Below are 288358 nucleotides of genomic sequence, written 5' to 3' on the forward strand. Positions count from 1 at the left end.
TTCATGTACGCCCCGTTTGCTGAGACAATATTTTCTCAGATGTCAGGTGTAGACTATACATTAGAGAGGCAGAATATATTTTATTATTCAAGGGAACTTTTAGTTTGGAGACTAAAATCTATGGTATACTATTTACCGGTAGTTGAATAGTCTGGGGTTCCTATAGACTAGAGGATGGTACATGGTAGAGAAAACATATTGTTGCTGCATGTCGGGCATAAACCTTGTCCATCTCCAAATTCCAACTTTTAATGTTTTTCTTTTTTTGGAAACGAATGCCCCAAAAAATCAGGAGACCACAAGGGGAGGTAAATGCAAATAGAAAGGTAGTCATTCACTGCCTCGGTTTTATCTTTTTCTCCCTTCCTTGTACAGCGTTTTGTATTTGTTGATGACACGTATTATTGTGTAGTGTACATTTTTTTATGCTTTGATGATCAAATCGGGGTCATGCCTATGTTCCCTCAACCCTATGTTCCCTCACTGAGGTTGAGGTTAGGGTTTGGGTTAGGGTTAGGGCTGAGGGAACTTGAGCATGGACCCATTGAATCCATAGGAACACAATGGAATTATGTCGCCAGGAAGTCTTTTTTTCAACCCTTTTAGCCTCAATGTCTAACTGTATCACAGGCTGTTTAACATTTCTGACTATCAACCGACGGCAATGATATATAGATATTCTATTGCACTACTAGGATACTAATGGATATGGGACGAGCATGTAGAGATGTGGGGATGAGCGTCAGGGAAGCAGTGCAGATGGACAGATAGAGCTGTTGGGAGACGCCAGAAGCGCAGCACAGCAAAGGCTGCTGCTGGACAGAGGGGAATAGGATGACAGCAACGGATGTAAGAGAAGAGAGAACGTGTGCTGGTGGCTGGTCTGCTGGATGTGTTTGTGCATGTGAGGAAGAGAGTGGTTTTGATTGGCTGATCCACTGGTGTGTTCCAACTGGATGTCACGACCATCTGCAGATATTTCGACACAGTGGAGTGGAGAGCATGCATGCATGCATGCATGCACGCACGCACAACACACACAGAGGCAGCTACTTTGTGCATCCAAGTGAATAAAACACAGTAGTACATGAGTCAGAATGGGCAGTCAGTGATTCATTCCTACCACTAAAAATGGAATGAGAATACAAACAAAAAACACTAGTGACAAAAGCATGTATATACAGTAACTTAATGGCATTGATCAAAAGGAACTCGATAGACAATTAATCACAGAATATTCATGTTATAGTCAGATAATTCAGGCACATAATCTCAAAGACTTCACCCATTTTCATCCTATCTTCATATAATTGGGCTTCACTAATGCTCATCATAAAATTGTCTCAATTTCTTGATTTTTTATTAAGGTGAGAACAATGGCTTGCATTATCGCATGCCAAGTTTCCAGAAATAGAAAGCCTGCCGTTTCGATTGGCTTGGATTCCCAATCGATGTCACTGGCAGGCAGGTTTCTGAACTGTCCACAGCCCTCCTCTGAGACACAGTGAGTAGACAAAAAACAGTGCCATCTTATCATTATAAGATGGCAATTATATGAAAGGTTGAAAATGGGCGAAGTCGTCCTTTAAAAACAGAACCTTGAAACATACTTTCAGAATAGAGAAAATAATTCACAGCTCAGTTTGCAATTATCTACCAATGTTTAATGGTTTTCTAATCAGTTTAATTAGTCAACAGTATACAATTCAATCCACAGACACACTAGTGCCTTCACAAAACATAAAATGGACTGTACAGCAGCTGTATGTACTGTAGTGTGGCAATGTCTTTATACTTTTATAGTGCAGTGAGGCAAATGAAAAAAAATAATAAACAAAAAAACGCATGTCAAGTTCTGAGAATGTGTCTATATACAGTGTGTGTGTGTGTGTGTGTGTGTGTGTGTAACAGAGAATATGTGTGCATGTGTGGTTGTGTGTGTGTGTGTGTGTGTGTGTGTAAGGAAGCACACTGTCTGTGTGTGTGTGTGTGTGTGTGTGTGTGTGTGTGTGTGTATTTGTGTGTTGACACTGACCGCATAAGTAAATGCAACTACTAAGTGTTGGGTTCTCTCTCTCTGTTTGTGTGTGTGTGTGTGTGTGTGTGTGTGTGTGTGTGTGTGTGTGTGTGTGTGTGTGTGTGTGTATGTGTGTGTGTGTGTGTGTGTGTGTGTATGTGTGTGTGTGTGTGCGCGCGCGCACACATGTTTGTGCGTGTGTGTATGTGTGTGTGTGTTAAATGTATAGTTTATATATAGACAGTCCAGTCATATCAAACATCTATGATGGCCGGTCACATTGACTGGCTTCCCTCTTCATCTTGGTTCACAGCATCGGGAAATATCTCCATCAGTCCGTCCTTCTGCTCCCCTCCTCATGCTTGGCCCCTGGTGGGACATTCACACAGTTGAGGAATAAAACCCACAAAGCTAAGCAACATTCACTGCACAAGAAGTGACACTGAGGACCAAGTTAACTCTAAAGCAGGGGTTCTCAAACCTTTTTAGGCCGTGACCCCCAAAATAAACATATTTGAACTGGGGACCCCCACCCTGACAAGCACTTGGAATTGTAGGTATTACATTTTATGTGACTCGGTTCCACAGATAAATATTGTGAAAATAGCAGATCTACATGCTCACACAACACCTCGCACTGCAAGGCGTTAGATCATGTAGATCTGCTATTTTCACAATGTTTGCCTCTTGCTTACTTACTATTTGACAGTTTGGCCAGTTTGGTATTAAAACGGTCTTGAAAGTCCTTAAATTGTCACTTTATAAATGTGCAGATACCCTGTATAGACTTATACTGTGTGTTTGTTTGTTTTCCATTGAGCGAGAAGGAAAAAAATGACATTAAGCTAATCACCTGGGGACCCCACAAAATAATTTGGGGACCCCAAGTTTGAGAACCACCGCTGGCACCGCAGTATTGCTGGCACAGGAAAGACTATTGTATAACTTATTGCATGTATTGCTATACGTTTTAATGATTTAAAATAAAAAAGCTGACATCTCAAAAACTACATTCTGTGCAGAAAATTCTTGTGATTGTCTTACCATCACTGTTTCATGCTCTGTCTGATCCCGTACCCCATATAATATTCCATATTTGAATATTCCTTCCAATATTAAAAATAATAGAATGTTCGACTATAAAAAATTAAGCTTAGAATAAAAAATCTGCTGCAGTTCTCGCAAGACTCTGGGCACGTGACGTTAAAAGGCATCTGGGTCTTGCAAGGCAGAAGTCTCCCCTCAAAGAGAAGCACTATTGCAAAGCTTTGACCGCGCCGCGTCTAAATGCGAGCCGATCTACACGTCCACAATGCGTCGCTGATGCAGCGCGTTGTGGGCTTTTAGATTAGCGGTGGTTTGTGACACCGCCCTACAGCGAAGAATAAACCAGCTGCTGCTTCGCTGCAAGTTGCCTGTAACTTCACACTGACCGGCTGACCCGCAGACAGACACACAGTGCCTCTGCCTCGGAGTCGGTAGGCTTAGACTTGCAGTTGCTCTGTATTAGAAAGCACACACGTTTAATCACACAATGTTAACTTTAATTGATTCAAAATGATAACGAGTCAAGCTGAAACGGGCAATTTATTCGGTAGTGCAGGCAGACTGTTTACAACGACACTCGACCACCGGAAACACGATGTAAAAACTATGCATGGATTCTTGTCTCTCACGGTAAAACTCCCTCAATGTCACATTTATCTTGTAGCTTACTGTTCATTAATTTGATTTAAACAAAAAACGAATCCATTGGTTTGATTATAATTGCCCGTTTCATGCCGTGGTAGATTGTCCCAACTTCCATCACAGCACAATGAGTGCACCGTTCTCCAGATAAGTCTGGACTTACAGCTTAGAGCTTAATTAAAATTAGGCTATAGAATAAAACAAGTATGAATAATTAATTTGATCTAGCAAGAGATTGCATTTCTCAGCACTTGCAACCGGTGTATAGGCTATAGAGAAAGAAATAGACTTCTGCTGCGTTTGACTTAAGTTTTACTGCATACAATATTTTATATAAAAAATTAATATACATTCAAAATTCAATAGGTTCGAATGGATCGAAGATTTTTTTCATAACAGGCAATCTTGTCCTTTCACAGCATTTCGTCCTACCCATCCAGGCTCCAAACCGGAGCGATTGGTTATATTGTTAGTCCACTTATTTTCTCTCGCTTTCAGTACATGTCTGCCTGTCTGATAGCATTCCATCCACACTCTAATATTAACAGGGCGCAGCCATTGTTATTGTAAAAACGCAGATCTTTGAACTCACGTTTGAAATCTCGTCTCGCGAGAAGTCTGAATCCTATTGGAGTCAATGGGGCGTGATGTGCGCACTGAGCAGTTAACACAATGGGGAAAGGTAGCCAACTCACCTGAAAGACGTCTCGGGACGTCTTACCTGGTTACCATGGTTACCAGGTAAGCAGAACCTGCGGTAGCAAAAACACTACATATCCCATCATGCAACTCGGCCGCCAGCGTCATTGAGCGTCTATCCTACATTGACTCCTATTCTATGCTGTAATATAAAAACGGCTGTATCTCTGAATAAGGTGCAAATAACGCCGAGAGACGCTCTTTTTCACTGCTACACTGGGCCGTGACGGTCGGCCGCGTTTGGATGTTACTTCATTTCACCACCGAAAGTAAACAAACAAAACTTCATTTAAAAAAAGTAAGATTACACAACATGCACACGGCTTCCGGGGCTCTTTTGGGCTCCTCAGAATAAAGCGTAAGTGAAGTGGTGGCTTTCTTTTTTAAACATAAAGTTTGACGACGTTTCGGCCATCAGCTGGCCTTCATCAGGTGTGCACTGAGCAAACACATCTGCACAGCTTCACTTGTAAACAAATAATGGCAATAATGGCGGCGCCCAGTGCGAAACGAGACAATGGATTTACCAGAGTCATTGATTTTCGAGCAAGAGAAATGAGCAGGCGTCAGGGAGGACGAAACACCGTGAAAGGACAAGATTGCCTGTTATGAAACATCTGTAAAAACATTTTGGTGAGAGAAGAACGCAGACTAAAGGTAAAATAACCTTCTAGGCCGTAACTCTCCTTTAATGGGTAATCTGGGTTATGTACAGTTATGATTCTGAACAAACAAAAACCACATACATGTGCTTATGTCGTCGTCCTACCTCTCACCAGTCGTAGCGGGGGCGAGTAGGGGGTGGGGGGTGGTGCCGGGGAGACTCGTGTCGATGGGCTGACGGGGAGACGGAGCTGGGAGGGGCGGTGAGGGCCAGCTGCTGCCCCCCTGCCCGTCGGTCGCGGCCATAGTCCAGACCTCGGGCGTTCGGGGGAGGGTACCGTCCCACCGAACTCCTCCACTCCTCGTCAAAAGCAGCGGCTTCAGCTGCAAGGAATGGAGATGACAGGTCAGAGGTCAGACAGCTAGCCAATGGCTAATAAATTCAATCCAGCAGCGAAACAAACTCCAAGACAACGTCTTGATGTCTTATTTCCAGGCGTATATTGAAATACAAAAAATTGCTTCATGTAAAAGAAATGTTACTTTTTAATTCACTTCTGATTCAAACTGTGATATGCACAAGCAAAGAACGTGCCTGGGCGTGCCTGTGGTGTTCAACAGGAGTGTGTGCCTAATTTATTAGGGTGGCAGTGACCCAGGAAGTAGATTGGCCACTTGGAAATTGGAAGGTTCTCCCTGTGCTATGACCAAGAGTCGTTGAGCAAGATACTGAAACCCTTATTCTGCTCCCGATGAGCAGGTTTGTGCCTTGCATGGTTTCCTCCACCATCGGTGTGTAAATGTCTGTTTGAATGGGTGAATGTAATGCACATTGTAAAGCGCTTCGAATACAGGTACAATATGGAAGCACCCTTTATAATTTATTCGTGCATGACACGAATCAGCCCAGAAGTATTTTCAAAAGCGTATTATTATTTTCTTCTACTATGGTTATATTTTGGAAAGACTAACACCGCAAGCCAAATAGAGGGGCTTTGGATTACACAGTGAGCATTGTTTCGGAGATAATGAACAGATCTTTGATATAGTTTTGCTAATGTTAATCTTGGCTTCAGTTTACTTCAATTCAATAAATTATTTTATTTTCCATTCACGCTTACACAAAAGAGAATTCTCCTTGTATTCAAGACATCACAAGGTGAGTAAAAAAGAAAGAAAGAACATTCTAGCTGACTGAAATTGACAAAAGATCTCTCTACCTGTTTAGTCATCACATCAACATTACCAATAGTCATTCCCAGTATATAGTGACATTACTAATATTGGAGGTAAAGAAATACGGTATTATAAATTACATTTAGACAATATCACTCAGTCCTAATCTAGTATAACCTGAATTCTATCATTCTATTTTAAACTTCCACATCTGACTCTATTTAAATTGTATTTTTCCTCTAATATTGTTTTGTTTTTAACTCTTATCACAGAGAAGCAAATCATATCATATTTCCATAGTTCCATTAGTGATAACAGGCAGAATAAGAAAGGACATTACTTATTAGTCAACGCTGTAACTCTGAAAATTAACACAGTAGGAGGAGGCATATGAAAAGCTAATTATACCAACAAGACGAGGAAAGCCTAGTTCAGCTGAAACCTGGATACAGCCTTTGGGGTCTTCAGAAACCGAAACCTAAATCCCTCTTATTTGTGATCTAAACTCTGTTGCCGTAGTAGAACTGGTAAACTAGATGTTGTCAAATTAATTTAATTTTTAATGAATTTGTCAGCTATGAACTATGAAGAGTGAAGACAAACTGTTGGTGCAATTACCAAGACCGCAGAGTGTTTATTCATAAATCTCTGAGGTGAGACAACACAACTGGAAAGACCGCTAATTAATTAACGATATAAGAAGCAAGAGGGCAGACAAAGTGTACTAATAAAGCATTTTACTGACAAAAATCCCCGAAACCAATCAAAATGTAGCATCGAATTACCATATTCCATGGCCCGTTTCTTGATGAACTATGACTCAGTTTGAATTTAGGAAGTCGGCCAGTAAAACATGAAATACCTGCAAATGGCTAGCCATGAGATAATGGAAATGTATCTGTGTTGATATCTGGCAGAACATGTAAATGGAGTACCTGTATATAGTACTTGCACACAGCAAGAGAGAGTGGTTGTCACACAAATGTGTGTTACAACAATTCAGTCATTTAGGTTAGCAGGGACACTGACTATTCTAGGTCTGCTAGCTTCTGGGTCTGGCAATATATGTATGGATATGGACACAAACATTTTTTCCTAACAGAAATATAATACTGGATTGTGTTTCCTAAATATAGAGCTCATGAGAACAATATAACTTTCAGCCAGGGTTTCATATAGGGATGTGTGCAGCTGCCCCTAATAATCGTTTGCTAAATAGTAGTTTAGTAAAGTTCGGCGTTATTCAGCTAAAATACATTGTTTTGACCCACAGCAGTCGCAGCTCAATGTCAACTTCCTGAAGTGCTTTGGTATACTTATTTCCCCTAGTTACATTAATGCAGAATCACAGTTCTCAGCATTGTAATACGGTAGCTGCTTCACTGGTAAATTACTACAACCTATCTTCCTCAACGTAAATATAATATAATTATGAAGTACAGCCGCAAAATGCACTACGTTTCTATTCTATGTTCCTCTCCGTTACTCACTCTCCTCCAGGTTGATGTAGTCCTGACGTTCCTCCCTGTCACCGGTGCGGCGGTTCCGTGCACGCTCCATGACGTGACCGCGCTCGCCGATGTGGTGGCCAATGGCTAGGCGCTCCACGCCACTCTCGCTGTCACGCATCGACTGGCGCGTCTCGCGGATCTGAGAAAATAGTAAGGAAACAAATGTTTCATAAAATACATTTTTGCTCTAATAATGCATTCCTAACCATCTACCACCACCATTTATTTGAACTATTGGCATCTGCCAGCTAGGGGATATGGTCTTCTCACCCCACCAGGCGCTGTTCTCATTTCACTGGTCTGCTGGTAGACTTTGGGAGCTCCAGCGTCTAGGGAGGAATAGGAGATCACTGTGGACGAGGAGTACGTCTGACAGTTCGGTGAGGAGCCGGACATGGCGCCGGACATGCCGCCGGACATGCCGCCGGACATTCTTTCCTGGAAGACAAGGACTGACAGTAAGTCACACTGTGACACAATGCTGTGCGGTGGTAGTAAGTTAGTAACCTTGGGAATGTGGCCCTGGGAAGGAGCCTATCGCCTGTTTCCTTAGCGCCAGGCATTGACATGATGCTAGTACATGATAATAGTAGTACAGTAAGTATGTCACAGGGACATTTGGGAGGAATTGGGTACCATTTTTATAGTCTGTGTATGATACTGCCGGGGATTGAACCCTGACCTCCCAATCTCTGGGTGAACACTGAACCACAAGGCCATTGAGCTGGTGGAAAGCACTGGTTTAATTCATTGAGATAAAGATTTTCCACTCATTTTAAGTTGGTCTAACTGTATGAGAAAGAAATTGATCAATCAATCCATGGAAGTGTAAGTAGAACTGAGGGAAGACAAGTGACACAGTGCATTAGGGGCGGCATAGCTCAGGGGCATAGCTCAGGGGTAGAGAAACCGTTATTAGAGCACAAAGGGTTCCCAGTTCGAATCCGGGCTCCCCCTGAGTGAATGTCGAAGGGTCCTTGGGCAAGACTCTGAACCCCTAGTTGCTCCCGCTGAGCAGGTTGGTGCCTTGCATGGTTTCCTCTGCCACCGGTGTATGAATATGTGCGTGAATGGGTGAATGTAATATGCACAATCTATGTAAAGCGCTTTGGATAAAAGCGCTATATAAATGCACCATTTACCATTTATTACCTCCTGTCCCACAAAAGGTACTATTGGTCGACAAACGTATGTCGCTTAAAATTTAGAACACCAATGGCATTGTTTTGGTTCAGTGTCACTCTTTGTGGGCTAGTTGGGCTGTCGACAGCCTATGGTGTCCAAGGTAATCATAAAGATTAATTTAGCTTTTATAGGGCAGAGAACTACTCACCATGTTTTCCATCATTCCTCCCATCATGCCAAACATATCCATAAATCCTCCTCCACCCTGTGAAAATGAGAAAGATCACTTTGAAGTTCTCTCCAAGTGCAACAGCAGCTACACATCCAGCTACTGGTCATTCAACCATACAACGTACTACTGTAAACAGGATGCAATATTTGCCTGTCAGTTCCAGTTGCTCTAATCTGTCATCTTAAATGAGTGATATTTTGTTATAGAGCAACATCTACTCACCATTCCCATCATTCCAAAAGGAGACAACGCACCAGCCTAAGAAGCAAAGCACAACAAATGTAGGTACAAAAAACAAAACAAAATATATGATATGAGACATACACGACCTGTGAAATTAACACACACACACACAAAAACCACAGATACCTGTATTGGCGGTCGGGGCGGTTGGATCTGCGGTGCAAGTTGGTATGGTTCAAAGCCAAATGACCCAAACAGGCTCCTCATCTGCTGCCTGTGGGTGGCAAATGGATCCCTGAAAGAAATAACATGCACATCCAGTCATAGTATACCATGAACAAAAGAAAACAACAACACTGTGCAGGCAAACAATAAATTGGAGGGGGTGGGAGGGGGGGATCTGACATTACAAGCTTAGTAAAGAGGGGGATAGCTTGCCATAGTGATTTGCACATACATTAGTCTGGGTGATACCAGGCTGGATTATAATTATGATCTGACTGTGAACATCACTGTGAAAAGCCCATGTATTATTATTGGATTGATATCAAGCTATCTCAAATCCAATCCAACCCCTCCTAGCCGTCAGCTCTGACATTTCTAAATAATGTCGTGGGCTGGTTAAAAGGAGGACATTTAAAGCCCGATCGGCGGTGAGCATCAGCCGACTATTTCCCTGTCTAACGGAATGGTAATGTTTTTGTTGATGCCAGCTAACTGCCAATCCAATATGGTGGACTATGACAGGCCTAAACGCTTTGCTATACCTGCCTCAGGACACAATTACACAACCTATCTCGCTAGCGATATTTATGTAGTTGGATTTCTCCCACTCGTAGAAGGAAAGAGAGAAAACACAGTAACACACAACGTGTTATGGATGTTGGTACTCACATCATGAAGGGACTGTCATCAACGTCATTCAAGTATCGATACATTTTAGGTAAAATCAGCTAGCTGATGCTAGCCAGCTAGCTAGATAAATAATCGGGTCTTCAAGCCTTGGTGTGGGATTGTGTGGAACCGAAATGCACGTCAGGCTGCGAGGACACCCACTGGATCCGTCGGGCTGAAGAATGCCGATAAAAGTGTGTCAAAGCGACGTGTGGTTCGGTGGTCAACTGGATGGTTTAGTTATTTACCAATTACCTGCATCAGACATGAAAACGGAAGTCAATGTGACAAAAGAAACAGAGAGCCATTGCTTTGTCAATGGAGCAGCAGAATGAGCTGTTTACACTTCCGCTCTCCGGTTTTCACAATTAAAGTTTTAGTTGCGTGAGAAATGTCATAAATAATAATGATTGCTGCTATAATAATTATAATTTATTATTATTATTATTGTTGTTATTGTTATTGAGTTTCAAGGGACATGTGATCAGTGTAATGTAAGCAGATATTTTGAAGAATAAAGCACAACTTATATTCTGGACAATGCAGGAGGACTTTTCTTTTCTTTTCTTTTTTTCCTATATATAATTTTATAAATGTCGCCATGACTTTTTTAAAAGACAGTTCAGCACACAAAACACAAAATCAAGAGAAAAGATAGAGATATAATAATAATAACATATAGATATAATATGTATATATTTTTCACAGAATCAAAGGTTTTATAGTCATAATTCACCAGGATCCTTGATGGCTTGATTCTATCTAGGCTTAAAATAATTGATATAAATATTTTTCTATGTCTATGGGAAAATGAATGGCCGATTTTTTATTGGCAACAGTCAACCACGCCCACTGCCAGTCTAGCCAATCAAAACGCGGCAGTCCTTCGGAGCTATGGGGTCTAGAATGTAGCTTCTGTGTTGCAATTGCGCACGCGCAGAGTGTAGTCCGATTCTCAAACCCGGATGTAACCAACGCCTAACCTGTCTAGAGAAAAACGGTGAGTTTTATTAGTTTAAACAAAAAAACTGTTTCATTGAATCGTTTTGTGCCCTTTTGAGACACATTTGTAAGGACAGACAGACTATTAACATTATATATCTTTTCAACAAAGTGAACGTTTAGTCATCTGTTAGACCGAGGGCTGTGAAAATACCAGGAGAGGTTAGTTAGGCTAACAAGCTAACTGGAAACTTGGCTAACGCAGTTCAGTCAATGAAAGTTGTCATAACTGTACATTTTGTTATTATTGTTTTTATTTATTTAACGTATGATATGAGTCGTAACACATGGAACCGATTATTTTAAAGAAGAAACAAAACGACGCAAACCCTGGGCCAAGGTTGGAAGTATGATGACCTGTTTACTGAGAGCGAGAAGGAGAAGTTTGGTTTTGGGTTCAGTTCAGTCTTGTTTCATTATGATCGTAGTTGATTGATTTCAAACGAGACCAGATGGATTGTGATTGATCATGAATTGAAATGAAATACCGTTTCACTTTAATCTGACGGATAGGATAGGTTATGGATAGGAAGCATTACTTTGGCTGGGGCCTGCGTGCTGCTTCTGCATTTCGGACATGTAACCACTAACCATGGTGTCTCTCTAATGATGAAATACTGTCCCTAATAATGACGGCCTTTTGGATAATGTATTATATATATTAGGGCTTTTACGTTCATGAAATGACGATCAATTGTCATATAAGTACTAGCCTGTCTTTCAATGTTATATGAGATCGATACATACAGTGGTTCTTGTGTAGTAAATAAGCCGAAAAGCTTACTTGGAACTCCTTTTAGTTGACCTTGTACCAGTGATTTGTACTGTCATGAAACTGTACTTTTTGTAATTCTAAAAATAAATCAATCAATCAATCAATTGTGTTTGGCGTTGAACATATTTAGGCCTTGTAAACCAGAAACGATAATGATTTATGCTAGGGCAAAAATAGGCCATTTGTAATCATTTTCTACTTTAACATTTTTATATAAGAAATAGTGGAAATAGCAGCTCTTCAAACTAAAAGATTACGTGTTGTGTGCATGTAGATCTATTTCTGATATTTTCGATTTTTCTATGAACATTTTTCAACAGATTCTGACGATAATATGCCAAGTAATTGTGATTAATTGTGCCATATATTATCAGCTTTCTTTTATTATTAAGCTTCACATCCATTAGCAAGTTCACTGATCAGAAAGAAACCCCTTGACAGACACATATTTTTTAATATACTACTAGCAGATGACTTCTTCCCCTTCTGTGCTAATACTTGAATATTAAATAGCCCCTGAATCTGTTTTATTATTTTGTTGGTATCCTGGTATTTATATGTAATTTGTTCTAAACTAGCAACAAAAAGTTCGGAAACGTAACTGTTGTTGATTGGTCACCTTTACAAGAAGGTACAGCTTGTAACCATCGGGCATGGGTAGGGTAGCACCCCAATTGCTAAAATGGCCTGCAATACTGTTCTGTTGGTATTCACTCTCGTTTTGGGCTGCCCTGACACTGTGTGTAATATTCATAACGTGTAAAAAAAAAATATATTTTCCTTATTACTGTGGGAGAGTGCAATCATTCAATGCACCAAGCAACAAAGGTGAGTACCAACAGAACAGTATTGCAGGCCATTTTGGCAATTTCTGGGGTGCTTCCCACACGTTTGTCTGTGTTGCTCATTCCACGAATGTCCATTACTTAGCTGTACCTCGTTGTAAAGGTGACTAATGAACATAAAATGTAAAACACAATACCAATTGGTATTATTAAAAGGGAGATATAATGGACTTAAGTTAAGTTTCCTAACTTTTTGTGGGTAGTTTATAAGGCATGTAACATTGTTAAGTTGAATACCAGAAGACTTGCTGGAAAAAATCTAAGCGAGAAGGTTTTCCGGTGAGTAGAACAGTAGTAAACATTTTTGTAATTGGTAAAGGATATAGGATATCTTTTCCAAAAATGTAAAAGAATAAAGAACTTTTTATTTGAATATGTATGGTATATAATTATCAGGCCTAAATTTACCCTTCTTTTAGACATCTTGTTTATGCTCATATTCATAATGACTGGGTGGCTGTCCACACTGGTTTATTAGAAATTGTAGAAACGGTAGGGTATGTGAAACTTTTCTTTCTTCTTAAAGTTAAAAGTATATATTCTGATAATAATAGTGTTTATTCAGTAACTCCTACTCCAGCTCTTTAATAAACAGAAAATACATTTTCAGGTAGGTTGCCAATTTCAACCAATCAGGAGATTGTCTGCTAATTTCTTTGTGTCAACACTTCCAATTTCACTTGTTTATTCTGTATCCTACTATTTTTCTATATTACTTCTGTCTCCTAATTGTATAAAAATTGTATCCTGACCTGAACTATTTACTAAAGAGCTGGAGAGAGTAGTTACTGAAGTTCCACTCTACTCTTCAGCAATAATGGCAATCAGAATATTGATTTATTTAACAATTATTATAACAAAACATTGTTTTTACTTAACCTACCGTTTAAGTTAAATCACTTAACCTACCTTTTAAATTAAATACATTTCGAGACTCTAGGGATAATACATGTTTTTAAATGTATGTGTGTGATTTATAATGAAACTAAAAGCTTAGATCTTGGATTTCAAATGGAGAAAAGCAGTTGTCTATTGTAAGGCGTAATTAGTGTAAGGAGCCTTTAGGGAAGGCTAAAAGATGTCCTTGATTAGATAAGGTTCTGAGTGACTGTAGTGTGGAACTATCACTTCCCCTCTGTCTGCGTGAGTGTCTGTCGGGCTTCCTGTCACAATCCTGATGTTTATGTTCTCTGCGCTCCACCACAGATGCAGACTATAAAATGTGTAGTGGTAGGAGATGGTGCAGTAGGAAAGACCTGCCTACTGATTTCCTACACAACCAACAAGTTCCCCTCAGAGTATGTACCTACGGTAAGAGAATAGCACTCGTACTACTGAAGTGGGGGCTCATGCCGACTGCCGTCATTTGACGGTTTCTGTTGCTGATTTACTACAGATTATGATAAATGCTCATCACAAGTTATTTGAACCGAAACATGTTGAAATTGCTTATGTTTACAGAGCAATAAAAAAAAAAGAAAAAAAAAAAGAACATTTCACATTTCAACAAGGCATTGCAGTACTACATATTATAAGACATTAAGAAGACACAGATCATTAAGAGTGCAAAAATAAATGCATTATAAAATTATAATAAAAAAGAAGAGAATAAGATTACAGTGCAGAATAGATGCTTCTAAAAGACAGATATGTCTTTAGCTTTAATTTAAAGCTAATTAATTTAGTGGACAGAAAATAGATCCCTCCCTGACAACCTGAGAGGTCTTGATCGTTCTTGAGATAAGATATTTTGGCCCTTAACCATTCAATGTTTTATAAACCAGCAGTATTTTGAAATCAATTATTATAGGTAGTATAAAACTGTTAGAAGTTGAGCGATATCCCCTTCCTTTTTATAGTAAAGACACGAGGCAGAAGTGATTGCAAATCTTATTTTGTTTAATTGTTATGTCAATTGACTTGATTATAATAGTTTAATCCCTTTGAAGGTGTATTTTAATTTATGCTTAAAGCTATACTATGGAAGTTGCTCTTTTCGGCCGTTTTTCGCCCGGGGTTGCCGCGGACCACCGGAGCGGGGCCGCGGACCACCGCGTCCGCCTGCGCCTCGTCGAGACGTATCCGTAGAGGGGTCTTGCGTCCCTCTGCGAGCAGGCGTTGGGGAGTAACAGGCTAGACTCCTACACCAGAGTAAACTCTGCTGTTGGGGCAAGCTACTTTCTGAAAGACGGCAAGACGCGCTGTGATTGGCCGGTAGTGTATGATCCGCGCTGTGATTGGCCGGTAGTGTATGATCTGGAGACAACGTATACGGAAGGATGCAGATGACGTAATTTTGCCGCGAAATCAGGTCCCCGGCCAGGATCATAGAAAACATATTTACAGAAGGCTTTAGGGGCTGAAATTCACGGAACTAAAACTTTAGCGATTTAATCGATTTAATATTTAGGACAATTTTAAGATTAGTTTTATTGGAAAAGTTACATAGTATAGCTTTAAGAGTAAATGTGATCAGAGTATCCCTCACATTTTCTCAGTATTTTGTGGTTTAAGTGTTTATGTGTCTTATTTTGTGTCCACAGGTTTTTGATAACTATGCTGTGACGGTTATGATTGGGGGTGAGCCCTATACTCTTGGACTTTTTGACACCGCAGGTAATATTTTCTTTCTCCCCATTCTTTGTTTGTTTGTTCATTTGTCTGTTTTAATCTGTTAATCCATGTATCAGATATAAATATTTAGCTTTCTGATTCTCCACTCAGGTCAGGAGGATTATGATAGGCTGCGTCCTCTCAGCTACCCACAGACCGATGTGTTTCTAGTCTGTTTCTCTGTCGTCTCACCTTCATCTTTTGAGAACGTCAGAGAAAAGGTCAGTGTCTCAACTTAACTGCTGTTCAGCTTATTCTACTCTTTGGAAGCATTGTCATGCTATTGTAGGAATTTCTCTGGAATTTATTGTTGGTTTGCACAACAAGATGAGTGTAAGTACAATATACAATAAAATCTTTCACGAGAAATAGTCAAGTAGAAATGAGTCGTGCAATTGTTCTATTGCATTACATTACACATTACAAGTTAAAAAATAAACAAAACAAAAAATAACAACAATGTAGCAATGAAAATGATTGACAATACCAACATTTGAAAAGAGACGAGAAGGAGAGACAAGAAGGAGAGTGAAGTGAGCTGGATTAAAATCCATGATGATGTGATTATTTTTGTGCCTGTTTGAATCACCGGTATTCATTTTAACCACTAAAGCCCTATTCTACACATAATTGTACGATGATGTTGCATGAAAATAGCACGTCACGTACAATCATATATATATAATCACATACACCAGGGGTCTTCAACAGGGGGTCCTGGACCGAGAGACAGCCGCTGGCCGCCGCGTCCACGTCCATGGACGCGACCGTGGACGCGTCCATGGACGCGGCCGCGAAAAAAACGTCCGTGGACGCGAGGCCGCGTCCACGGACGCAAACGGCCGGCCGTCCCGGCCGTGGACGCGACCGTGGACGCGGCCGTGGACGCAGACGGCCGGGGACGCGGCCGTGGACGCGGCCGTGGACGAGGCCGCGGCCGTGGACGCAAACGGCCGGCCGTGGACGCAAACGGCCGGCCGTGGACGGGTCCATGGACGAGGTCGCGAAAAAAAGGCAGCGAAAAAGAAAAAAAAAGGTGTCTATTGTATGTATTTTTTGATGGAGAATTCAAATATGACCTTCTTTTTTGCATAGGACAACTCTAACCTGCATCAATTGGTATTTTATAATTGCCAATTGTACCCTATCCATCTAAAAAACAAATTGGATGTCTATTGTATGTATTTTTTGATGGAGAATTCAAATATTACCTTCTTTTTGGGATAGGACAACTCTAACCTGCATCAATTGGTATTTTATAATTGCCAATTGTACCCTATCCATCTCAAAAACAAATTGGATGTCTATTGTATGTATTTTTTGATGGGGAATTCAAATGTTACCTTCTTTTTTAGATATGACAACTCTGACCTGCATCAATTGGTGCATCAACCTACTTACTATCTATCTATCTATCTATCTATCTATCTATCTATCTATCTATCTATCTATCTATCTATCTATCCATCTATCCATCTATCTATCCATCTATTTATTTATACTTCACCTTTAGTCCAGAAGAGAGTTCAGCCTCAGGAACTTGCACACATGGAACTGTGTCATGACTGTGTCATGGAGCTAAAACAGAGCCATGTTAAATACTCACAATGACTCTGATGGACCAATCAGGGTGGTGGTGGGGGGAGGGATCAACAATAGACAGAAACTGGATAATGCTTTGTTAACTGTCCCACCTAAGTCCCTGCTAGTCTGAACAAACATCACCTTCCCTCTCATAACACTACTACTACTACATTTATATAAAGCTGCTCTTGCATTTGAATTCAAGTCTGACACAAGTTAAGGTTAACTTAGGTAGTATTTCATTTTGCTGGCTTTTAGGGTCTGTGTGAGTGTGTAGGCTCACAAATTATTATAATTGTCATTAAGTGACTCTGAGATCTATCCATCCATCCATCCATCCATCCATCCATCCATCCATCCATTTATTTATACTTACTGTTTACATTTTCTATAAATATTTATTTCTATATAAAACTCAGTTGTGTGGAGTTATTGTGTGCCTTTTCTTGTTGCTAAAGAGTCCATTTGTTCACTAGACATTAAGTCAAGGTTACTATTTTGAGTTGAAGCTAAGTGTTTTATTGCTTTGTGGTTTAACATGATTTAAAAGGCAAATTCATTGTTATGGTTACTTTAGAAGACTGCTTTTGCATTCATGAGTTAAGAGAGCCAAGCTAATTCAAAGAGTTAGGTTAAAGGAACACAAAACATGACCTAACTCACAGCTGCCATTGGACAGACAGTTACAACATACTCTTATCTTTCACAGAACAGACAATTATCATTTATTTGATCTATTTGAGACTATGTAGCTGCTCTAGGGGAAATAGAGCATTATATCAGCCTATTCAATTGATAATGACCAATGGGTGCCAGTTTCTAAGTAGTTAAAGCATATTAACATAACAATATATGTGGCCTAGACATGGACATTGCCCAATCAACTCGTAATCTACAGAAATGTCCACCACATCACACAGTATAAAACCTAGTAGGCTTAGTGGATTACCTATGTTAAATCATGTCAGGTTAGTTTGGTTCAAGATTCAAGTATAATAATTTATGAGACAAAAATGTAAACAGCACAAATGTACAATCACATCTAGGCTAGAATGATAACATAAAGTCCTGACTACTCCTTGTTATTGTGGTCCTAAATACTACAATGATTAGTTTGGATGCATTGCTTCTATCATGTCCAATTAAAAATAAATACATTACATACATACAGAAATCTGCCTTCTCCTGTATTGTATTAGTGACATTCATTATAAATAGTAAAATAACAGGACAGAGCAAAAAAGGCCTCTGTTGTGTCTTTATCTGATCACATGCAATCAGACACTCACACTGCACAGCAATACTTTATTACAGGCTCAAGGCCCACAGGGTAAGAAGACCATACATTACAAAGATAACCTAAACCACCTAAACCCTTAGCACTACAGAAAAAGAATCAATGAATACATGAAGCTAGTTAGCATTTGTTTTTGTTTTTTAGGTTTTTTCAGAACTTTGATTATATTGTGTTTTTTCTAGATAGATATCCATTTGCATTTGTTATATTGTTGATGATGTACTGACATATTATCTTGTTTATTATTGTGATGTTATCTGCTTATTGTAAGTCGCTTTGGATTAAAAGCGTCTGCTAAATGCCTAAACTGTAACTGTAAACTGTAAAGATAATAATTAAAAAAACAACAACAGAGTACATTCACCAAGCCCCAACAGAGCTAAAAAGGCACTCATGCCAGTGGCCTCTAACGGTAGACATGTACCTGACAGAGTTTTCCCCACATTGGTTACAGATATAAGGTTTCTCTCCGGTGTGAATTTGTTGGTGTATTTTGATATGTTCCAGTCTAGGAAAGCTCTTTCCACACTGGTCACAGCAATAAGGTTTCTTTCCAGTGTGATTTTTCTGGTGTGCTTTGAGATGATGAATATCACTGAACCTTTTCTCACACTGGACACAGCAGTATATGGCTTCTCACCAGTGTGGATTTTCAGGTGTCTTTTCAGAGCCGTCTTCAGAGTGAACCTTTTCCCACATTGGTGACAGCAGTAAGGTCTCTCTCAAGTGTGAATCTTCTTGTGTTGTACGAGGCTAGATTTTACAGTGAAACGTTTGCCACAGTGTTCACAGCAGTAAGGCTTTTCTTCGGTGTGAAATCTCTGGTGTACTTTCAGAGCAGCCGTTAAACTGAACTTTTCCCCACATTGGACACAGCTGTACGGTTTCTCTCCTGTGTGAATTCGTTCATGTATTTTGAGATAAGACAATCGAGTAAAGCTTTTCCCACACTGGTCACAGCAATAGGGCTTCTCTCTAGTGTGAATTCTCTGGTGTTCTTTTAAAATCCCCTTTTGAACAAATCTTTTCCCACACTGGTCACAACAATAAGGTTTCTCTCCAGTATGTGAACGCTTATGATCTTTTAATTGTCCAGACGAGCAAAATACTTCCCACATTGTTCACAGCTGAATGGCTTCACTCCGGTATGAATTCTCTGGTCTACTTTGAGATAATAAATTGAGCTGAAGGCTTTTTCCACATTGGTCACAACAGTACTGTCTTGGTTTAACTGAGGACAGCACAGGACAGGGAGAGAAAACACACACCTGATAAGAGCCAGATTCACACATTGATCAGCATTTAAGTAACATCATCATTATTATTGTTGAGTCTGAAAAGAACAATACAATGTGATAGATCTTTACACATCTGACCCATAACATTATTAGCAATTCACATGGTTACTATAATAGGTGAGTCTTCTAGCTTTAAAAAAAATATATGTCATTAATTCTTTCTCTTACTAAGTGGAACATCCCACTTCTTAATTGTATATTATTTGGAAAGGGTTGAGTAGCAAAATGTTTGCCATAAATTCAATGCTGAGTTGCATTTGTTTTCCTACATTTCCCCTTCAATGTATTATTACAATGTATTTACTATTTCTTACTTAGGTCTACTTAACTTTGTATTTTTACATTATTATATTGATCAACATTAACACATAGTGTGTGTTAGGTTAGGTTAGTTGCAGAGGCCTTTTTTGCAGAGGCCTTTTTTGCTCTGTCCTGTTATTTTACTATTTATAATGAATGTCACTAATACAATACAGGAGAAGGCAGATTTCTGTATATGTAATGTATTTATTTTTAATTGGACATGATAGAAGCAATGCATCCAAACTAATCATTGTAGTATTTAGGACCACAATAACAAGGAGTAGTCAGGACTTTATGTTATCATTCTAGCCTAGATGTGATTGTACATTTGTGCACATTTTTGGCTCATAAATTATTATACTTGAACCTTGAACCAAACTAACCTGACATGATTTAACATAGGTAATCCACTAAGCCTACTAGGTTTTATACTGTGTGATGTGGTGGACATTTCTGTAGATTACGAGTTGATTGGGCAATATCCATGTCTAGGCCACATATATTGTTATGTTAATATGCTTTAACTACTTAGAAACTGGCACCCATTGGTCATTATCAATTGAATAGGCTGATATAATGCCCTATTTCCCCTAGAGCAGCTACATAGTCTCAAATAGATAAAATAAATGATAATTGTCTGTTCTGTGAAAGATAAGAGTATGTTGTAACTGTCTGTCCAATGGCAGCTGTGAGTTAGGTCATGTTTTGTGTTCCTTTAACCTAACTCTTTGAATTAGCTTGGCTCTCTTAACTCATGAATGCAAAAGCAGTCTTCTAAAGTAACCATAACAATGAATTTGCCTTTTAAATCATGTTAAACCACAAAGCAATAAAACACTTAGCTTCAACTCAAAATAGTAACCTTGACTTAATGTCTAGTGAACAAATGGACTCTTTAGCAACAAGAAAGGGCACACAATAACTCCACACAACTGAGTTTTATATAGAAATAAATATTTATAGAAAATGTAAACAGTAAGTATAAATACATAGATGGATGGATGGATGGATGGATGGATAGATAGATCTCAGAGTCACTTAATGACAATTATAATAATTTGTGAGCCTACACACTCACACAGACCCTAAAAGCCAGCGAAATGAAATACTACCTAAGTTAACCTTAACTTGTGTCAGACTTGAATTCAAATGCAAGAGCAGCTTTATATAAATGTAGTAGTAGTAGTGTTATGAGAGGGAAGGTGATGTTTGTTCAGACTAGCAGGGACTTAGGTGGGACAGTTAACAAAGCATTATCCAGTTTCTGTCTATTGTTGATCCCTCCCCCCACCACCACCCTGATTGGTCCATCAGAGTCATTGTGAGTATTTAACATAGCTCTGTTTTAGCTCCATGACACAGTCATGACACAGTTCCATGTGTGCAAGTTCCTGAGGCTGAACTCTCTTCTGGACTAAAGGTGAAGTATAGATAGATAGATAGATAGATAGATAGATAGATAGATAGATAGATAGATAGACAGATAGATAGATAGATAGTAAGTAGGTTGATGCACCAATTGATTTAGGTTAGAGTTGTCATATCTAAAAAAGAAGGTAACATTTGAATTCCCCATCAAAAAATACATACAATAGACATCCAATTTGTTTTTGAGATGGATAGGGTACAATTGGCAATTATAAAATACCAATTGATGCAGGTTAGAGTTGTCCTATCCCAAAAAGAAATTAATATTTGAATTCTCCATCAAAAAATACATACAATAGACATCCAATTTGTTTTTTAGATGGATGGGGTACAATTGGCAATTATAAAATACCAATTGATGCAGGTTAGAGTTGTCCTATGCAAAAAAGAAGGTCATATTTGAAATCTCCATCAAAAAATACATACAATAGCCACTTTTTTTTTCTTTTTCGCTGCCTTTTTTTCGCGGCCTCGTCCATGGACCCGTCCACGGCCGGCCGTTTGCGTCCACGGCCGGCCGTTTGCGTCCACGGCCGCGGCCTCGTCCACGGCCGCGTCCACGGCCGCGTCCCCGGCCGTCTGCGTCCACGGCCGCGTCCACGGCCGGGACGGCCGGCCGTTTGCGTCCGTGGACGCGGCCTCGCGTCCACGGACGTTTTTTTCGCGGCCGCGTCCATGGACGCGTCCACGGCCGCGTCCATGGACGTGGACGCGGCGGCCACCGGCTCTTGCTGCCTGGACCCCTTGGGGGTCCTCAGAGTTACTACAGGGGTTCCTTCAAATCTTTGTGTGATTGTTTTTTGTATCATTTCTTTATATTAACCACTTGAACCCTAGTATCCATATTGGGAGAACGTTAGCCAAAAATAGCAGATCTACAAGCTCACAACGCCCCGCGCTGTGAGGCGTTGTGAGCTTGTAGATCGGCTATTTTCGGCAAAGCGCTTTGGTGTAGAGGGGAAAAAGAGCAGACTAAGTACGGAGTGAAAGGTCAAGTTTTATACTATAAGTATAAATACACTGATGATCGTGCTGTCAAACTATATGGAATCTATGAAAAAGTTGTGGGGGTCCCTGCTTCATCTCTCTCTCAACTAAGGGGTCCTTGGCCTGAAAACGTTGAAAACCCCTGCCCTATAATCACATGCCCAAAATGGGACAATAGGTTGAAGTGTTGAAGAGTGGTTAACCGTGTCTTTTTTTCACCTTTTCCAGTGGGTTCCTGAGATCTCTCACCACTGCCCACGCACCCCCTTCCTGTTGGTGGGCACACAGGTGGATCTGAGAGATGACAGCAACACGGTGGAAAAGCTGGCCAAGAACAAACAGCGCCCCCTGTCTCCCGAGAGTGGAGACAAACTGGCTCGTGACCTCAAGGCTGTCAAATATGTGGAGTGCTCTGCCCTCACGCAGGTATGGGACCAAGCTCTTTTCATTTGGCCTTTATTTAGTCATGGGAAGTTGAGCACGTGTAGACAGACACAACTGGGACATTGGCCACAGTCTTCTACTGCTGACCACTGAGCAGCACCAGTTGACAGGTGCACTTAGTAGAGGGAGGGTCAGGGTGTTGTCCCCTTTTGCCCACCCAGACTTCCCCACCTGGCACAGTGACCTTCACAACCCTGCTCCTTTGACCTGTACAATGGTGTGGCCTGAGGCATCATGGCAATGTTAAACTAGACTGCACTCTGTCGAGGTGCCAACTTGCGCCTTCTTCACTCGTGGCCATGTATGGCCTACTTGTGCGCCTTGTTATCTATATCAGTTCGCACTTGTTGATGGTGTCAAAAATGTATGGAGCAGGCTGCATTCAACATGATCCAACTTTACATGGGATTATCGAAACTGGAGAATTCTTTTCCTGATTCTATGACATCAATGTGCACCTTTGTGCACCATCGATGGTCGGATTTGATCCAACATTTTTATTATATCATTTTTCAAAAGTAATTAAAAACCTGGCAGATAGAGATAAATAAATGAATAAAGCTGCTAGTAAATGAGCCAATAGCCCCTTGGCCGGGGGGCGGACTGTACGCACAACGTAATAAAAACGCTCCCGCGATAGTGTTTTTCACGGGACGAGCACGCTATGAACGGTGAACGTAAAGGAATCGTTTGAGCAGATCATTACCGTGAACATGAACGAAATGATTCGTTCACTGAAATGAATGGGATTGCCCATCACTAACTTGCGCGCTCTGCTGGCACAAGTAATTACAGGTTGCATAGGGTTTCAAATCAGACGTTGACATGCTGTGTTCTGTACCCCCCCCCCCCCCTCTCTCTCTCTCTCACACCTTCCCCTATCTCAGAGAGGACTGAAGAATGTGTTTGATGAGGCTATCCTGGCAGCCCTGGAACCCCCAGAGACCAAAAAGAAGCCACGCTGTGTTCTGCTATAGATTATGAGAGGACAGCAAAGAAGAGTAAGAAATGGGTGGGATGAATTCAATAATGAGAGAGACGGATCCGATGGCCATCATAAGAAAGGACAAAAATATGGGGCAAGTTAGACAAAATGGCACCAAGACTCACTCAAATACCTTGTATCCTGACTGTGCCTTAGGGTGAGAGGAAGTAGAACGTGGTTTCCCCTCATGCAGTACATCTGCAGGATGAGAAACATAACATTCACTCCTTTCTTTCCCTTTCTCTTAAAGCTTTTAGAAATGGCAGTGTTTTGCAGTGTTTTCCCTACCGAAACTTGGGTGGGGCGGGCCCCCCTGCCTGTCACCTTGCTCCTCCTCCCCTTTGGAAAAGATATGGTTGCATTTGCCTTCCTTTGAATTTTACCTGACTTTTGTGGCCAATCTAGGCTTCCCTACAAATTGGGGAAGAACTGATTACTTCCACTCAACATTAAGTTTCTACTCTAGTGGACAACGGTTATTAGACCCTTAAAAGCAACTTAATGTTGAGTGGTATTGGATTTCTTTCTTCTGTTTTGCCACTTTGGAGTTGGATGAAGAGAGTACGCACGTTTATTTTCACTCCATGTTAGCCAGGTAGCGGTTACTCTTTTCCAACTCCCAGTGAATTATGGGAAAACCAAGTGCATTGTCACCAGTTTGCCTTTCGCAGGTAACTTGTTGAACTGAATTTATAATATTTTATTCCTTTTTTTTGTGTATGTTGTATTAATTCTATGACTTCTTATTTTTGGGAAATGTTTAGCAGTTATTCATTTTGAAACTTGAGTTTTTATTTTATCTTCTGTTCTTTTTTTTATTGCTAGTCTACCAATTTTGAGTGACTGATAACAAATTAAGCTGTAATATTTTGGATAGATCTGGATAGAAATGATGAGATGATAACCTTTTGCTAGAAGATTTCTGGGTGTTTGTAATCACAGGATGTTTGTAATAAAATGGTTTAACTGACATAAAACAGGTATCCTTTTTGTAATTAAATGCACAGCATGTCATACCATAAATAAAAGGAAAAAACACATTTATTTGACCAGATAACTTTGCAGCAATGCGCTCCATTTAGACAGATTGCTGTCAGCAAAATATTTAAACAATGTAAATAAATGGCAACATCTTGGGCATGTCCTGTGAATTAGGGAGTCCTAAAATACATCTCTGGCTGTTTTGGATAAACAAACTATGATTGAATTTTGTTTTCTGAAACAGTCCTAAAAATAGTAGATGTGTCCTACATTACAAACACATGAGTGAGCGACAAAACGCGAGACAGACACTGAAGTCAAAGTTATTTCTGTTTAAGGGTCGATTTATACTCCACTTTTAGAGCCTAATTTATTTCGGTTTGGCTCTGTCTAAACTAATATATGGTGTCATTCACAGCCGAATTAATGGCGTTACCGCCTCCTCGATCCTCTGAATGACGCTATATCATCGTTTAGACCGAGCCGAACCGAAATAAATTAGGCTCTTAAAGTGGAGTATGAATCGACCCTAAAGATGTCTCTAATGGAGTCAGAAGTGGAGGAAAGACTCAAAATGCCAGATATACAAATAAATAAGCCAGCACAAAGCCAAAAAGACATAAATACAGCAAATGTACAAAGAATTGCTAGCCTATGACGCTGAACACAAACCACAGACGGGCATTAAACAAAAGTAAGCTCGGCTGTAATATTTTCCTGTTAGTTCTGGTTAATTTCAGCTTTATAAGCTTTGTCAGTTCAGGTGAGATTAACAGTATATGTGTTCATGCACTTGTCTGCCTGCTTGCTTGTGCACATTTTAACTTATGTCAATGTAAGGGAAGGCGTATGTACATTACTTACTGCTTATACCCTCCTATTTTACTCTTGCCCTAACTTTACTTGTCAGGTTAACAATTAAATTCTATTTAAAAGCCCTCAGCTAAATGTTGCAGCTTAAAAATGCTCAAAATAGCTTTGGGACTGCCTTTGATCTCAACATTGTTATTCCGGTGATGTTGGTCTTGCGTATGGTTACACATTAACTAAACTGCCATAAAGAAGGAACAAAATAAAATAAAGTTATTCTGGTTTTTGCAAAATCATTGGCCAAAAATCCAGTTGTGGGGGTGCCTGGTGGCTCAGCCAGTTCATGCACTGACCATGTAGCCTACAGTATTATACTCCTTGTGGGTCGCAACGACCGGAGTCTGAATCCAACTACCGTCATGTCTCCCCTCTCCCTAGGTTTCCTGTCTCTACACTCTCCTATCTAAACAAAGCATACAAATGTAAAAGAACAAACAAACAAAATCAAGTTGTACTTAAGAGGAAAATAGTCTTTTATCAGATTCAAACTTGAACAAGATTAAGTATTAGCTCTTTCTTTTACCTTTATGCAAAATAAGCTGTCTTCACTTAATATTACAATGTTTGTTTTTATTTCATTTTTAAAATCAATATCGTGCAGCCGTAGTCTGGTGTTCAGGAGTGTCTGTCTGGTGGTCTTTTTGCTGCTGGGTACAGAGTTTGTTCTCGGACTTTTGGGCATCATTATCCCCCTCCCCCCTTACACTCGACAGGTGTGGATAGTGACTGTGTTCTTGCACTGCTGGCATCGAACCGAGCAGCACCAGGAGAACTTGCAGGAGCAGCGCTGCACCACCTCAGCCCGGCCTGCTTTGTAGCCCGGCCCGCAACACACCAGCTCACAGCCGTCTGGTGCCAGCCGAGAGGTACCTGGGATGGAAGAGATACACAGAGATAAATATATGAAAATAAATGTATGATGATACATTCATAATACAGTATCTCTAAAGAATAGAAGATTATAGTTTGTAAAAGTTAAATGTTTCCATTCCATCTTGATTTTGATTATTAGGAGTCACGTTTTTGCAAATAAACCAATTCAGTGGCCTTGTGGTTCGTGTCCCCGGCCGGGTCTGGGACCCAATGCTTCCCTGCTTGGCACTCAGCATCAAGGGTTGGATTGGTTTAAGTCCCTGCATCATGTCCAGGGGGTATACTTGTACTAAAAACCCCAGGACAAAAATCCACTTGTCCTAGAAAATTTGCCCTCCTGGCCCCCAAACTGGAATAAACTCCCTGTCGCACTTAGAACTACAGACTCACTCCCTAGCTTCCACCGTGGACTGAAGACTCTTCAGACTCTTCAGACTCCACCTAAACCCATAGCACTACTGTAACACTCCCCTTCCCTCAATGACCCCACATAGATAGCATTTACTTTTTTCTTTTTCTTTTTTAGGTTTTTAGAATTTTTTAGAAGATATATTGTTGCTTGTTACCTGCTTATTGTAAATCGCTTTGGATTAAAAGCGCCTAGCAGGTGCCTAAACTGTAAACTACATCAAGCTGCCTCACGCCAAGGATTAGCTCCTGCTCTATGGGCCTCACCTCAGGGCTCGGAAAGTCTGGCTTACTTCTTGCAAATAGCAAATATACTATTATATCTTGAATGATACTATTATTCAGGTATGACCTGTAACCTTTACCATAATCCTACAGCCATTGGCCATACTGAATTGGATATTATGTTTAAAATAAGGTGCCAATCCTGCAGAAATACCATAAGCTTGGTACATGTGCAGGACTTGTACCTGATCTAAATTAATGGACTCCTTTCACACACAGTATGTAGCCGGGGTAGAATTATCTTGAGTCTTTTTATGTATTGCCATAAGGCGATTCTGTTGTAAGTATACAAATACAGAGTGGTTCTCACCGTTACAGCGTCTGCCAGCGGTCCCAGGGATACCATTTTCAGGGTCAAGGCGACAGAAGTCTGGGGAACTAGAGAGATACACCAGGTCTCTGGCGGCGGGGGGTTTGACTTGGGGGTCACGGGGCAGGAGGGCTGGCCTGGAGCCTATTCGAGTCAGACGCACCTGGGGGGGTGGTTGGGGAAAGAGGACAGTCTTCAACAACACCACTGCTCTACAATCCCATATATATCGCAGTTGAATTTATACAGTTAATAACTGTGTAATATTGGGGATTTTATTTCATTCAGAATGCATGCTATGGTGGACACAAATCAATGTTTTTATTTAAGTGCCCAGTTCATCCTGAGTTGAGATTAATCAGGCATCAGAGCACCCTCTGGTGGACAAATGTGCAGACAGCGTGACATACCTAATTTAGATGGCATCATTGCAATAGTTTTGCACTCAGTTTGCTTCCTTTAGCTCAATGGTTCCCAAAACCTTTAGCTTGTTACCCAAAAGAGATTAGACGTTCGCCCGGGACCCAAACTAGTGAAAACAGTAGATCTACAAGCTCACAACGGGTCGTTCACGCCGCATTGTGAGCTTGTAGAGCTGCTATTTTCACCACTTCTTAAACATTTGTTTTATAATTAATGGAATTTCTTCGATTTTTCATTTATGTATTAATGAAATTACTTCGAAAGATCACTGCGTTATTTTGTATTCATGAAAGTCTTAGCTTTTTGGGCAATGTTTTTAGTTTTCATTTTTAAATAATAATAATTATGTAGGAAACCAAAAATTAAGGGACCCATAAAAATGTGTCCAGGGTCCCGAGACTCCCGAACCAGTGTTTGGGAAACAGTGCTTTTGCTCAATCAACACCATACAGTTGTTGTATCATTTAAGCAGTCATTGTGCATGTCTAGTTTACATCAGATCTTCCTGAGCTTCAGATCAATCGCCTCTGCATGGATTCTGGATAGGCCAGAAATATTTACAGGAGTGAGCCTACAGGCCTTGCCATCAGAGGAAGTGGCCATCAACAGTGTTAATGCGCCCATTCTCAAGGTAACAACACAAAACACTGACACCATCGTGCAACAAAGTATACGTAAGGCATTAAATGCCTTACGTCAAAGAGGTGAGCTATGTCTAATACCTCTGTGGCTCCATCAAAGCGTTCCTTGAGCACAGCGCCGACACGCCTGAATGGAGGCATGACCTTCCAACAGGTCCTCAGCTCACAGGAGCCAGAGACACCATGACACTTACACTCCACTTGCATGTTATGGAGGATGGCCTGGGGATGGAGAGATGGAAGGAAGCCATGTCAGGAGTAATGAGACAATTAACATTATTCAGTAATTCTCTTAATGAGTTCAAATAATTCTGAGAGTAGGCCTATGTTGCATATTTTCATATTTTTTATTTTATTCATGGCATATGCTATGCACTTTCATGTTACACTGTCTTATTGTATCTTGTCTCACAACACAACACACTTTTAACAAAAAGAGCAATGATGAAAGTCTTGTGAACGAACCTTTCGGCCAGCTTCATTGTTATGAATATTCATGAGCGGCCGCCCCGCAGACAGCCCCTTGGCCCGCTCTTGTTCGTCAACAAAAGTTTGGGAGAAAGCCACACCATAGGACAGGTTGTCACTGCATCCTGACCACTGGAAACCTGGGAGGAAATTAAACTGATGAAGGCTGATGAAAACTGTCTGCTTTGTTCTGAAAAGGCAGTTTTTACTGCCCTTTTAAGCTTAAAGGACAGCTTTGTTTTTTTACAACAAGGGTTCATATTTTAGATTTTAATTAACAGCTTAACAAGCTGTAAATATAACACATTTTCCCCAGTTTCACTACTCATATATACAGTATGTATATAGTCCTGCTCTTCGTCTATGCAGGGCAGCTGTGACTACAACATGTACAATAGAATGTGAGACAGCTTTACCTTCAGGGCTGACTCCCCGGACCTTCCTGTCACAGCCACATCTCTCTAGCTCCCCCCGGCTGCATCCTCGAGTCACAGCCACCGCCACAGCTGCTGAGGACAGAGCGTGCACGAAGGCAGCCTCTCGTGTGCCTGGTTTTGTACAGTTCAGTTTAGTGGCACAATAACAGACAACGTCTTGCTGGTGACGCCAAAAACATGTAATTATTTAATACAAAGCACATTCACATGACATTGGCATCACAAAATAAAATGCTGTGCCCATTTTAAACATCTAGTTTTATCAAACATGGTCACTGTATGGCTTTGACGCCTCAGCGGTCAGTCCAAATGGGTCTCTTTGATTTTGTAATGTTGATTCTACTGCACAATCATGGTAGTACCTTGATTCATGACTCTCCCAAAGACATTGATTCCACGTGGGGTGGTGGAGCAGTTCCAACGACGGTTGCGGAACTGGTGCTGGCACTTATAACAAGCAGAGACACAGATAACAGCAAATTGACAGGGGGCAGAGAATCCCTTTTCTGACAAACAAGCATTTCACGAAGAACACGTCAAATTTATTATTTATGCACATAATCTCCCTCATAACCATTTATGTTTTACACACATTCACATTAATTTGATTGTAAATGAGTTTCAAATGTCCCACCTAAGCCTAGCTTGAGGGATGCCATTGATAACATTGTTTTAAATGTACTTAACTACTCACTCACATATCTAGGAATTCAAATCAAAACTAAACATAAACATCTATATGAAAATATATCGAACAACAACACAATAACATTGTTGCTGAGGCTGAAGAGACTAGAATATGCATGGACAACATGCTGGATATGAAAATGATGATAATAGTGATGATGATGGTAATGATTCTTCTGATGCTGCTTATGAAAAGGATGATGGTGAGGATGATGATGATGATGACAGTATTGATGATTCCACGTTATGAACCCTGAGCTTTTCCGTTCTCGGGAGCCCTCTTCTCGTACCTCATCTATGACCATCTCGGCTGCTTTGCGTACGGACTCCATGACCTCCCCCCGTGCCCTGCACACCCCCACCTGCCCCGGCGACAGGCCCCTCAGACGTGCGCAGGGGGCAGCGCCAGACACGGGCCTTGAGCGAGGCAGCCTCGCCAGGGAGCTAGGATATAACACACATTCATCATTTCACACAGGAACTGATGTAGCTGCACCGTGTGCCTTTGTTGAACCCTGTTTAGGGGGAGTGTTATTGAGGAGTATTAAGGGAGATCGGAGGACACCGAAGGAGCGCAGGGATGCTGTGAAAAAGTGCAGGGAGGGCAAGGAAGGAGACAGAAAGAGGACAGAGCAATGAAAGGAAGAAAAGGGTGAGAAAAGGACGAGGAGGTAACGATGGGGAGAGTTTTTAGAGCACGAGGAAACGAGGGGAAAGACTGTCAGACAAAGGAGACAGGGAAGGCCCAGCGGAGAGACGAGAGAGAAAAAGAGAAAAGGTCACCGAGCAGAGACACAAAGAGAGAGAAAAAGGGGGAGCGACAGAAAAAGATTTAGAGACACGTCGCCATCTTTTAAAAGTTATAGCATGACAAACAAAACTCCCTCTTTCTCCTCCTCCCCTGCACGCCAGACTTACAGCCAGTTGGTTGCCATGGTGGGGTGGGTTGCCCATAGCAACAGCAGGAGGAGTGGTGCCGTGAGATTGACAGCGGAGACAGTTGGCATCAGACTGTCGGTCTGTCCGTCTCCGTTCGTCAGGCTGCTGGGTCCTTGGACGACAGGCTGCCCGGTCCCAAGGGTGTGTTGCGCTGTCTGTCCGTATGTCTGAACGCTCTAGAGTCGTTGGTCTATAGTTCTGGACCAGAGGTTGGGGATGATCCCCGCATATCTCCTAGGTCCTAGGAGAAAGATAGGAGGAGAAGGCAGAGATTAATGATGAAGTCATTGTTGAAAAAAAAGTTGATCACGCACACATCCCAACAGGCTTATTTCATTCATGCTATCTGTACTGTCAGCACAGTTAACACACATAAGACATAGTAAACACAAAAACACCCATAAATGGACAATATTATAAACCGTCATTTTAGTAACAGAACTGACCTGTAGTTTATCCTTAGAGGGAAATAATGTATTATTCATGACTTCAATTCATGTTCAAGAAATCCCAAACATTTCCCAAAGCCACAAATAACAAAGCCTCTTACCCGTCCTGTGTCCTGTGATATCCAATTGCTGTGGTCTTCAAAATGATGCAGTTCAGACCGTAATTTAATCCAAATTCTCAGTGAACTGTGTCAATGTTGTTTGTCAATTTCCTCTTTTGTGCCAACTGCAAAAGCATGCTTAGAAGAGGGTCTTATAAACTCACGGCAAAGGTTATCCTTTAAAGACCCGAAAATTAACCATCCACATCCACATATCCAAAAAGTATATTATCTTTTCTTCTCTCCTAAATTACTTTTGGTTAAAACGCTCAAAACTGCTCCAAAGTAGAACTAATGTTCATTACGCTGGGGAAAGCATCATGCCTCTTTGTTAGTGGCCGCTTGGTATCCTTTCCCAACAAAACGGATGTGTCCAGTTCGTAAAAGAGAGAAAGAAGCACTGAGAACAGTGAGTTGGGTGTAATGGGTTATAAAGGAGGTAGAGAGTGAGGGGGGGGGGGGGGGGGGGGGGTAGAGAGAGCGAACAGGAGTGATGTGAGGATGATGATGGAGGGAGCGGAAGGGAGGGGACGGTGGACATTGTGAAGGCTAATAGTTACACTGCACTACACTGACACTGAGAAATGGCATGCTCCTCATTAGGCGTGTTTAGCACAACACACACAACATGTGATCCGGGCCGGAGATCCAGAGATGGTGTCAGGCAGGCACAATTCTGTTGAATTGTTATGCAGTGCAACAACTCAGTTTGTCTGTGTGTGTGTTTGTTTGTGCGTGCGTGTGTGCGTGCATGCACATGCATGTAGTATGTACGTGTGTCTGTGTGTATGGATGTGTATGCTATCATGATGTGTGTGAAAGCAAGTGTGTGTATTTGCATATCTATATTAGTATCTTTATTCGTGTGTACTGCATTTATGGGTTAATGTATAATGTGCTTGTGTGAATGTGTTACAGTGCATTTCTTATTGTTCGTTAATATCTTGTGCAACTCTTTGGCCCTACAATAAATCAATTATGCTCAATATATACTATTATACACATACTGTATATATAAATATATGCATACATAACTGTGTGTGTGTGTGTGTGTGTGTGTGTGTGTGTGTGTGTGTGTGTGTGTGTGTGTGTGTGTGTGTGTGTGTGTGTGTGTGTGTGTGTGTGTGTGTGTGTGTGTGTGTGTGTGTGTGTGTGTGTGTGTGTGTGTGTATATATTACATGCTGCACCCAATTCACACATATACCGGTAGCCTAATTGTGACACCCGGCCATAATTGTGACACAGCGCATTTCCACCTATAAGTGTATGTGCATGTGAGAAAGAACCTTACCTCATGTTTAATTTTCCCAAACTTTGTTGCTCATTTTACGAGTTCCCCCTCCCCCTCTCTCTTTCCCCAGCATTTGCCCTCTCGTTCTCCCTTTCTCCCACTCCCTATATTGTCTTAGAAGAAGGGGTGACATTTAGACAAGCAGGAGAAAACACACCACTGACAAATATTGGAACGGAGGCAAATAAATCAGCAGATAGGAGAGACTGAGGGAAGAAGGAGAGAGAGAGGGAGAGAGAGAGAGAGAGAGAGAGAGAGAGAGAGAAAGAGAGTGGATGGGTGTAGAAAGGGACACGGGTGTTAAACTGGGGTTAGGGAGGAGCGTTTAAGGGGCAACAGGGGCAATGTCAGAGATGCGCTTTTGAGAAAAATATTAGTCTTTTTCTTATGAAAATGGACTTGAGAATGAAAGATGAATAGAAGATTGTTTATTTGTCCCCAAGGAGGAAATTATTTTCCATATATACATACCACAAACACATAAGACATAGGTCTACAGAATTAGAAAATACACCTGATATACTTAATTACAAGGGTCACACAACCTGAGGCACTGTCATAGATTGACACTACACAAAGAGTGAATTATTTTGTAACTTTGAGAGGATGGATGTTATGTTACTCATGTAAAGCGCATGTATGTCAGAGCAAAACCCTTGTTAAAATGGGCTCATCTGCACATTGGTAGTAGTAGTGTACAGGTATGTGCAGAAGAGCAAGGCTGTAGGTAGATTCTACGTGCAACCAGAAGGAAACTAATAATGACAATCAAGTTTTGGTTTCTTGTTATGGATGACAGGTCATCTTAGAGAGACAGGAAAGGGCAAAGATAGAGGAGAGCCATACACAAGACGGGGTCAGATTGAACTCGCATTCAGGACAGGAGATTATGGTCTATTTTCTTTGCAGCGAATACATTTACCTAAATGAAAATATTAACTGAACTGAACTGTCTGCAATTTTTGACCCTCGCTCTTGGTCTGTTTCTATTTCTGAAGCCCTTGGTGATACAACATTTCAGAGCTAGTCTCCGTAAAGCCCGTATCAGAGTCGGGTCCGCGGTGGACGGCTATCCACCGCGGTGTAGTGCCGTGTAGTCTTTTTGAGCGTTAACGTTGTAGTTTTAAGACTCAAAAAGACTACACGGCACTACACCGCGGTGGATAGCCGTCCACCGCGGACCCGACTCTGATACGGGCTTAAGACTTCCAAGAATATACTTATGAGGAAAGCATGTCATACTCCTTATATCTCCACGAGAAAGGCCATACTGAGCATGCCATCTAAAAGTGGTCTAATAGTGGTATAGATTTGAAAGTGTTTTAGTCGTCTAAACTTAGAATAGACGACTAATAGATGTCTAATAGTCGTCTAAATATAGACGGTCTACATTTAGATGACTATTAGACATCTATTAGTCTTCTAGTCTAAGTTTAGACGACTAAAAAACTTTCAGATCTATACCACTATTAGACCACTTTTAGATGGCATGCTCAGTGGGACAGTTCTTCAAACTATCTTCAAACTTTAATAAGAGTTTTGCAGAACACAATGAGTCCCCCCCAGGCCCCATAAGGTCAAGCGACATTGTTTTCACCCCTGATTGGAACGATTTCACTCCACTTTTAATAGCTCATCTGTTGAATCAGATGAGTCAGAGTGGGGTCGACCACAAACATTTACACTTGTAGCTGTCCAGATCCTGGGTGCTGGGTGCTGGATGGCAGCCTGCCTGTCTGCACCTGAACTCTCTGACACCCAGTTCACTACGAACAAATGAATAAATAAACTCACTGGGTACTCCCTTACACGCGTACACATGTGTTCGTGCGCACGCACACACACACGCACGCACGCATGCACGCACGCACGCACATGTACGCACATGCACTTGCCTCTTTACACCTCAGTTTTTCTTCATTGTCCCCCCTCTCTTTCTCTTTTTTCCACTCTTCTCCATGTTGTACTCCCCCTTTGTGTCCTCCGTCTTCTCCCGGTGACGTCTTCCGCTGTCTCCCACGGCAACGCCATGGTGATGAGCTGGCCACTGTCACGTCCGGCGCCTCCGTTATGTTCATCCCTTCGTCCCTTCACCCCTCTCTCGTAAATAACTTCACCTTTTTTTTTTACTCCCTTCTATCTGCCCCCCCTCCCCTTCTTTGGTGACCGTTTTATCATGCCAAGATGGCCCTCAAACCCGATTGACTGTAGCCAGGTTACAGAGGCTGATGGGATGCTCGTTAAAGCATTAACCACTTAAGCTCTATTTTATGCTTTGTCGTATGACGGTGTCTGATCTGCAAGCCTGTAGATCTATACTATCCTTGCCATTTGGGAAGATATTTGAAAACTCTTGCCTACAAATGTTGAAAATGTTTGCCTATTAGTCCCCAAAGATAGCAACTTCAGGTTGAAAGTGGTTACGATTGCATCTCAGTACTCCCGATTAGGGAGTCTTACTGGTGGTTATAGGGTAGGGCTGACCTGAGTTCCCCCTTTTAGTAAATAAAAGGGTGGAGGAGTCATACACCAACCTTTGCACTCTCTCTCTCTCTTCATTTAGGAGGCGCAGAAAGGTGACAGAGACACGTGGATGAAGGGTGAAGGAAGGTACCTACAGGATGGGGTTCAAGGCCACGCACAACCCAGGGCAGTGTGTGTGTGTGTGTGTGTGTGTGTGTGTGTGTGTGTGTGTGTGTGTGTGTGTGTGTGTGTGTGTGTGTGTGTGTGTGTGTGTGAGTGAGAGGGCCACAGGGTACAGTGAGCGTCATATCGGCATGCAACAGCGTGTAGATTTTAACAGACTGTGGGAGACATTCTGTCGCGAGGTGGGGTGACTGCGAGCCCATCTCACTCAGTCTACAAAACGCTCCGCGATGGGCCGCATAGCGTTGACCTCCTTCTGAAATGGTTGCCTTTGGTAACTACGAGCTCCATGGACTCTGCTCTCCCCAAGGTTATTATGGGATAGAGATCTGACCCCCCCACCCCAACCTACCCTCTTCTTCTTCCCCCTCCTCCGCCCCCCAACCCCTCCCCCCAAATCACATCCCCATGTCCCCACCCTCTTTTATCACTCCCCTCGCTTCACTCCGGTTGGGGACATGCATGCACGTATACGTTGTCCACCTGGAGTGAGAATGAAACACTCATATCTTTGGCTGAGACACATGACTGCCGTGCATATGAAGAAAAAATAAAAAGGCCTGCTCACTCGCTCTCTCTCTCGCTCGCGCGCAGCACAGGCATCTCCTGCCAACAAAGGGGCTGTGTGCACTGCTGTGCATGAATGCGTGAGGAGCAAGTGAGTGCACGCGCGTATGTGTGCGTGCGTGTGTGTGTGTGCGTGCGTGCGTGTGCATGAGTATTATGGGATGGAGGCAGTGTTGTCAGGCAGGGAAGTGTGGTGGTGGGGGGGTGGCAGCAGAGGGGGCGAGGAGCAGCGTGCACGCATGGGGAGGGGGGGTGGGGGGGGGGGGGGTGTGCGCGCGGAGGGGAAGGGACGAGCCGTGAATATTATAGAATATATGAGGGCGGTGAAGTGGTGGGGGGTGGGGGGAGATTTCAGTGCACGTGAGGTGGAAAGATTGTTGTGAATATAGGATAGAGAGTGTGAGAGAGTGCTAGAGAGAGTGTGCATGTGAGTTGTGACGACAGTGCACGTGAGTGTGTATGCATGTGTGCGTGCATACATGCATGTGTGTGAGTGTGGGCCATCCAAGCGTCAGTAACAGACAATAGCCAGACATAGGCCTTTGTTGCCATCCGATCTGCATGTACAGTGGAGAACATTATGGAGCTTCCATTTCACCACACTGTAAAATCGTCAGCGATCATTTGACTCTTTGAGTGTAAAATGGACACTCAGAGTTAAATGAACACTGAGGATTTTATCGTGAAGAAAGCAGTGGAATGGAGATGGCCTCTTCGGGCCTACATTTGGACTCTTCCTATACAGTTTAGTTTTGACGTCATTGTTTTTGTATACTAGTCCCTTTGTTTTATTTTGTATTACCTGTGCAAAGCAATTTTTCAATTCAATTCAATTCAGGCTTTATTTCAGACCCAAGAAGATCCATATCACTCATTCCTTTTCAATTTCACATACAGTATTTATACACACATATTTACCAGTATGTTGTTTTCCACGGTTCTACTTGAAAATAAAAAATAAACATGGATAAGATCCTTTATTGCATAAAAACTGTCAGATGTATCAGTGATGCACACCTAATAACAAATTGATGATTCTTTTGCTTAAATTACATATTACCATTTTGTTGGTCCTTAAATGCTGCTTATAAGCACTAACAGAGCAATCAATATCGTTGACCTGCAGAGGGAGTAGAGCACAGCGCTACTGGTCTGAGTATCAGCTGGACACATTTACTATAGCAGGCCATGCTGCCCAACACAGCCATTCCTTCCAGGTTTATCTTTGCTTCCTTGTGTCAGCTCAGCTTTCCTCCCTGTCTGTATACATGTACAGTATGTATGTATACATTAGGGCATTCACCAAATATTCGAATATTCGAATATCAAAGTCACTATTCGACGGTGTTCACCGAAGTCGAATATTCGCTTATTTTTTTTATTGTTTTCTCTTAAAAAATAAATATATAGTTTATAAAGCTTGGCTAGATAGGAAGTCATAAGATTGAGATGTCAATGCCCCTGGTGGATGAATTAGTTAAATCTCTATACCAGGGGTTCTCAAACCTTTTTAGGCCGCGACCCCCAAAATAAACATATTTGAACTGGGGACCCCTGCACCCTGACAAGCACTTGGAATTGTAGGTATTACATTTAATGTGACTCGGTTCCACAGATAAATATTGTGAAAATAGCAGATCTACATCCTAGATCGGCTATTTTCACAATGTTCGCCTCTTGCTGACAGTTTGGCCAGTTTGGCCAGTCCTGTAGAATATTCGACTATTCGAATACTTTGAGGTCGAATAATTCGAATACTAAAAATCACTATTTGTGAATGCCCTAGTATACATGTACATTACGTATGTATGTATGTATGTATGTATGTATGTATGTATCATACATACATACATACATACATACATAATGTATGTATGTATATGTACTGTATATAATTCCGTGTGTACGCATTTTCTATTACCGTGCTGCTGGGTTTCATTTTGTTTCTATACTCTTTATCTGTACTTAGGAGCACACAGGGAAGAAGCTGTTGATGTGTATAACATGAAAGAAACAATCCAATAGATTGTCATTCTTTATAATCCTTTCTGAAAGAACATGTGGTGCATTTTAAGTTGACACAGTTATCCCATCCATATAGTCATGAAACTATATGGATTAATTAAGTATTGTTACAAAAATACATAGTTGTCAGTCTAAGTCACTTGAAGCTAAGCTCTTGGAGATTAAGCTTTGTGTGTGTGTGTGTGTGTGTGTGTGTGTGTGTGTGTGTGTGTGTGTGTGTGTGTGTGTGTGTGTGTGTGTGTGTGTGTGTGTGTGTGTGTGTGTGTGTGAGGAGAGGAGAAGAAGAGGAGGAGAGCATGGTGCTGGTACCATTCCCATCATATTATCGCCCACGCCCAAGTCAGATTTAGTGTGAGAAAGCAAAGTGTGATTCTGAGAGAGGGGGGAGCAACAAGCATAACTCTCACAGAATATTATCCTCATATAAGGCATGACTGGAGGCACACTGTATTATGAATTATTTGATTTTTAGATTCGATTTTTGTTAGATTATTCAACAAGGGGATTTCCAGTGAGGCCTTTTGGAACAACATAAGATATCAAACATTATCTAGGTGCAGTATATATATGTAATATAACACTTAGAAACCTGGTGGGCTACAACATTCTTAAAATCAACTCTCAGGACTGGTAGGAGTGGGCAGGATGGACTAGGTTCAAGATTCAAGGCTGCGTTTTATTGTTATATATTGTGTATACAGTAGGTATACCTATTTTTGTTCGGCTTCCTTCAGACAATGCAATAGCATAGGTAATAATAAGATAAAGATAGATTCCAGATTCCAGACTTCTTTGTCAAATGCGATATTATGTTCAAAATCCAACAATGACACTTTGTTGAACAATAATATGCTCTTCTGACAGTAGGCCTGGCCCAAATACAAGCAATGAATACAGAGAATAGGAATCACAAGCAGCATCCAGGCATCCATGAATGACAGGTAGTCACTAGTCAGTTGTGTACACCAATTACAGGTTCAGTGGGGCCAGCTGAACCCAGAGACACAGTAGTCTATACCGCTTTAGTTTTTTCAACCTGTGGGTCAGGACCCCAAAATTGGGTTTGCGAGATGTACACACTTGACTTGTGGAAGAACACATTCAACAGAGGCTTATTGCACTATTTAACATATGGGTATCCCACATCATTTGGGTCAGTCCCGCTGTCCCACTGTGATACCACACCACCACCAGTTGAGAAGTGGTGTAAACTACAGTGTGTTGTTGACTACCTGTGTGCGCACTAGTTCCAGTAACTGTAGTAAAAGTGCAGACTGTCATGTGCGTGTGATCTTGGATGTTCCTCTGGGTGCTGCCGCGCACATGCCAGGTGGACGCTGAGTGAATATTATGGGCTGTCACCAGTGGACTAGTTTCCCTGGAGACCATGTGACTGGTATTTTTTTTTCTTTCTTTCTTGTCTTTTTAGGAGTTGTATATTATGGGATGTATGCCGGGCTGGAGTATTATGGTCTGTCGGGGAGGGTGTGCGTGTGGTGGTGGTGGTGGTGGGGGGGGGGTCACCATGACAACGAGGTTGCTAAGGGGCTGGGACTAGTGGAAAGGGGAAGGAGTGTATGTGTGCGTGCAGTGAGTCGTGCACGTCTGGTTGAAGTGTGCGCGTGGGACTGAGTGCGTGTGACTGTGTGCGTGCACTCGTGCGTGTGTGTGTGGAGGAGGGGGTGGGGGCAGCCAGGCTGAATATTATGGTCTGTCCGTTGCGAGGTAACTATGCAGAGTTCCGTGCGTGTGGGAGGGGGGGATTATTATGGGATGTCTGCCCCCTTTGTGTGTTTGTGCGAGGATGTTAGCTAAGCTCTGCCTCTGAGGCTGGGGGAGAGAGAGGGAAGGGGGACGGAGCAACGTGTTTGGGTCATTGACGGCTCGTTTTTTTTTTTTAATCTCGCAGATTATTGCTTCAATTCAGTTCAGCCTATGGAACATAATCTCTGTAAATAATAGTAGCAACAGCTGCACAGAACAGGTAACACCACAGTTGTAGCCTATTCTTGCAGAGAGGGGAGAGAGAGGGTGAGACCTCGACCCCGGGACTGCACAGTGCACACTAGTCAACACCACAGTAAGTTTCAATACTTTTGAGTTTTCCCTATTGTTATATTGTGAGTGGCCTGTCAGGATGATAGATATGGGTGTCCACTGACACACTTTCCTTCATTCAACAAATGAAACCAATAAAGCATTTTTATGTCATTATTAATTTAATGTAGATCAGTGGTTCTCAAAGAAGTGGATTCCAGGGACCCTCTGGGTTCCTTTAGGAGGGTCTAAATTGACCCTTACGTTGAAGTATGTAACTCTGACAGTGTACAAAATGGAACCAAATGGACCCTAATCATTTGGTTACATTTTGTACACTGTCAGCGTTAAGAGGATACCTTGAAATTGAAAGGTTTAATTGAGAAACACTGATGTAATCCAGTTAACCAACTTGTTTGAACAGGCAGGTGTCCAATTAGAATGAGGATTAATTTTAATATTCTCTTCTCTTACAGCCCCCCCCTCACACACACACACACCCCTCCCTCTTCCTGTGGACACCCCCGGTCTGTTCTCCACCGACCAGCACGTCATTCTCCCTCCTCCCTTGCCGAGCGAGCAAGGTTTAAGAGAGAGAGAGAGGGGATTAATTCGCTTCGCCGGGAATATAAGAATCAAAGAACTGAAGAGAAATGTCGGCCAGCGAGGATGAGGAGAGTCGTCTCGACTTCGGGCCGACAGGCGAGCGCTCACTTCTCCACGGTAAGGATGAGATTCTCTCAATGATAATACTATGAAAAAAGGTTACACATCTCTTGACTTAAGCTCGCCTAGGCTAATGCTAGCCGTCGGCCATGATAGATTAGTTAGCTAACTTGGTGTGTTTACAGTAGTTTTTTTCAGTCATTCCAGCGGGATAAGCCCGCGGTGCTTGGTTGGTTGTTTGGGAACCGTGCGAAGTGTCAAACTTCAACAACAAACGTGAACGTTGTAAAGGTTTTAAGTTTGATAAACACGCCGCTGGCTGTTGTGTCATTCACGGTGTTGTCGTCGTATGTGTGAGTGTGTGCGTGCATGCACCTCGCGCGCACACAGTGCACGCACGCACGGGGGTGCGTGTGTGCGTGCATGTGTGCGCGCGTGGTGGCGGATCAGCGCGCGAGCTACGCGCGCACGACCATTTTGCTTTGCTGAGTTGTGCGGGTGCACGCGCGGCAGATTGTATGGTGGTGGTGGTGCACCGTGTCCGCGTGGGGGAGTGTTACTGTTAGGGAATATACTGTATATAATATATATATTTTTTGACAGCAGTGTAATGTGTATCACTGACAGATGATGATGAGGCAGAGGATGCTGCTGCTGTGGCCCTGGAGCTGCCCAAGTCCAAGAAGAAGAAGAAGGCAAAGAAGAGCAACCGGGAGAGCAGGAGCAGCAAGCGACAGAGACCCGTCATCAGAGAGGTAGCTGTCAGTTTGTGACTGACTGACAACTAGTGATGGCTTTTTCCTGTTTGGTCATCATGGCTCCTCCTAGATGGGTATCAGTAGACTAAGGGTCTTCAACGGGGGGTCCGGGGCCCCTAGGGGGTCCTCAGAGTTACTACAGGGGGTCCTCCAAATCTTTGAGTGATAGAAACTTTTTTTCTCCATAAGCAAGTTCTCAGAATATGGACGTTAGGGTTCAAATGGACCATTTAGTGGACTAAGTGCAGACTAAGTGCAGAGTGAAAGGTCAAGTTTAAGTATTGACCGTTCAAGTGGTTTAAATAAATATCTGAGAACACAAATTGACATGAATCCAAAATACACTGATGATTGTGCTGTCTGAAACAATGAAACTATATGGAATCTATGGAAAGGTTGCAGGGGTCCCTGCTTCATCTCTCTCAACTAAGGGGTCCTTGGCCTGAAAACGTTGAAGACCCCTGCAGTAGACAATTTCTACTAGCTCAGAATGTGGGAGTTTGGCCATGCATGCACCCTCCCAGATCTTTAACCACACCGAAACCCATAAACATACCTATCTCTAACTAATGCCAAAACACCAACAACGTTAACAATCTCTAACGTAGCCCTGGAGACCCAAAACAGTTTTTACATGGTTTGATGCTCCTATAGACTAGAGCCAGCCTATGTTCAGATTTCCCAGGAAGTGCCGTTAGCTGTTCAAGATCCAATTCTGAGGCGATGGTCTTATATAAAGAAATACATTATGCATGTTGTTTTGAGATGTGCTTTGTCCAATTTCCATATAAAATATCTTACTTTAAATGTGACTGACATCCACAGCGAGAATATTCCTGTGTGAGTGTCCCGTTCCTGCACAATTATGCCAGCTATGACTGTAGTGCCCAAGTCCAATACTTCGAGCACAGATGCCGATAGTGTTAGAAATATGTGCTCAATAAACTGATGTCCATAACGATGTTGTAGAGTTGAATAAATTATAATTATTATCTGTTACTTCAGACACCTGTACTTCAGTATACAAATACATACATATATAAACTTAACACAGAATGGCAATAATACAGACCAGCTCTAGAGACATGGTTGGAAAACAGTTTGCCTTTGCCATCAGTTATATAGATAGGCAATCAGGCCTTGACCATGCCCTGCTGTGAGTGACATCATCAATTCACATGACAGTCAGAATGGCTCTTACAATGACGTTTACTTTCTGAGGTAAACGTTATTGCGCAACTGCACAGTTTGTCAGGAGCGCTTCCATTCAGAATTGGATTTTAGACAGCAGAATTCAGTGGAACGGCAATTCATGGAAGAATATACCTTCATTCCAGGACCCCAAATGTGTTCCAAACACCTGGGGGTATCCCTAACAATGCCTAAACACAACCATTCTAACGTTATGCCTGAACGTAGGTCAGGTCTTTCTGCTTGTGCTGGCCATCGTGGGTTATGATACTGCAAGTACAGGAGCCACTACCTCGTCATTTTCAGTGCAGCGCTACACCTGGTCTTGTGTCTCTTCCACTTGCCACTGAAGTTGGGTTATATTCCAGTTGTTTAAAGCTGTTGTGAGTTGTTGACAAATGTGGGACGTCTCTAGAAACTCTTCTCATTAGATTTTAGGTTTGATAATTCATTGACCATGTAAGCCAGCGGATGGCAGGAGTGGTGTGGCTTATAGGGTGTGCCAATTGTAGTCCTAGAGTGGCCATATTTTGGGTCAAACAGGCAAACACAAGTGTTCTGATTGGAGTAGATCATTAGTTCTATCATGCCAATCAAACAATTGAAATGCCTGTGTTTGACCCAAAATATGGCAGGTCTAGGACTACAAGATGGCTGTGTACAACGTACATGGTGAAACACAACTAGTTGTAGGTTGCATTTGCATTTAAACATGACAGCAACATGACAGTTATGTGAATCATTTAAAAAACAATCATTCACATGAAACCCCTTCAATTTGATATAATATTATTCCACTATCTTTTGCTAGATTGGTATTATTTTTTTCATCCATCGTATCATTTCTATCATATCATCTTTTATGTGTCATTGTAGCTACAGTACATATGCAGCTGCTGTATTGTTTTCACGCTGGATGATTCATTTCATTCGTGTCATATCACTTTGTTCCATCATGGTTGTATCGGGAAATGGGAGAGAGAGCTATCAGTGTACTAATGCTTGTCAATAGGCAAGAGGAAAATCATGGCCTAAAAGGGCTAAACGAGTGTGGGTGAAAGACTGGCCATAGCAGCAAAAGAGGTCAAGGACTTAAACAATGAGGGTGCTGTCAGCTAGCAAGAAAACCTGAATCATTTGTAAATAATGTATTAATAAACAGCAATGAATAAAAAGAAAGCGGCGTCTTAGTAATTAGCTAAAGTTTTGGTGACTAGACGGGCACCGGCATACACAGGAACGATGCAAGTTGGAAATGCATGCCCCATCCAGCTAGGCAATGTTTTATTTATGCACATATTTGGAGATTGTATCTATCTGTGTTCCTTTTGTGTCCATGTATGGAGTTCTCTGTATATGGCAGGGCCGGCAACCTTTCTGACATGAAGTGGCATGTTTTTGAGCTTTGCTAATCGCTCCCACATCTGACATTGTGTGTATGTATGAGCATGGACTGTCTGTATGAGCATGCAACTTCATGTATGGAGATAGGTAACTAACATCACGGACAGAACGGCCCATACAAGGAGATATGCACAAATGCATAAATAAGTACATACAGAGATTCCTTGCATTTATTAGTCTGGTTGCCCCTGCAGGGCAACCAGACTATAGTACTTGTCCGACTTTATTCCATCCATCCATCTTACACTTTTTTTTGCTGTGCTACTACTCCTCCCACAGTTTTGGTGGCACGCACTTGGGCCATATGTCAAATAGACTGGCTTCATCGATACCTTGCATTTTGCTAAGAGATAGTACGTTATACAGTATATATAGTTTAATTTATATATAAATATATTCATGAATCAATTTTCTCCATTGACTTTAACTCTCCTACTGCCAGATTATTTATTTATTTATTGGGTCTGGTGCCATCAAAAAGAGGCTTACCTTTGCGACGTTATAGTAGATAGACAGACATTTTTTTTTTTTTTTTTTTTTGATTGTGCAATAGTACACTTTGTGTTTACAGTACACGGCCGCGCGACCCCTCATCAGCTTACAGTCATCAGACGAACGAACCGAACGAGCGCCGTATTGGCATCGAGGTTCTGTAAAAAATGGGGCGAACGTTAACGTTCAAAGCGTGGGGAGAGTTAATAACAATTTTAACTTTTCCCAAATATGGAGATGACTGACATCAAAGACCACATGAGACTGACACAGTATGTCCATACATGCGCATTCCAAGATATGGGCTTTATATTGATGACATCAGCAATCTCCATATATGGGCATGAAAGAGACAAGGACTGACAAGAGATCTCCATATATGGCCATTCATTTATTAGTGAATTTAATTTCCCAATTGACTTGAATGGGGAAAATAAAAAATGTAAGATTCTAGAATAATTAAGATTCTAGTTGTATGTTGTTGAGTTAAAGTCAACCGCTTGAAGTGATATCCACACTCAATAGCCATTTAGTTTGACATCATTACCTGGTATGTCATACCAGCATTTTGAATGGCTGTTGCATGAAACTAGTTTCACAGAGTTGAGATGTTTGCAGAGGGTTAGTTTCAAGCATTTCCATTTGTATGAAAGTTCACTGTGCAACGCTAACCTAACAAACCCAGACTAGCTACCTTGTGAAATACAGACACAAATGTCAGTGCGTTCAGTACATTAAATATAATAATAACATCCTAATTTAGGAGTGGTTAGTTAATACTCAATTTTTTTTTACTGGTCAAATGAATCATGATAAAACTGCCCATACAGTATGTCCTCTACATCCTTTGGAAACTGAAACACTGGCAACGAATGGCCAACAGAATCAAAATCTGAGAAGTAAACAAAATGAATAACAATCCTGATTATTTCGCTCAACATTGGGATCAACCTAACCTGGTTTAACCTGGATGATTTAGTGCATTCAATTACTTTATTTTACTTTTGTAATCTAATATCTAGATGTTTTACAGCTTTGTAAATTAAATACATTGTTTCACTGTTTGGTAATAAGCCAGTGTTCTATAATTATTGGCAGTGCAAATAATGCCATAGTAATGATTAGTTTGTTAATAAGCAATTATTCAGCCCTAATGTGACAATGTCAACTATCAAAACATTGAACAATGTATAGGGCTGGGTACGGTATGGATTTGTAGTTATCGTGGTAATAAGTCACTGTTTCCGACGGTATGGTGGTATCTCCCCCAAAAAGTTGTTTTGAATCATTTTAATACATTAATCGCGGTATAATCGCGGTAATATGAATTCGGCACTGTCTGGCGGTATTGCGGCTATTGCTCCCAGCCCTAACAATGTACCAGGTGCAGACACAGCCAAAGTCACACCTACAGTATGTGGGTTCAGATTTGATTTGTGTGTCCGTGTCACATATCACCCCGTTTTTCCTCTCTCTCCCCTCTTCTACCTTTTCTTTGTGACGTGAAATGATCCAGCATTGCCACATTTCCCCTGTGGGATTAATAAAGGTTCTATCTTATCTTAACCGCCTTAAAAGCAACCTTTACTCTTTTGTGCTCCTGTCTTGCAGGAGTTGCCAGTTAGTTCCCCAGAGCCCCTGCTAGGAGTGGAGGGAGTAGAGAGGGATGCAGAGGAGGGAGGGGCGCGGTCGGAGAGTGAAGGAAGCGATTACGCCCCCGGGAGGAAAAAGAAGAAGCGTTCCAGCTCCGCCAAAGACAAGAAGAAGGGAGGGGGGGCAGCAGAAAAAGGAACCGTGTCAAGCTCAAAGAGCAAACGTAAAGATCCTGAGCCCGAGGAAGATGAGGATGATGACGACAGTCAGGTAAGACTGAAGAATAACCTAGCTCTGATGGAGCAGAGTAAACTCTTTCTTTTGGAAACGGAACTCTGTGTTCTGTAAGACAGTGGTTCTCAAAGTGCGCTCTGGGAACACCCAGGGGATCTTGAGGGGGTCCCAGTGGTTTCCCAACAAGGGAAACAAACAATAAAGATAAAGAAACAGTTTAATCTTTAATTTCACTATTATTTAAATGTCTAGAAGTTAGCCCAGTGGGAGAATGTTTAAGAATGGCCATTCAGGTCATACTAGGTTTCTCTCTATCCACTGGTATCCCCCTCCTACAGCATGTACCTTTGTAGAATATAATGATATATTTAATCTAATACTTTATCTACAATAAAATTCCTCTCTTATTACATCCCCTGTTACATCATCGTTTCAAATGGGGATCAGTGGCCTAATACATAATTGTGGGTCCTTGATTAATGTTTGAGAACCACTGCTTTAAGATCATGGACCACTGTGTGATTTTCATGGCTTAAGCTTTGCGTTGAGTTGAATAAACTATAACACTTTATAGTGGCTTAATTGTAGTGTATTGCCCTTTGTTTTGTAGTAGCAGTTTGAAAAAATGTTATGCAACTGTCTGTAGTTCCTGAAAAAGTCCCAAATACATGTATATCATAATTATGTTTAGATATTAAGTTGGTTAGCAAGCATAGCAAGCAAGTATACACTGTAAATATTAGTATATTTACAGTATATTGTGTTTTCAATATCCTCGTATGTACATGTTTTATTTTATGTAGTCACTTGCAGTATATATTATTTATGTTCCTTTCAATTATATTATGGATATTTCTTTTTGATGGGTCCAAATGTGGGTTAAGACGTAAAAAGACCAATGCAACATTGAATGCATTGACTGATGTAGGAATTGAGTGATAAACGTCTTAAGCCTCGATCAGAGTCTGCGGTGAAGAGCTATCCACCGCAAATTTGAGGTGGAAAGCCTTCACCGCGAGGAATGACGTAACGTTGTAGTTTCATGACTCAAAAAGACTACACCGCGGTGGATAGCCTTCCACCGCGGAGCCGACTCTGATCGAGGCTTTAAGCTTTAAAAGTGAAACTCCAGCTAATGTCCACAACATGGCTTCCCCCTCTCCTGCACCCCACCCACCCTCAGCCTAAAAGCTCCACTCAGCTGTTTGAAGCGTGGGGGATGAAGGACATCGACCACGTCTTCACCCAGGAGGACTACAGCTCTCTCACCAACTACAAGGCCTTCAGCCAGTTTGTCAGGTACGGACATGTTCCACTCACGTTGAGGTGTTGCCGCTCCTCCTAGCAGGTTATGTTTGATATTAGCGTGTTTATTTCTTCTCAAATATCATCAACTGTTAAATCATTGAGTTTCTCCCTAGACGTCGACCATATTCTTGGCACATACAAATACAAAAGCCCTCTTATCGTCTTCCCCTTGCTATGCTTGTAGACCACTCATTGCAGCTAAAAACCCCAAGATCGCTGTGTCGAAGATGATGACCTTGATGATGGCCAAGTGGAGGGAATTCAGCACCAACAACCCACTCAAGGTATTATTAAACCTGTAGAATCACCGTTGAGTAGGTATGGTTGTGAGGTCTACAGGAGGCTACTCTAATCTTAGGCTTAATTTTGTCCCAAAAGATGACATATTTTAGATTGACTCTTTTTTTCCCCCCAGTTGGTGGGTTGTGCGACGAAGATATATGTCTTATATATAAATATAATATAAATTAGCCTTTATAAAGTAATAGATGCAAGAAGTGCAAAAAGAATGTTATTTAAGAAAGGCTAAACGGTAAGGACATGGTTAACAAAATAATATAGCACAGTGTACACTCTGTATTACAATGCTAATTGATGAACAGGATGTGATTTCTTTTCCCCTTCCAAAATGGATATGCAGTATTCAATTACTGTGTTTTGCAGTGATGGTTGTATTGTCGTTACAGATCTTGTTTTGTTTCACCCATGTACAATAAAGTACTACTGTGCTAATTATCACACTGTGGAACATTGTAAAACAGTAGCTCTGCTCCACATTTTCATCCTTCACAGAAGGAATGTTGTGTCTCTCTCTGATTCTGTGGGTCTCTGACTGTCTGTCTCCTACTCTCTCTCTTTGTATTGCACCTGTCTCCCTGACTGTCTCTCACTCTTTCTGTGTCTCTGATACTCTTTGCATGTCTCTAAGTGTGTGTGTCTCAGACTCTGTATCTCTGACTCTGTGTGTTTCTGATTGTCTCTGACTCTCTGCATGTCTCTGACTCTCTGCATGTCTCTGACTCTGTGTGTCTCCCTCCCTCTGTAGGGTTGTGCCACTGCCAACGCAGCCTTGGCAGCAGCCAACGTGGCTGCGACTGTAGAAAATATGGTGGGGGCAGGGGCAGAAGGAGGGTCAGAAGCTGGAGGTGAAGCAGCCACCACCTCACCACCTACACCACCTCCTGCTGCTCCCCCAGCCCCGGCACCTCCCGCACCTCCACTCCGCAAGGCCAAAACCAAAGAGGGCAAAGGTAAATGTTTGCACGTTGGATGTCAGGAATAGATGAATTTATTACACAATACACAATATGACTATTCAGATAGTACTATTCTATATGTCCATATCACTTTCAGAAGATCTCATGACATGAGCCACTTTTGTATTAAAATGTTTTATATACATTACATTTTTCCCTTTCTGAAATTGGATTTCCCATCCTCGAAAGATGGGAAAGCAGGGTGAAGGTAGCATACATACCATGAGAACACAGTTGGCACAATGTAAAACAAACAAATGTTAGTTAGGATCCATCCTTAACACAGATACTAGTAAAGAGTCCGTAGTAGGAATGGCCGTTGCTAACCGCTCCTACATCTGTACAACTTTTGTATGTTCTGTATGTATGTACTATATGTATGTACTGTATGTATGTACTATATGTATGTACTGTATGTATGTCCCACACTTGGCTTATTGGCCAAGCTTTGTGGGATGCTTAATGAAATGGACTCATAAAAAGCACCGCTCACTTCACACTGGGTGTTCTTTTTGTAATGTGGGAATGAATGTTGGTATGAACTCCTGTCTTCTGGCTGTGTTCACTCAGGTCCCAATGCTCGCAGAAAGTCCAAGCCCACTCCTAAAGCACCACCAAAACCCAAAGCCAAGAAGGTGGCTCCGCTCAAGATTAAACTGGGAGGCTTCAACAGCAAGAGGAAGCGTTCTTCTGTGAGAATCTTAATTATTTCCTTCTTATTAATTTTGTTTCAGACAGTTCAGAATCATTAGCCATTATCACAGTCAAGATAAACGGGGAAGTGAGGTTAAGAGTTTAAACAGGAGGATGTATGAGACGCGAACAAAATACTGAACACCATCAAAGATTGTCACCATTCTCACCATCCTTTCTGACAGAGTGACGACGACGAGCCAGATGCAGACAGCGACTTTGATGACGGGAGCTTCTCCGTGTCGGACGGCTCCAACCGCAGCAACCGCTCCAAGAAGAAGCCCAAAAGTGCCAAGAAGAAGAAGAAAGGTTGTAATGAAATAAATAAACTCCTCAAATCTAATCACATATCTGCACGCACATACTAAACACATATGTTTCTTTGGACTCGCACATGATACAAGAGTCCCACACACCGGTTGTGTGTGGGTCTTGCATTTACGAACGGTCTCTTGACCACTCAAACCGGCTATATATACTTGTAGATCTATTATTTCTTTTGCCAAATGTTTGCCCTGGAATAGGGACGCTAGGGTCCATGTGGTCAGAATGACTAATCCGTGTCACATTCAAATGTTTCCTACGTTCAGTGGAGACAGAAGAGGGCGACGGCTATGAGACGGACCACCAGGACTACTGCGAGGTGTGCCAGCAGGGCGGGGAGATCATCCTGTGTGACACCTGTCCTCGGGCGTACCACATGGTGTGTCTGGACCCAGACATGGAGAAGGCCCCTGAGGGCAAATGGAGCTGCCCGCATTGTGTGAGTTCCCTAAACCCAATTATTCATGTTTTGTTGTATGTTTTATCACCTCAGAAGCTTACATAGGGCTTTAAACACACACGCAGAGTCGCAGACACACACACACACACACACACACACACACACACACACACACACACACACACACACACACACACACACACACGACACGCTAATGAAGCCTATTAGTCAAAGCAGGGAAATAGTTGGCCTGCATAAAAGGTATCTGCTTCTGGGATATTTGTCAATGAAAGAGCGTGACTTGTATAATATGACCCGCGCTTGTAGTGGGTCATTATAATAATCTGTTTTTATGTGGCGTAATTGATAATCCATGTGAGAGGTTCTCGCTATAATTGGAAGTTAATTGGAGTACCGGTAGTTAATTTGGGCATTGGACTGTAAAGTTTTGTTTTATTATTTGAATGTGTAAAAAAAAAAGCTCAGGTCACAGTGCTAAGCCAGTGGTATCTCCCAGTAAAGTCATCAGGCCATGCTGTCATTAGTAGCGGATGTGTTTATTTTTGTTCACCGTCATGATATAACTGAGCTGTATTTAACATAACATGGAGCAAGCATCCTCCTGAGGACAAGTAATAGTTCTCTAGTGATTGACACTGAATACAATTGAGTTGGGTCAAGATGGGTAGTGTTAAGAAGAAATCATTTTTAGATTAAATGCCCCGTAGTCTGAGATGGTAATTGGCGTTAACCACTTGAACCCTACAGTATATACTTAGTTGACCGGAGTACACCAGGGCTCTATACTAGGCCCACTCCTTTATTCTTTGCCGGAAATAGCTGATATACAAGCCCAGAACGCATCGCAGCGCAACGCAACTCTTGATCTTGAAGATCTCTGTAGATCTTTTCACAGAATGTTTGTTCCATGTTAGGGACTCAAGGATAAACAGTATGGGTGCTTTTCGACCGGTTCTGGTTCTTTCTCCCGCCTATGGGATGAACCAGAGGTGAGCTTTTCCACCGAGAACCGAGTTGGTTCCGAACCGGTTCGGAACGGGAACCACAAAATCCTTGGTTCCTCTGGTTCAATCTGGTGGAAATGCAAGCCGGTTTGTGGCCGGTTCGCAAGAATGAACCAAGGTTCCAAGAAAGTTGAACGGCACTGGTTCTTGAACCAAGGTTCTTTTGGTGGAAAAGGCCCCTATGTGGTCAATTGTAAATTTGACCTTTTTTGTTTGTGGGGGGGTATTCTACATGTGCCCTCTTTAGCTCTTTGTCCTTCACTGCTATACCCCCCCACCCCCCCACCCCACCCCACCCCATTCCCGACTCATGTTCCAGTCTCCCATTCCGAACCACACGGCTTGCTCTCTTTCTCTCTCCCCCCCCCCCCCCATCTTCCCCCACCCCCCATTTCCTCTCCTCTACCCTCCCCTTAGCGCCCATTCCATTTCTGCGGTACGTGCACGCCCATGCATGCATGCGCGCACACGTGCACGCGTGCCTGCTCTGTTCCCCTCCCCCCCTCCCCGGTGCTTTTGAAACCTCCTCGCACCAGCAGCTCCCTCTCCCTCCCTCCCCTTCTCTCTCTCACGCGCGCGCGTGCTCCGTTCCGCATACCTTCCCACCCACCCACCCACCCCCGGCTCCACACACACACACAACGCCCTCTCTCCTTGTTTCAATTGCTGCTGTGACTGTCGGCATGTCTGTTAAACGGGTCCAAAAAAAACGTCTGGGAAATGACCAAACTTTCAGATTATTATTTGAATTCAAAATGACAGTTTTGAGATGTAAAGTGTCTCTACATCACAATGTATTGTCTTCAGTGAGGTTTCAAGATTTCTTTAGAGGCACAAGAGTATTTCAGCTAAGCAAACCGCCACCTTTCTCTCTTTTCCCGTCTCTTGTCTTACATGGTATACCTTCCTCCTCCAGGAGAAGGAAGGCATCCAGTGGGAAGCCAGAGACGAGCTGCTGTCCGAAGGCGAGGCCGAGGATGAGGACGAGAGGGGAGGCGACGAGGCCGGCGTGGAGGAGGAGGACGATCACCACATCGAGTTCTGCCGGGTGTGCAAGGACGGAGGGGAGCTGCTGTGTTGTGACACCTGCCCCTCCTCCTACCACATCCACTGCCTCAACCCCCCCCTCCCCGAAATCCCCAACGGAGAGTGGATCTGCCCCCGCTGCACGGTGAGAGATGTGCACTGGGGCGTGCAAGACTCTAGCGTGCGGCTGTGTGCGCATGTGGGTGTCTGTGTGTGTGGTGGGTGGGTGCCAGTGTGCGTGTGTGCGTGAGCTTGAATGTGCAGTATCTTAATGTGTTTGCCTTTGAGCCTGCGTGCGAGTGTGGGGGCTGCGTATTTGCACGTCTCTGTGCGCATGAGTGAGCGCTTGTGTGTGCGCGCGCGTGACGTGTGTGAGCCTTGTATGCCTGTGCGTGTTGGAGAGTGCATGTGGCTTGCAGATTTTCATCTCACGCACGTTCGTGCAGGAGATAAAGAGAAAAAAAAGACAGAGCCTTTCCCTGTGTGTGTGGGTGGGAAAACCTGCATGATTTAATCTGTACGTATGCTATACATTGAGGTCCTTATTTCCCAATCTGCTGATAATGCCAGAGCAGTGTATATGTGTCAGTGTATAAGTCAGTGTCATGTCCTGTGTTTACCCTTCAGAAGACTGGTGCACATTCCCAGCAGCATTGGTTGATTTGCCATGAACAGCCAATGATTTTTTTAATCTGACACTTAATATTGATTTTCAAAGTGAGGTGAAAAAAACACAAAGATCAAATATATTCTCATTGTTGTGTTCAGTATTCAGAAGCTAAACTAGATAAAGATAAGATACCTTATTGATCCCCGTAGGAAATAAATGACAACGCCGGCACTGAAGAATAGGATACAACTACAGTAAGAATACAATAGAAGATCGAAATACGATATTAACAAAACGATAAAAATGAATACACAAAAGCTCTATAGAAATCTCTGGTATGTATTCTCAGTCTGATTATACACTCAACCTGGCTGTCCTTCTTGGCCATGCAGTGCCCGGGGATGAAGGCCAAAGTTCAGAAGGTTCTGACATGGCGATGGGGGGAGCCTCCGGCCCCTACGCCCGTCCCCCGGCCCGAGGACCTGCCGGCCGATGCCCCAGACCCCCCACCTCTGGTAGGACGCAGGGAGAGGGAGTTCTTTGTCAAGTGGTGCAACCTCTCCTACTGGCATTGCTCCTGGGTGCAGGAGCTACAGGTAACACACACACACATGCACACACACACACACACACACACACACACACACACACACACACACACACACACACACACACACACACACACACTGATTATTGGATCTGTAGTCGTGGTTGCAGTCTCATAGCCTGGATGGACTTGGAATTGTCACAAACATTGTGAAAATAGAAGATCTGCCAGGTCTATTAACAAACCATACAATTGGGCATTTATTTATGAAAAATATAAATATAGAGATAAAAGTGTTCCACCCAACAGCGACAATATACAGTACAGTTTATCAGGTGTTAGGATTGAGATTAATTTAACCGCTGACCATTCTCTCCTGCCCCAGCTGGAGCTGAACTGCCAGGTGATGTTCAGGAACTACCAGCGGAAGACGGACATGGACGAGCCCCCGCTGGTGGACTTTACTGGGGAGGGAGACGACGACAAGAGCACCAAGAGGAAGAACAAAGACCCACTGTACGTCCACATGGAGGCCGAGTTCTACCGCTACGGAGTCAAGATGGAGTGGCTGATGATCCACCGCATTCTGAACCACAGGTGAACCACGCACACACACACACACACACACACACACACACACACACACACACACACACACACACACACACACACACTAGTGATGGGCTAGTGATTTTTATGGACCGCGGGCCCCCGCAATTTTAATAATCTGACCCAGCCCAGCCCAACCCGCAACAACGCATCAATTTTCACAGCCCAGCTCAGCCCGCGGCCCGCCGTCATTAAATACATGTCAAATACGTCTTTGAATGTGGATTTTTAAGGCAGCTGTGCAAAAACAGAAAGGAGAAACTTTGAGCATTGATTTAGAGCACATAGCCTAACAGTGCAGTGCAAGAGAGCCATACAAAAATATCGTTCGAACATTTAAAAGCAATGAACCGTTAATTAGCTACATGACGGCATGACGAGTGACGACATGCATGCTTATTTTAATTGATAACACTCCTGTATGAGTATGACTATACAGTATACACACGAAACACAACTACTGTATCACAGAGAGATGAGGATCGAGTCACAAGCCTATTAGTCACTGGCGCACCGCGCCGAGACACAATTAACTCGGCGTAATTTGTTGAGAAAATATTATTTCCTACAATCTATGCTCTCACCGCAGCACGACAGCATCCAACCTGCAAAAGGTAATTAACCAGCTCCTTACCTATATCTGCTGCGGAGGTGCAAAGTTTATCAAACTTTCAAAGGGTGTACGTTGTTTAAGTCAAAGGAGCATTGTTTTCATATCATAATATGAACTTTAGTTTAGTCAAAAGCTTGTACAATCCAAACTGGTCCACACGTGAGTTGTTCTGGGTTCTGTTTACATCAAGCTGAAGATAGGCTGTGTCAAGTAGCCAAAAACTAACAAAGCAGAAGCACTTCCTCCCAAGCGGTGGATTTCAAAATAAGATAGTTAAACTCCCATAATATGATTAGGCAACGGTTTTATTTTCAAGTCTACTTACAGGAAGTAATGGACTTAATTAGAATTACATGACACAGACCAGTTTGGCTGACGAGCATAGAAGGACACTTGGTGCGCATTATAGACCGAACGAGACCGCCTCAACCCGCCCCGCCAATAAAGTGTACATTTCTTGGCCCAGCTCAACCCGGCCCGCGGGCTGACCGTGGGGGACCGCGGTCGCTGGCCGCACCGCGCATCACTAACACACACACACACACACACACACACACACACACACACACACACACACACACACACACACACACACACACAATGTTTAACCACTTTAAACCTGACTAGCCTACAGCCCCCTGCGGGGGCCTGGCCCCTTTGTGTGTGTGCCTGTTAGTCCCCCTTGGTGTGAAGCAGACAGTGATTTTGCTCTCTCTGGAACTGCACCCGGACTGGGAGTGTGCTGCTTGGTGACGCCCATTTGTGATGTAATTCGCATCACAGGACAAAGCCGCCTACAGGCCAAAATTTGGGAAAATATTTTAAACATTTGGGGATTATGAGAAGTAGAGACACATCTGAAGGTGATAAAGTTGATGTTGGGCAAGGTACATGCGTTATTGATTTTTGTATTATGTTTTTTAGACAATTGAGCAACTGCTGAACGTGGAGTTACAGATGGAAACACACACACACACACACACACACGGGGCGATTCTAATTAAGGTAGTCCCCCTTGGTGTGAAGCAGACAGTGATTTTGCTCTCTCTGGAACTGCCCCCGGACTGGGAGTGTGCTGCTTGGTGACGCCCATTTGTGATGTAATTCGCATCACAGGACAAAGCCGCCTACAGGCCAAAATTTGGGAAAATATTTTAAACATTTGGGGATTATGAGAAGTAGAGACACATCTGAAGGTGATAAAGTTGATGTTGGGCAAGGTACATGCGTTATTGATTTTTGTATTATGTTTTTTAGACAATTGAGCAACTGCTGAACGTGGAGTTACAGATGGAAACACACACACACACACACACACGGGGCGATTCTAATTAAGGTTGTGGGATGTCTCTATTTTGGGACATGGTCCCTATTTTGGGAAATTTTACATCTTCAAACGTGTTTTGGATCACCTTGTAGATCGTCTAGTTTCACTATATATTTGTTTAACGAAACTTTGCAATACCCAGAGGCTATGGATATTTGGGACTCCTTGGCATGGATAATTTTGAGAACCCCTAAATGTAGAACTATTGTGTGCCCCCTATTTTAGCTCTGCAAGAAATCTGAGTGATTTGTTTCCGTGCCAGACAGTACGGGTACATGTAGGTTAAACCACTTGAACCACTTGAACCCTATATACTGTATTAGTTGGCTGGAGTCCCCCATGGGTCTATACTAGGCCCCCTTCTGTTCTCATTCTACAATAAATATATTTGCTGAATGTTCACCTCAGAATAGATTACATAAGGGTTCGTGTGTTTAGAATAACCAGGGTGTTAACTACTTACTTACACTATCTCTGTAGACAGTTAGGCCTATATTTATCTTTCTATACTACAATTCGGACTGTTTGCACACTAACGCTACTTCATTCCAGGGTGAATCTCCCTCTTAGTGCGGGTCAATGAACAGAGCCACTGGACGAGAACAGTTTAATTAGTTGTGTCCAGGTTGTAATTAAAGCCATGTTGTTGTTCTCTCAGCATTGATAAGAAGAGCAACGTGCACTACCTGATCAAGTGGAGGGACCTGCCTTACGACCAGGCCTCCTGGGAGGGCGAAGACATGGATATCCCTGAGTTTGACGTTTACAAGCAGACATACTGGAATCACAGGTACATGCATTCTTCTTCTTTTTTTTAACTCCTTATTTTTTCAGAGATTTTAAAGATTTTTTAACCATACAATACAAGTAAGACAACATGTAAAGAAGACAAAGTAAATAGAAGAACATTAAATAAATAAATAAATAAAAGAGGTCATGGGACATCTGGCACAGTTGTCAGGGGATTATGTTTACAGGATTGATATATATATAACATGTAGGATATCATCAACCTTCATAAGGAGTTGGAAATCCAAATTACTTAGCCATTTCTCCCATCTCCTTTCTCCCAATTCTTTTTGGAGTCTCAGAGAATAGGTCAGGTACATGCATTCTAACAGCATGCAAGCACAACGATAAAAACCTCCGTGTGAACAAGTAATCCTGCATATCCACTATTCATATTCTTCGAATAAAAGTGAAAAGTATATTGTTGTGAACAGCAACATGCGTATCAGATGCCAAACTACAATACAAACATTCTAAAGATCCAAAACCAATAATGAATATTAAAAGCGCAATCATAACATGATATTAGTCGAACTGGATAGCGATGCAACACAATGTTCTGTATGTCATTCTGTCTGCAAATCTGTCCACCAGAGGGTGCTGAAAATGCCAAAATGAACTCAGGCTGAAACACTGTTATGTGGCTCAGCTACACATACCTCTAGGTTGCTTTTGTTATTGCATTGCCCACATTATTTTTTTCTTAACCTCTCTTTTCCTCTGTCAGAGAGCTGATGATGGGTGATGAGGGCAAACCTAGCAAGAAGCTAAAGAAGCTGGTCAAAGTCAAGAAGCTGGAGAAACCCCCGGCGAACCCAATAACTGATGTAAGACTGGTTCTGAAATATCAATGTAAACTTTCAGTAGAGACAAAATAAAGACTAGATCTGAAACATTCCTGCTGCTGCACTAAATGCTAGAGCCCAGAAAAGATCTGAAATCACAAATTGGAATTCATATGTGACTGCAAGAGTAGTGTCTGTATGTTTCCGCCCCACAAATCTATGCTGATATTTTGTCATTACTTCTGTGCAAAGAATTTAAGTTTCAGTTTTTATTACAAATGAAGGGTAATGTCCTTTCCTGGCTTCAAGGGTTAGGGTCGGTTCATGAGATTGTTATTTCTCAGAGGGAATGATAATAATTTCATTGCACTCTATATATATATACAGTATATACAGACATAACAGCATGGCTTTAAATCCAGCTAACCTCCTGTTTCGCAAATACTCCTCTCTCTCTCTCTCTCCGTTGTCCTATCTGCGCCTCTCTTGACTGTCAACATAAAACAGACATAGCTTTAAAACGACATGTTTCTCTCTCTTCTCCAGCCCACCATCAAGTTTGACCGTCAGCCCGACTACCTGGAAACCACAGGAGGGACCCTGCATCCGTACCAGCTGGAGGGTCTCAACTGGCTGAGGTTCTCCTGGGCTCAGGCCACAGACACCATCCTAGCAGACGAGATGGGTCTGGGGAAGACGGTGCAGACCGCTGTCTTTCTCTACTCACTGTATAAGGAGGTATGGAGCTGCGGGTTGTCAATGTGTGTATGCAGCGGATTCGCTGGCTTCCTGCCACTAAAGCAGTATTTCTCAGCCCTTTTCATTTCAAGGACTCCTAGTTTGATATGTGCAGTAGGCCACAAACCCCCGTTTGATAATTGATAACAATACCATTCAAGTATCCTTGGTATCCCAGTATTCATTAGTTGGTGTATCGATAAAACATAACAGTAATTCATACTAGAATAACTAGAACCCAACACATTTTCTTTTTTTAAGATTTGTTTTGGGGCTTTTATGCCTTTATTGATAGGACAGTAGACTGACATTAAATGGAGAGAGAGGTGGAGGGTGACACAAAGCAAAAGTAGTCGGGATCGACACATTTTGTATCATTTATTGTTCTTTACTTCCTATTTACCAGGATTAAGGCAAATGTTCCTGGAATCCATTATAAAACATTGCTGCGTTGTGAGCTTGTAGATAAGCTAGTGTAAAGAAAGGTTTTACTTAAACATTTTTTTGTGTTGCAAGTGTTGCAACGACATGACCAAAATAGGAAGCCATGGTGAAAGTGGTTAAAACAACAACAATTCAGACCATCCACACCTAACGCCGCGTGTCCTCTGACCCCGCTTCAGGGTCACTCCAAGGGTCCGTTCCTGGTGAGCGCTCCCCTGTCCACCATCATCAACTGGGAGAGGGAGTTTGAGCTGTGGGCCCCCGACATGTACGTGGTGACCTATGTGGGGGACAAGGACAGCAGGGCGGTCATCAGGGAGAACGAGTTCTCCTTCGAGGACAACGCCATCCGAGGAGGGAAAAAGGCCTCCAAGATGAAGGTAACCCCAAGATCACATTGAGGGTCTTTACTGTTTGTGTAGTTGATGCCTCGTTGGTGCTGAATAGAAATGTTGCTTATAGCTCTGTAATACTTAATGTCATGTAAACATGACATGACACAAACAACAGCACAAAAGAATATTTATTTGGCTGAATTTGTCGCATGCAGAAACACTCCTGGTGTGTACTTTGTAAGGACCTTTAATTCTATAATGCATTTATATTGTTGTAAATTTAATATATGCAGTCATCATTACCCAGTATAGCTACAGTACATTCATATACTAAACTGGCATTTTGAAGGAAATGGTTAGATTTATTTTGTGCAATCATATTAAAGCTGCGATCTGTAACTTTCATGTCCTACTCAGAATTTGAACCCAGGTACCCGCAAATGTTTTCTGTTGAACTATCCATTTGAGTTTCATGCTATACCTCTGTCAACCAGCAGTGGTCCTACCAGACCACAAGAGTTACATTTGTTAATAGAAGAGCAGGGAGACCAACTCCAACCATTGCAAGTTGTGTTAGTTTAACGTTTCATACAGTGAAACAAAGAGTTTTGGATAGCAGCTTAACCACTTGAAGCCTATACACGTTTGTGTATTAGGCTTCATACGTTTGTGCGAGAATAGGGACACAAGTGATTATGACCAAAATGTGACTCCCTCTTTCTTTGGACTTTACAGAAAGACTCTACGGTCAAGTTTCACGTCCTGCTGACCTCCTACGAGCTGATAACCATAGACCAAGCTGTGCTGGGCTCCATCGACTGGGCCTGTCTGGTTGTAGATGAGGCCCACAGACTCAAGAACAACCAGTCCAAGGTGTGAAACATGCACATGCATGCATGCACGCACGCACGCACCCCCGCACGCACGCACACACACACGCACGCATGCACAGCATTAACAACTTTAGCCCTGACATCCCTGTTTCAGCATGTCATTTTAGGCAGACCTTTTGAAAAATGTTTGCATCACTGTGTTGTATTAGATCATCTATTTTTGAAAACATTTTGAAAGAACATGAAAATATCTTTTAAAATGTAAAATGGCTTTTTTTAATGAAGTACAGTAAATAGGATATATTTATGCAACTGCAAAGGTGAAAGTTGCAACGGAAGTAGCGGGAGTCTAGAGAGACTGTTAGAGCTGTTGTGATGATTGTAAAGTGTCTATCTATACTTTTTTTTCTGTATTATGCTACTTATAAAGGCTCACACAAATAGTCGATCTACAAGCTCAAAACATCTCTTGTTGTCTACTTCGCGTTTTGTGTGTTTTATAGATCAACTATTTTTTTTTTTTAATGAGGGGGAAAGGGCACCAAGTGTCGACCCCTGGGGGAACCCAGCCAATGAATTGTATTATTACTAGAGGGTCGCGGCCCTTCGGGCCGCTCACATCTAGTTAAAAAAAAATAAAAATAAAAAACGTTAAAAAAAAAAAAAAAATTGGGGGGGGGGGAACTATTGTGGCGGAACTATTGTGCCGCAGCGCACGTTTCCGGTCGGACATATTTGACCGGCGGACTATTTTATACAGAGGCAAAATATGAGGGTAATAACGAATACAACTGTATACAGAGGTTTGGAAACGACATCTTGCAAAGGTGACATGGGTGTTTGAATTTTTAAGCTATATTTAGTACATATGTAGTACATCTTGGCCAAGTGGTTTGGTATTTAAGTTAGCGATACATGACCCGGAAGTAGATCACTTACTCTTTTGTAATATAAAGATTGGGTCTAAGTGGTTTGTATCTGTCTGTCTCTTGTCTCTCTCTCCATCTGTGGTCAGTTCTTCCGTATCTTGAACAACTACCCCCTGCAGCACAAACTGCTGTTGACAGGAACGCCTCTCCAGAACAACCTGGAGGAACTTTTCCACCTGCTCAACTTCCTCACTCCAGTGAGATTCAAGTCAGTATGCTCTGCCCTCCCTGCCTCTTCACATCACACATGCTTACATTACCATCACCTTTTTATAAAGGAATCGTTCAACCAAAAATGACAAATCTCTTATTGTCTATTCTCTCTCATGCCATTTGAAACCTGTTTGTGTGCAAATGAAGTCGTCTGAAATTAAATAACGGCACTATGAAAATATGAAAAAGTATGAAAATACATTTAAATTATTTTACTGTAGATACCGGCGCAGATCTGAGGGCAGGAGTCACCTTACGATGATTGGGAATGGTCGGGTGTTGATAAAACTGAAACTGGCATGAGAGTGAGAAGATAATGACAGATTTTACGTTTGGGTGAACTATTTATTTAATGCTTAGACTTAAGATGTGATATGAAATGAGCTATTTTCCTATACGGTATGCTACACAAAAGTCTCAACATTCAGTTTAACATGATTATGCAAATATTTTAAAAAAGCACACGTTTGTCCTTGACCGTTTGTACACCTACCCAAAATTGTCGACCAACGAGTGGCTGCAATGGTGTATTATTTTAAACATTTTCAGACCGATAACAAAACCTGCATCGGTCTCTTGTGTGCAAGGGCCTTTAGTCGTGTGCCCCTGCCTGCCCCTAGTTCTCATTATTTCCGCTCTCTGTCTGTAGCAACCTGGAGGGTTTCCTGGAGGAGTTTGCAGACATCGCTAAAGAGGACCAGATCAAGAAGCTCCATGACATGCTGGGACCCCACATGCTGAGGAGACTGAAGGCAGATGTGTTCAAACACATGCCGTCCAAGACTGAGCTCATCGTCCGAGTGGAGCTCAGCCCCATGCAGAAGTGAGTTCATAACGAGGGAAAGGGGTTTGGCAGGGCTGGTCGACTGATACCGTTGTTCTAAACCAGTGGTTTTAATTTGAAAGGAACCCTCATAAGTCTTAGGCTCCATTTGGGTCCATTTCTACTCTCTCAGAGTTACAGACCTGTAAGGATCTATTTAGAACCCCCACCCCAAGGAACCCTGGGGGTTCCCTGGACCCCGCTTTGAGAAACACTGTTAAAAGTGTGTTGGAAAATACCTTTCAAGAAATGTAAATGCTGCCCAGTTGCAAGATTCAATGTTGTATTCGCCATTGTATATATTGCTTTTTTCAGATCAGGATCCTCTAAATGTAATTAAGTGTCAGCGAGTCACTCTCCTCTGTACTTTACTTACTGAAACGGGTGATAAGAAAGTCGTTGATCTTATGATGGTGACCCATGCAAAAAACAGCCTTTTAGCAAGCTTGTAGATATACTATTTTCAGCTTTTTACACCATTGTATGACTAATTATAAATTTGATATAAGAGATTGACAGAATGGGATCAGGAGAGAAGGATGTCTTGTGTTTTTTTTTTCACTCACATTTGTTGACATTTTTCTCTTTTGATTGTTGTGACCCAGGAAATATTACAAGTTCATTTTGACCCGTAACTTTGAGGCCTTGAACACCCGCGGAGGAGGAAACCAGGTGTCTCTTCTTAACGTGGTGATGGACCTCAAAAAGTGTTGCAATCACCCCTACCTCTTTCCTGGAGCTGCACTGGTATGACCCCCACCCATCATCATAATAGCTAGAATATGTTATGGTCATTCTTTATTGTTAATGTGAGTAATTTGTCGATGGCCTGGTTACTATCACATCACCCTTAATCAAAGTAACTACTGCCTTCTTGCATATTATTCCTATACTGAGTTCTGTGTAAGAAATCTACACTAGTTCTGGGGAGTACATTTTGTTTCCTCTGCCTGAAATCTCATAAAATCTGAAGGGCATGTATTATAAAGTTTTATACTTATTAAAAAATATGTATTTATATACCTGATGATAATCTTTTGATAAATAAAAAATCTGGCTCTGTGTGCCAGGGACTTAATTGTGTTAAATTAAATGCTGAGACTTAAACTTGTTTACATTTGCTGAGCGTAGAATGTAAGTTTGTACTCGTGTTGAACCCCGTTCAAACTCTTGTTTCCCTTGTGCAGGAGGCACCAAAAATCCCCAACGGCATGTACGAGGGCAGTGCCCTGACCAAGGCGTCGGGGAAGCTGACGCTGCTTCAGAAGATGATGAGGAAGCTGAAGGATGGAGGACACAGGGTGCTGGTCTTCTCCCAGATGACCAAGATGTTGGACCTACTGGAGGACTTCCTGGAGAACGAGGGGTACAAGTACGAGAGGATTGACGGAGGAGTGACCGGAGCCATGAGGCAGGAGGCCATCGACCGCTTTAACGGTAAGACGAGACAGGATGGACGGAAGTAGTCAACATATTGTCCAATTCTTTTTTTCCTTTTTTTTAGCAAGTGATTATTTTATTTGTGGCGTTCCGTTTTTTACAGCCTGGCTCTGTAGGAGTCTAGTCGTCTATAAGACATTCATTCAGTTCATCAGGAGCACATTTCTTGTAGACACTGCCAGTCAGCCACAGAAGGACAGCGCAATCTCCTTCAAAATAAGAGTGGGTCCCTATGGACCTCCACTTTTTTAAATATTTCACTTAAATTTCATAATCGATCAAGGTGGCTCTTATCCGTCTACAACCTTGTACCTCACGGCCAACTGTGTACAACCACAGGTTGGGGCCATCTGAAGTCCAAGATCCACATTAAAGTCGAAGACCACCAATTTTCACACAACTCCTCTAAGTTATATTAATGACATAGTTCAATATTGAAAATGGGTGGTCTTCCCCTTTAAAGCCATGCCGTTCCCATGTGGTCCCTGAGTTCCACTTGATTAGATTTTTTTTGCAATGGGTGAAATCTCATCGATAACTTTGAAACATCATCTCCTGTTTGCCTCCTCTCTCGACTGTAATTTTAAGTAAAGCTTTCTCCCCCTGTGTCTCTCCCCTCCCCAACACACAGCCCCTGGTGCTCCTCAGTTCGCCTTTCTCCTCTCCACCAGAGCCGGTGGTCTGGGCATCAACCTGGCTACCGCTGACACTGTGGTCATCTATGACTCTGACTGGAACCCTCACAATGACATCCAGGTACACAGCCAGGCAGAATGACCGAGAAGAGCCAACACATTGCATCTAGGTGGAGGGACACATCCCAGCTTTAGATTGACACCAGACGAGATAAATGACAGATGCTTTCTCACTGAGGGTTAATAAATGAATGGGACTTAAACTGTAAAGAAATAATCATGTAACTGAGTGTAGCTTAGTGGTAGGGTATAGCAGTCATGCTAGTGTCGTTGTAACGTACACTGTTCATTTGAGAGAATCGTTTAGACTTGATATCACTGTCCAGTTATGTCCGAATGTGCACATGCCACTACCATCTGATAGACAACTCTCTCTGTTTCTCTCTCTCTCTCAGGCGTTCAGCAGGGCCCACCGTATCGGACAGAACAAGAAGGTGATGATCTATCGCTTTGTCACCAAGGCCTCTGTAGAGGAGAGGATCACCCAGGTGAGTGAAACTGACTGAAAGACTCATGGAATTAACTCAGAGCTCATTTGCGTCACGTTGTGAGAGATTTGGTGTAGAGGGGAAGAGAGAGAGGGCGAGATCATTTAGCGACCTACAACCGGGTCGCGACGTGGTCGGTAGTTTTCAGCGACCGGGTCGCAAAATCGAGCGACCGGGTCGCTAAATGGAGCGACCGGGTCGCTAAATCACCGACCGCGGCACTAAAGCGAGCGACCGGGTCGCTAAATGGAGCGACCGGGTCGCTAAATCACCGACCGCGGCACTAAAGCGAGCGACCGGGTCGCTAAATCGACCGACTGGGACGCTAATTCCATCGACCGGGACGCTAATTCCACCGACTGGGACGCTAATCCAGCGACCGGGTAGGTAAATCCACCGACCGGTGGTCGCTTCCACCGACCTACTAACCCTAACCCTAAACCTAACCTCAGTAACCTTACCTCAGTTAGGCTAACCTGCCACGCAACCTCCCGACCGTTACCTCAGTTAGGCTAACCTGCCACGCAACCTCCCGACCGGGTCGCTAAATCACCGACCGCGTCGCTAAATCACCGACCGCGTCGCTAAAGCGAGCGACCGGGTCGCTAAATCGACCGACTGGGGCGCAAAATCTTCCGACCGGGTCGCTAAATCTACCGACCTAAAACTGCAGGCAGGTCGGTAGATTTAGCGACCGGGTCGGTCGATTTAGCGGCGCGGTCGGTGATTTAGCGACCCGGTCGCTCGATTTAGCGACCCGGTCGCTGAAAACTACCGACCACGTCGCGACCCGGTTGTAGGTCGCTAAATGATCTCGCTCCTACTGGGGGAAGAAGGAGTGGACATATACAGCCCTGGGAGTCTCTGCTCAATGAAGTATATAGAGTTTAAATGGTTAATGTGTCTTGGAATTTGTCAGTATATGTGTTCCTTGATGGATCAAAATTCCGTCTTTGGGAAAACAAAGAATTAAATCAAAATTCAGACTTCATTAGATTTATTTTGGATCCTTTTTTGTTTGTTGTAAAATGGCCCAATGCTTAACTGTACTGTATAGACACACGTTACTGAAGGGTCATGTGTGGCACAAACGATCCCTCTCCTCCTGCCGCAGGTTGCTAAGAAGAAGATGATGCTGACCCACCTGGTGGTCAGACCTGGTCTGGGCTCTAAGACCGGCTCCATGTCCAAACAGGAGCTGGACGACATCCTCAAGTTCGGCACAGAGGAACTCTTCAAGGACGAGCTGGGACTACAGGGTGAGTCCACTTGTTATCAACTGCAAGGCTGTGTTCTTTTTCAGTCAGAGGGCCTCGTCAATGAAATGTTGGACAGAATCTGCCGTGTAGAAATTAAGTTTTATAGAAGTTAAAATAGAATAAAATGTATAAAATATAAAATGTGTGATGAATAAAAAACATTAACAGGATTAAATAATACAAATTTAAATTACGGAAAGGCCTCTCGATAAAAGTAACTTTTTAAGAAGGGATTTGTCTTTGTCTTCAGCCCCAGCTCAGAAGCAGTCAGCTGGTTCCTGCCTGAGGACCTCAGGCTGTGCGCTGGCTCTTAAGAGGTTAATAACTATTGTGTCTGTGTGTCTGTCAGGAGACAACAAGGAGGATGACAGCAGTGTGATCCACTATGATGACAAGGCCATCGACCGTCTTCTGGACAGAAACCAGACCGAAGCCACCGACGACACAGAGATCCAGAGCATGAACGAGTACCTCAGTTCCTTCAAAGTTGCACAATATGTGGTCAAGGACGAGGAGGAAGAGGTGTGTGTGTGTGTGCGGACTGTATATGCCATTAATATTTATTTATTTATCATTTATTTGTATATTTGTTTATGCATTTCATCCAATTTCATTGAAATGCATTTCATCTTAAAATATTTGCCTCAATGTTTGCTTAACAAAACTGGGTGTTTAATAAGTCATGGACGTTTGAATTTCGTTCATGAATCAAACCAAATATTCTCCAGGAACTATTTTTTGTTAGACTTCAAATCAATCCATGCTTTAAAGTGCATTAACATTGGCTCCCTTGGAGACCAAACAAACCGTGGTATGCTTCGTAGAATGGCCAGCAGTAAAGTATATGGTGAGGCATAGTCAATAAGCTAAACATTCCATTCCACCAGCATGGTCATTTAAGCAGACTCATCTCCATTCAAGAAGTTAAAAGTACATTTTTCTAAATGTACACCCAGGTTTTCTGAGTATGCGCTTCATTTCTAATGAGAAATTCTCCACATGTGTGACATAATCTTATCCAGGAGTAGGGATGGGACGATATGAAAATGTCATGTCATTATTATTGTGACCAAAAGAATTGCGATTTACGATATTATCGCGATAATCAAACTATACCCAACTTGCATTATCCTGGGGCGGAACATTTGCCAAAAAATAGCCAATCTACAAACTCGCAACGCAACTTTTTGGCAAAGAGATTTGGTAGAGAGTGATTTTTTTTACATCAAGTACATTATGTCCAGGTCCGTTAGAGGTTTTAAGTGGTACCAGATATGCAGCTCGGCCAATAAAAGGTGAATTGATCCCAGTGCATGACGGAGGATAATTTCACGATACATTTAGATCTCAACGATACGATTATCGTGTTTTTTTTATCACAATAAACGATTATGGTCCCATCCCTATCCAGGAGGAGGAGGTGCAGCGGGAGGTGATCAAGCAGGAGGAGAGCGTGGACCCAGACTACTGGGAGAAGCTTCTGCGGCATCACTACGAGCAGCAGCAAGAGGACCTCGCCCGCAACCTGGGCAAGGGCAAACGTACCCGCAAGCCTGTCAACTACAACGATGGCTCCCAGGAGGACCGAGGTATCAGACGGGGTAACAGAACACGCGCTCATCACCGACCTACACTTAACCTGTGCTCTTCTACACCAGTGGTTCTCAAAACCTGTTTAGTTTCAAGGACCCCCCATAACTCTGAGAGTGTACACATGTGCAGTCTCAGAGTTACAGACCGGGAAGGGCCCATTTGGAACCCCCTCCTCAAGGAACCCTGAGGGTCCTCTGGACCCATCTTTGAGAACCACTGCTCTACATCCCTGCTGATGGTCTGTGCTGGAATGGCGCTCGTGTGTGTGTGTGTGTGTGTGTGTGTGTGTGTGTGTGTGTGTGTGTGTGTGTGTGTGTGTGTGTGTGTGTGCGTGTGCGTGCGTGCGTGCGATGGGTTAATGAGTACCTGAGTACCTTCTTCTGTTATTAAATGTACAGCTGGTCAAGGCCATTTGTACTTTGGGTAAATAAAAATGCAGTGTAGTTATGCCTTTACTGATTGTTCACTTTATGAATCTTTCACACGGATGCATGTTACAATGCTCTGTACACTTGAGTTGAGTGCTTGAATTGCTTCATCATAATTTATCCTTATATCTGGTTAGGCGTGACAATGGTAAATATTGCGCTTGTAGATAAATTGTCTAAGATGGTACTTCTGGAGTGGCACAATCCCTTAATGTAAAATCTTAACTTAATAGTGCAGTGCCCGTTATTTTTGGTCAACGGCTGTCATTTGCGGATGACGATGTTGGTCGTCAGTCAGTATGAACATATGGCTTAACCTATGTTCATCTGAACGTTTCATTAATGCAGCAGTTGTCAAAATAGTTCATAATTTATTTATGGCATGTGAGAATTTGCGGTGGATAGGTCTCCACCGTAGACTCTGATACGGGCTTTAGACCACTGTCTCTTTGGGAGGTTGGTGCCAGGAACCTGTTGGTCGGGGTCTGACATCAGATGTTTGTTTGGGAGCTCTTTGGACTCCCATTCCTGATCCCAAACTGATTGGGTGGTGATGTCAGCTGGTGTTTTTTTCTTTTTTTTTTTTTTCCAAATTGGTCGTCTGGATGGGAGACGAGCATTATGTGAGATCATGCACCTTGGTTATAGTGATGAAAGCCTTAATGGTACTGGTTGAAATGTTCATGTTGGCATTGTACTGTAAAGGCCACGCCTCTGTAAAGTGAGGGAAGTCCAATATCAGCAGGGTTCTCCTTTATTGTTGGCCGTTACTTTACCTTCCCTTTATGTTCCCTGTAGTGACTCTAGAGGATGAGAGTTCTGTGACTCCTCCTAGGTTCTGTTGTGTAGCAACAGCACCCCCTTCTGTCTGGAAGTGAGGTTGATTGCTGAGGCATGGAGCTGCATTGTCATATTATGTTTTACCAATACACAAGATGGGACTCAGGTGCTTTGTTGGCCATGTATGCTTGCATGTATGTATGTATGTATGTTTACACAAAGGCAAGTAGTACTGTTATGATATAACTGTCATTCTGTTTGTCTGTCTGTCTGTCTACGTTTTGTCTAGAGACCGACCGATATTTGCATTTTTTTGTTATGACATTGGTGTCGGCAGTTATGCAGCTGATCTGTTTGGATTTTAAGTATAATAAATAACAAAAGTATAATTAACAAGCCTGAGCTGCCGGGCAGGCTGCTAAGGTAGTAGTTTAAAAAAGTTCACACGTGAAAAAGTTCATGTGTGTATTTTATATTTGTGTAATAATTTTTTTATTTATCAATAATGCATTTTTGCTTATTTTGATTAATTTGTCAAGTTAAATGGTCTCAAATATAGAAACTTGAAATGTTCTAAATGATCAGATCCTTCACAACAGCTCACAACAAGTGTTGTGAGCTGTTAGATCTCTACTTTTCAGTCTAGTTGCACCTATAATGATTTGACCAAAATAGGGATGCTACTGTAATTTGAAAGTTTAATAAAATATACATTTTCAATTTGGTTAGAAAACGTTGAACTTTTGACCAAAGATCAGTACTCGGTGGGCTAGGACTAGGAGCCTTCAAAATTGGGATCGGCATTTGACCAAAACATCTAGCATCGGTCGGGCTCTAGTTTTGTCCTGAACCAGCACATTTCTGTCACTGTCTCTTGTATTGTTTTACTCAATCATCTCTCTATCGTCACCTCTCGTTAGATTGGCAAGAGGATCAGTCAGACAACCAGTCAGATTACTCTGTGGCTTCGGAGGAGGGAGATGAGGACTTTGATGAGCGGGCTGAAGGTAAGAGACTTCAGGTGTGTGTGTGTGTGTGTGTGTGTGTGTGTGTGTGTGTGTGTGTGTGTGTGTGTGTGTGTGTGTGTGTGTGTGTGTGTGTGTGTGTGTGTGTGTGTGCGTGTGTGCGTGTGTGTGCGTGTGCGCGTGTGTGAAAAATTGCTATTCTAAACCTTTGCTGCCTTATAGTAATAACGTGTGTGTGTGTGTGCTCAGCAGTGTGCCTGCAAAACAGGTTTTGTAACAAAACTAATGTTGAACAATGTGATCTCAACAGAAGCCTGCATGAGTGTGTTTGCTGACACACAGTGTGTATGGTCTGTCTAGATGGAATTGCTACTGTAGAAGTTGCTCTTTAATGCTGATTTGAGATGACTCCTTAGGAGCTGAACAGCGCTGATGGGAAAATCTCATGATTGTGGTTCTGATCAATGCAATGGGGAATCAGGGAATGCATCTACGTGCGTGAATGCAGATTGTTCATAATGGTCACTTATGCACTGACTTTTGCATAATGCATATCCAAAACCATGTACAGCTGCACAGTTTAGTAATTTAGGCAAACATTTTAAGATTATGCAAAAAAGAGTACGCTTTAAATAGCAATGCAAAGTAGTGCAAACGGATACCCATTGTTGAGACGGGGATTACCAGATACATTTAAAGTCAACAGCATTTCTTTATTGTATGGGCTCTGATTGCTATCTACTGACATGGTTTACACTACTTCTACAGACTTATCAAATTCAGATTCAGATGACAGCTATGATATCCTCACCGACATCAACAGCAACTTGGGAAAGACCGAGTGTACCTGCACCCTCTGCACAATCAGAGTAGCAAAGAGAAAGGCAAAGAAAGAGAAGAAAAAGGCAAAGAGACAGAAGAGAAAGGCAAAGAAAGCAATGAAACAGATGAAAATTGGAGAAAAGATGTTAAAGGGTCTTCGTTGTTGAAACCCTTGTGTAGTAGTGTAGTACTAGCCTGACCACTGTTTATGTTCTGTTTTTGACTTTGTATTTGTAATATCAATTGAAAAACTGTGATTCTCAACTCTGCTCTGTTTGGGTACCCCCAGAGAACTGCTATTTTAAGTCTAGTCTCACGTAGCTAGGCGGCCGTAGATCTCGGTCTACTTAAGGTCTGGGGAAATAAATTCGATCCGGGGGCTTCAGCAGAGGAGAAAAACTGTGCTAACAAACGTACGCATACTGCTTTGAAACTGTGCCATCCCAATATGGAGGACCACCGTAAACTCTTTGCATTGGTTCTGCACAGCAGTTTGTTTTTAAACCTCAGAATTGTTTCCACCCAGTTCTAGCCCCTCCATTGAATTTAGATGTCATGAGACGGTATCGCTAGGCAAAGACCTCTGACCGCCTGGCTATGTGAGACTATATTTTTTATTCTAGCCATCTAATCAGGGTATTACTTCAGACCTGGAACACCAGGGCAGTGATATAATGTACTACCTGGTATAATCGTGAACTAGCAGTGCTGCGGTTCCCCACAGCCAGAGTTGTGAAACGGCTGCTGCAAGGGTCATAACAGAAAGCGATGAGACTAACTCAGGGACCTTTTTGTTAACATGTTCAGAACAGCTTGTATTGCCATATCCTCCTCCTAGACAGGTTACAGGTTACAAGAGGAAGGCAAAAATGTAAATGAGAGATGAGAGGAAAATGTTGAAGTTCTTGTTCAAGTGAACTTTTATTATTGTACTTTTGCAGAGGCTTTGCACTTAAATTTTCTGTACTGATAATAATTCATTGTTTGCACTAAAGTTAGCCAATTCATTTTTTGCACTGAAGTTACCTCGGTTTAAAAATGTGGCTGGTCATTTGGATATGCCTTTGTCATTTCGTAAAGCAATTTGATTTCCAGATTTTATTTACTTTTTCTATTGGCCTGTCATTTACTAATTGCAATAAATCGATTAAGTTCACAAAACCACGCTTTCGGTGTAAATTGTCCTGAAAGTGTTGTGCGTCAACAACGGAAGCATTTAGTTTGTGTGCACAGTGAGGAGACGACTTCAGCAGGAGTGTGACCTGATGAGCAGTTGTAAGTCTAGGCATGATTGTGCATGGAGGTGGCGGCGGTGGTGGTGGTGGTGATGATTGGAGTATGTTCTGAATCCCTGATGGGCTGAGCTATGTGTGTGTGTGTGTGTGTGTGTGTGTGTGTGTGTGTGTGTGTGCGTGCGTGTATGTGCATGTATGTGCATGTGTTGGCACCTGGTTCTCTAATAGTGGAGGTGTGAATCTCAGATGTGGCTAACCATGGATTTCTCTTTCTGCTAGCCAACGCCCGCAGGCCCAACCGCAAGGGGCTAAGGAACGACCGGGACAAACCTCTGCCTCCTCTGTTGGCCAGAGTTGGTGGGAACATCGAGGTGAGTCTCCCACCTTCTGCGGTTCATTTCATTATACAGACATGGCTGTAAATTGAAAGGTTGCATCCAACGTTGTATTCCTATTTTTAACTGTAGTTATTTTACTTCTTCCTGTACTATTTGATGTGGATAATTTTACTGCTCAACCCCTCATTATTAATTTATTATAATGTTTTACATGGTTTTGTACTAGTCTTTCTACTTTAAACCAAATTATCTCTAAATGTAATGGTGGGATTGCCCTAAAACTTCAAAGCGGTCTTCCATATAGTATAACAATAATAGGACATATTTGAATATTTATTTTATTTTATTATATCAATACATTTCTCCTCAGGGAGTAATAACGTTTTATCTTGTTTTATTTCCTGTCAGGTGCTGGGCTTCAACGCACGTCAGAGGAAGGCCTTCCTGAATGCTGTGATGCGTTATGGGATGCCCCCCCAGGATGCCTTCACCACCCAGTGGCTGGTCAGAGACCTGCGAGGGAAGTCTGAGAAAGAATTCAAGTACGTGTCTAGAGATGCTGCCACTCTTTTCTTATCCTTATGATTTTGTCCGTTGTCATCATGAGTAAAGAATTTGCCTCTAGATGAAGCTTCTGTATAGCAGCCCGATGACACATTTCTTTATTCTCTGATAGTTGCTGGAGCAATATGTTCCCAAGTACCTGTTGTCAGCTTTCCCAGCTAGTCGTAATTTCTTTACCTACAGTCCAATACTGGCTCACTTGTTTTGATCCAAATCGGTGACTCACTCACTCTCCTATAAAACAAAATTGGCACCATGTCAATTTTGTTAACTATTTCATAATCAATAGCATGCCTATATTCCTATTCTTGGCAACTTGATTCTGTCCTCAGTTCTGGCCAACTGGTGACGGACAGGTAAACGGTGATGGCTGATACAGAGGTGTGATATTCTTCCTTCTCCGTCTCATCTCAGGGCCTACGTGTCGCTGTTCATGCGTCACCTCTGTGAGCCGGGGGCGGACGGGGCGGAGACGTTCGCAGACGGAGTCCCCAGGGAAGGGTTGTCAAGGCAACATGTGCTCACCCGCATTGGCGTGATGTCACTCATCCGGAAGAAGGTACTTTGGCAGAGACAGAATATGCCATGTTTCAGTATGCAAATGTGTTATTGGATATTTTTTGGTAAATGGAGCAGCGGGAACCACGCAAGGCACCAACCTGCTCATCGGTAGCAGTTAGGGGATACGCGTCTCCCCCAAGGACACGAGAGTGAGACAAAACATTTATTATTGAAAAACTGAAATGAAGCTATAGTATATTATGTGCGTTACAGGTGCAGGAGTTTGAGCATGTTAATGGACAGTGGTCCATGCCCTGGATGGCTGAACTGGAGGAGAACAAGAGAGCAGCTGCTCTGGCTGCAGGTGAAGACCCCAAAACCCCCTCTTCTGGAACCCCAGCAGATACACAGCCCAACACACCTGCCCCAGGTACACACATTTGAATACTTTTATTTGGATCTACAACAACAATTAACATGCCAGATCCAAACATTTATGAAGAGGGTTTCAAATGATGGCAAAACTAGACGCAGTATGCAGTATGTTTAACATACAGAATAATAATGTGGAATGCAATGATTATACTCTATCTAAGAAAATGTCCACTCAAGGATAGACAAAGCATCGCCTCTTCCAGATTGAGAGACTGCCAATCGCTGCAGAGACTGAGCAGTATTTGGCCAGTCTTTTTGCAGCAATCTTCTGCAGTCCTCCGAGTTGCAGTCCACGGAGCACAAGTCTGTGGACATGCCCCAGACTTCCAAACACCAGCACAATGAATTGGCAATCATAACCAAGTGACTTGATGCGCTCTACCAAGGGCTGATATTTCATGAGTTTGGATATAAAGCAAGTGTCCATATACAGATCGAAAGAACAGCCTATTTCAAAGATGACAACTGATTTACTTGTTTCGTGAATGAAAATAATATCTGGAGCATTTGGAATATTACAAAACATATTGTCATCGGTAGAATTGTGTTCAAACCAGTCCAAATTAACAGTGCTGTGCAAATACATGTTAGATGTTATGTCCTGTACCTCTCTGATGTCACTAGAGATTAGATCCACCAGCCGATCATGTCTGGCAATGTACAGTCCTCTGTAAAAGCTACAGCCGTTGAGGATATGAGCCACTGTCTCTTTATTACTTGGGGTTGGATGTGGATGGAGGATACAGTGTGGTTCATGTTGGGATGGGTACCAACATGAACCACACACACACACACACACACACACACACACACACACACAGAGAGATAGTATATACGCACTCATAATGCCAAGAAATGCATAATTTCATCTCTCTTCATCACACATATTTCTTTATTATTTAATACATTTTCTGTGTGTTTGTGCGTTTACAGAAGATCTGTCTAAATCTGAGGACAAAGACATGGACGTGAAGGAGGAGGGAGAGGAGAGTAAAGGATCTGCCAAGTCAGATGATCCAGAGGTAAACAAACATCTCTTGTTTATTCCTGGTATACTCTTAGGATTCATCTATGCTATGTTGTACAACTGTCTTGTTTTTATACTCTAACTGAAAAAGAGCGATGCTTTGACGGTTGTATTATGTTTTATCATCATGAGTGATAAAGCCACCCCGTCCACGTCCCCTATGCTGTCTCTTTTCGTTTTTCTGCTACTTTCCTCCCGGCTCCACTGCCGACGTCAACGCCGGACGCCAATTTCGCCCGGGTCGCTCCTGGTGGAGCCCTAGCCTTACATTAGAGACTTGTTTAAATGTCTTAATCATTCCCACTATAGCTGACTTCCTCATTCCTAGTCTCCCATTATAAACGCTGTTGCCTCTCATTCAGATCATCGAAATCCCAGACGAGACAGAGAAATCCCCGGTTCCAGAGAAGAAAGAAGTGGAGGGAGCAGAGTCCTCACCAAAGAGCAAAGAGGAGAAAGACAAGGAGGTGGGAGATGCTGACGCTGACATGAAGGAGGAATCTGAAGATGGTACCAAGGACAAAGATGACAAGGAGAGGTCGTCATCGGAGGCCTCTGAGAAGGACACTCCCACCGAGGTCAAAGGGGAAGGGTCGGAGGTCAAGGCAGACTCAGATGAGGCAAAGCCTAAAGGTGAGATAAATTAAGATGAGACTTTATTAATCCTGGAGGGACAATTGGTTCTAACATTAACAATGAATAGAATAGTACAATTCCTAGTATAGTTAACAGACTAACGGCAACAATGAGTAGACTATAGTAAAGACCTAGTATAGTAACGGACAATTTAAATAAAATAAATAAATAAAACCTGATGATCAGCAAAAAGGCTGGAACTATCAGTTGATTAATCTTGATTCGGTTGATTCATCTTGATTAATTAAGTTAACCCAGGAGTGAATTGCTTTACATTTTATAACATGGAACAAAGACAAGACATTCACACTTTGGTAAAGTTGTAAATAAGCATATTAGTAATGTTTACATGTTAAAAGGTTCTCTTGTCAGTATAGTCTTGGAAGTGTGTATGTATACATTCCTGTACAGTTATTGCACGTGGCAAGTGCAATGATTCTGATGAACTGTTTATCTCATCATCTCAGCGGAAGAGAGCAAAGACGACAAGATGGACACCAGTTCCCCTGCAGAAGAGAAGAAAGGTGAGACACTGGTGAACATGGTTGGCTCTCCAGAAACACACTGGATGGACACGTGTTGGATGGATGTTGAAACGCAGATGCCCATTGAAACACGAAAGGAAAAAGTGGAAAGAGAGAGTCCTCTACATTTGATGAGATAACTTTGTAACCATTTGTAGTCCATTGCCTTGCTCTCTAATGAATCAGAACTATCACATCTGTCACTTGCCAAAAAAGGAACTTTTAATGATACGATTACTGGAAAATGACTTATATGTCTACGATGATGGGCTGTTGCTCCAGTTTTGATTTCACTGCATATAGTCAGGGATAATTCAGTGCGACAACGGACCCCACTTTTCTCTGAATCTCGAGCTAGGTTTGTACAGGGTGCTCGTATAAAATACCATGTGAGATAAAGTTTCCCTATTTGGTATTGGGTCCTTACTACATTCTCTTCATAGGAAGGACATTTTCACTACATCATGGCTCTACAACGCTCTTCTAAACATCACATCCCGTGTACCTGGTGAATGAAACCCACTTTGCTTTCTCTCTCTCCTTTACGGGTCTTCTCAGAGCAAAAAGAGGAGAAAGAGGGGGTGAAAAGTGAGGAGTCGGGCAAGCTGCAGAACGGAGAGAACACTAAAGAAGGAGCTACGGCAGCTTCGCTGTTAAACATCAGTGAGGAGAAGAAGAAAGCCGCCTCCAAGCAGAGGTTTATGTTTAACATCGCTGATGGAGGATTCACAGGTAACACCAACACCACACACTGTTCTGTAAAGATGGAATACCATACAGTGTTCTTTCTTTCTTCTTTTCTTTCTCTCCATATTGAAATTGCAATATAAACATGGACTTCTGAGTGGAGCACTAATACCTAGGTTTACATTTTTCTTTTTACTTGATCACAAATGTACTTTTCCTCCGCTCTGACATATAACTTAGTTTGTAGCATAGGTTTCTCTTCTGTTTCTCCAAATAATACTGGGATTAAATGTAGAAACTGTTTTGTTTTGGTTGTTAGCTCTATTCCTGCGTTATCACATATTCTGTGACACTCTGTGACCTTTATGACCTCTTTCCCAGAGCTCCATTCTCTGTGGCAGAACGAAGAGCGGGCAGCCACAGTAACTAAGAAGACTTTTGAAATCTGGCACCGTAGACATGACTACTGGCTTCTAGCTGGCATCATACAGTATCCTTTTAAAAACAGTGTACACAGCTACAGTATATGACCCTTTTGGCTTCTTTGTAGGGGAATTCACTTGTTTGTTGAACACGTACTGTAAAAATCGGTTCAGATAACTATTAGGCACCAGTATTCTGCAGTCAGTAATCAGGCACACGTAGAGTCAAATAACTAATATATCAGATTGCAAAGGGTTAGATGTAAACATGCAAACAACATGCATGCATAGATCATCACTCTCTCTTCGTCATCCTCGGACAAGGGAAGTGTATAATATAATACTGTAATAGACTGCTTTCTAGTTTACAAACATTACTGGGTGCATGTGCATTCAGGCAGCACAACCACTTTGACTGAAATGCTCACAGCGGAGACTAATTAGCTGTGTGTGATTAGAGTCCGCTAGAGCAGCGAGCTGCAGTGCATGATCACATGACCTTAAGTACATCAAGAAGGATTGCCTTCCATATATCGTTGCTGTCGGGCAGAAACCTTATCTACATATATTAACCTTTTGTCTGAATTAATGCCCTACTTAATCATACTACAGCATCACAAAAAGCATCAAGCTCCAAACGTGGCGCGAGACGAAGTGTTTTGAGCTAGTATGGTCGATACTAAGCAGGCATTGACACTAAGGCTTGCCCACCTGCCCCCGGCAGGTAAATAAAACGTCAGGGCAGGTGAAGTTGGCTTTCAGGTTGCCCGACAGGGCAAGTGCTCATTTGAGAGGGGACACAACCGTCTATAAACACAACACGAGATATCTGTCTAAACACCTGAACGTGGCCAGTGCTCTGTGTCTTCTGGTCTGTGGAATGTAAAATAAGACTCTTATTTTACATTATTTACCTATAATGTGCTGTTTTTACTGTTACATTTAAAAATATAAAATAACAAGTGTGAAACCATAGACATATTCAATCATAGCTAAAGTATTTGGTATTCGGATTTGGAGGTATTGAGGTATGACATTTTATCGCACAGCCCCAGAAAGTGAAGAAATAAGTGTTAAATTGAGCGGTAATTAAAATCGTACCTATTATTTTATAATGGACCGGACGATTTACTTTTCGGGCAAGTGGGAATTACCTTCGGGCAAGTAGAACATAACCTGTACTTGCCCGATGGGCAAGTGCCTCTGAGACCTTAGTGTCAATCTCTGCTGCTATAGTATAGTATTTGTGATCTGCTTCTTTTGATGTTATTGAATTAGAATCATGAACAGTAACTGTTTTGGACATATGAGGTTTCCACCAGACAGACGATATGCTGTGAAGACTGCTGCTTTCTGCCCCCTAGCTGTGCAGAAATCCGTCTATATGTTCTTTTCAGACATTTTAGGGCTTTTCAGTGCAGTGAGACAGGAAATGGGTCGAGAGATAAGAGATTGACTGGATATGAATCACTCTTAAGAAAGACGCGCAGATGATGTTATGACCCTTGACCACATTGTCCCTCAGACACGGTTATGCTCGCTGGCAGGATGTGCAGAATGACGTGAAGTATGCCATCCTCAACGAGCCCTTCAAAGGAGAGATGAGTCGAGGGAACTTCCTGGAAATAAAGAATAAGTTCCTGGCTCGCAGGTTCAAGGTGCGTGGACCTGCTGATGTCACAGCACACGCACACACATGCACGTACGCACACACAGACAGACACAGGGATACGACACTACACACTTTTAGCAACGCACTTGATCCAAATGTCCAAAGTCCCTAAAATACATAAGTAGATAAATAAATTAAATAAAATAGCTACTGTAGATAAATTAATGAATTAATAAATGAATCAATCTATGGTCTAGGATTATAATTTTTGTTCTACAATATTGCTTTAAGAAATTATTTTCTTTAAAAATACATTCAGAAGAGGATTTTGTTTTGCTAGGATAGCTCTTGTTACAGTATTATTTCTCTCTCAGTGTCAACATATTCATACTAATCCTCACATTTCTCCCTGCGTTATTAACATTTCCTACCATCACCCCTCCTATCTTCTTGTCTGCTGTGTTAGTTATTGGAGCAGGCCTTGGTGATAGAGGAGCAGCTGCGCAGGGCGGCCTATCTCAACATGTCCGAGGACCCCGCTCACCCCTCCATGGCTCTCAACACGCGCTTCAGTGAGGTGGAGTGTCTGGCCGAGTCCCACCAACACCTCAGCAAAGAGTCCATGTCTGGGAACAAGCCTGCCAATGCAGTGCTGCATAAAGGTTAGTAGATAAGAGTGACATTGTGACCACCAGGCACAAGAATCAAGGGTTCGTTGTGGAACTGTGCATTTTACAGGATGATCGGAGAATCTGTGATTCCGATTTAGAATCTTCAAGTGCTTATCTGTCATTTACCTCAAAACTCAAATTGGTTTGTAAATATGAGAATAATGCATACGTATCAAGTCAGGTTTAGTCCTCTGTTAATCAACATCGTTGTTAAATCAAATCAGCTGATCGTGTAAAGTCCATTTTTCATACGATCGTGCTGTAATGGTACAAGAACACTCCCTTCGACATTTTTGGTTTATTAAATTCAATTTCAATTAAATTGACCACAACATCGAGTTCAAACAATACTTGTTTTAATGTGAAAGTGCCGCGCTACGTATCTATATTGAGGAAGTTAGGCGTTAAAATGACAATTATGGAATACGTGTTTTTAACAACGTCTAAAGGCTCATTTATGCTCGACATTGAAAACGGATATGATACAGACGGAGCCTTCTAGCTGTATTCTGCATTCATTTCATCCATATTTGTGCACGTTTTCTGAAAGCTTATGAATATGGAAGAAATGGAGCAGTACAACCGTTAAGCTTTAGGGGCAGTATAGCTCCCATGATCCTTAAACTAGAGCTATTGTGGTGTCTAGACGTCCCTACAAATTCTGTAGACACAACAAAACCTTTAAAAGAAATTATATTGAGCCTTAAAAGTGTATTTGTGCATAGGAGATGTAGCGCGTGCCAGAGCGGTGAAAGTAGACAAGTGACGGATTATGGACATATGTTTGGGTGAGTGAAATTTGACGTATGATTTTCTTTATAGACCTCTCTGACTTTTGTAGGGACAAATCTAAAAGGGGCAACAATGTATTCCTCCCTCAGCCAGACACTCATGCACAGGGTAGCTTGCTCCCCTGCAAACAAAGCGAGTTCAACTGAAACTACTGATTATTTTCTTAGCAATTATTCTATTGATTTCTTTTTTATGAAATCATTGAGAAGTGCATTTTTGGGGTATTTTCTTTTTATTTATTTTGTATATGTGAATGAATCAACATGAGAAGAAAAATCAAATTTATCTTTTGTATTTATAGACCAAATCAATTAGACTTATTAACCAATTAAGCTCTATTTTATACTTTGGTCATACAACAGTGTTTCCATCCAAGCTATGCCTGATGAAGACTTCATCAGCCCTGGCTTGGAGAAGGCCACTTTTACTGTATGTCATATCTTGACATGGATATGTCAAGATATGTGTGGATGTGACATAATAATAAAGCCAGTTATATACATACAGTGTATACTGTATATACACACACTAGATATACATTTTATTTTTTAAAGAAGAGTGCATGAGTCTTTTCTTCGGTAATGGATAATTTTCCAAGAGATCAATGCTGAACTTGTGGCTTTCATAGCCCAAAGCAGCAGTCCTTTGGCATCTCTCATCTGAAAGTAGGAGCATATGTTGAGGAGTAATGGAGTCCTGCACACTGCTATAACTTGTTAACAGTGTTAATTTTGTCAACTGAAATTTTGTTTGACTAAAACTAAAACATTTCAGATGACTAAAATCTTTCTCCCCATATTGACCATGACTAAATCTACACCAAAATTGGCTGACACTCTTCAACATATGTTCTACTTTCTTTCTAATACACCCATTTTCTTTTTCCAGGTACGCAAACGTTTCGTATTGAACTAAAGCAGAAACAAAACCTTCAACAAATGCTATTAAAAAGCTGAACTATCGCGGCCCTCCTGTTTCCTCAGTGCTCAAACAACTGGAAGAGCTGCTCAGCGACATGAAGGCCGACGTCACGCGCCTCCCGGCCACCATCGCCAGGATCCCCCCCGTCGCCGTGCGTCTGCAGATGTCCGAGAGGAACATCCTGAGCCGGTTGGCCAGCCGGGGGCCCGAGGTCACTGGCCAGAACCAGTCACAGGCCTCGCAGCAGCAGATGCAGGTGCAGCGTTGACCAATCCCGCTTGGGCGTATCACGGCTAACCACCCTTCCTATTGGCTATAGAAGCCCTCACTTCACTGCCACGTAGCAGGCCCCTCCCCTCATCCTCACACACCTCCCCCACCCTGCTACAGAACAGTGAGATCAGACTACCTCCCTACTTACACACCGCGCACACATACACACACACACACACACAGCACACACACGCACACATACCTCCACTCATCTACGGACTCAGCAGAGAAACAACCTATGTTGTGGGGCTTTTATTTTGAAGAGACTGGAAACCATAGAGCTAGAATAGAATAGGAGTGAACGATGGGACTTCACTTCTATGTACTCTACATCTATGGCCTACTAGATAAGATGAACAGATCTATCTTCCTCCTCTCACGTTTAACGTTCTCTTAACCTGAGCACTGTCTTTGTGACGGGACCGCAGGCAGCTCCACTGGCCTGTTGCGTCCTCTACAGCAGGGTCAAATGTGTCTATGTAACTATATTGTATCATAGAGTCGCTAGACAAGACGGATAGCAGCATCCACATGTTTGGAGCGTATCAGCGCTTTTTCCTGTTTGTTTCTTTTCTTTTGTTTGAATGACGAAACATGGATTCAAGGCACTCTTATCGTTTCACATCATAGGAAATCATTGTGTTGAATCTTAAACCTTTTATTTTTTTCGTCCATCATTCGTCTCTGTTGTCCTCACCTGCGTCCTTGTGTGTATGCGTGCACATGCGTGTGGTTAGTTGTGGTTATGTGTGTGTGTGCGTGCGTGCGTGCGTGTGTGTGTGTTTGCTTGTGTGAGTGCGCTTGTGTACAGTATTTGTGAACCAGGGCACACTGACGTGCATCTCTACTGCAGAATTCTCCCGAAGCGGAGCTGTGACTTTATATTTGCCAGAGAGAGAGAGAGAGAGAGAGAGAGAGAGAGACACTGTCAATCACAACAGTTATGGATGAGTGACTAGTCAACTCCTCTCTGCTTCCCTCAACCCCAGCCCACCACTACCTGTCTGTTCAGGTGACCTAACCTAATGATTGGATATCCCGCCCACCCCCTCCCCCCTCCAACCAGCACCTTGACATTCCTAAATTGGTTTTCTGGACGAACGTGGCGTGAACGCGCCGTTCCTCGGGGAGACCTCCTCCCCTCTTACCTCCTCCCCTCTTCCTTTTTACTTTCATGCAAGTAAAGGACAGAACATGAACTCCACAAGTTTTAGGTACCCGGGACGGCACTGAGAATGATGGCAATCTTAAGTTAATTTAATTTCTTACAGTCTAATGTCTCGTTGTTTTACATTATTTTTGGATATTATTATTATTATTATAAAGGTTGCAACCTTGTTGTTTTTATCGTTCCTGTTTGTTTCTAAAGGACTACAATTAAAAAAAAGGGTAACAGTTTGTCAAGCTGTGGTGTCTGTCCGCTTATTTGCGAGAGAGGAAATTATAAGTCAGAGCTAGAGATGAGATTTAAGATGTGCAGGGGAGTCATTCATTTTGGTAGGAATGTCAATTGGTTAAAAATGGACCGTCGAAGTAGAAAGGTCTCATATTCGGTCCCTGCTGCAGCTATAGAATGTGTTCTTTCAAAGTGCTGTTGAGCAAGGCATTGAATCCTTCCTGTTAACTTTCAGATATTAATGAACTAAAACTATGGTTGCCTAAATGCAAGCATAAAAAATTCTAATGAATTTGGTCCAGGATGTTCTTACATGGACTGATAACAGTTGGTTATTCAAACATGATGCATTACAGCCAATACCTAGAACATTGGGTGTGAAGAGTCACTTTGCATATGAGTCTCAAAGGTAAGATAGAATTTACATTAAAAACAAATGGACATGAAAGGAGGGACTGGATAGTGGGTAGTGAAGCGTATAGGGAGAAGATGAGCAAGGAAAGGAGGCAACAAGAACTGGTTTAGACTGACCTGAAGATAGCCATAAAGGCTGAAGAGTTTTGGAGAAGGCATGTGAGAGGAAGAGCTCGCAAAAGCAAGGGTAGACTGTACAGGAACAGGCTTATTTTCTCCCAGCGACAGACGGGTAATTAAGAAAATTGTTGTAAATTACAGGGCGGGGGAATAGGCTGGGCTGGATAATAAGGCCTGATATCTTATCGTGACATAGAAAAGGAGAAAAAGACGGGTAATGGACAAGGAAGACTTAAGGGCATCACCGAAATAAATGTTTGGAACAAGTGATATATTTGTCATAAAAAGTTAGCTGGATTGACCATGTGGTGTATGCACGCAGTTTACCTCCTGTGAGTCTTATAGCCTACGGTCCTGGCTAGTAAATAGAGATAAATATAGATCTCATCGCAGAAGGCACCAAAGAAGAAGTGAGTGGATTCAAGCTGTATTTCATCCCAGCAGGAGAGAGCCAACCCTACTACTGAGAGCAAATGTCTTGTCGGTAAGTTTTGTGTGTACCATTTTGCCCCTTTTGGACTGTCCTTGGTTGTTTTTAAATAATGAAAGTGATCTGTCCGCTGACCTTATACTACTTTACTGGCACAGTCTAGTAGTACTAGTAGGTAGATAGATCGACTACTAGAGGCCCAGTCAGTGCTTACGCAAGTGTCTCAACACTGAAAGGGGACGTTGTGAGCTTGTATATCTGCTATTTATTCCACAACAAAAAATGTCTATAATTACGAGCCCAAAATAGGTATGTACAGCATGTATGTACCTTTGTAGCTTGTACAGTAGCCTATGTGTGTGTACCATGTCATCCATATCCATTCCATTATTCTACTGTGAAATAAAGCAAAAGGTAATTAAAACAACATCTTCAGCAAGGAATGGACAATTTTGCATGCTGGGTCTGGTCTGGTGTCAAAGTGTCTTAACTTCTTGCACAGTTTACAGTTTAGGCATTTATCAGACGCTCTTAATCCAGAGTCAATAAGCTGGGTAATACATCAATACAATAAGCAAGGTAAATACATCAACATCAATAGCACAGCTATTGATGTTCATAAGAGTCAACTGGGTAGACAGCTCCAGGTGGGGGGGGTGTGTGTGTGTGTGTGTGGAAGGTGTAGAGAGCGAGTGAGAGTGTGTGTGTGTGAGAGAGAGAGGAAGAGAGAGAGATGTGCGCAACGTGAGTATGTTGTTTAGCGCAACACTGCAATAGCTTGTGTTGCATGGAGCTCAACACCTGCAGTGCTCTCTTTGTGTGTGTGTGTGTGTGTGTGTGTGTGTGTGTGTGTGTGTGTGTGTGTGTGTGTGTGTGTGTGTGTGTGTGTGTGTGTGTGTGTGTGTGTGTGTGTGTGTGTGTGTGTGTGTGTGTGTGTGTGTGTGTGTGTGTGTGTGTGTGTGTGTGTGTGTGTGTGTGTGTGTGTGTGTTCACCTTTCTCTATGCAGTTCAACTGGGTTATTTACTGAATTGTATCTGTTTGTATTACAACTAGTAAAAGTAAATGTGTTTGGCCTGTACAAACATGTATTATGTTTATGCTTTTAGAACTCTTGTGATGGGAATAGGATTTGCAAGTCAAATAGACTAGGCAACATGACATGAGTTTACAGTGTAACTAAAAGTTCAATTCAATTCCAAGGAGCTTTATTGGCATGAGAAAACATTAAGAAATGTATACAATTGAAGGGAATACACCAATGTGTAAACAAAGCTATGTCACATTGTAACTGGGAGAAATTGGCTAACAAAATCATGAATGTTCATTTGCTAATTGCTATTAGAAATAGTTCATAGTTTAAAAAAAGACTGGCAGCTCTTTATGTTGCATTGTGGCATATGTAGTGTCACGGAAAGCCTCTGCAAGCTTCCTCGAGTGAACACTGGACCTGTATCCTCTTCTAGTAGTAGCAGGTAAAAATATACAGTAACCGGAACAGTGAGTGAGAACACTGGGCAGTGGGCACCATTTTTTTTTAAGGATATTGTATTTTATATCTTCATTTATTTTACAATTGAGGGGCCATATACAAGTAGGCTGTGACCTGTAGCCAGTCATTTTGGAGATATCATAAACAAGAACAAGAAGGATCAATTTAGACCTGATAATGATGTGCTGTGCTTGTTAAATCATGAATATATTACTGTTTCCAACTATTTTCCAAAGCATACATTTATTAAACCACAAAGTTTAGGTACCCAATTCAAAGGAAACATACGTTTACATTGCCAAAGCAAGTGTCGAAATAAAATAAAAACAGTTGAAAATGGGGAACATATATACAGTTGGAGGGGTTACAGCATTGTGTAAACAGAGCTATGTCGCATTGTGTAATCATTATAGGTATAAAGCTTTTGGAACAAATAGCAGCATGATTTTAATAGTACAAAAAAAAAACAGATTTAAAATGCCTTTAAAGGTAGCAGCTCTGTTTCATACATGTGCAGTAGGTCTAGATGTCTATCAATGGTTTGTAGTCCTTAGGGTGGTTGTGCTCCAGTCTCTAGCCTTCTTTTATTCCAACAGTTCCCAAATCTTGCTGCTGTGTTCGCACATTGTTTTATTTCTCCCAGTAGGTATGGGAGTTTTTTGTCATTGACCATGTTTTCAAACTCACTTTGGGTGTATGTAATCTGTGGGAAGTATGTCTCTCTGATGTCTTGGTAGAGTGGGCAGGAGGTTAGAAAGTGTAGCTCTGTTTCTACCACATTTTGTGTGCAATGGGTGCATCTTTCCTTGGGAGCAGCCAGACCCACTCTGTCTGGACCCATTCACCAAAATATACAACAGACACCAATGTGGTGCCAATGCTATTGTTAGTCCCAACCCTACAATAAATAAATAAATACCTATCAATTGTATATTTTTCCATGCATTGCTGTAACAATGTTGCCTGAATATCCATGTATGTTGGAATCGAGAATATAAGCAATCACACAGTTGCACAGAGTAGAGTAGGGGGTTGGACAGCAATAAGGAAGTATACTGTGTCTCTGACCTTTGTGTGTGTGCATGCGTGCGCGCGCGCGCGCGCGTGCGCGTGGCTCTGCACCTGGAAGTGCAGCGCAAACAGACAGTAGTAGAGTAGAGGGGAGGAGTGATGGACAGGTGGTTGAAATAGAATAGAAACAACAACAGGGGCAAAGTCAAGTGAAAGAAAAGTGGGCTACTACTACTTATACTAGTGTTGCGGGTTTGAGAATCTGAAGTAGCGTGTTTTGTCAGAGCAGAGCTTATTTTCATTACAGGCTGGTAGTTCCTTTTTCTCTCGCCGACAGACAGTTAAACAGGACATAACACTTGTGCGCTCACAACAATAACCGACGCACAAATAACAGAGCGCGCAGCAGCTCACACTGGAGATGGAGTATCAGAGGCAGAACTAACTCTACCTCCAATATAAAGTAGGCATACGTTATTATTGCACACTTTTTTTAGCGTTTGTTTTTGTGATTGTTTGTGTGTGTGGGGGCGTGGAATTCCGCCCCTTCTCTCTTCTCGTATCAGCTATTTTGGTTCCTGCTATCTTGTCTTCGCTTTCACTCACTTGTGAAAGGGTTGATAGTTAAAAAGGAAGGAAGAAGGGGTGAAACAGAGAGAGAGAACAGAAGAGGAGGAGAGGGAACCTACCTACCATACACATATAGCCTACAGACAGCAGCGTTTCAGACTGGGTGTCACTTTACAGGAGGGCTGCTGAGAACAGTAAGTGTTACCTGCTGGCAAAGGGAGGCTGGATATTATGACTGGAGGAGGAAGAGAGTGGACTGACAGCCTAGACCAGTGCTTCTCAAACTTTGAAATTTGAAGCTCTTTGACAGTGTGTAACGGGTCCATTTGGTTCCATTTGTACACTGTCAAAGTTACAGACTTGTAATGGTCAATTTAGACCCCCATAAAGGAACCTAGAGAGTCCCTGAAATCCACTTTGAGAACCACTGGACTAGACTACACAGTACAATCTTTCAATAACTCTTGAGGGCACAACAATGGGACCAAATGGACCCTCTTGAGTTTGTGCACTCAGAGTTATATCATTGACAGGGTCAGAGAGTTGTCTTTAGGAATCAGGGAGGCAACATGCTAGTGAAAGTATTGTAGTGTCTCTTCAGTCAGAGAGATGTAGGCCTACTGTTGTTTGACTAATTGAACTAGTTCCTGTCAGAAGAGAATATAGCCCATATTATGATGCTTGAATTGAATCTTGATTGATTGAAGACTTTATTAGAAGTTTGCAAAGGAAAAGTTAGGCTACATGACAGTACAGTTCACTGTGTATGTGTGCATGCATACTCTGTTGTAAAGAGCACATCATAACCCTCTGCCCTTCTCTTTGGAACCAGAAGACTTAAAAGGACAACATGGTTCGGTAAGTAGTAATAATAATATAATTATAAACTCTTACATGGTCTTTACTGTATAGCACCATTCTTACTTGTAGTAGCTTTGATCTCAAAGTGGTTTGCAGCCATTATAGCCCATTGAGAATGAACAATATATGACTCAATTAGTGACAAAGTCGAAGTCGGTTCAGTTGGCCAACCCCGGCTGTAATCTGCTGTGTTTTTTGCGTAAGGCATTGGATGTTAACTTCTCTGTTTCCATTCCTTCTCTTTCTCTACCTCCCTCCCTTCCTCTCTGTGTCTGTCTCTTTTACTGCAGCAGTTAAGCCCTCTGTTCTGCTTTTATACTTTATATTCATTTGTCACTCACTCATACTCTGCAGACTGCTGACAATAGAGTTTACAGAATATCAATGGAGAATAAACATTCATCTCCTTTCATGTTCTGTTCACTGACACACTTATATCTTGTATTATATCTTGTTGTTATACCCTACCAGTCAAAAGTTTGCTGTGTCCAAACCTTTGATCGGTAGGGTATATTGCTGTTAGCACTGTCTGTGGGCAAGACAAGTCACTCACTTTATGCGTGAGTGACAAATAAGCTCTTTTGAATCTTCAAATCACCATATTGTTCTAATATGTTGTAATGTTCAGTGTCTATTTGATTTACTAGAATATTTTAGGTAGAAGAATTGAAGAATTTATGATATCTCTGTCTGGCAGAAACCAAACATGTCCAAAATATAAACTTATCAGGAAATGAAAACAAAAAACACAATGCTACTGCCTCATCAAAGTTGGTACAGTGACTTTATACATTGTCAGATACTTGAATGTGTCCTACAGTATGTCCTTATAATATCGTCACTCTACCCAAATACAGCTCAAGTGAAATAAATACACATTAATTATTGATCTCACATGTTGAAAGTACAACACAGTAGTAGTAGCATAACGTACTTATATGAATATTTAGTACATCATCAAGTGATATTATAGGGTAGCTGTATACTGTATGTCAGTGGTTTTCAACCTTTTTCACACCAAGTTCCATTATTTATTCGGCATTTGAGCCTTGGACCACCATTTGATGAGATTTAGCCTCTCAGACCCAAAACGTGGAATATTTTGTTATCGTTGGATAATATTTGTGCACAATTCCATGCTGTATTGGTGTGGTGCCATTAGGAGAGATGACAGGCAAACGTACCTTAATGGTACCAGTACCTGGCTGGTAACCAGTGGTTAAGATGAGATTGTTCCATCAAGGAAGCACCTTGGAATGATTTGCAAGCAAATCTTACCAGATGTAAAAGGCAGATGAACGATACGTTGTCAATGACCGGCTGTTTTTTCTAAAACCCTGTATTATTCTAATGCTGTGTATTTTGTATTAATCTTTTGTGTATGTAATGTGTGCTTCTGTTATTATTGCTGTTGTTTATTTCCTGGCTAGGTCTCACTTATAAAATAGGTTTTCAATATCATTGTTTAGATAAAAGTCATAATGCTATTGTCAATTATTATGTCATTATAATTTGAATATTGCTAAAGAATCACATAAAATAACAATAAATAATAGCACATTACATGAATATGCTGGAGTTGCATGACTTTTGCACGTGTGTGCATGCGTAGTTGCGCGGGTGCGTGTATCTAACATCACCTGTATTTGTACAAGCCAAGCTAGATTCTAGCTGGTGGCATTTAAAACAGCATGGGGTGGGTCAGAAGAGAGCACATGCTATGGTGAGGTCAAAGTATGAGAGTACAGAAGTACTGTACTGTCGCTGGGAGGTCACGGGTTCAGTACCCAGGCCAGAACATCCAATAATATCCAATAATATTTCGTTTAGAGCGAAAACAGAAAAGTCACTAGTATAGGGAGGGACTCTTAAGTGGTTCCAATGTAACTGTAAATGTCGCCTTCACATAGCGTTGCACTGCAAAATCCTGAGTGTTCATTTAACTGATTTAAGTGATTTTACTCTGCTCTCCGTGCAAAAATGCTCTGTTGTTCTCCATTGAAAACCATTGCAAAAAGATGGCCACATAAGCAGACACAAAGCTAATGTGACCGTAACTTCACAAATCACCGATCTACCGCAGTGTTATGTATGCAATTATAAACTGAGAATATACTTATGAGTAGCATGCAAAATATAAATTAACTAAAAACATTTATTGACTGATTGACTAAATGAGCTTTTGGTTGAAGAATACACTCAAGATTGATGTTCTGGTATTACATTGTTCCACATGGCTCTGTAAAATATATTTATCATATCAGAGACATTTTGCAACATATACTTTCAGATAAAATTGGACACGCTGCATGTACAGAAATATCACTCACTGCATGTACTGTATTTGTGTAGTTTATTGGGGATATTATTACTATTATTATTATTATTATTACTAATGTATTTTGTTTTATTATTATTGTTGTTGTAAGTCAGACCAAGCACTATAACTTAGTGACAGATATAATATTCCTAATATAGTACCAAAACCATACCTCACTTCAAACATTGAACTGTATTGAAAAGTTAAAATCCAGAGATAAATCAAGCACTATGACAGAACCAGAAACACTACAGGCAAAAGTAAATATTCTTTTACATTTGCTGCGTATGCACATAAATTGTGTGTTGAATGTTTTCCATGCACTTCACCGATGGATGTGAGAAAATAATGGGTGTAGGACGTGGGTGTTGGTCTGTAGAAGTTAACTGTTATTTGAGGATCTGCTTGCAAAGTCAGTGTGTCTGCTGTTTAAGCAATCATAGGTATGTACAGTGCACTAGCAGTCATTAGTCTACGTTCAGACTGCCATCCCAAATCTGATTTTTGGCCTATCCAGATTGGAAGTCTGAACAGTAAAAAACACAGATCAGTTTTGAACTAGTTGACTTTGAAATACAATGTTATTTCTAAAGATATGTCTCGGTCTGGAGTCTCATGACACCAATGCTTGATTTACTATTGCTCGCTGAAAAAAGCAGATCTACAAACTCACAATGCACCATGTTGTGATACATACTGTATAACATAAGCGTGTGTGTGTGTGTGTGTGTGTGTGTGTGTGTGTGTGTGTGTGTGTGTGTGTGTGTGTGTGTGTGTGTGTGTGTGTGTGTGTGTGTGTGTGTGTGTGTGTGTGTGTGTGTGTGTGTGGGAGGTGGTACACTATATACAATATGTGCGCTCACAATTTTGTGGTACACTATACAAGTGCTATCATAGTTGTTTTTTGTGTGTGTGTGTGCGCGTGCGTGTGTGTGTGCGTGCGTGCGTGCGTGCGTGCGTGCGTGTGTGTGTGTTATTTCTAATGGTGTGGACTGTGGACATGAATAAATTGTTAAAATCTGTGTACATGTGTGTGGTTCCAGGTGGTTCCACAGAGACATCTCCGGTCTGGACGCTGAGTCAATACTGAAGTCTCGAGGCGTCCATGGCAGTTTCCTGGCCAGGCCCAGCAAGAAGATGGTGGGAGACTTCTCTCTGTCTGTCAGGTATCAAACTTCACAACATCACACTCTGTTTCCATGTAAACTATATTGGCCTTAACTTTCTTTCAAAGTTGTTTAGTTTAGTTTGCCATTTACCGATATCATATCAACAATCTGTCTAGGTGAGATACTGTCAAAAGGGGATGATCAATCATCTCTCATCTCAAGGTGTGAATTCAGAATGTAGTAACAGATATACAAAATGTCCCCACTTCAGAACAAAGTCAGAATCCAGCCACTATTATAGACTTCAAAATAGACTTTTATAATATTGAGATTACGCGATACAGTGGAGAGATATAAAAGACAACATATGTACGTTATCTTTTCTCCTCCATTTGTCTTTCTTGCTTTTTGATATACGTTATTATATCCGTGCTTGGTTTCTATTACACTTTTGCAATTAGCATGGCACTTAGCATGTGGATTCACAGTAAGACAAATGTCATTGCTAGTTTGGTTAAAATGAAATATGAATAAATGGAACAGGCATTGAGATGGTAAACAGTTTAGTTTGATATACACTGAAATAGGAACTGTCACAAGAGCACCACGTAGCACCAGTTAGTTCACTTATTATGGCAATTTAAATGCGTATGGTTTAATATGAAATCAAAAAGAGAATATATTGCAGAGAATCTGAAATAACTTGTTTGCACTATTTTCTTAACTTTGAAAAACTGACATACTTCCCCTTCTGTTATTATATGCATACGTTTGTTCTCATTTCTAAAGAGCACCTGTACTGTATATTGTGCTTATCTATCCACATGAGGAATTCTTCCACTGTGATGACTAATGTATTAACCAATTGAAAAGGTATAATTAAAAAAACATGTTTTTTTTTTATTGTACAGTAGATACTAAATGAGAATATCCGTAATACACTATGTTCTTACAGGGGTCTAACATATATAGTACAGTAAGTGCAATCTATTGCACTGTACTATTTCTCTTAATATTGTGACATTAACCCTTCAAAGTGCATTATATAATACATAGACATATCTTCATTACTTACTGTACTGTACTAACAAAGGTTAGTATCAAAAGTGCTACCAAACAGGTCCATTTGTACTCTCTTACAGATTGATTCTTGTTCCAAATTACTTGTTTATTGATCAATTTAAAAGCGCAAACAGTTATTTGTCAATTCCTCTTATCTCAGATAACATCTTGTCTATTACTGATAGGAAAACAGGCTAGTGATCCGACCTTACATCTCCATTAAAGCAGGTTTAGTCACTTTGTTTTGCTCGCCGTAATACTGACAATACATTTATTTCACTAACAAACAAGTCAAAAAGTATTTTATGTTGCAGCTAAAGCTCACATTAGCAGTCAAACATGGCACACATCACAGAGTCATGATATTATCTTTGCATCCTGTTTACAAAGGCATGGCTGCTTCAATGTTGATTAAGGACACTGTAAAAAATATACAGTATAGATTGTAGTAGGTGTCAATTCATTTCATAGATGAGATTATTTTGAAAATTGGACATAATCCAGTATTGTAGTCCAAATAAAAGAAAGCAGTATAGAATATAAACAGACAGTGTATAAATATATACATGAGTTGAATTTAATTGAATTAGCCTTTATTGTCTCCGAGGAGAAATGTGTCTTGGGCAATCAGAAGTATCAGCGTTATACGAAATACAAAAGTACAATACTACAAACATACAAAAATACAAAAATACAAAAAAATACATTCATATACCTAAAATTCATAAGCACTTATCATGACACCCCAGTGTGCAAATACATCAATAGCCAGTCCAGTATCTAGGTTGATACAACTGTTTATAGCATGGCATACCCATTTACTATTCTGATTCAGTTTGCCATATGTTTGATTGAACTGGAAACACATAATTCTTTTGTAAAATTGGGCACCTTCTGCAAAATGTGAAAGGCAGTCATGACGTAATGGAAGATCAAAAATCTGGTTTATGGGTGTGACCAGTATGGGGAGTTGCATCATGATTCAATTTGCGTTCAACCCACGTGTGGCTGCACAAACATGCCTCTACCTTCTTCAGGGCACCCTAGTATTATTACCCTATTATATTTTTTATTTTTCAAAGACATTTAACGTCTGTAAACATTATTGAACATTTCTCTTACATTCATTTTTATTCTTTTTATTTTATTATAATGACTTTATTATAGGGACGCCATATGGTTACTTAATGCCACTCACGTCCCTCCCTCCAGGATAGGTGAGATGGTGACCCACATCCGCATCCAGAACACGGGAGACTACTACGACCTTTATGGAGGAGAGAAGTTTGCCACGCTGTCGGAGCTGGTGGACTACTACACTGCAGAGAACGGCATCCTCCAGGACAAAGATGGCACCTTAATCGAACTCAAATTCCCCCTTAACTGCTCCGACCCCACCGCAGAGAGGTCAGTTCCTCTCTCTCTCCTTCTTGCCTTTATGGTTGAGGTGAAGTCAAACTGAATAGCTTGTTTCATACCCACAGAAAACTCAGTCTGTGACCAGGGAAAACACTGAAAATATTGCGTTCTGTCCTCACAAAACATACACACACGCACGCACGCACACACACACACCACACACACACACACACACACACACACACACACACACACACACACACACACACACACACACACACACACACACACACACACACACACACACACTGCAGAGACAATACGTCTCTTATGCAATGGGTTCTCCCCATCCTCAAAGGGTTCGTGCCGCCTACACGCTCAGGGCTTGCGCGCTAGACGTAGTTCCGTGGTGTACGTGAGCATGCACACACGACACAAGAATGTGGTGTTTTCTGATATTAATTTCAGTTGATACTTGTAAATTATTATTCTCTGAACCCTGAGCAAAGGTTATGAAGGGTGATCTGGTTAGTTAGTGTGGTTGCCCCCGCAGCGGGATTCCTCCCACAGTTCTGGTGGCTCGCACTTGGCCCATATGTCAAATAGATCAGCTTCATCGGAACACGCATGCGTGCTATTATGCTAAGAGATACGTTATATATATAGTTTAATTTATATACATTTATTTGTGAATTAATTTTCTCCATTGACTTTAATTAAAAATAAACTTTTCCCAGATATGGATTTGATGTCTGGACTCTGACATCATAGACCACATGAAACTGACAGAGTATGTCCATATATAGACCACGTGATAATGACACAGTATATGTCCATATATGGGCATTCCAAGATATGGGCTTAATATTGATGACATCCGGGATCTCCATAAATGGGCATGAAAGGGGCATGGACCGACACAGAGATCTCCATATATGGCCATTAAAACATTAGTGAATTAATTTTCTCCATAGCCTTGAAAGGGGACCACGGCAACCACACACACATCTTTCTAGTTCACTATGAACATGGGCCCGGCCCTAGGGTACTGCCATCTGCATGGGTTCAAATCCAGCTCAAAGCCTGTTTCACTTGTGGTTTCATTTTCACATGTGATCCCCTCTTTCCAAATTCATGTCTCTCCACAGTACCATCAATGAAAGCAGAAATTACAATCAATTAATCAAGAAGGCATTTACTAGATCGCTCTTTACTTGAGTCGGAGTTGAAATTGAACACCCACTGTCTAGACAAAAATCTATATCATTGTAGTCAGGCAGAAACCTTATAAAATATATTTCTATTTGTTTATAATTTTTTTATAAATGAATGCCCTATCTTATACTTTAAAGCTATACTGTGTAAGTTGCTAAACTAGTGGTCAGTAGCGCCGAAGCGGTATTGCTTTTTTCGGCCGTTTTTCGGCCGGAGTCGTCGCGGACCACCGGAGCGGCGCCGCAAACCACCGCGACCGATACGAATCCGTGGAGGGGTAGAACGTAATTTTTTTGGCCAGGATTTGGGGATTAAGAGGTTAAGAATCCTTCACCATCGTAAACACTAGCTGAGGGAGGCTACTTCCTGAAGAGACGGCAGATACGCTGTGATTGGCCGGTAGTGTATCATGTGTGTATGATCCGCGATGTGATGCAGATGACGTAATTTTGCCGGGTAATCCGGCAAAAAATTTTTTTGTCAATGTCCTGAAAAGTAACAGTTTTGGACAAGGTTTCTGCCCAATAGCAACAATATGACCCACTACTGTCAGTAGTGAGGCCAGGAGGAGTATTTATCCACGTCTAGGTGAATGTTCAACTAAGGCTGTAATAAATACACTGTATATAGGCCATGCAGTCTTCCACTGCGTTTACAGCATGAGTCAAATCATTAGAGGCCAACGGCACTCCCTCTTTGTGACTGTCTGATTGCAAAGCATTTTATGAAATCCACTGCGCATTCTTCATTTAAATTGGCATGTGTGTTTGTGTGTTCCTTTTGTGTGTCAGTTCATGGGTGGGTATGCACATGTGTGTGTTTTGTGCATGTGCATGTGCACACTTAAGTCTAAGTAAGTCTTATGCCTCATTCACACTACGAAAAGCCAAGCTAATGGTTTGCTTGGTAATTCAATGTATTCTCTATGCAAACCAGCTTTAAACATTTCCAAGCTGGCTTTTCGTAGTGTGAATGAGGCATAAGTGTGCATGCCATGTAACTGTTTTGTGTATACATGTAAGAGAGCCTCTGCATTTCAATCTGTTCATGTGTGTTTGGGCCTACAGTATATACATAGGTCTAATTCACTCATACTTGGGGCTTGTACTCTTCCCCCCCCCCCTCTCTCTCTGTGTCTGTTATCTAACTTCCCTTTCTGGCTGCGGTTGGAAACTTTAAGTTTTGACACATTTGAAAGCAGTGACCAGACCCTATTCGTCTTCCTCTCTCTTGCACACCATACCGTGTTCTCTCTCTCTGTCAGTATTGTGGCCTCCACCAGCAGACCGTGGTGGAGGCCACTGTGCAGATAATGTTCCATTCAGCTTACCCCTATCTCTGTCCATCTCCCTGCTGACATGCAAACAAACGCACGCGTCAGCACGGAAAGTGTGTGTTTGATTTCGTATTTAGTGTTTTAGATTTTGGTTAGTTTTTTTCTGACATGGATAATATAACTGCGTCATTCATAGATTATCAGTCATCACAATCTCTCCCCGGTCACAGTATTGGTTAAAGTTTCCTGACGGCTGTAGCCTCAGATGACCTGCAGCTGTAGGTGTTCTGTAAAGAAGACATGGCAAAAACTGTTCACAATTTTGTGCATGAATTTGTTGCCTAGTTTAACTAAGGTAACTACTCTCTTCTCAGCATTACATGATCAACAGCTACTTTAGCCTCAAACGAAGATAGAGAGGGATGGAGATGCAAAGAGAGGAAGGGCGGTGTGTGTGTGTGTGTGTGTGTGTGTGTGTGTGTGTGTGTGTGTGTGTGTGTGTGTGTGTGTGTGTGTGTGTGTGTGTGTGTGTGTGTGTGTGTGTGTGTGTGTGTGTGTGTGTGTGTGTGTGTGTGTGTCTTTGTATCACTTATCGGTGAGAGGGGCACACACAGGCTATAAATAACTTGTCGTCTTCAGCCACCAAAATCTGTCATCAGAAAATTTTCCGACCGCAAAGCAGGAAGTTCAGATGAAGAAATCGAGAACTGTGCCTAAATTTAAGTGACAGGCAACCGGCATAAAGCTAGAGAGAGAGAACTGTGGACACTCAGTGCTAGCATGCATACGCACACACGCGCAGTCGCGCACACTTATTGTACTGTCTCCGCACAGAACACTGTTACTAATATTATAATCAGCCGACACCACAGACATCTGTACAAACCATTTACATATATCAAACAAAGAACATTTATGTCACCTTATGTTCTACTGGATATTTATAGTGGCATGACGTGCTGTACTCTGTTGACATTTGCTCAGTGTAGTGGAGCCAAATATAATCTACTGTTATATATAATTAGAATTACTATAAATGTCAGGTGAGACACATTATACCAGTGGTTCCCAACTATAAAAAAGGTTATGCATTTCATTTTAAATGTACTATATCAGTACTTTGTGTGCAGTCATTTTGCAATAGAGTATCGCAAATTCTATATTCTCAACATGTATTGTATCCACTGGTTTCCCTGTTTTGAGCTTGTAGGTGAAATATATCACTGCAATACTTTAAATGTCTCATTACAATGTCGGATATCCCATTAGCACTGAACACACTGGTTATGTGTCAGTGTCACATATCTCCAGGTTATGGACACAATTATGCTAACAGATATGTTTTGGAAGGCTTTCTTAATTGCAGCATGTTATTGCTATTTTTAACCATGGTCCTTACAGTATGTACTTGACATTGCTCATATTATATTCAGAATATTTTACATATATAACTGGTTTCCCTTGATTCTTTCTTTCTCTATTCTTTACCATTTTCTTGAGTCGGCAAATGTTGGGAGCTTGTACAGTATGACAACTTGAACCGCATTTGTACACCGGCAAACCTGTATCTGAATTTGATTTAGGCGATTGCGTTAAATAATCCTGAGCATGTGTGTGCAGGTCAATGCTCTGATAACTTTGTTGATACATTTTTTTTGTTTGATTATTATTATTATTATTTTAGTTTTTTTATATATTATTTTTATATATTATATATTATATTATGTATACAAAATGTAATGCCTCAACTCTCAGTGCTCGTCAGGGTGGGAGGGGGTCCCCAGTTCAAATATGATTATTTTAGGGGTCACTCACGGCCTGAAAAGGTTGAGAACCACTGGTTTAAATTTAGTAAATGAATAGCTTTTTTATTGTTCAGGTAGAGGAACAGGCCCTAACAACTCAAACATCATTATGCACCTCACTCTCACTCTCTCTCTCTCTCTCTCTCTCTCTCTCTCTCTCTAACCCAGGTGGTATCACGGTCACCTCTCGGGGCCCGGCGCAGAGAAGTTGCTATTGGAACGGGACGACCCAGGGACGTTTCTGGTGCGTGAGTCTCTGTCTAAACCAGGAGACTTTGTACTGTCCGCCCTGACGGATACATTAACCAAGACGGGAGTTAAGAGGGTTTCCCACATTAAGATCATGTGCCAGGTATGTGCTATCTCCTTCCATCTTGTCCCCTTTGTTTAATAGAACAGGCATTACCGGTATAAAAAATGTAGTATTTATATTTACAATGCCTGCTATTGCTAGACTGAGATCAGTCATTTAAACAAAAAACAACTTATTTACCCCAAATCTACCAATAATCATGATGAATAATCTTAACTGTGATCAGAATATATTCTAGATCAGAGGTCTTCAACAGGGGGTCCGCGACCCCTAGGTATAGCAGGGGGTCAACGAAATTGTTGCTTGATTGTTGCTTTTTTTTTTTTTTTATAAATCATGATTCTGTCCATTTTGAATAGCGTGTATACATGACTACTGTGCAATTGACAGATTGTTGATAGTATTGACATTGGTTCTTTCTCAGTTAATAAGGTATGTTTAGAAATGGCAGTAGTATGGCCACCCATCTCGCTGTACCTTACATGTATGTTTAAAATGAAAGCATATAAATATGTTTGTACATATATGAAACACTATTGTATACATAAATATACAATATATGTTGTTGTAGCCCTACGAGGTGGTAGGGGGGTCCCTGCTCCATCTCCCCATCAGTTTGGGGGTCTCTGGCTTGAAAACGTTGAAGACCCCTGTTCTAGATATATAATAAGGATTATAGTCATGTAATGTGCAACCTTTGTTGGGGTTTTCTCTTGGTCAGTTGTTTGCTTTGACTGTGCAGGGTTAAACTGTATATGTCTGAACCACATAAACACTGTATACCTAGTTGACTGGGGTTCCCCAGGGCTCTATACAAGGTCCGCTAGTATTTCCCTCCACACTAAATCTCTGCCCTGGAAATAACCAATCTACAAGTTCACAATGAGCTTGTAGCTCTATTACAGTTATTTTCACTGAATAAAAGGGTTCATGTCACATTCTGTCTCGCACGCGCACACACACACGCACGCACGCACGCACGCACGCACGCACGCACGCACGCACGCACGCGCACACTCACACTGGGGCATTCCCAAGGTTGTGAAGTCCAGCATACTATGCTATGAAATCACTTCTAGATGTCCCATTCTTACGCAACAAGTACAAGTTAATGACTGAGTTTAGGATAGTTGTGTGAAGAGGATTCATTTACATATTGTGTCATATGATATATCTCTGCTGTCAGGCAGAAACCAGCTAACTCCAAAATGTATTTTTTTTTTGGACATTGAGGTTTTGTCCATCATTGAGCAGCTGAATGGACATCCAAACTCACAATGAGGTTGGAGGTCAAAAGGGTGTGGAGCCTGGAGGTAGCAAAACCAGCTAACTCTGACGTTTGGTGGAGTTTGCTAGTTTAGCAGTCATAGCAGATAGTTTGAGGATCCAATGGAGTTAGCCGGTTTCAATAGCACTGATTTAAGCAGAAAAAGCTGAAAAATTAAGTTAGCTGATTTCTGCCAGACAGCAACCTTATACAGTATCATACACACATTGATACACCTAGACATTTACAAATACACATAAACAGAAATGCATGCACACACACACACACACACACACACACACACACACACACACACACACACACACACACACACACACACACACACACACACACTCACACTCTTCACACACTCAAGGTCAAGGCCACGTTCACACTTTGTTATTTCAAATCAGACCTTTTAGTTTAGAACAGGGCCTGAAGTCACAGTAAATATCAATGAGACACACACAGACACGGAACTTGGGGCAAGACGATGGAAGGGCCATCTGGTACTGTACAGCTGAGTTCTATGGCACTCAGGGATGCATGAGAACCCTTAATAGCTAGTGGTTGACTCGACATACACTCTATCTATCTTTGGCTTTGTAGAATCCAAATAAAGAGCTAAACACCAACATGGAGTTCTTCTTTCCCAGCCCTACTTTCATAGATTATGTCCACGTGTTGTCAGCAAAGCATTGAGGGTTTTTAACTACGAAGGTTATTTTTAGTCTGTGGTTCACCATAGCGAACACCATGCAAGTCCTCATTTCTGAATGAGAGACACTGTCGTTTGCACCGTGTGTTCGTGTGTGTGTGTGTGTGTGTGTGTGTGTGTGTGTGTGTGTGTGTGTGTGTGTGTGTGTGTGTGTGTGTGTGTGTGTGTGTGTGTGTGTGTGTGCGTGCGTGCGTGCGTGCGTGCGTGCGTGCGTGCGTGCTGGGGGGATACAAATATGAGAGAATCATAAAAATAAAAAGCTGCAACACTCGGGTCATAGGTGCAAAGAAAATGACTGTCATTTGGACAGCACACTGTGTTCTTCAGAGTAGTTGCTGTTAGGGCTGTCACGATATGACATTTTACATGACGATTAATTGTCACTCAAATAATTGCGATTAACGATTTAATTGTGTATTTGTCGTTGACAATTACATTTCTGTTTGGCTTTTAGGCTTTGAAGTTGCACATGGCAGATATGATAAATATACAAAGAAATTACTGACATATTTATCAACTTTCTACTTAAAAAATAACATTGATAGTGGAAATAGCCGATCTACAAGCTCACAACGCGTCGCATCTTGTAGATCTGCTATCTCCACTATTTCTGAAAATGTTTGTCAATGTATGAACATTTTTCAACATTCACGATTATGACGATTATGACAAAATATTTGCGATTATGTCAAATAATTACGATTAGACGAATATGTAATAATTGTGACAGCCCTATTTGCTGTAGTTCTAGAATGTACAACTATGTATTACTATAGAAGCCTTTTGCACAAGTCTGCGTGGGGGGCATAGATCAGGATGGCATGGTGTGAAACTCGTCTGGTGGTAAGATCTGTTGCAACTAACAGCCTGAAGGTCTCACGGTGGCAAAACTCCTTAGCTGTGTCAGATCAAAGGGTTTCTCTGTCCCCGACCGTATCCAATACAATAGATACACCTACTCAGTGGTGTAAAAAGTACTAACACACACACTTAAGTAAAAGTAAAAAATCACACTTGTGTGAACTGAGCGGTGGTGTGTGTGTGTGTGTGTGTGTGTGTGTGTGTGTGTGTGTGTGTGTGTGTGTGTGTGTGTGTGTGTGTGTGTGTGTGTGTGTGTGTGTGTGTGTGTGTGTGTGTGCAACAGCGCCCCTCCCTTAACATGTGTGGTCAGAAAAGGTTACTGCAGGCTACAGACAGACAGACAGACAGACACGGAGACAGACAGACAGACCCACACACACGGCCACGTATAGGAGCGTTGTGACCCCCGCTCAAAAATAGTGCTATGTAGAAATACTCTGTTACAAGTAAAAGTCCGGAATTCAAAATTAACTTGAGTAAAATTACAAAAGTATTGGTATCAAAAGGTACTTTAAAAAAAAAAAAAATGTTTTTGGGCTTTTATGCCTTTATTGATAGGACAGTAGACTTGACAGGAAATGGGGGGAGAGATGGGGAGTGACACGCGGGCAAAGGTCATCCGCGTCGAACCGGCATCAAACCGGCGACGCCGTCATGCATCTATGCCTATGTGGCAATGCCTATGTGGTATGCACCTGGACCAGTAGGCCAGCGGGCGCCCCCGGTATCAAAGGGTACTTTAAGTACCTAAAGTAGTAATTATGCAGAATATCCCATTTCAAAACTTTTCAAATGTATAAAACGCATTAAAAAGCTTTTGCTCACAATGCGTCGCAAATACCTACACATTGCACTTAAGTACAGTAGTTGAGTAAATGTACTTCTAGTTACTTTACACCACTGCACCTACCCCTAATACATGATGTCCTGCTTTTTCTTCAATCTTTTCGGTACTTTCCATTATACTTCTGATATGTTTCGTGTACGTTTGTTTGTGGAGCGCATACTATATATCGCATGTTTACTCCTTACTGTACACCAAATATTTATTGAAATAAAGTCCTGCATTTTAACCTAATCCTGCTGCTAATTATTCTCCCTTTTCCCGGCGTGGGTTCCACTCTATGTAAAATATTTTTTACCAAAGGTGCAATAAATCCATAATATATGTCCTAATGGTGTGTTTGTGTGTGTGTGTGTGTGTGTATATAGAATGACAGGTACACGGTGGGCGGTTCAGAGACATTCGACACACTGACAGACCTGGTGGAGTTCTACAAACGTAAAGGCATCGAGGAGATCTCTGGTACCTGGGTGCATCTTAAACAGGTGAGATGGTCTCATCCCATGTCTTTATCTGGGTGCATCTTAACCCGTTTAGAACGGGTACACATTATTGTGTATCATTGTCTCCACCGTCCGTGCGTGCGTCCGTGGGTGCGTCCGTGCGTGCGTCCGTCCGTCCGTCCGTTTGTCCGTTACCAGCTAATCTCCGGCGCCGTTGGCCCGGTCGCTGCCAAACTGTGCACACACACTCCCTCGACACCAATTCAGAACCTCTGCCCCAAATATTTCACATGGGCCTGTTCTAGCGCCACCAGGAGGCCGACTTTTGCAAAACTAACTTTTGCCAGTACTCCTACAGATTTTGTCCAAAAATCACGTAAATCAGTAGACAGTATCTCTACAGTCATGTGATCGACATGGATGTGTCAGATTTTCCATATTCCATCCTGATTGGCTAAAACTGGCTTTCAAAGTTTGCAGGATTGGTCAGTTTTGAATAAAATGCCTGAAATCCTGAACGCAGTGTGCGATTTTGGTGAAATTGTGCATGCACATTCCCAATAGACAGAGGAATAAATGCCACTTAAGAAAAATCAAATCAGCCTCATGGTGGCGCTATAACAGGCCGATTCATGTTTTCACCTATAACTCCACCGATTAGTGTCAAACTTTGTATGCGCACTCCTTAGAGGCCAAGGTAAAACCTTTTCCCTGCATTTTTTACATCAGCCTTTTATAGCGCCATCAGGAGGCCGACTTATGTAAAACACATTACATGCCTGACCTGGTGGAGACCTGTGCTCGGAAGAGCACTGCTTCTAGTTATTTTATGCTTTAACTATTGAAAAATAGCAGATATACAAGCTCTGTGCCGAGCTGCGAGCTTGTAGATCTGCTATTTGTGAAAAATCGTGAAAATTAGAATTTTGACCCGATTTCTAAGTGTCTTTTGATTCCTTCTAAGGTTTTTTGAAAAACCTATGTTTCTATGTCAGCAATCTGGCCAGCCATCGTCAAAGAAAAGGTCCTTTTCACTTAAATGGAGATCAGTTAGTCTGTTCTCAAGAGACTACTATGTCAGTGGTTCTCAAACCTTTTCATGTGAAGGACCCCCTAAAAAGATATATATTTGGCCACGGACCCTCATCTCAAAATATTTAGTTCCAGGGACCCCCCAGAAGCAAAATTTTAGTTACCAACGTTCGCTTTAAAAATACATATATTCAAAGATTTGCACACATTTTCACGACTTTTTCAAAAATAGCAGATCTACAAGCTCGCAGCGCGGCACTCGGTTACAGGATATACTGAGTGCTCGTTTCCTGATTGTCTCTCCTCCTGCGCTGTCTTGTGTACTCTGTACTAAAAAAAGAAATCTCTCCCTGTCTTTGTTTCTGTTCCTATCTTCTCTCTACAGCCTTATTTCTCCACCAGGGTAAACGCGGCTGACATTGAGTGCAGGGTGAAGCTCCTGGACCAGACAGCACAGGGGCAGAACGAGGGAGCAGAGGGGAAGACCAAAGCAGGATTCTGGGAAGAGTTTGATGTAAGGATGAAAGAATATGTTGTACTTTTCACGTAACCACTTTCACCCTGGCATCTCTGCCTTGGGCATGTCATTATAGGCGGACATTAAAGTCACTTTCGCTATTTTTGAAATAGGCGGTGGTTAATTTGTCAAGTTCAAGACTGTGGTGTAAAAGTGGAAATCCGGTTTGCATTAGGACGTACAAAAAAGAAAACACGTCTGCTATTATGAGACACTAATTCCCCTCACTAGCAATGGCTCTAGCACTGAAGCTGCATACAGTAGCACGACATAGACATTTCACTGTTGTTTGATCTCCTGTGGCCTGAAAACTGTTGCATTTGAAGTTGGTAACGTCTGTGCACATCACTGCAAGTTCTATGCACTGACGTACAATAGGACCACAATGTGCATGTGACCTCATAGTATCTCAATATCTTCAACTTTCACACCACCACAGGCTGAGACCGTCTATACACTGGATGGAGTACACTGCCCTCTTGTGGTGTAATACAGTCATTACATTTCTCTATTCTCTGTCTCTGTCTGTCTGTCTGTCTGTCTGTCTCTCTTATGTCTCTTTACTTCCTATCCCAATCACAAGGCTCTTCAAAAGCTGGAGGCAAAGGTGAAAAAGAGCAGAGAGGAGGGTCAGAGGCCAGAGAACAAGAGTAAAAACCGATACAAGAACATCCTTCCATGTAAGCTGTTTCCATTATAAACACAGTTAAATCATCTGTGTTAGTTTTACTCTGACACAGGGACCTGCACAGTTCCATTCTTATATACTGTAATCCAAAATGACCACATCAAATGGTGGATCTCTCCCTATCTAACAGTACTAACTCTATATATGTCTATGTCTCTCTGTGCCTGTCATTCTACCTTCACACGTCCACCGTGTTGCTGTAACATCACTCCCCATCCTGTTCCACAACAAGTCAATGAAACCAGAGTTATCCTGCAGGATGGTGATGCAGAGGTCATTGGTTCAGACTATATCAACGCCAACTATGTGAAGGTAGGTGACTCTGCAGAAGAGCTTTGGACCAGTGGCTCAAAGTGTTTTGTCAAGTATGTTTTATTAAGAACAGAATATTACAATATGCATTTTTTTTCTTATATGCAACAAAGAAGAAGTCGCCAGCACACAAGGAAATCCTTTTCACATGGTTTATTTACCTCTCTAGTCTGGACAGAGAACAACGTACGCGCTTCGACCTGGTCGGTCCTCAGCGTTGACAACGCGTACGTTGTTCTCTGTCCAGAGAGGTAAATAAACCATGTGAAAAGGATTTCCTTGTGTACTGGCGACTTCTTCTTTGTCTCGTGTTATTATTGAGCCGTGCACCGTAAAGACTTTATTTAATTTGGAGTGTTGTGGGCTTTCTGCTCTGTTGCAGTCTTTTTCTTCTATGCAACAAAATTCAAAGAAAAGAAACCCTTTTTACAGTGACCATTTGGCAGATAAAGGCTGAAAGTAATAAAGTTGTGGGTGTGCTCCATTTAGGTTTTTACTTGTATGGACAGGAGCTGTCCATGCTGGTACATAGTAACCCTGCAAGCCAAATGACGTCATGATGACGTTATGATAACGTCCTCCAGTGCAGAACTAGGCCAGATCACAGCCCATATGGGGATGATCTTGACTTCATTACCAGGACGTCATATGGACTATAGGATTATTGTTATTGTTTGTAATGTTAGATGAAATATGAGCATGTAAGGTTATATTCTGGGACATATCTGACTAGTTATGATATTTATTTGGCCTCGATCAGACCCTCACTGATTAATCCAGGACGTCCGTTTTCGTTGGCAGGATTTATGTTGGTTGAAATCAGGTGATATTCTAGTCCAGATCTGACTAGTCACGGTTTGACTTGATCTGGCCCCAATCGAGACGTCACTGATTGGTCCAGGTCCTGACCGTGCTTGCTGGGAATTGTACAGTCACACATGCGTGCAACTGAAGGGGGGAGTAGCCAACGCATGCAGAGGCGTCTAACACATCAATTACCCATGTTGTCTTGGAATGTGGGCAGTGCTGGAAGTACAAAAATGTATTTGCTGGTGTGTAGTTCATTTGATTTACAGTATGTTGGAGTGGTGGGCTTACTGAAAGTAAGGCAATTTTCCACTGACATAGCCCATCCTTCCCACTTGTGCCACCTTTTCCACTACAAGGAATTGGGTAGAGTGGTGTGAAAGTGGTACACAAAGTGTTACTACAAAGTATCCACTCCAGACTTGGTCCGAGCTCGGCTAAGCAGTGACGTACATCCCTTGTATTTGTATTACTTGCGCCAGCAGAGCGCGCAAGTACTGCGTTCGGCTGCGTAGGTAGGTAGCCGTGTGTGTTTAAGCCCGTAGCTAATCAGGGACCAGCATTTCTGGTAATGTCATCATTAACAGCCAATGAAGGACCAGCATTCCTGGTGATTACATAATAAAAGAAACAAAGAAACAAAAAAACATACACAAATAAATGAGCAGTTAAATCACAGAAGAAATGTAGTCACTTTCTGCAGTTAGAAGACCACAGAATAAATAAGAGCAATGGCTTCTACCTGTTCAGATCTTTGATCATTTTAGTGATCCACTGTTGCAGCCGTATGTAATTCTGTCAAATTGATTAATTGAAGGAATGATGTGTCTGTCTATCTACAGTGAAGATTTGTATCCATCTATTAACTTTTCATTTATGGACTTATTATATTAATATATCACAACACAACACAACGCAACACAAAGTATTTTTTAATTGAAGTGTATTCACTGAAGTGTTGTATGTTTGTAGAACACCTTGTGGGAGCCAGGACAGTCCAAGGTCTACATCGCCTGCCAGGGATGCCTCGCAACAACTGTCAATGATTTCTGGCAGATGATGTGGCAGGAGAAGACAAGGGTGATCGTCATGACGACGAGGGAGGTCGAGAAGGGAAGGGTCAGTATCAGAGAAGTAGTAGTTCTATGGAAACTCATTTGTGTGATCAAGTCCTGACTTCTAAATGTGACGATATCGGTCAAATCCTGAAACATTTCATTTGATTTATTTCATTCTTTTTTTTAACAGGTCTACTGACGTTGTTATTCCTTCATGTATTGTTTTTTCTTTTTTCTTTTTTCAGAATAAATGTGTGCCATATTGGCCAGATCCGGTGAATCAGCCCACCAAAGACGTAGGAAAGTATGTGGTCACCCATGTGTCAGAGAGAGACTGCACCGATTACAAGGTCCGAGTCATGGAGATCGTTCCTAAGAACCAGGTAACCCTCAAAATATCAACGCAGGTCCTCAGTGACGTACTGTACTGTACTGTACTGTACTGTACTGTACTGTACTGTACTGTACATTCTGTTTGCTCGATGATGTTAAATGACACATTTCACATCATCATCTCACAATGTCAACATTTTGCGGGGAAATCCACTGAAGACATAACTCTTGTTTTTCACCACACTACATTATTGATCTCAAAGTTGGGTCTGGGGACCCCCAGGGGTCCTTGAGGGGGTTTATGGGAGTCCCCAGCAAAATGACAGTTTAACCACTTTAACCCTATTTTAAACTTCGCCTATTCCAAAATAGCATATCTACAAGGTCACGACTTGTCACACGATGCGAAGTGTTAGCTGCTATTTTCAAAACATTTTGAGAAGTCTTTTCTCAATAATTGTCCTACTGGCACAAAATCTTTTAAGATGTGGGACCGCGGCCAACTCAATTTTGGGGTCCTTGATAACCACTGCTCTATGTCTTCACAGTCAGACGAAAGTCGTACCATCACGCACTACCAGTACCTGAGCTGGCCTGACCACGGCGTTCCCCAGGAACCTGGAGCTGTCCTCAGCTTCCTCACACAGGTCAACGACAAGCAGGCTGAGACCCCAGGTGCTGGACCCATGGTCATCCACTGCAGGTACTGGCGGCTCTGTTCAGGTTTCTTTTGTTGATGACATGTGTTTTTCTCTGTATGGAGAAGGATGTTAGGCAAGCTGAGAAGATGACGACAGTATAGGAGAGGTGCAGGAGTTTACGTGATTTGATCCTAGCCCAGCTGGCCTTAGGTGTGGTTCCAGCAATGTACACCAGGCACAGCTGTTTTTAAGCCACATTTTTTACTTTGTCGAAAACAGCTGATCTACAAGCTCACAAGGCATCATGTCCACAAAGCCTTGTGAGCTTGTAGATCGGCTGTTTTTGGCATGCGACACCATCCCTGCTCCACGGCACGCGACACCACTGTACGATGGAGCATGAATTGGGCATTAATACTGGAAAGGAAAGATGGGATCAGGAAGTCTAGATGCAAGGAATCTACAGGAAATCCAGAGCAGGAAATTTACAGAATGTTCTGTGTTTAATCATTTACAGTTAATTAATGTAACTGGAAGTGCAAAAAGATTGATGATGTAATGTTTTGGGACCTTGGGGCTTAAGCACTATATTTAGCAGATAGTGTTAAATGTCCCAAAACTTCAAGCATGTCAATGAGAAAATGAGTTTCTGAAATGTATTATTTAGGACACCTCCCCCTCTTCTGTGTGAACAGAAAAAAGGGGAGTGTTTGTGGGGGTCTTGCACCACGTCTCAGCAATACTTGTAATAAGGAGAATGAGAATAATTAAATAAATACCTCAAAGTATATCGTACAAGCACTGTTTAAAGTGTTCCTTCTATTTTATTTCATGTTATTTTTAGAGAAGTTTAAACAATGTTGGGTTTTATAAGAAGAAATCAGGCTTAAGATTAAGCTCATTTTATTTACAGATTTAAGATTACAGCATTAGAACATAAAGGTTTTAACTTAAGTCAACTGACAGTTTATCCTGAAGGAATTCTCCCCTTGTGATGTCATGGGTACAGAGGCTGCTTGTGTTCGTTTTCAGAGTTGTCGTTCAAGTGATTACGTTTTATGTTATATAAGTATTCTGGTCACTTACACTTACACATTCTGACCCGATTTGTATGTGATTCTTATATAACAGACTGCCTTATAAAAACAACTGAATTTGACAAGAAGGATATTTTACAAATATATGAAATAAGGTGACCAGCAGCAGATTAATATAAGTATTCCTTGTACTGTATAGGCTATAGAAGTAGTGTGAGCAGTTAAAAGTTAATTATGCTCCACTGTTTATTATCTCTGTTTGCAAATGTGATATGTGAGTGTCTTACATACTGTTAAACCCAATGTATTATATCACATAAACACTGTAAACTTGAGAAAATTATGGATGAGTAGTGTTTCTCTGCAGGGTTATCCATCTAATAGTTATGTATTCTCTATAAAGTCTCATTGTCTGTCAGATGTCCCTTTCAAATGAATTGCTAGTGTGCAAAGTGGTCAAATTAGCACCTTGAGAAGTTGAGAACCATAACCCTAACCTTTCCCCTGATCACTTTACCACTTCCTGCACTGCACCATGTGGATGCATCCCGGTTCCAGCAATGGAACAAGGGCGGTGCGCTTGTTTTCGGTGGAGATGATGGAGGCGCGCCGGCGTAATATTACAAACACAATCTGATCTAGCTATAATAGCAATCATGACATAAGCTATTTATTATAATCACTAATTCACTATGAAGTGTATTTAATTATAATTAAAGTAAAAATAGTCAAATAACAAGGACAAATTGTTCTGCCCACAACCTTATCAAACCAAAATGCCTAAACTACTGTAAATGTAGGTCTATTTATGATAATGGTCCCAATTATTAAGTCGAATACTTGACCTTATAAATATAGAATGTTTATAATGTGTTATGATTATTTATTGTGTTATATGTTATGAAACATCGCATGTAGGCCTATTATATTATCTATAACCTATACACGAGTGAGCTCTCAGCACCTCGGTCCAGGCGAACACAACGAGCGCTCCCTGCCTCCGGTTCAGCCAATCACAAGCTTCCACTGCTGGAAGCGGGATGTTGTTTTGATACACGCACTTCCCTGTGAGCGCTCCCTGCCTCCGGTTCAGCCAATCACAAGCTTCCACTGCTGGAAGCGGGGTGTTGTTTTGATACACGCACTTCCCTGTGATCTAGTCCAATAAACTGTCCTAGTTGTTTTCCTGTAAAACATGGTTTACAATAGTTTTCTTTGTAAATGTTATTCACTGAAACACAAGTGCGGAAGCAGGGGTTTGGGGGCGGGGGGTGGAGGTGGGGCACTCTGGATCTGTAGCCAGCAGCTGTTTTAATTATTTTCTTGAGCTGAGAGCATCCAGTTAAATTACCCCAGTGTTTCAACGAACTGCACTGTGGTGGCCATTGATGGGTGTGTGATTAAAAGACCTCCATCTTCAGACCTCCATAGTACCTTCATTTATTTATTTATTTGACAGGGACAGTACTCATTAATCGACATGTCAGTTTTCACTTCTATTTAAATGAGCCAGAGATAGCCATAGGCTAGTTTTCATCTGTAGTCCAGACCCCATGTACCTTCAGATCCCTGTGTATCTACAGTATTTACAGTCCCCCATGTGGCCTTGTGGTTAGACTGTCCGCCCTGAGCCTGGGAGGTCAGGGTTAGACCCCCGACCGGGTCATACCAAAGACTCTGAAAATGGGACCCAGTGCCTCCCTGGCAGTTGGCACATTGGGGGTAAGTCCCTGCGACATACTAGCGTCATGTCCAGGGGGTGTACTTGTACATCAAGCTGCGTCACGCTACAGAAACAGGAGATAGGCTCCTGCCCTATGGGCCTCATAGCTCGGCAAGGCTTACACATGTGCCTTTAGATCCCTGTGTGTACCTTCAGACCCCTGTGTACCGTTAGCTTGATGGGATTGAATCTCCACTAGCTCTCTGAACTCAACTGTCTAATCTAAATGAAGCTGTCCTGTGAAGCCTGATTATACTGTGTCTTTCTGTCCAGTGCTGGGATCGGTCGGACGGGGACCTTCGTGGTTATTGACATGATCCTGGAGACCATTAATGCCAAAGGTACACAAAAAAAGAAGAAAAACATGCAGACACCCAGATACACGTAACAGTCCACTAACAATAAGTTCTTTGCACACCAGAATAGTGTTGGCTACAGAACAAGACCAGGTTGTCTACTGTCTACAATACATGAAAAGAGCACATCACTGGCAATTAAAATGTTTTCATGACACATAGCCGACACATAGATTACCAGCACGAAGCATTGTGAAAATGTGGTGTTTTCTTACACATGCTGTTGACACAATAACCGCAAACTGATCAAGGATATATCATGTTTTTTTATCCTTCTTTATATTCCTTTGAATGAAGTACAGCATATAAAGCATAGCCTAATAAAGGCCAGCCAAACATTTTGTCCGTACTGTCGGGACAGGGCAATGAATCAATTAATTAACCTGTGTAGAGATTAGGTGGTCGATACACTGTCCACCATCCGGTCGTGTATCAGCGTGCACAGAATAAATTGTTCCTTAACTTTAATTCCCCCCAAGGTCTGGACTGTGACATAGACATCCAGAAGAGCATCCAGATGGTACGGGAGCAGCGCTCTGGCATGGTGCAGACAGAGGCCCAATACAAGTTCATCTACCTGGCTGTGTCTGAGTATATTGATTCCTTGAATCGTCAGCAAAGTGCATCTATGGTGAGCATGGGGAGCACAGTGCAGGGACCTTATTATCGACGTATCTTTTTACAATCTATCCTTTGAAAAGTACATTTTATTCATGTAACGTTAAAATGAAGGTCTGAGAAAATGTTAACCTTTTAGCTAAAATATGCATTTATGTCAGGAAAGTACTAAGCTGTGGACGAGCACAAAAAAAGTACAATGAGTCACACAGTGAGAGTGCTATGGCTCCAAACCTTGTACTTATTTGCAGTTGTTTGTGATGTTGGAGATCAACAGCTAAATCTAGGCTTGATATGCTTACTCTCTTTGTTCTGTTTCATTTACTGTCAAGCCCTGGAGGCCAAGAAAAATAAAAATAGCTTCAAGATTGTTACAGGCGTAATATTGTAAATATCAATAGGCCTTTGAACCTATTGCTGTTGTTTTCAAGATAGGGGCTATCCCCCTTCCCAGTGTTATAGGTGTATAAAGATATCATAGGTTATCTCAAGTGGACATTGTGAACATTGACACAGAGGCAAAAGAAAAAGAAATTTCATCTAGGCAATGACCTCATTCTGTACCTTCGTCATTCTATACTCACCCTGTCTCCAACTGTCTGGCTTTCTCTCTTCTCATGTGTGATTTTGTTTCTCCCCCCAGGAAACAGAGACAGAATATGGGAACCTACAACTTAAACACCCACCATTATGCAAGAAAGTGTCAAAGTCAAAGTGAGTAAGATTAAAGTGTCCTCACATGAACAGAAAACCGCAGAAAATGTGTGCATTTCTGGTTAGAATTAGGCTTACAGTAAGTTGTGGTTAGGGGTGGGGTTGAGGGAACGAATGTACTGTGTAATAGAAATCAGCCTGTCCTTGTCCTCTCAAGTATACAACAGCAACAGAGTCTGTGTTTGTGTGTTTATCAGTCTGAATAAAAAACTAGAAGTCTGCACACTGTGACTTTGCAAAGCTCCAAGTCAAGGCTTTATATGATTACTGTTTTGACTCAATGGTCTTCTTCAGAATGAAGAAGACCATTGAATGAAGAAGACCATTGTGTCGAAACTTTAATCTATAACCTTGACTGGGAGCTTTGCAAAGTCACCGTGTGCAGACTTCTAGTTTTTATCTTAAATCCACTGTCGGTCCTGACTCCTGCACCTGCCGTCCAGCGGATGTGCCATTTTATTTTTTTTAATTTACTGCATTCTCTCTCTCTCTCTCTCTCTCTCTCTCTCTCTCTCTCTCTCTCTCTCTCACACACACACACACACACAAACGCTCTTGTTAAGTACGTGTCTGTTGAACTTCCTCAAAACGTTCCCATGTCCTCTCTAAACTGAATTCCCACAATGGTTCAAAGTTCTCTCAGTCATCGTCCTCATCCTGAGGTCAGCGGTTTTGGAGGTTGCACAACATTGTGATTTGTACATAGAAAGACAGAGTTAAGGGGGTGTGGTTTCCAGTCTCAGCACAAGCTGTCCTGCTGTTCTCTATTGCAGTCATTCTCAACTTTTCATTTCCCCTGGGCCTCTCGGTTTGATATGCATTAGGCCACACACCCCCATTTCAGAATCAACTTTATTGTCACATCACAGGTTTACAGGTATAAAGTGAAATTGTTTTTTGTGCAAGCTTCATCATTTTCTATTGTTTTGAGAAAGGAGAAAAGAAAAGAGGGGGGGGGAGCAAGATGACAAATCTAACTAAGAAAAACATGTTAAGGAGAGTCAAAACATATTTTATACGTTTATTTTTTCCTCAGTGTTAATTGAGGACCCTTACACTTCCATTTGGTTGATAGATTACATTTGTACACGCTCCTTTGTGTGTAAATCTGTAAAGGGTCCTAACTATCAAGGATTTCGCTGGGGATCCATAGAACTCGCATAGTCAGATGATCAAAGTGCTTATCGATATATTTGGTCTGGTGATACCTAAAATAAATGTAGAGGCTTGAACTGTGCGGAAAGTCAGAAATTATTCAGAAATGTAAAAACAAACTGCATTGAAGAACCAATGCAAAGCCTTTAGATCCTTCACATTGGGATGTTATCAGGATTGGTTTGTTAGTGTCCGTTCTTGCCGCTGTTTATGTCCAGTGTCCACAGAGGTTTTGGTTAAGACTAGTGTAGTCCAATGAATTACACTTAGGGCACCATAAAAAGACAGGACAGTCAATAAGCTGGTCTGGTTTTGTAGCATGATACCTCCCACCATGCCCCTCTTCTGTCTGTCCACATTCCTCTGTGAGCGGAATAAAGGGGGGTGTTTGTGTGGAATGGGGTTTAGGGGGCTTTATAGAATAAACCAATTAGGAAATACACAACAGACAGCACATACAATGTTGATGTGTTTAATCAAATCCCTTTCACCCCCTTGTCTATTAATTAACCTCTCTTATACCCCAGAGGCACAACTCAGACAACTGTGTCTAGTCAATCTGTCTATATAAGACTATATTTAAACCTTTTACAGAAGACACAGTCATATAGTCGTTAAGATTATTACCCCATTATGTGTGTCTGTTACCATGAAAACACACACACACACACACACACACACACACACACACACACACACACACACACACACACACACACACACACACACACACACACACACACACAGAAATATAGAAAAATTTTCGTTTGAAACTAAGTGACTTTCGTTCTTTGTTTCCAGAAACAAGGACAAGGATCTGTATGAGAATGTGTCCAAACCAAAGAAAGACGTGAAGAAGCAGAAATCAGAGGAGAAGAAAAGCGGTTCAGTGAGGAAGAGATAGGAGCGGAGAGATGGAAATAACCTTTTTTTATTTTATTTTTACAAAGATTTAACGTTATATTATTTGGCTATGTTGATGTATTGTCTGTTGTTTTAAAGATTTTGTATTCCTTTCAAGAGTGACTTCACACATAATGTAAATGGAATTAAGGTTTAAGAACATAGAATCATGTGACAACCTATTGAGAGTGTTTGGACTGAAAGCAAAGTGCAACTGTGATTGATACATGAAAATAAAAAAGGGTGTTAAAAATGTGTTGGAGAAAAATAAAATGTCTCTTTTATTTGATTTGATATAATGAAGCACTGTCATTATTATAACTATATGTGATATACAAAAGGATGCAAAGGGTAAACCCAATAAAGCACTATGGCTTGATTCCATTGGGGTCCTGTGTATTCAATTCATTGAATTATAAAACCCCACTATAAACTCTTAATATTATATTTGATGTGTTTAACACACTTTGTTGTGTGGGATCTGGAAACTAAAGGGTGAAACCATAGTGAAACTATCACAATGGAAGATGAACCAACTTCACCCCGCCCCCTTCGTTTCAGAGAGAGAGAGAGAGAGAGAGAGAGAGTGAGAGAGAGAGAAAGAGCGAGGTAAGCGAGTGAGAGATTTGGATTACAGAGCGGTTTGCACAAACCCATGTGGGAGTCGCCAGGGCAGGGGAGGTGTTAAATAGATTTAATTTCGTATTTTAAAGCGGATCGGATCAGCACACTATTGCACACTGATTTCGCAACAATAAACCTCAGGATTCTGCATGCAAAGTGACGGGAAGGCGGCGGACCTGTGGACGCTCGAATAATCCTGCTGCTCGCAACAGTTGTTCCCGACTCTCCCATCATCATCATCATCCCAGATCCGGGGTACAGCCTGTACAACAGTTGCATAAAGTCAGGTTTTATATCAAACAATGCCATTGGTCATCCGTGGAATATAGACCACCCGGTGTTGAGAAAGAGAGAGTCTGAAGAAAGGCAGTTGGTGGCGTTTCGCGTTCTCCCTCCTAACAAAAGGTGCCAAAATGTCTAAACCCAATTATTCAGGAACGTTTCACATGGTTTCTCAGGATAATATGGACGGCTACCTTGAAGCTCTGGGTAAGAAGACTGCTTTGGCTTATTTACAGTTACACCGCCTGCATATCAAGTCCCATTCCCACTGGGCCAGATAAAGCAGATTATACAAACATATCTGTCTCCATTCAAGTGAATGTTAAGATACAGATAAAGAATATCTGGTAAAAGATAAAAAATATCTGTGACAGATATTTTGTATCTGTATCTTACCATCCACTTGAATGGAGACATATTTTGTATCTGTTTATCTGGCCCTGTGGGAATGAGCCTTTTAGTCTTACCACAGTCTGTTTTCAATTACCTTTCATGTAGTCTGCTCTGTAAACCATGCACTGTAGTCTGTAGCCTTTATCATTGCAATCTTAATTAGGCTATATAACATTTCCTTTTATCCTATCATTCAATCACATCATAATGTCATATTGCTTTTAGCCTATAGGTTATTATTGACATATCCATTTGCACCATCCTCATTTGTAATGTCACATCTGCTGCATAATGACTCAGTCTCCTGACAACCTTAGCCTTTAAATGACCCCAATAACAGACACAGTTTGAGACATGCACACACCAGGGTGGGTGTGCTGCTGCTTCCTCTGGGTGTGCACGTCTGTCTCAGATCTCCCCACACACACCCTATTATGTGTCTGTGACTGTGTTTTGTAATGTGTGTGTGTGTGTGTGTGTTTTTGTTTTGTTATAATTCTGATTGTCTCACAACCGAACCTCTACCTTTTTTGCTCTTGTCAGATATAAATTTTGCTTTGAGGAAAATTGTGTGCTTGCTGAAGCCTAGTAAGGAGATTACACATGATGTTGCCTCGGGTTCCATGAAGATCCGCACCCTCACCACCTTCAAGAACTTCCACATGGACTTCTTCCTGGGCCAGGAATTCACTGAAGACCTGGGCCCTGTGGATGGACGGAAGTGCCAAGTACGTGTGTAATAATAATAATAATAATAGTTGCCTGCTTTCTCCCGAGGGGGAAATTAAGTATTTTCAGCAAAACCCAGCTGATTTGCTGCCCACAAGGAGCGTGTGAGCAATTAGGGATTTAAGAGTTTTGTTCAGGGACTCACATCGACATTGCTGGCCTGGAATCGAACCATGGACAAGCAGGGGCTCTGGTTCCCCAGACGGGCTCCCTAACCATTCAGCTGTGTGTGTGTGCATGCATGACTGAATTAGATTTTCCCCTTCTTGAAAGCATGCATTGGTTGTTTTGGGTGTGTGTTAATAAATTCGCCTACCGGTACTTGTCTTACAAGTTTTCTCTATTTGGATCGGTGCCTTGTCTCTTCCCAGCCTTCCCATGCCTGAGCTATCAGTTGTAAACATCCCCTGTGTGTGTGTGTGTGTGTGTGTGTGTGTGTGTGTGTGTGTGTGTGTGTGTGTGTGTGTGTGTGTGTGTGTGTGTGTGTGTGTGTGTGTGTGTGTGTGTGTGTGTGTGTGTGTGTGTGTGTGTACTAGCACAAAAGAAAGGCTTGCATGCAGTGGTGTGTTCTAGACTTTTTTTGAGGGCATACTATAATATATGATCTGCGGCTATTCCTGTGGCCAGGGCATACGCCAGTGCATAATGCCTATCAAATACGCTACTTTGAAAGATTCACGAGGGCATATACCCTTTTTAAAAAACAATGTATTCACAGCTTACTCCGTATACCCGTGTGACAAGTAGAACACAGCACAGCTTGCATGTGAATGAAGCAGGTTTTATATAACTCCACTATTGGCCACTATTGGCCATCACCATAATCCAATAAAAGGATAAAGGCCAGCTTCTGTGTGTGTGCGTGCATGTGTGTGTGCACGCTCAAAAATAAAAGTTTTCTATAACTCTAGTCTCCATTGCTACTACCCATCACCTTGTGCCAGTAGAAAGATGTGTGTGTGTGTGTGTGTGTGTGTGTGTGTGTGTGTGTGTGTGTGTGTGTGTGTGTGTGTGTGTGTGTGTGTGTGTGTGTGTGTGTGTGTGTGTGTGTGTGTGTGTGTGTGTGTGTGTGTGTGTGTGTGTGTGTGTGTGTGTTAACACGCATGCGTGTGCACGCGGATGTGGACTAATTTACATACCAATGGACGTTAACTCTCAGCCTCTCTCTGTGTCCAGACAACAGTGGACTGGGAAGGGGACAAGCTGCTGTGTGTGCAGAGAGGAGAGAAGCAGGGACGAGGCTGGACACATTGGCTGGAGGGCAACATGCTGCATTTGGTAAGGAAAGACCAAAGCACCCACTTCTTGACTGCGGTCTGGATTTGTATATTTAAACAATTATAACAAACTGTCCATTAGTCTCAAGGGCGTTTCGACCATGGAACGCTGTTTAAAAAATAAATCAAGCAAGTGCTCAACATTATCAATCTTTTCAACTTTTTATGTTTTCCCTTTGGCTAGAAGCACCCTAACATGGCTCAGTATTTTTTAAGGTTATGTAACAAGGCTGTGGCCTTTCTTTTTATTATTTTGGTTGGAGTTTTATGCTTTATTTAGATGTTAGAGTGTAGCGTGACAAATAAACTGAAAGCAGCGAGAGGCGAGGCATCCCGATTCAAACTAGGGTCCTTTCAACTCGTAAGGAGCATTATGATCAGTGCACCAGGCACCCTGACGGAGGCCTTTCTGTGTGGAGTTTACATGTTCTTCCCTTCTCCAAACTAAGACATGCATGTTGGGTAAATAATGCTTCCAGTGCACTTGACACTGTAGAATGGCTGCCCAGTGCTCCTAATTAAGGTATGTGTAAAATGTTCCTGTCCAAAAATACAATTTAACATAACTTATGGTTATGGTTCATTAAAAGTATTTTAATTGTTAGTAAGCGGCAGTGATGTTGGCCGTATTTTTCCAACAATGTTCTCCCAGACTCCCACACAAACAATCGGAAGTGCTCAGGTGTACAAAGGACTTATTGTTTATGGCAAACTGGTGGTGGTGGTTGGGGGGGGGGGGGGGTGTTGAGACTGAGCTGAACCAGATGGAACCAGGATAGAAAGAAAAGGAGGGGGATGGTTGAAATAATAGACGTGATGTGTAGGAAATGGGAATATGCAAATCAGATTGGGTACGGAAGTTATTCTTTGACCCACTTTGTGAAGCTCGCCTCTTATCTGCTTTTATGTATTGTGTGTGGTCTACTCTATGGGTTCCTGGCTAGACATCTTTTGGGAGCCGTGTGTTCAGTACACATAAACACAAGTATAAGGCGTGGTACCAAACCAACAGAGTAAAAAGACTAATGAATACAAACTTTTATTTAATTCAAATTAACTAAAAACGTAACACGGTGCTCAGTTAAAGGACAATACCAGTGGTCTGATATGCTTAGCTTATTCACTCACTGTATACTTGCATTACTACCGACCTTACCACCGACCAAATTAATTCACATATGAATATCATATGTGAATATGCTTGAGATAGGTAATGAATGCTATAGGTAATGAATGCTATACATTAAACATAACTGTGTGGTTGTCAAAGTTACGTTATCATTGCGTTTACATTTTAAAACACAGCTTGATTCAAGTCATTCAACAAAGCATCATTCCATAAAACAAGAAAACATAAATGTTTTAACAACACGTTTTTGTTTAGCTAGCATTGACTTATATTCAGGTGAGTCCAGTATTCTTTTAATGACTTTGGAGAAAAAATACACAAATGTATCGACTGATGTTTTTAGACCGCTCCACCAACTGGGCTTTTTACTCGTCGTCAGCTACTGATTAACATTTCTTGTTGCATTATTTCTTTCTGCTAATACCTCGGATGCAAAGGGTGAAGGAGGGGGGAACAATGTGGTGTTGTTCAAATCCAAAGGGGAATTTGGAAAGAAATGCCAGTGAGGATCAGGCATTAAAGGGTGGATTTCAATTGGTTACACCAGCAGGGAGTTGGGCGAAAAAGGAGGTGATGAGTAGGGGGTGAAAGAGGCGGCCAGGACTGGCGGGTCAAGGTTCAGGGAGAAGATGTGTGAGCCAAAGAGGGGTTTGGCCAGGGGCGTCATAAGGGGTGGGGGGGGGAGTGGGACTGAGTTACTAGGGCCCAAGGTGCAGGGGCCTTCATTATTTTATACTTTAGCTATTGAAAAATAGCAGATATTCAAGCTCACAGCGCGGCACCGAGTGCCGCGCTGCAAGCTTGTAAATCTGCTATTTTTGAAAAGTCATGAAAATGTGTGAAAATCTTTGAATGTATGCATTTTTTTATGCAAACATTTGTAACTCAAATTTTGCTTCTGGGGGGGTCCCTAAATAAATATTTTGAGATGGGGGTCCGTGGCCAAATACATATCCTTTTGGGGGTCCTTCACATGAAAAGGTTTGAGCACCACTGAAACAGGTTTTTCAAAAATAAATAGCAGATCTACAAGCTTGCAGCGCGGCACTCGGTGCCACGCTATGAGCTTGTATATCTGCTATTTTTCAATAGTTAAAGCACAAAATAATGCGTAATAATTCGTTCCCAGTCTAAATGGGTTAAACCCCCTCCCCCTATGAAGAACATTCATAGGAGGCCCGCAGTGAATCCCCAGGGCCCAGAATTTGGTGCGACACCCCTGGGTTTGTGTTTTGGACACAGGCCCAGGCTTCATTTAAGTCTTCTTTGATGTGTCAAACTGTCTCAATCTATGCTCTTTCTCCATTTTCTCCCTCTCTCTACGATCCGTCATCCCTTTCTTTCTCTTCCTCAACTGCCCTCCCCATGACCCCCCCCCCCCCCCAAACCCACCCTCTGCAGGAGATGCGAGTTGGAGGTGTGGTTGCTAAGCAAGTCTTCAAGAAGGCTGAATGAAGTTATTGGAATGGGGATATACTGTACTCAATACCTTAAACTCCTAATTCTTCATAGAATAATAGAGTGCCATAGTTTTTTGTTTGTTTGTTTTATTCTTATAATCGAATATGTTTTGAGTAATTGCTCAAATGAAATTGAAATCGATGGATAGAAAAAGGCTTTTACATCAAAAGTCTAAAATCAACATTTCATTCCATGTGCATTTTACAATGCTAAGTACATGTGCTGTACAACTGTTGTCTGTTAGATAAACAGAAAATAGTGGACAAAAACCCTAGCAATTTTTTGAATATCTTGATAAAGGAACATTTTGGTCTCATGAGCTTATTCAAATATCACAAAGTTCCAAAGACAAAAATAGTTTATGTCCTTATTCAAATATTTGAATTGCAAGGAGTGCACAGTAGTTTTTTAGTCCATGTTTTGTACAGTCCCTGGCCAGTGGCCATGTCCTGTGCATTTACTGTACCTGTACCTGTACTGTATGATTTATGGTAAGAGAAGAGACCCGGTAAGAGAAATAGGTACAGAGCAGAGTTAACTGTGTAAACATTCATATTGCACTATCATAGTTGACTGTGTTAAAAAATCATTCATCTGTTGTGTGATTAAATGCATCATATCGTGCTCCAAACTCCAAACTGACATTTGTTGGATAATTGATTTCCCCATGTCTGTCTTTGTTGTCACTTGACAACATTACAGTCTAAGCCAGGGGTCTTCAACAGGGGGTCCGGGACCCCTAGGGGTTCCTCAGAGTTACTAAAGGGGGGCACCAAATGTTTGTGTGATAGGAACATTTTTTTTTTACATTAACCACTTGAACCCTAAAATTCCTTTTCTGAGGGGAACAATAGCTAAAAATAGTGTGCGTGCGTGTGTGTGTGTGTGTGTGTGTGTGTGTACGCTCACAAATTTACTAAAGGCCTATCAATACTTTGTTCACAATCGTTTCCATAATACATAGGCAAATTATACACCGTAAAAATATATATTTGAAGCACCTTTCAACCAGCCATCCCTACTTGGTCATTAAAGGATAACATTTATATTTTGAACTTTCTTTGTTTTTTATTCACATATTTACAAAAATAGCAAAGTTGTAAAAACTCACAACGCAGCGAAATGCATTTGAGCATCTGCTGTTTTCACAATGAATACAGGTGTGCCTTGTTATTTTGACTGTCCCATTTGGTTTGCCTTGGAGTTGGACACACAAAGTTTGAAAACCACTGAGTGTCTTGTTCCTTGATTTGTGACCCAGCTAAACTGTACTGTGCAGATAGACAGTAATGTCCAAGTGTACGCTTCATCTTCCACTGCTCATGGGATTCTGTTCAGAAGCTCCACCAAAACATCATTTAAATACTGTCCACCACTGACTGAGCCAGAGCTTTACAGGCACTTCAGCAATATGTAGGGTATTGCCATATCTTTCAGTAGGGAAAGTGGTTCCTTGCTCCTCTTAAGTAATATCTTAAATAACATTGCTTGAAATTCTGGTGAAATGAGAATCTCTAAAAGCGCCGCTATCAGCCCCTAGAGGCTGAGCAGTGATTTACACGACATGTTGCTGCTTTTGTGGGTCCTCCTCCTGAACAGAAGACAAAATCACTATAGAGCATCGCAGCGGAAGTGGTTTACTGGGGTCACTTAAAAACCATACAACCTTTGATCCTATGTGAAAATATATTTTAATATTAGATTATTTGATATACTACATTTAATAAATACTCTTTGTTTATCGATTTTAAAAACGTTCTTTTCATAGAAACAAAGGTCTTATCTCTTATGTTCATGATTCACTGGCATCCTGGATGGCTTTGTTCGAGGCTTAACATAATTGTTATAAATATGTTTGTAAAAGTCTATAGGGAAAATGAATGGGCGATTTTTAAGTTACCAGTAAACCACTTCTGCTGCGATGCTCTATAGAGCCCTGCCTCCAGCAACAGGGCTACAAATATATGGGTTACTTAATACTACATAAATGACTGTTAATATGAGTTCTACTTTACTGTTGGCAAACTTTGAAAGCAGCTAGGTGTCACTTATTTTATTACATTATTACATTACAATGTACTCTTTATAGACACTGTTGAGTCTTGCACATATAGCACTGGTTCATGACCTGATCGATAAGGACTCTTGCTTCAAAATGTTAACATCAAAGCCACAAGTAGAATGTACCATGACAAATATAAGATGAGCAGATGACCCCTGTAATAAGGTAACAAAACAGGGAAAAATATATCTTGATCTTTTACAAGTCGATGCTGGGAAACCAAGTCAATGTTGCTAGGAGTGAGTAGCCCTCTCTCACACACTGTCACAGTCTTGCAAAATCTCAAACTTTAATGCTTGACATTTCAGTGAATAGACCGAGTGACTCCTTTTAAAGGGGATTGCCATTCTGGGACTTTGTAGAACAGTTGCTTACCTACAGAGAAAAATTAGGTCACCGCTAGCTCTCTACGTACTTGTCAGTCCAGACATTAAGCAAATACTGCACATGATGAGGAAATGGGGACTTCAGCCGAGGTAACATCGTGTGGGTGACTGATCAAAAGAAAATAATCCACTACAGAAAGCTGTAGGTTTCTCCATAGTTTGGTTCCGTAGGAGTCTGCAGTTGTTTTTTTTCTTCAAAGCTCAGTGAGTTTAGAAGAATGCATCATTATGATTTATATTATATATCGATAAATGCCCTCTCTTACTTCTGATTCTACTGTATTTCTGTGCAGAAATGGCTGTGGCCAGCCACATGGTGGTGCCTTCAAACAGCTTAACATTCCATTGTTTACTGAGCCACATAAATATCTATATTTATTTACCGTAGATATATCCACTTGGCATAGATTCTATGTACAAAGTTTATAAAATAAAAACAAATATGCTCCACGTCCATTATGTTCCCCCCCACTCATCCTCCTGTGGCTCTGAAGGTATCCAGAGGGAGTTGCTGGGGTAATTGCTGTCATTTCTAGTGATGTGATTGGATGGGACATAATGGTCTGAAGCTATCAGCGGCGTTTTGACGAGGCCATTCTCCACGTCTAGCGTGCAGGGGTTGACCACGCATCCACCTGTAGAGGATCAGGAAATGCAGAATGACATCAGTTGTTGGTGCTTCGGCCTCCAACTTAAAGATGATTTTTTTACCCACTAAAATATGATGATCAGGTTGTATGATTATACTAGCATTTTTTCCAAAAAAGTGTACAGAAAGTGTTAAAATTATGTTTTTATGTGGCACATTTATGTGGTGTTGGGTGTATGGTAAAATGGGGGTGGGGTGAGTTTATGATGTGATGATCAGTGTTTTTCAGTTGGGCCTTTTGACTCGGAGGCCTCTAGTTTTCAGGAAGTAACCAAAAATACACAGGGAAGGCAAAGTTGCACATTAATTTATAACCCCACCCGCTGTTCTATTAGAGTAATGTTAACTCCTTAGACCATACATGGGCAACTGGCGGCCCGGGGGCCACATGCGGCCCCCACCTTCACTTAATGCGGCCCGCAGGTTAATACCAGACTACTGATATATTATTGATTTCAGCTGTTACAATTCCAAACATGACCTGCTTTAATTACGTCATATTAAATGACTTGATTGTATAATTAATGTCCAATGTTTTATGTCCAATGTATTTGTAGGCCTATTTAAGTTCATGAAGTTAACATTGAGTATATAACTAAATGCGTTTGAAATGAAAACAAAATGTTACTTTTCAGGATTACAATAAAAAAAATAACAAAACATTATTCAGGATTCCAATTCAAAAGAAGCAAAAATAGCCGATCTATTTTTGCTTCTTTTGTAATATGAGATATGATAAAGTAGGACGTAGCAATATGCAATGCCCTCTGGAGTGAAGGTGGAAATATAGAGGCCCTCGCCATCATCAAAGTTGCCCACCCCTGCCTTAGACCAAACGTGAAGACAAGCGCACTTGTAGTGGGGAGGGGGAAAACACCAATTCTGTATGGAAGTGGTAGTTTTCCGGATTCTTTGACTTTACAATTCTACTGACGTTTGAGCGTAACACTTGAAAAGCATTGCATTGCGGGTTTTGCCTGCTATAGAAGCCGTGAAGGGAGCTGACAGGCCCTTCTTGATATCAATCAATTTTAGGGGCATATCATGCCGGCCTTTATGATCTACTGGTAGATCGCAATCTACCTTTTGGGCACCCCTGCCTTAGAAAAAAGGGTGGCACTGGAGTAAACATGGGGTTCCCAAAATCAATAGGGTCATCCTCCAGGATCGAATTAGATTATGAGATGAGATGAGCTGTTTTGTGTGCAAAGTTGACATTTTAGCCTGAGGGTGGCACTAGAGGCAAGGTCATGGAGGTCCTCCACACTGTGCTCAGGAAAGTGTGCCAATCTGCACTTTAGATATGGACACACATGTTAGGCAATTAGCCATTTTGGCCTATACTAGTAGTTGGTGGTACAAGATAAAAGGACACTATAATCAATAGGGACATCATCTGCGGAGCATGAAGGTGCACAGCAAATTCCATTCTAATCCAGACAGTAGTTTTCTTGTATATAAATGTGTCCAGATAGCACTACAGTGCTGAGTACTGAGTACTTTGAAAGCTTGGCTTGAGTAATTTCACCTGCATTGTTTCCCGGATGACGTAAAGATGCTACTTGTCTCTCTGTTCATGGATCATTACCTGCGTCATAGAGCGGCAGCCTACAGGGTTTCAGGTCACAGCTCTCTTGACAGTGGCTGCTCCTTTGCGTGGCAGGTAGGGCCAGTTCTGGGTGGACGTGAGCTACAGGCACCGGTTGCACGGGGACACTGGGGACGTCTGGCAGACACACAGAAGACACCAGACTGGGTGAAAAACAGGATATTGTACTTGGAGTTGACAGCCTTCAACCCTATGTATTCGTCCTCGACTTTCTAGTACAGTAGTTCTCTTATTTGAAGGTCTCCCCTTGAAATAAATTTAAATTTTAAACATAAATTTGGCAAAGTAAAGATGAAGCTGGATAACGCCACTTTGTTTCTGACAGCTGGCAGCTGTTGCTATGTTACAGGTATAACATTTTAAATAAAGCTTCTGAGCCAATCAGAAAGGTCAGTGGTATAATGAGGGTCCAATGACACTGAGTCATGTTTCCTGTTGAAGTGTCCAACACACTGAATAAGAGTGTCAGTTACACCTAATAGTTCAATGTTAGCTCCATGAAGCACTATCATTCACACATGACACTACTCATCAGCCACATTTAAACCCCATATATTTATTGTGTCCTCTACAGTACACTATGATCCATACTTGGTCCACTCCTTTTTTGAGCTTTGCTAACCTACGCCTGGCTTTGTGTTTAGGAATGAGCACAGAACTCCATGTATGGAGATGACTAGCATCACGGACAGAACGGCCCAAACAAGGAGATATGCACGTGTGTCTTGTTTGATACCGCTCACTTCGCAGTGTGCGTCTTTTCTGACTACACCAAATCTCTATAGCTGTCAATTCAGTACATTGCGAGCTTCCATCTACAGTACTGTGTAGAATAGATAGATGTTTTGCACCAGAATAAGGATGCTGGGGTTTGTGTGTGGTTAATGAACCAAGGTGAGTGCCACTGAACCATGACTTTCTCTTTGCCAAATGTAAATTCCAGTCCCCAAAAATGTAGGCCATTTTCCTGCAAATGTCGTCAAGCAGACACATTTCAACCTCATGTATGAGGTGGCAACTTCTGATGAATCTGCTACGTTGTGTAGAATACAGTAAGTTCGTCAGACTGCTTATCGAAAAGGATGTGGTTTCTCCCCCCAGTTTCTCACACTCTGCTACTGAAGCAGTCTGTGGTGCAGGGGTGTCGCACCAAATACTGGGCCCTGGGTACTGTAACTATTGAGAAATAGCAGATATACAAGCTCACAGTGCGGCACCGAGTGCAGCGCTGCGAGCTTGTAGATCTGCTATTTTTTTTAAACTGTGAAAATGTGTGTACATCTTTGAATATTTCAAACCTATGTTTCTATGTCAGTGTTGCTCAAACTTTTTCACGTGAAGGACCTCCAAAATTATATGTATTTGGCCACGGACCCCCATCTCAAAATATTTAGTTCCAGGGACCCCCCAGAAGCAAGATTTTAGTTACAAATGTTCGCTTAAAAAATACATATATTCAAAGATTTGCACACATTTTCACGACTTTTCCAAAATAGCAGATCTACAAGCTCGCAGCGCGGCACCGAGTGCCACGCTGTGAGCTTGTGTATCTGCTATTTTTCAATAGCTAAAGTATAAAATGATCAAGGCTCCTCCACCTTGGGCCCTAGTAACTCAGTCCCACTTTTCCCCCCTTGTGACACCCCTGGTGTCGGGTACTGACACTGTGTTCTCTAATTCACTGTTTCCCAAACAGTGGGTCGGGACCCGTTTGTGGGTCACAGACCAATTTTTAAGGGTCGCGACTCGAGTAAAATTTCCTTTTCCTACATTCAATTATTTTTATATATTTCAAAAGATTTATTTTAAAAATAAATCGGCCTCAGGTCTTATTGGGGTTATTAGGGGATGTTTGTTAAATGAAGAAGGTAATTAGAATAGAAGATATTTGAGCAGTGATCGGCGAAACATGTTCTTGTTTGGTAGGGTGCAGTTTGTGTGTTTTTAGTTTTTTATGAAACATGTAATTCTGAATATAGGACGCTGTTTGATGACCCACACATTGCATTGTGTGGCACTGGACACTTTAAGCAATTGGTGGGAGGACTGATCAATGCATCTCTGAACGTGAGAAGTTACTGAAAGTAATAGTGTTCATGCTGGTTGAAGCAATGTTCTCAGAAACAAGGAAACACTGTAGACACTGTAGACTTGATAAGATAATTGAAGCGGATATTACACACATCGCCTTTCACATCACACCCAGACCTCTACTTATCAGTATCCTGTACCTATTACACTGAACATGAGTGAACTGAACACTCTTTATTTGAAATACTTATGTAAAAAGAAAGCCTATAAGTTTCACTTACAAAACAAATTCCTATGAATTCAGCGTAGCAGCTGAATCTGTCTCGAGAGATCACTCTTCACCTAACATGTTTTGTTTTGAATTGCTGTGGAGAAAATGGTGGGAAGTCCCTTACCCTCGATTTCTGTGACTTCAAAGCACTGATTTCTGACTTTCACGTCCTCAAACGCATAGTATACCATCAGTGCACGGGGATGCCTGAGACCTATTTAAATATTCATACTTTGTGATATTTACTGTGCAAGACGATAAACCACACACGCAAGTCGCAAGAGCCTCACAAGACATCCGGTCTACACCGGCAATATTACTGTAAATACAATACCTGTTCTGAATGATGATCTGCGTCTTGATCGCCAACATATGATGGCAAGAAGGATAATGAGGCAGGTCAATACTAGTCCTGACCATAGGCCTGCAGGTAATATCCATGAGCACTCTGAGAGAGAGACAGAGAGACAGACGGAGAAAGAGAGAGTGAAAGAATGACATCTTTCCACAATGAGTTGAATTTAGAATTTCTGAAACTCTAATCTTTCCCCACACTTGAGCAAGTTTCTTTTAAGTCTGTGTGACTAATGTTATACACAGAGCTTTGTGACAATGTTCTTCCACTACTTCGTCTCTGTTGGGTGGAAACCTAATATGAACAAAACATAATTTTCAGGATTCAAATTCAAAAATGGCAAAAGTAGCAGATCTATCTTCGTGCCATGTTTCGAGCTCGTGGTTCTGCTACTTTTGCTTTTTTATGCCCTACTACTATACTACAGCGTCACACAAAAGCCGCAGGTCCACACTCTTTGAGCTTATAGATCTGCTGCTTTGGCTACTTTTGAATTTGAAACCTGAAAAGTAACAGGTTTGGACATATGAGTTTTCCAGTGCATACGTATGTGATTGCGTATGTGCTTATTTTCATGAAAATTGGTGGGGATCTCCCCCGAAGAGGTCATTATTAACTTTTAGCTTTAAAAAGTCATAATAAAAGTCTAGGTCAAAATGTATCAATGAATCAAGATATATTGCATAAGATATGCTGCTGCCAGCAGGATTTGTACACGTGGGTGCATTTAATTTAGAATAAAGTGAATGATTATATGGTCAGAAATAACACCTTAGACACTTTTGGCTCCCTAACCCACAACTGAGAAACACTTGATAGACTTACGAACTATGACGGGCCCACACACAGTATCAATTCTCTGGGTTCCAAGAGTTTTTACTGCCTTGCCCAAGTCTTCACACCTGAAAGGGAAAATATAATCTGCATTCAATGTATTTATAATTATTATAAAGTATAGCTTTTAGTTTCTAGCTTCATAGTGTGTATCACTGAGGGGCCAAGGAGGGAGTGATGTGCAGAGTGGGAAGTCAATCAGATTGGCGGTTGTCCCAAGAGGCCGAGATATGGCCTCCACCTACTATGATAATGGGTACTGCACTAAGTTCTCTGACAATGGGTACAATGGGTCATGTTGTTACGTCAAAGGCAAAAGACTGGGTATGAAATGTTGTCCAGGTTGTCAATGTTAAATGATGGACATAGGAAGCGGCGACACCCCAGTGTTTGCTCTACAATTGGAGTCCAGACTCCAGAGACATTTAGGTCTTTAGGGCTGGCCTTGCGGTCCAGCCAAAGATCAACTAGTGCTGGCGGGGCTAAATGCAGCTCAACGCAATGGGAATTAAATTACTCATTTGTGCTGGTGAGAGGAAAATAAAACCTCAATGACATATAGTAAATAGGACAGCATCAACTCAAACAGTTACTTTATTCTAACTGCATGTAGGTGGAAACGGTTTGTTTGGTGAGTTCAATATATAGGCTACTGTAGCCCACTCTACTGTAGCTTCAGATGACAAACTCCAGGATTTTTGTAATCATGGAGTATAAAAAGGTGAAGACACTGACTTTGATTTAAGTAACCACTTAAACCCAGCTGCCCATGGTCAAATTGGTCTCCATAGTTCTGCTATTATTTCCCTCTAAACCAAATCTCTTTACTGAAAATAGCAGATGTACTGTACAAGCTCACAGCGTGTCACATTACAAGATCTGCTCTTTCTGCTGAATGTTAGCCAGAGAATAGGGATGCTACGGGTTCAAGTGGTGTGAATACTTCACAAGAGTAGTGGTAGATGGAACATAAACTCACCTGGTGTGTCTTTGACAAGGTGTGGAATAATCTGACACGTTGTTGAAGGTCCTTTCCGGACACGGAGCACAGACTGTATCATTTGTCCGAGTGGCTGGCAGAAGGAAAAAATGGTATAGGGTCATCATTTATTTAAGAAGACCACTGTTTCGCGACCCTTTTGATTTCAAGAACCCACAGGTTGATTAGCATTTAGGCCACAGACCCCCCCATTGAAAATGTATTACTACTTAGGCGTGTCAATTGCTCCCTGTCTCAAAAGCCCTTTCCACTTGTTTTAATGTTTAACTTTTTAAAACTTTAATTTTAACACTGAAAGTCAAGGGCTGTCAGATTGGGGTGAGACGTCCCCAATAGATTGCTGACATCACAGGACTGACATCACAGTACTGACATCACAGTACTGACATGTCATACATACATGAAAGCTATGCCGTTATTAGACACCGTCTGGTTATTTTCCCCTATTGCATCGCTGTGAGAAACCTTTTGCAGTTTATACTAACTATAAAAGGGCAGAAACCTCTCATCTCCATATTCTAACTTCATGCGTTTTTCCTAAATTAACGCCCTACTTGATCATACAACAGTGTCACTCAAAATTAACATATCCACAAGCTTGAGACGCGACGTGAAGTGACGCGTTTTGAGTTTGTAGATCTGCTACTTTTGAATTTGAATCCTGAAAAGTAACAGTTTTCACCCGACAGAGACGATATAATAATACAGACCTTTAACTCATTGTGCAACATATACTGTATACTGTATGTATATGAACGTACCAATAGACACGACCCCATGTCCCTCAGGGCAGCTGGTGACGGATTGGCAGCTGTCACATTTATCGTTGGTGCAGTAGAAGCCAGACTCACAGCCACACGCCGTGTCCTTGTTCTTCATGCATTTCTCTTCTATCCTCTGGTTCCCTGAGGGAGAGATGTAAGCAGCACAAACAAGACAATGGTCTGTAAGTATAGCGGAGAAAGGTAACAAAACTTTGACTTAACTTTATTCATGATCATTAATATCTTTGGCCATAATTTTCATTCTACAAGTTGTGCACAAAATACACATTGTTTCATTTAACAAAAATATAGTGAAAATGAATGTCTAAGACTCTTAAAGGAGTAGTTCACCCCCAAAATGACATTTTTTCTATTGATTACTCACGCCATGGAGACCCCCATTGATTCCGGATGCGGACCCAAATGCATTTGGGTCCCCATCTGGAATCAATGGAGGTACATTTATTATAATAAAAATGCTTAGGAATGCGACAAAAAACCCAAAATATTATTGAACTCAAGTCTCCATGGCGTGAGTAATCAGTAGGAAAAAAGTCATTTTGGGGGTGAACTACTCCTTTAAGTTCAGATAAATCAGACATGACCTACTATGTTACGAGGTACTTTTCCTTTTGTGTTTGAAGTCTTACTTAATATAGTCGACAATACTGAAACATTGCCAAGCGAGGGTGGGATCATGAACACTAAGAATAAGAGAACAATACCATAGGAAGGAATTTGTGTTTGTGCGTGTGTGTGTGCACGTGCACGTGCGTGCATGTGTGCGTGTGAGACATGTTCATAAGTAAGGATAAAGGGGGTATACTGTTTGTCAGGGGTTTTCAAAGTGGGTGACGGGGCACCCTGGGATGCCGTGACGGCAGTCCAGGGGTGCCACGAGATCATTTGATAATATTTGAAATTTATTTGGACATTTAAAAATATTTTTAGTATCATTTTAAACTTGAAGTATAAAGTTATTTTCAGTCAGTTCTAACTAAAATGGCTATTATCTCACTTTCCTCACAACATAATCGCTAAAATATGCTATAAATATAAGGTGCTGGGAGTGAAAATTAGGAATATAATAATGTAGTGGTGCCTCGGATGAAAAAAGTATTTATAGGGGTGCCCCGAGCCAAAAAGGTTTGCTGTATGCATGTGACTTACTGACTTTGCAGGCAGAACACGGTAGACATCGTTTCAAATGATTCTTTGTTGTTGTGTATGAACCAGACGGACATTCATCACAGATGGTTTCGCGAGATCCTTCACAAGAACTGCTGGCATGCTCTCCTTTTATTGGGGTCACAGAGAGAGAGAGGTTGGATGAGAGATCAGTTCGCCTAAATGACTTCATGAGGGAAGTTAGTTAATGTAGGATATTGTCTCCATCTTTCTTTCTGCCTTTATTTGATTCATTTTGAGGAGTTCTATAGTAACCCTAACCCTAACCCTTCAGCAACAGGGGTCTCCCCAACTCTCCAGCCCTTTAGTAAACAGAAAATACATTACAGACAGGACTGGCCTACCAATTCTATCCAATCACGACTCACGACAGAGAACTCATACAGGATACAGAATAAACAAGTGAATTTGGAATTCATGAAACGAACAAAAAAGGACACAGAAAATTGGAACTGGAACACTACAGGATTTAAGCTGATAAATTATCTTTTTTTAAAGTTATTTTTTAAATGTATTTGTTAGAGGTACAGTGGAAAGAGATGACAAATGCGGAGAAAGAGTAGAAGAGTGACTGGCATGCAGCTATTGTAAATGGTTCAGCAGGCTGCGAATTGAACTGGGTACTTGCTGTCAATTTTCTCTCCCAGCCCATGTACTGTATGTGCTACACACCTATAACCACTCAGCTATCAGGTCACCCCACTGGTGAATGAATGTTATGTTTTTTATGGGGTGCTGATTGTATAAAAATCGGTATACCGTCCTGAAAATGTATTATATGTTTGCTAAAGAGATGGAGTGACAGGCTGACAGCGATACCCCTTTTACTTGAATGAATTTTGTCCAATATATCTCTCCTGAATTCATTTCCACATTGTCTGACTGTGGCTGAATATCTGATACAGTCAGATTCACTTAATGACCAGTTTCATCAGTTAAATTAGAAATAAGCCTAATGGCAGACTTAAGGGTTTTCTTCCATTTGATCAACTCTGCTTTTCAGCTTAATTTGGTTCGAGAAATACAGAAAAAAGTAGCTAAGTAGCCTGTAGTGCAGAGTTTAACAGTACAACTGTACCACTGTACATACCTGCGGAACACAGCTCACAGCATTTCTTCCCATCTTTGGATTGGTATTGTCCATCTCCGCATTTCATCTCCTATCCTTGTGTGTGAAATCTTTAAGATTTAGAAGATGATGGTGGTCTCTGTGTTTACTCCCTTCGAATAAACCACTGGATGAGCTGGTACCATGCAGGTGTTGAACTTGTCCTGCTATTGGTATCAACGGTCGTTACGGTTGTTTTTACTGTTGGTTCTCTCTTTGTCTTCTTTGTTTTTGTGTCTCGCTTGTCTCTCTTCCAGCAGTTGTTGAGCGCTTGTTCACTCTGAGACGAAATCGGGCTCCACCTCACCTCTTGTCTTTTCTGCTCCCACACAATGGAAAACCCGGTGATGTGCTATACCTCATCTACAGTTTTCTCTCTCTCTCTCTCCCCCCTCTCTCTTTCTCCCTCTCTCAACATGTCATCCTCTCTCGTTCTCTCGCTTTCTCTTCCCCTCCCTTGCTCCCTCCTGCCTATGTCTCTATTTCTGTCTCTCTTTCCGCCTCTCTCTCTCTCGTCTCCCCAACTCTCAGTTTAATTCAGTATAGGTAATGAATTCAGTATAGGTAGATTAGTTTATTTATTTGTCCCAAGGGAAATTATTTCCCCAGGCCAGTAGGAGCTTACAAACACACACTGTACTGTAACAGTATGACAGATGTAATTGTACAGAACAGGATTACATGGGACACTTAATTACAGAGGTCACACAATGTGACTGTGAATGCGACGTGGATAATATAACTGAAGTACCAATTGAAACCTTACAGATAGAAAGATAAACTATTTAAAAAGCAGCCTGTATTTATGTACAGTATGTCTCTCTCTGTCTTGCTTCCTCTGCCTGTCTCTCTCTCTATCTCTCTCTCTCTCTCTGCTTCCTTCCGGCTCCGTCTCTTGGGTGACGTTTGTTCTCATTTGGACCTTGCACATTTTACCGTTGCTGTTTTGGCACTCGATCATGTTAGAAATTATCCAAAGGGCGACAGATGAACACAATGGGGCACTTCCTCTCTCCCTCTCTCTCCCTCTCTCCATCCTTTGTCTTTACTGAGCCTTTGTCCTCACGGGAGTTAACTGTTTATCTGCAAAGTGTGGACAGAGTTTTATGGGCTCAGTGACAAGTCTCTCGTTTCACTCTCCCAAGCCGTTATCTGTCCATCCTCCTTCTACCCCAGCCTCACTATGTTCCAAACGTGCACGGAAACGCACACGTCCAATTACATTTATATAAAAAAATGCTTCAGTTTGCAAAATGAGAGAGAGAGAGAGAGGATGGGAGAGCGAGAGAAAGAAAGTGATATAATAGGAATAGGGGAAGGAGAGATTTAGTTGATTTGCCAAGTGAGATTTGGTCAGATCATGTTGAGATCAAGGTAAGTCATTTTTTATTTCGATTTGAATTGTATAACACATCTTAAATACTCTTTACAATTTCAGAGGCTGGAGAGCAAAATATAAAACGAAAGCCTTGTGATTTACTCTTATGATGTTATGTTCTTTCTAATTTCTTTCTTTCTTTTCAACTTTTCCCCTCATCCTCTTCCCCTTTCCTTCTTGCTTCTTTACACAATCCTATTTCTCTTTCTCTCTCTCTGCCTTTTCCCCCCTTCATCTCTCTTTCATTCAACCACTCTCTCTCTCTCTTGCAGTCTTTGCGGGGTCATCCTGTTGCCCCAGTATGTGTTCGCCATTCTCTCTGGATGGGTGGAATCACCTGGCTATCCCAGAGGTTATCCACCCCACACTAGTTTCAACTGGAGCAGGTACCTACATTAAACTCATTCACAATGAATACAGACAGTAGAGCAGTAGAGTAGTACTTTATTTATGCTAAGGATTGTTGCAGAAATGGCCTATTCTGTTATGAGTCAAAGTAGCTATGTATTTCCTTTGTGAGAATGAGCTGACAGGCGGGAGTAAAGGACAAATCAACAAGTGACTTGACTTTCTCTTTGCTCTTCCTCATGGACCCACTTGAGGATTATTCCAGTCTACCTTATGTGGATTATGCGGTCACCACGCACAGACATTTTGCACCTTAATCCTCTTTTTTGTGTGTGTTTTTAGCACCTTAACTAACTTCCATAAGTATATCATGCCCACAGTATACATCTGCTGCTATGTACGGTTATATCTTATCTCAGGTACCGGTACCATGTGTAAATATGTAGATAATTTGTTATTCGTTTTTTTTCTTCTTTGATCTAATTTCCCCACCTTCTTCCCTCTTCTATGAAAATAACGACACGATGGGAACTATGCACTGAGACGAATTTCACCCACTTCTTTACTTCTGTAAACCTGTGAATGTGACAATAAAAACCTGTGATGTGACAATTCTGAGCTGACAGGCACCCGCCTGTCAGCTAACAGGATCAGCTGACAGGATGAATTTGTTATGCATGTCTGATACAGCCAGGTATAAAAAAACACAACCCTCTTGGATAATAATGTGCTTTGTTATTCAACCGGCCCATGCAGATGTGCCCCCCCAGGTCATGTACTGTCCCTCAGCCTCACACACCTGGACCTGGAGGACAGCCATGACTGTGAGAACGATGCTCTGAAGGTCAGTGGGGCCACTAAAAAGTCCACTATTTTCTTAAATGTTTTGGAGAAGCAGGTTTTTATTTTATTTTGAATTACAGCAACGCACAGGTTTAAATGTTTCAAAAGTGGTCTAATATCAATGGGTGGGGTGTTCTGCTCCTAATGGTTAGGACTGGTTAAATACAGTGGAATAAATCTTTGAACGTGTAAATATACTTATTACTTGGCAATAAACATAAGCCAAGACATAAGCGTAATTAGTGTTTTTCTAAATGCCTAAATTGTAAATCACATAAGTTAAAGGTACACTATAATGAGTAGGATTTTCCCCAAACAATGTAGACTCATACAAAAAGAATCCCTCTTAATCGTCACTTATGACTCACTAGACGTGTGACCCTTCTTTCTGCTCACCAAATCTGGACACCAAAAACAGCTGAGCTACAAGCTCAATCGTGATGCAACACAACGTGTTGTGAGCATGTAGATCTGCTATTTTCACTGAATATTCACCTATTATGACATCAAGTCAAGGCAGGGGCGTCACAAGGGGGATAAAAGTGGGACTGAGTTACCAGGGCCCAAGGTAGAGGGGCCTTAATTATTTTATACTTTAGCTATTGAAAAATAGCAGATATACAAGCTCGGTGCCGCGCTGCGAGCTTGTATATCTGCTATTTTCTAAAAGTTGTGAAAATTTGTGCAAATCTTTGAATATATTTATTTGTAACATATATATGTAACATTTGTAACTCAAATCTTGCTTCTAGGGGGTCCCTGGAACTAAATATTTTGAGATGGGGGTCTGTGGCCAAATACATAATTTCATTTTCGGGGTCCTTCACATGAAAAAGTTTGAGAACCACTGACATAGAAACAGAAGGATTTGAAATATTCAAAGATTTGCACAATTGTTCAAGATTTTTCAAAAATAGCAGATCTACAAGCTCGCAGCGTGGCACTCGGTGCCACGTTGTGAGCTGGTATATCTGCTATTTTTCAATAGTTAAAGCACAAAATAATGTGTTCCCAGTCTAAATGGGTTAAACCCCCTCCCCCTATGAAGAACATTCATGGGTGCCCGCAGTGAATCCTTGTACGCAAGCTCAACTCTTTCAGGGTGAGCAAGCACAATATGGAAACGGTTTATAAGAACCTCGTAGAGGGAATCTTAACCTTCAACATGGCAATGTGGTACGGTAATCTTAATGTAGAGGCAAGCTGCAGAGAATAGTAAATCTGGCATCAAAAATCATATAAAAAAAATTAAAACAATTAAGTTGTATCTATAATGAAGTGCTTAGGAAAAAAGCTGTCGAGATAATAAATGACCCCTCTCACCCACTCCATAGGGAGTTCGATTTACTTACTGTTGTCCTGGTTGCCTTAAATATGCTTTGTGTGTAATTGTTTGTTGCTGTTATCTGTTGTTTTAATGTTGTGAATGTATATAATGAGACTAAAGACAAATCTCCACACTGTGGACAAATAAATGAAACGAACTAACTAACTAACTAACCCAGGGCCCAGAATTTGGTGCAACGCCCCTGAGTCAAGGCTTTAAGTTTATTGTCCTATTTCCCGCAGATCATGTTAGATGGGATTCCCATTTCCACCGTGTGTGGCCAAAAGACCTTTGAGGAGCTGAAGTCATCTGTTAACCCTCCCCTCCTCTCCTCCTCTGGAGGTTGCCTCTCTCTGACGTTCCACTCCGATTTCTCCAACGTCAGGAGACACACTGGCTTCCGAGGCTTCTACACCGTGCAAGGTGAGAAGAGGAGTACTGGTAGAGCAAGGGCCTTCAACAGGGGTCCAGGACCCCTAGGGGGTCCTAAGAGTTCCTCCAAATCTTTGTGTGATATAAACATTTTTTCTCCTTTTTTATATTAACCATTTGAACCCTAGTGTCCATATTCTGAGAACTTGCAGCTGTAGATCGGCTATTTTCAGCAAAGAGGTTTGGTGTAGAGGGAAAAAGAGCAGACTAAGTAGTAAGTACACAGTGAAAGGTCAAGTTTATTAAGTATTGACAGTTCAAGTGGTTAAATATCTGAAAACACAAATTGACATGAATCCAAAATACACTGATGATTGTGCTATCAAACGATGAAACTATATGGAATCTATGAAAAGGTTGTGCACAAAAGTAGTGAAAACAGCAGATCTACAAGCACACAACCCCTGCTTCATCTTTCTCTCAACTAAGGGGTCCTTGGCCTGAAAATGTTGAAGATCCCTGTGGTAGAGGATTGGACTTTAAGATCCCATCTGTATTCATATGTTGACATACAGTATGTTATGTCTAACATTCCCTCAGCTCATAATCTCCTTACATCAAACCACATTCTATTGTGTACTTTGTGTGATGTGCACACCCAGAGCTTACAACATCTTTTTACCAAAGTTGGAAATGTGATTTTGTGCCCCATGTGTCCTCAGACTTTGATGAATGTGAGGATGACCCAGACCATGGATGCTCACACTTCTGCCAAAACTTCATCGGAGGCTACCGCTGCTCCTGTCGCCATGGTTACCAGCTGGACACAGACAAACAAACCTGTAGAGGTACACTTAATGTTGGACCAAAAGCTCTTCAGAACCGGCCCTCTGGGGATGTCTGGCAGTGTTTGTTTTGTGAAACTATTGTAATTAAGGTATTTTGATTTGTATGGTGACAATCTGGGAACCCATCGTCAAATGAAAAACAGCGCCCTCTCTGTTTCGAGAGATTAGTATGGTGATGGTCTACTTCTCCTTTGGCCAAATGGAAATAGTGATTTTTATAAAGTAGTTTTAGATACAAAAGGGCTTCACATAATGAGGGTATAAGGTAAACATTTGCAGACTTTAACATGCGCGCGCACACACACACACACACACACACACACACACACACACACACACACACACACACGCACACACACACACACACACACACACACACACACACACACACACACACACACACACACACACACACTAGAAAGGACAAGATGGAAGGAGACAGCACATACCTGGCACATGATCTTAATGTGGGACAAATGCTCTCTCTCTCTCTCTCACACACACACACACACACACACACACACACACACACACACACACACACACACACACACACACACACACTTTCATTTTCACCAGCGTTGTGCTGCTATTTCATTAGGTTATGCAACTACAGTAGATAGACAGTCAACAGTACAGAGAAAACAGAAGTGAAAACTCTACCAAGGGTCAAGGCAAGGTTTTGGTGCTTATTTGTCTCCTTCTGCTGCAGTCTTGCAAAATATGTTCTCTAATGTTTTTGAAATGTAGCCAGGAAAAATAAATGTCATTCTGATGATTCATGACGAACGATGAACGTCTGAACGTGATAAAACATGCAAGTTATCTTTAATACAGGTGTCAGAAATTGCCAAAGGTCTGGACCATTCTTTCCACTTTTAACTAGTAACAGCCCATGTTGGCTTGAAGCCCAGAATTGCCACTTAGCGGCTATATTTAGGAATTCAGCCAACATGAACATAACATTACAATGCTGCTCTAAACTTAAAGGTCAAAGTCCACTGCTTCTGCTGACAAAGGTTTGCATCCACAGGTCCTTTGAGAGTGTGCTCAACTAACATTAGACACAGTGGAAGGGCTGCATGTGCCCCTCATGGGCCACTGCGGCCACCACAGACTGGGAGCAAAGAGAAGAGGAAGGGAACCCATTAGAAAGAAGAAGTGAGAATAGAAAATTGAGGAAGTAGAAGAAGTCACGGGGGAAATATTTATTTCTGGGAAATGGACAAAGATTAATAAAGAATGACATTTTAGGTTAACATGTGGCTGTGGTGATAATCATTGAAGATCAAGTTTAAAAGTTAGGGTAAGTGATATTTTTTGTTTAAAGTGGTATTCTGATTGTAAACATTGCTATAGAGTGTGGCATCTCTCTGTCTCTCTTTAATAAACAGAACATTCATTTTCAGGTGGGTTCCAAATTTCAGCCAATCAGGAGAAAGTACCCATTTATCAGCTTAATTAAAGGGTTCCAGTTCCAATTTTGTCTGTTCATGTCTTCCTGTCGTCACTTCCAATTGGACTCGTTTAATCTCTATCCTGTTACTTTGAGTGCTCTCTCCTGATTGGATAAAAGCAGTATCCCGAACCTGAAAATGCATTTTCTGTTGAATAAAGAGCAGGAGAGACATGGAGACTCCTGTTACTGAACAAACACTCTTTAACAATGAGTACAATCAGAATATGGAGCTATTCAGCACTTATTTGTACAAAAGAATATCACTCAACCTACCTTTTAAGATAATGATAACAATAATGATGATGGAAGTAAAAACAAATGCATGCACACACGGACCCAGCAGCACTGACTCGGTCTCTCTGGCTTCCCCACCTCAGTGAGATGCACAGAGGACCGCTCAGGGTCCATGAAGGGCGTGGTCTCCAGCCCCTCCCACCCTGCTCCGTACGCGGAGAACGCCCGCTGCTCCTACACCCTGTCAGTGGAGGATCACCTCCAGCTGGAGCTGCACTTCTCTGGGGGCTTCGACGTCGAGCAGAGCCCCGACGGACAGTGCGTCGATTCATTGACGGTATAGGCAACTGACTGCAGTATTGCACCCTTGTGCCCTTTATATTAAAGCATTGTGTTTTTCACTTTTTTACATGTGTTTTTTACGATATTTTGGAGGGGCCGGCCCGGGCCAATTTGTATTGTACCCTGTATTTGGCCACGAAAGGAGTTTGTGCCAGGGACCCGATACAAGATTTGTGTTGTTACTTAATATGTTCAAGAAATATTCCATATCTTTCTAACGTTTTCAACATTTGTTCTTTTGAAAAAGAAAAAAATGTAGACCAGCTATTTTCAAATAGCCGACGTGGGCTTAAAAGCCCTTTTGTGGTTCCCTTGGAACCACCCCTCAAGGACGCCTGGGGGTTCCTGGACCTCCACTCTGAGAACAACTGCCATCATCAACCAGCCTAGTCAATAGTTACAATTTGATCTGGTGTCGTTGGTGAGAAGGAGATGAGGCTTACTGTAACAACAGATCATCCCAACCTCCCCTCTGGACCTTTGCACTACTGTAGTTCTCTTGTTTTTTCCAGGTTGAAACTTCCTTCGGGACTCTGGGACCGTTCTGTGGCCTGGCCGCCCCGCCATCACCCTTACACACTCGGTCAAGTCACATCCGCATCCTCTTTAACTCTGACGGCTATGGCTCCAACACCGGCTTCTCTATCCACTACAAGACCAGAGGTATAAAACACGGGAGGGATCAAGTGCTACGTGTGTGTTACTCTGTGTTTCTCTGGGTCCTGTGCATTTCAAATGAAATATCAGTAGTCACCAACCAAGGTTGGCAGGTAGCCTGACAAATTGGTCGGCTGATTGCCACGTCAGCGTATGAGGTAATGGTCTTGCATAGCACCGCTGTAATAATAACGCATCCGTATATACACCCACAATATAGTAATGTGCATGTATGGAACTTGTCAAGTGTATCTGCCTGCTATATTTGCAGCTACTGTATGATACAAACAGTCAATGTAAATGTGTGTGTTTGCAGCCCAGAGCTGTCCAGCTCTAGTAACCCCCCACTCCTCTGTGGCTCCTGGGCGACCAGAACATCACCATGGCGACCCTGTGACAGTGACCTGTGACCTTGGACGAACTCTGGACACGGTGAGATCACAGATAATATAAGTAATGAACTGTACATAATTCAATTGTCAATTAAAATGTGTTTAATAATTTCATAATTCAGTTACAGTCCTGTAATATACTGTAAATTTGTATGGTAGTCAGTTATCTGATGTGTCTGAATGAGATATCGTATTTATATTCAGACTGAATGGGAAAATGAATGAGATATCTCATTCCTCTCTCACTGAATGATTGAGTGCTTCATTGCTAAAACAAGCATGGGGTTTTGGTTGAGTGGGGGAACATACATTTTTTTGGGGGGAGGGAGAACCTGGGGAACATAGGGAGGACCCCTCCCAGTTACCTGTCATTCTATAAATGTATCTGAAAAAAGACAGAAAAGCTTTATAAATATTAAAAAACTAAAACATATATATAAATAAAAAGTTTGGGAACAACTGGGTTATACTGTACGTATGTCGTCTCCTTCTCCTTTGTAAAAGGATGCCAAGACATTGAGCCCGACAGAGTTCAAGACAATGTGTCAGAGGACAGGCACCTGGAGCCCTGTGTATCCTTGTGTCCGTGAGTTTGACAGACCACAACAATCACATTTCACACAACTTATCAGGCTGATTATGAATCACTGTGATTACACTGATTTTATATACAAGTTTTATATGCAAACAACAGTTTGCATTCACCCCTCACTGTAAAGGAATGATTAGTATGTGAATATAAAACTATTTAACATTTATTTTAACAAATCAATATTAATTACAGCACCTTTAATTTTACACTCAGGATTGTATTATGTGAGAACTATTTGATATGAGAAGACCATGAAGAAGAGAGGCACCAAGCTGACTGAAGACTTACTAAGGAAGCTGGCTGCACTTAAAGTGCAAAATGTAAACATTCTTCTAAACCTTTCTCTTTTTAGCTGTGAATTGTGGACCACCAGACGTGGCTGAGGATGACATCCTTCAGGTGGTGGTGGGATCAGTCACTCTGTATGGAGATGAGATTCAGTTTGAGTGTGGTTCAAAGTACTACACACTGGAAGGAGATGGTGAGTAGACACAGTCAAATCCTCACTGTTCATTTAACTCTGACTTAAAAATGGGTAGATTTTTTTATAGTCTCACAGTTAAATGAACGCTTATGGTTTTAGGCAGGACACTGCTTGTTAAATGGTTGCTGTGCCATGCACACTGTTGCAGCTGTTGAGGCCGTACTAATACATGCTGTACAGACATATAGACATAGAGTGTGTGTGTGTGTGTGTGTGTGTGTGTGTGTGTGTGTGTGTGTGTGTGTGTGTGTGTGTGTGTGTGTGTGTGTGTGTGTGTGTGTCTTATTGTGTAAGTGTGTATCTTATTATTATTATTATTATTACCCTTATTACAAGACCAGAGGTATAAAACACGGGAGGGATCAAGTGCTACGTGTGTGTTACTCTGTGTTTCTCTGGGTCCTGTCCTGTGCATTTCAAATGAAATATCAGTAGTCACCAACCAAGGTTGGCAGGTAACCTGACAAATTGGTCGGCTGATTGCCTCTTCAGCGTATGAGGTAATGGTCTTGCATAGCACCGCTGTAATAATAACGCATCCGTATATACACCCACAATATAGTTAGCTACTTTGTTAATCTAGCTGACTTTGAGTCAAACAAACACAACATCTGCTCTGGTATTCCACAGGGCTCAATCCTTGGTCCTTTATTATTCTCCCTCTATATACTGCCGCTGGGAGAACTTATTTCCGCTCACGGTGTGAATTTCCATTTCTATGCTGATGACACCCAGCTGTACCTTTCGGTAGCTCCGGACGACCCCTGTGCTCTAGACCCATTGCTGACCTGTGTGTCTAGCATAAAATGCTGGATGAGTGAGAACTTTCTCAAGCTAAATGAGGACAAGACAGAAGTTCTCATAATTGGTTCTACTGCGCAGAGAGAATCCATAATAAGTAGACTTGGTAACCTGTCTAAAGAAACTAACACTTCTGTAAAGAACCTGGGAGTGATCATTGACGCTGAATTGAATTTTAATACACACATTAATCATGTCACCAAGATTGCCTTCTTTCACCTTAGAAATATTGCGCGAATTAGAGCCTATCTGACATTGGACGATGCAAAAACGCTGATCCACGCTTTTGTTTTCTCTCGGCTTGATTACTGCAACGCACTTCTCTCTGGTCTGCCAAAGAAAACAATTGACAGTTTACAACTTGTTCAAAATGCGGCAGCCAGAGTTTTAACTAAAGCTAAGATGAGAGAACATATTACTCCAATCTTAGCGTCGCTACACTGGCTCCCGGTTGTTTTTAGGATTGATTTTAAAATTCTTTTACTTGTTTATAAAGCTCTAAATGGTCTGGCACCTTCGTACCTCTATGACTGCCTGCATAGATACGTTCCAAACCGCCCACTCAGGTCTTCTAGTGCTGACCTACTCGATGTGCCTAAAATGAAATATAAAAAATATGGTGAAGCAGCTTTCTGCTTCTACGGACCGACAGTTTGGAATAAACTCCCACTACACCTAAGACAGGCAGCATCTGTGGTTAGCTTTAAAGCACAGCTCAAGACCTATTTCTTTACTCTTGCTTTTAGCTGAATTTTTTAATCTCTTTGATGCTATTGACGTCCACACTGTTCTGAAATTGTTCTTCAATGTTTTATGTTTTTATTTTTCTGCTTTATTGTATTCATGTGTATTTTTTTTCTCTGTTTTTTCTGTTGCTCTGTAAAGCACTTTGAGCTGCATTTCATGTCATGAAAGGTGCTATACAAATAAAGCTTTATTATTATTATTATTATTATTATTATTATTATTACCCTTATTATTATTAGAGTTTAGTGGTGTTGTTATATGAATCTTTTCAGTCGTTCTGTACCTTTTAGTGATCTATCTACAGTATCTTATCTATGTAGGTACAATCTGTTCTTCCTTGCCCCATGACAAAGCTTTCTACAAGGTTTCATGCAATAAATACTGTAGGGCGAAGAAAGAAATTAATATAATGTTATCATGGAGCCCAGAACAGACTCGATATCTTTCTTTGTGTGTCAATACTATGCCTTGTGCTCTCTTACAGAAAGGTACATTTGTAATGCCGACGGTGACTGGGTATCAGTTAGCGGGGAGACAGAATTACCAAGATGCACTGAAGGTATGATTTCAGTATCACTTTATATCTTCTCTAGTATCAGTCTCCATTTATTTGGATGCATTTCCCCCATACTATTATCATTTCCTTTCTGTGTGTTTCAGTGTGTGGCAAGCCAGAAGAAGACATCTCGAGTGCTGCCAGGATTTGGGGAGGTAAAGAAGCCGAACTGGGGAATATTCCATGGCAACTCTACATCAAAGGACCATCAGCAGGAGGAGCATCGTTGATCAAGGATGGGTGGGCAGTGACTGCAGCTCACGTTGTGAGTGGATCTGAAGCATGGGAAGTGAAAATGTATGGTGGACTGATTGATACGAACGAAGTGGCAGGATCCCAGTCTGATGTGGTCGTCATGGGTGTCAAAAATGTCATAATCCATTCTGGATATGATAATACTGTTACAGTAGCTCGCAACAATTATGACAATGACATTGCTCTCCTCAGGCTGTCTTCTAGGGTGAAGCTAGGGCCCAACCTCCTTCCTATCTGTCTGCCCGAGGTGAATGACACACAAGTGCAGGATAACCAACTAGGCACTGTGTCAGGCTGGGGCATGACGCAAGAAAGGAAACTGAGCCAAATCTTAAAATATGCTCACATTCAGGCTTACTCCCGTAATGAGTGTCAGAACGTACCCAACATGCTCAAAACCAAACCAATGATTTTCACAGAGAACATGTTCTGTGCTGGAGCGCGTGGGATGGACAGCTGCAAAGGAGACAGTGGCGGTCCATTCATTGTGCCTCAGCTGGGCTTTGGGAACAAGGATGGACAAGGGCCCTATCGTCTCAAAGGCATCGTGTCCTGGGGAAACTATTGTCGAAGGGAGCAGTTTAAAGGCTATTACGTTAATGTGGGGAATTACTTACAGTGGATCCACGAGACAATAGAGCAAGTAGAGAGTGAGGAAAAAGAGATGAAGAAGTAAACGTTTACCACGAGTAACTGAACTAATCAAGTAATAAACGTCTTCTTCTTTCGTGTATCATCGTCCTTGATGATTGGGTGGCGACATCTGTTTCACAAGATTTTCTTCTTACTTGGAGGGGAGGCCACGTGGAGGCTGTTGTCTTCTCCCCCAAGTAATAAACTAATCACATAAAACAATATTAATAATCCAATGTAATAGCATACTCAGCATGTATCATGATTACAGTGTAACTACACATATTACTTTCCATTAAACCTAATGATTTGAAGCTTAATCAGAGATCTCTGTTGTTTTTTACGTTACTTTTTGACAACATGTCAGAGAGACGGAGTAACTTCAATGAGATGAGCTGGACATCACCTTGTTTCGTGCTTATAGAACTTATATTCTGTATAGAACTGCCTGATCCAGCAGCTGGATAACGAAATGTGAGTTTTGGCTATACATTTATTTAAATCATCATTCTGCAATATATATGGGAACACTGCTGATGTTTTAATCCCATGGTTCTATTGGATGATGTGAAAATCAGACATGACACTTTCCAATAAGTTCTGTGTGTCACGAGGTCACTCTCTGCATGGGAAAAATCAGTACCAGCCTACACAGAATGAGACATTTTGCATTAGATCTTTTTTTCTTCATTTATTTACAGAATGATATGATTTACATGGGCAAAGTTCCCCTTTAAGGCAGTAAAGGGCAAATTGTAGGGCTATAGTGCAATTTATTCAAGGTGACCCATTTGATGGCTGCCACAGTTCGCTTGTAGGTATTTGGCAGAGGCTTGTATATTATTATTATTATAATATAGATGTAATAAGGATTTCTTATCAAATGTCTTTGATGTATGTATGTGTGTGTGTGTGGAAATTACCGGATATAGTAGGCAGGCTCTAGACTAGATCTGAGCAATGAACAGTAAATGAGCAGGAAACCAGGCTTTCCACAGTTACAAAGGGGGGCTCTGTTTCATCTCGATAAACTTAAAAGTGAATGAATTGAAATAGTTATACATATAGGATACTATCCATAAATGTTAGTCAAACAAAAATGCTCATTTTGGAAAATAATACATTCATTAACATGTTTTCTTCAATCCTTCCATTCACTATATTTCTCATCATTACCCCCCGCCAACAATACAGTATGGTTCTTGTTATTTGATGTTTATTTTTAATCCATTGCTTGCATTTTAACTCTGCAGTACACTGAAGAATGACATGAAAGAGAGGGGTTGCTGTTTCATAGGCCAGACCAATGGACTATGTCCTCAGTGCTGGAAAGTATACTGAGTACATTTACTTAATACTGTACAGGTAATCTCAGAGTCAAATGTTGTACTTTTTACTCCACTACAATTATTAGAAAACTTTAATTACTAGTTACTTACTAGGATTATTATTACAAAACATACATTATTAACCACGTCAGCCCTATTTCAACTTTGGCTATTTGACGAGTTATGAGCATATTTTCAAAATACTTTTATACATACTGTACATTTGAAACCTGTTAAATAGGACATTCTTCATGGGCTTTGATACTTTTAATACATTCTGATGCCAATATTTTTTACTTGTAAACAATTTTACCACCACTGATTCCAGAGCATTGCAGCATTTTTCCCTGCAGTCATTCCCATGAAATCTGTCAAAATGAAACTGAAAGTATCCTGAAAGGAACATTTTTGTTGAATCCATGTGCTCAGCCCTTTTTTGCTCACAACATCTCAGTTATCACAACTGCTGTTTCTCAGCATTTCCCGTCATCTGGAATATTGGATTCTCTCACTGCTGCTTCAAAAGACAACTTTTATGTGCCAAGTCAAACAAACAGATCAGATGTCTGCCATGCTTTTTGACTCTCCATTGCTACATACTGGAAACACACCGACTGCTTGTGCATTTGTGTTCCTGTGGAATTGAGATACCTGGTCCATTACTAGGCCGTAGCTGTTCACAACATATATTTTTACGTCTCCAGCCATGGGGTGGACCTACAGAGCCATCTGGTAAGTCTGCCTGGCTGGTGTGACTACCAAGCCAATTGTATGTTGAAGAGAAATAGTTTCTCTGGTTCATTCAACCCTCTACCCATGGACTATAAGAGCAATACTGAGCATCCCATATTGAATCTGTGCGTCAGAACTTAAAAGAGTCTTTGACTATTGGGGAAACGTTAACAGTTGTGTTTTTTAGTGTATATTATGGGTCTTGCCTTTTCTTCAACGCAAGATTTTAGGTCACGTTGCCTTCATTGCAGAGAATTAGACTAGACCAGATCTACAAGCTCACAACGTGTTGCGTTGTGACGCATTGTGAGCATGTAGATCTGCTATTTTAAGTGAATGTTCACACCCGAATAGAGATACTAGGGTTCAGTGGTTCATACAGTTGTGTGTTGGTAGGTTTCCACAGCAAATTAGCCTTTCTTTTTTTTACTTACTCACCCATTTCATTTGTTACCAGAGGAGAGAGTGCAGAAATTGTTTTGATTAAGGTGCCACAAAAAAAACATACAGTAGGACAAGACAGCAACGTTCAAATAACACAACAGAGTATAAACCAAATTAAAAAGATACTTCACTTGCCAGTACACAATATCAATATGATGCAGTTGCATCAGTTCTGCCATTGCATCAGTGGTGTTTGTTCTGCTCTGTTTGAATCAACATTGGATGAGGAGCTCTGGTGAGTGCAAAACAACAAACAGATTGAAATCTCAAAAATATCTCTTTGACTTACTTTTTTGTTATTTTTATTGAATCTTTAAGCACCTACGGAAATGGGGAAAAACGTTTAAAATGATTATGTTCAGAGACCAGACCAATGTCTGTCTTGGTTAAATAAATCATAGCAAGACAAATTGATATAGAATAGAAACTTTATTGTCCACTCCACACCATTTGCCTTGGCTTTGACACACACACACACACACACACACACACACACACACACACACACACACACACACACACACACACACACACACACACACACACACACACACACACACACACACACACACACACAAAAACACAGCTAATAGAGTTCCCGCACTCTTCTATGTCTGTGTCCATCCATGTCCATTTTGGAGGCTTCTCTGTGTGTCTGTGTGTGAGTGTTGGAGGATTCCCCGCTCGGAGGCTGAGCCTCCCATGCACGGTGAGGTCCAGTCCCCCCTGTACCCCCAGCCCTACCCTGCTCAGCTGCTCACAGAGTGGCACTTGGCCGTCCCGGAAGGCTACCAGATCAAGCTCACCTTTGAACACCTTGACATCGAGGCCTCTGCGGAATGTTACTATGACTCCCTCACGGTTAGTGACAAATATTCCTTTAACCACCTAAACCCTACTGTATACACTTCGTTGTATGTCAAATAGCAAGAATTGCAGATCCACACGCTTTAGCAAAGCACAGCTATTCAGCTATTTTTACTGAATGTTCACCTGTTGTTATGTTCAGAATATTGATCATGCTAGCCTAGGGTTCATGAGGTTAATTATTATTTTGTGTGCTGCATCTTATCTATTAGCCTGGACAGAGGAACGGGTAGTGAGAGGGGTCATGTCATATGTGGCCATCCCACTAAACAATTTGAACTAGAAGTCTAAGTTTATACGTATAAAAAATGGTCTACCAGAGGTATAGATATGCACGTTTTTTAGACGTCTAAACTTAGACTAGACGTCTAATATACGTCTAATAGACGTCTAAGTTTATACCTGGGTCTAAATTATACATCTAATAGACGTCTATATTTAGACCTTAACGGCCGGACGTCTATTATAAGTCTCAACTTAGACCCAGGTATAAACTTAGACGTATATTAGACGTCTAGTCTAAGTTTAGACGTCTAAAGAACTTGCATATCTATACCTCTGGTAGACCATTTTTATATGTATAAACTTAGACGTCTAGTATAAGTTTAGACGTATATTAGATGCCTAATATACCTCAAAATGTTTGCTGGGATATGGCCACTACCAAATGTCTGAGCCAACGGGCACATAATTATCGTGTAAAAGTTTTATCGTAAAGCCCTACTTCTTCATACAAGACTATTGCACAAAACGAGTGAAAATAGCAGATCTACAAGCACACAACATCTTGAGGCGTTGTGTATGCTCGTAGAACGGCTATTTTCAATAGTTTTAAATCCTTTTTAAAATAATGAAAACAAAACGAATGGTTTTGGACATACCGTACAAGGTTTCCACCAGTCAACAACGATATGAAGATTGCTATGAGTCTACACAGTAGTTGTAGTGGTAATAGTAGTAATATTTATATGTATAGCAGCAGCATTCAGTGTCTTTTTTCCAAACACTCCCAGTGTGTGTATGGCAAGAAAGTCCTGGGGAAGTTCTGCGGACAGGAGAACTCGGCCGATGGTCATCACCCCGGCGACCAGCCCATCGTGTCTCCAGGCAACACGCTCAGCCTCATCTTCCAGACGGACGACAGTAACCCTGAACCCCATCAGCCCACTGGTTTCTCTGCTCACTACCAGGCTATAGGTATCGTAGGATGTACCCCGCTTTTACAGAATGTTTTCAGTAACCCTGAACCCTGACCCCCTGACAAATCCAACGTATTGTTAGATTAATTTAGTGCATCCTAGTCACATTTCAGAGCACGCAAGTATCGCGTTCGGCTGCATATGTAGGTACTGTATGTAGGTAGGTATGTAGGTAGAAATAATATAGGTAGGTACTGTAAGTAGGTAGGTATGTAGGTAGGTACTGTAGGTAGGTAGGTAGGTAGCTGTGTGTGTTTGAGCCCGGCTGTTAATGATGGGAACGTCATCATTAACAGCCAATGAGGGACCAGCATTCCTGGTGATGCCACTGGTGATGTCAGCAGAGTGCACCTCATGGTGCGCTCTGCTGGCTCACAAGTAGGCCAAATATGGCCTACTTCGACAGTTGGCACAGCTCGACAGAGTGCAGTTCTAGTTTACGTTACAGCCATTTAGTGGCTCTTCTATATACTTTGTTAGCCAGGGTCTCCCAGGCTTCCATGGTCAGTTCCTTTTCCCCCCTCTACACTAAATCCCTCAAATATAGCTGATCTACAAGCCCACTCACTGTCTATATCTCTGTCTGTCAGACACTGATGAGTGTTCAGAACCAGACCCTGACGATGGCCCTCTCTGCTCCCAGCTGTGCCATAACACCCTGGGCTCCTACCTCTGCTCCTGTCACCATGGCTATGAACTCCGCCCAGACCAGCGCACCTGTGTCTGTGAGTACAGAAACCACAGACAGACCAATCTGGGAACCCATCTGCAAACTATAAAAACAGGTTTTCAGACAGACACTTGTGCATGCACACACACGCACACACACTGTGTTGTGCTGCTTTCTGACAAAAGCCAAATCATTACAGACTCACTCAGATTTTCACACTCTGCATACTTGTCCTCTTTAAATAACATGTTAAAACCCGCAAACTGACACGCTACGTCCAACCGCGGAGGCTCATGCACTGAAGGAAACATGAGCTCAGTTCGGGGCCCTCCCCGGGTTGGCAGAGGGAGAGCAGAGCCCAGGATTACAGCTTAGGCAATTGGCACTGGGTGAAAAATGGGTTACAAAATTGTGGGATAAAGATTTAGAGGGAAACAAAAAACTAGCAGATCAACAATTTTCCCTATTCATTGTACAACAAAATATAGAGCTTTATAGAGGTTAATATCAAACTGCCCTTCTGCACTTAATTCCCAGTATCCTGTGGTGATGGTATATTTGATGAGCCTGAGGGGCAGCTGTCCAGTCCAGGGTATCCTGAACCGTCACCTCTGGGTCTGTCCTGCCAGTATGTTATCTCTGCAGAGGCCGGCTTCACCATCACCCTCAGATTCAGTGACAAGTTCCACATAGAAAGCATCGATACAGAACAAGGTCCCCAGTGCCAGCATCACTGGTTACAGGTAATGGTCAGTGTTTTGAGTGATTTTCAATGTGCAATTGAGATTGTAATCGGAGAAAATCCTTAGCTGTAATTACCGGAATGAGAGTACAGCCATATTAGGGCTGAAACTAATGATTATTTTCATAATTCATCTTTTTTTCCCCTAATAAAGTACAGTATCACAGGTAGCCCAAAAATCTTGAAATACATTAACCCTGCAAAAGCAAGCAATTCACATTTTGGTAATTTGATTTACATTTTTTAAGTTTAAAGAAAGAAAGAACACACAATGGTCACGTCACAACTGTGGCGCTTCAAAAGAATTAACCGCATAGCTAGATCATGTATTTCTTTTACCCTGGAAGTTATTAGGCTGAAGGCATGATGTTAATATTATCATGTCCTTTCTTTCACCCAGGTCACCATCCCAGAGAGAGACCCCATGAAGCTATGTGGAGGGAAGAGTCCCGGCCTGATGGTGACCAACTCCAGCACAGTCACTCTGGACTATCACACAGATTGGGCTGGATTCAGCCATGGCTGGAGTCTGGACTACAGCACCCACAGTGAGAGGACAGCACTGCATAGATTTTAGAAATAATTTTATAATGAATTGTTTTCATAACATTAGCGTCAGTGCTAAGTTTGATAAACACTGCATACTGTATGTGGAACTTTCGCCCAGGGTTGAGATAATGCATGGGGAGTTGCTACCATCTAGCGTCTAAAAGAAGTCATGCATACACGTTCTACAGGGGCTTATGCGCATGCGTCAATACTTTGTAATTCAGTGTGAAGAAAGGTTTGGAGGACGGTGGATGGGAACTGTAAAATAACCTGACAACTGACCTACAGTCAACATGAACAAAGGATAGCTTTCATGCTACTTATGCGCAGATTGGCAATTTATTTTACTTCTTTCTTACTCCAGTTTAACTCAGGGTTTATTCGTGCGTGTGTTTTGTGTGTGAATGCGTGCGTGCAAGGCATAAAGACTTAAGACACGTCACTTTGTTTGTGAATCATTTATTGTAGGACATAACCGTCGAGTGGTTTCATGCCTAAACCACTGACCACCAAGCCTCCCTTACGGAGGGATACTCACACTCCCAAGATAGGAAGAAATAGCCCTATTTCGGTAAAATTCCGTACAGTTATTTTACATGACCTGGCATAACCAGCCGTTATGTGAGTCTTGTGTCCCGTGGGGAGCGAGACACAAAGACGTGCGGTGAAACAGGCCAATCTGCGCGGCGATAGCTATATGCTAGCCTCGCCTTTTGTTTGGGGAAGGGTGTTATAACCACGACGGGTCGGACGGGAGCTGGTGCCAACCTCGCTGTGTGGGGGTGGACCGGGCGGACGACCGGTGGAAAAGAAGCAAGCCTGCTCAGCAACAACGGCGAGATACATCTACGCAGCGCAAGAGCGGAGACAACCACGAGGACGCCTGCGAGGAGCTCGTGGACGCCATTATCCACGTGTAGTGGCAGCTGTACGAATGCTGTGAACTACCCACCGACCGAGTCTGCCTTGTCTACAATGATGCGGAAAGTGTGGAAAAGTGCAACTGTGCATGACGAACTGGGATGCTTTTGACGGTACTTATGTGGGCAATGCTAAAGTTGCTACATGCTATGCTCACTTGCTAAAGCTAAGACTTGTTGTGCTAACGCAAGCAGAAGACGTCATTGTGCTAAAGTTGCTATGCTCACTTGCTAAAGGCTAAAACTTGTTGTGCTAATGGGCGGGCCCTAAGTGACGTCATCGCGGCCATTTCGAGGCCAGGAGGAAGGCGTGGTGCGCTGAAGAGTGACGTCGTCGTCGCCATTTTGTTTGTGGTAAAGGCTCAAGTGGAAACCCTATAATTGTTCATTGTTCATACTATTTGTGGCAAAGACTTCAATCATAAAGTGGAGAGAAAGCCCTACGGTTGTAAATGTAGCAAAGACTTCAATCATAAAGTGGAGAGAAGCCCTACGGTTGTAAATGTAGCAAAGACTCAATCAGAACAATCAGAAAGTGGAGAGAAAGCTCCACGGTTGTACATTGTAGCAAAGGCTTCGATCACAAAGTGGAGTAATCAAGTTTGGTGCGCATTGACTTTTATTGACTTTTGAACTACTCTTGCCTATTAATAAGTGTCCTAGACTTAAGGAACAAGGAACAAAGTGACACTATGGCAACTACAGAAGACTTAAGGTTGAAGCGCACTAACATTCAGAGGGAATTCACCAAGTGTGCAAGCAGGATTCTGAGAGGGTTTGATGCGCTCAGTGTGGACGCGCTAGCAGATGAACAAACAAAGCTTACATCATATCATGAGGCATTATGGAGTGTCACTGAGGATTATCTGGCCGTCTTGGAAGACATTCCTGATAAAGACAAGAACACTGACCATGGGGCAGAGGTGGATCGTGTGAATGTGGCAGCGGCAGGCAGCAAGACGAAGTATGATGAGGTAATGCAGAAGCTCAAAGACACATTGTGGACTGGTACAGTACTGGCCAGATACACTAAGGTGAAACTCAGATTAGATGCTGAGGTTGGGGACGCTCAGAGCCTTGAGCAAGCGGATGTTACCCAGACACAGTACGAAACAGTGCGGGATAATGTGAATGCCTGTATTGCTGAACTCGGGGGGATGGTAGACAGGTGGGCCAAATATGTCCCTAAAGAGAATGGTGCTGAGATGCAGGAGACCCTTGAAGACGTAGACCGTGCAGCGAGAAAGGTTTTGCGGACATTGAAGGGCCAAGTTCACGAAAGAGGACTCATGAGGGGAACGCCCTTGGCTGGGCGCCATAGACACTTAGGTCCACCTGCACCCGCGTTCAACCTCGCCCCGTTGACTCCTCCTCCGGTGACTGCTCCCACTGCACCGGTCAACAACAGCGTTCCAGCTCCAGGAGGAGGCAGTGTGGCGGCTCCATCAGGCAACGGGGGTTCACCGGGCAGCGCGCAGCCCCAGCAGGGTGATGGTGGGGCTGCACAACAGGCCGCTGCTGCGGTAGCCACTGCAATGCCTAGGTTCGCCATAGCACCGATGGCTCTTCCCAAGTTCAGCGGTGACAGAAGGAGCTATTTCCGTTGGAGAGAGGAATGGCTCAGGCTACAACAAATGGCTGACCCAACAGGGTCCCCAGATCTGCTGCTGTATTACCTGCGGGACAGTTTAACTGACACGGTGACCAACGAGCTCAGACTGGATTATTGTTACACCGCGCAGGATGTTTTCCGCATGTTAGACGACCGATATGGTGACGTGTCACGTATCGCTGAAGACATTGTCATGGAGTTGCAGGAGCTACCAGCAGCCCGCGCAAATCAACCAAGGGAAACGTTACACTTGATTCAGGAAGTGGAGCGAGCTGTGCTGGACTTAACTGCTTTGAGGAGCGCAGGCGCTATTAACAATCCTTTGGTGGTCCGTACGCTTGAGAGAAAATTACCACACTACCTGCTGGACCGATGGCTTGTTTATAGTTGTGACCCGGGAAATGGGGTCACGGCGTTGACTCAGTTTGACCTGTTGTTAAGGTTCCTGACTAGCCAGAAAACAATCCTGGAGCGGCATGAACAATTAGAGACCAAGCGTCCACCTCCTCCCAGCAGACCGACTGGTGACAAACCACAGGAACGGCGCGCGTACACCAGGGCCTCAGTGAGCGGGGAGGAAAGCTGCTCCTCACAAGGTTCCTGTGTGGTCTGCGGGGAAGAAGGGCACCCTGGTCTACTATATCGGTGCAAATCTTTCCGAAAGGCCAGCGTAGCTGAAAAGTGGGAGCATGCCAAAAAGACAAGGGCGTGTTTCAGGTGCCTGGACCCTACGCATAACGGAGCCTGCAAAAGGGACTTCCTATGCAGAAAAGAGGAATGCAAAAAAGGCGAGGCGCCACCTGACCATCACTACATGCTCTGCCTTAACAAAGTGCCAACGCCTGGTGACACCATCGCAAGCGTGAAGGGAGGAGCAAGAGGGGAACGCGCGGGGCCTACAGAGCAGCAGGAGGCCGCGTTGGTTGCAGCTAAGCTGACGCCAATGCAGTTGGACATCATACGCAAAGCCTTTACGAACAAGACAACAACGACTGTTTGTGCAGCTGGGGAAAGTTCGAATGACGGCCCAGTTCTCTTCATGCTACTCAACGTAGCAACTAAGCGTGGGGACTGGGTAGGGGCGTTGATTGATTTCGCATCTGATACCAATTATGTCACCCACCAGGCAGCCGAAAGACTTGGGCTGGATGGAGAGCCCGTCACGCTTATGGTGCATGGGGTGGGTGGGATGACAACGAAAATTGAGACCAAAAAGTACTCTTTGGGCCTGAAAGTGGCGACGAGAAGAGGGACATGGAGCAACCATGACATGTGTTGTTATGGGTTGGACGAGATTGCCAGGGTGGGTTTCACTGTGGGCTCTGGGCGTCTGGAGGCGTTTTTCCCAGGTGATGTCAAACCTGGCGAGCTGCAGCGCCCTGACAAGGTCGAAATTCTGATTAGTGCTAGGGAGGGCCGACTCGCTCCTCGGCGGATGAGAAGGCACGGTGACTTGGTTTTGTGGGATGGGCCTCTCGGCAAGACTGTCAGCGGAGTGCACCCTGATCTGTCGGAGGCCGTCGAGAGAGCAACCTTGACTCAAACCCTTTGCTCCCGAACCGTTAGAGTGGAGGCGGTCACTGCCGAAGTTCCCCAGCGCGGTCCGAGGCAGAGCGGTGTGATTGCTAAGACTTTGGCTACTTGCAACACCGAAGTCTTCAAGTGGCTAGAATGGGATAGCATTGGAGCCGCGTGCGACCCGAAATGTGGCGGCTGCCGATGCGGTAGATGTGCGCCTGGAGGGAAGGAGATGTCGTTGGCTGACGAGAGAGAGCTCGAGGTCATTAAGGGTGGCTTAACCTACCGACTGAAGGACACACACAGCAAGATGCCACACTGGGATGCTAGCTATCCATGGAGGGAAGATCCCTCTACGCTTCCTAACAACCGCAGAGCTGTCGAGGCCACCTTTAAGAGATCCGAAAAGCGCCTCGAAAAAGACCCTGCGTGGAAAGAAGCTTACAAAGGGCAAATGCATGACATGCTAGACAGAGGGGCTGCTGTTCTACTGTCGCAGGCTGAGATCGATAGATGGAACGGTGCTGTATGGTGGATCAACCATCTTGTCGCTCCCAACCCACACTCAGTCACCACACCAGTACGAATTGTATGGGATAGCAGCCAGGAATTCGAGGGCGTGAGTATGAACAGTATTTTGCTCAAGGGCCCGGACGTCTTGAACCCCATTCGTGCTGTGCTGCTTCTGTTCCGCGAGGGAGAGCATGCCGCCATTGGAGATATCTCCAAAATGTACAACTCTGTGTGGTTGGAGGAACGGGAAGTGCACCTTCACCGGTTCCTCTGGAGGGACTCGCCAACAGATGAGATCAGGGATTATGCCGTGGTGAGGGTCAACATGGGTGACAGGCCGGCAGGTTGCATCGCGCAGGTGGCCATGCGTGAGACAGCTTGCTTGCCTCAGTTCGGCGATCGGGTGGAAGAGAAGAATGTCATCATTTACGGTGCGTATGTTGACGACCTGTTCGCATCTCACAACGATCTTAAAAGACTGGATGAGATTCTGGAGGGGGTCACGACCATGCTGGCAGCTGGGGCGTTCCATCTGAAGCCCTGGGTGCGGTCTGGCCACAGTGGGAGGGAAGAAAAAGGACCTGCCAGGCCTGAGACATTGGTGTTGCCCAACCAGTTGCGGGAAGAAGACAGCAAGGCCTTGGGGGTGGGTTACCATGTCGGTGAAGACAGGCTCTTCATCATGGTGGGTGTCAATTTCTCCTCGAGGAAGAGGAAAATGCGGGTCGAAGAGGACCTCGCCGAAGGAGAGGTGGAGGAGAAGACGCCGGACCCTCTCACGCGCCGGATGTTACTCAGTCAGGTGGCAGGGCTCTATGACCCCATCGGTCTTGCTACACCTATGAAGCAGAAGGGTACCATTCTGGTCAGGAAGGCGTTTCAGGCGGCCGGGCAATTAGTCAAGGATACCTGGGACACACCGCTACCTGACGAGCTCCGACGGAGGGCAATTGTCCTGTTTCAGGAGTATGCACGTTTGAGTTCGGTCACCTTCCCCAGGTGTATTACACCACCCGGCTGGCTGGGTAAACCCTGGGGAGTCACATTCTCCGATGGGAGCTCAGAGTCCTATGGTGCTGTGCTGTACCTTCGCTGGGAGACTGAAAGTGGGCCCAAAGTGCGTTTAGTGGAGTCGAAGGCTAAATTGGCTCCACTAGACCAAAAAGGCGACGCCGTGAAGGCAGAAATTTGCGGTGCTGTCTTTGCCTCTCGGCTTAGAAAGTTCACGGAAAAGCATGGCCGTCTGGAGGTTGAGAGGTGGTTTCACCTAGTTGACAGCCAGACAGTGTTGGGAGCCATACAACGAGACAGTTATGGTTTCCAGACTTTCTTTGCCAACCGGGTGGGTGAGATCCAGAAAGCGGGGCCAGTGACAGATTGGTGGTGGGTCTCCGAGAAGGACAACATAGCTGACCTTGTCACCAGAGATGGGTGTTCTCCCGAACAGCTAGACGAAAACTCTGCATGGCAGAAGGGTCCAGCGTTCCTAATCAAGCCACTGGAGGAATGGCCCATAAAGTCCGCTGCAGAGGTAGCTGCTGCGTCGAGGGAAGAAGTGAGGACGTTACAACGAAAGGCGTTCACCGCAGTCATTACCAGAGCCCAAGCATTACGACAACACCAGGGTAACGACAAAGTTGCTTCACAAGTCAACGATGGAGGGTCGTCGGCAGTTGACGGTACTGGGCCTACACCAGAACCGGACATGGGATCTGCGACTACAGTACATGACGACGAAGTGCAGAAGCTGTGGGGCGTGGAGCTTGTGGATCAAGTGGACTTGACGAAAAGTCACTCCCTGTCGTTCCTCTGTGGGGTTATAGGCTATGTCCGCAGATTCCTCTATATGTTGCGCAGCAAACCCAACCATCGTGTACAACGAGGGACTATTCTGTTGGTCAAGGAGCGAGAGGCAGCGTTCCTGGAATTGTGTCTTGCTGCCCAAACAGGCGTGTCCTTTCCAACCACTACCCTGAATCGTTTGGTGGTGGGGAAAGATCAAGCTACAGGCTTGTGGATGTGCCGCGGTCGCATCCAGTCCGCTGGCAAGAACAGCGGCATTCCCCTGGTTCCGTATGGTGAGCGTCTTGGCACCCTCCTTGCCGTGGAAGCTCACTCCATTAACCACGAGGGAGTTGCTGGAACACTCCTGCGGGTCAGGAGAAAGGCTTGGATTGTGCAGGGACCGCGAGTTGTACGCGGTGTGATCGACAAATGTGTGGAGTGCCGGAAGAGGAGAGCCCTATTAAGCTCTCAAGTGATGGGTGATCTACCTGTGGAGCGTACAAACCCAGCACGTCCATTCGAATACACTGCGTTGGATTTGTTCGGGCCATATACCGTTAGGGACTCGGTGAGGAATCGCGTAAAGAAGAAGGTCTGGGGTGTGGTTTTCAGCTGTATGGCCTCCCGGGCCATTCACGCGGACTTGGTCGTTGACCTGTCGACAGAGGGCTTTCTCCAGACCTTCCAGCGATTCACTGCTCTGAGGGGCCATCCACGCAAACTATGGTCTGATTCGGGGACCAATTTCGTGGGAGCAAGACCTGCACTGGAGGACCTCTACGCATTCCTCGGCTGGTACCGACTGGGCATGGAAATTCAGCCCAGCAGACTCACCGCACCGCAACGGGGCAGCGGAAGCAGCTGTCCGCATCATAAAGAGAGCTCTGAGCAGCGTGGGGAAAACGGAAGACTTGACGACATTGGAATTCCAAACTCTTCTCTTCCTCGCTGCCAACCTCTCTAACGAGAGACCGATTGGTGCCCGCACCCAGCTCCAGGAGGAGTCCGTAGACATCATCAATCCCAACTCTCTTCTGTTAGGTCGAGTGGACCCCGTGGGAGATACCCAGGGTTTTGACTTCCCTGCATATCCTTTCAGTAGGCTCCGAGCAGTTCAACAGGAAGTAGATAAGTTCTGGAAGAGATGGTGTCAGCTGGCAGGCCCCCACCTGTTCGTTAGGCAGAAGTGGCACGCTCTATCCCGGAACGTGGCTGTCGGTGACGTGGTGTGGGTAGCGGACCAGAACGCCCTGCGGGGTAAATTCCGGCTGGGTCGCGTTGTGGAAGCAGTGCCAGATGGTCGGGGTGTCGTCAGAGACGTCAAGGTCCAGACATGTCCGTGTGCACCCATCAGCTGGTCCCAGGTGAAGAAGGACGAGGTGTCGTGGCAGTCAACCATCCTTCATCGCGACGTTCGGAGGCTGGTGGTCCTCATTCCGGTGGAAGATCAACCTTAGGTTGATAAGTCCTCATGAAGGGTACCCAGAAGAAAAAAATACTTTTGTGTGCTTTGACTTTGTAGTTAGTGGGTATCCCTGAGGGCGCTGAGTGGTTAGAGGGCAAATCCAACACTCAGTTAGGAGTTAGACGGTGGTGCCGACCTCCTTAAGTAGGGTTAAGGTTACTTCATTTCAGCTATATTTAACCACCTTAATCTTTTGTGTGCAAAACATTTCAAGTGCCTGCGTGGACAAATTTGTTCGTATTTTTCTGTATATTTTCATAGTTAGGACTTATTGAAGTTACAGCTAACTAGTTACTTTTGTTACTTTATCATATTCTCATATTATGCATATTCGCTACAGTATGTGTGGCCTGTTTGTTTACTACACAGCCCAAGTGGGAGGTGTGGAACTTTCGCCCAGGGTTGAGATAATGCATGGGGAGTTGCTACCATCTAGCGTCTAAAAGAAGTCATGCATACACGTTCTACAGGGGCTTATGCGCATGCGTCAATACTTTGTAATTCAGTGTGAAGAAAGGTTTGGAGGACGGTGGATGGGAACTGTAAAATAACCTGACAACTGACCTACAGTCAACATGAACAAAGGATAGCTTTCATGCTACTTATGCGCAGATTGGCAATTTATTTTACTTCTTTCTTACTCCAGTTTAACTCAGGGTTTATTCGTGCGTGTGTTTTGTGTGTGAATGCGTGCGTGCAAGGCATAAAGACTTAAGACACGTCACTTTGTTTGTGAATCATTTATTGTAGGACATAACCGTCGAGTGGTTTCATGCCTAAACCACTGACCACCAAGCCTCCCTTACGGAGGGATACTCACACTCCCAAGATAGGAAGAAATAGCCCTATTTCGGTAAAATTCCGTACACTGTAGTTACTTTTAACAGAGACGGCGAGGGAAAATACCTGCCTCAAAGTGTGTTTATCTTCCGCTCTGCAGCAGCTCTGAGCTCTGTCACTACACGTGCCATTTCTTATACTTTTGTTGGTCATTGGTTCAATATTTAGTTGGTTTCTGTCCGACAGCGATGATATTTATTTTATATGCAAGATATATGAATATTTCCTATGTAAAACGTGCATTATGAACAAACCTACAGCTACAGCACATTGCAATTAGTTGGAGACTGGGGCTGACCTACATATACTGTAGCTGAGATGGGGTTGTAGTTGTGATGTACTGAAACTGTTGACATGGTCTGTTGATGTATTATTCTGTTTTGATTCCCAGGGGTGCAGTGTCCATCTCCCAGTAGTGTGACTAATGGCAGGGTCACTCCTGTCTTCACTGAATATTTGTACAGAGACTACATCCAAGTGCGCTGTGACCAAGGATACAAGCTTATGATGGTTAGATGGAACAGTTTTATCCTATCTCACTTATTCTGTGACGCATTCCACTGCCTTTTGCGATGATGTATTTTTTTTTTATGAATTAGATTAGATATGCTAGGGAGGGAGGTTACATGACAGTCCAGGATGGTGTCTTGACCTTTGAAAACAACAGTGTTCGTTCAATTTGTTCTTTATTGAACCCCCATCTACAGGATGGACAGGAGATCCAGAGTTTCTCTTCCATGTGTAAAAGCAATGGACAGTGGCACCTCTCTCTCCCAGAATGCCACAGTGAGTCACACGTTTTAAGATCAGTTTTTAAACCAATGGCGTTTTATTGTAGCGGACAGTGAAGAATCGCAGCCAGCATACTGTACATGTAACTTTGCAAGTAAATACTTTGTTTTAAGATTTACAGCACGTATGTATACTTCTTTTTTTTAACAACTTGACTCACATGTCCTATGTTGGTTGCGTAGTAGGCTTTATACTGGTTACCTTACCATGCTTTGCACTTTGTAAAATAAATACTGAGACTACGATATGAGTGGAAGTTGGCAGTTGTGGAATTGGGCAAAGGTGGGTGGCTGTACAGTGGGCGTGACCAGAGGTGTAGTTGAGCCACTTTTGCAGAGTGTACTTTGTAGACTGATACTGACTGTTGGCGAGACAAACAAACAAATAAATAACCAAACTCATTACATTAGTTTTGCATTGCTTTGTGGTTCAATCACTGTTACACAACACACACATTAATCACTGTTAAAGGGTATCTGGTGGTTGCTTCGGGAATAGAGTTTTCTCTTTCACTTACAATACAGCCTGATTTTCCCACAGACAGGATTTGAAATCTCAACCAACGTCTAAACATAATGCAAGGCTGCCACTTAACAATGACTTCAAGGCACACATTTTCCTCTGCCAGCGTAATGTTGTGGTGTTTTGTTTTCACAGTACTAGATTGTGGCCATCCTGAAGGGCCACTGAATGGAGGCATTACCTTCCTGTCTGGCTCTGAGAATCAGTATGGCTCAGTCATTCAGTACCACTGTAACGAACCTTTCTACACACTCCCTGATGTAGTGAGATACAATGGTGAGATACTTCAATGATGTTGAGAAATGTCATTACCAAACCATAAGAAATGTGATTACTTAAATTAATATCAGCTGTAGATTTGTGAAACATGCATTGTTTTTTTGGCATGACCTTCCTCAGGTTGTCTGAGATATTATGTCAGCTCGAAGTTTTGTCTAGTCTTCTACAACAGGGGTTCCCAAACTTTTTTGGCTCAGGTCACCCCTACAAATATTTTTTCATTCAAGGCACTATATATTATATATTATATTCATAATTTTAATTCCAAGCAACTTATATTTATGGCATATTTTAGTGATTATGTTGTGAGGAAAACGTTGATATAATAGCCATTTTGGTTAAACTGAAAATAACTTTGTACTTCAAGTTTAAAATGACACTAAATATTTTTTTACTTAAAAAATATTTTGTTTCATATCAAATAAATTCCAAATATTATAAAATATTTGTCACGGCACCCCAGGGTGCCCCGTCACCCACTTTGAAAACCCCTGTTCTACAAACCTGTCACCAACAGTACTCAGATTTGCAAAGCAATTCCTGTACACAGGTCCCAATCCTGAAAAAAAACATTTCCCTTTTTGTTTTCCTCTGTGTTCAGCAAACTACACATGTGCGGCAGACAGAAAATGGACAGGCGACCATGGTTTACCAGTTATTCCACCGTGTATACCAGGTATAAAACAAGTGTTTGTTGAAGCCGAAAACCTGTGCTTTGCAGCTAGTGATGAATGATTCCTTAAAGCAGAAAAGGTGATATTAGTAACATCAAAGGGAACAGATTCTAGTCTTAGTAAAATGGTTCTGGAATAACATATGTCATAAAGCAAGGACTTGAATTGTCTACCACTGATGATTAGTGGTCCGAGATGCAGGGCCAACATTCCTGCGCAACCAGTTTACCAGTTAACTGGTAAACAGTTACCCCGAAAATAGCACAGCCTCACTTTCCAATCATTAGCTATCGATAGTAAGTTACTACAGTATGTGCAATTTGTGCATAAAGCTGCACCAATCACAGTTCCGTGGTGAATCTCCACTAAACAGGCTGGCTGCTTGTGGGCATGTTGACTATTGTGATGATATTCTATATACTGTATAAATCAATTGGCCAAATGAAAATAGTTATCTTTATAAATACCTATTTGAGTGCTTGAAAATACAAACACTTTTGAGGGAGACATTCATAAATTCTAGATACTGTACATACATAAAGGAAATACAGTTACCCTGTTCTAGACAGGGTGGCCCAAGCTAAACAATCTCAGATTTAATTCTTTTGCCCTTGACCAACATGATGAGGCACCTGAGCCAGGAATGATTCAATTGAAAACAAACACAGTTTACTTTAACTTTTGCTAGATAAAGAGGGTTTCTGCTCATATCACTTTGAACCCCAGATCTTCACACACTTGTACCTTCCCTTCCCCATCCAGTTTGCGGCAAACCCACAAATATGATAGGCATAACAGGAAAGATCATCAGGGGTCACACTGCTCCACCCAACACCATCCCCTGGCAGGTGATGCTCAATGCGAATGGTGATGGTGGTGGAATAGTGATTGGAGACCGCTGGGTTATGACTGCAGCTCATAATCTGAACCATGATGGCACAACTGTGGAAAAAGGCATTTTAAAGGTAAGTTTATCAGCAATCAACTGACCATGTGCTGCAACAATTGGTGTCTATTGCCTGTATTCAATTCATCAACCATTCATTATGGGTGCCAGCACGATTAATAGCAAAACTCACCCACAATAACATTTATGTTGCAAATCAAAATCTAGCGCAGTGGGGTTATCGTCACTGGGGAGCTTCAAAGTGATTTCCAATTTGGTGCCCTATAAGTCTTTTATCACAGGCATGTACATACTAATTGATCCACATTTTATGTCTGCATAGATTATTTTGCAGTAGATTTAATTTGTTTGCAGTAGATTTAATCTAATCTATTGCTTTATTATTACAGGTTTTCATGGGAAATAACAATGCTAAGGCATACATAAATCAAAGGCCTGCTGCTGTGGAATCCCTCCATGTTCACCCTGAGTACAACAACCCCCATGACTCAAACTTTGACAATGATATTGCCTTGATCAAACTACAAGAGCCCATCACCTTTAACTCTACCATCATGCCGATATGTCTGCCAAAAGAGGACTCCATATACCAGATTGGCGTGATGGGGTAAACACCGTCCGTTAGACCTTCTGCCTGTATTATTTGGGGCATTCCAACCAAAAACAAAACTACACTCACTTACATATACCCCAAACCATCCTGCACTTACTAATTTTGTCTTTGGAGTTGATCAATTGAGTTGGTTCTTCAAATTATGTCAATGGGAGTCTGGGAGAACAATTAGACATATTTCATCAGGTTAATGCAGCTCAGTGAAATGATGAAAATACTGCTAGCAGCCTCACTGAGATTCTGCACCCATTTCAGATGTATCAGCCCATTAAATTGTCTGAAGCCCTGGATATAATGTAGGCCTACCACTGTGAGACATGGATTTTAAATCACTTGATTGCTTCATATACTTAGGCTATATTGGGAGGTCCAAATCAAAGCAAGGCATTATACAAACCAAATGTAAAACTAGAAACTGGTATGAAAATGACAAATTAATCACACTGAAACCTGAGACAAAATAGCCTACAATTCAGATACTGAGATACTTCTTGAAGCTACAAGGTGGTTATTAGACTTAGCCGAGCATTGCTAACATTATTGTTTGATTAAAGAAAGGATGCATAGACCAAACTCAACTAACAAAGCATGTTCATATAATAATTCCATTTCTCCTGCACAGGCTGATATCTGGGTTTGGTGTTACGAAGATCAATAACAACTTAATGATGACCGACCACCTGAAGTATGCACGCGTTCCTTTGCAAGACCCGGAGACGTGCAATAACTTCGTTGACCTGGCGAGGAGAAGCCAGGCTGTATCACATTACACAGTTAACATGTTCTGTGCTGGGTTCCATCAAGCAAGGGATGATTCTTGCCAAGGAGACAGCGGCGGAGCCCTTGCACTGCAGGATGATGGACGCTTCTGGGCTGCAGGGATTATCAGCTGGGGGATCGGCTGTGGAGTGCCTGGCAGATATGGAGTTTACACCAAAGTGGTCAATTACCTGGGCTGGATCAATAAGACCATGCAAGAGAACTGAATGATATAGAACAGTTACAGTGGTTCTCAAACTTTGAAATGTGAAGGTCTCCCCTTAACTTTGACAGTGTACAGATGGAACCAAATGGGACCGCCAGGGTCCATTTAGTTCCATTCTGTACACTGTCAAAGTTACAGACTTGTAAGGGTCAATTTAGACCCCCATAAAGGAACCTATTGAGTCCCATGAAATCTACTGAACCACTGATATAGAATAAAGGCAAATCATTAGGCTATAAATGTATCTACTGTATGGTACTCTTCTCTGTGTTCTACTGCTCTCTCTCTCTCTCTCTCTCTCTCTCTCTCTCTCTCTCTCTCTCTCTCTCTCTCTCTCTCTCTCTCTATAACATTAAAATGTCTCATGTTTTATGCTAGTGTGTGTGAATCATTTTTTAATTCTTTATCTTTTATTTGATTAGGCATGCATTTCTACTTTTTGGATTTATACACTTTTGCTATAACACATTTATGTAACTAACAACATTACAAAGAAATTGGATAATTAATAGTATTCTTCCGTTCTACACACCCCTTTTTAATTTATTTTCCCCACAGTATTTTCCACTGTGCAATTAACAAAACGCTTTAAGTTCAGACGAAACAATCATGAATGTTCAAATGTTTGTATGTTACCAATAGCATAGGCTAGGCTAATCTACACCAATGTATAATGTTAGGCAGATCAGATGTCTCCTGTCAGAATTGAATGGAGATAATCATGAAAGGCTTTCATTCCTGAGGTGGAAAAACATGTTTTCTGGGAAGTTTAAAGTGTTTTAATAAGTGGTGCAATATCAAATAGGTTACTTTATTTAAAACAGAAATAACATATTGCAGAATTGTACCCATCTCGTGGAATAACCAGATTAAATAAGTATTCAAGTCCATTCAGTGTTGGAATCATAATCAATCCAGTGTAAGGCGTTAATGTGTGTGACACCGCCACCTCCTGTCCATAATAATGTAGCCTACTACAATAATGAACTATCTTGTGCACGATTTTCCAATATTAAAACTGTAGCCTTTGTGTGCCTAATCTGCCTATCTTATTACTTTAATTAGAGAGTGCAATCTGAATTAATCTGCATTTTAAACATTTTATTTTCTATTGCCAGTGTGATCATTGATCAATTCTAGACCTGAATACAGGACGGTCATACCGTCCTGTATTCAGGGCTAGATCAATTCAAACTCTCATTAATCTTTTCTATTGCTAGCAGACCACTTCTCATAAACAAACAGGGTTGCCAATGCCAACCCTCCTGAAACGGGCAGGAGTCTCCTGAATTTCTCCTGATTTTGGTATAAAACTCCCAAAATTCAACAGAAAACAGGAAATTACATCTACAGTATATGTTCAAAATGTTCTGGGAGATCCCCCGCTTAGGGGGTGTGTGGGACTGGGAAGTCCATGCAATCATATAGAGATATTCACTATAGTGATGGTGGTTATTACACATGGGTAGATTGCTTCAGTTATCAAATCAACTTCTGTACGCCTACTTTTTGCGTTTTAATGGCTGAAAATGTACCCATCATGGCATCATTATATTTCCAATGCGAGTAAGCAAGCCTTCGCGTCGTCATTTCGCGCCGCTCCCGGGCGGACCCGGGCCAGGTTTGAATGCAGCATCCTCGTTCAAACCTGGCCAATTTGAAAAAATCCACCAGTTTTGCCTCCTCGGAGGAAATGGCACAGGATTTCATCGAGGAGGAATGGAGGTGGAGGAATCGAGGAAGGAAAGCGTCGATGTTGTCCGCAGACACGGAAATGTTTGGGGTAGGCGTAGGCCTATTTGATTTTGGGACTCACTTACAGGCTGTCCGTCCGTCAGTCAGTCAGTCCGTCCGTCACACGTCACACTTTTGCCCTGCTCATATCTCCGCAACTGTTGCCCGATCCATGCCAAATTTTGCCAAAATTCTCACATGCCCCTCTTCTAGCGCCACCATGAGGCCCATTCTTGCAAAACACATTTTTGGACACTGCTCCTACAATTTTTGCCCTAAAATCACGCAAATTGATACACATGTAGGCCTATGTCTACACTCATCTCTTCAACATGGATCTGTCACCTTTAGCGCCACCTTGAGGCGATTTCTTATAACACTTTTCTGGACACTACTCCTACACATTTGGCCCTAAAATCACGCAAATCGCTACACAGTATGTCTACACTCATGTCATCAACATGGATCTGTCCCATATAGCGCCCCCATCAGGCCGCTTTTTTCAAACACATTTTTGGACACTACTCCTACAAATTTTGCCCTAAAATCACGAAAATCGGTACACCCCACATTCTCTGAGCCAACCAAAACTATACATTGTCCACACAACTAGGAACCGTGTAACTGTGTATACATGTGACCTGACGGTCGCTTATCTCCCGATTAGGGAGTCTTACTGGTATATAAACCAGTGGTTCCCATGCAAACTTCGGATGTATTTTTTTAAAGTTAAATATCTCCCAAACTACAAAACATTTCAAAGTAAAATCACAATTTAAAAATTGTACCTTGAGCATATGGGACTTGAACCTGGCTGTCTGAAACCTGCCTGTAGCAGGGACAACAACCACTCAAGCAACCACACCATTGAGCCAAGGCACCTTGACATGTATCTCAACATGTATCTCCCCTGGTACTTTTGAGTCTTTCTCTTGTATTTAGACTTGAAAAGATCAAAGTTCTCTATATGAACTGTGGGAGGACTGGGGTTTGAACGTGGAACCTCTGAACTGAGAGTCTGATCATTAGACCACTACACCATTTCTCACTGGAAATACTGTATGGTGCTTTTGAGTAGGGCTAATTATTTTGTATTTTAACCTTGAAAAGGTCCAAGTAATACAGCAATGATCTGTGGAGAGGACTGGGATTTGAACATGGAAGCTCTGAACTGAGACTGATCATCAGTCCGCCACACCATATGGCACTCCAGATTTCTTCAGGTGCTTTTGAATTATTTTTTTGTATTTTAATCTTGAAAATGTCAAAGTACAACAGAAATGTATATATGAGGACTAAGATTTGAACATGGAACCTCAGCACTGAGAGTCTGATCTTTAGACTACTGGACCATCTCCCACTACAGAACTCTTCAGGTGCTTTTGAAGAATTATTTTTTATTTAAACACTGATGGCTCATTTAAATTTTACTCATTGACAATGCATTGGGCGCTTAAAGCTAAATATTTCAAAAACTATAAATTATTTCAAAGTAAAAATCTCAAGCATGCATGTCCACAGTAAGGTGGAATTTGTGAATTGTGAATCAAGTTGCTAGGTTAAAGTATGAAGGAAAAGCGAGGTGCCAAAGCTTTCAGATTTAAGTTTAATATCAAATCTATCTATAAATGCGAGAAGTCTCTGTCTGTAATCCGCGTATCTCGAGAACCGTTCGTCCCACGGGCTTCAGATTCGGCACGCGCGTTCCCCGCCGCCGCACGGAGTGCAGTGCCGGGCCTCGACCCGACTCGCGGTTTTCCGAAACCGGCGCAAAACGTTCGGAATCTCCTTATGCGGAGCTGATTGTTGACATCACCGAAACCGGCGCAAAACGTTCGGAATCTCCTTATGCGGAGCTGATTGTTGACATCAGGCTGTTCCGGAGGAAATCGGCGCAAGCGCTGACTCATTGTGACATCACATCTGAGATCACGTACGCCACATGAGTCAACAAAAAATGCCATGGTTACGTATTCTGATGTTCCTATATGGGCATAAAAGGACACAGGCAAACATATGGTCAAAACGGCTCTTATGACAACAGGTATAATGGGGTTTGCATTAAAGGGTGGGGACAGGCAAACAGATGGTCAAAACGGGTCCTACAGCGATCTCCATATATGGACATAAAATGGACGTAGACAGACAGATATCCCCATATATAGGCATAAATGGACACACGCAAACAGATGGTCAAAACAGATCCTATGACAACAGGTATAATGGGGTTTGCATTAAAGGGCGGGGCATTCATCCCCTATTTACATTGTTCCCGAGTTGGCCAGGGCGCCGACTTCGGGCGGCCGAGCTTCTAGTATCTCTTAAATATCTCAAAAACTACAAAACATTTGAAAATAAAACGCTCAAGCATGTGTGTCCACAGTAAGGTGAATTATAAAAAGTATGAATGGACTTTCATGGACACTTGGACCTATAGACCAGGGCCAGGGGGTCAACCTGAGACCTGTTTCCCAGACGGACTCAAGTCTTTACCCATTCACCTATGGTCCCCAATCCGTTATAGCCTACATTATATTATTATTTACTTCACTATATCATCTAATTTGATCATGCGACATAGGGCACATAGGTCAGTGTGTACATTTTATTGCACCCTAGTTAATACTCTACAACATAACATCACAGTAATTGTACCTTGGCTTAGATCATTTTTCATTACATAAATTATGTTGGGATATTCAATTCACTACTACTCCACATTTGCTGTTTTATATTTAATGATAGAAAAACTCAAATAAACTATTTAAATGCTGATATAGGACCGATTCAAATGACTAGATTTGAAAAATATATATATTAAGAGTTGAAAAATGACATTGAAAAACTGATCACAAATTAACTGATTTACATGAAACTATTGAGAAATTAAAATAGGAATTGGGAATGTACCGGTACATCCAAAGCTCAAACACTGTATTCCCCTCATGAGCTGAAGCCCTTGATGGCTATAGTATTTGATGTTATGCTTTTGAAACTTATATTATCCTAGATAAAGTACTATGTTCTATCCGTCTGTCTTTCAATGTTATATGAGATACTTAAAAGTGTGGTTCCTGTGGAAATAAGCCTCGGCTTTTTAGGATCTCCTTTTAGTTGACCTTGTACCAGTGATTTGTACCATCATGAAACTGTACTTTTTTCTATTGCAAACTTCTAATAAATTCTTCAATCAATCAATCAATAGGGGCCTGGTACCAAATATAGTCTTTCCAGACTCCCTACAGATGTCAGTGTGTCGTTGAAGGGACATTAACTTGCCTTTTTACCTGCGTTGGCACTTTAAAGTATAGTTCAGTCCGGAAACAGCCAAAACCAGAATTCCCTGCAAGGCAGAACCAAGACAGTGGTGGACATGTGGCGCACACATGCAGTATCAGACAAAAGATCGGCTATAAGAACTGAATTGTGCCACTGACAAAGAGTTGCCTGATGATGACATGATGACACATGCAGGCTCTGATCTCCACAAGACAACAACAAAGAGAGACACCTAACAGCAGAAATACACAAGGCACCATATTTAAATTAACAAAAGGGATTTTATAGTATAGAATAGTATCGCAGAGATAATAGCCTAAAATAAGAGGGGTCCTTGAAATTGAAAACGTTTCAGAATGACTGGAAATAGATTTACCACCATCCGTGGTTGTAGAATCCAAACAGACGTCCAGCATTGTGGTTTCCAAACTTACTTACTTAGACTAAAGGTGGTTGCACACTGCTGCGTTTTTCGTTGCGAAATGCGTTTTTCAGGGCAAGGAGAGAGAGAGAGATAGAGAGAGCAAGGGACCGAGTGGTACACGAAACGGGCGGCAGTGTGCAAACGTGATTGACATAACGTGAGGTTGATTTTTTTATTTGCGTGCTCCGAAATTCACTCCGATATTCGGCCCGAAAAACGCAGCAATGTGCAACCACCTTTAGTCCTCCCGTTCCTATTGGAACATTGGGCGACAAGTCCTCTCCATTTGCTCCGGTCCCTGGCGACCCTTCGTGCTCCAAGCCAGCTGACTCCCATCTCTCTCAGGTCTTCCTAAAAAGGGCCATTTATAGTTACGTATGGTTGGTTGGTATGGTATGGTTGATAGCTGTCTATCTCCACGTCTTCTTTGACCTCCCTCTCTTCCTCTTTCCACCCTCTGGCATCCAGTCCATTGCCACACTTGCCGGTCTCTCTCTTGGCAGTCGGAGTATGTGTCCCGTATTTTCCTTCTCCTATCGGAGAGGATGTCCGACAGGGGTTGCACCCCTGCCATTCTCGTCACCTCTTTATTGGTGATGTGGTCTCTCCATGAGATCCTCAAGATGGATCTGAGGCACCGTCTGTGGAAGACATCCAACTTGTTGGTGATGATGGCTGTCTTCATCCAGGTCTCACAGGCGTAGGTCGCTGTTGGGATGACCACTGACATGTAAAGGCGTAGCTTTGTGGCCGTAGTGATGGCTTAAGACGACCAGATGTTTCGGAGATGTTGGAACACTCCTGCAGCTTTGCCAATTCTCGTCCATACATCTTTCTCCACGTCTCCTGTGCTTGAGATGTTACTTCCAAGATAAGTGAAGTTCTCAACATACTCCATGTCATGTTCACCTAAAGTGAGTGGTGGAAGGTTTTGATCCTGTCTAACGGTCATGGCCTTGGTCTTCTCTTGGCTTATCCGTAGACCGACCTTTTCTCCGTGCCTATAGAGATTGTTGGTCATTTCTTGGAGCGTAATGTGTGTATGACTGATAAGAGCCAAGTCGTCCGCAAAGTCCAAGTCGGCCAGTCTGCCCTCTCTCCACTTGATGCCCAAATTTGCACCGATGACAGTCTTCCTCATCACAAAGTCTATGACCAATGACATTATGAAAAGCAAGGGTGACAGGATGCAACCCTGTCTTACACCGGTCACAATGTGAAAATCGGTAGTTGTGCCGTTGACGGTCTTGACTCGGCAAGTGGAGTTGTGGTACAGGGCCCTGAAGATGTTGACGTATTTAGTTGGTACACCATACAGCTGGACAATCTGCCACAGTGATTCTCGGTAGATGCTATCGAAAGCTTTTTTGAAGTCGATGTAGTTTATCATAAGGGGAGTCTGAAGTTCTTGGCACTGCTCTATGATGTTTCTAAGAGTGAAGATTTGCTCGGAGCAGGACCTTCCCAGCCAGCTTGCTCTTCCCTTAGGATGTTATCCACCTCCTCTTTAAGGCGTTGGAGCAATACACTACAGAATACCTTGCCAGGGATAGACAGCAGTGTGATGCCCCGCCAGTTGTTACAATCTGTGAGGTTTCCCTTCTTCGGCAGCGTCACAATGACCCCACTTCTCCAGTCGGCAGGAACCTCTTCAGCATGCCAAATCAGGTTAAACAGACGGGTGAGGCTTTCCACAACAACATCTTGACCGTGCTTCAACAATTCAGCAGCTTGTTGTTTTTAAGGCTCTTTATTGCTTTGGCAACCTCAGTCCCGGTTATCTCTTCTGAGGTAACGTTCAGAGTTGAAGCTGGTGTTTCTGGGTCACATCTGAAGAGCGTGGAAGGCGCTGGCTGGTTAAGAACCTCTCTGAAATGTTCCACCCACCTTGCCTCCTGTTCTTCGTGTCTTAGCAGTGCCGTGCCATCCTTGCTCCTGATTGGCACCAAACTTAATAGAAGATCAATCCATAGATTGGTGGCAGGGGACAGCAGAAGTCCTGGACTCATAGGAGGAGTGGAGTAGGAGTAGGAGTCTAGAAGCTTCCTCTGCTTTCATTAACTCCTGCAATGACTGGAGGTGTCTGGTGGTGCACGATGAACGATGAAGTGAACACTGAGTGTTTGGTAGTCCTTGCTGAGCATCATCTGTAGAAAAGATGTCAATAATAATATGTTTATTAACAACATAGTGATGCCAGGGATCCATGTATAAGAGAATGATCACAGCACTCACGCTGTGTCCCTCACATACCTTTATTTAATTTTACTTGAAACGTTAACAGGCAACAGGCTGTTCAAATGGACACGTTTCGGATCAATGCTGCCCTTTCATCATCAGATGCCCCCTCACCATTCAGACTCTATAAGAAACTGTCAACAGAAACACTCTTCATCTTCTTCTACCTGGAGGTAAGCAACAAATACACAAGCATGTTCATGTACGGAAACACTTAACCACTTGAACTGTAGCATCACTATTCTGGGAAAGTCATTATAGGCAAACATTGGGTGAAAATGGCTAATCTACAAGCTAACAATGCATTCCATTTGCAAGATGTTGTAAGCTTGTAGATCAGCTATTTTCAGTGAGGAGATTTGATGGCTCCCCGGGACCCCAGTCAACGAAGGATATTATAGGGTTTAAGTGGTTATTAAGCCTTAATCGTACAAATTGTGAAAATGCCATGGCCTGTTCACTTTCAACCTGCCTATTTTGGTTGATGTCATAGTAAAAGTAAAAAAAAATGTAAACACAAAATTACTGGCTCAGGCTGATCAGGAGAGAAAAGCATGACGTTTGAATGAATAAGCATTGACTGAGATTCAGAACCAACCCGGACCCAATTGACCATAATAAAACATGGACTTGAACTATTGTTGGGTATTTTCAGTTTGTGTAGACCCGTGAAGATCTCTACTGAATATACAGTAGGCCTAAATGTGCACCGTGAAAACAGAACCTGACCTTTAGTACCAATGGTTCATTGTGGCACAGAATAACTATTGATATACCATGTCCTTCATGTATTATTTTACCATGTGAACCTGAGCGATATATTTGCATTATAACTTATAAATAGTATACATTTTGTCGGTGACAAAAGTTGATGGGTAATTTTGTTTTTATTCCTGAGGTGGGAATCCTGTTTTCTGTAGTTTTAACTGATGCAATATCAAATGGCTTACTTTATCTGAAAACATTGCACCCTGACCCATCTCATGGGAAACCATGCAATTTGCATTACGTGAACCAGGGTTAACTGCAAAAAGTGAGGCGTTTGATTGATTGATTGATTGAAGGCTTTATTAGAAGTTTGCATAGGAAAATGTACAGATTCATGACGGTACAGTTCACTGGTACAAGGTCTACTAAAAGGAGATCCATGAAAAGACTAAGCTTATTTCAACAGGAAACCATTTAAGTATCTCATATAACATTGAATGACAGACAAATAGAACACAGTACTATGCAGTAGATATGTAAAGAAAAAGGGGAAAAAAAAGAAAAGAAAACAGTAAATCTAAACAAACAGTAAGTATATACAAGGAATATACAGTAAATCTAAACAAACAGTAAGTATATACAAGGAATATACAAGTATACAAGTATATACAAGGAAGGGGCAGGGAGGGTAGGGTTGGGCTAGGTATTTTACCAGTTGCGAACGGCTGCTGCCTGTAAGTGGTTTTTCAGGGCAATTTTAAAGGATGCTAGTGATCCACACTCCTTTATGGCCTTCGGTAAGGCATTCCACATTTTTGTGGTATAGCAGAAGAACGAGTTCGACCCTTTCTTTGAGTTGACTCTGGGTTGAACGTGATCTGTGGCACTGCCTCTGGTGTTGTAATTATGGACATCCTTAACGTTTATAAAGTATTTTGACAGGTACTTGGGTATCATAGTGGTGTAGTGTATCTTGTACACCAGGCCCATTGCAAGTTGCTGTACTCTGTCATCTACTCTGAGCCACCCCACTCTTAACTGGTGAGTAGCGGTGAGGTGAGTCTGATAGGGAAGGTTAAGCAGGACCCTAATTCGTTTATTTTGGGCTGTTTGGAGTTTAGTTTTAAGGGCTTGTGGGGCGTCACGATACCATACGTGGACTCCGTAGTCAAAGAGGGGCTGGATTATTGCACCAGCTATGGTCTTCAGTGTGTTGAAGTTGACCATTGGGGCGATCCTCTGTAGGAAACGAGTTCGTTGGTTGATTTTTTGTATTACTTTTGAAGTCATCTTTTCGCTGGAAAGATTAGCTTCAAGGATACATCCTAAGTAAGAGATTTCGTTTTTTCGTGTTATGACCTTGTCACCCACTTTGATTGTGAAGTCATCTACCTTTTTGAGGTTATGATTTGATCCAAAGAGGATGGACTCAGTTTTTCCCAGGTGAATTGATAATTTGTTGTCGTTAAGCCATGTGCAGATCTTACTCAGTTCAGAGTTAAGTGTCTTTTCAACCTGCAAGTGGTCCTTGCCCGAGACTAGGAGAGCCGAGTCATCCGCGAACAGGAACAGGTTGCAGTCGCAAGCAGATGCCATGTCGTTCACGTATATTAGGAACAACAGAGGTCCCAGTATGCTACCTTGAGGAACACCACAGCTTACTGGGAGGGGGGGGGGACAGGGTTCCGTTAATCTCCACCACCTGTTCCCTCCCCACCAGGTAAGATTGCATCCAGCTCACTGCTGCGCTGTCAAGACCGATGGCTTTTAGTTTCTCAATCAGAATAGCATGATCCACGGTGTCAAATGCCTTCTGGAGGTCCATCATGACCATGCCACTATATTTGCCCTGATCCGCTTCGCATTTGATTTGGTCAGTCAAATAGAGAAGGCATGTGTCAGTGGAATGGGATTTTCTGGGATTGGGATGGGATTTTCGTAATGTTTGAAACACTGCCATTTCCTGTCCACTCTTGCACACATTAGTAACAATAGCTGTTGTGTGCCTGTTTTTCTTTTTCCTTTAAGCCTCATAATGACAATCTGACTCCACTTACCTAGTAACAGGTGACTGTTACAGCTCTGTTCTGTCATTGGTTGAGCAGTTCAGATGATGTTGTGTCCCGAGTACACTTGCACTTTCACTTTGGCTGACAAAACCTCTACAACAGCAACGCACAGCTATAATATTTCTAGTTTAATTACCAACTATTCCATCAGACTGGTTGTAGGCCAAGGCAGAGGAGATAAAAGACATTATTCAAAACTACTGTTGGCAATACAGTGAGACGCAGGTTTATTTTTAGCAACCAAAAGTGAAAGTGTTTTGGGAAACGGTTAAGTGTAGGCTAAATGACATTTTAAGCTACTTCACTTATATGATGCTTGAGGTTCTCCTGTTTGGATACTTGATGACATTCGTGTGTGGTAAGAATCTAAACTAATTCCTGTAAGCTGTCATTGACACTAGGATATCACATAACACTAGACCTCCAACCATACTTGACATCATCAGTGATGTTGTTACATAGTATTAAGTACCGTAAGCCCTATTTGGCATTATAAATGTTATATGGCAACCTTGCATACTGTGTTATTTTATTATTAGTTGTAGTACTTTATAGTAGGCTCTACATATACATACTATGTACACCATTTTTACAATTTATGCATTTAGCATCTTAATCCAGAGCAATTTACAGTAAGCAAGGACAACACAGTACAACAAGAGAGAAAGTAGGCCTGCACGTCAAGATGTGACATGTTGTGTGAGCTTGTAGATCTGCTATTTTTGAAAAATCATGACAATTTCTTTCATTATTTGAACATATTGACCCGATTCTATAAATGTATTTTTTAAAAGTGTTTTGAAAAACTCTGTGGACCCCCCGCAGCTCAAAATATATTGTTTCAGGGACCCCCAGTAGCAAAGATTTGAGTTACAAAAGGTTTGCTTTGAAAATGAGATACAAAGTTTTGCACACATTCACGTTGAGCTTATTATCTGCTATATTACATTAGCTAAAGTATTAAATGATTCCAGGTGTAGTGTCCCCCCCTCCTATCCCCTGTAGCTTCAATGGTTCTCAACCTTTTCAGGCCGCGACCCCCAAAATAATCATATTTTAACTGCGTACCCCCCCCACTCTGGCGAGCAATAAGAGTTGAGGCATTACATTTTAACATGGTTCTATTGTGAAGATAGCAGATCTACATGCTCACAATGCCTCGTGCTGCAAGGCGTTGTGAGCATGTAGATCTGCTATTTTTACAATTTCTGCCTCTAATATTTGACAATTTGGCCAATGTGTAATTTGTCATTTTAGAGATATTAAAAAGTCATTAAATTGTCACTTTAGAAATGTGCAGATATCCTCTATCTATACACTTAAACTTTATGTTGTTTTGTTTACTGTTGAGTGAGAAAACAATGTTGCACATTAAGTTAATCATCTGGGGACCCCCCAAAATAGGTTGAGAACCACTGCTGTAGCTTTTCTGAAATGCCGTCTCTGGTTTCAGGTGAGGGAGGGGTGGATGTGGTGCTGTCCTGCTCTCTGGTCCAGGAAGGTGCAGGACTGGATGGAATGCGAGCTGGATTCACACGGACTCCGGCCACGCTGGTCTTGAGAGACGTGCGGGTGCCTCCTGATCAGTTGCCTGATACTCTGACTCCATTCATACCACCCACACTCCCTGATCCTGAGGCCCTTCTCTTCGAGGCCAAAGGTTTGTGTCTTTAAAACAGATTTCGTATAGTTAACCCGTTAAAACCAGTTGGACGGACGGACAGGGGCGAAATTATGCTATCCAATTATGAAAAACACCACTTACACATTTTTGTAAGCTTTGATGGACCCCAAAGAATCACAAATAATATCACCTTTAATATGGTATGCTGTTGCTCAGTGTGCTTTACAGCTGTGGTTCTCAAAGTGGGGCCTGGGACCCCCGGTGGTCCTTGAGGGTGTCCCCAGATAAATGATTGCTAGATGGGAAGTGGTTCTCTTACGGGTCTGTAACTGGGTGGGTCCACATTTGGTTACACTATCGGAGTTAAATTAACTCTGAGGACTTGGCGGTGTATATTGGGGTCCGTGGCCTAATTCATATCAAAACTGGGGGGTCCTTGAAATGTACAAAGAAGCGACTCACTGCTTCACAGAACTTGCTTTTTGAAGTGCACAGTACCTAATTGAGGCATCTAAACAGCGGGTTTAAACAACAACTTTAGATGGTATAGTTTCTGTCTCAGAGGTATCGCAAGATTTGGTTTCCAGACAGGAAATGGTGGACAGTCTTGTGATACTAGCTAGTTCAGAAACGTACTTTATGCTCTTTAGATGAACACACCGGAAAGCAACACAGACATTTATAAAATACTCGTCTCAGGAAAGTAAAAGAAGACATGTCACACATCGTTTTCTGCTGTGTTGCTTATATTGTTCAGAAATGGTGTTTGTTCCTAAGCCGGCTCTCATAGATTCCAATGTTATTTCACCGAACTTCCTGTGTGAGTTCGCCACCCAGTGTGACCAATCCGCCGTCTGGAATTACAGGGTAGAGAAATTGACGTCGGTGTCCTTTCCTTTCATGAACTTCTTGCCTCTACGACAGTGTCATCTCCTGAGATCCCCGACGGAGACCTGTTGGTGCATGCGGATTGCAACGACCAGGAAGTGATGTGCGAGATCAGTCGTTACTTCCCCCATGGCGGCTCCCAGGAGGACAGCGGTGGACCGGCCTATTTCATCAGCTCACTGCATATTGAAGGGGGCGGGCTCAGCACCACCCTGCTCCTGCAGACCTTGGCGGTCGAGAAGGACCAGCCAGAGGTACCGCCACTGATGCACACCAGGCTGGGCCTGCCTCTCAGCCAATCAGGGTCTCTGCTGACTGAGGGTGAGATCAGGAGGCTAATAGTCCTGTTTTTAAATGACTGTGCTTAAACAAAATCCTGGTCTCTTTGTATCATTCTTTACAAACGAACTGTCTAAAAGCTCCGATAGCTATACCAAAAGTTGTTTGATCCAACTGGCATCTTTAGAGCCCGACACCGTCACACGAGAGGTACAAAATTCAGGACATTTTAAGATTGTTATTAGTGCTATGGGTTGGGAACGTATTCTTTTTATGCCTTTTTAAACCTTTTTATGTTTTAAATTACTCTTTCTTTTAGTGGTATTCCTGGTGTTTTCTGGTACCAAGTCGGTTTCTGGCCCTCTGGGGGGCGATGTCCTCCTCAACTGTGGCTTTAGGCAGCAGGAAGAGTCCCCGGTGCAGGATGTGGCAGTGGAGTGGTGGCTTCAGCACAGAGGAAATGGGAGGAGAGTGCTTGAGATGACGACGGGGAGCCCAGATACAGAGAATAGAACACAGAGTAAGCAGGTGACAATTTCTACTACAACACACATCAGAAACGATGCAAGTTGAGAATTCATTCCCTACCCAGCAGTGTTGATTTAGACAGTCTTTTAAATTAAATTTCATTTCACTAATTTTTTATTTATTGACAAAATTGTCTTCATCATCGTACTTTAGTTTTTATTTAGTTTTTACTATGCCGACTAAGTGTTTTCACTGATGAAAACTAACATTCTTCGTCATAGTTTTAGTCTAAATCAACACTGCCACCCAGTTGTGCAATACACACTGTACCCGTTGTCAGAATACCTGTTGTTCCCGACGGTTCTCAACACGTCATGCACTGCGCACATGCAGAGATCTTCATAATTCATAAGAGTACTTGAGGGCCAAATGTCCCCACAAGTATAGTGGAATTTGAGAAATGGACATTTGGACACATAATTTGTTTTCCTGTTTTTTTTTTAAACAATATGTTTATTTTCTTTTTTTTATACATACAAAACAACACATACAATACAATAAAAGCAAAGTTCAGACAAAACAAACAAACAAACAACAACAACAAAAACACAAAAAACAAAAACCCGAAGAATATAAAATAATCATGACACAAAGAGCACATACATCACACCAACATCCCGATTCATAAGCCACAAGGCCAGACAAATGACCGTAGAGAGAGAAAAAAAAAGCTACCCTACTCCTGGTTCCTCCATCAGATAGGAAAGATCGTTTCCCTTGACATACTGAATAAAATTCCCCCATATTTTCTCAAATAGTTCTTGTTTGTTTTTGAGAGTGTATGTAGTTCTTTCTAAAGGAAGGCATAAAGATAGTTCCTTAAACCACTGAGCGATGCTAGGTTTCCCTGTCTTTTTCCATGAAAGGGCGATAACCCTTTTGGCTTGTAAGAACCCAAGGTCCAGAAATTATTTGTTTTCCTGGTTACCAGTCGCGCCAATGAACTGCAGCGGCGCAGGAGGTATCTAGCTTTTTATATCTATGGAATCAGCACATTAAAAAAAATGCCATGCATAAAATCACTGTCTTTAAATGTTATCCTCACAAGTATAGCAATACCTGTGTGTGTGTGTGTGTGTGTGTGTGTGTGTGTGTGTGTGTGTGTGTGTGTGTGTGTGTGTGTGTGTGTGTGTGTGTGTGTGTGTGTGTGTGTGTGTGTGTGCGCGCGCGCGTGTGCGTGCGTAGGGGGAGGGGGTGCTTATAGTGTAAATGCCTGTACTGGGTCCTCCTCAAATGTGATGACCTACTTCCATGTCTTTGATCAGTGCAAGTGGAGAGAAAGGGTGCCAGTGTGGATGCCCACCTGCTGGTAGAGAGCGGTAATGCATCTGTGACTCTGAGGAAGCTGAGGGTGATGGATGAGGGAGCCTACATCTGTACAGTCACTGTGGGTGTGTTCCATGCCCAGCAGGTCGTACAGCTGCAGGTCATACGTGAGTCTTTCTCTGCTGCTACTTTTGCCAAATGTTTGCCTCAGAACAAAAAAATCTCAAAAAATATTGTGTAAAAGGACTCATATGGTGTAAGTGTATTTATAAACTCTCAGAATTAAATGAACACTGATTTTACAGTGTAGATTAGGCTCCCACAGATACAAGGGCCATCATATTGTAAAATGGCATTTTAAAACAAACTAAAACCTGCATTCACAATGTGTCACATCGCTTGTGGAAATGTGGACATTTATTTGTTAATTTGCTCATCTGTGTGGTCAAGTCTGGTGTCTCATCTGCCTCGTGACAATACAACACAGATTCTCTGTGGGGTTGAGGTCAGGCCAGTTGGCTGGTCAGTTAAGCCCAGTAATACCATGGTCGGTACACCAGTTACTAGTAGTTTTGGCTCTGTGGGCAGGTTCCAAGTGCTTCTGGAAAAGGTAATCGGCATCTCCATAAAGCTTGTCAACCTATGGAAGCACAAAGTGCTCTAAAATCTCTGGGTAGATGGCTGTGTTGACTCTGAACTTGATAAAACACAGTGGAGCAAAACCAGCATTGCATTGTATTGCTGGTGTGGTCCACTGTGTTTTATCACCTGTACATGTCCTTCCCGGTGATGTCATCAGGGGGACACTTTGGTGTGGTGTTGTATACAACTTGGTGAAATGCTGACAAATAGCATGATCTAATTCCTTGCTGCCTACAGCAGTGTTTCACAAACAGTCATGACCCACTTTGGGTCCTGGAGTTCTTTTTATGGGTCTTTAAAATCCTTTTCCCTGTATTTTTCTTTCCAGAGATTTTTCAAAATTCTTTCTAAAATATATGAAAAATCAGGGTCTGCTTAGCTTGACCAAACCTAGGCGAGAGAGAAGCAGTCTACTCAGATGAAAATGCATCCAAAGTACAGCACAATATCTCAGTTTACAGAAACACATAAAGCTCTAGTTCCAGGTCAATCTAAGCAAGTGATGCCCAAATTCGTACTATATTATTAAATGAAAACATGGAAATGCTAAAATCCCTCTCATTATACGTGTAACAACACTCTTCTCTCTTTCTGTTCCCTCCACTGGCTTGTTTGATGTTCCTTTCAGAGCCACCCCATGTTTCCCTCTCAGAGGAGAAGCTGGTATTTCAGGCTGAATTGCCCCAGAAACTGAGCTGCCACTGCAATAATTACTACCCACTGGATGCTCAGGTCTGTATGCAGCTGCTGTAGAAGAATGCTCTCAGCTTTTTCAGTGCCATACTATTTACCTTTACCATGCCATTTACCACTGCACAAGACCTGGTGAAAATATTCTCTTCATTTCAGTGTGATATGAAAATCAACTTGCAGAGACTTCTAACTAGTTTGAGATACGTACAGTAATCCAACAACATTAACTCTAGGAAGCCTTGTTTATTTGTTCAAATCTTTAGGTTGGAAGATTAAACTAGTGTAATTTGAAGTGATGACTATGCTCAAAGAAATGAGCAGACACAATTGGAACTGGAATCCACCTACCTGAAAATATATTTACTGTTTATTATAGAGCTGGGGATATGTGGAAACCCCTGTTACTGAACAAACACTCTAGCTATGATTACTAGTAGAGAACATGGTGTTTTAACCAAAAGTATCATTGTGGGGTTTGGCTTGCAAAGCACACCGTGATGATGTCATCATGGTGTACTTTGCAAGCCAAAACCCACAATCACGAATCCTCCAGTTCTAGGCAACACAGAAATGGGGGGAATTTTTTCTTATTTCCACATACTGTAACAACTCAAAGGTATGTCAATGACATAGTTCAAAGTTGAAAAGTAATGTTTAGATTTTGCATTTGTTTACATTTGTCATTAACCCTTTAACAAACTTTTGAATTTGGTCAATCCTAGCTAGTATAGTTAGACCTCCATTCAACTAAGTATATAGGGTTCACCTGGTTATGTGCGTGAGTCAAAATGGCCTGAATTCTAAATTAATTTTCTTGTTTCCTCTGACCTTTTTTAGGTGGAGTGGTTCTCCCTCTCGCCAGCAGACAAGGAGCCTTCAGTCCTAGCAGATCAGGGCTCTCTCTCCAGCCACCGGCAGCATGGCGACGGGACCATGTCTCTGTCCTCCCATATCACCCTGCCTCCCGGCAGCTTCCCCCCGGGGACCACCGTCATCTGCAGGGTGTCCCACCCTGCCCTGGAAACCCCCCTGTCCCTCAGTCTGACCATAGAAAGACCAGAGCCAGGTTTGTTTTCAAATCACCTGCCCTCTCGACCAGGGGTCCCCAAAGATATTTAGGAACCAAATGGACTCTTATGGGTCTGTAACTCAAGAATGTACAAAATGTAAAATGTTATACTCTCAGAATTAAATGAACACTGATTTTACAGGGTAGATTAGGCTCCCACAGATAAAAGGGCCATCATATTGTGAAATGACATTTAAAACAAACAAAAACCTGCATCCACAATGTGTCACATCGCTTGTGGAAATGTGGACATTTTAATTGTGGTCATAAGGACATTGGGCCCGATTCATCAAGGTCAGATTCGGCAATGTTTTTTTGTCTGGGATTTTGAAGGTAAGACAGAAATATAAGACAGATTTAGTCACTTTATTTACACTATATTTACGACCAGATTGATGAATCGGGCCCATTGTGCTGATATATCTTATTATTACCTGTACCTGTACATTTGCCCCCCCCTTTGAAAACCTGTGTTCTATACCAACTGTTCCCATGTGTTTTGTGTGTTTTACAGACTCCTATTGGATGTTCATGGGCTTCCTGTTCGTCACAGGGCTTTTCTTCTACCAGCTTGTGAGCAGTGTTGGGCTATATTACTATGGAGAGTAATATGTTCCATATTACTCTTCAAAAAAGTAATATTATATTATTTATTAAAGGGGAAGACCACCCATTTTCAATATTGAACTATGTCATTAATATACCTTTGTATTGCAAATCACAACTTGATGACATCACACCGTTGTACTTTACAATACAAACCCCAAAATCAATCCTCCAGTTCTAGGCAACACAGAAGAGGGGGAACTTTTTTTTTATTACTAACTCCTCCAAGGTATATTAATGACATAGTTCAATATTGAAAATGGGTGGTCTTCCCCTTTAACGAAATGTTTCCAAAGGCAGCCTACAAAACCTGAGTAATATGTAATATATATTTGTAAAGCAGTAATATTAGGAGCTTTAAAACAAAATCAACTTTTTGAGACTCATTAGATGGGTTGTCTTTTTTTTACCCTGCTGTCGGTACTGAAGTGAAATTCTTTGGGTGAAATTCTAAGGTTGGCAATAAATATTACCTCTAACAATAGCCATGTGCTGTATAGAGAATATAGGTTGCTGCCTTCAGGAAGGAGATGTGGTGTTCCAGAATACAATAAGGTCAAACTAAAAAGGTCCTTTGTCCATCAAAAAAATAAGTGAAAAATATAAGTTTGTGCCCGACAGCACAGCGCTACATTATGCTACTTGTGTATTGCATTGGTTCACCTGCTGTCCCAGATCTAGATGAGTCTCATATCAGACTCAGTATCAGTGGTGTAAAGTACTTTTTCTAGGTATTTGTTCTTGAGTATTTTCAATACTTTTAATTCTACACCTCTACCTCTTGGAGGCAAATACTGTACTTTTACTCCACAATTGCGACACATTGTGAGCTTTTAGATCTGCTATTTTCAAAAGATTTTTATACATTTGAAAACTTGTGAAATGGGTAAATGAGTAGTTTCTACTTTTGGTACTTTAAGTACATTTTGATACCAATCCAGACGTTTACTAGGGCCCAAGGTGGAGGGGGCCCTAATTATTTTATACTTTAGCTATTGAAAAATAGTAGATATACAAGCTCACAGCGTGGCACCGAGTGCCGTGCTGCGAGCTTGTAGATCTGCTATTTTTTTTTTAGTCGTGATAAAGTGTGCAAATCTTTGAATATATTATTTTTTAAGCGAACATTTGTTTTGCTTCTGGGGGGAGGGGGGGGGGGGGGGTCACTGGAACTTAATATTTTGAGATGGGGGTCCGTGGCCAAACATATAATTTTGGGGGTCCTTCAGATGAAAAAGTGTGATCACCACTGACATAGAAACATAGGTTTTTTCGAAAAAGATTTGAAATATTCAGACTTTAAAAAAATAGCAGATCTATATCTGCTATTTTTCAATTGTTAAAGCACAAAATAATGCCTAATAATGCGTTCCCAGTTTAAATGGGTTAAACCCCCTCCCACTATGAAGAACATTCATGGGGGCCCGGAGTGAATTCTTGTACCCAGGGCCCAGAATTTGGTGTGACACCCCTGGTCCAGTCGATCAGATCGGGTTCATGGCTAATGTATTGTAAAATGAACTCTCTGAGCATAACAGTTGAGAATCATGAAAAAGTCACAGCAGAGTTCTGTTGATGATTTCTTTATTGGCATCAGCAAAAGTGGTAAGCATGCGTTTTTAAGAATTCTCACAATTCCATTTGCATCTCTCACTGCATAATCATATTTCAAGTTGATCACCTAATAATATTGCTGTACAATATCATTAGACCATTCTTATTCACCACTTTATTTATACATAAATGCAATTTACACGTAGGGTTTTCCGTTTTTACAATTTTTGTCACCTCAAAATTCTTTTAAGTCTTAAGAGAGGGAAATGATCTCTTCAGAAAGATCCAACGCTCCCCCCCTCAAAAAAGAAAAGAAAAAACATTTAACAACCTATAAACACATTTTTTCAGGAGCATAGTCTGACAAAGGTGTACTATGGTTCTACTCATACAGTACTACATTTGCTGACAATGTATTATTGGAGCAATTAGTGTTCACTGAGTTGTATTCTTTTTCTCTCAAAAGTAAGTGAATTTTAACAATTTTGGCAAACTCTTGAGCATCATTGCATTGCATACGCAATCATCACCAGATCAGCGATACAATATACACAGGTCCTTTTTAACCACTGACAAAAGGAAACAAACAATGTACAATCGGCAGTTAGTTTTCAGAAGTGGCAGATACACAGGTCACACAAAAAGGCAAAACTATGGACACCGTTTGCCATGCAAGTTAGAAACAAACCTCCTTTTTGGCCTTTACTGCACTGTAGGTGACAGCGAGTGAGTCGTTGAGTTGACAGGGAGTGGGGCGTGGGCAGGCGGGTTACTTAAAAGGCTAATTTAGACTTGTCAAACAGCTGTGTCATACGACTGAAATAAAGTATTCTCAACTAAAAACGCATGTTTTTGTTTTGTTTTCTGAGACCAGGCCTTAGTAATCAACGTACACAACAACAAACACATGAGCAGTGTGTGAGCACATAATTCTGAACAACTATCTACCTGTTTTAAAATGTGACTTTACACATTCATCTGTCTATATGGCTGTCTCTGTCCAAGTCAGAGTTGAGAGGGACCACCCTCTGTGTCAGAGAGGTCAATTCACATGTACATAAGAGAGATTGTCTGTCAGTGGCTTGCTTCACTGTGGCACAACTATGCCACCACTGTAAATCTTATCTACCTTCCTACGGGGCTGAAACCCTGCAAACAAATTATGCACAATGATAATGCAATAAAAATATCTCGATTTTATAACTGTGTCCCAGTCCAAATGGGGGTTCAACTTCGTTTAATGGGGGAAAGTTGTCACAACTTATTTATGTACCTTTCCCTAAATTGCCCTTGCCTTTCCTTATCTCTCACAGTCTCCTCCCCCGTATCTCTTCTTTACCAATGTGTCTGTACTCTGCTCTTCAGAAACAAGAGACTGAGTGAGAGAGAAACAGTTTAGGCAGGAAAGGAAAATAAAGAATTAACCAGTAAAGGCCTATCAGCTAAACCTAGGGGATAGAAAAAGCTATTGGCTACAATGCTATGAATCACAAATACATACACACACACACACACACGTACAACAAAAAGATCATAATCTTAATCTCTAACCATGACCTTGTATTAGTTAAGTAGTAATGATGGTAGCAGTAGGGGTAGGAGGGGGGCAATGTCGGTTAGATCATGTCAGTATCAATTTACAAATGTAGGACACCGTCGAAAAGGTCAAATGAACCGGCTTTGGCGTTTCTGGGGATTAAAAGGTTGGTTATCTCTCGTTCAGTCCTGTCTCCCATGCTCACCTACCTCTCTGTTGTTGTCTTTGCCCCAAACTCATGTTCCCTCTCCCCTGCTCAATGCCCCATGTACCGCCCACACCTAGCAGCAGGTTTTGACCCTATGTGTTCCCAGCCTCACAAGGAATTTCACTTTCTTCCTCCTTTCTCTCTCCCTCTCTCTCTCTCTCTCTCCTTCTCTCTCTCCCTCGCTCCCAGCTGCACCCTTCAATAATGCATGGGATGCAGAGACAGGGGAGAGTGAATATGAGACTCCACGTCATAGCAGCAGAGAAAGTGAGAGAGTGGATGAGGAGGGCTGGGGCGGAGGTTAGGTGAGTGGGGGGATGGGGCAAAAAAGAGCAGAGGCCTCTAAACACTACAGTACCTGGCATGTTACAAGTGCAAGATGGTTCGGATGGAAGACTGTGTGAAGAGACGGGAGGAGCGGGCGGAGTGGTGTGGAGGGGAGGGGAGAGTGTAGTGCTTGGATTTGTGTCTTTTTTTGTCATCGTTGTTGTTTTGATTCTCGTCTCTCTTATATCATACTGAAGTCCAAAGATATATCCTCCTCTGTAACGCTCCGGGTTTAGCTCAGTAGAAGAAATACACTGAGGGGGAGAAGAGGAGAGGAGGGACAGCGATTGAGAGGGAGTGAGAAGTGATTGAAAGACGAAGACAGACAGACAAACAAGCAGACAGTCATTAGTTCAATCCGCTTATTGTTTGCTAAAAACATTTACAGAACATTTACAAAACGCCAAAGTATACAGTGCAATCAAGCCTCTCTAAATGACTTCTGTAATAAGCATCCATGAATAATTAACAGACAAAGACTGCGACAGGCATGGCTTTGTTCGAGCAGAGATTATGCCTGTGTTGTTGCATAGTTGCCTCCCTCGTACCCTCCATAACCCCCCGGCTCCACCGGGCGCGTCGAGCGTCGCGTCAACGTCAACGTTGGGAACGCTCCCGTTTTAATCAATGAAGGGAGCTCCACTGGCGACGTCAACGTCGGACGCTCCGGTGACGGCGTCCAAACTCGAAAATCGCCCCGGTTCATTTTTTTGACGGCGTCCACAACGTCCAGTCATGTATAAAATATGAATAAATGCTTTGTATATTAAATGTAGTCACAAGGGTGACTAGATGTCCCAAATGTAATTATGTAATTACAGCGGTCAACTTTGATACAATTATGTATAAACACAACAGGCTAATATAATCATGACAAAACAAAGTGGTCAGTGGTGCATTGCTGCTCTCTGCTGTGAACATAGTGTGCTCTATACGTTCACATTCAGGTCACAAATAGCTATATTCCTGTTTGAAAGTGATTTTCGTGTTGTTTTGGAAATGGGCTATATTGGCCATAGAATGAATACTTCACAGTCACAGCCGCTGCGCTGCAGTGGAGCCGGTCGGACGTCAATGTGACGGCGTCAATGACGCCGTCAAGACGCAAAGCAACGCGACACCGCCAGTGGAGCCCTGGGGTTACACTTTCATATAAGGAATCTGAGCAGAAGCTCATTCACCATCTGCATATTTAAATTCCTTGTTGACAGTTATCATATTACTATAGAAACAACTATATTTACAATACAATCCATATTGACAGAGAAAATACAATTCCTTTACAATGCTTTTAGCACCTCCCTGGCACACTCATACGTTCTATGGCCACCATTACAACCTGATTCATGTTTTATCTGAAGGCGCGGTAGTTATTAAACGAAGAGAACTAATATTGTGAGTAATATCGATATCGAGGTATTCAACAACGTTATCGAATATCGAAAGTTTTCCTAATATCGCCCAGCCTTACTATATACTGTATATAGCAACAAGAACCCCAATAGGGGTTCCTGTCTTGAAAGGTAAAAATCCCAAATGGGGTTCCCGTCCTACCCAGCACAGGGTGTCACGGAGGAGCAATGCCCCCAGATCCACATTGGCCATTACTCTAACAACATTTTAACATGTTTTACAAATTATAAATATATTTTCTTCATTAATATTACAGTATCAATACATTTTCAAATGAATTCATAGGTTAACAATACAGGTAAATGCGTGCCTACAATTAGTGCAGAATTGGATTTGCCTTGATGCGTTTCTGGGAGAGACAACAAGAATGTTGTTCTCATGAAGTTTCTTACAGGTCACAATCACTGCTATAGGCCTACTAATACATGATAATGGTATATTAGTGTATTAATATACCAGTAAGACTCCCTAATCATGTATACACAAATTGGCCTGTAAGTTGCATTGGTTCCTGGGTGTAGGGGGATGTGTGTGGCAAATGTATTGCTTAGGTAGGGCCAGACAATGCGGGTTTAGCTGTAACAGGGTCGTGTTCAAGTAGTAGGACATATGTTAGTATGTAGGTGGAGCAAATGTCTAACATAGGTGTTGTGTTGAATTATGAGCAGTTTGGTGTATTCAGGAGGGAATATGGGAAATGGGACGGATGCATGTTGATGACATGAGTTTGCGAGATACCGTGTCCCGCTGTGCGTGATTTTTAGGCAACATCTGTAGGAGCAGTGTCCATTAATGTTGTCTGCAAAAAGCAACCTCGTGGTGGCGCTAGAAGAGGGGCATGTGAGAAATCAGGGGCGGAGGTTGTGGTTTGCCAGCCAAGCAGTGTGTGTGCAAAGTTTGGCATGGATAGGGGCAACGGTGCCGGAGATAAGTAGGGCCAAAAGTGTGACGTGACGTGACGTGACGGACAGACGGAGGGACTGACTGACAGACAGCCTGTGGAGGTTTTCATAGTAACTTAAACATATATGTAGGTCTGTTGTATTTTGGTTGATTATACATTGGCAAAACTCATGAGCCTAACTTCTTAGGTGCTGTCCATGGTCCTGGAATTGTTACTCATTCACCCCCACTGTGGAGTTTTCTTGTTTTCCTCCCACCGTAGAGGTGGTGACAGGTTACATTAGTAGATTTGAAGTAACCTACTTTGAAGTAAGCCCATTAGGCACAATAAGTGCTTTGCGTTTCGACTTATCTGCTAGTGCTTTGATTGACAGCCTAATTTGACTGTTTTTAATTTTACTTGTATGTGGCCGGAGCATCATTCTACATATTGTTTTTGCAATCATCGGTGCATCATTGAGTTTATGGCCTCCATGACAAATTGTATAAAAGAACAGTTATATAACCCCCCCCCCCCCCCCCCCTGCTGACCACTGTCAGGCTCCAGCACTTAAACCTTCAAGGTTCTCTCCTTCAGCTTTTATTATGTTTTCTTTCTCTGCTCTCTGTCTCATCTCAATAACAACAAGACAGAGCTTAGCCTCTCACTAGTGGGGCTGAAACAAAAAACGAATAATACAAAAAATACATATTACATCCAGCATCCTGTCCTTCCATTTAGATATGGGGCTGAATGGAGCGACCTGGGCAGTCACAGGTTAGATTCCCAGCCATCAATGTGTCCATGAGCAAGACACTTCAACCGTTACTGCTGCCCCCGAGCATTCAATATGACCACCTGAGCAGCCATCAGCTGGGTGAAGCTGAAACTGAATTTCACCCGCACTAGTAAGGTCTATATTAGTGTTACTTTGCTTGGCGGACACTGACATTATTGATTTGGGGACATATACCGGTATACTGTATATAGAAACCACTTGGCTTTCTTCATTTTAAAAGGTAAATGTTTAATCTGTTATTTTTTACATCTGCATTATTCATACAGACAATGAGAAGTGAGCAACAATCTTCCATCACCTTTATTGCATATTATGAGCGCTTAATTCTATTTGTAGAGTTTGTTCCATTCGTAATTAGGTGATGTTGTCCTTGGAATTGCACACGATTCTACTTCCTCTAGGTGAGCACTATAGAATAGGTACAGTAAATTACCAGTACCCATTCACAACCATGGCTATAATCTATGACTCCCATGTACTATGTAATAGTAATGTATACTCACAGAATAGGATTCCAACCACAATGACTCCAATGATGCCCATCATGATCATCATCTGAAAGGAGGAGATTAAATGAGAGCTTTCATTTTTATTTTCACAATAAACTCCACCTTAAACACTTTCAACCAGGTGTCCCTATTTTGGGAATGCCATTACTGTCAACTTTATGTAGAAATATTGTCAAAAATAGCAGATCTACAAGCTACAATCGTGAAAGCTAACTTTCACGATTTTATGTGAGCTTGTAGATCTGCTATTTGTGCTATTAAAATAGGGCTTAGGTGGTTAAGGTAAAGCAAGGTAAAGTCACATGAGAAATTTGTGTACGCGAGTGTGTGCGCACGCACACACACAAATACACACACACACACACACGAATAATGCATTCTCATCAGCATCTTATAGAGGGTACATGCAACTTTTTCCTCAAATGGCTACATTGAGAATCTCACAATCCAAACAGTACAGTACACCATTAAAAAAGCAAGTCAATAAAGTCCTTGCCATTCGTTATGACGTGGTAACTACATTATACTGTTCCCTCCGTGAGTTATAGCTCAGTGGTTTTCTGGATCACAAGCAGATCCAGATGAGTGTACTAGTGTAATTGCGACCGTAGGTCGCAGTTACTTGCACACTATCCAAACCTCCACCGGCTGTCCCTCCGTCACTCCGTCACTCCCTCTGTCACACGTCACACGTCACACTTTTGCCCTGCTCATATCTCTGCAACCGTTGCCCCGATCCATGCCAGATTTTGCACACACACTCCTTGCCTGCCAAACTACAACCTCCAAGGACCCCCGGAGTTTCGGGGACCCCCAGGTCCCTGGGGGACCCCCAGGTGTAAAAAATTACCAAATGTGCAAAAACCGTTGCCCCGATCCATGCCAGATTTTGCACACACACTCCTTGCCTGCCAAACTACAACCTCCAAGGACCCCCGGAGTTTCGGGGACCCCCAGGTCCCTGGGGGACCCCCAGGTGTAAAAAATTACCAAATGTGCAAAAATGACCAAATGACCACCCCAACGGGGCTGCTCACGGGGCATTCCCGGGGACCACCCACTCCTGGTGCTCCAGAACGGATGCAAAAGTGGTGGCGCCCCCAGTGGAGGACCCCCTGCCACTGCAGCTCACATAAAATGCCGTAACTCGGGCTAGGAGCGACCGGGAGAGCCGGGGCCGGTACCTATTCGTCCGCCTTGGCGGCGAGGAGACCCCACCCCTCATTTCTCACATGGCCCTCTAGCGCCACCATGAGGCCGATTCAGATTTTGCCCTAAAATCACGAAAATCACTACACAGTATGTCTACACTCATGTCAACAACATGGATCAGGAAGATTTTGGAAAAACACATTTTTGCTCTATTTATGGAGATAAGCGACCAACGGTCGCTTATCTCCCGATTAGGGAGTCTTACTGGTAAGTGTAATTGTGTATAACTGGAATTGTGTAATAGTGCTGTAATAGGTCACCTCTTGCCCTTAGGGCGTCTTACTTCACACAAAGAGAAATACGCTTTTTATATTGGACTGGCCCACGATGGTCTGCAGTACCTCCTCACGCACGCACGCACGCACGCACGCACGCACGCACGCACGCACGCACGCACGCACACACACACACACACACACACACACACACACACACACACACACACACACACACACACACACACACACACACAGACACACACTGTAGGCTATACACACATGTACATAATAGCAGATCTATATATCTATATCTATATATATATATATATATATATATATAAATTATATATATCTATATCTATATATATCTATATATCTATATATATCTATATATATATATATATATATCTATATATATCTATATATATATATATATATCTATCTACCTATCTATCTATCAATCAATCAATCAATCAATGTATCTATCTATCTAGATATACATTATATATATATATATATATATAGCTAAGCAGTATAAGCAGGGGGGATGGTACCCCCTCCAATATAATTATGTTACCCATTTTCAACTGTTTTTATTTTATTGTGACGTACGAAACACTTGTTGAAGTGTGATCAAGTGAGTGTACAGTTGCCATAGGCGTTTGCTGATCCGGTCTGGTTATATACCGGATACGGAAACGTTTCTTGCATGTATGTGAGTTTGTAAATAACCGGATACAGTAGGCGGGCTTCAGAACGGATCACTGATTAGCCAGGATTTCACCACAGCGTATAGCTACAGGTTTCCCACGGGTGCTGCCCTGGCTGCTACGGAAACCGAAAGTTAGGAGCTATGGTTAGGAGTAAAAGTCTGGCTACGGGAGGCTAGGATGAAAGTAAAAAAATAACCCAGCCAATGAAACGATCGTCGCGCTTTTTCCTCATATTCGTTGGCCTCACTCTTCCTGGGATCAATCGTATGTTTTCGGAGCTTGTCATACAAAGGAGGCGACATATTGCTTGGATTTATATGGACACTGGAGGATGTATTTTTGCCGACGCGACCCCGCAGTCAGGCGTCCCGTGCCGTGGCTGCTTCGAGAAAAGATGCGGGACGCCTCACTTCACGGAGGTTGGCCTGGGAGTCGGAAAACAAGTCTCCATCTAGTCCATTGACCTCTTTTGCCACCCCAGGGACCCCGAAATCGGTGGATATTCCAACTCTGAGGAAGCCGCGGTACGTAGATGTGGTGTGTCTGTGGTGGTATTGATTTAAAGCAAAGGTGTCGGTTCTGGGCCCTGGGTACAAGGATTCACTGTGGGCCCCCCATGAATGTTCTTCATATGGGGATTTAAAAAATAGCAGATCTACAAGCTCGCAGCGCGGCACTCGGTGCCGCGCTGTGAGCTTGTAGATCTGCTATTTTTCAATAGCAAAAGTATAAAATATCAAAGGCCCTTCCACCTTGGGCCCTAGTAACTCAGCCCCACGTACTTTTCCCCCCCTTGTGACATCCCTGCTAGCTGTTGTTGTGGCTGCGACATACTTTGTCGCTCCTATTTTGTTGTGGAGACAGTTTGAAATATTTCTGGGGCGTTATGGAGCTCTGTATTGTATTGGCCCATGGCAGTTCAGGGCTTTTCAAGTGAAAATGTCACGGGATTGTGTTTGATTTATTCATAATGGTCTCTAGTTAGATCGAGCCTGTAGCTACTGCTATAGCCTCCGCTTGGGGGGCCTTCTCCATTCTGACATGCTGCCATTCAGAGACATTCACTTCCAATTCCATAGATGGTGTAGGAATGGGGGGGTGTGTGAATGGCATGGCTGCATGTTGGAGTGAGGATGCTGAGAGAAAAAAAAACAAAAAAACGCATTGTGCTGCCTGGTGCCAGCCAGGCTGCAGCAGTGCGTGCGAAATGCCAGCACTGTTCCTTCACTGTGGATTATGGGGAGAATTATACACTTTTATTGAGATTTATACATTTATTACACTCTTGTTTTCAAACACAGTAACTTTGATGTGTGATATTTTGGTTTCCCTATATGACAGAAGGCAGAAACTTTCTCAAACGTTTAATTACACTCTGGGGAAGAGTGTAATTAAACATTACATTATATAAAAACAAATTCTCGGGTTCCTCGGGCGTGGCAGGGACGTACAGCGGGATTTTTTCGGGCTCCTCGGCCATAGCAGCAAATGAGTTAAGTGCGCCTTATAGTCCGGAAAATACGGTAATTGTGTTCCAGCATGAATCAAAGGAACTACACTATACAGTAGGCTATGTGCTATATAAGTTCCCATTTATTGATACTAGTCTAGTCGGCGACCTGGCCAACTCGGAACAATGTAAATAGGGAATGAATGCCCCGCCCTTTAGGACCCGTTTTGACCATCTGTCTGCCTGTGTCCATTTATGCCCATATATGGAGATATCTGTATCTGTCTGTCTGTCTGTCGGCGTCCATTTTATGTCCATATATGGAGATCACTGCAGTTATAGTTCTGGGTCCATTTTATGCCCAGATATGGAGATATCTGTCTATCTGCGTCCATGTTATGCCCATATATGGAGTATCTGTCTGTGCCTCCAACTGTGTTGCAGACACAGTGCCGGTTCCCCCTTTAATGCAAACCTCATTATACCTGTTGTCATAGGACCCGTTTTGAACATCTGTTTGCCTGTGTCCATTTATGCCCATATAGGACCCGTTTTGAACATCTGTTTGCCTGTGTCCATTTATGCCCATATATGGAGATATCTGTATCTGTCTGTCTGCGTCCATTTTATGCCCATATATGGAGATCTTTGACCATCTGTTTGCCTCTGTCCATTTATGTCCATATATGGAGATATCTGTATCTGTCTGTCTGCAATCCATTTTATGCCCATATATGGGGGCATTCATTGAACGCGCGTGCCCGTGGGACGAACGGTTCTCGAGATACGCGGATTACATACATACACACTCACAGAGATTTTTTGTTGACTCATGTGGCGTACGTGATGTCAGAGCCTTTTATGAAGTGATGTCACAATGAGTCAGAGCTTTCGCCGATTTCCTCCGGAACAGCCTGATGTCAACAATCAACCCCGCATAAGGAGATTCCGAACGTTTCGCGCCGGGTGCCCATATATGGAGTATCTGTCTGTGCCTCCAACTGTGTTGCAGACACAGTGCCGGTTCCCCCTTTAATGCAAACCTCATTATACCTGTTGTCATAGGACCCGTTTTGAACATCTGTTTGCCTGTGTCCATTTATGCCCATATAGGACCCGTTTTGAACATCTGTTTGCCTGTGTCCATTTATGCCCATATATGGAGATATCTGTATCTGTCTGTCTGCGTCCATTTTATGCCCATATATGGAGATCTTTGACCATCTGTTTGCCTCTGTCCATTTATGTCCATATATGGAGATATCTGTATCTGTCTGTCTGCAATCCATTTTATGCCCATATATGGGGGCATTCATTTTATGCCCATATATGGAGAACGCGCGTGCCCGTGGGACGAACGGTTCTCGAGATACGCGGATTACATACATACATACACACTCACAGAGATTTTTTGTTGACTCATGTGGCGTACGCGATGTCAGAGCCTTTTATGAAGTGATGTCACAATGAGTCAGAGCTTTCGCCGATTTCCTCCGGAACAGCCTGATGTCAACAATCAACCCCGCATAAGGAGATTCCGAACGTTTCGCGCCGTTTCGGAAAAAACGCGCGTCGGGTCGGGTCGAGGCCGGGCACTGCACTCCGCGCCGCGGCGGAGAACGTGCGTGCCGAATCTGAAGCTGGTGGGCCGAACGGTTCTCGAGATACGCGGATTACATACACGCAGACAGACAGACAGACAGACACGCAGAGACTTCTCGCATTTATAGATAGATAATAACTAGCCTCAGGGAGACATGTGACCTAAAGGGCGAGGTCGTGACAATTCTTGGCCATCTGGCCAGTGATGTATATCGGACCAGTTACCCATATATGGAGACCCCTGCATGATAGTCACAATGTTATGTCAAAACATGCCCATATATGGGCATTACCAAATATGGGCATTCCCAGATATGTCCTTATTATTGATGACATTGGGACAGGGATCTCCATATATGGGCATAAAACGTATGTTAATTAGTAAATCCAAGCAGGGCCTTGGCGAGTTAGGGCCTGGGTTTGATGCCTGGGGATCTCCATATATGGGCATAAGGGCAGTTTATTTATTTAATCGTTTATTAATATATATCCATATACATACAGTATATGGACTTAATATTAACGTTTTCGTGGAAGGTAGGGTGTAAATCAGAGTAAAGCAGGCTCTTGGGCCAGTTAGGGCCTGAGATTGATGACATCAGAAATCTCCATATATGGGCATAAAAGGGATTTTGTTTCTGGGAATGCCCATATATGGACTTTTTATTTTATGTTATCCTTTATTAATAATAATAATATGTATCCATATACATACAATATACGTATGTTATGCCCATACATGGAGATCCCTATCTGAACCAGCCACACAGATATGGGCCATGACTTGGCCAGTGATATATATCGATGACATCAGTGATCTTCATTAAAATCGTAATTTTCTGCCAATTATTTGGGGGCCCAGGATGAATAGCTGTATATCTGCAGTGAAACCTGGCTGTTATTCACACATGTTTGCCAAGCTGCCCTAGAGCGTCCCAGTGTGTTCATCTGACAGCCGTTCATTAGCAGATTAATGTTTGGGGAGCGTAATGTGATGTCCACATTCCTGCCTGGGACAGATGTGGTGTGTTCGGTTCAGCACACCTCAATGTGGAGCTGCTTCATGGAATCAACCCTGTTCACTTATAAACTGCACATACCAAAATTGTACGGTTAAATTCAGTGCGGCTACAGTGCGGACAGGCAGTTTTGGTTACCTCCGTGAAGTTGGCACCCCATATGATGAAAACATATATAAAAATGGTGTCATTCTTTAGTGCTGCATTTGTGCTGTAAATTTTATAATTTGTGCTGGTATCATTTTTTAGATATTTTATAGGTTTGCTGAGCCTTGCACCCCCAATTTAATAATTTAATAAAACAAATTTTGTCTCATTCTTTAGTGCTGGATGTGCTCTAATTTGTGCCATTGAAATTATCAATTTAGTTTATATATATATTTATATATACCGTATATCAATATTTATATGGTTATGAATTAGCAGAATTTAGCAGCAGTACAGCGGCGTAGCCTATAGATGGCGGTGTAGAGCAGCAGTTCTTAATAGTAGAACATGGCAGCATAACAATGGTGGTGTGTAGAATATCTAAAAAATTAAACCAGCACAAATTACAAAATTACGGCACAATTCAGCACAAATCCAGCACTAAAGAACGACACCATTATTATATGTTTTCATCATGGGGTGCCAACTTCACAGAGGTGTTTTGGTTGTTTCTAAAGAAAGAGACGTTTGGACCAGCCTCTTCAAACCGCTTGAGTCTGAGGAAGATGCCGGTTGAAACGTCACAGTCACCCCTGCAAATTGATCAAATGTGCAGACCCAGTTGAGTGCTCCAGTCATTTATTTGGGTAGTCTATTTAGAAGTGTCCAGCCAGGTAACTTTGTTCTCAAATTAGGAGGTCCTACTGTTGAAATGAGCTCTGAACCTTTCAACAACTTGGCTGAAGCGCCTTTGTGGCAGTTTCAATTGTTGTTTTTCTATGAGACTGTGCCTTTTGTTATCTAGTGAGATATATTTTTTAACACTTCCAATACCACATTAGACTGTTAGTCTGTTTCTCAAATGGTGGTATGTGTACCCCTTGGGATACTTGGAGGTACATGTAAGATAAAGTGGAAAATGCTGGAAATATTTATTTTACTGTGTGAACCTGCTGATCTGTATGTGTTAAACCAAATAAAATTATCTGTTATTGAATAGAAAACAATATTTGTTTGTTTTATTTTGAACATATGGACATCAAAACAGACTTGCTGAAATACTATAGCCACGTTTTCAAACAAATCTGCCCAGGAGCCACTAATTGTAACACGTTACACTCCATTCCTTATTTGCAATGTTATATCCTTCAAAATATTAGTTATCATTCATTCATAGCATCATGCTAGCATGATGCTATGCTGCATGGTTTCCTTTTACAGTTTTCTAAGCAAAATATTGTAGTCAGGTAAATGGGGCTCTTGGATCCAGAACTCATGGTGTACTAAAGCCAAATAGAGTATAGAAGATTTTATTGTATTTGTATTACATGCTTTTATACATTTGCCTTGAAGGTCTCTGGCTGAAATCTTGCATTTAACAACTATTGCAAAGTCTGCACAATCTTGACTGAGCTTTAGATAGGTGAACTGTGAATGTATTCACATAAACAAAGTAGACCAACATTTTTGTATTTGTGATCTGTGTAGTAGGCTATATTGATCCAAGCCGGAAGGAACGCAATCTATAGAGTAACGAAGTCATGACGTGACTCACTCATCCCCCGGTTCACAGAAGTAATTTCTCTATGGAGAATAACATTGGGTCATCTTAAAAATCGTCTCATATACGGTAAGCATTGTGGTCCAAAAATAAACAAACTGTCTTTGCGATATTGTCGGGGAGGTGGCTCTGTATCGTTTATGATAGTCAGTCACTCATATTTGATAAAGCCTGTTTCTAGCGGAAAAGTAACTAATTCGGCGACAGTAACATTAGTGTTTTCTCACCATCAGTTGATTCTTCATATCCATATGAGTCAAACCGTTTAGATAATTTGTTTATGTTTGGAACACAGTTCTTATATGACGCGATATGAAAAAAGTCTGTGGGAATTCAGAATGGGGGGGGTGGGGGGGGGGGGGGGGACGTGAACCAGGTAGGATGGGTAAAAATAAACATGCTCTGAAAAATGCATGCAGCCCACCAAACTAACCAGTGGTCTGATGGGTGGGCTGCAAACACAAATCACTCTCTGTGATTTGGGTTACTGTAGGTGATTTCTCTCCGCTCCACCAGGACCGTGGGGCTATCCTTTTACCACCCCGGCTTGGGGGGGGGGGGGGTTCACCCGGGCTATATTTCATCCGGACTATATTTCTGGGCACACCCCCAGCAGCCACGTCACCATAATCTGATCCAGAAACGCTTGAGAACCACTGAACTAGACTGATGAGAGCACCGTGAGTCACGTATCCACATATACACACTGGCACATGCTGCTTACCTTGCAGTTCTTCCACCAGTACTTGTTCTTGAGCTTGGCTGCGCAGCTTTCAAACTGGGAGGCTCCGGCCTGGAGCGCATCCGCCCTGTCATCCAGTTCTGATAGCTTCTGATCCCTCTCCAGCACCTTGTCCACGTTCACACGCATGATGTCCACCACCTGGAGCACAGTGGGAGTTGTGGTTCAAGTCATGTTGTAAGATAGCTTTTTGGGGGGAAATGAATGCCCTACTTCGTCGTACTACTGTGTACGTTGCTGTACCAAAGTGGCAAAAATAGCTGATCTGCAAGTTCACAATGCGTTGTGGTGTGGTGCCTTTTGAGATTGTAGATCAGCTATTCTTTGCTATTTTAGACTTTGTTTTTAATAGTAAGTGAAAGTGGTTATGTGTGTTTGTGGGTTTTATGAATATTTACCAATGAAAAATGTTAACTAGAGGAGCTGGTGACTAAATAATAGCTACAATGGATATATTGGAACACAGGTTCTTTTTTTTTCATTTTCTTAAAGGTAGCTGTTTTGGACATACAAGGTTTGGCCAATCTATCTATATGTGTGACATTTGTGCTGCTGTCATAGTACTCACATCATAGAAGATATGATATCCATGTATTCTGACAACAAATGTATTGTTGATGTTATGGTGTACTCTACTAAACTTTGGTGCAGTTTTGTGATGGACTGTGTTGTCCTCACAACACTGTGGTATTGTTTAGTACTGTTATGCAAGCCTCCTAATTGCCCCTTGGCGACAATTACATTTCATGAATTGAGCAGAATTATTGTCTAAAGTGTACAGTGCCAGGAAAGACGTGAGTGATGGCATGGGTTTGAGTCAATCCCATGACATCATAGTTAGAGTCACTACCGACCCGCTGAGCCACCAGCAGGACATGTTTGAAAGCAGCAGAGTTGACGATGCGTGAGAGGGAAACGGGATGCTGAACACAAGGTTGCATCATGCATAGGGAGGAGAGGGATGGAGAGAGGTTCAAGATGTATTGCCGGCTTCTAAAAGGCAATACATTAAAAGCTATCGGGCTCTCGCATCACATACGAGAATGAAGTCAGAAGCCATTTGCAAATTGCCACCAGCGGCATTACCGCTACATTGTAATCAGATATATTATCCCACCCAGCAATATGGAGGCAAACGGGTGATGCTGCTACTTTCAAGAGCGTTCTTGATGGAGGATAAATGTTGGTAGAAAACCATCTCCTGTACCGCCGGCGTGACGTAATCAATTACATACGATGCAACTCATGTGTTGTATAATTGGGTGTACATTTTAAGTGTAAACATTGACCCAAACAGGCTCTTCCGGGGTCACAGAGGGAAGGACACGTGACAGAGCAGAGAGAGAGAGAGGTGGGCTCACCTCCTCTACTTGGGCCTGTGTCTGTTGTAGCCTGCGGTTGCTGGTGGTGTTGGGGGGGGCGGGAGGGGCACCTGGGGCGCCTTCTGCTCCTGGAGCACCAGGGGCTCCGGCTGGGGCGGCGGCATCTGGGGCAGACCTGGGGAGGAGAGAGAGAGAGAGAGAGAGAGAGAGAGAGAGAGAGAGAGAGAGAGAGAGAGAGAGAGAGAGAAGGACGGATGAAGACATTGTATAAGGAGGAGGAGGAGGAATGGAGTTGAGAGGACAATACCGTCGTTGTCGAGTGGAAACCTTGTATGTCCAAAACCGTTTGTTTTGTATTTATCATTTAAAGAATTATTTAAACTAGTGAAAATAGCCGATCAAGCAAGCACACGTCTTGCACCGTGAGGCGTTGTGCGCATGTAGATCTGCTATTTTCACTAGTTTTGTGCGACAGTCTTATGATGAAGCAGGTTTCTGCCCGACAGCGATGATAAGAATATTCTTTTATCAATTTGATGAAGTCATTTATAACAGGCCTGTAATAACTGTAATATCTGCATGGGTGCTGGGGGAAAGAAAACAACTGAAATAGCTGTAGTATCAAAGTCTTGTTTCAAAAGAGGTAACAGATGAAGAGTAAAAAGCCAGGAACATAATGGTGTGAAAGATTAAAAAGTAGCAGAGCTGGAGGATGTGGCCAAGATGCAGGGGAAATGATGCAGAAGGCAAGGGAGGAGGGGGGACTGGGCCTGAAAGGGGTGGTGGGCTGAAAAGGGAAGAAATGAAATGATGTAATATCACCAACGACAAGGATGATAGGCCAGAATCCAAAAAGAGCAGGAGGCGAATACAAACTAAACATAGAAATGTAAAAATACACTTGGCAAAAATCAGAACATTAAGGAGCAGTGCTATGAGTGGGAGTCAGGACAGAGAGGATGTAGCCAATAGAGATGGCCTTCATTCCAAATAAGGAGTTGGCATTGAGCTAAAGTTGGATCATAACGGAAAGGGTTAAGAAAATGTGTCAGTTGCATAATGTGTTGCTATACAACCAAGTCAGAATTCTTATAGGGCAATTCAACCCATTTCTAACTGGAAATAAAGAGCCCTCAATGGAAAGGCTGTTATTGTAGCCGACCAACAGAGAACTGCCTACCCTCCCCCCAACCCCTCCCCCTTTCACTAGTGGGCCCTCATATACTGTAATGGGATATGAAGGAAGGAGGCTGCCCCAACCTCAGAACAATCGATTATGTCATTGATATTATTGATATCCAATTGTCTGATTGAGCATTCCCAGATCCCCCATGGACTCAAAAACTGCTTCTATATTATAAACGCGATCATTTCTATTACAAATGTAAATTCTCTATAAGGAGGGGGGAAAGTAGGTAACCTATTTGGCAAAAAAAGGGGGAAAATGAAGAAGAAAAACAACAACTCTTGACTCATTTAAAAAACCTGCTTTGAACAAACCGGCCCTTGAATAGCCTACATTATTTAGTGAGGCTGTGACGGGAAAATCAACTTGCGTCAGCAAAATCCATCAGCTGAAACAAATCAATTAGAAATACAAGGAGGAAAGATTCAAAACCTAACAAAATAGCCTATATAAATTAATCAACTAAGAGCATACATTTTTTTTAAACTGATCATATTGTAAAATCAAAGATGAGGAAATAGAAACCCGCATCAATACTCACATCTTCTATGCAGCCGTGTCGAACTGACTCACGGACAGCGGAGGGGGGAGACGGGGGGATGTATGTGTATGTGTGTGTGTGCGCGCGTGTAACAGTGCGTGCGTGTGAGAGGAGGGGGAGGGTCTGGAGTCAGGAGGATGGGGGAAACAGCAAGATCACAGATGAAAGAGACAGGAACGTCTAGGCCGTGGTCCAAACAAAGTCCAAAATGTTCAGTTAGGAAAGCAGCCTAATTAAAAGTGCAGCGGAGGCTCCTGGTGCAACGGATGGAGCTTTTATAGCGACGTGCTTGCAGCCCAAGTCATCACTGACCGAAGTACCGCAATACCGAGGCAGCTAGGCGCGCACCGTCCGGGGTAATAACTCAATCGCACACAACCACAGGGTCGGAGAACAAACGAGCAACACAACAGCGAATCTCAAGCGAAAAGCACTTCTGCAAGTTCTCTCCTATAATCCGTCAGAGATGAAATCCCCAGGATGTTTTGTAATATTGCGAGACAGTTATTCCAAAGGATGCGTATAGCCTACGTCCTATAGAGAGAGAGAGATGCTCAAGAAAAGTGGGTGCAAAAAAATAAAACCGCACAGATGTGGCCGCTTTGAAGCACTACCAAACGCTTGCAGCTGCAGAAATGTCCAGTCAGGAAAAAATGTATTTTGTAGTTGAGAAGACACCTCTGTGATTTATTTGGTATCAATCGCTGTCTATATCTCTCCCCTCTCGTCTCCCGGATGGACGTGTGCACGCGTCTTGTGGTGAAGTGCGGTAGTTGCGCTCGAGTGTGCGATGGCACTATACTGCAATGATGCGTCGTTCCCTTTGCCTTCTCTCTCGGATCCAGTTGGACTCGTAACGACGGTGCGGTATAGCCTACCTCCCTCCTTCCTCCTACCCCCTCCCTTCCTCCCTCTCTAAGCTTTCTCTCCCCCTCCCTCCCTCTCTTTCTCCCTACACTTTGCAGTACTGCAGCTTTCTGTGTCGGATAGGGGCGGCAGGACGACACTGCGGTACAGTGGTGGTTGACTATAGAATGTTGACTCGGCGTGCACAACCCCCCCTCCCCATCACCATCTCAGTCGTGGACCTCGCTGGGTCTGACTGGGAGTGTGGGAGTAGGCTACTATTGTATAGTCTCCCAATAGCCTCCATCCTCGTGTTTGAATCATTTGCCATACAAAATATATAGTTTCTGTCTTTTATTTAAAGCCTAGCCCCCAAATGGCGTCCCAGCCCCCAAGCTTCATTGCCAATGCATGCATTTAACTCCATGCATAAGAGACTGAGAGCGTGAGAAGTGTGCACGTTTACTGCACAGGCATCCAGGAGTACAGAAGTGGCATCTGTGTTTTGTCTGCATGGAAAATGCCCCATCCATACATCCATATAGGGGACATTGCTGTACTGTATAGCTTCAGGCGGATATGGACGATAGAAATGTATTGGACAAATCCATAAAGGGACCAAGTAATGGCAAATTATATTTCAAATCAATTGCTTCAGTTGCCATTTTTGTATAATTGATGGTTACAAATATTACAAACTTGGTTAAAAAGCGTTGCTGACACCAATTATCACACATCTTAAACAATAATCCATTCCTATGGGAACTTAAGCACAGATATAGTAATCAGAAAGAATCCCTGACTTCCAAACAGCTTTATAATTGATTTCCAGATTTGACTGATTATTACTTATCAGGCTGGCCTGGTCTCATCCATGGCTACATCTCAATGCTTTTAATCCTATTTGTGCTGGAGCGATGCCAGAGATTTCCAAGCAGGGCTCCGATCATATCTAAAGCATCAAAGATTTAAGGTGAGCAGGGCTTGCTTAGGCCATGTCATCCTAAAATTAGTGTCATTCTGTTAAATTTTTTATTTGTTTTCACCACAGTGTCTAGTGAACTAATAAGTTATTATACCAGGGAAAAAAAAGAAGAAAAAAAAAGTCACATTTTGGAGGAATTTTATTCAAATTGAATGCTTTATATACATACAAAAGAAAACAAACGTGGACAACATACAACATTGTGTGAGCTTGGCATAATGTCCCATCAATTTGAACCGGTGACAGCATCTGGTCTTCTTACATAATTATCGTCCCTGTCGTGTCGAGTGGACTGGAAACCTCATATGTCCAAAACTTTCACTTTTCAGGTTTCAAATTCAAAAACAGCAAAGGTAGCCGATCGACAAGCTCAAAACACGTTGCTTTGCATGCACCGCATTTTGAGATTGTGGATCAGCTACTTTCAATGTTTTTGTGTGACACTGTAGTATGATCAAGTAGGACATTATTTATACAAAAAGTGACAATATGGAGATAAAAGCTTTCTGCCCGACAGCAACGATATGACATGGGCCCATTGGGCCAGCTTGGTACAGCCCACATCACCGGTGTTTGCCGTAGCGGTTGAATCGTCGGTAGAGGAATTTGATTCTCTTTTCCAGGTTGTGTCTCTCCAGTGTCATCATCCTGTCGCCCACCATCTTCTTCTTCCTGATCAGACGCTCTAGCTCGTTGCCACGGAAACCCTTCAGCCAGCAGGGGGCACTGATGAGGTCCCGCGGGTGGGCTTTGAAATCGCCTGCAGGCACACACAGCAAGAGAGTCAGGTGTGTGTGTGTGTGGAGTGTTTTGATGTCTTTTCAAAGACGAAGCTCTTTGAGACATACAAACAAAAGAGACAGAAACACGTACGAAAACACAAAACATTAAAGGAAGTAAACGAGCAAGTGAGTGAAGAGGAGATGGGGACGGAGCACAAAAGGAAGCAAGATGATGTGGGGGGAGCAAGATGACAGGGGGGGGGGACAGCGGTCAAAGACAACAAGAAAATAGGGAAGGGCTGACACATCCAATCAGGAGCCAGGATGTTGAAACTGGTCCTGGCACACGTTTTATACTTGGCATCTAAATACACTGCTGATGCAGTGCTGAGAATGGGCAAGGACTGTCCCATACATATATATTACCCTAAAAACAACGACTGCAATTTTGGAAAACTAAATCATTTAGCAACATGTATTGTTATCATTGTTCTTTGTATACAGAAGGTATGATACACAAGAGAGAACCGTAAACTTATAACGATAAAGGTTACTACCTCCTGCCTTTATAGAATGCTAAAGTAAACATATTTCCAAAATGACAATCTAAATCCAAGGCATATTATCACATATGAACACTCAGTATATTGATTCCCTCAAAAGGTATACTGCCAACACCTAAACCATATTCCTAAGAGATAATTAAAGGGAGTGTAAGTACTTTCGTTTTAATGTTCGTTATATATTGTACATTTATATACATTTTATTGTTTATATTTTACAAGTAACAAAATCAAGCTAAGAATCTCAACTATGGATGTCTATGACCAAAATAATATTCGGGAAATCCACTGCTACGGTAACTTTTCCACCCAAATATATCCACTTTGGCATTAACCTGGTTTTCATTAATATTTTCATAAAGTTACACACATCTTTATAATGGAGTGTGGAAGTGTCTGAGAGAGAGAGAGAGAGAGAGAGAGAGAGAGAGAGAAATAGCCAGCTCATTCATCCTTTGCTTTGTCTGGTTGAAGAAACTCACCTAGGATCCCTATGTTGTCATAAACCCCAAACATACTCCTCTTCTCCGTCCATCTATCCACAACCTTGGGAGTAGGGATGGAATGCATCCGGACTCTGCTGCAGACACCTGTCACCATGAGATAAGACCAGGAGAACGTCATTGATGTTTAACACTCATTCACACTTTAAAGCTAGCTACATACTGACTATGAGTTAGCAGGCAGGCAGGACTGAGAACATGGCTTTATGCATTGCAGAGCCTTTGAATCGAAACACAAACTCCCAAGAAACACAATCATATAGAGAAACAAAGCCAGCCATGCATCATATCCTAGTAATATGTTTAGAAACAGCCATACATACAACTAGATGCAGGCATTGACACTAAGGCTTGCCCACCTGCCCCCGGCAGGTAAATAAAACGTCAGGGCAGGTGAAGTTGGCTTTTAGGTTGCCCGACAGGGCAAGTGCTCATTTGAGAGGGGACACAAATGTATATAAACACAACACAAGATATCTGTCTAAACACCTGAGCGTGGCCTGTGCGCTGTGTCTTCTGGTCTGTGCAATGTAAAATAAGAGCACTATTTATCTATAATGTGCCGTTTTTACTGTTGCTACATTTAAAAATATAAAATGACAAGTGTGAAACCATAGACATATTCAATCATAGCTAAAGTATTTGGTATTTGGATTTGGAGGTATTGAGGTATGATGATTTTATCGCACAGCCCCAGAAAGTAAAGAAATAAGTGTTAAATTGAGCGGTAATTAAAATCGTACCTATCATTTTATGGGCGATTTACTTTTCGGGCAAGTTGGCATTACCTTCGGGCAAGTAGAACATGACCTGTACTTGCCCAATGGGCAAGTGCCTCTGAGACCTTAGTGTCAACCCCTGTAGATGTGACCAGAAATACAGCCATACGTATCACTGGATGTGTCTACAAACACAGCTATATGTAGACTTGTTTAGATCCATACACACCAGTAGATATGTGTCTAGCGGTCTGTAACAGAGTCACAGATGACTGACAGAGGGACGCTCCAGCTCTCAGAAAGCCTCCCAACACTGACATGACACCTAAAACATCACCAAGAACAAGGACATGTTATTCACCAATAAACGTACAACATCATGGCTTTTCTACTAGAACAGACAAGAGAAATTATAGAGGGTAACACAACAGGGCAGGGCCACAATTTGTGCAAAGGATACAACAACATAGTGCAGTATTCATGAATTGAAGACTTTATTAGAAGTTTGCATAGGAAAAGGTACAGTTTCATAACGGTACAGTTCACTGGTACAAGGTCAACTAAAAGGAGATCTGAATCTGAATCTGAATCCAAGAAAAGCACTTGGCTTATTTACACAGGAAACCATTGAAGTAGGCTATCTCATATAACTGGAAGTGTATATATAATAATACTAATACTAATAGTTTGTGACTTTATTAGAAGTTTGCATAGGAAAAGGTACAGTTTCATAACGGTACAGTTCACTGGTACAAGGTCAACTAAAAGGAGATCTGAATCTGAATCTGAATCCAAGAAAAGCACTTGGCTTATTTACACAGGAAACCATTGAAGTAGGCTATCTCATATAACTGGAAGTGTATATATAATAATACTAATACTAATAGTTTGTGAACCATAGAGAGAGCAAACGTTTCTGAATGTGACATCAATATTATTGACAGGTGTGCATACTGTGCATTGTGCAATGCATTCATAATTACTACCGTTGCATTGATTGACCCCTAGTGTTAGGCTAAGTTTTATTAGCCTAGACAGCGATAATATTGACATATCTTAACCGTTTTTAAGTCTGTACACATATAATCGTACACTCACCGAATCGCTCGTCGTCGCTAAAGCCACAAAAGACACAATAGAGCAACAAAGCTGTGAATTAAAACAAGTTATTGACAGTCTGACCAGTCTGACACGCTCGCTGTGGTCGCTTCCATCTTACAGGATAGATATCCCAGAAGGCATCGCGGCGTTACCGTAAATAATGACAGAAGAAGCGCAGAATAAAATATTATTATGAGGAGTCTCAATTAAATAATATCTCATATCCATGGCCTGCAAGAAGTAATGAATTATATTATACAATACTAATCTGCCAAACATAATTTAAACACTTTACACAGCTTATGACCTGGCCTGAAGCCTTAACGTAAGTAAAGCATTTTGATTTGATTGAAGGCTTTATTAGAAGTTTGCATAGGAAAATGTACAGATTCATGACGGTACAGTTCACTGGTACAAGGTCTACTAAAAGGAGATCCATGAAAAGACTAAGCTTATTTCAACAGGAAACCAATTTCTATTACCCATCATTGACATAACAGCTAAAAATGTAATATTATCACCAGCCAGTATCCCACTGAGATGTGTATCTTGAGACCAAAACGCCTTGGATGTTTGTGTTTTTCACATTGAATGCAAACTGCAGCATTACGAAAACTACTTTTCGACCGCCAGGGGGAGCCAGTGAGGTGACTTTACTGTAAAACAAAAATATGATGATGTGATGGGACAGGACTACTAGACAGGGCTGCAAACAAACTGTATAGATGATGATCTTTTTCTTTTCTATTCCTTTTTATTTATATATTTTATTTTGTATTTTGAGAAATTATTCAATATAGTTTTAATATAAAAATAGTTATATTCAGCTGAATTTCAGTGATACAATGACAGACAATTTGTATGATTCCTATTAGTACATGACTGACAGTCTGATGCTATTCTAATGCAGATTCACATTAGCTGTTTCAATTTTGATAGTCATCATTGTCAGTATATCTCTCCCTCTAGGTATCTATCTATCTGTCTGTCTGTCTGTCTCTTTCTCTCTCTTGCTATCACTCGCATGCATAATTAAAGCTTAATTATTATACTTTCAGTCTTAGTGTAATGATGACGCTGACTGATGATGACGTCATTATGGAATAACATGTCATTTTCAGAGAAACACAACTGCTGAAACACTTCTATATTCAAATTTTGATTATGTGAGTGATTCCATGTGAAAATGTTAATGAATCAAATCAAGGTAAAAGTTAACATAAATAGGCTATAGGAATATTGCAGAATTGCCAAAAATAAGAAATGTTTTGAAATGCTCAAATGAATGTTACAGACTTGCAAATGTCTGATTAGAATCTGTTTTCTGCCTCCTCTCTGGGTTACCAAAAACCATTGACCACCAGAATTCACCATCTGACAAGGCACTGTCAGTTTATGATATGATTACTCAAATTCGCTTGAACTTCAGATATAGATAATTACTGGAAAGAAAATACACCTGCTCTTACAAATTGAAAAGACAGCTGCAAATAACAGTTAACCTCAACTTAATGTATGTCATTGATGTATTGTTTCTATATCAATATAATTTTGGAATGATACTCTATATCACCCCTACCAGGGACATGCAGAGAATGTTAGCAGAAAAAAATAGCAGACCTCCAAGCTCACACACGTCTGTGCTTGACACCACACTGAACTAAGCATAATCAGATCAATACTGGAGATGTGGCGTAACGGCATGGATTTCTACACAGAGGGCAATTATTTCAGTTTACAGTTTACAGTTTACAGTTTAGGCATTTAGCAGACGCTTTTAATCCAAAGCGACTTACAATAAGCAGATACAGCATCGCAATAATAAACAAGATAATAGGTCAGTACATTAACAGCAATATAACAATGTAAATGGATATCTATCTAGAGAAAAACACAATATAATCAAGTTCTAAAGAAACCTAACAAACAAATGTTAACTAGCTTCATGTATGGTCATTGATTTTACTGTAGTGCTAAGGGTTTAGGTGGAGTCTGAAAAGGTGAGTCTTCAGTCCACGGCGAAAGGTAGCGAGTGAGTCCGTTGTTCTAAGTGCGACAGGGAGTTTATTCCACAACTTGGGAGCCAAGAGGGCAAACTGTCTCGGACGAGTGGATTTTTGCCCTGGAGTTTTTAGCGAGGGTTCGGTCAGCATCCCTGTGTTGGCTGATCTAAGTGAACGAGTGGGGGTGTAGGGGTTGATCAGCTTTTGGAGGTATGGAGGAGCCATACCTTTGGCTGCTTTGAAGGTCAGCATCAGTGTTTTGTATTCCATGCGGGCCGCAACCGGGAGCCAGTGGAGGCTGCGGAGAAGGGGAGAGACATGTGAGAACTTAGGCTGGTTGAAGACCAGTCGTGCCGCGGCATTTTGGATCAGTTGGAGAGGTTTGAGTGCACATCAACATAAGATGCTGCATTCAAGTTCAGGAGAGTTTGGACAAGGCAATTCTCTTGAACGCTGCCTTCAGGTATACTGTTTATGGCATGGAAAGAGGGCGTTTGCATTTCTTTCGCCATAGTAAAAACTGCATTCATGGTCCGGAGAGGACACATTTTACAGACAGATTAAAGGGCTGGGGCTCAAGCCCGTCTATGTGTGCACGTGCCTGACCCCTACTGTATTTAAAAGATACAAAAGTTGGGAGCTTTTAGTCTTACACAGCAGCTATCATACAATGGAATAGTTATAAGGTTCTATTTTAGTCACTATTTCATTTTCTCTCTATATGCACCCCCTATGGGCTCTATTTCATATGCAAAATACTGTCTACCACTGTTGCATTGATGACACACAGTCCTACTTTCCACTGAAACCCAGTGATGATCACTCTAAGCATCATCTTGGTTGTCGGATGGCAAAAAAGATCAATTTCCAATTAAATTATAGAAAGGTGGAGGTTATCATGTGGACCATCTGACTCCATCATAGGTTTAGCCTCGAATGTAATTACTTGCAAAATATATTAGTTTAGTCTTTGATTTTGCCCTAAAATTTGACAAACAAACAAGGTTGTGGGTGGTAGCTTTTATCTAAAAGCCATCAGCAAATTAAAATATTTCCTATTAATTTAGGCTCTTTTTCCCTCCTGTCCTGGTGTTGATTACTGCAAGTGCCTTTACATCAGTTCTCAAAGTGGGATCCAGCAACAAAATCAGTTTAAAACAGCACTAACTTCTTCTTCTACCCCGGATTTGAACCTAGTTTCCTGCTTAAGTGTAGATGTTTGATCTAATAAAGCCTGCCTGCTTGCTCAGGGGATAAATTGAATCTTGACCATCAGGTCAAAATCCATGTCAGATGATCCTGTGTCTAGGTGTCCTTTGACACGATCTAAATGTCTCAATAGAAGAGCTGCGAAACAAAATACAACCACCCCAATTGTAAAAGTTATTTTTTACTTTTATTAACATACTCTACCATACAGATTGGACAAAATTACATTTTATTAATAAAAAAAAAAGTAAAACAATTGTGAGGCTTTAACCACTTTAAACCTACATTGGCTATTTGAAAAATAGCAGTTCTACAAGCTCACAACATATTATTGCAACGTGTTGTGACCCTGGCCTGCATGTATATTTGCTATCTCCCTCAAATCTTGTAAAAGTTTAAAAATAAATATGTATATTTCTGAAACATTTTAAAAACACAAATCTTGTATGGGGTCTCGGGGACTAAATATTTTCTGACAGGGGTCAGCAGCCAAATAAATATCAATTTGGGGGTCCTTGAGAAGAAAACGTTTCCCCCTATCTCGCCTGCAGTTAGAATGTAGCTGCTATATAGACTCCTGACTGACATAAAGAGGGACCATATTTTCCCTAACGTCCACCTGTTAAATACACTAGATCAGTTTATGGTTTAATTATTTGTTTTTAAAGCAGCATGACATGGTTTGGCTCCACATTATATTTCTACCCTCCTCTGCCCTATATACAGTGGAGAATAGAAATATGGTGTGACGTGATGAGAGAGAGAAAAAGGCCCAGGAACAAACTATTCACTTGCAGAGAGGATAATTAGGATTAGAATATCTTCGGGGGCTTTCCGATTAACATAATGTTCATCTGCATTCTTAACCAGCTCTCTGCTGTCAATTGTTTCCTTGGAGGGGCTCTATTATTCATCATTTCTGTAACCCCCCGCACTCCAATACAGTACAAGATTCTAAAGACCAGCTGTAGGAAAGACCCTCTCATAGCACTTGACACACGTACTGTACTGTATACAGTATGACCCCGCTAGCCCCATCACCCCCACCCTAAAAAACAAACCAAAACACACGTCCTCCCCCAAGACACGTTCACTCACATTAACACAGAGACAGATGAGAGTGAGGGGGCTGACATCGTGGTCTTATTGGGCTTTGTGACAAACACCAGCCAAGGAGCTGAGGAAAAACACATTAACCATGTGGTTTGAAGAGATTTACATTAGCATTCTACGACACGTTGAGCCTTTGATATGAGAGATCTGATCAGTTATCTCCATGCATGGGAAAATGTCTCTGCTGAAAGAGGAAACCCTCAATTTCCACCTGCTGTACCCTCTTGATGTGCTGTATGAATGCATGCAGGGCCGTTCCCCGACCTTTTGGGACGACAACCAAAATGAACAAACTCATTTAGAAACTGAACAAGCTAAACAATCTTGACCCAGTGAATAAAAAAGGGTTTACATTTTGTATATGTATTAGTTAATGAATAAAATGCTAATGAATAGAATTTTGACCGATTAACCAATTCAACAGCCTTTCAATTGAACCTAGCGAGTTAACACACAAGGGCATGACATGCATAGGATACATGATAGTGTCATAGAACCAGACTTAACAGTGGACTCAACATGTTTGCGGGCGGGAAGCAGTCAGGGGAAGGTGATCTCTGTTGCCACATTAGCAACTCCTACAGGTTGGCCTGTTTTGCGGGGAGTGGAACTGGGAGAGATTCCTCCACGTGTTACGTCCCTTACATGTGGTTGCCCAGTGTAAGGGGCCCAGTGGTTCTCAATCTAAATTTAAGGTCTCCCCTCTGACAGCGTGCAAATGGAACCAAATGGACCCTGTCAGAGCTTGTAAGGGTCAATTTAGACCAGTCTGAAGACACAGATTCCCTAGAATCGACATTGAGAACAACTGGTCTAATCTACACCCTCCCCAGACCAAACGGCAGAGTTTGCAGTGACAGAGGGACTATAACAGAACCAGTTATAGTTGCTTTAGCCTCTGTATTGAATCAGGAGAGCAGGGCGGTCTTCTATGAAAGCATGCAGTCTGACAGGAGCTTAGCAATCGATCCATGAAGCCAACGTCAGAACCCTAGATGTGCAGATCAGCAAGGTGTGTCAAGCTGTTATAATCACAGTATGCTGAAAATGGACACAAATGTGAGAAGTGAAACAGGAGAAGATGAATCAGTCTCGGTCTCATGACGAATACTGCTTCAAATCAACACAACCGTTACCAGAATGGCCTAAAATTCTATTATCAACGTCAATGAAAGCTGTGACTGGCAGCGAGGAAAGAAGGACAAGATGGTTTCGAATTGTTCTTCATATTTCGAAAACCGCTCTTCCAAACAGCATGCGTTTCCTGTAAATAATGCTGGAGTAAATGAAGATGCACATTAGGAAGTTGCAATAATACTGAAGTTTGAATACAATGGATGAACTGCTCTCAACTAAAAAAGAAAAAAAAATGTAATATAAAAAGACTGCATAAACTATTAAGGAAGACTCCTTAGACAGACAGAAAAGTAAAATAAAATAGTATTTCTTTTATTTTAACATGCTAAACTGCTCTGCTCAAAGTGAGCAAAAAAGTACCAAATGAGTCGGTCCTGTAGGACCTTCATCAGTGCCACAAAGAAAAATCATCAGGGTTTTTTTTATTGTTGAAAGTTTTAAACTTCAAAAGTGAATTTCAATATACAGTAACTTGACTTCTATTGAGCAAGGAGGGGGTGGGACAAAGGGGAATCCGTCCGTGGGTGGGTAGGGTGTGCGTGGGACGGGTCTCCCCATGTTTACCTTGTCTGTCTGTCAGTTTCCATGTTGCGTCAATGAGAGAGACCGCATCATACAGTCAGGCTTGTAGATTTAAGTCACGTGAGGACTATCCTCCTCCTCCTTCACCACAATACAGGCTATATATAAAACTGAGCTCAGGCACCCAAAACCCACACAGAGAATACATCAAACAGAAACAGAAAGAATTGTTGCAAAGAACATGGCACAGAGAGTTTGATTTCGATAGATGATCAGGTTGAACAAAGATATTAGACGTGCAATTGTATGACAAAGTTTGACAACAGATTCAAATGTACAGCATAATGCAACTGAAAGAGAACAAGATGTTGTGGAGATATCTCATCTGGTGCGGGATGGCCCTGCTATCAGGTAAATATAAGAAAATCACCTTTTTATATTTGTGCTTTTTTATATACCGTAGTAGCCTATTTATATGTACTTTTTTGTCTTCACAAATTCTACATTGAGTCAATTCAGATTTTAAAAATCGAATCTAATTTAATGTAATTTGTGCGTGTGTGTGTGTGTGTGTGTGTGTGTGTGTGTGTGTGTGTGTGTGTGTTTCTCCATGCAGGTGTTATGTGTGAGGACAAGGAGATGTTTGTGGAGTCAGGCTCCGAGGTTGAGTTAACCTGTGGTTGCATCTCACCGTCCCACTCTGCAGCTGTAATCGTCTGGAGTAAGGATGGAGGGTAGGATGTCTTAATGTTATGTCATTTAGAGTTATTATTTTCACATTTTAAATACTGACTATGTAACTTTTTTTTATGAATAAAATGTAATTTAAACGTATACCGTACAATTGGGGCGGAACCTTGTATTTTGTCTCCCAGCTCTTCTATTGAGACATTTAGATCATGTCAAAGGTCATGTCTCACCTAGACACAGGATCTGACACAAACTTTGACCGGATGGTCAAGATTCAATTTATCCCCTGAGCAAGCAGGCCGGCTCACATTGCGTTCGGTGACAGCGTCCAACGTCAAAATTCGCTCCGGTAAATCTTTTGACGCCGTCCGGTGCCGGCACGACGCTGGCACAACGCAACGCTCCAGGGGCGCCCGGTGCCTACTGGTCTAAGCGCATACCATATAGGCATTGATGCCTGGTGGCGTCGCCGGTTCGTTTCGCGATCCGGACGACCTTTGCCGCATGTCTCTCCCCATCTCTCCCCCCGTTTCCTGTCAGTCTACTATACTATCCAATAAAGGCATAAAAGCCCAAAAACAAATCTTAAAAAAAAAAAAATCCAGTCACTCCATCTTATCTATCCATAAATAATCACGAAAGTAAAAGCACTGCACTGTACCGCTTTGAACATGTCCCACATTCTCCACTCACCTTCCAACAGTACAGTTTGGAGGAAGGGGCAGAACGGTCTGGAGGCCTGGGGCCACGGCTGTTACCGTCCGGGCACCCGGCAACCAAGGTGCTTCTATTCAGAGTCGGGAACAGAGTACAGCCTCCGTATTAAAGACATAACAGAGAAGGATGCAGGGGTGTATACCTGCACTGTGGAGAACAAAAAGACACAGGTTCAGAAGACGGTCACCATAAGGGTCATCAAAGGTGAGAGACTCCTTCACTCCTCTGTAACAAGACAAAGAATGACACAAACATGATTTTATTATGACATGTGAATTATTATATGTAAATGTTTCCATACCAAGGACTCCCAAATAGCTATATCCTCTGGCTCAAGCCGCACAATGGCTTTTAACCTTCCCTGGCATCCTATAATTTGTCATTTCAATTTACAGATTATACATTTTTTATATTATATTGTTTGGACTGATCTTGGATCCTAGATTGCTGAGGCACTACACTGTCTCTCTGCAATTGATGTATGTGTTTATCTTGTAGCCCGGGATCAAAGCGTCTGCAAAATGCCTGAACTGAAATTGTAAAATAATTTATTTTCATGCAATTCAATAACGCACACTCCCCATCAGCGATGCAGTACAAGTAATAATCTCACTCTTGCCTGTATGTGTCACAGTGTCCATCTCGCCACCGGATCCACTGGAAGGAGATAACATCACAGTCAGCTGTAAGGTGAACCCTTGGCCTAAAGGGGCCACCATCCGTTGGAAGCTGGATGATAAGCCGTTTACACAAAATGCAATGAAGGAGACATTCAACCCACGTGAAGACGTGGTCTCCAACAGTGCCTGGAGCGGCAGTGCCTCTCAGGGGCTGACGGGACGGTGGACATGTGTTGTAGACTACCAGGGGAGGGAAGAACGAGCAACACAGTCTGTGTCTGTGAGAGGTGAGGGCACGATGATTACACATGAGCTTCATGTTTTAGACATCTTTTATACATAGTTGCGCATCGTGTCACTTGGCAGATTTACAAGCTCTCAACATGAGCTTGCTAATTTAGGTGGACTGCTAATCAGGTCTTGGATCTGTTCAGGTCAGATTCAGAACTATGGTGCTCTGACAAATATCTATGCTTTTAATCTAGACTATGAAAGATGAAAGTGTTAGTCCAAGAATGCAAAAAAATTGCTAAGAAGAGTGGGTGAGACGACTACTTACTAGTCTCTTTTCTATCTTTGGCCACCTTGTGGAATAGGAATCACCCAGCCATCCAAAGACAGCACCAAGGTGTATGCTGCAGTGGGTTCGGCAGCCTCCCTCCCCTGTGTTTTTTCCCCTGGTTTGATACCCTCGGACCCAACCTGGGAGAAACTGAACAAGCCAGGAAAAACCTTTGCTCCCGCCACTGCCGGCAGCCCCCCTTCTCCCTTGACTAGCCTGTCCTCCCTGGACCCCTGGGACAGGTCCGCTACGCTGTTGGAGGTAGGCATGGAGGACGAAGGCATCTACAGATGTTCTGGAACAATACAAGGACAGAGGTTGACTAGAACACTACAGCTTGTAGTTGCTAAAGGTGAGTCCATGGTTGTGGTGTGGAGTCTTAACAGTATATGGATTCTTCAGGATGGTTGAGGTGCTATAGCACCTCTGTCATACAAATAACCTGTTGGAGCCCTGTATGATTCTTTAGAGGATCTCCAGCTTAGTTTAGGCATCTCTAATGGTTCAATATAGAACCATTTAAAAAAGATGTACTATGCTTATGAGTCAAAGAGCTTACGTTTAGAGTTATTTTGCACTTTTTTTTTAAATGTATAGGTGCATATGTAGCGATAACATTATGAGCTTATCGATGTATAGACAGATTAGACACAGGGTCTATACATCGTCAAATGACATAGTAACACCTTAAGCGAAGTTTCCAGTACAAAGTCACAGCGAGCAATATCAATGGCTTTTACAGTGAATCTTTCTTTCTTCAAGCGATTAGCTTCATTTAATCGCTCAATAACCACAATACATTTTTCTTGTTCTCTTTTCAGTTGAGAGCAACACTCCATCCGCCAGACGAGGCTCTGAGACATTGACCTGTCACCTGAGTGATCCTAGCGAGGTCACAAACTATGAGTGGGCCCACGTGACCTCTGGCTCCCCTGTAAAGGAGAAGGTGTTACAAATCAACAGAGAGACACAAGAGGATTCTGGGGAATGGATCTGTCGTTTCTACAGGAACAAAGTCTTGCTGGGAACAGTGACATACCACGTTCAACAGACAAGTAAGCTCACAAATATTGATTGAGTAAGAGAAAGGTTGGTCTTGGTGTTTTGCTCAAGGACACATCGAAAAAAAGCCTATAGCTCTTGACTGAATGTTTGTCCTCTCTAACCACTGCTGTTATTTCAGAATAATTTACTCAGCATACACACCAAATATTTGGTGTATTCATTTATAAATGCATGCAAATGCTATCACAGATATTTTTTCATGTAGATGAAATATGACACTGTGAGCCTTTATCTGGGGCAGTACTAGCCCATATGGAAAATCTACAAATGGTAAACTGCCCCACTGTGAAAGACATTGGAAAGTAGTGGTTGTACTACACTGCGAGAACGTTTTTCCTGCATAAAAAAAACTATGAAATAAAGTCTCAAAAATCTCTCTGTGTGCTCCCCAGGCGCTCTGACTGGAGCCAGGGGGCCCACTGAGACGGGACCCAATAAGGACACCGCCACGATAATCGTTCTTGGCGTCCTTCTCATGGTACTGCTGCTGGTCCTGTTTCAGATGTTCAAGAACCACCAACGGGTCAGTTTATTATAAATAATATATGTACTATATATTCATCATCAATGCATTCAATAGAATGTGTGCTCAAGTTTGCCTGTGAATAACTGAATCCATGTCTTCTTCTGTGCAGAAGAAAAGGATCATGCAATACCCTGCACTGGAGTCTATTGTTCACTCCATCTCAAATGAAAAAGAAGAGAAAGAACGGAACAAGGTTAAACAAGACAGAATCTGAACCGTTACAGCCAAATGCCACAACACTGTTGAATAAAGTGAACCTAAACTCGTATTGCCTGCAAAAACCTTTATAGATGTACAGCACATATTTGTATAAATTGTAAACAGACCCAGCAGACATTTGTAGCAATATGCATGCTCTTGTATTTAGAAAGAATACATGACATTATTTGTATATCTGTATGATTCCAATGTAACCTTTTTCTTCCGGCAGTTTATGTGTGTGTGTGTGTGTGTGTGTGTGTATATGTGTTCTGTATAGCCTGTAGTAGGCTGTATTTCTTTTGAATATGATGATAATAAAAAATATATATGCACAGTTTTAAAGCTGCTTTTCATTATTATATACAATTTCTAAGTGAAATGAATAAGACAAAAGTGAAATTATTATTCATATAAATAAAAACTCAAATGAATAAGCTCATGATATTTACACAAGTCACGACTTTAAGAATATTGGCATTTCATAAAAAAAGTAATAAAAAAGAATGTTACATAATTCGACATGGTGATGCATATTTACAAAGGCAGTGTTAGCCTATATATTGGAATTAGAGATCTTTATATGCAGAAGCAGCCTAGGCCCAGCCTACTTTGCAAGATACAAATTAAAAAATAGCAAGTAGCAGATCTAATCTCAAAACGGGGTCGAGAGGTTTCTGCCCGACAGCGATCTGACAATGAGGCACATTAAACCTGGGCAGAGGAGTACTACTCCTACTGTATACATCAAGCTCACACATTTACAGTATCTTTGGCACAGTGTAGACTTATAACTGTCTTAGGAGTTAGTCAGTTGCATTACAGTGTGTATCTCGGAACACATACTTGAATCCACTGTGGGTGCACAGGTCTTTATTACCTGTTTTTACACTCCCGCGCAGGTTGGTGCCCTTGCAAAAGAGTTCCCATTTGTCTCTGTAGCCTCATCAGAACTAGACTTGGCTAACCTCTCCTTCCTCTTGCTCTGTGAATCTTTTCATGTCCCATGCGGTCAGAGTTCTGCTGATGCCCTCCATCAGCCCCTCACCTCCTCCGATGGGGTAATCCCCAGGGTTCAGGTGATCCATGACCTCTTCATCATCAAAGCACCACCCTGACCAGTCCACATTTACGCCGTCGGCAAAGACAGAGCTACAGAAGGAGGGAGGAGATGGGAATGAAAGATATTTATTTAGATATTTATTCAAACAATGGTTGAATATATCGTCACTGTCGGGCAGACAGATAAACCTCTTATCACGCTATTCTAACTTTTTGTGTTTTTTCAAAAATGAATACCCTACTACTTGATCATACTCGTATCAAAAGTAGCAGATCAAACAAGCTCGGAACGCGGTGTGAGACGGTGCGTTTTAAGCTTATAGATCAGCTCATTTTGATACTTTTGTCAGTTCTGGACATAATGAGGTTTCCACCCAACATAGAAGATATATAAAGGCAAAAGGGGAACGATTCTGCTCACTCTCTGAAACTGTCAAAATAAATAATCTTTATTTCAAAATAATGTTTCAGTCCTTAGATCTTCCAGGGACCAAAGCTTTGTTTTGTAATATTTATATGCCTACAAGTTTCTGTCAGGGCGCAGGATATTTTCCTTGCACCTGGACCTTACTTTTGTCCTATATAAATGCAAGATAAAAAAAGACTGACAAGCAAAGACAATTGAAATACAGGCAGTCTAGACTAAACGTTCACAGGATGTAAATCTCTACTGAAACAAGATTCTTCGAAAGATTTGAAAAGGAAATAATCATAAGGAAAGTGAGACAGAGAATAAATACTGAACTCTATATATTTAATACTGTATTTAAGCGAAGGAGTCACAATAAACTATGCAATATGACTATTGTAGTATATGTGTACTATGGGTGTATAACGATATAGTAACTGAATCAAAAAAACTTTTTAATTTGCAACGATCTACTATATCGATATGCAAACAGCAAAATATCGTGCCGTTTGGCTTTGTATCGTATCGTAGTTTTACAATGCAAATAATTGTTTTCGAATAGTTTTGCAATGCAAATAATCGATTGTATGGATACATAAGTACTTGTGCCTTGTATTTAGCAATTTTAAGAAGAAAATGAAAAAGAGGGGTCTAATTACTTTTCCATTCCACTCTTGGTCTATCGATAAATGTGTGAAATCTCTGGGTTCATGTCAAGGTGTGGGTTTGTCCATATGTGTTGAAATACAATGTCCTCTAGAGAATCACAGTGTTTAGTTATTTATATCCATAATAATATTTTCCCTTAAAAAACTGCACTATTGACACATTTCACACATTTCTTTGCTAAATAGTTACTATATCGATTTTAAATCATTGAATTGAATCGTATCGCATCGCCAACCATGTATTGTGATGCGTATTGTATCGCTATTAAATGTATCGTTACACCCCTAATGTGTACCATTACGTCTGATATGACTTAACAGGTGAGCTGACCCAATAAAATGGTAATAAAATACACACAACCAGATAGAATAATTGGTGGATCCAAAAATACCCAATGACTTCAAATAGCATCCGTTTACAATTATTTTGAGAAAGTGGTAACATTTCGAGCCAAACAGACTCTTCCTCAGACCTTCCTACAGTCTGACTTCAGCTTGGCTCAGACTGTTACCTCTTTTGCAAATTAAAAATGCTTTTAAGAGGAGCTCTTGTGTGTGGATATTTCTGCTTCTAAACATGGTACTACCCTGACCAAAACGTTATACACTTTGGTTTCAGAGGATGATTTTGTGTTAAATGACCTAAATAGTTATTTCAAAGCCTTGCCCACAGACATCATTGTCTGGGAGGAACATGCGTACATACATTGCAGTAAGTAATGTGTTGTCTAAAATATGTTTGTAAGATAACAAATGTTACATGAAGAAAGAGCAAGTGTATTAAGCATCACGTTGGTTCTGTGTGATTGTTCAGAAAATAGCCTACTACAGTATATATGTTTTGTGCTATACCTGGATGTGCCAATATGTTCTCAAATAAACAAAGACAAAACTGAAGTAGGAATGATTAAAAAGCTATACTCAGCTTCAATCAGTAATCTTAAAAAACAGCACCAACAGTCATGTTGGTGCAGTCATGGACTCAGGCCTGAATTTCAACACCCACAATTACAAAGTCAGCCTACTATCACCTTAAGAATATAAACATTAATAACAATAGCCTATAGCTATGAAGGATTAAAGGACTTGTTGCAAGAAAAATTGCAAAAAAAACTTTTCCATGTATTTGTCTTCATTAGACTTGACAACTATAATATAATGGTGTCTTCACAGGTCTCCCTAAAGAAATCTATCAGACCGCTGCAGTTGATTCAGAACGCTGCTGCTTAATAGGAAAGTGGATTAATCACTCCAGTTCTCACATCTTTACACTAGCTTCCTTTATGTCTATTTTCTATATTATTAAATTCTAATAACTATTTTTATTACATTTAAATGACCGTGTAGTGTGTTTCTTTGGCACTGTGTTAATGCTTTTAATGTTTTGAGTACATCCCTTTAATTGCCTTGTTAAAATATGCTATACAAATAAACATATCTGTTTCAGTGATCAAAGCATGCACATGCTGCACTGTACTTAAATATTAAATATAACATTAGATGTTGAATTGATCACATTAATCATTTTTACTTTAATTAGAAAGTTATATTCCTCATTTATGTGACCTTGTGTATGGATATCATATAATACAGTTCTGTGTTTTTAATAACTTTGCAGTAGTAGAGCATAGCAAAATGTTGCCCACGTGCATTGCCTTATTTATGTTTTATAATATATAATTCAAATACTAAAATACCCTTATCTAAAATATCTGAAAAATGCAACAAAATGTCTAGCTGTCAATCCAGAACATACAGTATCATGAAGTTGTATTAACAAGTGCTACCAATGGCAACACATGTTTTTAATAATAGTTATGTAGAGAATTAGAGATCAGAGTTGAAAAAATATATATATATTTTTTTAAATACATAGAGCATTTAACTAACCAAACCCCAATTTAATGTCTGTGATCCACAATTATTCACTACACGATTTAATGTAAAATAATAATCTAAACCTAAGCAATATCTAAAAATATGCTTGCTGTGTCATTATAAACTATACAGTATTTCCATTGCATGTCTCATTTTGTATTAAGATTCAAATCGAGATTCGAGAATCTGATTAGGCCTAGATGTAGGCAGTGCCACCAAGATAGAAACTATTAATTTCCATTCCAACAGCCATTGTCCACCCACGAATACTGTAACTCATTGCAAAAGACAAGATTCTACAGCTGATAACTGTTTTGTTCTACCAAAAATAAATGCATACACAGCTGAAACATTATCCACTAAATTCATATTCATTATTTGTCTTTAGAATAGAATAGAATAGAATAGAATAGAATAGAAGCCTCTCCTCCTCCTTACCTGCTCTTCCTCTCATCTTCATCTCCGTCCACCAGCTGCTCCCTCCATCCTTTACTCACGGTGGGAGCTCTGCATCTCATGACCTCCACCTCCTCCCACTCTGTATCCCGGTCTCCTTCACTGATGGGAGACTGTGACGGAGTGGTGGAGTAAGAAGGGGACGGAGGCAGATTCCACGCTTTGAGGTTGGCGTGCAGCTTCCCGTTAGTTTGGCCCCTCTCTTTGGCTCGTTCCAGAAAGCCCACCAGAGTGGAGGAGCGTGCCCGTGGATCCAAACCTAGGGCAGAATAAGGAGGGGCGTCCATTCTTGGCAGACTGCTCTTACGAGACTCCTGACGAGGTCCCTGTCCACCGTGAGTGACCAGGTCTGGAATGGAGGAGCTCCTCTGAGCCTTTAATTTGGGCCTTCTTGTTTGTGAGTTTTGCTCGCGCACCTCATTGGGCTGCTCAGGCTCAGAACGGTTCTGGAGGTCCGGGGAAACCCTGTCACCGACCGCGTCCCACAGGTTCAGCTGCTTCAAGGATCCCAGCTTGAGCACCAGGTGGGAGTCTGTGTTCTGGCCAGAGGAAGAAACCGATCTTTGTCCCTTGTGCTTTTGGTTGCAATCTGAGTCCGAGTTGGAGGAAGAGTTGGTGTGAGCAGACCAGACGCTTGCTCCTGACCCTCTCAACTGCTGCTGCTGGCCGTACATCTGAGGAAGAGCACCGTGGTGGCTGCTGATTGGTCTCCTCCGCCGTAATTTAGGAGACCTCAGGTTGCTCGAGAAGCTCCATGAGTCCGACAGGGGAGCCTCGCCCGCAGAATGGCCGTGCCAAGAGTCTCTCCTGGGCCCCTGGTACGCTGGCCGTGACTCCGAGTGCCTCCGCAACGACCTCCCTCGAGCTCCTGCGGGGAACCCTCGAAACTCAGACTTCCTCGTAGAACTCAGTGTTTGGTGCTCTCTGTAAGGAGGAAGGGAAGTGCCAGCCTGGGGCAGTGGGTAGTCCACATCAGGGTACACTCCACCAATCAACAGAGAGTGCGGCCCGCTGGGTTTGCTTCTGAAAGGCTTTGCCGCATCTGTAGGCAGGACACCGTTGCTCAACTCAGAGGCTGATTGCCTGTTGTTGTGGTTCCAGGTCGCCCTCTCTTTTATCCCCCGAAATTCAACCACAAACTCGTCTTGCTCCCATTGTTGATCTCCTATCACCCCCAATTCTATCCATTCCCTGCCGTCCGTCTCTTGTCTTTTTTTGATGGCCCGGCGGGAGAAGGTCCCGTGCGCCGATTTGCGCTGAGTGTCGCTGAACCTGTGTTGCTGTCCAGATAACCCAGGACCATTGCTGGTGACCTTCGGCTCTGAGTGCCGGTACGTTGTGTCTGTCACTCTGGATGTCAACATCCCATTAACCGACTGCGCAAAAACTGGTTCTTCGATGAGGTTATCTACAAATGTTTCATTTCCAGATTTTTTAAGTGGGTTTTTAATTTGATCCTTATGAGCCATATTGGTTTTGGTAATGGTCTCAGATTGTTGGAGTTTCTGGCTGTCCATCTGTCTGTTGTTCTCTGTCTCTCTGAGTCCCTTCAGCGTCTCCTGTCAATTAACAAGACTCACAATTAAAATGACGGTACATAGACTTCAATGAATCTTTAATAAGCAGCCCAACCATGTCCCCTCTTTCATTTAGATTTGTATTAATGTGTTCGTTTGATATAATTAACGTAAATTGTTATTTCTGAGCTTGAGCGACAATAATGCCACTATAGCGAAATAAAAACAATTGGATAGCTGTCCCATCAGCAATGAGGGTAAGAATTGTCTGTGGTAACCTGTGCTTGGTGAATGGTGGAAACCCACGTGAGGGAGCTCTCTGGTGTGGCTGTAGAGAATATGTAGACATTCATGGCACAGCCAAGTTCACTGAGCTCCACGACAACGAAGGAACCTGAGAGAACCAAATGATGAGGTGGAGGAGAAAGCTGTATGTGCTCAGGATTATTATAAGACTGATCAAGTTCCAGGATGTTCAAGATAAACAGTAAATGGTGCATTTATATCGTCGTTGTCTGGTGAAAACCTTGTATGTCCAAAACCGTTTGTTTTATATTTATCATTTTTAAATGATTCAAACAAGCACCGATCTACAAGCACACAATGCCTCGCACCGCGAGGCGTTGTGTGCTTGTAGATCTGCTGTTTTCACTACTTTTGTGCAACAGCCTTGTGTGATGAAGCAGGGCTTTACTTCGTGGAAAAGCATACAAATTTAAAAGTTGGAGATACGAGGTTTCCACCCGACAACGACGATATAGTGCCTTTCTCCAAAACACTTTACAATGTGTTTTCATACAGTATGTATGATGAAGGTTAAATAAAAGAGCTTCAACTTACTGCCGTCTTTGAGTGCTGAACAGTGACTTCTGTCCAAGGCCAAAGGAGGACGCACGACCTTCAGCCTCTCCGCCTTCTTCTGAACTTTGGTTATCAGGAGGACATCTGAGAAGAGTAGAGCCACCACCACCTCCAGCTACATGACGCCATGACGGAAATAATGAACACAGAAATATCAAAGAGATTTAAGGTGTTAATTCGTCCTCAATGTTTAGTACTGTATGTAGAAACAGGAACAGCAGTAAATAATCACATGTTATCTGATCTGGGAGTAATTAATCACATTAATTGAGTACACACCTTACTGTCCTTCCTAGCACGGACCTTTAGGTTTTCCTCCAGGAGCAGTTTGCGTACAGTCCCAGGACCCACCCCTTTCATTGGGCCCGTTAAGTCAAACTGACAAAGCTCTCGGACATGCTGTGAAATGATGAAAATCATTGAGAATTTTCATTGACAATGTGACATGTCAAACATCAACGATAAAATAATAATGATCATTGGTGCAACATGTTGGAATGATTATTTGCCCATTTTCTCATTATTATTTGTGCTTTCTTTCATCTTCAGTCGTGCCTGGCTGTCATTAGTTGAGTGGTTACGATGCCTGCCATCAGATATACTGTACACATACCTGTACTCTGAGTGTGTGTGTGTGTGTGCGTGCGTGCGTGCGTGCGTGCGTGCGTGTGTGTGTCCATGGCTAATATCACAAACCACTGGGCCAATCAGTGCCAGATTAATTGTGCACACAGCCAGTTCTTTAGATATGGTGGGTTCTTTATGTGTGAATATTTTATATATCTCAGATCCAGCATCCCTGTTTGGGTAACACTGACGTCATAAATATGATTATCCAAAGGTTTATGAGACAAAGTGTAAATTAAGCCATGACCTTAACACCGGATCTCATCAATGCTCCTCTCATGTTCTCACCCCCCATCCCGGACTTCCTGAGATGTCTTACCTTGTCAATTTCCTCATTTATCCCTTCCACCACATATCCCTCCACTCTCTGGGCAGAAATAGAGAGAGCCAGCTCTTCATCTTTCAGCCTCATGTAGTCATTGATGCTCTCCAGAAAACCATTAACACTGGACAACTGGAGGATAGACAAAGGAAGACGTGTCATCAGTCTTAAACCTCTGGGAACTACTGATCGATCAAGTTAATGCGGGTCTTTTTTTCCAGTGAACCTGCTTTTTATGAACCTTTACATAACAGAAAAGTGAAGCTTTTGGTCATGCTTCATTTGACATCACAATATATAATTAAATGGTAAGACGGAATGCATTCCCCAGTGGATTCCTCGCGACTCGCGTCAGTGCAACCACACTTGCAATTTCCCAGAATTTCTAGTTTATTGTTGTTTTTATTTGGTTTATTCGTACATTTGCACAGTACCTGTTCTCTTCCCTATGGGCTTTACCCGTCCTAACTGGGTAAATACTAGGGATGCGGTATCGGTACTCGTGGTATCGGTACTCGCCCCGATACCGGCCTATTTTGCGGTATCGGTACTCGCCAGATACTGCTCACAAAGCGCCCGAGTACCCTGTGTGTTCCGCCACTTCACCTTTCTCTCTCTCTGTTAAAGTATCAAATGTAAAAATACAAAATGTTTGAGCATAGCAGATCTAGAAGAACATGCACAGTACATGGGCTAAACCTGAAAAAAAAAAAAGTGAAATGTGTGCCATGTTTTGGGAAAGCAATGCAATTTAATGTGTTATATACAGCCAAAAGTGAGGAACATCTGATAAAAAAAAAGAAAAAAAGGTAATTTAAAGACATTTTGTATTATTAATTGTACTCGGATCGGTACTCGGTATCGGCGAGTACTCAAAATGAAGTACTCGTACTTGTACTCGGTCAGCAAAAAAGTGGTATCGGGACATCCCTAGTAAATACTACATTCTGCATCTCGGTTACGAAAAGACCAGACTACGATTGGCCAGAGCTCGTTGCCTAGTCAACAACTTGGCCACGCCTCCACATGAGTGGACCACGTGGGTTTCTTTTCGTAACCGAGATGCAGCGTCCTAACTGAAGCAGGGGACCAACTCCAGATCAAAGGCTTGCATATTGTATGCCCTGGCACTAAGTGCCTAACAATGTACTGTATGTAATTTGGTGAGGGAGGGAAACCCATATGAACACATGGAGAACATGCAACAACACTGAGAACAACGTGCAGTCATGATCGGACCCGGGACACTGTTCTCTCACCATGTGTCGTATTTTGTGTTGTACGTGCGGGTCCTGGGTGGTTTTGAGCACAGCCTTCAACAGCAGAGGGTACTTTGTGATCCTCTGGTGGGGCTTGGCCTGCATGTCTCCCACGCGCATCCGCTCACACTGAGGGTGTGTCTCCACCCACTGAGGACAATGACATAAGCATTAAGTCTAGAAAAAAAGTCCCATCTGATTTTCAGTGGAAGCAGCTACCTTAGATATTAATTTGTTAATTAATTCATTAATTCAGTCAGTCAGTCTATTCTTAGTCAGTCATTAGGCCAGTCATTCATGCATTGCAAATTAAATCCACCATTCAAAAATACTGTTTGAAAGAATGACACCTGTTCTGTTGCACCTGTGACAGCTGTTAAACAAAAGATAATTATTCATGGTTGTCAAAGTGACACCACCATAAGGTGCTAGCCTACATATTTGATATGCTAGACAATGTACTTCAGCTCATGATTCAAGAGCTTGCCAGTGGCTCTTTCTAATCATAAATCCAGATGAGAGAAAGATTAAGCCTTTAAAGAAACACCCAGTTCCAGTGATTCAAAGAAAGAAAGGAAGTCTTGCAGGGACACTTAACTGTCAGCGCATACATTTTTGCCGATGTTACAGAAATTAACGCCTTACGTTTACGAGAGCAGGCTGAGTCATTATGAGAGAATGTTGGTGTGACAAGTAAGCTGTCCTTGCAGGGACTGACTGACTGAATGACTAATAACCCACAGGTTATGAAAACAGTGCAAAACCACATCATAAACAACAATAACACCATGGGCTAGGCATTTCCCTTTGTTCTCAGCTGTGGAGCGTAATGTGGCTACGGCCTGTGTCAGGCCGTATTAAGTATTGTCTGGACTCATGCACATAAAGTTGAATATGTTTTTCTTTGAGTGTATGTGCACTGCAGGTTGAGTGTATATAATACCTGGACGTATGTAAAGAAGTGAGGGTTTGTATCCATCTCTCTTCGTGTAAACTCTAGAGTGTCCTCCTCCTCCCAACAATATGGCAAATAGGAAGAGAAGCGTTTGTGGAACTAGAGGAAAAGCAGAGGAAGAGAATTGAAGAACAGAAGCAGATAAAATTACAGGAAGCGTGGTTTAGTTTAGGTTAAAGGAAACATTGAAATCAAAAGATAAAACAGACAACAGAACAAATGACACTCTTAGTAACATCTAACACAGCTTGCTTTTACTTGCAGAAACCCAACTTCTAGGTTGGTTTTGTAATTTGTGCAGGACAAACTTTTAACAACTGTTTTATTAAAGCAACGTTTCGGTCAATAGACCTTCATCAAGCTTGATGAAGGTCCGAAAACGTTGCTTTGATAAATATCTTGAACCTGCAAGTGGCAGTGGGTGGGCTAGTCTTTTCAAGATTCCCACTTCTAATGCTTTATTGCCTAGGCACCTGCAACAGAGGAACTGAGTGTGCGAAAGTCTCTCTTCACAACAACTAACTGTTACCAGATGTAACTTGCATTCTATTCTATTCATAACATCTAACAACTGACTATTACCTGAAGACACCCAGCTTCTAACCTCAGGGGGTCGAAGGGTCTCCCAGTCTTCCGAACTTCCCTTAGCATGGGATACATCACTTCCTGCCAGAACAGGCGGTGGGCACTGAGAATGGAGGGGAGGTTGGAGAAGAGAAGCTCAGGTGTCACCTGACAGAAGAACAGAGAAGGAAACTGATTTAAAAATGTACTACTGTACTCTCTAGCTTTGGGTGACATTTTCCGCATTCTCAGCGGAAAATTTAAATCAAAATGACTGTTGATGTTATTGTTCTTGAGCTCAATGTTCCACAGCTATCTGCGTGCTTGGTTACAACGGATGTTCTCAGCGTGTTAGAATGTAGAGCAGTGGAAAGTAAGACTGCGGGTTTGTAGAGTAAAACGGCTGCTGTGTGAATATGATTGTCCATGTTTTGAGAGCCTTTTAGAACAAAGCAGAGCTCCTGCCTGCTCCTGCATACTGACCTCCAGGAGAAATCCATGCTGATGCAAGTTGACCAGGGCAGCAATAACCAACTGAAAGAGACAAAAACTTTTAAGTAATGTAAAAAATATATATTTTCCACCCAATGTAATATAGGAGGATGCCGTGTGGTCGGGCTCTGAATGACTGTCTTCTTACATCTTTGATGACTGTGAGCTTGTTGATGTAGGTGAGCTCAGTATGGACAAACTCCCATAGCGCCTCCTGCTGGTGTCTCTGCGTCTTAGACATTGTCTGGCCACAAGAAGAGAAGAGGACAATCATGCATACAGAAAGCACAAAACTCACAGACAGACGAGGCAATAATGTAGTGGTTAAGACATCTTAGAAAGCGTGTGATCATGAAACCATGGTGTAATTAAGAAGTGGAACTGAAATAGACTATGCTGTAATTTATCGTTGTTATTACGCTGTATTCCAAGAACACACTGATACAGTATGAGTGCTTAATGAATACATTAATACATAATGGTGTGGGGGGCTCCTTAGGCATAGGTTTTGGTAGATTTGCTGTACCGAATGGGAGTGCACGAGTTCAGTCCAGCTTTTTTCCAACGTGGTTCCAAGAAGCTTCTCTTCCCATCTCCACCTCAGATCCACCGGCACGGGGAAGGCCTGCAGTGACTGCTTCAACAGGTCCAACTGACCCCGGTTCTGATGGGTGCAGAGACACACAGAGGGACGAACAGAATGAGAGGGAAAGAGAAAACAAGGGAGCAATAGAATGAAAGAAACACACCGAAGAAGAACATGAGACAGAAGGGAGATGGAGAGAATGATACAGGTAGGTTGAAACGAGGGGTGGAAACAGAAAAGCAGGATGGAGAAAGGGAAGGAGGGAAGAATGCAGAGAGAACAATATATTAGCAAAAAACAGTAACGACGGGGGGGAATCATACCGTATCCTCAGTATGAATGTAACTCTTATTCTGAGGACATTGAGTTGATTAAAAAGTGGGAAAAGAAGAAGAATGTTTTATCTGCAGACAGACATGCATACTCCCTTTTGAACAGAGATAAACAAGAGATCTTTCACAGAACAGGAGCTCTCTGATTGTTCAAGGCCTCTTCGGAGAAAGAGTGCATTCTCAAGTTATTGAGATTGAATTAGAACTCAAGGATTTTGACGTGTATGTCTGTTGCTCAGTACAGCCAAGACAGGGGTTGTGTCAACTCGTGTGAGCTAGAGGCCAGGTCTGTCTGTATCTGTGCATCAATAGTTTTGTGTCAGTCAGTATGTATTCACATAATAGTTGTGTCAGTCAGTATGTGTTCAGATAGTTGCTGTGTCAATCAGTGTGCATTCAGACAGTGTAGGAGGACGTCATGTGAACAGTATACCTCAGGCGTAGGGTTCTTCTCAGACACTCCCTGGCTGAACAGAACCTGCCTCAGCGCGCCTCTGGGTTTGACTCCTGCCGATGCTGCCTTGCTCACAGTCGCTAGATCTGTCACCACCTTCTGCCTTGTTCGCCTCTGGAGAATTGGAATGTGCACGCATACAGGCAAGATCAAAAGAAGTCGCACACATCCAAAAATCCTTTTGACAAATATTGATGGCAGCTACAGTAGATAAGGCACTTAGGTCCCATTAGCTACCAATAGAACTCATAAGTGGCCAAAAATAGATCAGTACATCTAATTGGTGGCAGGCTGACACACACACACACACACACACACACACACACACACACACACACACACACACACACACACACACACACACACACACACACAATACATATGCACCACAACCTTTGCTAGTCAGTTACATAAATGTTTCGTGGAATTGTTGCTGTTCCAAGCTGTCAATCTGTTCCAGTGTTATATAAAAGTTTCATAATTCAATAATTGCTGTACCAAACTGTCAGTCAGAGACTCTGAGTCTCTTTTAGAAGTTGCTGCTCTACACTTTTCACTCACGCACGCACCCACCCACCCACCCACCCACCCACACACACACACACACACACACACACACACACACACACACACACACACACACACACACACACACACACACACACACACACACACACACACACACACACACACACACACACACACACACACACACAACCACTTGCCTGGTATCCCAAAGTATTGAACCTGTGTTGGTTTGCTGACCCCTTGCGGTGGACGAGAGTCTCTGCAGGCGGGGCTGTGCCATCTGCAGGGTGCTCGGTCTCTTTGGTTTCGGTTTCTCTCTGCCTCTCCCCCGCCACCCAAGCGTCTCTCCAAGGCACTGGTTCATCCACTGCCGTTTCATTTTCCCCGCCATTGTTTACATACGGTGCTCTATAATAGGAGAGGCTGAGGATAAACAAACTAGGGTTACTCATTGCCTAATAAGAGAATAGGAAGTTAAAGGGCACATTCCATCGATAATCCCTCTGCAGCTATGGTGCTGTTATTTTGTACAGTATACAAGCTATTACTGCAGCCACTTTATACACCTGGCATTCATTGCACTGGCCTAATGATGTCAGCATGCCACTCTGTTTATACTATCCATTGACAGAGAGATTTATTTGTAATTTATTCATCTTTGAGTTTGACTATAAGCTAAGCCTATAAGCTATATATAGACATTAACCCTACAGAAGGCTATGTTTTTGGTATTTATCAAAGCTTCCCAAACATTTCATTGACACTCAGCATTGATGACTAGGTCTATATTTGGCTGTATTTTGCACTTGATAAATAAAGACTTGAACTTTGACCCGGGTAACAGTCAGACTTGTCAGAGAGGTCTTGTTGACCTGTTCAAGCAACATGGTCAGTGAGTGGGGCTTTGGCAATGTTAAGTTCACTGATCAGCTCTAATCATTTGAATCTGATTGTTCAATATGATTTGTCAAGAGCTAGGAGTTACTTAGCCACACAGCATATATAGCCTACAGGTATTGCCTAGTTTTTCGAATTTAGTATGAAAACCTGCAGATCATGTCCTTCTGTCTGTCCGTGCGTCACGCCTCTTGTCACGCTCCATCAGGCACGGGGGGCAGCTGCCCAGCCCCATCACGCGGACCCCCCGGACCCATCAGTGAAACCGGCAAACACTCAAAAACAAAGGTGAAACACAATTTGCATAGTGGTCGCAACCTTAGCCATTGAGTCCTGGCGTAGAGGCTGCGCTCTATAAGGCAAAGACATCTCTATATGGCCTCTACATCTGACCTCACGGACTCCAGATATGGATATAGCTGACCTGTTCTGACATCACAATGATGACTCGACCAGCCAGATTAATAGTTTAACTCCTGCTCCTTAACTGTGCCGTATTAAGAAGCTCTGATGTTTCAGCACGACCGCTTCTCGCCTTTAGGGCATCTTACTGGTATATAGACTACATATGATGAACTCTTCATCATTAACCTCATCAAAACGTTTTTACATCTAAATATGAAATCATAAATGTAGGCCAATAAAAAACGTATGTATACAAGTAATAAAACGTAAGCGGGACTCGGTAGTAAAGTCAACAACATGCTACTTTTAAACGATGCATATGTGTGGCCTGAGGCAAAGAGAATTCAATGACATTCTAGGATTTTATATATTCTTCAATTTGAGCTGAGGAAGTTCTTTTCAAACATCTTCCTACAAAATAGTGCGGTAAACACATGAATATGGAACAAATGCAGGGCACAAAGCAGAAGAAAACAAATTGGGGAAGTATAGGCTATAATTTTAGTTTCACACGGTTCACTTTTAGTGTGTGTGTGTGTGTGCGCACGTGTGTGCCTGTGTGCCTATGTGCCTGCGTGCGTGCGTGCATGCGTGCGTGTGTGTGTGTTGCAATAGTGGAAAAACATGCAGCACTCACACACCACTGCACTACAATGACTCATCATGTCAGTGTGGACTGGAGTCCCCATGTGGCAGTGATTCTTTTATAGATGCCATCCATCTTGTACACAGGACTAACACAGCATGCAGTCAGAAGGCCCGACATTAGTGAACCCATTGGCCCATTCTACAAATGCCTTCTAAAACAGTTAGTTCTCACACATTCAAGATTTAAGAATAAATAATTATACATAAATAAAATAGCAGATGTACAAGTTCGCAGCGTGGCACAAAGTGAAGCGCTGTGAGCTTGTACATCTGCTATTTTTTAATAGACAACGCCTAAATCTAAAATGACACTGATGCTTTTGTGATTTAATGGGTTAAAGCAGTGGTTCTCAAACGTTTTTATGTCAAGGACCCCCAAATATGTATTTGGCGGAGGCCCCCGATGCACAATGTAAATAGATGTACAAAGTCTGTGTTCAATATAAAGTATATTAATTTTGCATTGGGACCTCCTGGAACCATGCTCCAGGACCACTGGTGGTCCCCAGACCCCACTTTGAGAACCACCGATTTAATATTCTAAGAAAGTCTTATATACAATAATAACTATAAAAGTGAATACATGTAGATGTGTGTGGTATAAGGGCATACTGTGTGTGCAATCATACTTTACACTAGGCTACTAGTGTAATCATTTTGTGCAGGCCACATCCTTAAATGTGAGGGCATTTAGTTGATTAAAATGTGGGGAAAGAAGAAGCATATTTTATCTGCAGTCTGACATTAATACTCCCTTTTGAGCAGAGATAAACAAGAGCTCTTTCACAGAACAGGAGCTCTCTGATTGTTCAAGGTCTCTTGAACAAGCTTGAGAGAAACAGTGCATTTAGGCAGTGTTTCTCAAATAGGGGCATGTGCTCCTGAAGGTACATGGTGGTACAAAAGAGGGTACATGAAAGAAAATATTGACAACCTTTGTGTGATCCTGCCAATCTCTAAAGTGTTACATTTAAATATATGACTTGAATTATTATTTTATATTATTATATAACAATATTTGTAAAACCCACGCACAGAAGGCTGTTCAATAGCACTGACTTATTAAAAAAACATTTAACATTTTGAAAAAAGGAGCTGGTTTCTGCCCGACAGTGACATTATGCTAGTTGTAGTCAGGGAAAGGGGGGTAATTGGAAATCTGGGAAATGGGGTAGGCCTACTGAAGTAAAAAAAAAAAGGATGTTAATAGGAATAGTGATAGTGAAAACAGAGAATTCAAAGAAGAGAGTGCCTGTCATTTACTCTCAAAAAGGATAAAAGTATAATAACATCAAGATAAAACAAGATAACATCCAAAAGGATTTTAACATCAATAGTGATAGTGAAAACAGAGAATTCAAAGCATGGAAAGAGCTGCCCAATTGAGTGCCTGTCATTTACTCTCAAAAAGGATGAAAGTATAATAAGCATTCTTCTGGTACAGGTAGACTCTCAATTTGGACATCATAGCCTATTATGTGGGACTGTCAGTCAGATAATGTAAATTATTTACAAACTAATTTGCCGGGCCATATTTTATCATGTTCCACCTATTGCCCCAGTGCAATATACCAATATTTTAAGATGTCTAAAATGGCCTTTATAGGCTAATCATATCACTGATCCACATTATTTCAATTTCAGTGATATTCTCCAACAAATAGTATTCTAAAACTATCTAAAACGAACTAAGTCAGATGACTGTATCTCTATGTTGTGTATGTCATTAGAATCCCAACAGTGACAACGCAGACTGGCAGTGACATAACAGCAGAGAGGTGACAGTATCCACCAGAGTTTACAACACAGTGAATATGACACTGATAGTTGCACAGTCTCACAGCTCCCTGAGAGGCCACTCAGGATGGCCTTCTCATCAGTTCCTGCATACCTACAGTAGCATCACAATGTCCGACTGAAGCGTTCGGTTACACAGAGGAATGTATGTGATTCTCAGCAAACATTTAATGATCATTTGAAAGTTATTTAAGGCATGGTATTTAAGAAGTCATGTGTGATGACGTGGTTTAGGTCATAAGTTAGTTTTATCCAGAGTTTGCCACTATAGGTCTGGGTTGATGCTTAACATGCTCCATCTACAACTTATTTTTATGAAGTATTCCTGCTACTACCCATCTCCACACCAATAATCAAGTCCAAATATATCAGCTAATTATTGTTCTTACAGTTACAGTTTACAGTTTAGCAATCTAATTGATTCGGAGAAAGAGGTGTGAACATTTTAACATGCACAAACCTGCTCCTACATTATGGCATATGTATATTATTACATGTACGTATATCTTGTTATTTCATGTTTCTATCCTGTGTTCTTTTCTCTCCTCCTTACTCTATCCTCTCCCTTCTCATGAAAAACTACAAAATGATGGAGTGCGCAAAGTCACACTTATTTACACATGTAAACATATTATGATTAAAGCCTAATTTCGGACCATTTCCTTTGACAGAAGCATACATAAAAAGCTGTAATAAACTATTTTGGTCAATCTCAGTAAGAGACTGTAGGCCACATTGGCCTAATTGTGGAATTACATCAACGATGCAAATGTTATCAACATGCATGCATTCACACTGGCCACAAATGCACACACACCCATACACAGAGATTAATATGTTTTCTTCAAGGACCCCCAATTTGATATGCATGATTAGTCCATGAACTCCCATTTGATACAATTTGTATTCTTTCCCAATCTAAGAGCATTTATTTTGTTCGACATAAATTGGCCCGATATAGTCTGTCATTTGCTCCAGAATTCCTTATGACTAGTTGTATTTACTGTACATGTAACCATAATGATGATAAAAATCAACTATCAATCATTTAGCAGGGGTCCCCCTGAAAACCCAGCCCTCAAGGACCCCTGTGGGTTCCCTGATCTTACGCTGAGAACCACTGCTGTAGGCTATATTCCAGCTATTCCAGCTCAATCACTCAAAAAGTTAACTGCCTGCATGGCTCCAAAGCAATCTGACACAAGTGACTCTCACAACTGTTTTCACCCAGTAGAAATCTCTCACTGTAAAGACCGGGCATGTCTGAACTTAGATAACGTTGGAATTCTAACTCATCGACTCTTTCTGACTGTCTGACTGAAAAAGACTGTTAGATTCTACTTTCATTTCATGCATGTATACACTGAGTAAATCACAAGCCAATACACAGTCCCACAGAGCAGTATAACACCACAAACATGTGGATCAACAGGTGATCACATACTGTACCTTAAGGCAAAGCATCACAAATATAAATCACTGTCTCATGTTCTACATTAATACATAGGTTATAATGAATAAATACAATTTCACCTGTGCTTGGTTAGATCCATCTTGTTTCACGCAGTCATCTTTGGTTTCTGTCAGTTTTCCTCTCTCTTTCTGTCTGTCCCGTCTGTCCCCTCCCTCTCTCCCGCCCTCCCGCTCTCTCTCTTCTCTCTCTCTCTCTCTCTCGCTCTCTCCCTCTCTCACCTGCACCCCTGCCCTTTGCAACTGGCCCAACAAGAACAACTGGATTACAGAGCCAACAAATCAGTGCTCAGTCCTGGTTAATGTGTTGTTACTGAGTGTTTGCCTGGCTGGGTGATAATTGACTACTCAGACGCTGGCCTGTCAATCAGGCTTATTGATCATCGTGAGCAAACAGGAGGTAATCACTTCAGGAGGAGATACCTTGTGTGTGTGACTGTGCAATCTTCTGGAGTGAGTGCAGTAATTTTAGGCTTGTTGCATAACAGGGCAAAGACATACTGTAGGGTCATGTGCAGAAACCTGATTGACATCAAAGCCAAGGTTCGCTCGCAGGTACGCAGTTATGGGGACGCGATTAAGGTCAGTGACAGACAGTATCCACGCGGGGCGGAAACCAGACAACCAGACACAGAAAGACTGGGCTAGAGGAAGAAAGCCAATAAAATAGCAGAACGAGAGGGAAAGGGAAGGATGGGGTTAGAGGAGGTGCTGTGTAAGTGTTATTGCTACCTTGGAGGGAATGCAGAGAGACAGCATGCCAGAGGATACACTATATACACACACTGTTACTGTACATGCTCATAAACGCACAAATTATTATTCACAGTCAATAGACACACACACCTTAATGAATGCCTAGAAGACAGGTCTTTACCTGACAATTACCACTGCTTTCACATTATATAAAGTATTCCTTTATTTAAAAGTTCAAAGATAAAACAAGGAATTTCAATATACAGTGCATTGCAGCCACAACTTTAGTTTGCTCATCAAAATATATCAAAAATGTAAAATTCATGCTTGTTTTCTGTTTGTTTCAAATATATATTTTTTCATCTGTCAAAAATGGATAAATAAAAAAAGTGCTTAAAGGCATCGATAGAAAACCGAATACAAACACATGCCCTTGAGCTAAACACCTGTTAGACATTAGATTAGATCTGCGGCCTTCAGCTCAACTCTCACTTTAAAAAAAGAAAAACATTATTTAAATGTAGGCCTATACTACATTTAAAGAATAAAGTGAACTATATCTATAAAGGTCCAGACTTTGGATAATAGTTATTAGTTTTATCCCTGGATATAAAAATAAAAAAAGTTTTATATATATCTATATATATATTACCATATTCCCTCCTGATTGGCTACCATTGCCTTCTAAAGTTTGTGTATGCGACCTGGCGGACGCTTATCTCCCGATTAGGGAGCCTTACTGGTATAACAATACATTATTTAGTACACCATTTAGTGCTTCAAAGAAACTAAAATAGCATCTGTAACAAAATGCTACCTAAATAACATTCTTAGCATTTAAAAAAAAAAAAAAAAAGAAAGAAAAATTCAACAACAACCCAACATACTTGTGAGTTTCGCGTAAGAGTAACTGGCCACCGCTTGAATAATGGTCAAAGTGTACAACAACCTTCCAGAGATGATCACCCAGTCGTTGCTGCAAGCTGAGACTGGCATGATGAAAACCTCTTTGGCTGAGACAGGGTGTTCCCGTCGTCTGTCTCTGTGTGAGTTACACATGAATAATGCTAGTATGATGAAGCTTTAAGCCATGCTAATGACACTGTGCAAAAACACTAGCTCTTCCTGGGCGGTAGAGAACACCTGCACACAGTGCACAGGATTGTTTACGCAGTATTAATCCATAGAAAATGTACAAAAATCAGTTTGAATGAAAATGCATTTGATTAGCACCGACACATGACAAGCTATTTTTACATTTACTCTAGATGTGTTTTTCTTTTTCTGGTTATGTGGCAATAAATACACCCTCCACCCTAAATAGCCTCTGCCTTAGAAATGATGTTGCAGGCACATTGAAGCATGTGTGTGATTTTTCCATATAGTTTGCATTTTATAATTTATTCCTCTCCTGTTGCTATAGTACGTTAGAGACCACCAGTAGTTATAACACCTTTACAGGAGAGACGTAGTCAGCCTAAAATTGTAACCACTGGTTAAGTCTAGGAAATATAAACGTTCAAATAGCTTGCCATGTTGTCGCCTATACAGGATAAAAATACAAACAACGCATATCTTAAAAACATGCCTTAACAAAGTCTATAGATAAAGTTTACAGTATATCTGACAATTAAAAAAAATAGTTTGTTCAACTGGCCTAGATCATTCAGTAACAAAAACAATCTCAACAACTACACTGATGTATGGATCAGAAATGCATACACCAGTTTGGCTCATTAAAAAAATGTGAACCGTCACTTCCCTGTAGAAGGAACTACAAACATGGTTGCTGCGTTAATCAAAACTATATATTCATATTTTTCGAAATAGTCAAACTATAGTGTTGATGTTATCACTGGCTTTCCTGGTCCACTTGTAAAGAAAGATACACTCACATTCAACTCAGCAAAATGATAGCTTGATATCACTGACCGCTTCCATTACACTTACTTTCGGTCCAAGATTAAGCTTTTGAATAGACATTTGACTGCCTAACTAATTATAACTAATTGTGTGTTTGAACTGCCTGTGCCAGTGTTTCTTCAATTGAAAATAAAATATATTCTTTTCTTCCGAATTATCAAGACAAATAGGCACAATCAATGATCTGATCACGCAACTTAGCAAAAATAACTAGAATGATCATTGCAACCATAACCTCAGTAGTTTTTAATAGGGGTTCTTTGTCAACACTGTTTACGGAACAAACATACAGTAAGGTGTTCTGGTCACTTAGATCTCTGCTCACCGTATGTAGCACCAAGTCCCTCAGGCTAACGCATGCTTGAGGCTGTCTGGTACAGTAGTTCAATGAATAAAATACTTGGTCTCAAGAGTCCACTGTTCCATTTTCTACGAGCAAGAGTGCTAGTGTGTGTGTGTGTGTGTGTGTGTGTGTGTGTGTGTGTGTGTGTGTGTGTGTGTGTGTGGCGCACGTAAGAGAGAGTGTGAGAGAGAATCTGCCAGCATACGCCAAAAGAACAACAGTGGAACGGTGATTCTGTCACCTGGGTCTCTCTCCACTCTTTGTTTCATCACTTGTCTCAGTGGACAAAGTGCGTGCCATCTCTCTACATGAATGAATTTCCATTTGGTTGCATTTTTAGTACCTCAGGGAGGTATTTTACAGATTTGAACATCCTCAGCCAGCCGCCTTTCAAATAAATCTAAATATATCACAACTACCTTGTAGTTCTGACCAATCACATAGAATGGTGCATTGGTGTCCTCTCCTGTGACGCTTGTCTAGTTGTAAAATCTTGGGAGGTGCCTGAACTTGACGTCCTTTGGTTCTTATGACCTCACCAAACATGGTTTTTGCAAACGTATGTGGCAGCCTTAAGTCAACAGGTGTAAGGCAGAAGTACAGAGACAGAAGAAGAAAGAGCATACGGTATGAATACGTATATGTGTGTCTGCACGTTCAAACACGCTCCTCTCATTGGCAGCTGTATTTTTTCTCCAACTCCTGGGCGGCCAAGCCCAGGTTCATGTCCTCTAGTTTACCCAGCAGCTCCTGCAGCCAGGGCTGCTGGTGAACACCGCCTGCTCCAACTAAAGCCGCTCCACCCGCCCTACAACCCCTGTCTGCCCACACCTTCAGCATCTGGTAGTGAGCCTCTTTGATCAGCCGATGGTCAGCCTCCGCCCGCTCGATCTCAATGTCCGGCACGTCCAGTTTGCGCGCCAGCTCTTTGACCCGCGGCACAGGAACCCAATGCAGCACCGTGTATATCAACTCAGAGACTGCAGAGAGAGAGAGAGAGAGAGAGAGAGAGAGAGAGAGAGAGAGAGAGAGGGGGGTTGGGGGAGGAGAGTGTTGAGTGGAGAGAGAGAGAGAGAGAGAGAGAGAGAGAGAGAGAGAGAGAGAGAGAGAGAGAGAGAGAGAGAGAGAGAGAGAGAGAGATGAGAGAGAGATGAGAGGGCAGTTGAACACAAAGGGCTGCTGTGATATCTGTCTGCACATGCCAGCTGACACATGGGCACAGGGTTACACTTATAAGCAGTTACACACACACACACCCACACACCCACACACCCACACACACACACACACACAACTGGCGCCACGGGGAACACATGCCGCCTCCACCTTCAATTATGTATTTAAATTCATAAAGTTAACATAAAACCATGTAAATACATTTGAAATATAGTGGCCCTCTCCATCATCAAAGTTGCCCAGCCCTGCTCTATATACACGTGTATATACTACATAATACATACAGTACATACACTGTAGACACACATACTGTATACAAACACACACGTAGGCTACATACTCTTTGGGATGCAGTCAGGTAGGTTGCTGGGCTCCTGTGTGCACACGGAGCTTGGAGGAGATGCCTTGTCACACGCCTTGTCTGGATGCTCCTCAAAGCTGTCAATGAGGATCTACGGGGGGCAACATACACACACATTGGTTATTGTATTTTCATGCATATATTATTATTTTGGAAAAGGGAATGATGGACAAAACAGGTCAATGAAATCCTCCTCCTTTGGCATACCTGGGTGCAATCCATATCTGGAAGGCCGGAGGAGGCGCTTGTGACGGACAAGGTGCTTTTGAGCCTCTTTGTAGTTGCGTCTTTAGTCCTTTTGTACACGATGAAGCCAACCCCCAGTGACACCACCACCAGCAACACTGGCACACTGGCAAAGACTCCGATTATAACTGTTGAAAAGTTGTTGCCGTCATTGTTGTTGTCGTTCTCACGTTCACAATCAGGAGCTTCAAGGAAGGACAGAAGGATGTCGAAATGAACAAATATGATGCAAACTAAAGAGCAGCCATGTTCCAGCATATCATTACTTACATACAGTAGACTCTATTGTATAAGTAATAAAGATGAGCTTCCTTTTTTGAAAATAATGTCACGGACTGCACTGGACTGTACTCCTACTGTAAAATTACTACTCTTACTATGACTTGTACAACAACAACAACAACAACTACTACTACTACAGCAGAAATGTAATAAAAAATAAAATATTATCACAAAGCTTTATTGTGACATGGTGTCATAAATGTCATGAACTCACATTTTGGATCCTCCTCACATTTGGAAATTATTAGAGGACAGAGATGTTTACATTCGGCAGCACTACAGCTGTGGAGAACATACAGGAAGTTTCAGTTTACTGTGGAGGAAGTAACATGTCCAGATAGGAAGTATTTGAGACAGACTGCACTCTCTCAACAGGATGGCATGACACATCTATCTAAAGTGCCTGTTGTGACAGAAATGGATATTAATCGAAAGACAGGTATTGTCTTAATCTTAGAGTAGTACTGTTTAGTGACGGTTACAATACAAGTGAGTTTCCACAATTAATAGCCACAGAATACTGGCATGTGGACAAAGCTGGAACATTTAGAACAGTTCATTTAGAACCTGTACCGTCATTAATAAGAGTCAACATGTTTGGACAAATTACTAAACTAATTTGTTCCCCCGACCGTAATAAATCCAAACTGTTGGAAAATAATCAGCTTTATAATTTCAAGTAAAATAAGGCAAAGAGGACTGCTCCATTATAAATGCATTATGTTAGTAATCCACACTTAGTCATGAATGTGACCTCTGTTGGCATCCCATGGAAAGATTGAACAAGATCGGAAGTTGTTCTGCAAGTTATGCAGTTTCAAATCAACTTCCTCTTTAAAGTACTTCAACAAATTGTCCAAGCAAGTCAAAGATGCGGTCAAAAGCTTAAATCCTAGGGGTAGAGTATGTTGGTGGCCCAGCCAGCTAGATTGGGTAGCATGTGCGCACATACATAATTTAGTTATATTGTGGTATCATGGGTTGAATCCCGCTCATGACTTTGTCATTCTCTGCTCCAACCCCACACTCTTCTATAGTCACAGAAATGTTGTAGACGTCCAAATTAAAAATATATATATTTAAAATCACTCACTTCTTGTCAGTGCATTGTTGGCACTTGTTTTTGTCTCTGTAGTAGCCTTGCGCACATTTACACACAGTGTTGTGGTCTTGGGTACCTTTGGACAGCAATAATAACAATACTTATAACTGACAGTAAAAACGTATTACAAAAACAAAATATATCAAGAGTACAATAGTGACATACATCATGCACCATGTTTATCATGAAAAAGGTAAATGAATATCCTGTATAGTATGTGAATATGCAGTATGTGTATTTACAGTACTGTACGTCACATAGAAAATAGCTTAACAAAGCTGTCAAATACCATCACAAAATAAATGGTGACGGAAGTATGATCTTTGGCAAATACCGGTATATCAAACCAATTTGGTTTGGATGGCTTTTGTCATCACTCAGATACTCACATTTCTGTTCTTGTTCCACTCCTTCTCCTACACACCGAGTACATTTGAGACAATCAAATGTCTCAGAGTCAATTGACTTTTTGTAAAAGCCATCTTTGCAGCGACAGACGGCATCTCTGTACCGGGTACAATTCGATTCCTCCACCTGATACTTGCTCTCTGTAGGGGAGTAGAACGAGAGATCACTATTACTACAAATTACAATGACATCAAATGAGGAAGAACAATAATATTTCAATAGTGATAGACATTAGCTGCTTGATAATAATTTACCTTTGCATTTTGTACAGCGTCTACAGTTGGGGTGGTAGTTTGAGACAGCAGTGTATGTCCCTTCTTCACATGGCGCACATTTGGTCCTATAACCCTCTGCTTGACAATCTTCCTTTAGTTTTAAACCTGTAAAGCAGCAGTTGAATACATTTAGACCTCACAAAATCTCTCCAAGAGTCCCATCTCAAATGTATTGAGAAGTAATGTAACACAAGGGTTTTACTTTAGTGCAGAATATAAGTGAAAAGGGAACAGTAACTCTGGGTTCACAGGGTCTCTCAGTGATGCTATGGTTTATCATATTTATTGCTGGATAAAGTTCCAGTGTGATATGATTTCATGGGATCTATAATTCTGATCTGTATCTATCGACCCTAGGTTAGGGCAGCTGCGATGATAAATCTTGAAATGACTAGATGCTGTGATCGTGAAGTTCCCTGGGTGCGTTTCAGTAGAAGTCCATTGCATCCCAACGCTGGGAACCCACCAAAAAAGCATAGCGCATACGCATTTATTGTGCACAGAGATTTGTGCACGACTGGAAAAGAAATCTTCGCATGCGCGATTGGAGCGTTCCTGTGCGGCAGTGAGAACGGCTGCATTCATTAACACATCGGATGCCCACGTTAATTCAGGGTTTACCCTCGCAGGGGCCCATCGTCTCCATGGCAACACGTCATTTACGTACCTTCGCGTCGTGGAAGAAGTATCCGTAATACGTTGAGTAAATGTAATCCAAGTATGTCCAGTTTATTTTCACAATGATCTTTTCTTTCAGTCAGGACAGCTTTTTACCAATCTTGGGCCACAGCGTGTCACGGGCGGTAGAAAGGGTCGCGTTTTGAACATGGTGATTGAAAAAGCTAGACCAGGAGAGGAATCCGCCATGTTACGTTACCTCCGCCGTGTCACTGGGAGTAAATGTAATCCACGGATGTCCTGTTTATTTTTACGATAAAGTTTTCTTTCAGTCAGGACATCTTTTTATCAAACCTGGGCCACAGCGTTTGTGTCACGGTAGGTAGAAAGGACCGCGCATTGAACATGGTGATTGAAAAAGCTAGACTAGGAGAAGAATCCGCCATGTTACGTGTATCTCCGCCAAGACTCCGTTACTGGGAAAATACTAGTATCCATGATACATACGGGTCGTGCGAGCCTGCGAGGGGACGATAGAGTGCAGTGCAGGATAGGAACAGAAGCTTGTGATTGGCTGCAGGGAGACTGCACATCCTGGTCACGTGTACCGCGCTGCATTTTGGGAAATGTAGTGTTTTTCCCATATTGTTGGCGTTTGATCACCGTGGTAGAGCCTTCATTGCGGTAGCAATGTACAGTAACTACAGTACAGTATAGATTATTGTAAAACGCGTCAAACGCGTCGTGGGCCTCCAGAGACATCAAAGAGATTGGCGTGTAGACACCTCGTGGGCACCCGATGTGTTAATACGGAGCAAAAGATTTTTGCATTTTTTGGACATTTTCAGTGTAGTCCAGCGTTGATTTTTACAGATTTTTTTTGAATAGAATTTCATTTAGTTTTAGTCGCATTTTAGCCATCTGAAATGTTTTAGTGTTAAGTCTAGTGTTAAGTTTTAGTTGACAAAATATCATACGATTTTAGTTGACTAAATCTACTTTTGATTTAGTCTACTAAAATGTGTCTTACAGGCCTTGGTATTGAATTATACTTTCAGGGCTGAATTATACTGTACTTTGCTGCTGTAAATAGCAGATCACAAATCACTCTGCGGCCCCTTGTGAGCTTGCAGATCAGCTATTTTTGGAACGTGACAGTCACTGACAGCTGATTAGTTCTTCTGGATCTCTTCTCCACTTATGAAGGGACTCATAACATTTTAGTCTAGTTTTTATTTGTTAACAAAATTGTAAGTATATTTAGTCTTAGTTTTAGTCATCAGAGCTTAGTCTTTTGTTTTTATTCAGTTTTTTCAGTGAAAAAAGGTAGTTGAACATTTTTCATCATAGTTTTAGTCGACGAAATCAACACTGGTGTAGTCTATGTGAAATTAAGCATCTCAATATTGCCAAGTTCAATGATTCAAGTGCAACAGAAACCTTTGATTGTTTTGTGTACAGCAACATGCAGTAGAATAAATCCCAGTACCTGGATTGCACTTGTTGCAACAGATCCCATTTTCAGTGAGATAATCCCCTTCAGTGCAGTTCTTCTCTGGTTGTGATGAAGCTACGCCAGAGGTGAGGACTAACATGCACTGCAGAACAGACGGACACAAATCAGCAATGACAGTAGTGTCAAACTTAAAAATTGACTTCAGCTAAAATAATAATGCCAAGAATAATAATGCCACGAACGAGCGAAAGAAAGTTTTCTACTTGAATGTTAACCTCAGCTAAAATAATAATAAATCAGAATAGTTTTTTTTTTCCTACTCAAAATAGATCTGTGCATTAAGGACATTGCTGTTAGAATTTCTCACCAAGAAAGCCAACGTGTCAATAGGGGATTTTTTCTTCCATTTCCCTCGAGTGCCAAGTCCATCCATCCTCTTGACAGCTGTCAGTCAAGCCATCTGAATCCCTCTGCAAGTGTTACAAATAATCAACCTAGTTTAAATCACATCTTGCCACAGTTGGCTGGTAGATGGTAACAAATTTCACATTTGTTTTAAGATTAATTAGCCTATTCGACATTTAGAAAAACTGTGCCTATTGTTGGCTATAAAGGAAAATAAAGGAATTTAGTTTTTTGGGCAGTAGATACAAACACCTATACTGTCCAGGACAGGAAACATAAATCACGTGTTGTCAAAATAAGAGATTCTGCTCCAACAACAACCAATCTGGTCCATTGCTCAGCCCATTGTTGCCAAGTGTGCAAGTTCAAGGACGTTTGCTTGCCAGGAAGTTCTGCAGCATACATCTGATTGACCAATGTTTATTCAGGTGTTTTTTTTGTCCAATGCTTAACAGCTGAGCTGAGCCATTTACAAAAGGGGGTTATATGTAATACATTGCAGATGATGCCCATGTCCATAATGTCGTCTGATTGTCTAACTTTAGTAATGCAAACTATTCCTCTTCTTGACAGCTTTTTTCAACTTCTTTCAATGTGTGGACAATTAAGCATCACGTTTGGTAGTCAACGTGTAGGATAAGTAAAGCACAATTATTCAATGCAATTGTGTAGGCTACAGTAAGTAGATAGAGACAGTAGGTTAATTAAGCAGTCGGCTACGTGGGTCTAAAAAGGCACACAACGGTCACAACTTTTGAATAGCGTTACCACGTTTTGTTGCTTTCAATCAAAGTAAACACCGTAACGATTAAAAAACCCTCATGTTAGTAAAATGTAATGCAAAAATAATAGCCATAGCCAACCATTTTACACAGCATCACATTCTCAAAGTCGCCACTCAATCATGCGATCAAAAGTATTTGGTTTCGGTTCCCACAACCATCGCCCACCAGTCTGATATGAATCTATATCGTCCCCACAACAACACGCCAGGTTTACCATCACCTTTAACTTGATCGCCGGATTCGCCGCTATCAGGTCGAGCGATCTGTGATTTAGCTCGGGTCCATATATTTATTTTAAATCACAGTTTTACGTGGTTTTACAGAAGAGACAGTGTTACCTACCGAGTTTCCTGTGTCGACTCGATCTCCGGGAGAGTTGGAGGCGGACTCATACGGGAAATGGCTGGGCACGTCACGCCTTCACTTCAAGGAAACACTACAGTAGTAGGATATGATTACACGTTATTGTGATTATGATGTACTGTATGTTGCTGCTGACTGTGTTGTAACATCTGGGCTGTGATAACCACAGGTTAGCACAGGTAAGATCAGATATCACAGAGGCCAGGGCATCATCTGACTCAGTGCTTAGTTGAGTTTGCCTTGTAGAAAGCAACACTGGAGAGGAGATACTTGATTGATTGATTGATTGATTGATTGATTGATTGATTGAAGAGTTTATTAGATGCTTGATTGATTGATTGATTGATTGATCGATTGAAGAGTTTATTAGCAGTTTGCAATAGAAAAACGTACAGTTTCATGACAGCACAAATCACTGGTACAAGGTCAACTAAAAGGCGATCCTTAAGCTTTATGGCTTATTTACTCAGGAACCACTGGCCTCCTTATAAGGAGGCCAGTGGTTCCTGAGTAAATAATACTACAAAACTTGAAGATTTTGCAATTAGTTTTTAGTCTGACCCCTGCCTCTCACAGTAACATTGTCTAAAGACAAATTCACAATGTTCCCTTTGAAATATATGTCCCATATCATGTTCGAAATGCACATGAATCATGTAAATGCACGTCATCCCCCCAAAAATAACACAAACTATTATTTAATTATTAGTTTACTTCATTTTAGTTTAGATAGTAGGCCTATGCGTTGCGTTACATTTTAGGTAGCTAAAACTACCATAATTCCAAAGAATATTGTTGACTTGTATTATATTAGTATTAGGATTAGGTAGTGGTGTGTTGTAATTAATGTAGGCCTAATATGTAGTCTAATGTAATTCAGTAGACTTCCAGCAGGTGTAGGCCTGCTAGCTGATTCAGCAGAGCAGAGACAAACTACTTCCTCAGGAAAACCACAGTCTTCCTTTGAATTAGCTGCTTATCTTAATCATATCTCTCTCTCTCTCTCTCTCTCTCTCTCTCTCTCTCTCTCTCTCACACACACACACACACACACACACACACACACACACACACACACACACACACACACACACTCAGGAAAACCACAGTCTTCCTTTTAATTGGCTGCTTATCTTAATCATCTCTCTCTCTGTCACGCACGCACAGACACACACTCACTCACTCACTCGCACACAGACACCCAAACACACTTAAAAACCAGTAAGACTCCCTAATCGGGAGATAAGCGACCGTAGGTCACTTATCTCCACAAATAGGGCAAAAATTTGTTTTGCCAAAATCTTCCTGATCCATGTTGATGACATGAGTGTAGACATACTGTGTAGTGATGTTCGTGATTTTAGGGCAAAATCTGTAGGAGCAGTGTCCAAAAATGTGTTTTTAAAAATCGGCCTGGAGGTGGCGCTATATGGGAGAGATTCATGTTGATGGGATGAGTGTAGACATACTGTGTACCAATTTGCGTGATTTTAGGGCAAAAATTGTAGGAGCAGTGTCCAAAAATGTGTTTTGCAAGAATCGGCCTCATGGTGGCGCTAGAAGAGGGCCATGTGAGAAATGAGGGGTGGGGTCTCCGCGCCGCCAAGGCGGACGAATAGGTACCGGCCCCGGCTGTCCCGGTCGCTCCTAGCCGGAGTTACGGCATTTTATGTGAGCTGCAGTGCAGGGGGTCCTCCACTGGGGGCGCCACCACTTTTGCATCCGTTCTGGAGCACCAGGAGTCGGTGGTCCCCGGGAATTCCCCGTGAGCAGCCCCGTTGGGGTGGTCATTTGGTCAGTTTAGCACATTTGGTCATTTTTTACATCTGGGGGTCCCCCAGGGACCTGGGGGTCCCTGGAGCTCCGGGGGTTGTAGTTTGGCAGGTAAGGAGTGTGTGTGCAAAATTTGGCATGGATCGGGGCAACGGTTGCGGAGATATGAGCAGGGCAAGAGTGTGACGTGTGACGTGTGACTGACGGACTGACTCACTCACGTGTGACGTGTGACTGACTCACTCACGGACAGCCTGTGGAGGTTTTGATACCCAAACACACTTAAAAACAAGGCGCCAAGGCAAACTGCACAAAATAAACTGGTTATAGGCTTGTTAGGTATTTTGTTATGATTAATATCAAGCTTTTATCAATTCATATTGATTGTTAGATATGAATTATGATACATAACTATGATTCATTTATTAGGTTATATTATGTGAACTACTGTCTGAACTTACAGTAGCCTATAGGAGACCATGTTTTGGTTGCTTGCTTGATTGCTTGATTGATTGATTGCTTGCTTGCTTGATTGATTGATTGATTGATTGATTGATTGATTGATTGAAGACTTATTAGAAGTTTGCATAGAAAAAGGTACAATTTCATGACGGTACAGTTCACTGGTACAAGGTCTACTAAATGGAGATCCTAGAAAAGACTAAGCTTATTTCCACAGGAAACCATTTAAGTATCTCATATAGTCCTACCATTGAATGACAGACGAATAGAACACAGTACTATGCAGTAGATATATAATAGTCAGTAAAAAAAATTAAAGAACAAAAAACAGTAAGTTTATACAAACAGAAAGTATATACAAAGAACGGGCAGGGGAGGGTAGGCCTGAGCTGGGCTAGGTTTGTTTTTACCAGTTGCGATTGTACTGTAAGTTCTGGCTAGTGGAAACTTACTAGGACCTTGTCTCTGTATTCTTGTTATGATATGGGAACGAATGAATGAGTCCCACGATCCAACTGTCATGTATTGTCTTATATACAATCTCTGACCACCATTTTGTCAGAGAGATGCTCCGACCGTGATACGGATTGGATGTGTTGTTGTGGCCTACTCTGGTTTCTCTCATGTCTTATTTCTTTGAATTAAAGGAATAAGAGTCTTTGAATTTTTCTATTAAGGCTATCATGCTTAACCTTCCATCTCTGCCGCTGATCACTTTTTAAGTGTGGGTTGGCTCATGCAGTAGCTGACAGAGTACAGCATCTTGCAATGGGCCTGGTGTACAAGATACACTACACCACTAAGATACCCCAGACAAAATACTTCCAAAACGTCAAGGATGTTCACAATTACAACACCAGATGCAGCTCCACAGATCACGTCCAACCCAGAGTTGGCTCAAACAATGGGTTAAATTTGTTCTCCTGCTATGCCGCAAAAATGTGGAACGCCCTACAGAAGGCCTTAAAGGAGTAGTTCACCCCCAAAATGACTTTTTTTCTATTGATTACTCATGCCATGGAGACTATAGAGTTGTCGCATTCCTAAGACAAAGATTTGATAACAATAAATTTACCCCCATTCGTTCCGGATGGTGACCCGTTTCGAAACGGGTCACTATCCGGAATCAATGGGGGTAAATTTACTATTTACAATTTTTTGTCTTAGGAATGTGACAAAAACCAGAAAATATTATTGAACTCTACTCTCCATGGCATGAGTAATCAATAGAAAAAAAGTCATTTTGGGGGGTGAACTACTCCTTTAAAGGAGTGTAAATCCCTCTGCTCTGAAAAGTCACTTACAGGTGGCTGCTACTCAAACTTTCTTTCTACTGTAAATACCATTTCATCTTAATTTTGTTTTTTGTAAAAAAAAATGTTTTTTATTTTTTATTTATTTTGTATGATATTTTATGCACAATACTGTGTTTTATTTGTCTGTCATTCGATGTTATATGAGTTAAAAAAGGACCCCAACTGAAACAAGCTAAAGGCTTTCTTGTGGTGTTTATCCTTTTAGGACCAGTGACCTCTTGTACCAGTGAACTGTACTGTCATGTGCCTTTTCCTCTGCAAACCTCTAATAAAGTCTTCATTCAATCAATCAATCAATCAATCAATCAATCAATCAATCACACACACACACACACACACACACACACACACACACACACACACACACACACACACACACACACACACACACACACACACACACACACACACACACACACACACACACACACACACACACACACATGTTGTGTTTCACATACAACCAGACTGCAGCTGTGTTCTTTTTCCCTGGAGACAGGACGCCATCTACTGTAGAGCATGAGTTTTGCCATGTGTTGGAATGTAAATCCTCTTTCCTTTGTCTTCTTTCTACTCATGTCATAGCAGTTTGGTCTTGCATTTGCTTGTATTGTCCATTAAAACATTTTTGTTGTGTAAAGGATATTATAGATAAAAATCAAACCTTGGTTCGAAGTGGAGCGGTGAATCTGAGCGTGCGTGCGTGCGTGCGTGCGTGCGTGCGTGTGTGTGTGTGAGTGAGTGGTGAGTGTGCCTGGCCTGCACAAAACAGCTCCCCTCCTTTAACTAGTGTGTTGTGTGTGGCCACTCAAGGTATTGCCAGGCTACGGACACGGCCAGCCACCCAGCCACCCACCCAGGGACATACCCACGGACATACCTGTCTATTGGGAGCGCTTTCACCGCTCCAAAAATAGTAATGGGATAATATAAACGACCTGCAAGAGCCACCACAACCAAATACAAATGACAGAAAATAAAATGACAGAAAATGTAAAATAGAAACTCACAAATAAAACCTATGTGTAAAATAAACTGAGTCATAATTTACAGTGGTCTGAATGATATGAGGACTTATGGAACATCATTCAAATGTCCCTTTTGGCTCATAGAAAAACCCAGGGTTCAACCCATTAGCCAGCAATCATCACAAAAATGGGCCCAAACCTCTTTGAAAGTAGGCCATCTTGTTTATCCATAACTATACATGTTATCTTTTACATTGTAAGGCAAGATGACATTTTCTTCAGCCATCAGCCAATACTAGGCCTGTTCAAGCTTTTCCAGGTGAGCTAGCAAGTATCAGGGGCGTCACACCAAATTCTGGGTACAAGGATTCACTGCGGGCCCCCCATGAATGTTAACTATTGAAAAATAGCAGATATACAAGCTCGGTGCCGCGCTGCGAGCTTGTAGATCTGCTATTTTTGAAAAATCGTGAAAATGTGTGCCAAGAAACCTATGTTTTCATGTCAGTGATGCTCAAACGTTTTCATGTGAAGGACCCCCCCATCTCAAAATATTTAGTTCCAGGGACCCCCCAGAAGCAAAATTTGAGTTACAAATGTTCACTTAAAAAATACATTTAAAGATTTGCGCACATTTTCACGACTTTACAAAAATAGCAGATCTACAAGCTTGCAGCGCGGCACTCGGTGCCGCGCTGTGAGCTTGTATATCTGCTATTTTTCAATAGATAAAGTTACTAGGGCCCCTCCACCTTGGGCCCTGGTAACTCAGTCCCACTTTCCTACCCCATGTGACGTCCCTGGCAAGTATTCTGCTTGCGGTAAACGCTTGTCTATAAGTATTTAGGATGGAGAGGCAGATTTACTGCTACAATTTTTGATATCATGAGAGATACCTCCTTATAAATTCATTACTTTCTTTTTACCGACCAATGAATCTCTTTGGAGTGATTACACTTGTAGCATCTATCTATCTGGATTCTTATTCAACTTAACAGGATGTTCACATCAGCCATAGTACAGTATATACTATGCTATGGCTGATACTAGGGCAGGGGTCAGCAACCTTTTTTGAAATGCATGTTTTTGTTTTCTAGATAGTCAGGACATTGTTATAACGATCACTAGACTCAAGCAATAACCCACCTATCTCCCTGACTCCCCAGTCAAAGTTTTAATGAATGTAGTATTATGTGCAGGAATTTACAGCAAATTAGGTGACTTAATGTAATTGACTACGTTTAAAACAATATTTGATTTTAAAATATAAATCCTCTCTCTCACACTTCTGCCACTGTACCAGTGATCACCCTCCCCTGTGCCAATGTTGGCACCCGTGCCTAGGGTTGCCTACTCCTGTACTACAGAGGCGTCAATTGGGTATGGCAAGCTATGGCAGCTGCCATACCTTGGCTACAGGGGGAAATAATAAAATGTACTTTTCATCGTGCCTGTTGCTATTAAAGGTATGGCAACATGCCTGGTGTCTTGCACGCGCGCCCTCACCAGTCATGTTGCCATACCTTAGCGTTTTCTGAACTGACGCCACTGCTGTACTAGGGTGTTTTGATAGGCTTTGGCAATGGTTCATGGCAGCCTTGAGGAAGCTCAGGTTTTCTAGGAATAACATTTTACTTTAAGTTCTTCCAATGACATAAAATCCATAACTATACCGGTACATGTTATCTTTTCGTCCAGAGCTTTCCTTAATCCCTTGTTGGCCCAAAGCTGAAACCCCAGATCAGTTTTCCTGAGAGAGCTGATCTAGGTTTTGCAGCTTTGGATTAGTTTCTCCATATTTCCATATACAGTAGTAGGTCTAAAGCCAGACAGGACACCTCATGCAAAAGTTTAAGCAATGCAAGTATTTGATTTGAAACTGTATACCTTAACCTGTGCTTTACATTAAAACTATTTGAAACCACTCATACCAACGTACATTTAGCCTATATACGGTATGTCAAATAAATGATTATTTTTGTTTTCTTAATTACTTGATTTCAGCTAAATACATGCAGAGTTTGAGGGGGTAGGTGTTGGCGTTGCAACGTAGATGTGATGTGAGGGTCGCGTATCGGCCCCAACTCTAGTATCTCCTAAGAAGCGAAGACATATTCTTCAGCATTGAAATCAACCCAAAGCAACAAGGGGTCTTTTCTTATCCACTCAGCAAATCTGCCCAGAACTATTGTCATTTGATTATTTATTTGTATATATAGACTATATATTATTTTAAGCTTTATGGTGGGACGTTTCCTATTCCAGATTCCTATGATATTGCTCTCTGGAGGGGAGGGGATTAAAAACATTGCTGGAAATGAATTCAGACATCAGGTAAAGCAGAACATTCAGAAAGAGAGAGTCCTATTCACTTCACGTGATATTTAATTAATCAGAGTAGAATCATCATTCATTCTTCCTGGCAATGATTCCTTTGATGTAAATCTAAATGTGCGAGTAGTGCTAGTGCTTATGGTCACCGATCTGAGTTGTAGTCATATCGTGATGCCCCCAGTCATCTGGGTACACTGTGAATGCTTCCTGTACAGGGCTCACAGGAAGGTTTGTAGCTGAGGCCCCTGCATACTGAATGTGGCTCTAACTGTCCTCCCCACACGCACGCACATTTAATATATTTACTTGTGTTCACATTTAACCAGAAATTCTTGAACACAAACAATAGTAGATGCACAAACTTGGGAAACTCAACAACTTACTTAATCCTCTTGGATCCCTGTGGCACATAAGGCTGTGACTGTCTGCTTCCATCTAGTCCTATCCTGTGCTGCACGTTGTGCCTCTCCTCATGTTAGGTTAATTGCCATCTTCAGTTCTGAGGTCACAGCACTTCGCCAGGTTGTTTTTGGCCAGGTTCCGAGCCATTTGAGCCATCTGTGTTTAATTTCCAGCACCACATTTGCGAGAGTTTGTCTTTTTGTACAGGTCCTTGTTTGAGTACTTTTCTGGCCAAAAGATGCAACATATCTTCCTGAGACACCCATTTTTTAATGAATTGACCATTTTCATGTCGCTGTCAACCACTCACCAGCATTCTGAGCCATACAGCAAAACAGACTTAACACTGCTGTACAGTTGGATCTTGGTTTTCAGGCTCTATTGCTTAGATGTCCAGATGGTCTGGAGGCTTGCAAAATGTGCTGCAAGCTTTTCCGAGCCTTATACTTTCCAGATACTACTCAATATAACCAAGAGAGTTACCATCCACGGTGATTGGTGCATGTGGTGTTGAGTTTGTGCACATCACTTGGGTTTTGGAGATGTTCATGTTCAGACTAATCACTGTGAATGCTTCCTGTACAAGGCTCACAGGAAGGGCTGCTGTAGCTGAGGCCACTACTGATACCGCCTGTGGCTCTCTGTCACACTGAGGTCACAGGATATGGTCTGCCTTCCTTGAAAATGTTCGGTGAAGCTGAGAAGTGTGTGACCACAGCATGGTGGAAAGTGACATTGAACTGTCTCTAACCATCCTCCACACACACGCACACACGCAATTATTTTCAGTCCACTTTTCGGCCTACATTTTTTAAGGAGTCTCCATATATGGGCATGTTACGTGACGCCCTCCGATCACCTTTTACACACCCACATGGAAATTTGAATATAGGATATAAATATGAATAATAATAACCTGCTCTGATTAAGGCTCTGGCCAAAACTCACTAGCAGCCGGAGGATTAAAGGAAAAGATCCTGAGCCAACCGCCTTACATCCTTATTTATTTATGGAGTGCGAACCCATTTATATGTGTCATGGAGTTCTGTGTGCCATACCCAAAGATGGAGTCCACGCCAGTCTTTGATGTTAGTATTATGACATCATGTTGATGACTCCTGAAAGGAGCCTCCTGTTTCTGTAGTGCCGGCTTGATCAACCATCATGTACAAGTACAGCCTCTGGACATGACCCCAATTTAAACTGAGTGCCAACTGCCAAGCAGGGAGGCAGACACTCTAACCACAAATCCACTGAGCTGGTTGAGTGATATCAAATATCTATTGAATCAGGCAACATAAAAAAATGTCTGGAGTGCACACAAAAACCAGAGTAATAATAATAATAGGCATTAAAATGACCACAAGAAGTGTTTTGAAGTGAAATACCAGTTTAAGCTGTTGCCAAATCTCCTCCAGCATTGATGCACAACAGAGTGCTGTGCGCATGTGTACCTGCTGTTGCACAACTTTTGGAAGAAACCATCGCTCTATGGAAATGGGGTGTGTGAATGTTTGAGGTATGATCTACGACATAATTAGAATAATATGTTTGATAATATAAAATGATCATACCTTCAGATCATAATAACATGCATATTATACAGTAAGTACAATTAGAGTACTATAACATTTACATTTAAATCCAGATATCAGAAGTCTGGTGGTACCAACAGCTGGAATAGGTATGATTCCACTGCATGTGCTTATCATAGACCCCCTACCAGTGCCTGAGGTGTAGTTAAACTAGCAAATGGACACAACAGGAAATGTTGTCAGCTAAATACTGTAAAGACGTTCCATAGGCTCTACCTTTTTTGAACTGAAGCCTCTTTTACCCAGCACCCACCAGTCGATGTGCGTTACTATGAAAGGGACTCAATGAGTTGAGCGACAGCAAGAGAAGATGGACAGAATTGGTATCAATGGACAATGGAAGAAAAAAGCCTCTATTATTGACACATTACTCTTCTTGGTGAGAGAGTCTATGACAACAATCTACTTAATCCACCGATCTATTTCATAAAATGATTTCTATTATTGTATCTATTTAGCAAAATAATGATTATTATTATTGTTATTTTAGCTGCTTCTCATTGCTGTTATTTCCGTCCATCTGTTCTGCAGTGCATGTTAGTCCTCACCTCTGGCGTATCTTCATCACAACCTTTAGAGAAGACCTGCAGTCCTGGGGATTATCTCACTCACAATGGGATCTGTTGCAACAAGTGCTTTCCAGGTACTGGCATTTATTCTACTGCACGTTGCTGTACACATCTGTTCAACAAAACCAAGGGGAGCAAATGATGTACCTTGCCCACTCACTATTGTTGGTATTACACAATACTATCCAGCAATAAAATGGCATCGCCAAGAGACCCTGTGCCTGTGGACCCAGGTTAAGGGTCATTCCCACCGAGCAAGATAAAGATAAAAAATATCTTTCTCAATTGAAGTGGATGGTAGTGGAATGGTAGCGTCCAGTGTGGACACTACCATCCACTTCAATTGAGAACGATATTTTTTATCTTTATCTTTCCCGATGGGAATATACTTTCATCTATATTAGGTACAAAAGTAACTATTGGAGAGATTCTGTGAGGTCTAAATGTATTCAACTGCTGCTTTACAGGTTTTAAACTAAAGGAAGAGTGTCAAGCAGAAGGCTATAGGACCGAATGTACGCCATGTGTAGAAGGAACATACCAAATATATTCAAACTACAGCCCCGTCTGTAGACGCTGTACAAAATGCAAAGGTAAATTATTATCAAGCAGCTAAATGTCTATCTCTATTGATATATTATTGTTCTTCCTCATTTGTTGTCATTGTAATTTGTAGTAATAGTGATCTTCTCTCGTTCTCCTCCCCTACAGAGAGCGATAATCGGGTGGAGGAATTGAATTGTACCCGGTACAGAGATGCTGTCTGTCGCTGCAAAGACGGATTATACAAAAAGCCAATTGACTCTGAGACATTTGATTGTCTCGTCTGTACTAAGTGTCGAGGAGAAGGAGAGGAACAAGAACATATTTGTGAGTATCTGAGTAATGACAAAAGCTATTTTCTATGTGATGTACTGTAAATATGCATACTGCATATTCACTATACAGTAGCCTATATTAATTCATTAAGGACGGGACGATATGAACATTTTATGTCACCATTATTGTGACAAAAAAAGTGTGATTTTGCGAATTACGATATAATTGCAATAATCAAAATATCTCCAACATCCATTATCCTGGTGGGGCGGAACATTTGCCAAAAATAGCAGATTTTTCTGCCATTTTTGACAAAGAGTTTGGAAGAGTGAAAAAAAGACTGGATCAAATTAGAGGGTTTTAGTGGTACCAGATATGCAACTTGGCAAATAAAAGGTGAATTGATCCCAGTGCATGACAGAGGATAATTTCAATTAAAATCGACACAATGCAATTATTGCATTGATGATAAACATGGTGCATGACATGTCACTATTGTACTGATATACCGGTATTTTGTAATATGTTTTATTGTCAGTTATAAGTATTGTTATTATTATTATTGCTGTCCATAGGTACACAAGACAGCAACACTGTGTGTAAATGTGCACATGGCTACTACAGAGAAAAAAACGTATGCCAAGAATGCAAGACGTGAGTGATTTTAATTTGTTGAAGTACTTTAAAGAGGATGTTGATTTGAAACTGAATAACTTAAAGCACATCTTGTTCAATCTTTCAATGGGATGCCAACAGAGGTCACATTGACGGCGAAAGGATCATTCCCACCGGGCAAGATAAAGATAAAGATAAATATAAATAAAAAAATATATATATAAGGGTAAATATAAAGATAAAGATAAAGATAAAAACTGGCTACCATCCACTACCAGGGCCGGACTGGGACATAAATTCGGTCCTGGTATATTGGCCCAGACCGGCCGCAACCGACGTGAACCAAACATAGAAGATCTACAAGCCCACAACATGTCAAGGCAGCGAAGCGTTGTGGGCTTGTATGAGCTGTTATATGTTTGGGTGGGACTCCTGGGCCACAGCAGCCTGTGATTGGCCAGTATTCAGTCAAAAACTACTGTTTTTTTTTTGTTTGTTTTTTTGCCCACTGGCCCACAGGTCCACTTGTATAGTTGTCCACCGGGCATATGCCCGGTATGCCAGACGCCCAGTCCACCCCTGTGACCACTACCGTCCACTTCAATTGAAAAATATCCGTTCTTTGCCTTGATTTATTTGAAATTATAAAGCTGATTAATTTCCAAAATGTTGGATTTATTATGGTTTGGGGAACAAATTCATCTAGTAAGTTGTCCTAACATGTTGACTCTTATTAATGACAGTGGAAGTTCAAAATGAAATGTTCCAACTTTGTCCACAATCTCCACAAGTATTCTGTGTCTATTAATTGTGGAAACTAACTTGTAGGCTATATTAACCGTCACTAAACAGTACAGCTCTAAAATTAAGAGACTGGCCTGTCTTTCGAGCAATATCCATTTCTGTCACAACAGTCACTTCATGCCATCCTGATGAGAGAGTGCAGTCTGTCTGCATGAGGAGTGATTTCGAGGTGGATTATTGTAAAAGGTTGATGCCCCTCGTGCTTGGGAGCATTTGGCTACGCACCCTTCGAACTGCACGTAGGTGCCGAAAATCGGGGGGGATGAAGATTTACGATCAGGACGTAACGGTCAGGACTCTCTCTATCAGGACGTAACTCGGACAGCGCTGAGTCGACTCAAGTGGACTTCGCAACGCTCGACACGGCGTCTCACTCGCTTAAGCTCGCTCGGCGGTGTCTCACGTGGCTCAAGTCCGCTTGAGATGGAGCGCCTCCGTCGTCTCCACCGGCCAAAAGCCAAAAAAAACACGATGGGTGTCAACCTTTTACAATAATCCGCCTCGAATTCCCTCCTTGTGTCTCAAATACTTCCTCTCTGGATATGTTACTTCCTCCACAATAAACTGAAACTTCCTTTATGTTCTCCACAGCTGTAGTAGACCTACTGCAGAATGTAAACATTCCTGTCCTCAACACTGGTTGCCCTCAACCAGTGTGGATCCAAAATGTGAGTTGATGACATTTATGACGCCTATGTCACAATAAAGCAGGGGAAGAGACATAAGAGAATTGGTTAGGTTGTCAATTGTCTTGTGTAGACAGACAACCATGATGTCGAGTCTGGAACCTCCTTAGGGATACATTTGCGTGACTTTAAAGACGAAATGGAAGTGCGTAGAAGGCTTCGCATCCGTGTTATCCCATACTCATGATCAGAGCTTCTGTGCTCCGAATTGTATGACTGGAAGCGTTTGGAATTTGTGGGAGGCAACAGTCTGGCCACGCAAGACTAGATTGTCAATAACTTTGGTTGTTAATGCCTTTTGACTTCCTCCTTTAAACTGTAGGATCTACCAGCTATTAAATACAATACAAGCGTTGTTAAATGTGATAAATCAGTACTGTTGTTATCAGTACTAATTACTAGTAGTAATTGTAGTAATACGCAGTAGTAGTAGTTGTTGTTTATGTTGTACAAGTCATAGGAGTAAAAGTAGTAATTGTACAGTAGGAGTTCAGGCTTCCCTCTGTATTGTCTCTACTCTCTACTGACATTCTCTGCTGTCATTCTACAAACTCTCGGCCTGCAGAGTCCAATGCAGTCCGTCACATTATTTTCAAAAAAGGAAAAATCATCCTTATTACTTATACAAAGAGTCTACTGTAAGTATACCATGAGAAATGTCGCAGCTTGTCTCTGTCTGTGTCAGTCAGTCAGTCAGTACACATTTTTACAGTCAATGGGTTTGTTCCATTGTCACATTGTCAAATCTGTAGGAGCAGTGTCCAAAAATGTGTTTTTCAAAAATAGGCCAGAGGGTGGCGCTAGAAGAGGGCCATGTGAGAAATGAGGGGTGGGGTTTAGCATGGATCGGGGTAACGGTGGCGGAGATATGAGTGGGGGAAAAGTGTGACGTGTGACAAGTCTGACAGAGGGATTGACAGCCGGTGGAGGTTTTGATAGTAACAATTAAAAGGATAAAATAAAACCAGTAAGACTCCCTAATCGGGAGATAAGCGACCGTTGGTCGCTTATCTCCACAAATATCACAACCTCCACCTCTCACGTCATACGGGTAGCCATAGTTACACCTGGAATGTTGAATCTCCATATATGGAGATAACCTACGCATCACACAAAGTCTGACCTCACCAGCCCATACTTGGGCATGGACGACTTATATCTCCATATACGGAGATGGCCATATATGGAGATACGATGACATCACAGAGTCCACAGCTGATGATGTGGCGTGATGTCATACAATAAACAAACAAGCCCTATATACTGATGCGATACGATGACATCACAGAGTCCACAGCTGATGATGTGGCGTGATGTCATACAATAAACAAACAAGCCCTATATACTGATGCGGAGATATGAGCAGGGCAAAGGTGTGACGTGTGACGTGTGACCGACCGACGGACGGACGGCCGGTGGAGGTTTTCATAGTAAACTGCTCCCTGACGGTCGCAATAAAAAGTCCATATACCGGTATGGGCATTACCAGAAACAAAATCCCTTTTATGCCTATATATGGACATTTCTGATGTCATCAATCCCAGGCCCTAACTGACCCAAGAGCCTGCTTTACTCTGATTTACACCCTACCTTCCCGAAAACGTTAATATTAAGTCCATATATGTATGTGGATATATATATTAATTAAGGATAAAATGTCCATATACAGTATGGACATTCCCAGATTAGGGTTAGGGTACCCCCTTATGCCCATATATGCAGATCCCCATGCAGGCATAAAACCCAGGCCCTAACTCGCCAAGTCCCTGCTTGGCGCGACCTCGCCCTTTAGGGTGAGGTCGCAAGTTGCCCTGAGGTGTCTTACTAGTGATATGCTGGAACTTGATCAGGCCTGTAGGGAAATTCATTATATGACTGCTCTTTGTTTGCATCATATTTGTTATTTTCAACATCCTTCCGTCCTTCCTTGAAGCTCCTGGTTGTGAACGTGAGAACAACAACGACGACAGCAACAATCAACAGCCAGGCAGTGAGATGCCAGTGTTACCAAGTGCCCACATGTCCCTAGTGCACAGGTGCCCACCTCTCCAAGTGCCCATATGTCCCTAGTGCCTAGTTGTCCAGATGTCCAGATGTCCCTGGTGCCCACATGTCCCTAGTGCCCACCTCTCCAAGTGCCCACATGTCCCTAGTACCCAGTTGCCCACATGTCCCTAGTGGCCAGATGGTTTGATGCCTTCATTACCTATGTTACAGCCATACCGATGGGAAAAGAAAAGAAAGAAAACAGTTTCAATTAAGGTAGTGAGAAAATAAAAACAAGGCTTTACAAAGAAAAACTTGTAACTGTTTTGCTAACTGATTGAAAATGTCCTTAGTTTTAGTCTTTATACCACATCTACAACAAGCCCACTATGTACAGTATCACATCACATGTTGCTATTTTGCATTTTTTTCTGATCTATAGAATTTACAATTGACAATTTAGGCACCAACCTGATGCAGGAGAAGAACCTTCTTCAGACCAACTACGTGAACCGGATCCAGGAGAAGAACCGTCTTCAGACCACCAACACCAACCTGATGCAAGAGAAGAACAGTCTTCAGACCACCAACACCAACCTGATGCAAGAGAAGAACATTCTTCAGACCACCAACACCAACCTGATGCGAGAGAAGAACAGTCTTCAGACCACCAACACCAACCTGATGCAAGAGAAGAACAGTCTTCAGACCACCAACACCAACCTGATGCAGGAGAAGAACAGTCTTCAGACCAACTATGACAACCTGATGCAAGAGAAGAATCGTCTTCAGACCACCAACACCAACCTGATGCAAGAGAAGAATCGTCTTCAGACCAACTATGACAACCTGATGCAAGAGGATAATCGTCTTCAGACCAACTATGACAACCTGATGCAGGAGAAGAACAGTCTTCAGACCACCTACCATGCCCTAGAGCAGGAGAATACCCAGCTGAAGACCAAAGCAATAAATGGTGAGGTTACAAACCTTTTTGAAGGAATATTAATTAGCCCAACATGTTATGTTTTCTTTACTAACTAGAGTAACCAAAAGTTTGTCCACCTACTCCTCCCACAGTTGGCTTACCTCCGGTTCGGCCGACATCTCATAAGAACACAAATTTGTTTCCGTAGCCGCTGCCTTGTCAGTCTAAGTGTCGCTTGTTAGCCTGCCCGTCTTTACATATTTTTACATATACAACTGTAGAGCACAACATCTAAACAACACTCAGACTACATGTACTAATATAATTGTGTAATTACGCCTACACTCCACTGCTTTGAAAGAACATTTCATTTCACATTAATTATCTCCCACAACACATATTGTAAAGGTCTTTGGATAAAAAAGCTTAAATGGATGTAGCCTGCGGAGTGGGTTCAGCCAGCATAACTTGAGTTGGGTCTATGCGGGTGCATTCTGTACAACAATGTTTCAACGCTATTAAGTCAGTCGCACGTCACAGGTGACGTGGCATTCGCACGTCACAGGTGACGTGGCAGTCAGCTGTCAGTCAGTGACGCGGCAGTCAGCTGTCAGTCAGCTGACCACTTGCCAAGCTACTTATCCTGCTCGGCTTGTCATTCTCCTGCTGCTGCTTCCCAGGTCTGTCGTGATTGTGATATGCGCTTGCTTGCCCCCACCGCCTCCCCAGCACCACCAGTAGGCTCTGCTTATTCTGTCCCCCATGGGGTGTTTATATATATATTGTATATTTATTGTATATCCCTGCTCCAATGGTTATTGATGTTCTTCTGTGCTGCGCGGAGCAGGGAGAAGCAGAGCCGACGCCATACTAAATGTGACACATACACTTGTATTACTCATTTATAATAAACATTGTTTCAATCTTATCGTGAGTTATCTGACTGAACCATGTACACTGTACACATAGACATTTTTCTTTCACATGATTTCATTGTACAATTGTGCTTGTTTGTCCTCAGCCTTAACGATCCTCAATGGATCTGAATGTGTTCTCCAGTTGAGAACCCTGATCTGTGTGTGTATCAGTGAGGGGTTTCCGTTACCTACTATCACATGGCCACTATTTGAGAACAGAGGAGTACATTCTATCACCACCACAGTGTTGAACAACACCGTCAACAGTACCTTCTCCTTGACTCTCCCTGAAGACCACTGCATCGCTTCTGTTGAGTGTTTCAGCAAAAATGTAAAGGCAGCAATAAATGAGACACTAAACATCACCAAAAAAGATGAACCAAACCTAGAAGGTAAACGCACATAGATTTAAAACACTATTTTGGGAACATTTGTAATTTTGTCTTTATTTAATAAATTGTGGTCCCTGCGTCCAGCAAATAATAGAACATGTTATGATAGAGAATAATCTCACTCTGTTCCTGGTTCCTTCAGGACATTTAAAGGATTTTTGCAGTAGTGAAAGCCGTCATTGTGGCTTTCACCTGACTAATCAATATTAAAATAAAATAAAAAACTAAAACTTACACAAACTATTCAAAACAAAACTGAAACTAAGCCTTTTGAAAAACTAAACTATCAAATCCACTTAAAAGCAATTGAAAACTACCTGGAGGGGCATGCGATGGGCATCGTTCCCAATGTGCATCATTCCCAACAGGCAGGCATCCCAATGGGCATCGACCGAGTTGGTTTAATTGTCAATTTGTGTCAAAGACCTGCAGGTGCCCAGAATCAGTGGGGACACCACAGTGGAAGAAGGTGATACTCTGAATCTGACCTGTGGTGTTAAAAGCTGTGCTCCATCCACTATCATATGGACTGAACTTGACTCTAACACTGAACTTATGAATGGTACTAAGAGGGCCACTCTAGTCATTCCTGTGGTGTCAGCAGAACATTCTGGGAGGTATAGCTGTACAGCACAACATCTGAACGCCACTCAGACGACATTCACTGATATAACTGTGATATGTAAGTACACTGCACTGCTTTGACAGAACATTTCACATTAATCATCAACGCATATTGTAAAGGTCTTTGGATAAAAGAGCTTCTGTGCCAATGACGTCTCTTGACGTCATTGGCCTACGTATGCCGTCTTTAGATCAAAGGGAACAAAAAAAAGATGTCAAAATGACCTGCGATCAGAGATGCTTTTCTCTGTGTTGGCTCACTTGTGTGGCTGCTTGAGAAAATACATGTTCATTCATGTTCATTCTAGCCCCCCCCATATTTTTTCATTCAACAGTAAAGAAAAACATACAAAATCTTGGCACATGGACCTTGGAGCCATTTTTGCTTCTGGCACGGATAATTAACCATTTACACTGTACACAGACATCACATTTGTCTTTCACATGATTTCATTGTACAATTTTGCTTGTTTGTCCTCAGCCTTTCCAACGATCCTCAATGAATCTGAATGTGTTCTCCAGTTGAGAACCCTGATCTGTGTGTGTATCAGTGAGGGGGTTCCGTTACCTACAATCACATGGCCACTAATTGAGAACAGAGGAGTGTATTCTATCATGACTACAGTGTTGAACAACACCGTCAACAGTACCTTCTCCCTGACTGTTGAAGACCACTACAACACTTCTGTTGAGTGTTTCAGCAAAAATTATGTGACAACAATAAATAAGACACTTATCATCATCGAAAAAGATGAGCCAAAGCAAGAAGGTAAACACAGAGAGACTGGAAACACATCTAGGTTTAAAACGTATTTTGGAACATTTGTAGACTTTAAATCTAATTTTGTCTTTAAGTATTATGTAGAAAAACCTGATCCCTGTGTCCAGCAAATAGAACATGTTGAAAAAATCTCACTCTGTCCCTTGTTCTTCAGGATTCTTTAGGATTGTTGCAGCAGTGAAAGCCGTCATTTTGGTTCTGACTGGTATTACCCTTTGCATTTATGGTTTGGCAAGGATATTTCCCAGGTGCAGTGCTAGATTCTCTTTTCAACAGCTGTAAGTGTGTTCTTTTGTCATATCTGCAAGAATTGTATGTTATTTATTTTTTATTTAACTGATAATAAATAAATTGCATTTACTAATAATTTACCATAACCTAAACAATGGTTGTGTCTTAAAATGTCTACTCAGATGCAGAAAGAAGAACTCCATAGACCAGGCTCAGACTGTACAGATGGAGGTCATGTGTGTAGATCAGCAGGTATTTTTGTGTGTTTGTTGTTAGTTGATAGTGTCCCTGCAGAGGAAATGTAATTGCACTTAATATTATGTACCTTCTGTACATTTCCTTTTATTTCTAGCAGTTCATTCTTATGCAAAAATAGAAAACACTTAAATGTTTATTTTTTTACAGCAACTTGGAGAAGATGAGAGTGATGAGACCCACCCATGCAGTAGGCCGCTGCCCTCCACACCCTGTCTAGCATCACGGCCTTGAGTTCTTCAGTGTTGTTAGCTCCACTGTCGCGCCACAGTGCATCTACCGTACGTACTGTAGGTGGTGCGTTTCTTGCCTATCCTGGCTGTGCCCTGGGTTGGCTACCACGGTGTCAGTTCACTTGCCATATACAGTAGTTGTGGGGGTGCCTGCCTAATCCTTCTCTCTCTGATTGAGACCTGTAGATCCCTGTGGTCAACCTCTACTACATGTGTGTCATTTCATGTGACATATTATTATTGCCATTCGTACCATTCTTGTGTAGACTCTACCCCGGGCCATTTCCTGTTGTGCTGTGAGGGTCCATGTCTCGGCCCCTTACAGCAGTACTGACTCCACTGTAGCTACGAACAGCCGCCTCTTGAGATCTTCTCCCATGTCAGATTTCCACACTCTGCTCATCCCATGCAGGGCATTCCAGGCAACTTGTCTGGAGATTGAATTCAAATGTCCTTATATAATGTGTATTCGAATACACATTCATGCTCTTCATTTGCTTATGCAAAGCTCTTTGAATTGCCTTGTTGAAATATGCGATACAAAAATAAACTTGGCTTGCCTTGTCTTAAGTCTTTGTGCAATTTGATCTGCTGTATCTTTCTCATATTAGCTATTACAATCATTAAATGTACATTATGCAAACAAGAGGAATTACCCTGTTGTCAGCTCTCTTTCTCTTCACATGCACCCAACAGACTATGGCAGCAAAAGTGATATACAGCAAAAAAGTAGGTAAAAAAAAACGTGCATGCACATATTGGTTGCAACATCATGTCTCAATACATAAATCACACCCAATCAGACCAAAGTGGTTTGAGCTGGCCACCAACAACCTCAGTTTGCTGAGGTTGTACATGATGAAGGTGTACAGGAAGGCCTAGTTTTCAAGATGGAAGTATTTGTTAATAGTGTGTGTGGGTCTAAGAATATCGCACAAGGCCATCAGCTTTGAGGTACAAAGTTGCAAAGGAATGGTTCAAAGTTAATTTCAGTGGAGAATTCAAACTCAGTCATTTGAAGTAATTGTTGAGATTTCTGGTGTGGATAGAATTATGCCCCCTTGGTTATCTATCTCTATATATCTCTATACTGTGGAAGGGAATTCCAGCCAGCACCTGTATCCCTCTTATGCACTCTGTGAAAGTGGCAAGGTTCCATGCATTCTGTGGTGAGGAGCAACCGCAACATATTTATTTCCAGCGACTAGGTCAACAACGCCCTTCGCCACCCAGATGATCTTCAATAGATGCGTTATTGGATGACACCACGCATGCCAGGCTGTCATCACCAGGGGTGTCGCACCAAATTCTGGGCCCTGGGTACAAGGATTCACTGCGGGCCCCCCACCATGAATGTTCTTCATAGGGGGAGGGGGTTTAACCCATTTAAACTGGGAACGCATTATTACGCATTATTTTGTGCTTTAACTATTGAAAAATAGCAGATATACGAGCTTGTAGATCTGCTATTTTTTTTTTAAATCGTGGAAATTTGTGCAAGTTCTTGAATATTTCAAGTCCTTCTAAGGTTTTTTGAAAGACCTATGATTTTATGTCAGTGGTGCTCAAACCTTTTCATGTGAAGGACCCCCAAAATTATATGTATTTGGCCACGGACCCCCATCTCAAAACATTTAGTTTCAGGGACCCCCCAGAAGCAAAACTTTAGTTACAGATGTTCCCTATAGTAACTCAGTGAATCAGGGGCGCTGGAACTCCCAAATCCCAAGGGGAGCTGAGCCTGGAGGAGTGCATGCCGAAAATTCACGTTTTTTATCCGGTTTTGGGTTATTTTTATTACGGTTTCGGGTGCTTATTCCCCGCACAACGGTGTAACAAGGAGCTATATAGTTATTAGTTATTTTAGCACACAGTGCAACACACAGCACGCATGCACACACACAGTCACTCACGCACACACTACAAAATCGGGTATTATTTTTGTAACAGTTTTCTACTGTTTTTTATTCCCCATATACAACGGTGCGGCATAAGGGCGGCATAGCTCAGGGGTAGAGAAACCGTTATTAGAGTTATTAGAGCACGAAGGGTTCCCGAAGGGTTCCCAGTTCGAATCCGGGCTCCCCCTGAGTTAATGTCGAAGGGTCCTTGGGCAAGACTCTGAACCCCACATTGCTCCCGGTGAGCTGGTTGGTGCCTTGCATGGTTTCCTCCGCCACCGGTGTATGAATGTGTGCGTGAATGGGTGAATGTAATGCACAATCTCTGTAAAGCGCTTTTAGCGCTATATAAAATGCACCATTTACCATTTAACGGTGTTAGTTTGCAACAATGAGCCTATAGACAGTTTCTAGTTCTCAAATAAATAGACTTTGGTGTGCCATCAAAGCGGGATTTAAATTTGACTTCCCTTCTGACCGGAAGTGGCAAGGTGACCATGTGATTAGGTCACCATGTGATAATCAAATACCTTTTTTCAACATATTTTATTCCCCAAAGTCAAATTATTGTTTTAATATAGCTCTCTGTGTGTGTATATATAGGCTTATTTAAAAAAAGTTTTTTTTTTCCTTTTTTTTTTTTCTCCCCACCACCAGGGGAGCTGCATCTCCCTCAGCACCCCACTTCCAGCGCCCCTGCAGTGAATTAATTTTCTCCATTGACTTTAATTAAAGAATAAACTTTTCCCAGATATGGATTTGATGTCTGACATAATCATGTCTGACATCATAGACCACATGAGACTGACAGAGTATGTCCATATATGGGCATTCCAAGATATGGGCTAGATGACATCAGGGATCTCCATATATGGGCATGAAAGGGACATGGACTGACACAGAGATCTCCATACATTACATTTTATTGTACACAAATATTGAATGATTAAAATATATACATTTTCCTCATTGACTTGAAAGGGGACCACGACAACCACACTTGCAATTTCGAATTGCACCTTTCTAGTTTGAAAATAGTTTGGTGCGGATCTTAACAAACGGTTTTCCTGTGAGCCCTAATAAGGCTATTCTGATGGCAGACCCATAACCAGTGTTGGGGCCAAATATAGGTGCGGATCAGAGCAACATGTTACTTTTGTGACGTCCACCCACCCATCGGTTGCTACTTACCGATTTCCTATACCTTCTTCATCACCACTGATTATGGGCAAGACTGGTGACGTCACACTACATCACATCAGAGGCCTCTCAATATATAACGAGACAGGATGGGAATGCTTTGCTTTGAACAGACTTAGCGAGTGTCATGAAACGTGCTGCAGATAACAGCTGGCCAGCTCTTCACGGAAAGTTACAGAAACCAATAGAATCCCCCCACAGACCCCTTCAGGCATCATCAACCTCATTGTCCAAGAAGCTTAGCTTGTCAGAAACAGGGACAGAAACGGATTCCCATCACTGCTCCTCTAACTCTGTCAGAACCGAACCGTCCCACACACCTGCCAACGACATGGCTATGAATGGCACTGATGCCGAGATCGATGAAGGCCTGTACTCCAGACAGCTCTACGTGCTGGGCCTGGATGCTATGAAGCGCATGCAGAAGTCCAATGTCCTCATCTCTGGCATGAGAGGGCTGGGAGTGGAGATCGCCAAGAATGTCATCCTGGGAGGAGTCAAATCGGTAACCGTGCACGACCAAGGCGTCGCAGAGTGGAGGGACCTCTCCTCACAGTTCTACCTGCGGGAAGAGGACCTGGGGAAGAACAGGGCAGAGGTGAGTCAGTCTCGTCTGGCTGAGCTCAACAGTTATGTCCCCGTGGCAGCCTATACCGGGGCTCTCACAGAGGACTACCTGACTCAATTCCAAGTGGTAGTCCTGACTAACTCCCCTCTGGAGGAGCAGCAGCACGTAGGTGAACTCTGCCACAGCAAAGGCATCAAGCTGATCATCGCAGACACACGGGGACTGTTTGGTCAGTTGTTCTGCGACTTTGGTGAGGATATGGTGGTGTATGACACCAACGGGGAGCAGCCTCTGAGTGCCATGATCGCCATGATCACAAAGGATACTGCTGGCGTTGTGACGTGTCTGGATGAAACTCGTCATGGGTTTGAGAGCGGAGACTATGTCACCTTCACCGAGGTTCAGGGTATGACGGAGCTCAACAGCTGCCAGCCCGTTGAAATCAAATGTTTAGGTCCCCACTCCTTCAGTATCTGTAACACAACTGACCTTTCTGATTACGTGAGAGGGGGGATCGTTTCCCAGGTCAAGATACCCAAAAGTATTTCTTTCAAATCCCTCTCATCCTCCATGACTGAGCCAGTGTTCACAATTACAGACTTTGCGAAGTTTGATCGTCCAGGGCAGCTGCACGTGGCCTTCCAGGCTCTCCATACCTTCCAGAAGAAAAATAACCGCCTCCCCAAGCCCTGGAACAAGGCTGACGGTGATGAGTTGGTGATATTGGCTAAAGATGTGAACTCTGCCCAGGCGGGGTCAGCTAAAGTTGAGCAGCTGGATGAAGCTCTCATCAGGAAAATGGCCTTTGTCTCTGCCGGTGACCTGGCACCCGTCAACGCTTTCATTGGGGGACTGGCAGCACAGGAAGTGATGAAGGCATGCACAGGAAAGTTTATGCCCATTATGCAGTGGCTGTACTTTGATGCCTTGGAGTGCCTGTCTGAAGTGGAAGACCTAGTGCTCCCGGAGGAGGAATGCACTCCTAGGAATTGTCGCTATGATGGCCAGATTGCCGTTTTTGGCACCAAGCTCCAGGATGCCCTTGCCAAACAGCGCTTCTTCTTGGTTGGGGCAGGTGCTATTGGCTGTGAGCTGATGAAGAATTTCGCCATGATGGGACTGGCTGGCGGGGACGGTGAGGTCATTGTAACAGACATGGACACCATAGAGAAGTCCAACCTCAACAGACAGTTCCTCTTCAGACCCTGTGATGTCACCAAGATGAAGAGTGAGACAGCGGCGGCAGCAGTGAAGCAGATGAACCCCTCCGTGAAAATCACAAGTCACCAGAACAGGGTGGGACCAGACACTGAGAAAATATATGATGATTGCTTCTTTGAGGGCCTCGACGGCGTGGCCAATGCACTAGACAATGTTGAGGGCCGCCGGTATATGGACAGTAAATGTGTGTACTACCAGAAGCCCCTGTTGGAGTCTGGTACTTTGGGCACCAAGGGCAACGTGCAGGTGGTCGTCCCCTTCCTCACAGAGTGCTACAGCTCCAGCCATGACCCCCCAGAGAAGTCCATCCCCATGTGCACCCTGAAGAATTTCCCTAATGCCATTGAACACACCCTACAGTGGGCACGTGAGCAGTTTGATGAACAATTCAAGCAGCCACCAGAAAATGCCATCCAATACCTAGCAGATCCCAATTTCAGAGACACCAAACTATCTGCTGGTCAGGCTTTGGAGTTGCTGGAATGTGTGTACAAGACCCTGGTCTCTGACTGTCCCCGCAACTGGGCTGACTGTGTAGCCTGGGCACGCAACAAATGGCAGTATCAATACAGAAACAACATCCGTCAGCTACTGCACAGCTTCCCCTCAGATCAGCTAAACACCTCTGGCGCCCCCTTCTGGTCTGGCCACAAGAGATGTCCTCATCCCCTAGACTTCAGCACCAGCAATGACCTGCACATGGACTATATAATGGCAGCAGCCAACCTTTTCGCCCAAACATATGGTTTGCCTGGCACCACTGACCGTGCAGCAGTGGCCAAGATCCTGCAGCAGGTCAGCATTCCAACCTTCACTCCTTGCTCTGGACTTAGAATAGAAGAAGTTTCTCCAAGTGAACAAGAGTCGCAGAGTGCTCCTGCCTCTGTTGACGACTCCCGACTGGAGGAGCTGAAGACTCTTCTTCTCCCATTCTCCAAGTCTTCCTCCAAGTTCAAGCTCAAACCCATCTACTTTGAGAAGGATGACGACACTAACTTCCACATGGACTTCATTGTGGCAACGTCCAACCTGAGGGCAGAGAACTATGACATTCCAGCTGCAGACAAGCATAAGAGCAAACAGATCGCTGGAAAGATCATCCCTGCCATCGCCACCACCACGGCCTCTGTGGTAGGCCTGGTGTGTCTGGAGCTCATTAAGATCGTGCAGGGACACAAGAAGTTGGAGTCCTTCAAGAACAGCTTCATGAACCTGGCACTCCCTTTCTTCACCTTCTCTGAACCCATCGCTGCTACCAACCAGAAGTACTATGAGATTGACTGGACGTTATGGGATCGATTTGAGGTCAACGGAATTCTGCCTAACGGTGAAGAGATGACACTCAACCAGTTCCTGGACTACTTCAGGAATGAGCATAAGTTGGAGATCACCATGCTTTGTCAGGGAGTGTCCAGGCTCTACACTGACTTTCCTCCTATGCCAGCTGCCCAACTTACAGAGAGACTAGGGCAGTCGATGACCGAGATTGTGTCTCAGGTGTCCAAAAGGAAGCTGGGTGGCCATGTGAGAAGCCTGGTGTTTGACCTGTTCTGCAACAACCTTGAGGATGAAGATGTTGAGGTGCCCTACGTCAGATACACGCTTTGCAAAGCCCCACACTGAACTTGCACTGGTTGCACGCCTGTGAGAGGATCAAGAGCTGAAGAAAGACCATTGGCAAATGGGGTACATCAATCATTTTGTCCGGTATTCTTCATCACCCCTCATCTTTACTTGAACTCCTCACCTCCCCCCAACCATTAATTGTCTCTACATGGCCCTTTTTCCCTTTTATTTTATGGCTGGGTGGTTGAATCTGTCTGTGTGTGAGCTAATCTTGCAAACATCAGTGCCATATTTCTTATGCACACTGCAATGTATTTTTTTTTATATATCTAACTTACACTTTATTATATGGGTCTCAATGGTGGTCACTGAAACATTTCCCAAATAGGGTGATAATAATGTTGTTATCTCAGTAAGATATTATCTAACACAGACAGGTGGTCGGATTGGGCTTAAATTTGAACAAATATTCAGTCAGGATTTGGGAATTGGCATAATATAATAAATTGGGGATTATGAGGGAGAAAATGTTTTTCTTTTCTTGTTTTCCCTTTGGGTGTGCTGGGGCTTTAGAACTCATTGTGTTTATTTTTTTTATTTTTGAATGTGATGTGATATGGGACTGTACTGTATATGCCCACCTTAAGGACGTTCAGTTAATTGAAAAAAAAAAAAAAGATCTTGAAAAGAAAAGAAAATAGGTTGAGAAATATAACCCCCCCCCCCCCCCCCCCCCCCCACAAATTTGATAATGTAAGTCAATGGGGGGGGGGGGGCCTGATCGGGCATTTATATTTAATCCTTTTTATTGTATTTAATTAATTTACTATCAAAACCTCCACCGGCTGTCAGTCAGTCTGTCAATCACACGTCAAACTTTTGCCCTTCTCATATCTCCGCAACCGTTGCCCCGATCCATGCCACATTTTGCACACACACTCCTTGCCTGCCAAACCCCAACCCATCTATTCTCACATGGCCCTCTTCTTGCGCCACCATGAGGCCGATTCTTACAAAACACATTTTTGGACACAAATTTTGCCCTAAAATCACACAAATCGATACACACTTGGTCTACACTCATGTCATCACCATGGCTCTGTCCCATATAGCGCCACCATCAGGACGATTTTTTCAAACACTTTTTTGGGCACTGCTCCAACACATCTTGCTCTAAAATCACGCTATCTCCCGATTAGGGAGACTGGTGGTTAAAATGGAGTTTGAAGTTACTTTGGGTTTGTAGGAAGGGGGCATGTCTGATAAAATTAATATTAAATAAATATCTAATTACTGAATCAAGCAACTTAAAATCTGTCGAGGGTGGTCACAAAAGCCTGATTAGACAATAAAATGACAAAATGTGAATATACTCCAGCAAGCAGACACATGCGATTGATTAATAATGGTGGTTCAATCAGGCAATCCCACACACTTTCCTTTGAAATTTGAACTCCTTTTTCTGTGGAAGTTCTTGACGTCCAACTTCCCAGTATACTGACAACCAGGTCATTAGTGCACTGTTTCTCTACTAATGGTCAATAAATACTTTCCCTACATTACTAAATATGCATGGTCAGGGACCACCAGTGGTCCACGGACCACCAGTTAAAAAACGTGACTAGACTGATCAGTGCCAAATTTGAATGCTGTTTTGGTACAGAACTATGTTCACTATTTTTGTATAGTTTTTATACCTCTATGTTTCATACTTTTTGAAGCGGTGAAAGCCGCTTCCAATGAGTGGCTTTGTGTGTCCCACGCCCATATATGGTCATTTCAGTCCAGAATGAACAGGTTTCTTCAAAAACAAAATATGTGTTTCATGTCCATATATGGTCATCTCAGTCCAGAATGAACAGGTTTTATCTGTCCCGTACATCCAGAATATCAGTCCAGAATGAATAGGCTTTTTCAAAAAGCAAAATGTGTGTCCCATGTACATATATGGCCATTTCAGTTCAGAATGAACAGGTTTTATCTGTCCCGTACGTCCAGAATATGTGTGTAGTGTCCGTCCCGGTCTGATGATTGGATACTTTGAGGATTGGCCAAGCTTCACATGACAATTCGGCCCTCCAGATAAAATCATTCATTCATTCATTCAGAATATAAAGAATGTACAGATCACAGAGTTCATAACTCTAGAACACATACAATAACAGTTCACCGCTTCACTTCGAACCGAGGTTTGATTTTTAACTTCACAATTGAAGTCAATGAGGGCTGAAACATCATCATAGATACTATCTGCCATAGATGATTGACGTCATGTCATAGATTGATGTCACACTGCATGGCTACATGATCGACTATGGGGCCAGAGATCCACAGAAGAAACAAGAAACTGAAATCTAAGGAGTGAAAGATTACATCTCAGCCTAGAACCCAGAACATATTACAAAGTAGTTGGCCGATTTGAGATGAAAAATCTAAACATTTTGACAAATGGCTCACAGATAATACAATCTTTGACAGCATGGTGTTTGATGCTGCATGGCTGCAAGATACTCAAATAAAGAACTTTCTGCAAAAATCCTGCAAAAATGTTTACCAAAAGGTTGTAGATAAGATAAAATAACATAAAAAAGCCCTGATCCAACCATCCCTGAAAAACTAAAAACTAAAAGAACATAGCCTAATTATTGTCTATCCTTACAAGAAATACATTGTAATATACATGAATATACGGTATGTACTTTTTTCTGTCGAGTTGCTCAAGTAAATCTAATTGAGCAACTTTCTCTTGTAGTTCAGTAATATTTCAGTACTGTCTGACTCAACTACTGGGTTGAGTTGGGTACTTTGTCCACCACTGGTTCTAGAACACATAGGCTGTATTTGACTTGGACTACAATATCTGGTATTCAATTCAAAACATGCAAAAGAAATGTATCACCTGTTTAAAAAGGTCATTGAGAAGTTTTTTGTTTATTATACAATATAATTGTATGGTGCCATCAGATTTTAGTTTCAAGTATTTCAAGTACTGTATGGTACTGTATGTAACACACAGGTTTATACACCCAAATAAGGCTATTGAGCAATGTTATGAAATAATCTTGATCTCTAACAAGATGAGTTCAATGTTATTTTGCATTTGACTCACTCACTTCAGATGAAATCTGTGTCATACAACGCTACCACAGAAAGACATAGGTAGAGACCAACAGACACAGTAAGGGAAATAGCCTGTAAAGACTGAGACAAAAATAGCTTTTTTTAAGTTTATTTTGGAACAAATAAAAAAGTTGGGGTTTTGGGTTAACGGCAGCAAGCAGTGGAAATACAGCGGGTGTCGTGGTGGAGGTTTAGGATACCACACAGGGGGTCGTTGAGACTGAGAGAGAGACAGTGAAACAGAGAGTGTGAGAGATGAGTCACTGATCGATAAAAAGCCGGCACTTCTGTTTCGACGCACTCAGAGGGTCTCATGCTGCCTCTAGAACTCACATCTGAACTGACATCCTCTCTAAACCATGGTAAGTCATGATGCCTTTTACTACAATGGTCAGCCAATTTAACATTTCTTATAAACATACAAACATGTTCATCTGCGGTTAGAAGTTAAAAAAGTGTGGATATTTGGTTTGGTGTCATTTTGGGTAGATTTACATTTTCAGTATTACAGTACATATGGCCTGTACTGTCACTGTGTGGCTGTGTATTCTAGTCCAGGGGTCTTCAACGTTTTCAGGCCGAGGACCCCTTAGCTGAGCGAGAGATGAAGCAGGGACCCCCCTCCCCTCTACATATTGTATATAATGTGTGATGCAGATTTTCATTGATTTCATAGATAGATTCATAGACTTGTTTGACAGCACTGTCATCAGTCTACGTTGGATTCATGTTAATATGAATTTTCAGACATTTAACCACTTAAATCGTCAACTTGACCCTTCACTATGTACTTGGTCTGCTCTTTTTTGACCTCTACCCCAAACCAGATCTACAAGCTCTATCCTAACGCCTCGCCTTGCGAGGCGTTAGGGTTAGCTTTTAGATCTGCTATTTCTAATTTCTCCTCGGAATAGGGATGCGAGGGTTCAAGTTGTTAATTTAAAATATTTATCCTATCACACAAGGATTTGGTGGCCCCCCTGTAGTAACTCTAAGGACCCCTTAGGGCTCCCGGACCCCCTCTGTTGTAGACCCCTGTTCTAGTCCATTGAATTATAATCTTATCTTTGTCTTCCTCTTCTCCTTCCACCTCCTTCTCTCTGCTTCCCAGGAAATGCAGACGCTATATTATATCACTTTCCTTTTTCTACATCTCTCCATCGTTCTTTCTGTCAGTTCTCCTCCATGCAATAGTGACAACCAGTATGGCTGGCCATATGAAAACCCCACACACTGCTGTAAGAAGTGCAAACCAGGTAACAGCTTGAAAAGTATAAATTAGGGTTTAGTGTCATATAGGAGAGTTTTTTTTGCCAAGGTCTTGGTGTAACTGTCTATTGTTCTATTTATACAGAGCAGCCATTGTAACATAGATGTTAGACAACAACAACAATGCTTACTGTAATAGACTTGGCTGCCACTTTGTGATGACAGTACAACAACATACTGTACTATGGGATTATTACACAACTTCACCAGTCTATGTTACAATAGTAGAGTCTAGACTGCTATTCATTTATGAAACATCATCATTCATCCTTAATGTACAGTAACCGTTGTGTGTATTTCAGGTGAGCACATGGTTAAGCGCTGCATAACCACCAACTTCAAGGATACCCAATGTAAACCATGTGACCGTGGAAGGTACACAGAGACCCTCAATATAGACTCCAGCTGTGAATTCTGTTATGACTGCAACATATCCAGTAAGTGTTAATGAATCTGTGTGCGTGCGTGTATGCGTGTGTGCGTGTGTGCGTGCGTGCGTGCGTGTGCGTGTGCGTGTGTGTGTGTGTGTGTGTGTGTGTGTGTGTGTTTTTTTCATGGTTTCTCCACAATCTATAATCAATTGTGGAATCAACACAAATGCCTGTGTACAAAACACATCTTAAAACCCAAATGTTTATGTATCTTAAGTGTGGAAACCCACAGCGGAAAGGGAACTCCCCCTGTGACATGGTGGGATACTGTCAGACAGAGAGGCAGATAACGGACTCTGTGTGTGTGTGTGTGTGTGTGTGTGTGTGTGTGTGTGTGTGTGTGTGTGTGTGTGTGTGTGTGTGTGTGTGTGTGTGTGTGAGTGTGCGTGTGCGTGTGCGTGTGCGTGTGTGTGTGTGTGTGTGTGTGTGCGTGTGCGTGTGCGTGTGTGTGTGCACGCATGTGCTTGCGCATGCCTGATGTTTGAACTACCAATGTGATATCGTCAGTGTCATGTCCCGTCACTGGTAGACATGACACTGGTTGAATCAGCAAATGAGAAATGAAAACATCGGAAATTGTGAAAGATAGAAATGTCACAATGTTATTGCTTGATGTTTTTGCTCAGTGTGCTCAGGGCCCTGCTGTTGCTACAGGGGAGCAATAGAAAGGTCAGGAATAAACCGGGGAAATCACACACTGCATGACAGATGAAAAGGTTTTGGTCTGCTTTGATTAGCCAAAGTCATATATAACTCTTAATCATCTGTAAAACACATCAGCTAAATGACAGGGGTCATGTATATGTAGCTGAATGAGGTGTTTAATTATCAATTTAAGGTAATCACAACGCAAAATGCAAGACTATTTTATTCCACTGTTTTACTCCTGTTATTTATTATATTGGTGAATAAGACTTTTACATCTTCATGATGTCTTTGATCAATAAATCAATTGATCTGATCAGTCAAAGATGAGCTCCAACTGGGCTGTTAGTTTGGCTAGTACAGTAGGATTGTTAACATTGTTAACAACAAGTTCAGTCGGTGGCAGTCCTTCAGTGTTACAGTATTGGAGGAAATCTAGGTCCTTGGTGGACAAAATAACTCCACATACCTATATTTACAGAGCAGATCCGCTTCAAACATTGTTTAAAGATATTATTGAACAGAGTAACTTAGTTTTCTTCTCTAAAGATTGCATGCCAGCATTTTAAATGAGCTACCGGTATGCAAATTAGATGGAGACAGAATGAAACACATGAGTATTTCTGATTTGCTAAGTTTCTGTTTTAGAGTCAAATGCTGAAATGTTCTATCAAACTGAAATACAGATGGTAATATACTGTAAAAGGTTTGAAAGTCTTTGTGAGATAAAAACCAGGCTCTCCATGTGTGTCATGTCCTATTGTGTGACTCAGCTGCCAGATCACTTTTATCTCATTTCGAAAATCTGTTTTTAAGAATTTGTGGGCATAAGGGTACTTTTGTGTGTCTTGGTCACGCACAGTCTTCATGACTAATAAGGTCATACATACATTTTAAAAGTACTGTTGTGTGTTTTTGTTCTTGCAGATATGGAATATAAGAGGCCGTGTAAAATCAATCGTAACTCACAGTGTCAGTGTAAGACTGGCTATCGATGCACACAGGAACCTTGTCTGCGTTGTGAGACAATGCCCGCCACACCCAGACCAACTAACACCACCACAGGTACAGTTAATGGCTTATGGCTCCTTCATATGCCTTAAATGATCTTTGCCCACAGTAAATTCATTCGTTCAACCTTTATTTATTTCTCGGGGATACATTGAGGGCAGGCCCTCATTTTCAAGAATGCCGAGATTACAATAAGAACAAGCAGTAAATCAGTGACACCAGTGAGCAGGTGGAGCTGTAACAGAGCAGGGTTCCCCAATAGGCGGCCCGCGGGCCATTTGCGGCCCGCGGGGGGCTACTGTCTGGCCCACACCAACCCCAGTAATAATGGTGGTATTAGAGCAGCTACAACACTAGTATATAGTCGTAGTCGGCTGGAAATCTCGTATCTCCAAATTTGTACGTTCTTTCGCAAATCATACAAGGCCGTCGCACGAAAGTAGTGAAAACAGCAGATCTACAACGCACGTTGTGTGCCTGTAGATTGGCTGTTTTCACTAGTTTAAATAATTTTAAAAATTATAAATTCAAAACGAACGGTTTTGGACATACAAGACTTTCACCCGACAACGACGATGTCTGAACTGTTGCTGGAGTAGTGGGAGTCGCCCCCTGCAATGTTGTGGCCCTCGGCTTGGTACCCTAGACATAATTCGGCCCTTGGGGAAAACTAATTGGGGAACCCTGTAATAGAGGGTTCAAAATATGCTCACTCACTTCTGCCCCCTAAAAGCAACAGTAAATATTAGTTATTTACAAATGGGTTTGTAGGCTATTATGATTTTTTTTTTTTACATCACAATAATCTGTTTACCTGAAAGTAGGCTACTGTACAGGTGGATGATTTATGGTAAAAACATATACAATAATTAAAAAAAAAGCTTTAGCTAAAACTATAGCAATTTGAATATACATTTCTAAAATGATTACCTAGGAACTGTTGTTGTTGAGTAAAAACTCAAGTGGAGCTTCAGTGCAAATCCACTTCCCTTTAACACTCATTAACAGTCCATTTCTTTTATTCTTATTCTCATGTCTCTGCTCTTACCTCTATCTCCTGTTTCACATGTATTACTGTTGCTGATACAACATCTGAATTTCCCCATGGGGATCAATCAAGTTTTATTTTCTCTTATCTTGTCTTATCTTGACCATTTATTTGCTCCACCACCAACACACCTCCATCTCCCACCCAAGCCTCCGTCTCCCACCCAGTCACCAAGTCTAAACCCACACACAGAGAAGCCGACACACCCGGATTCACAACACTTGGAAAAGTCACCAAACCTGACCAAGTCATCAAACCCACAGGTACTGCATGATAAAAACAGGTCAATTTTTAACCTCTATCTTTCCAAAGTGGAAACAAATGTACCCAGCCTTGCTTCCTTACTCCATGATGCACTCTCCTATAACTTATCATTTCATGTTAAAAGTAAACAAATAAATAAAGATGTGCAAATTAAACATATCAGCCCAAACACAAATGTTCACACCTGTTCACATATCACTTGTTTTTGGTCTCATGTAGACATTACATGGATAGTGGTGGTGTCTGGTGGAGTCTTTCTGACCATAGTACTTATTGTCATCACAAAGCGCAAGTCCTTTCTACGTTGGATCAAGTCAAAAGGTCAGTCCCACTGTGTGTCTATCTCTCTGTCCACCCAACCGTCTATTACATACCTACAGTAGTCTGTTCTCAATATACATTTGCATTTAAAATCATCACTATATCAAATATCAGTACATTTTATCTAATACCGCCAAACACCTTCTACCCCCCTGCGAACAACCCCAACAGGCCTCTGTTCTCCCCAGAAGACATATGTCATTTCAGTCACAGATGATTCTGAAGACGTACCCATGCCTGTTCAGGAAATGTGCGGGAAATGTGACCAACCCATTGCCATTGATGTGGATGATGACACATATTGAACATCTGTGACTTGGGGTGTGAAATAGAGCACAGGAAGTAGTGAGCAGTTTAGCGGCTGTTAACTTGGTGTCGGTCTGAGAAAGTGAGAGACGTTAAAGAGTGCTTTGGTATCTGATACATTTTCTGATACGTACATGTCCTGTGGACATAATAATGTTATACCTGTTACAGTTTATGTGTGTGCAAACACACGTACCGGTAGATAGACAGGATTTGCACAGTATGTACAAATTGTACATGTTATCTTTCTAAATGCTTTTGAATATATATTTTTGAGCGCTTACCATTTTTAATACTTTTCATTAGTTCAATATTTGTAAAACCCACACACAGACGTAAAGGTTATTCAATAGCAAGGATTTATCAAAAAATTAATAAAATGGAGATAGCTGGCTTCTGTCCGACAATGGCGATATGCATCACTGTGTGTGTGTGTGTGAGTGTGTGTGTGTGGTGTGTGTGTGTGCGTGCGTGCGTGCGTGTGTGCGTGCGTGCGTGTGCGCGCGAGTGTGTGTGTGTGTGCGTGCGCGCGCGTGTGTGTGTGTGTGTGTGTGTGTGTGTGTGTGGGTGTGTGTGTGTGTGTGTGTGTGTGCGTGTGCGTGCGGTGTGTGTGTGTGTGTGTGTGTGTGTGTGTGTGTGTCTGTTTGTGTGTGTGGGTGTGTGTGTGTGTGTGTGTGTGTGTGTGTGTGTGTGTGTGTGTGTGTGTGTGTACATGCACACATACATACGAAATCTTTGTAATACAACTACTTTGAAGTTTATTTTGACAACAATTTACTACCATCCAAATTCTCCTTGTGCAAAACATTGAAACCTCCAAGTTAAAATAACTGGCTACAATAATGACAAAGCAAGCTCATAACATTCTGTACATGCATGGTTCGTGGAAACATTCATAAGTTAAAATGTACAATAGGGACCGTCTTTGGGTAAGACTGAGACTAATAAATATAAAAAATAGCATCTACAGTACAATGCAGGGACATTTTCTCCCTTTTTTCTCAGACATCTTCTTTACCCCGGGCCCTCTGTTTCCCAAACAGATGACATTAAGAAGCACTTCTCCCATTTTCAACCTTATCTTCATATAATTAGTCCTCTCAGTAATGCTCGTTATAAGATGGCACCATTTCAGTCTAATCTAAGAGGAAGCAGTGGCTCAGGAGGAGGTAAACCAATGCTCTAGTGTGTAGCTTTGATGTACAGATTATTTATGTTTTGATTTAGATTCTTTACTGAGTAGGTTATTGGTCTGCCCACGTTTTTTTTAAGATTACTATTTCTATGCATTTGATGTATTGATGTTGATGTATTGATGTATTACCCAGTGCTGTACTTGCTTATTATAAATCGCACAGGATTAAGAGCGTCTGCTAAATGCCTACATCAGGGTTCCCCAATTAGTTTTCCCCAAGGGCCGAATTATGTCTAGGGTACCAAGCCGAGGGCCACAACATTGCAGGGGGCGTTCCCGCAACTCCAGCGACAGACAGTAGCCCCCCGCGGGCCGCAAATGGCCCGCGGGCCGCCTATTGGGGAACCCTGGCCTACATTGTAAATTGTAATTGTAGTGGCGGCTTGATAATCTGAAATGTACCGGTTCAATCCCAGGCTCCTCCTGGGTCAGTGTGGAAGTGTCCTTTAGCAAGACACTGGACTAATCTGGAGCCAATGAGCAGGAGGGCCCTGCATGGTTCCCTCTGCCATCTGTGTGTGAATGGGTGAATGTAATGCACATTGTAAAGCGCTTTGGTTAAAAGGTACAATATAAATGAACCGTTTAGTGTACTCTCTCTGTCTCACAGGTGGGATGTGGACAGTTCAGAAACCTGCCCACCAATCATTGGTGGGGATTCTAAGCTAATTGAAACTAGAACCTTTCTCTTCCTGGAAAGCTAGGACGTTGAAATGAGTTTCCATTAATACAAAAATAGGTTTGAACTGTGCATAACCCACCTCTGCCATAATACAGTATAATGAGTATTAGAGATGAAACATTAATTGAAGATAAGGTTAAAAATGGGTGATTCACATTACCCAAATGGTTCTCCTTTAATTACAACTAGGGAAGCATAGAGCTATGCATATTATAATAGTGATTTAGAGATTATATATGTACTAAGTTAAATGTTATTGTTGTGATATTGATTATGATACACTGTATGGAGTCATTGCAGACAGAGTGGCATACTACACACAGTGAGGGCATTTCTTTAAACATAAAGATGCTGCATTCAGGGGTGCCCACTGACCTAGTGGTCCAGGCGCATACCACATACTAGGCTCTGATGCCTGCTGGCGTCGCCGGTTCGATTCCCGATCCAGACGACCTTTGCCACATGTCATTCCTTTGCCGCGTGTGCGACCGCAGTTTTCCCGGTGAACCTGAGCGCAACGGTAGGGGCCAATGGGCAAGTACTAGTAGGGTCGCAAGCTTATGAGAAACAACTAAAATAAGACCTTAAAACCTGGCGAAAACAGTTGCGTGCATTATCGCAAGATGACGATAAAGGAAAACATTAAATTAACTTCTGAAAAGCCTACTAGGCCTTAAAACCTGGCAAAAACAGTTGCGTGCATCAGCGCAAGATTAGATGAGGATAAAGGAAATCATTAAATGAAAACATTAAATTAACTTCCTAAAAGGCTTCTAAGCCCATACTAGCCTACTAGTAAAACTAGTGTAACCGCGATCTTGCCACATGTGAATAATTGTGGTTGTAAACACAGACAATATAAATCCTTAGTCTAGTAGTGGGAAGAAAAGGTTATCATCATGGCCCCAAATAACTTTTAAATATCTTGCGATTGGCGACGAGTCTCTTACGAAATCGGCAAGAGTGCCTCTCATTCTCAATACATAAAGCTATATAACCTCTCCCATCATCGGCAATAGTCAGTGGTGTGTTCCCCACACTCCCACGCCCCCACCGTTGCGCTCAGGTTCACCGGGAAAACTGCGGTTGCGTCATTCCCCATCTCTCTCCCCATTTCCTGTCAGTCTACTCTCCTATCAAATAAAGGCATAAAAAGCCCTAAAAACAAATCTTTAAAGATGCTGCATTCAAGTTCAGGAGAGTTTGGACAAGGCAATTCTCTTGAAGGCTGACTTCAGGCATGGGGAGAGGGCATTTGCATTTCTTTCACCATAGTAAAAACTGCATTCATGGTCTGGCACTTTTTACAGACGGGTAAAAGGGCAGGGGCTCGAGCCCCCTTTGATGTCTATGTGTGCACGTGCCACATCCTTTTTACAATAGTTTCACAATCACCTTGCATGTCAACTAGTAACGTTTCTATATCGCTTCCACTCTGTCCTTGTGCATACGTTTGCGGTTTCTTCAGATGACACTCTCATCTGAAGCGACTCAAAATTACTAGAGCAGGCAGGGGGGGTTCAGTATCTGTACAAAATGACACTTGAACGGGACAAAGGGGCTGATGATGCAGGAATTGGACCCTGTGAACGTCCCGTTACGGAGTCTCTCCTGGCCATCCTGCCACGGACCTTCTACAGTACGTTGCCTTCCAACCTTGGGTCCTTTATAAGGACAACTCTGGCTATCCAAGCCTGGATCAGCTCCTAGGGAATATAACACCAGTCTCCTGGGACCCTGTAGTGTTCCTCACAGCACCTCCTCTTTGGACATGTGGCATTCCTTCCCCTGTTCCTGCGAGGGGAAGAATGCCTCCTCCTGGGAGAGATGGACGCTGGGGGAGGCGGGTGCTTCTGGATGAGACACCGGGCTTCCTCTTCTCCCTCCCTCCTCCTCCTCCTCCTGCTCCTGTTTCATCTGTTCCCCCTGCCCTCTCTTCTGGCTCTCTCTCGTCCCGTCGCCCTTGCCGGTGAACTGACTGAGCAAGCTGAAGACGACCGTCTCTGCATTATGGACATGGATGGAACCTGAGGGAGAGAATGAATGAAGAGAGATAAGGAATATGAGGGGGTTGAGAGAGAAGGGGGGGGCGTAGTACAGAAAGGACATGAATAAAGCCATATCGAATATATATACTGTATATAATTGCATCACAATACATTGTGAGCTTGTAAATCATCTATTAAGTGCTGAATAAAAAAGGGATTGAATGGTTAACTGCAAGTGTGTGAAAGACAGTTTACAGGCATGCCATGTGCATCAAAAAGCAGCTGAACATATAAATAGTTTATTTATTCATCCGTACCCATATTTGTTGCAAAAGGGAATGGCTGGTGCTTAACACTGGAGGTATCTCTGAGGTGTGTTTTCTGAGTGGAGCCGTCTCTCTCTCCCTAAGGAAAAGTTGATGAATCAGTTTGAGGCAGGTAATAATCATGAACTAGAAATACTGTTCCTTCGAAACAGTGTGGGCTCGATTCCAACCCAACAAATAGGATACTTTAAGGTACTGTAAGGTACAGTACCTTACAGTATTGTACTGTACCTTACTATACTGTACTGCACCTTACTGTACTGTACTGTACTGTACTGTACTGTACTGTACTGTACTGTAACTTACTGTACTTTACTGTACTCTACTGTACTGTACTTTACTGTATTCTACTGTAACTTACTGTACTTTACTGTACTCTACTGTACCTTACTGTACTGTACTCTACTGTACCTTACTGTACTGTACTGTACCTTACTGTACTATACTCTACTGTACCGTACTGTACCTTACTGTACTGTACTCTACTGTACCTTACTATACTGTACTTTACTGTACTCTACTGTACTTTACTGTACTCCACTGTACCTTACTGTACTTTATTCTACTTTACTGTACTTTATTGTACTTTACTGTACTCTACTGTACCTTACTGTACTGTATTGTACTTTACTGTACCTTACTGTACTGTACTCTACTGTACCTTTCTGTACTGTACCTTTCTGTACCTTACTGTACTTTACTGTACTCTACTGAACCTTACTGTACTTTTACTGTACTCTACTGAACCTTACTGTACTGTACATATTCTATGTGTTCTAGATCTACATTTTTGATTCTGTGTTTGGGAACCAGCAACTGTCAAATGGACTCCAACTGTAGTGGAGTATATTGAGTGCATATACTGTAGGCTAACAATCCCAGATCACATCTGTCCTCCACTATGTCTATAACCAAGGCGTTCTTCTATGTGGCCACTCCAGACTGAGGAGTGGAGCATGGCTTTTATTGTGTTTGTGGATCTGACTTGGAAATGCATTGGTTTTGATATCTCCCTGACAACCAACAACAACCACTAATATGGCTGACTGTCCCTGCGGGCTCTAGGATATATGGCTATGGGATTTACATCCCATCGCCCGGACTTGATTCTTGATCACAGCTGTGTAATCAGTAGAGTGGAGAGGGACATTTATTTATAGTTTTAACTATAACTATAGTTTTATACATCACACAGCTTAGACATTTGGATCAAATCAGAGAGCAGACCTGTGTGAACGCAATGATATAGATAGCATATCTGAAGTGTGAACACTGCAGCCACAGCGCCTTAACATAAACATGGGTCTATTATCCTTCTCTCCACTCTACTAAACCCATTGGAAATGCATTGGGTGCTTAAAGTTAAACATTTTTATTTTTTTATAATTATTCTACAAAACATTTCAAAACCAAAAGTACAAGCACACGTGTCCTCAGTAAGCTGAACACATAAAAATTTGAATGGTGTTGAAAGGTGTAAGCGTTTAAGAGATGAATCGCGCCAAAGTTTTGAGGAGATACTGACTGACTATAAATAATGAAGATAACATACGTGTGCTCGCCTTCCAGGCGAGCCCACAATAAACATGTAATGAGCTAGAAATACACAGATTCATTCACTTACCTTATTACCCAGCTTCACAATAGCTGAAAAAGAGAAAGATTATTCATTGTTATTAGGAAATATTATTTTAATGGCCAAGCCAGGCACCGCTGGATCGATTGCCGTGAAACTATACGCGCACACACTCCTAGAAGGCCAACGAAGAACCTCCACCCTAGGTTTCTGAAATGTGTCTCATGGTGGCATAACATAATCCCTTGCATTTGTCCGTTTGGTGGAAAATAAAAAAGGGGTGCAAAGTGGAGGTCATATTGTATCAGTCTTTCCGAAATATGAGCCGTGTGGAACTCCAGGTTTCTGAGATTATGGAATTTAGATACAAAAAAGAATTAGCTGTGGACACATTTGAAAAATTAGAGAATTCCTTAGTCTACTGGCGGTGTGCACGAGAAACCTGAAAATGATCTGTGGCATGGACACACACACACACACACACACACGCACGCAGCAACGCACGCACGCACGCACGCACGCACGCATGCACGCACACACACACAGGGGCAAAAACATAATCTTCCCCTGTCTTTCGCCTGGCAGAGGTAATTAGGCATCTCTGCCATGATGGACAGTGAATAACGACAGGAAAGAGAAGGTCGAGAGGAGAAATGACTGTACATCGGAGCCATTTGGACCAGGCCTTTGCACTCTAACTGGCTCACAGCCACCAGGGTGGCCTTGAAAACAGTCCTTTACCTTGCTTGAAGCACATTTGGTCTCCTGGGTGACAGACACAGTACAGGATAAACAGGGATATGAATCCCAAAGCCACAACGAGACACAGAATGACTGCCAGTTGGCCACTAGTGTTATCTGGGGGACAGAGAGAGAGACGGGGAAGGGATATTTAAACCTTACTGACATTACACACATCTTTATATTACAAAAGAGTAAGTGATCTACTTCCGGGTCATGTATCGCTAACTTAAATACCAAACCACTTGGCCAAGATGTACTACATATGTACTAAATATAGCTTAAAAATTCAAACACCCATGTCACCTTTGCAAGATGTCGTTTCCAAACCTCTGTATACAGTTGTATTCGTTATTACCCTCATATTTTGCCTCTGTATAAAATAGTCCGCCGGTCAAATATGTCCGACCGGAAACGTGCGCTGCGGCACAATAGTTCCGCCACAATAGTTCCCCCCCCAATTTTTTTTTTTTTTAAACTTTTTTTTTAACTTTTTTTTTTTTTTTTTTAACTAGATGTGAGCGGCCCAAAGGGCCGCGACCCTCTAGTTATTTACATTTTATGTTCATGGCTTCATACTCATTAAAACGAACACTAACATAAAATACAATGTGCGTTATCCCTCTTTATGCTCTCTCTCTCTCTCACACACACACACACACACACACACACACACACACACACACACACACACACACACACACACACACACACACACACACACACACACACACACACACACACACACACACACACACACACACACACACACACACACACACACACACACTCACTCACCTGTGTTGTGTTGTGTATTATTTCTCTTCCTTATTTCTGTCACTGGTTGAGATCTACATCTGTGTGAGATATTGATATTAAACGCCTGCATATTAAGAAGACCCAATAATTAAATGTCTATGAGATTTATTAATCAAATATACTGATTCAATGTTTAATTTGATCAGAATCCCAATGGAAATTCCTTTACGGAAGCTTTATTGAGATACAGTGACACCTATTGTGACTACAAATGACACAGGGTTAGTGTAACTGTAACAGCAAGGATCATAACCGTTTATTACATTAAACAAATATTTTCTTTAATATTTTATTCCTTAAGGAAATTGTATGAGCTCTAGTGGGGTGGGGGGTGATATTAACTTTCACATTACAGAACTTGTCTCATTCTGGGGTGTTCTGAGCTTGTAGATCTGCTATTTATATCCAAGAGATTTGATGCAGAGGGAAAATAAAATATACTTGATACAGTATGAGTTTAAGTGATATGAAACTTAACAAAAACTACACCAGAACACACTGGGAACTGTAATGACTGATGAATTACCGGTACTTGCTTTGAGACTATGAATGAATTAACTATTACCTTTTAGTTCAGAAACTAAAAGATTTGAACAATTTATATTTTTGTCAAAAGAAGGGCATTAAAAAGGGGCGTAAGAAATATACAGTATGGGGGCATTACATTTATTTGTTTTCCAATAACTATTTTCGATGTCTAACGATAAAAGATGGGGGGACTAATGGGGGACTCCAGTCAACTACTACTACTACTACTAGTATACTGGGTTTAAGACAAGTGTTTAAGAGGGAAAGTGCAGGACTCACTGTGGAGGTTGACAGGGTTTGGTGTAAGTGCTGCTATGTCCTGTGGAAAGTGAAACTCCAGTCTGGACTGTGATCCCTTCCGGTGCTACTAGAAAACAGGAAAACCAACAGTCAGTCACAGACTCACCATGTCCGTTAGGACAAAAGAACATTAAACATTTCCTCATAAAACTGGAACATTCCCCCCCAGTGAGGAGTCTGAGGACCATTAACCACTCTGACGGCCCTGTTTTGGGCTGGGCAGGTGAACATGTTAAAAAATTTACGTAAATAGCTCTATATTCTAACAGCTATTGCTATAAAGTGTTTGTTCAATAACAGGGGTCTCCTTTAGTAAATAGAAAATACATTTTCAGGATGGCAGACCAATTTAATCCAATCAGGAAAGAAGACTGACTGGTATACCAACCTGACATTTTCTGTCTAATGCAGAGCTAGAGTGATGGGGAGACGTGTGTTAATGACCAAACAATCTAGCTACATACTGCTGCCCTCTGTCTGAGTACAAGTGTACAATTCATATTGATCAGAATGACTTATTATAGTAAATGATCAGTGCTGCTATACCAGCCTCTAGCAGTCTATAGTGTATATTGCATAATATTGTATTAAATGTCAAATCACAACAAGTTGACTCAAGACATTTTACATGTAGAGCAGAGACCCTTTTGTGACAGTTTATTATATTAAATGATCAGTGCTGCTATACCAGCCTCTATATCAGTAGTTCTCAACCTGTGGTACATGTACCACTGGTGGAACTTGAGCCCCCCTCTGGTGTTACTCAGAGGAGTCTCCCAAAAAAGTAGAAAAAAATACATAAGTGGAGTGAAATATTTATATTATACTACAGGTAGTTCCTCTGACCAAGCAGTTGGTTGAAATAGGCT

At 42.1% G+C, this 288358-nt stretch overlaps 14 protein-coding genes across 21 annotated transcripts; 7 read left to right on the forward strand and 7 right to left on the reverse strand.

Annotated features, from left to right (window-relative positions):
• Window positions 1-2090: 2090 nt before the first annotated feature.
• On the reverse strand, window positions 2091-10412 carry mlf2 (myeloid leukemia factor 2). Of its 3 annotated transcripts, none has more exons than XM_080750572.1 (8): window positions 10130-10412; window positions 9422-9530; window positions 9275-9310; window positions 9029-9085; window positions 7966-8133; window positions 7675-7834; window positions 5182-5392; window positions 2091-2386 (listed from the first exon to the last, which is right to left on the reverse strand). In XM_080750572.1, exons 1-8 carry the CDS (start codon window positions 10171-10173, stop codon window positions 2374-2376), a joined length of 798 nt encoding a protein of 265 aa, XP_080606698.1. In that variant the 5' UTR covers window positions 10174-10412; the 3' UTR covers window positions 2091-2373. The 3 variants fall into 3 exon arrangements, with proteins under 3 accessions (XP_080606698.1, XP_080606700.1, XP_080606699.1); XM_080750574.1 differs by having other exon boundaries at window positions 5175-5392; XM_080750573.1 differs by having other exon boundaries at window positions 5152-5392.
• Window positions 10413-11075: 663 nt separating this feature from the next.
• On the forward strand, window positions 11076-24661 carry cdc42l (cell division cycle 42, like). Its single transcript, XM_080750602.1, has 6 exons — window positions 11076-11129; window positions 13958-14062; window positions 15295-15367; window positions 15476-15585; window positions 22490-22687; window positions 23593-24661. The coding sequence occupies exons 2-6, from the start codon at window positions 13958-13960 to the stop codon at window positions 23680-23682; spliced, it is 576 nt and encodes a 191-aa protein (XP_080606728.1). The 5' UTR covers window positions 11076-11129; the 3' UTR covers window positions 23683-24661.
• A 1580-nt stretch (window positions 24662-26241) lies between these two features.
• Window positions 26242-31080, reverse strand: wnt4b (wingless-type MMTV integration site family, member 4b; the record flags this gene model as incomplete). The annotated part of the gene is made up of 8 exons (XM_080750560.1): window positions 26242-26411; window positions 27418-27580; window positions 28563-28703; window positions 28947-29089; window positions 29366-29497; window positions 29749-29833; window positions 30364-30517; window positions 30992-31080. 8 exons carry the CDS (start codon window positions 31078-31080, stop codon window positions 26242-26244), a joined length of 1077 nt encoding a protein of 358 aa, XP_080606686.1.
• An 8864-nt stretch (window positions 31081-39944) lies between these two features.
• On the forward strand, window positions 39945-82584 carry chd4b (chromodomain helicase DNA binding protein 4b). Its single transcript, XM_080750483.1, has 40 exons — window positions 39945-40172; window positions 40606-40852; window positions 41423-41550; window positions 46252-46503; window positions 47651-47766; window positions 47960-48059; window positions 48821-49025; window positions 49602-49723; window positions 49910-50033; window positions 50315-50487; window positions 52390-52644; window positions 53502-53705; window positions 54042-54253; window positions 56864-56995; window positions 57722-57821; window positions 58326-58517; window positions 59141-59341; window positions 60032-60169; window positions 61145-61266; window positions 61921-62094; window positions 62700-62841; window positions 63282-63531; window positions 64166-64290; window positions 64625-64717; window positions 65832-65976; window positions 66326-66498; window positions 67388-67577; window positions 69698-69784; window positions 72079-72170; window positions 72546-72679; window positions 73116-73260; window positions 73476-73632; window positions 74571-74659; window positions 75027-75297; window positions 75768-75824; window positions 76383-76556; window positions 76893-77001; window positions 78459-78591; window positions 79012-79207; window positions 80992-82584. The coding sequence occupies exons 2-40, from the start codon at window positions 40783-40785 to the stop codon at window positions 81195-81197; spliced, it is 5988 nt and encodes a 1995-aa protein (XP_080606609.1). The 5' UTR covers window positions 39945-40172; window positions 40606-40782; the 3' UTR covers window positions 81198-82584.
• A 3656-nt stretch (window positions 82585-86240) lies between these two features.
• Window positions 86241-114220, forward strand: ptpn6 (protein tyrosine phosphatase non-receptor type 6). 4 transcript variants are annotated; one of them, XM_080750506.1, is made up of 16 exons: window positions 86241-86526; window positions 87466-87491; window positions 90858-90980; window positions 93198-93392; window positions 97809-97992; window positions 102012-102128; window positions 103504-103632; window positions 104219-104315; window positions 104556-104635; window positions 106415-106561; window positions 106746-106883; window positions 107382-107536; window positions 110508-110575; window positions 111070-111221; window positions 111852-111922; window positions 113879-114220. In XM_080750506.1, exons 2-16 carry the CDS (start codon window positions 87484-87486, stop codon window positions 113979-113981), a joined length of 1767 nt encoding a protein of 588 aa, XP_080606632.1. In that variant the 5' UTR covers window positions 86241-86526; window positions 87466-87483; the 3' UTR covers window positions 113982-114220. The 4 variants fall into 4 exon arrangements, with proteins under 4 accessions (XP_080606632.1, XP_080606631.1, XP_080606633.1 ...); XM_080750505.1 differs by lacking the exon at window positions 86241-86526 and adding an exon at window positions 86559-86827; XM_080750507.1 differs by lacking the exon at window positions 86241-86526 and adding an exon at window positions 86559-86827 and having other exon boundaries at window positions 87469-87491.
• Window positions 114221-114578: 358 nt separating this feature from the next.
• On the forward strand, window positions 114579-120923 carry rbp5 (retinol binding protein 1a, cellular). Its single transcript, XM_080750612.1, has 4 exons — window positions 114579-115093; window positions 115823-116007; window positions 117185-117286; window positions 119816-120923. Exons 1-4 carry the CDS (start codon window positions 115018-115020, stop codon window positions 119867-119869), a joined length of 417 nt encoding a protein of 138 aa, XP_080606738.1. The 5' UTR covers window positions 114579-115017; the 3' UTR covers window positions 119870-120923.
• Window positions 120924-122779: 1856 nt separating this feature from the next.
• Window positions 122780-132167, reverse strand: LOC308299505 (uncharacterized protein; the record flags this gene model as incomplete). Its single annotated transcript, XM_080743286.1, has 8 exons — window positions 132115-132167; window positions 131007-131132; window positions 129834-129977; window positions 129052-129145; window positions 128064-128140; window positions 127218-127331; window positions 124561-124698; window positions 122780-122958 (listed from the first exon to the last, which is right to left on the reverse strand). Exons 3-8 carry the CDS (start codon window positions 129949-129951, stop codon window positions 122780-122782), a joined length of 720 nt encoding a protein of 239 aa, XP_080599412.1. The 5' UTR covers window positions 129952-129977; window positions 131007-131132; window positions 132115-132167.
• A 1310-nt stretch (window positions 132168-133477) lies between these two features.
• On the forward strand, window positions 133478-165244 carry c1s.2 (complement component 1, s subcomponent .2). The gene is made up of 24 exons (XM_080743297.1): window positions 133478-133506; window positions 133783-133896; window positions 134615-134702; window positions 136271-136451; window positions 137123-137248; window positions 139085-139278; window positions 139796-139946; window positions 140257-140372; window positions 140837-140918; window positions 141277-141405; window positions 143441-143515; window positions 143617-144439; window positions 147546-147765; window positions 148785-148968; window positions 149561-149695; window positions 150178-150383; window positions 150783-150930; window positions 159976-160094; window positions 160292-160370; window positions 161034-161174; window positions 161779-161853; window positions 162614-162816; window positions 163148-163365; window positions 163994-165244. The coding sequence occupies exons 1-24, from the start codon at window positions 133493-133495 to the stop codon at window positions 164355-164357; spliced, it is 4185 nt and encodes a 1394-aa protein (XP_080599423.1). The 5' UTR covers window positions 133478-133492; the 3' UTR covers window positions 164358-165244.
• A 9655-nt stretch (window positions 165245-174899) lies between these two features.
• tapbpl (TAP binding protein like) lies at window positions 174900-183334 on the forward strand. Its single transcript, XM_080750537.1, has 8 exons — window positions 174900-175166; window positions 176262-176468; window positions 177357-177641; window positions 177919-178119; window positions 179393-179560; window positions 180664-180767; window positions 181566-181794; window positions 182312-183334. The coding sequence occupies exons 1-8, from the start codon at window positions 175118-175120 to the stop codon at window positions 182404-182406; spliced, it is 1338 nt and encodes a 445-aa protein (XP_080606663.1). The 5' UTR covers window positions 174900-175117; the 3' UTR covers window positions 182407-183334.
• Window positions 183335-188973: 5639 nt separating this feature from the next.
• Window positions 188974-203068, reverse strand: vamp1b (vesicle associated membrane protein 1b; the record flags this gene model as incomplete). The annotated part of the gene is made up of 4 exons (XM_080743312.1): window positions 188974-189679; window positions 198280-198438; window positions 199659-199794; window positions 203055-203068. The coding sequence occupies 4 exons, from the start codon at window positions 203066-203068 to the stop codon at window positions 189587-189589; spliced, it is 402 nt and encodes a 133-aa protein (XP_080599438.1). The 3' UTR covers window positions 188974-189586.
• A 230-nt stretch (window positions 203069-203298) lies between these two features.
• On the reverse strand, window positions 203299-206917 carry mrpl51 (mitochondrial ribosomal protein L51). The gene is made up of 4 exons (XM_080748240.1): window positions 206783-206917; window positions 205914-206009; window positions 204945-205052; window positions 203299-203937 (listed from the first exon to the last, which is right to left on the reverse strand). The coding sequence occupies exons 2-4, from the start codon at window positions 206002-206004 to the stop codon at window positions 203741-203743; spliced, it is 396 nt and encodes a 131-aa protein (XP_080604366.1). The 5' UTR covers window positions 206005-206009; window positions 206783-206917; the 3' UTR covers window positions 203299-203740.
• A 10412-nt stretch (window positions 206918-217329) lies between these two features.
• plekhg6 (pleckstrin homology domain containing, family G (with RhoGef domain) member 6) lies at window positions 217330-230934 on the reverse strand. 2 transcript variants are annotated; one of them, XM_080720599.1, is made up of 14 exons: window positions 230315-230934; window positions 229569-229703; window positions 228744-228881; window positions 228366-228461; window positions 228209-228259; window positions 227744-227893; window positions 227150-227260; window positions 226207-226356; window positions 224945-225079; window positions 224278-224397; window positions 223978-224113; window positions 223416-223531; window positions 221603-223179; window positions 217330-218299 (listed from the first exon to the last, which is right to left on the reverse strand). In XM_080720599.1, exons 1-14 carry the CDS (start codon window positions 230567-230569, stop codon window positions 218101-218103), a joined length of 3369 nt encoding a protein of 1122 aa, XP_080576725.1. In that variant the 5' UTR covers window positions 230570-230934; the 3' UTR covers window positions 217330-218100. The 2 variants fall into 2 exon arrangements, with proteins under 2 accessions (XP_080576725.1, XP_080576726.1); XM_080720600.1 differs by lacking the exon at window positions 226207-226356.
• A 5301-nt stretch (window positions 230935-236235) lies between these two features.
• tnfrsf1a (tumor necrosis factor receptor superfamily, member 1a) lies at window positions 236236-245792 on the reverse strand. Of its 2 annotated transcripts, none has more exons than XM_080747659.1 (10): window positions 245753-245792; window positions 244588-244690; window positions 244254-244362; window positions 242126-242251; window positions 241853-242011; window positions 241455-241539; window positions 240576-240643; window positions 240041-240264; window positions 239813-239924; window positions 236236-239276 (listed from the first exon to the last, which is right to left on the reverse strand). In XM_080747659.1, the coding sequence occupies exons 2-10, from the start codon at window positions 244651-244653 to the stop codon at window positions 238969-238971; spliced, it is 1257 nt and encodes a 418-aa protein (XP_080603785.1). In that variant the 5' UTR covers window positions 244654-244690; window positions 245753-245792; the 3' UTR covers window positions 236236-238968. The 2 variants fall into 2 exon arrangements, with proteins under 2 accessions (XP_080603785.1, XP_080603786.1); XM_080747660.1 differs by lacking the exon at window positions 245753-245792 and adding an exon at window positions 245631-245749.
• A 22103-nt stretch (window positions 245793-267895) lies between these two features.
• Window positions 267896-270976, forward strand: LOC308299530 (ubiquitin-like modifier-activating enzyme 1; the record flags this gene model as incomplete). Its single annotated transcript, XM_080743326.1, has 1 exon — window positions 267896-270976. The coding sequence occupies one exon, from the start codon at window positions 267896-267898 to the stop codon at window positions 270974-270976; it is 3081 nt and encodes a 1026-aa protein (XP_080599452.1).
• Between the last annotated feature and the right edge of the window lie 17382 nt (window positions 270977-288358).

Source organism: Nannobrachium achirus (assembly GCF_963921795.1).
Source record: "Nannobrachium achirus genome assembly, chromosome: 2".
NCBI lineage: Eukaryota > Metazoa > Chordata > Actinopteri > Myctophiformes > Myctophidae > Nannobrachium > Nannobrachium achirus.

Bases quoted from the DNA above. Each gene is read 5' to 3' on its own strand.
- mlf2 (XM_080750572.1), bottom strand. From the start codon at position 10,173: ATGTATCGATACTTGAATGACGTTGATGACAGTCCCTTCATGAT. The intron at 9,086-9,274 runs GTGAGTAGATGT...TCATTTTCACAG, and splicing joins CTTTTGGAATGATGGGAATG to GGTGGAGGAGGATTTATGGA. The intron at 5,393-7,674 runs GTGAGTAACGGA...CATTCCTTGCAG, and splicing joins CTACATCAACCTGGAGGAGA to CTGAAGCCGCTGCTTTTGAC.
- cdc42l (XM_080750602.1), top strand. From the start codon at position 13,958: ATGCAGACTATAAAATGTGTAGTGGTAGGAGATGGTGCAGTAGGAAAG. The intron at 14,063-15,294 runs GTAAGAGAATAG...TTGTGTCCACAG, and splicing joins CCTCAGAGTATGTACCTACG to GTTTTTGATAACTATGCTGT. The intron at 22,688-23,592 runs GTATGGGACCAA...CCCCTATCTCAG, and splicing joins AGTGCTCTGCCCTCACGCAG to AGAGGACTGAAGAATGTGTT.
- chd4b (XM_080750483.1), top strand. From the start codon at position 40,783: ATGTCGGCCAGCGAGGATGAGGAGAGTCGTCTCGACTTCGGGCCGACA. The intron at 65,977-66,325 runs GTGAGTCCACTT...TGTGTCTGTCAG, and splicing joins GGACGAGCTGGGACTACAGG to GAGACAACAAGGAGGATGAC. The intron at 73,633-74,570 runs GTACACACATTT...GTGCGTTTACAG, and splicing joins GCCCAACACACCTGCCCCAG to AAGATCTGTCTAAATCTGAG.
- ptpn6 (XM_080750506.1), top strand. The intron at 103,633-104,218 runs GTAAGGATGAAA...CCCAATCACAAG, and splicing joins GATTCTGGGAAGAGTTTGAT to GCTCTTCAAAAGCTGGAGGC. The intron at 106,884-107,381 runs GTAACCCTCAAA...ATGTCTTCACAG, and splicing joins AGATCGTTCCTAAGAACCAG to TCAGACGAAAGTCGTACCAT.
- rbp5 (XM_080750612.1), top strand. From the start codon at position 115,018: ATGTCTAAACCCAATTATTCAGGAACGTTTCACATGGTTTCTCAGGAT. The intron at 115,094-115,822 runs GTAAGAAGACTG...TGCTCTTGTCAG, and splicing joins CGGCTACCTTGAAGCTCTGG to ATATAAATTTTGCTTTGAGG. The intron at 116,008-117,184 runs GTACGTGTGTAA...CTCTGTGTCCAG, and splicing joins TGGATGGACGGAAGTGCCAA to ACAACAGTGGACTGGGAAGG.
- c1s.2 (XM_080743297.1), top strand. The intron at 141,406-143,440 runs GTGAGTAGACAC...GCTCTCTTACAG, and splicing joins CTACACACTGGAAGGAGATG to AAAGGTACATTTGTAATGCC. The intron at 150,384-150,782 runs GTAATGGTCAGT...TCTTTCACCCAG, and splicing joins GCCAGCATCACTGGTTACAG to GTCACCATCCCAGAGAGAGA.
- tapbpl (XM_080750537.1), top strand. From the start codon at position 175,118: ATGATGCTTGAGGTTCTCCTGTTTGGATACTTGATGACATTCGTGTGT. The intron at 175,167-176,261 runs GTAAGAATCTAA...CTCTGGTTTCAG, and splicing joins CTTGATGACATTCGTGTGTG to GTGAGGGAGGGGTGGATGTG. The intron at 181,795-182,311 runs GTTTGTTTTCAA...TGTGTTTTACAG, and splicing joins CATAGAAAGACCAGAGCCAG to ACTCCTATTGGATGTTCATG.
- mrpl51 (XM_080748240.1), bottom strand. From the start codon at position 206,004: ATGTCAGTGTTGGGAGGCTTTCTGAGAGCTGGAGCGTCCCTCTGTCAG. The intron at 205,053-205,913 runs GTGTGTATGGAT...TCATGGTGACAG, and splicing joins CGCTAGACACATATCTACTG to GTGTCTGCAGCAGAGTCCGG. The intron at 203,938-204,944 runs GTGAGTTTCTTC...GTGTGCCTGCAG, and splicing joins TGACAACATAGGGATCCTAG to GCGATTTCAAAGCCCACCCG.
- plekhg6 (XM_080720599.1), bottom strand. From the start codon at position 230,569: ATGAGTAACCCTAGTTTGTTTATCCTCAGCCTCTCCTATTATAGAGCA. The intron at 225,080-226,206 runs GTGAGAGAACAG...TCTATCCTCCAG, and splicing joins AACACAAAATACGACACATG to TTGTCCAGTGTTAATGGTTT. The intron at 223,532-223,977 runs GTAAGTTGAAGC...TGGTTCTCTCAG, and splicing joins TTCAGCACTCAAAGACGGCA to GTTCCTTCGTTGTCGTGGAG.
- tnfrsf1a (XM_080747659.1), bottom strand. From the start codon at position 244,653: ATGGATGGACTTGGCACTCGAGGGAAATGGAAGAAAAAATCCCCTATT. The intron at 244,363-244,587 runs GTGAGAAATTCT...TCTGTTCTGCAG, and splicing joins TTGACACGTTGGCTTTCTTG to TGCATGTTAGTCCTCACCTC. The intron at 242,252-244,253 runs GTACTGGGATTT...GCTGCTTTACAG, and splicing joins TTGCAACAAGTGCAATCCAG to GTTTAAAACTAAAGGAAGAT.